Genomic DNA, 288358 nt, shown 5'->3' on the forward strand with positions numbered 1-288358 from the left:
TCCAAGTACCAGCATGTGGGGGGGCTTGCTGGGACCTCTAGTTCCACTGTAAAAGACAATATTTTTCTATTTTTATACAACACATTTTACACAATCAACCCACCACCCACCACCCAGATGTGCTGGGGATAGCCTCGGGCTATCAGCCTAGGCCTGGGTTGCCCTGGAGAGGGGGATCCCTTTATTGGGAGAATCCCCACCTCCCCAGGGATTCCCAGCCCCTGGGCTGACTAGCAGTCAGGGGTAATACTTTGGCCGGGGGACCCTGTTAAAGGGTTCCCATGGCTGTGGCATTACTCCCCCACTAGGAAGGGTTCCGGTGCTGGTTATATATAATACAGGGGAGTCCTACGCTTTTTGTCCCCTGTATTTCCAAAACCAAAACTGAGCCCAGTGCTGGTTGCGCTAAATACAGGGGACACCTTTGTCCCCTGTATTTTGACAACCAGGACTGGCTTTGAAAAGCCCGGTGTTGTGCTTTAGGGGGGGCGGTGACATGCCATTTAAAAAAAAAATTCACTTGTTTTCATTTTTTTCAACACAGATGCATGGACGGATCTCACTGATCTGTCCATGCATCTGTGTCTTATTGATTTTTTTTCCTCAGGTGCATGCCGCATGGATCGCACTGATTCATGTGTCATTTCATTTTTTTACACAGATACTTGCATTACAGATCTCACTGATCTTGCATGATAATTCTTATGCCAAAATTTGCTGTTTAAGCACCGTCTTATGTCCTGGAGTGCCGGGGAGAGTTCAAGGGAAATAGTTCACGATATCGCATCGTGAGCACATTCTTCCGTGTTAAGGGGCCTTAAGAAGCAGTTCATGACTGGGACTATCAGCACCAGTGAGCTCCTTTGTTCCCCGCTGCTGCCCCTGTGAACTACCCTGCTGCTGCCACTGCTCCACACCCCTGCTGCTGCCCCTGTGCACTGCTCTGCTGCTGCCACTCCCCCGCACGCCTGCAGCCTGCCCCCACAATTGTCTCTCCCTCTGCACCCCTGAAACACCTCCTGTGTGCTGTCCTCTCGACCACCAGCTTAGTGTACCATTTTGTTGCCCTTCTCCCCTGCAGGTGGCCCGGTTTGCTACTCCTGTCCCTGATGGTTAATGAATTGTAAAAAAGCAATGAAATTTCATAGACTAAAAACCTTACGGTTTCACATGTCCCATTAAGGCTTCTTAGACATGATCTGAAATTTCACAAAGCCTACTGAATTTTTGCCACTCAAACTTAAAAAAGCAATGAAATTCAGATAATTAAGGCTGATGCCATAATGGACGTGTTCCTTGTGCAATACAGATATGGTATGCCATCACACCCTGTGGTTGACTGCAGATTCAGCACTCTCACAGAGTAAGATTGCTTTCACTCACAAAATGGTGGAGCTGCTAATTCACAGAATTATGTGCTCATTGGAATACACACATGCAGTCTGTGCTACTGAGCTCTGAGCAGTTATGTGGCACACACATACCACTCAGTGCCCACAATCTTACCATTGGGTCACCACAACAATCCCACTGGGTTCCAACATCCTTCTCACTCCATACATCCATCTCATTCTGAATACACAATCAGCTCCCTAATTGCTAAAACTATCATACTCTGTCTATGCATGTACACTATCTTCCCCTATATGCCTCCATGCTGCTGTATCTTCCCCAATCCCTACTGCTGTGTGGTCTCCCAACTGTGTTAGTCTATATTCCCTCATCTGCAGTTAACCACAGGGTGTGATGGTATACTGTACCATATCTGTATTGCGCAAGGAACTTAACAAACAGAAGTTCATTGCTTTTTTTAAGTTTGAGTGACAGAAATTCAGTAGGTGTAGTGAAATTTCAGATCATGTCTAATAAGCCTTAATGGGACATGTGAAACCGTAAGGTTTTTTGTCTATGGAATATATATAGTGATAAATGGTAAATAAAATAAGCATGACAAAAGCAAATATTTGAATAGACATTGACGCCCCATGTATGCAGGGTGCATGATGGAACATACAGTAGAAGACATATGGGCCTATTCATTATAATTGTTCATCTCGCTGCGAGTAGCAGTGGTGGAAACAAAATCATTGGAGCAAATCAACATAGCTCTGGGAGTGTGGGGACAGCTGATCTAAAAATTAAATGTCTCTCAAACCCCCTCACTGCTACTTCTGTAGTCAGACTCAGCAGTGCTAGTGTGTCTGCATGAACTGGGGTTCACCTATGCGCACAAAGCCCTGGCATCTGGATGAAGGAGCTGAATAGGGGTGGAGGGATCTTAAAGTATCCCCCTTCGCAATCCGGGACTCCTTCCCAGATGGCAAAGGATTCCACAGTCAAGCTAGGAAAATATTGCATTTTTGGAGCTTGATTAATTTAGTCCCCATACTAGTGTACTATTGTATGGGGACAGCAGGCCAGATTAGGGCTGAAACCTAAGCAGTAGATATACATGATATCTTCTGCATTACCTTTACAGTATGATGAATGGCCCCGATCCTTAATTTCTACAAAAGTAGGTGAAAATGTAAATTTTCAGCTGTTTTTGTAAAAATTAAGGGAGGATTAATAGATCCATAATAATAAAAGGATGTTTGTAAAGTTCTACTGTGGAAAACAGTAGCTGGCACGGACATCACCATCCAATGGAGAAATCCATAATAAAGCTATATTACTGGGGGGTCGCCAAGTAATGATGCAGCTAGACAGGCTGCAGGGACTATTCAGTGGCTGTACACAAACTGTGCAGTGCTGGGCCGGACACCTATGGGAATAAGTCATCAAGAGCATCATTATCATCTGGGGAACATTGTGCCAGGCTAGAGTGGGACCAACTTGCCCAAATTTTTTACATTTCTCAAGGGCATGCCTAATCTCACATATAAAACATTTGTACCTCACAATAGTTGTTACTAGGAGTACCAAATCTTAAGAATGTGGGGGACAATTTGCCATCCAGTGTAGAGCTATTACCACCTTAACCAAATATGCCAGGTTAAAATCAAATTAAAATAGACAATTCCTCCAAATCCAAATCATACATGAATCTTTTATGACTGAATGGTGGAGCATTTTCTCTGTTTCATGGATGAATTTCCAAGCAGAAGTTCACAGGCTAAGGGGGGAATTCAATTATATCTAATATGTTTTTTTACGGATGAAAAAGGGAGGTAGCCTCAGGCTTTATCGTCTGAGGCTATTTAATTAGTCTCCCTTTTTCACCCGATACCTTTGTTAATGCCCATTAAATTGACATGTTAACGGGCATTAACACAGGTTAATGGGTGTTAACACAGAATCCGTGAAAAGTTCACGGATTCATGCGTTAACGAGGTCGTGTCACCCATTAACCACCTAGTTTTCTGGGGTGAAAAATAATCTCCGATAAATGCTGCACTTCGGGGCTAATTGAATAACCTCGGGGTACCAATTAGCCTGATGTAAATTACTGCAGTTAATTGAATTCCACCCTAAGAGTTGTAGGACATTCCCAGACAATATATAGAAAGTACCTGAAGGTTAAACACTACTGGGGCAATCTGCAGATATACAATACATCTAGTCACATTTTTATGTAAGATATGAAAATGAATTTGTTGAAATTCTCATACAGAGGGCGGCATCTTTGATCCTTTCCAGCACTTGATCTCACTCCTCACCTGAAAACCAAGGTTGGCCTTTTCCATTAATGGAAATCTGCTCAGGAATACGAACTCGCAGATTAATAGACCATTCAGCGAGAGGTAAAATGAGCAACGTGTTCTATATTATAAGACGTTTAAAAGATCCACAAAATCCTGCAGATATCCAAAGTGCACATTTTATTATTGACAGAACTCAGAGGAATTATAGATTTTTCTTAGAGGAACTAACAGACATGAATATAGCTGGGAAAAAAATAAAAAGTAAAAAGGATCATCATAATCATTAAACCAGGAAACAGGGCAGTGAAGTGATTGGTAGCAAGATGGGAAAGAACCCAAGACCCTCAGTCCTGATCTATAGTTATGATACTGATAAGAGGGCGTAGCTGCTCTAAGAAGATCCCATTCTCTCCTTTTGGAAATCCCAGGACATGCAGCCCTGTAATAGATTGATCTATCTATCTATCTATCTATCTATCTATCTATCTATCTATCTATCTCATTTAATTTGAGCAGAAGCACTATCAGCTGAGTTTTCAGCATGAATATCATATTTCATTTTCCATTTGCCAGCTATAAGATAAAACATCAAAAGTGTACCCATATGAATAATTGCTATATATTAATATGTACCCAGTGTTTGCTGCCAGGCCCCCCAGAACCTGCACAGTAATTAAGGCCAGGGTTTAGCATTATTGGGTGAAATTGATGTCTTTTGGCTATTTTGTAATTTGTTTTCTCATTTCCACCTTAGACTACAGAATGCTTCTATTTTTGTTTTATTTTTTTCGCCTCTCCAGTTCTTTAATTACTTTTAGTTCAGGTTGAGTTGTTGTCTTATTCCATGTAATGAAACTTAGATGAAACACATCGACACTCCGTCTAAACTCAATCAGTCTAGAAGCTGGAGACGTTGAATATAAAGCAGACACTTGTGGCAACCTAGGTGTAGAAGGAGAAGTCATTTGAAAAATAGATTATTTTGCGTAATAAATTGGTTGTTTTGTTCTTGGTCTCAGAGTCTTGTAACATTTCGCTATTTTGGACAAATGAAAACAACTTGACGTTATGCAATGGGCATAAATAACTGGGAGGTGTGAGTGAAGCACATACTGTATAAGTGCTTAATTGTTTGGAAAATAACAGTCATAATGTAGCAGAATGATCTATCACCTAATTTTACTAATCAATGTATATACATACCTTCAAAAAGCTATATGGGTGGCACCAAAAGGTAACCTTTCTCTCAGCCTAAGGGGAAATAGGAGTTTAGGAACTTGACCCCAAAGCAGTGATTCCCAAACTGGATGGGCACCGCGGGGCAGTTGTATGGGTTGGAGATCCAGGGGCCAATTCAAATTACAGATGTGTTCTCGCTCATCTGTGCCGCTGATACAGCAAACGTGCACACGCATTATGGCATGCGATTCACCACACATGCCACCTTACGCTAGGAGCAGGAGCGAAATTCGCGGGCATGTGACAGCTGGCATGTCACAGCAGTGGCAAAGATGAGTGAGAACATATCTGTATTTATGGTCAATGTGATAGACAAAACCAGTGCTGGTGGCTACCGATCATAAAATATGTGGACAAACCAAACAGAAATGCAACCCTGTCCACCAGCACATAAATGAACCCAAGGATGAGACAGAATTTTATAATTTTTGTGAATTTCTTAATAAACTCTTGTCTCAGGGCTGCTATGAAAAACATGCTGATACTCTAGGGTGCCGTGATTCAAGAACGTTTGGGAACGACTGCACCAAAAGATAAAGTGATAAAGTATAGAATAGTAAAGAAAGTAAAGAAAGAAACCCTGGTGATGAGGAGATAATATAATAGTAAGCTATAGAATGTCTGTGAAACTCAGTGACTGGTCAATCCCTTTACTCACCGTAGCGGAGTGATAGTAAGCAATGTGGGACAATGTGTTCAGAAAAGTGTCACGTCACAACCATATAATTAATAAAGTTAAAACTCTTACTCACTCTTAACAATGTGAGCTAAAGCAGCAAATGGGAATGACCAAAGTATAGAGACAGTTAATTGAAACAGTTGTATTTGTAATGGCAATAAAATACATAAAAATATTGTCATAGATTAATTAATTATAATAAAGATATTATTGATAAAACTAACATAAAATGGTTTAAAAATAATTTTTTTAAATATATTAACACAGGTTAAATAGAAGGCATATAAAGAAGAAGCATAAAAATAAAATAACAATAGTCCAGCTTAAAACTGGACGCGTTTCATGACACCTGGCCTCTTCCTCGGCAGTAGAGAATGGATCAATGAATGAATGAGTTAAGGGATTGTCCATCACTGCCTGAGTGTCACAGACATTCTGCAATTGTATTTCTTCTCAGCATCTGGCAGGGGCACCGACAAGCAGGAGAAGCCGGTTACTAATTGCCCAGGCCCAGGCTTGTTGGAGGGGCCCGGGTCTGATGCCGTCTCCACCTCCCTCTTACCTGTCAGCAGCTCAGCACACACTGCTGTGTGCTGGGCTGCAGTGAGCAGTCTCCTTGCCTGTGTGTGTGGGGGGTGGTAATCATACTGATCATGCCCCCCTGGATTTGCCCAGCACGGAGCGCCGCTACACATCACTGCAAAAAGTTTTTTTTCCTAAGGGGACGTGACCACACCTCCCTTGATTAGGCCATGCCCCCTTCCCCCGGGCCGGCTCTCTACGGCCCTGCCATCAGGGATACTACAGTAAGTTTGATATACACATACCTCTCAACTGCATGATTCGGGTTGTTATAACAAGAAAGATAAAGTTATTATTGCATTGAGAATGCTCTCCAAATACTAGCAGCAAGACAATTGTATGAAATAAAAAAAATAAAAAAAGTTATCACAGTGAGGGTGCTCTCCAAAAAATAGTAGCAAGACTACTGTAACAAGAAAAGATAACATTATTGTGCTAACACTAAATGGTGATACTCTCCCCGAGGAGTAAGGTTCACAATTTCTCTCTACTTTCTAGTATTATGGATTGCACCTACTGTAATAAATAATAACTTGATATCTTATCTTTACAATATTTACCATGGGTAAAATATAATACATACAAAGATTTATAATTAAATCAATATTTTGAAATATACTAGAAAGTGGACTGTATAATATCAATACTTTTGCAGAGAGTGTGCATTTTTGGTTGATTCTGATTTTGGCAGTTCAATCCCAATTTTTAGCATTTTGTCCCACCTTTCTGATCTATACAGCATTATCCTGATTGGTCAGAAGAGTTGATTCACAAGGGCATATCTATAATGGGTGCAGACTGTGAGGTGCACACGGGTCCAGGGGGGCCCACACCACACACCCTGCACCCATATACTCTTTATACTTACCTGTCAGCTGTCTCCAGAGTGCTGCTCTGCAGTGCCGGGCCAGCGAAAATCACTGGGAAAATGGCGGCGGCATGCTCAGTACTGCTGTCCCATATGGCCCCACCAACATTCATCAAGGTAAACGTCCACTATCAATACAGACTGAAAGAAACACCTTCACAGCATTTGAACAATTAATAAAAGTCTATTATGCAGCTTACTATTACATTTGGACCAGCCCACAATAATTTAACAATTATTGTAGGCTAGGTCAATTTACAATTTCCCCAAAACATATATAATTATTGTTTATTTAGATAGGACATCAATTACATACAATACATAAAAGCTATAGCACTAACACAATAATTACAAGCTTTTTTTTTTAAAGAATGTATGCAAATAGTTTGGTGATGAGTTAGAACCACTTTTATTAACACATACTATTAACTTTTATTGATAAGGGGCTATGGACATGAATCAGATTTGTATGCTATTAGCATCGCTGCTGTGTCTTTGAAAACAGCAGCAATGCAAATATATGCTAATGCAGTAGGAGTCATCTGAGGACATTGGTATCCAGAGATGAAGTATCGGATCACCATCACAACTATCGGTCGCGACAGGGGCCATCTGAGTGAGCCAGTGGCTACTCAAAATGACCATCACAGCTCCATAGCCGAGGCCAGTAAACTTGCATTGGAAGACGCAGACACTGGCCTTGCCACTCTCAGGAAATGAGTGCAAAACGCCCCGTTTTTGGCAACTCTGGCCATCCAGCAAACCTCCGTGGCATGTCAATCATGCTGTGACTTAGGGGCACTGTGACCGAAATTACAGAAAGAGACCTGCACATGAGCTGATCTCAGGGCCGGTGCAAGGTTTCTTGGCACCCTAGGCATTTCTTCAGCCTTACGCCCCCCCACCCCCACCCTCGATAGCTACAGTGCCCCTTATACAGTACCCCAGTAGTGGCCCCCCTATGCAGTGCCCCCAGTAGTTCCAGCAGTAGTGGTCCCCCCTATGCAATGCCCCCAGTAGTGGTCTCACCTATGCAGTGCCCCCAGTAGTGGCCCCCCATGCAGTGCCCCCAATATAGTGCCCCTTATACAGTGCCCTCAGTAGTGCCCCTTATACAGTGCCCCCAGTAGTGGCCCCCCTATGCAGTGCCCCCAGTAGTAGTCCCCCACCTATGCAGTGCCCCTTATATAGTGCCCCTAGTGGTAACCCTCCCTATGCAGTGCCCCCAGAAGTGGTCCCCCTGATGCAGTGCTCCCAGTAGTAGTCTCCCCCCCAGCAGTGCCCCCAGTAGTAATCCCACAGTAGCAGCCCTCCCCCAGCAGTGCCCATAGTAGTAGTCCCCCCCAGCAGTGCCCCAGCAGTAATCCCTCCCTATGCAGTGCCCCCAGTAGTGGTCCCACCAGTGCAGTGCCCCCAGTAGTAGTCCCCCCAGCAGTGCCCCCAGTAGCAGTCCCCCCAGCAGTGCCCCTAGTAGTAGTCCCCCCCCTATGTAGTGCCCCAGCAGTAATCCCTCCTATGTAGTGCCCCCAGTAGCAGTCCCCCCCAGCAGTGCCCCCAGTAGTAGTCCCCCCAGCAGTGCCCCCAGTAGCAGTCCCCCCAGCAGTGCCCCCAGTAGTAGTCCCCCCAGAAGTACCACTAGTAGTAATCCCCCTCTAGGCAGTGCCCCCAGTAGTGGTCCCACCAGTGTGCAGTGCCCGCAGTAGTCCCTCCAGCAGTGCCCATAGTAGTAATTTCCCCCCCGACCAGACAGACACACACACACAGAAAAAAAACCAATCCACTTACCTTAATCCCCGCTCCGGCATCCGCTCCTCCGTCCGGTGTCCTCCCGGGCCGGCCCATTCTGCATGATGGGAGAGACGTCATGACATAATAATGACATAATAATGTGGTAGATGAAGAGATATGCTTCTGCTTCTATGATCTTCACTTTTGTCTCTTACCTTTACATACTCTTCCTTACTGACAGAGGCATGGCCCCTTATTTTCTATGTTTGTGTGCTTCTCTCTGTTTAGAGAAACCCAATACAAGCTAAATACTGCTTTGTTTGCATTACACTTGATATGATATTGTATATTACGCTGACTTGATATTGTACATTATATTCACAAGATAGTTTACACATACACATATTAAACATGGGTGTAAATCATAATTGCCTGCTTTTGAAAAAGCATTTCAGGGAGACTGTGAAAGCACCACCTATGAGTACGGCAGTAAAGTGGGCGTGTGCTGCTACATCTGAGAGGTGTAAATGAGCCCTAAAGCAGTTAGAGTCTATTCATGTAGATTTGCGATACTGATTTGCTACTTTTCACTATAGATTTCATCAGTTTGATGCGATCTATACAAGTCTTCCAGTGCTGAAGAAGTCTCCTGATGCCCCAGTCCTCTATCATTATGCATGTCAAGCTGGCTGCTGTTTAAACAAGTAGGGGATCTCTTGAACAGTTAAACAGGTACATTATGATAAATTCATACCAAATAATTTGTTTCCATATTTACACTACACAATTTAGGTTTACTGCTTTGCAGTACTGCACTAAATCATACTAATATGGTATTTCTTACCTTGCAAAAATATTATTTATCTTTATCTACTGTATATTTATCTATATCTAACTCTAAAATACACACACAAGAATACAACCTAAATAATAATGGTACACATTATTCGCTTTAACATTAATAACTAATAATCTTATACTGCAGTATAAACTTTCAGCAACAATTACATTTATCTTCTCTAGAGTCTCAATCTGGGTTATAATAACCTTGTTGGTGCATGAATATTTAATTTGGTTATTGTAGCAGTTCTTGAATAGGTACTTGGCTGACTTAAAATTGTAGCTTTACTTGAATTTAGCTGGCATTTGAGGAGTTGCTGTTTCTGGTTTGATTGTATTCTTTAAGTGTATTCCAGTTATGCATAGGACCTTCCCTTCCTGTAGGTGTAAATACTGCCCTTTTAAAGAAACCATCATGTGACGGAGAAACGCGTCAATGGAAAACTTGATACCTTGTATCCAGACTGCACCACTGCTTTCTTTGCAAAGGGAATCTTCATTGCCTTTATCCAGACTGCAATACTGCCTTCATTGTATACTACATCTCCGGCTATGGTAAAGAGCTCCAGGAGCGTGTAGTGAGACTACACAGAACACATATCTCCCTGGAGGATGCAAGTGCATAGGGGTGCTACTCTACGAGTGTGACCAGCACTGTTTCCGGACCAACATCTCTCCCACAGAGACCAGCAAAAGGAGAGCTGGGTAATTATACCGGGACTAAGCAATTGCATTATTATCTGACTGGCTATCGTAGTTTGTTACACTACTGCAGACTGTTCTGGCTTGAGATTTCCACTGGAGTGGATATCCGAATATATCTGCAAGTGATAAGGAGCTATTATGACTTTTTATTATCAGTAATTACTGACAGAGTTAGAGGCAATAAATCCTATTTTCTGGATAAAACATCATCCCAAGGAGGTATTCTAATTATCCAATTAAGTGAATTACTTTTTGAACTTTCACATATGATACATATACAATAAATTGTGTGGGATACAAAAGTATAGCTATATAGCTGTTAATTTAGATGTTACATTTTTTATGCATGATTTTAATAAATTGTATTATTATATGAATCTGATCCTGAAGTCTATATAAGCGCTCCCAGAGGTGAACAATGTTCTGATTCACCTCATATATATTTTTTCTGTAGGTGTAAATGCTCGGGCTCTATTACTGAGCAGGGCTCTGGTCTGATCTCTTTTCCTTACTGGGATAAAAGGCTGCTCTCTTTCTGATGACAATTACTGAGATGCCATTTCCTACTGAATATGTCAATGTTTGTAGTGTCTGACAGGGATAGATATAGGGCCTGATTCAGAGCCGGACGCAATTAGCGCTCGCTCGTCCTGAAAATAGGGGTGGTTATTCAAATGAACCATTCGCTCTTTGCGGTCTGTTCACGCCTCTAGGTCTGAACGAGCGAACAAAACTTGTGGTCGTTATTTTGGAAACTACGCCCCCTGGCCGCTCGCATCATTATACGTCATGTCCTCTATTTATTAGATTAATCGAGTACATCGACCAGGGTATGAGCTGCTCGCTATTCTTGTGGTTGGTTTTTGCTACCACAATTTTGCGAGCAGTTCCGGCTTAAAAAAAACCTAGTGACGTGGTCAATGACGCTGCAGTTTTAAATATGCACACCCATAAAACGCCCGTTTTGACCTTTAAGCACGCCTGCGATCGGATCTCCACTCCCCGTTTTCAAGCACCTTCCCCTGTTACCACCCACATACGCCTCATCCTGTCACTCAAATTAGCAGGCATTCACTATTTTGCGAGCACATGAATTTCGGCCGCACTGACTGGTTCGCGCATGCGTATGACGATCCGTACGCATGCGCAGTTGGGCAAACATCGCTCGGAGTGAACGAGCTGCCGCTTACGAGTGGCTCTGAATCAGGCCCCTAGTTCTGACTTGTATTTGGGCACTTCTATGCTACGTCACTCTCCTACACTACTCTGGTCAGGCTTCTGAGAGGGTACTAAAAGCTGGGTACACACTAGACGATATGTCGTCCTATCACCGGACTGGGTGATGTCATTCATATATTATCTAATGCACATTAGAACTGTGGGGCTCATGCTGAACAGGAGAAACAGAAGTAGGCTTTGTTGTCCCTAATCCTATGGTGATGTTAACTTAATTTATTCATATGTCATAAGGTAGTCTATTCCATTTAAGGTCACACCCATTATTGTGAGTCCATGCCCCTTATTTCAAGGCCACACCCCTTTTTGGGGCGCACCCTCCGCACGTGCAAAGTTACTGTCTCCTGCTTGTTGGGGGGGGGGGGGCGCAGTTAACTGCCCTGCTTGGGAGATGGATAAGAAAGAGAGATGCTGAACAGGAGGAGAGAGGACCTTGGAGAGACTAAAGACAATGGACTTGCCTGGAGTGCCCTGGGGATGCGTGTGCAGGGGTGTAATTCCCGGTGCTAGGGGGCATAGCTGGCACAGAGCACACTAGGTGGAATGGTCCTAGCCCAGAACTTCAAAATGGAAATATGATCAGAAATCTCAAACTCAGTTTAAATTTGTGTATATTTCAATGAATTTTTCTTTATTAGCAGAATCTATACTATGAACTTCCATTACTGGTAGTTCTGGTTTTCAGATTGCCCATTTTAATCAATCTTCCTTTTTTATTGTTGTCCTGACCAGACATAAGGCCTGACTCAGATATGGATGTCAATGGTTTTTGTACTGTGCATGTTTCTGAGTCGCTCTGCACATGTGCCGTAATTAATAGAGAGGACGCAGAGTGATTGACAGATTACCACCGTTTGTGGGAGGTTACTGGGGGTGGTTAGAGAAATGCGCCCTTTATGTGGGTGCGATGCAGCCAGTGACTATGGCCTTGTGAGCATTCTCACTGGCCCTGGTTTCTCAGTTCCAACGGCCATTCTGAGTAACAATAGTGTTATTCAGTACTTTGATGATCGACTGATCAGAGTCCTGTGCTGCATATGTGCACGCAAGCACTTAGATTTGCAAAGCTGCAAATCAATACAAATCCCAGCTGCAGTGACATTTGCATTTTTTGCACAGTCGCAATGTACAAAAACACCATCATGAAGGGATTTGCATCAGCGTCATAATTCAGGGCATGTTCTAGGCATGTTGTAAGCTAAATCATTTTTTTTAAACTTTAATCGCACAAATTAATTTGCTGCTTCTGAGACTGCAGCATAGTTACCTACTGTCCTGGGAGGCTCCCGAATTTTTGGGTAGCCCCTGCACCCCAGGAAGAGTGTCCGGATCTCCTAAAGAAGTGATCAGGATGGGGAGATAAGTGTCGGGAATCACAGCTCTGTATTTAGCGGGCGCTGCTAAATGACACAAACATAGGGTATAATGACATAGGAGCCCAGCCCTGCCCCCCAAAGTAGCCTGCTGTCTCTCATCTCTGGGCTTCTCCCAGAAAGAAGATATAAAAGTCAGCAAGTATGCACTGCAGCAATACACATCTCAGCATTTCTCACTTTCTAGTATCCTGTCTTCTATCATTTTTTCTTTATTGTAAAGTTTACTAGCAATTTAACAAACTACATACAGTACAGTAGTTATTGTAATTGACATAAATAGGCATCATACCAACAAAAACATTACTTTCTGTAGGTCAGTTGGATGGAACAATCATGGCCACTTAGATATCCGTAAACATATTCAAAAAGATGTTTTCTGCAGCTCTGCTTCCAGCCAGAAAAAAACAGCAATGCAGAGATAATTTGGACAGAGCGAGGAGCCAGTCTTTGGTCTATTCATCCATTCCTTACATGTATCATGACAGGAAAATTCCTTTCCACTTGCCATTCAGATCCTATTCACTGAGCTTCAAAGTGGAAAAAATGATCAGAAATCTGTGTATGTTTCAGGATAGCATCAAACTCTTTAACTGCTTTGAGTCTGAAGAGATGGTGACAAAATAACTGATAAAAAGATGATATTATTGAGGGTGTGGGTATAGGGCATTGCAGGTAATGCAGACATTTGCACATGTGTAATTACCCGTTTTGAGATGTGTCTATTGCACAAAGGATAGAGGTGGTGCAAATGCACAATGATAATGATACCATCTAAGAAACTAAGCATACCAAAGAGGATGCTAAGATGTGTTCTACGCAGGGCTGCCATCAGAAATCGTGGGGCCTGGTACTGACAAAATAGGCAGGGGCCCCCTGGGGGATAGCGCCGAGGAGGGCGGAGCTGTGTATAATGTGGGTGGAGTTACATTGGGGGATGGGACATCAATTGGTGAATAAACCAGTTCTCAAAGTTTGGGTTGGGAAGGAAGGATGGACATGGGGGCACAGGGCTGGGAAGCCTGGACTGGGAGGGCACAGAGAAGGCTGGACTGGGGGTGCACAGGGCAGGGAAGGCTGGACCTTAATTGGGGGGTCACAGGGCAGAGATAGCTGGCTGGACTAGGTGGGTAGGGCATGGAAGGCTAGGTGTACGAGGTGGCAGGCACAGGGCAGGGAAGGCTGGACTGGGAAGGGGGACAGGGCAGAGAAGACTGGCTGGATTAGGGGGGCACAGGGCAAGGAAGGATGACTGGTTTAGGGTGAGCACAGGGCAGGGAAGGCTGGCTTGATTAGGGGGAGCACAGAGAAGGAAAGACTGGCTTGATTAGGGGGGAGCACAAGGCAGGAAAGGCTGGCTGGACTGGGGGGACACAGGGCAGAGAAGGCTGGCTGGAGTAGGGGGTTAGGGTAGGGAAGGCTAGCTGTACTAGGTGGAGGGGCATAGGGCAGGGACTCCGAGTCCTACCTTTTTTCTTCAGCAGCCGGGGAGAAACAGCGCTGCTGGTGGTATTTTAAATATGGTGTTGGCCGCAAGCCAATCACAGCTCGCGTACCAGCAGCTAATCAGGAGCGGCCATCGCAGCCACTCGATTGTCTGCTGGTCCGCAAGCTGTAATGGCTCGCGGATGGTGCCATATTTGAAATACCGTCGGCGGCGTGTTTTCTCCCCGGCTGTCAAAGCCCGATTCATATCTTCTGCTCTGCTGTCACAGGGCCCCTGTTCTCTACCGGCCCGGGACTCCAGGCCTGGCTGACCCCCCTGATGGCGGCCCTGGTTCTACGTATAATATGGGTGAATACACCAACTTAGTTCCTTGCACTCATGGCTTCAGCCCCAAAAGCCCCAACTCATGTTGCTTCATTCATTTCATTCAAACTCATCATGACTGTTGAAGTATTAAAATAAATTATCAAACTTCAGACTAAACATTTGTATTTATGGTGAACAGGTTTGATCATGTTTGAGCTTCTTCAAGCCTAAGTGGCTAGTTTGCTAGGGGCCGGCGTTGGTATTCTGGCGCCAGTAATGTAAGCGTCGGCATCCAGACCGTGGAATGCCAAACGCATACCCTTGCGGAAGCCGAACGCAAACCTTTGCTAGAATATATTTAATAGTTTTCCATCTGAATGGCAAATACAAACCTTGAGCTTGAATACAATAATGTTTGCTGTTTGAAATAAATGTTGCAAATTCTGGAAAATGTACAGTAGCCATTAAAACTCCACCAGGTTTTATTTCCTACTTTTTTTAAGGAGAATTTAGTAAACAGGAGAGGAAATGAGGGCTGGGATTACAACAAATAAAGGATAAATGAGCCACAATAATCAAATTAAATAACCAATGAGATAAAACTGAAAGCGTAAACCAATATCAAAGCTGAAGCTTTAACATGCAAAACAAAATCACAATTGTTGCCCAAGGGAGAGAAAAGAAAAGGGCAAGGCAGGGCGAGAGGTGGGAGGGTATGGATGGGGGCTGGATTAAAATGTAAAGGAGAAAAGGAATGTGGAGGAAAGTTTTTAAAGGAAAATAGGAAAGTTACTGTAGAATTGAAAAGGGAGAAAACAGGTGGGGTGAGGAAGGACGTGAGGAAAAGTGGGTTGGCTGGAGATTGTTCCATGTTGTGGCTTCATAGTGTTAGATTGGAATGAATGAATGCCAATATGTAACAATAATTAAATGGTATTTTTAGATAGACTTAAAAGCCTGTGCTGAGCTTTAACTTACATTAGCAACTATTACATACAGTAGCTGTGTTACATATAATGTAACATTGATCATAAACAATGTAGCCAATCATATTGCAAGTTATTTAGCAGCATTTATTTAACTATGTAGCAGATCAAACTTAGAAAAGGATCGTGGTCACATACAATGTAACACAATAATATGCACATTATAGCAACTTGGTAGGTAAAATATAACAATGCAGTTTATCTTATGCAATGTTTCACAAAGTCATGTCCAATATGACAGTGCAGTTGTCTAATAAAAAATCAGGGAGAATGCATTAAAAGCAATCATAATGTTTACCTGGCACAGGAATACAGTGTCCATAGATAGTCACATAGCCTGACACTGTGGGCCAGATTCAGAGCCGGACTCTCTGACAGAGCGCTCGCTCTGAATCAGGGCCGACTCTCTGGTTTTTTAGAGCGGCCTCCTGGCTGCTCGCATAGCTGTGGGTGACCACTCACAGCCATAGCGAGCGGCCAGGAAGATGGTCGAGATGGTCAAGACCATCGCGACCATCGGGCTTGCGACGAGACCCTTGTGGTAGGGTCTCATTGCCGCAAGCCCTAGAGTGCTTTCGGCTCTAACAGAGCCGAAAGCACTCCCACTGATATCATTTGGGAATGCCTCCATCACCATGGGAACACCTCCATCTGGGCAGCCACGCCCCCGGCCCGCTCACCAAAGGGGGCTTGCTGTCACTCAACATCGACAGCACGCCCCCTTTGGTACGAGACCCAGAGTGACGGTTTGCCCATCGCTATCCGGATCTCGCGCATGTGTACGATGGAGCCGGCTCCGTCGTGCGCATGCACACTGGGCCACCATTGACCCGCTTGCGAGCACAGCGGGTCTGAATCAGGCCTGTGTACCATGAGAACATATTTTACAATATAGGATGAGATCCTTTTGTGCAGAAACAGAATATTTTGAATATCAGGTCTATTCATCTCAGAAGTTGTAGCAAGCAACTCCTCTTAGATGCTTGGGTGGGATTGTTAATTTTACATAAAATATATTTATAGTAAAAACAACAAGCATTACTCTGCAATAATGAAATAGAATGTTATTTATCAGTGAGGTGAATAAGATGGGTGTGACCGATTATGGTCTGTCTTTTGCACATGAGCATCATTCAAGTGATCAGCAGTACTTAGTGCTTCACTGATCAACTGTTTAGGTCTATGATGGACTGGTCAGATCCTTGTTGAGGCGAGTGATGGTGACTGTGATTGCTCTATTTCATTATGTGCCTAATGAAAATACTGTCTCATACGTTCTCATCTAAGACAGAAAATAATGCAGTGGATCCAATAACCTTCTCTATATACAACAGATTTCCCCCACTAGAGGTTCCTTAGAAATGAAGACGTCAGGATGCTCTCTTTTATATATGTAGTCCCAGTAGGGTGTGTGTTTTCGGCAAGACCACCATATTTGGGCCATTGTGCCTTCATAATCACAATTCCTCCAACAGTGGTCCAGCATCAAGAAAGGAGGATGGCCAAGTATCATTTATACAGCAAATTGTATGTGTTTCCCTTGATTCAGACACATATGTATGATTTTGCAGATCTCTCCCATATTTTGATTCAAACCTCTTGGTCCAAGGTATTAGCTACGCCTCCCCAGGCAGGCTAATGTGGGTCTTTTTCTGGTTGATTAGCAGCAATAATGAACCATATAATAAAAAAATAAACCCAGCTGACTAGAGTGGCAGTTGGTCTAAGGAACCTGTGAAGGAGATGGGACCAGCACTGACTGGGAAGAGCATTAATCGGCATCATTGGTAGCTGGAGAGACTCAGATGACCTGAGATAGTGGGTGTGGGTCCTGTGTCAGAATTAACATGGGAGGTGAAGCTGCCAGCTGGTACTGCCCATTTTCACCCACACCACACTGCCACAGTGGTGGATAGGAATGGGGTTGTGACAGCACTCACTCTGCCGGGGACTACCCTTAATATTTGCAGGCAACTCCCAAAAATGGGTGTTTTCACAAAACATCCCACAAATATTATTTGATAAATAGGCCCCTTAAATGCAGGAAATTCCACCACCTCTTCATTTTATGGGAATAGAGGTTTATCCAAGACCAATCCCTGGTGTATATTTGGGAATAAAGTCAAAGGTCTGGGTGGAGGCACTGTCCTATAAAAATCTTCCTGAGAGTGTGGATGAAGATAATCCCTAATAAATATATTATTAGGTCCTCCTAAACTAAGCCAGGGTTACCTATCACTACTACTACTACTACTACTACTGCTACCACTACCTCTACTACCACTATCACTGCCACCACTATCACTACTACTACTACAACTATCACCACTACTACCACTACCACTACTACTACAACTACCACTAATACTACCAATACCACTACTACCACTACTACTACCTCTACTTCCACTACCACCACTACCACTACTACTACTACAACTATCACCACTACTACCACTACCACTAATACTACAACTACCACTACTACTACTACTATACTACTACCGCTACCACTACCTCTACTACCACTACTACTACTAAAACTACTAATACCACTACCACTACTACTACCACCACTACCACTGCTGCTACTACTACTACCAGTGATGTGCAGTGAGGTCAATGGCTGGGGAGGCACACATGTATAAAAACACAGTTTTTATATCATAACTCTGGAGCATGACAGGGAGTATGATACGGGAGGGAGTATGACAGGAGAAGCTCTGCCTCTCCTGTCTACCCTGACCGCATGTCCCTCACTACTAATATTACTACTACTACTACTGTTACTACCACTACCACTATTACTACCACTGCTACCACTACTGATACTGCTACTACCGTGTTTCCCCGATAATAAGACACTGTCTTATTTTTTTTTTGGTTCCAAAAAACACCATAGGGCTTATTTTTGGGGTAGGTCTTATTTTAATTAACATTGACAGCCCCTTATGCAGGCCCCCCTTATGCAGTGCCCCTTATGCAGGCCCCCCCTGTAGCAGTGCCCCTTATGCAGCCTCCCTTGTGTAGCAGTGCCCCTTATGCATGCCCCCCCTGTAGCAGTGCCCCTTTGCAGCCTCCCTTGTGTAGCAGTGCCCCTTATGCAGGCCCCCCCTGTAGCAGTGCCCCTTATGCAGCCGCCCTTGTGTAGCAGTGCCCCTTATGCGGCCCCCCCCCTGTAGCAGTGTCCTTTATGCAGGCCCCCTTATTGCAGTGCAAGTACGGTACTTACCTGAGTCACCACTGTCCGGGATGTCCCTTTCACTTGCGCGCTGACTGGATCTAATATGATCCAGCAGGCGCGGCCGCACAGGATCCTCAGCACGCGGGTGACGTCATGACGTCACCCGCGCACTGCATGACTGGGAACGCTGGCCTCTGCAGCATTCCCAACTCAAAAAGAAAAAAAGGTAGGTCTTATTTTTGGGGTAGGGCTTATTTTAGACCGGGCTACAAAAGTAAGGGTAGGGATTATTTTCGGGGTAGGTCTTATTATCGGGGAAACACGGTACCACCACTACTACTACCACTACTGATACTGCTACTACCACCACTACTACAACTACTACTACTACCACCACTGCTACTACCGCTACCACTACTACTACTACCACTACTACTACCACCACTACTGATACTGCTACTACCACCACTACTACTATTACTACCACCACTACTGGTACTTTCAAATAGCACTTTTCTCCCATTAGGACTCAGAGTGCTTTACATTTTCACTGAAAATAACTAAATCAAAGTAAACTTAGCAGAAAAGAGAACTACATATTTGGAATGGGTATTTTAAAAAAAAACTAATACTACTACTACTACAACTACCACCACTACTACCACTACTCCCATTACTACCACTACCTCTACTACCACTATCAATACCACCACTACCACTACTACTACTACTACTACCACCACTACTACCACTACCACTAGTACTACCACTACTACTACTACTAGTACTACCACTACTACTACTACCACTACTACTACCACCGCTACCACTACTGATACTGCTACTACCACCACTACCACCACTACTACTACCACTACTGATACTGCTACTACCACCACTAGTGATTTAGTACTACTAATACTACTACTACCACCACTACTACTACCACTACCACCACTACCACTACTGATACTGCTACTACCACTACTACTACTACCACTACTACTACCACCACTACTGATACTGCTACTACCACCACTACTACTATTACTACCACCACTACTACTACCACTACTGATACTGCTACTACCACCACTAGTGATTTACTACTACTACTACCACTACTACTAACACTACCACTACTAGCACTACTGCTACTACTACTACTACTACTACCACCACTACTACAACTACTACCAATACTACTACCACTTTCACTACCTCTATTACCACTACAACTACTACTACTACTAATACTACTAATAATACTACTACAACTATCACCACTACTACCACTACCACTACAACTACCACTACTACTACCAATACCACTACTACTATACTACTACCGCTACCACTACCACTACCTCTACTACCACTACTACTACTAAAACTACTAATACCACTACCACTATCACTACTACTACCACTACCAGTGATGTGCAGTGAGGTCAATGGCTGGGGAGGCACACATGTATAAAAACACAGTTTTTATATCATAACTCTGGAGCATGACAGGGAGTATGATAGGGGAGGGAGTATGATGGGGGAGGCTCTGCCTCTCCTGTCTACCCTGACCGCAAGTCCCTCACTACTAATATTACTACTACTACTACTGCTACTACCACTACCACTACTACTACCACTGCTACCACTACTGATACTGCTACTACCACTACTACTACCACTACCACTACTGATAATGCTACTACCACCACTACTACTACTACCACCACTGCTACTACCACTACCACTACTACTACTACCTCTACTACTACCACTACTACCACCGATCCTGGGGGCGGAGACTCTGCAGTGTGTGCTGTCTGAGCTGTGAGGAGGTTGTGTGGAGGAGAGCTCTAGCTGCTGCAGGTGTGTCCCATGTCTGCAGGGAGACTCCCTGCTGGCTTCCCCAGGGGGATGGATCCTCCTGGGGGAGAGTGCTCCCGATGTTCAGCCCGTGGCTCGGGCTCTAAAGCAAAAGCCAAAGCAAAGACTCGTGGTGTCCAGATAACTAGTGCGGCAGGCCAGTCCGGATCATCAGGAAGCAGCATGAGTGACAGTGGAGGCAATATCATCAGCCCGGCTTCTGTGCAGTTGGAACCACAGCTTGTTCCCCCTATGTCTGAGGGTGCTCCCCTATGTGATGGAACAAAGGGTCGAGCAGTGCTGGAAGCTACCTACCCTGTCGGTGTGGGCCCAGTGAAGAAACTGGAGCCACAGTCGGATTCCCACAAACTCTCCCTGGGTGCTCCCCTGTGTGATGTAACACAGGGTGGAGTGACAGCAGCTACTGTCTACCCAGGGGGTAGTGAAGTATGTGGGGGGGTGAAGCCCCTTGATGCCTTGGAGAATGTTCCTGGATCCCCTGGTGATACTGGGGATGAAGAGGAAGATGAGGAGGAGGAGAAATCATTTGATAGCTTCTCTATTGAGGAATTACAAAGAGAGGCAAAGCGTATACAGACCAGAATTAATGATAAGAAGAAAAAAAGAAATACCTGCTATAAATGGGAGAAACCAGTGTTAAAAGAAGTAATTGAGACCCTTTCTGTGACTCTGGGAAGGGTTAAAAATAAATTGCAAGAAAAGCGCTTGGAAAAAAAGGAAAAGCAGATGCAAGCAGCAGTGAAAGGGTTACCAGTTCATGCAAAGGTCCAATCAAGGCCGACACCCATGGAGACAGGTGTTATCAGTGTACCTGGTGATTGCAGCAGCTGCATCCCACAGCCTGTCTGTGTAACTGAAAGTTAAACAAACCTACCAGCTGATGTCCAGGCAGAGTGTATGCAGCTGGAGGCAGCAGCAGTAACGGAGTCTAATACAGCTGAAGATGCAGTAAATATGGAGGATAAAGTTATGTCAGAGGTGTCTGGTGCTGTGATTGCTGATTCCCAGGAGAAGTCTGTGGCAGGGGACACAGTGGAGATGTCTTGCGAGCCTGAGGTGGAGGATGTTGCGGAAAAGGGCGCTTTCGGTGAGCCGGCTGTCCTGCAGGTGAGTAACAGTGTGCCGGGTGCTGGGGGTAAGGCAGGTAAGAAGTGGCCGGTGATGGCTGAGCCTGACAGTGCCCGGCATGAACTGTTTCCACCTGTAGTGATGGCAGATGGTGGAGCCAGGAACACAGAGGGCGCGGTGTTCCAGGCTCAAATGGAGGTTGTTATGGCGGAATTAAGGCTTGAGGAAGCTTTACAGAAAAGTGGCACTGAGGGGGGATCTCCAGGTGAATCTGCAGTGGCAGGTGAATTACCTGTTGCTGGGGAGGCTCTGGGGATTGTACCCGGAGACGTGCAGGGCGAGAAGGTTATAGGTACAAGGAGGTTGCCGCATGGTACTGGTTTAGGAGGGCGCATAAAGGAAAGACAATTTGCACAAGGAATGCCTGCATTAGAAAAGACTTGGCTGCTGGAGGAGCAGATTAAAGTAATAGAAACTGTTTATGGAGATAAGATGCTTGTACCAGCCAGGGCTGCAGAGGCAGCTAAAATTATTTGTGATGATGTAAGAAGGAGAGAGGGTGGGGGGAGTGTGGTAACAAACGTATCAGACAAACAAACTGTTCCTGGAAGTATATCGTATGCTAAAATGGTGACAAGATCTAATGTCTCTAATATGAATGTGAATAATGCTGGTCCACAAATGCCGGGTGCAGCAGGCCAGGTTGGAAAAAGGAGAAATTTAATCCTGTTCCGGTGGGCAGGAGAGGGGGAAGTTCCTACAAAGGAGACTTTCTTAAAGATGATTTTTGGTCTGGGGTTTAAACCCTCAGATTTATATGCTTGCATACACCCGGTCAAATCTGCAGAATTTGATTTGAGTTTTTTATCCTACCAGGGACTACAAGTGTTCTGGACAAAATGGCAGGCATGTAAAATGTCAAAACCATATGATATGTACAGAGTAAATTTGGTTACAAAGCATGATAAAGTGAAGGTGCATATTCTAGTGAGGAATGAGTCCATTCCTGTCCAAGATATTGCGTACTGGTTGTCCAGATATTGTGATATACAGTCTGACCTAAGCAAATCTGGATATACGATGGGGGTATGGGGGGGAGCTTGGGAGGCCTTGGTAAAGCTGCGTCATTCTGACAGAGGATTCATCCATGTACCATCCGCTGCGTACATTGGCAGGGATCGAGTACAATGCTTCTACCAGGGTCAACCAAGAACCTGCTTTAAGTGCGGGGATTTCAGGCATCTGAGCAGCGGATGTAATGTGATAAAATGTTCATTGTGTAATAAGATTGGTCATGTATCCAGAGAATGTGGGGTGGTCAAATGTAATTTATGCGGTGAAGAAGGCCACCCGTATAGCAGGTGTCCTCGGGCCAGCCATAATAGTGGGCAGGAGGTTAGGCCAGAACCAAGAAGGGAGGAGGAGGCGGTGAGACAAAAAGAACCACTAGGTGTAGATGAACATGTAAAGCAGGTGCAAGGGAAACAGGTAGAGGAGGCACCTTTTCAGGAGGTAAGGAGAGGAAATAAGAAAAAGAGGAAAGGTGAAGATGTGCAAGTTGTGCTAAGCAACAAATTTGATGTATTTTCCTCTGATGAGGAGGAAGTAATGAGGAGTGGGGGTGAATTGATTTTGGTAACAGGGAAGGATAAGAAGCAAGCAAGGAAAGTGACAAAGAAAGTTAATAAAATTGAAGGGGGGGAGGAAAGGAATAAAAGGAGGAGAAAGAGATCAGATCAGGAGGAAGGTGATGGGGAGGGATTAGAGTGTGACCCTGCTGGAACTCAGCTGGAAGAGGAAAATATGTGCAGTTTAGGGAGTGTGGTGGAGGAAGTGACAGTGATAGAGGAGACCCAGGGTATGGAGGAGGATAGGGTGGCTCAAGGTGTGTCCCAAGGCTCCTGTGTAGGGCCGAGTCAGGTACAGGTACCTGGTACTGAGCATCAGGTTATCAAGTTTGTACCCAAACCTCCTGATCCTGGGCCTTCTCGTACGGGGGAGAAGGTCCCTGTAGATTGTCAGGGAGTAAGGGAGGAACGGGTAGTGACAGTTGTCGCTATGGAAGAGAAGGCTGGCCCGAGTAGGGTTAGCTTGTAGTTTTGTGGTGGATTTGGTGCTGGGAATTGTGCAAGGTAAAAGTAAGCAAGGTCTTGCATTTAATAATCTATACATCATGGATCCCCAACCCATACGATGTGCCACGATTAATGTGGCTTCCGTAGTTTCTGAACATGCTCGTATAATGGCCTTTGATTTTTTCAACACGGTTGAGGTTGATTTTTTGTTTTTGCAGGAGACTAGGATTAGTAAATTGGATCTCCTCCACAAAGCGAAGCGTGAGTGGAGGAGGGGTCCTTCTTACTGGTCTCTTGCGGCCGAGCCGTACGGTGGGGTGGCAGTGCTTTTTACTGACATGGTAACTGTGTACAAGGTTATAGAGTTGCAAGCAGGTAGATGTATGATTTTGGATATCAACATGAAGGGACAGGACCTTAGGTTAATTAATATTTATGGTCCTCAGTCACAGTGGGATAGGAAATGTCTCTTCATGGAGATAAAACCTTTTCTTATTACAGCCCAGCAAGTTATCTTTGGTGGTGATTTTAATACCATAATTAGGCCAAAAGATAGGGGAGGCTCAAAGAAAACTCTGGCTATGACTCCAATTTTTTAGTTAGCATGATTAGACAGGCGGGTCTGGTAGATGTGCATATTCGGCATTTCCCAGACCTCACAGGTTTCACCTTTTTTAGTGGTAGTCATAGATCTAGAATAGATAGGTTTTTTGTTAAGGAATCTTCAAAGACCTCATCTTTAGGGGTGAGGTTAGTGGAGTTTTTCGATCACGCTTTTCTCTCAGTGACTTTGAATGCCTCAGAAACCCCTCAGAAAGGGCGGGGCCTGTGGCGATTGAACTCAGAGCTTCTGGAAGAAGAGAGCGTTAGACAATCCTTTAGGGTCTTCTTTCAATCTCAGGAGACACTTTTGGAGGCGGGTTGGAGTAGATCTGAGTGGTGGGAGGTGATTAAAAAGAGAATCCGGAAGTTTTTCCGTGGGTCTATTGCTAAAAAAAACTTGTTAAGACGTAACATCTACCATAGCCTGAGAAAGAAATTGGATCTCTTGATCTCTGAGGAGGGAGATAGTGGGGAAATCTCCCGGGTGAAGGCTCGGATGAAGGAGTTTCAGTACAACCGACTGGCATCCTTGGTTCTGGAGAGGGATTATGGAACATACCACTCGCCAGATCCCTACCAGAGCTGTAGGAGGTCAGTTGATGCCAAAGAGATCAGGGGACTGAAGGATGGACAGGGTGTTCTTCATATTGATAAGAAGGGCATTCTGGAAGTGATTGAGTCCTATTATTCAGATATTTTATCTGAGCATTCACTCATCAGGGAGAGGATGGAGGAATTTCTGAGGAGGACACCAGGTTTGGGTTTTCAGGTTGTTTCTTCTGAATCTTTGGAGAGTGATATAACGGCAGAGGAAGTTAAGATAGCGATAGAGGGGTTAAACTCCAAAAAATCTCCAGGACCGGATGGTTTAACATCTGAATTCTATAAGACCTTTTCAGACCTCTTAATTCCTCACCTTGTGGAAGTATTTAATGAGAGCCTGGATGAGGGAGTCCTCCCTCCTTCCATGAGGTTATCTGCCCTTATACTACTTTTTTAAAGAAAAGGATCCGTCCCGTATTGAGAACTGGCGCCCCATAGCCCTTCTTAATACAGACAGGAAGATTTTGGCAAAGGTACTGTTCAATAGGCTATCGGAATTTTCTGAGCTGTTGCTTTCCCCCTCTCAGCACTGTACGGTGAAGGGCCGTAGCACCTTTAGTGCTGTCCTAGGTGTCCGGGAGGTCATTGAGAGGTGCAGGGCTGAGAAGTGTGGAAAGTATTTACTGGCATTGGATCAATCTAAGGCTTTTGATCGGGTAAACCATGAGTACCTTTGGGCTCTACTGAAAAGGTATGGTCTTCCAGAGCGGGTGGTGAATTGGCTGCAGGCTATTTATCGTCAGGCCGAGAGCTTCCCACTTGTAAATGGTTGGGTGGGTCCCACTTTTGGCGTAGGCTCTGGTGTTCGTCAGGGATGCCCCCTGAGCCCCCTCCTATATGTTTTTGTGATTGACCCCTTCGTCAGAAGGGTAGAGAGCGGAACTGTGGGTGGGGTGCAGCTGAGCCCAGAGTTTCCGCTAAAGGTGGTGGCCTACGCCGATGATGTCACGGTGGTTCTCTCCTCACGGATAGAGGCCCGTGATGTGGAACATCTTATCTTTGAATACTCTGAAGCCTCGTGCTCCAGGGTAAACCGTGAAAAGTGTGAAGTTTTCTGGATGGGGGAGGAGGGTGATGAATTTTGCCTTCCGGACAGCTTCCCTCGGGCCAGTCAGCAGATTAAAATTCTAGGCATAACATTTGACCATGGTGACTATGCCTCCCTAAATTGGGATAAGAAGCTGAAAGATGCTACCAAGAAGGTAGAGAGCTGGAAGAGATGGAAGTTATCTCTGAGGGAAAGGGTTGACTTGTGTAAGACTTACTTGATTCCGATTTTTTTATATGTCAGTTATGTGTGTTTTTTGCCTCAATCTATGTGGTCCAGATTGAATTCCTTGTTTTTCCTTCTTTTGTGGGGAAACGGGGTCAATATTGTCAGGAGAAACATCACCTACAGACCGAGGAAAGACGGGGGTTTAAATATGGTAAAACCCGTTGTTTTTTTTGTAACAGCCTTTTTAAAATTTAATCTTGGGAGTTTGATTTTAGATGCTCCCCCTCGGTGGGTAGAGGGATTTAGATTCTGGATGTTCCCCTTCCTCAGGTTGTGGCTAGAGGGTGGCCAGGTGAAAAGCTTTCGGATTCGGTGTGGTTACCTCCCGATCTACGTCATCCAGAGTTTGAAGGTGATGAGGCGTTTTGGCATGGTGGTGAGTGAAGTCAAAAACTTCTCTAGAAGGGAGTTGGAGAGAAGAATTTTGCAGACTCACTTCCATGACCAGCTGTCCCTGAGGGGCTGTCCGAGTGATGTCGCTTCGGCCGGGTTAGCTCTGTTAAATTCACAGAGGATACCGCAGAAGTTTAGAGACATTGCTTGGCTCTCTTTTCACGGAAGACTTTATGTTGGGGAGAATCTCAGGTGGAAGAGTGTCAATGATCATGGTTGCCCACGGGAGGAGTGTCCAGGGGTGGTGGAGACGATGGACCACTTTCTGCTTGAGTGTCCCTTTAATGTAAAGGTTTATGAGGAGGTGTCAAAAGCCATTGGCATTCCGTGCCTTTCGGGGCTTAGTTACCCTGAGTGGGTTTATGGGGTAGTCAGAAGATACAGTGGATTTAATTTAGCCACGATTTATTTAGTTAGTTTAGCAGTTAGATTTCACACGTGGAGCGCACGGTGTCAGGTGTCCATAAGGAAAAAGGTCCTCCCCTATAGAAATGTGGTGGGTTTGATTCTTCAAGAGGTGAGAAGGATGATGGATCTGGATAGGGAGGGGTTGGATGCTGTCGGCTGGTCTCGTCGGTGGGGCCAGTTGAAACCCCCTTGAGTGGGTGGCAAACAGTCTCTCTGAATTCCAGCTTTGGGTTTTCTTTTCTCTTTTTTTCACTCCCTTGTAGATGGTTTTTTGAAGTATTTTGTTTTATTTATGGAAAGGTTTGCATACATCTGCATGTAGGTGTTGGTGATGGGTAATATAGTTTAGGGTTTGATGTATGTTTTAGATAGTTTCCTTTTACTTGAGGTGGTTTCTAAATCCTTGCTTAGTTTTCCCTTGCAGGTGGTGGATTGTATATAGGTAGTAGGGTAGATAAGTGTTTGTATTAGTATAGGAAAAGTATAATATGAAGTAATATTATGTATTTTTTTTTGCTTTTTTTATTAAGTTTTTGATTTTATGTAATTATTTATTTATATTTTATGTATTTATTATTATTATACTTGTTGCAAGTTTTAATAAAACGAAGCATGACCACTAATACTACAACTACCACTACTACTACCAATATCACTACTACTATACTACTACCGCTACCACTACCACTACCACTACCTCTACTACCACTACTACTACTAAAACTACTAATACAACTACCACTATCACTACTACTACCACTACCAGTGATGTGCAGTGAGGTCAATGGCTGGGGAGGCACACATGTATAAAAACACAGTTTTTATATCATAACTCTGGAGCATGACAGGGAGTATGATAGGGGAGGGAGTATGATGGGGGAGGCTCTGCCTCTCCTGTCTACCCTGACCGCAAGTCCCTCACTACTAATATTACTACTACTACTACTGCTACTACCACTACCACTACTACTACCACTGCTACCACTACTGATACTGCTACTACCACTACTACTACCACTACCACTACTGATAATGCTACTACCACCACTACTACTACTACTACTACTACCACCACTGCTACTACCACTACCACTACTACTACTACTACCTCTACTACTACCACTACTACCACCGCTACCACTACTGATACTGCTGCTATCACTACTACTACTCCTACTGCTACTTTTAAATAGCACTTTTCTCCCATTAGGACTCAGAGTGCTTTACATTTTCATTGAAAATAACTAAATCAAAGTAAACTTAGCAGAAAAGAGAACTACATATTTGGAATGGGTATTTTTTTAGAAACTAATACTACTACTACAATTACAACAACTACCACCACTACTACCACTACTCCCACTACCACTACCTCTATTACCACTATCAATACCACCACTACCACTACTACCACCACTAGTACTACTACTACCACTACCACTACCACTACTGATACTGCTACCACCACTGCTACTATTACTACTGATACTGCTTCTACCACCACTAGTAATTTACTACTACTACTACCACTACTACTACCACTACCACTACTGCTACTACTACCACCACTACCACTACTACCACTACTACCACTACCAATACTACCACTATCACTACCTCTATTACAACTACAACTATTACTACAACTAACAATACTACCACCACTACCACTGCCAATACTACTACCACTACCGCTGCTACTGCTACTACCAGTGACATGCAGTGAGGTCAATGGCTGGGGAGGCACACATGTATAAAAACAGTTTTTATATCAAAACTCTGGAGCATGACAGGGAGTATGATGGGGAGGGAGTATGACCGGGGAGGCTCTGCCCTAACCGCAAGTCCCTCACCACTAATACTACTACTACTCCTACTACTACCACTACCACTACTACTACCACTACCACTACTACTACCACTACTACAACTACTACCACCACTACTACTACCACTACTACTACTACCATTACTACTACTATTACTACCACTACTACCACTGCTACCACTACTGCTACTATCACTGCTACTACTACCACTACTACTACCACCACTACTTTTAAATAGCGCTTTTCTCCTATTAGGACTCAGAGTGCTTTACATTTTCATTGAAAAAAAACTAAATCAAAATAAACTTGGCAGTAAAGAGAACTACATATTTGGAATGGGTATGTTTTTTTAGAAACTACTACTACTACTACTACTACTACTACTACTACTACTACTACCACTAACTCTACTACCACTACCACTACTACTACAACTACCACTACCACTACTACTACCACTACTACTACTACTACCAGTGATATGCAGTGAGGTCAATGGCTGGGGAGGCACACTTGTATAAAAACACAGTTTTTATATCATAACTCTGGAGCATGACAGGGAGTATGATGGGGAGGGAGTTAGACAGGGGAGGCTCTGCCCTAACCGCAAGTCCCTCACTCCTACTACCACTACTACCACTACTACAACTACTACTACCACCACTACTACTACCACTACTACTACTACCATTACTACTACCACTACAACTATTACTACCACTACTACTACTACTATCACTACTACTACTACTACCACTACTGTTAAATAGCACTTTTCTCCTATTAGGACTCAGAGTGCTTTACATTTTCATTGAAAAAAAACTAAATCAAAATAAACTTAGCAGAAAAGAGAACTACATATTTGGAATGGGTATGTTTTTTAGAAACTACTACTACTACTACTACTACTACTACTACTACTACTACTACTACTTCTACTACCACCAATACCACTACCACTAACTCTACTACCACTACTATTACTACTACTACAACTACCAATACCACTACCTCTACTACTACCACTACCACTGCTACTACTACTACCAGTGATGTGCAGTGAGGTCAATGGCTGGGGAGGCACACATGTATAAAAACACAGTTTTTATATCAAATCTCTGGAGCATGACAGGGAGTATGATAGGGGAGGGAGTATGACAGGGGAGGCTCTGCCTCTCCTGTCTACCCTGACCGCAAGTCCCTCACTACTAATACCACTACTAATACTGCTGCTACTGTGTTTCCCCGATAATAAGACCTACCCCGAAAATAAGCCCTACTCTTACTTTTGAAAAACGGTCCAAAATAAGCCCTACCCCAAAAATAAGCCCTAACAAAATCCCCATTTTGTCCGGTCCCTGCCTGCGCTACACTAAAATGCCCCCAGCTCCGCCCACCACATGAAATGGATGCCGCTGTTAAAGATTTAACAGTGGCATCCAATCACAGCTGCAGCGTCTCTCTCTCTCACAGTGAGTGCACGGCAGCTGGCCTGCATGGCAGCGTCATTTACCACACATCAGCGCCGCGGAGGAGAGGAGAGAAAAAGCGGAAAAAAATAAAGGTAAGTAAAGAATTGTTTTGAAGTATTGAAAAAGCTGTCAATATTAATTAAAATAAGCCCTACCCCAAAAATAAGCCCTATGAAGTTTTTTTGACCCGCATAAAAAATAAAACATTGTCTTATTATAGGGGAAACACGGTACTATTACTACCACTACCACTATTACTACTACCACTACCACTACTACTACCACTACTACTACCACTACCACTACTTCTACTACTACCACTGCTACTGCTACTATCACTACTACTACCACTACCACTACTACTACTACCACAACTAATACCACCGCCATCACTACTGATCCTGCTACTATCACTACTACTACTAATACTACTACTAATACTACTTCTACTACTACTACTACTCTACTACTACTACTTTTAAATAACACTTTTCTCCCATTAGGACTCAGACTGCTTTACATTTTCATTGAAAACAACTAAATCAAAATAAACTGAGCACAAAAGAGAACTACATATTTGGAATGGGTATGTTTTTAGAAACTAAAGGGACATTAATGAAATACTGAATGAATAGGTGAGTCTTCAGGCTCTTTCTAAAGGATTCTAGAGTGGAGGCCTTTCGAACTGTTTGAGGAAGTGAGTTCCATAGAGTCGTGGACACAAAACTAAAAGCTCAACCCCCAAATGTGTTGAATCGTCAGTATTAACCTTTAATATATTCCTGCCTATAAACCTCTAAGATTCACCTGCCTAGAACCTCTAAGACAAAACCTGCCTATAACCTCTAAACAGAACGCTAATTGCGTACGCAGTATAACCGCAAATAAAGACAGGAGTGGAATCTGTGTTTCCAACGCACAAGTATTATTCAGGTAAAAGTACAGTCAGTTACACACAATCTATACATACACAAGTTAAGCGTAAAAGGAAATAGTACAGACCCAAGTACAGTATACTTACGCTGCGCCTCTGGACCCAGAGATAGACCTCAGACTAGATATCCTCAGTACACCCAAAATTCAGCATGAACTGGCAAACCAGTATTTGGACACATGTATTTATTCCCCCCCAGACTGAAACAGGACAAAGGGAAAACTTCCTGCTGATCTCATTGGTTCCCAGAGGAGAAGCATATGTTACGGCACATTTAACAGGTTGTTTCAAATAGACTTTCCCTGCCTCCGACAACAGGGGTCTTTCTAGTAACGCCTCCTGTAACATTCCATCAGCTAAACATTTTGTTGCTTGTAAGTTCTGCGATCCGTAACTTGAGTTTGCATGATGCGATCTCTCAACCGATAACACCAGGATGCTGTAAAAAGTGTACGCATCAGAATGAAACCAAACACACCTTGCTTATCATGTATAATACCTTAGTTATCAAAAACCTCTATTTCTTAGCATTTAAACTAACTTAACCAACTTGAATCATACAATTTGATGCTAATGGAACCTTGTGTGCGAATATGTAGTGTGTGGGTATTCGGGGTTTGGTATAAGGACGCTAGTTATTAATGGGTGAGATTTAAGTGCATAATCTCTCATACACGAAGTGAACATCCAGAAGTGTGGATGGCTGAGGGTTGTAGTTCTACATGCCCTCTGTCAGCAGGCCCCCACCTGTTGTGTGTTCAAAGGAAAACAAAACCTCTTTTGTTCTCAAAGACTCTTGTGTGAAATGCAAATGTATTACCACCTCAAGCTGTGGAGTTTGGGGCCATCCTGTCTAGGATTCAGACAAATCCAATTGTGTAGATCAATGCCTGGATTATATTACAATTGCCACAAGTATACTTTATCTGCATCCAGGGATTCCCAATTTGTATGTAAAAATACCCATTGTCTATTCTTATTTACTTTTACTCAGAAAGCTTGTTTTTCCAGTTGCCCTTGGTAGATTAACAAAAACATTGCCATCTGTTCTTAGCTCCTGAGTTATAACTTGAATTGACGCTGGCCACAAAATGGTGTCTTGCGATCTCATTTCCAAAATGGAGTCTTGCGGCCATTCGCAAGATGGCGTCGCCGCGATTAAATTTTAAACTGAACTTGTCTCAGCCAATTATTCAGCTTCGACAGTCCACCCTTTGATAGCAAACAACATGCTATCACAATCTGCTATTAGAATTAAATTTAGGCTTACATTTACATATTATTTGGTATTATTATGGTATGGCACAAGGTGGTTCTTAATCCATCAATAATGTGTCTCTAGGCGGGGGCATAAAACTACTATTATACGCACACCGCGGATCTTGGGAGATCATGTGACAGATGTGGGAATGCACCAGTCTTATAACAGCAGTTTTGAAGGGGAATTTGAGACTTTACATTGTCTGGGTGTTCTATAAATAACATTTCAATAATATCTTCTATGCATGTCTAAATATTATACATTTAAATGATGGTACTTCCTAGTTCAGGGTTGTAGTGCAGCTCTGTATCTACCTCGGTATACATATTATCATTTCTGACCACCATCATAGTTTAATTCCTTCATTTCACTCTGTTTTCACATTTTCCACACTTCAACACAATAGGAACACACCGGACGCATATGCCAATTACTATGATGACAATCAGTATAAGGATCAAGAATTTGCCTATGCTAGCGACCACTTCCTGGACCCACTCTCCTAGACCCAAGAACCATTTCACTGGGTTCAGCCATGACACCCATCCTTCTATCTTTTCCCCTGCTTCAGCCACTGATGCATTCTTACGAAATTCCCACTTTAGCTGCAGAATCTCATCCATCTTCTGGTCTATCACCTCCTTAGGGTCGCTGGTATCATTGGTGACATAAGTGCAACACTTTACTCCAAATTGGGTGGCTAACGTTACGCAATACCCTCCAGTAACAGCAGTTAAATAATTCAACACTAGCCTGTGTTGCACTAGTTCTTTCTTGTACGCTTGCAATTCTCTCCCTGTGTACCTGAATGTGTCATCGTACATCTCGGTGATATTATCTATTAATTTAGCAAGTTCCTGCATATATCTAAAATTTAATGTACCCCTAGCAATTCTGGTGGGATCCAGGGCGACTAAAACTTGGAAGCCAGTTGTCTCACTGATTAACTGAGTGTCTTTATGCATATCACCAGGTATCATATTTCTCTTGTCTCTGTGTTCATATTGTGTGTGAAGATATGGTGACGGTGTGTTTTTATGTATTCCCAACATTTCAACATGTGTGAGGGTCATAACTTCTGGGTCTACTTTTCCCAGATAACACAAACCTTCGGAACTCGGGGAGAGTCATTTATACGCTTTTCTTCCACATATAAAATATACATTATCAGGGAGAAGATAAGGAATGGTATGCATCATTATCATTAAACACATTTCTCTTGCAAACAATCCTATCTCAGGCTCTTCCGTCTGGTATATGCAAGTTTCTGGTTGTATTATTTTAGCACAATAACCATCTGGTACTTTACCAATCATTTCTTTGGTGGAACTCAATGTATACCGGTACCTAAAATATTTCCCACTTGATTTAATTGAGCGTAGCAGATCATAGTTTATGGACTCATTATCATCTCTTTGTGAGAAGGTCATCGTCTGATTATTCCCCGTCACTTCCCAACCTCCGGGTTTATTGGGGTTGGTTATGTTTAAACACAAAAGTGATTTATCTACTTGAAATTGATAGAGTTTGAAATGAGGCGGTTTGGATGAGAGGAATTTTCCATCCAATGTTTTCCCCTTTTGTAATTCTAAAATTTCCATGATATTCAGCGGAAATGGCACCAACCCTACATTATGCTGTCCCTGTGGCACATGTGAACATACCCAGCAATCGGTTTGATTTAACACTTTGCCTACCATGCTGTGATAATCCTCTAAAGGATACCCTCCCCAGTACGGGTTATATTTAGGTTGGCACCGTTGAATACAGTTCTCATCAACTAGGGACCCACAAAACTCACAAATATAGGAATCTTCAGACGATAACCCTTCACACCTTCCCCGTGTATCCGGAATGACAGCTCTCTTAACAATAACAGTACTAAGATTGGTCAGACACTCCCCTGATTGGCATTGCACTCCTCCTTTCTCCACTCCATCAGCACTGCCATCAGCTCCTGTTTCCTCAATAGGTCCCCCATCACAGACACTAGATATTCCCGAACTGACCAGGATGGTGAACACTCTAAAAGAGAATATGAAAATGAACACAGCAGGCCCGTCCATTGTCACAACAAGACCTGCAAATTTCTCTCAGTTCAGGTATCTCACTACAACCTTTTCAATCCTCCCGGAACAAGCTTGTGAGTGACAGATCCACACTATCAGCTTTATCTCCGACTTGTTTCTCCACCGGTTGATTGACCTTTTTGCAGTGAGTGGAATGGACCCAGGTATCTCTCTCGGCCACCTTCAAAGATGTAGTACTTGTCAGCAGCACCTGGTATGGACCTTCCCACCGATCAGTCAAACAACCTGAACGTAAGAAATTTTGGATCATTACATATTCTCCTGGTTCAACATCATGGCAGTTCATTTCAGGCATATCATGGGACAACAATTTCAGTTTCTGCTGCTGTTGCTTTAACTGCTTACTCATTGATATAAGATACTTCACAGTTACCTCGTTGTTACCCTTTAGATCTTCCTGTGGACTTATAATCAAATGAGGTTGTCTACCAAACAATATTTCAAATGGGGACAGATTCAGAGGAAATCTAGGAGTGGTCCTTATACTATGTAGGACCAAAGGTAAAGCTTCTGGCCATCCCAGTCCAGTCTCCGCCATGATTTTACTTAGCTTATTTTTAATAGTCCCATTCATCCTCTCTACCTTGGCACTGGCTTGCGGTCGGTAGGGGGTGTGAAGTCGGCTATTAATGCCCATCAGCTTACACATATTTTGGAAAACATCACCTGTGAAATGGGTACCCCTATCACTTTCGATGATTCTAGGGATACCGTACCTGCATACAAATTCCTGAACTATTTTCTTGGCAGTAAACGTAGCAGTATTAGTGGCAGCTGGGTAGGCCTAAATCCAGTTAGAGAATACGTCTGTACACACTAATACATACTTAAGGTTCCTGCAGGGTGGTAATTGGATGAAATCAATTTGTATCACCTGGAAAGGTCCATCAGTCGGTGGAATGTGGGACGGTTCGGTAGGGATCGCTTTCCCTATGTTCTTTCTCAAGCAGGTCAGACAGGACATTGCTATCTTCTCTGCTTGTGAAGAAAACCCTGGTGCACACCAGTATGCCCTCACCAACTTGCACATGCCCTGTTTACCCAGATGAGTCAGACCGTGTGCTGCTTCAGCCAGGCTGAGGTAATTTGCCTTGGGGGCTACTGGCTTACCATGTCCGTCCCTCCAGAGCCCGGAGGACTCTTGCCCACACCCCTTGGACTTCCAAATGGATTTTTCCTGAATGGAACACAAATTTTGCATCTCAATTAATTTCAGCATATCAATGATTTGGAATGACATAATTTTTTCAATTGGAGAAGGCATTTCTAACCCCGCTGCCCATTTTTCAGCTTCGTCAGCTCTGTTGTTGCCCAGTGACACTGGGTCATCCTCACATGTGTGGGCTTTGCATTTAATTACTGCCTCTGCGTTGGGCAGTTGGATTGCTTCTAAGAGATATTTTTTTGTGTCGCGAGTGTGCAACTGGTGTGCCTGCTGCTGTCATAAAATTTCTCAGACGCCATAGGGCCCCAATGTCGTGCACCACCCCGAACACGTACCTCGAGTCAGTGTAAATGTTAGCAGATTTGCCTGCTGCCAGTTCACATGCTCTAGTCAGTGCTACTAACTCTGCCACCTGGGCTGAGTGAGGAGGACCGAGAGGTTTAGCTTCCATGATGTCTGTGTCATTTACAACAGCATAACCTGTACATAATTCACCTGTGTCTGTTTGTCTATGACAACTCCCATCCGTATAGAAAGTTACATCCACATTCTCTAAAGGTGTGTCATGTATGTCAGGTCTAGCAGTAAAGGTCTGATTCATATATGTCATACAATCGTGAGTATCATCATGTCTGCCGAACTCACCTCCCGCTAGCAACTCCTCTCCTTCCACCCTTTGTACATCATGTTGTACATATGGCAGGTATGTTGCTGGATTCAGCGTACTGCAACGTTTAACTGTAATATTTACAGGAGCGATTAAGGCTAGTTCCCATTTGGTGAACCTAGCCGAGGAGACGTGTCTGGTTTGAGCTGAGTTCAACAGGGCAGATACAGCATGGGGAGTGTAGACAATCATATCATGGCCCAATACTACGTCCTCACTTTTACTCACCAGTAAAGCGGTAGCTGCTACACTTCTCAAACAGGTGGGGAGTGATCTTGCTACCATGTCCAATTGGGCACTGTAGTATGCTACGGGCCTACTGGCATCACCATGTTTTTGTGTAAGGACACCTGCAGCACAACCATCGGCTTCCGTACAATATAAATCAAAAGGTTTTTCATAATCGGGTATTCCCAATGCAGGAGCTTTTGTCAGACTACCCTTAAGATTAAGAAAAGCCTGTTCTGATTCCTCAGTGTGTATGATGCGATCGGGCTTTGAGGAAGAGACTAGCTCCTGTAAAGGCAAGGCCAAAATAGAAAAACCTGGTATCCACATTCGGCAATATCCACACATTCCCAAGAAGGTATGAATTTGCTGTTGATTCTGCGGCAGTGTCATGTTTTGTATGGCCTGGATTCTATCATTTGTGAGATGTCGTAACCCCTGGGTTAGGCAGTGTCCCAAATATTTTACTCTGGGCTGGCACGGCTGTAACTTGTCCTTAGCCACTTTGTGTCCTGTTTGCGAGAGATGAAGTAACAAAAGTTTAGAATCATTCACACATGACATAACATAGTCAGAACATAGCAAGAAATCGTCCACATATTGAATTAGAACTGATCCATTGGCAGGTTGAAAAGCTTGTAAACAGTCATGCAATGCCTGGGAGAAAATACTGGGGCTGTCTATGAAACCTTGGGGCAATCGTGTCCATGTATATTGCACACCTCTGTATGTGAATGCGAATAGATACTGACAGTCAGGATGGAGAGGCACAGAGAAGAAAGCAGAACAGAGGTCAATGACAGTGAAATGGGTTGAATTTGGTGGGATCTGCATCAGGATGACAGCTGGATTTGGCACTACAGGGAATTGGCTCTCTACTACCTTATTAACACCTCTAAGGTCTTGCACCAGCCTATAACCCCTCCCACCACTCTTCTTTACTGGAAATATGGGACTGTTGGCTACACTAGCTGTACGAACTAAAATTCCTTGTTGCAATAATCGCTCGATTATTGGAAACACCCCTAGTTCCACTTCCTGTTTAAGTGGGTACTGGGGAATTTTTGGAGCTTACCTACCGCTTTTTAAGTTTATCATTACTGGGCTTACGTTTGCCATTAATCCAGTGTCCTGTCCATCTTTTGTCCAAAGGGAATCTGGAATTTGGGACAACATTTCATCTACTTGTGATGGATTTTCTTTTAAGACTGTAGAGTGGTACATTATCCTTTGAGGGGTGTCTAACATATCCCGCACCTCGTATACCATTCTCTCTGGGATATCTAAATATACACCATCAGGGGTGCAATATATGACACATCCCATTTTACATAACAAGTCTCTGCCCAGCAGGTTAGTAAGAGCTGCGGCAGCCAGAAGAAAAGAATGTCTGGTATGCAACGGCCCAATACTAACCTCTGCGGGCCTTGTTAAAGGATAACGTTCCACTTTACCTGTCACACCCATTGTTGGTATTGTCTTGTTGGTCACCTGTAAATTAACGGGAGATTTCATCACTGACTTGGTCGCCCCTGTGTCTACAAGAAAAGGATATTCAGTACCAGCTACATCAACCATCAAGACCGGTTCTTCCCTAGTACTTCCCGTTAACCTGACTATCTGCAGACTACAGGTATGACCTGACCCCTAGCGTTGGCTACCATTCTCCAATAAAACATTTACGGCTACTATTGAAGCTGGTGCTTGCTGAGCATTTGCTGGTCTCTGTGCATATCCCTTATGGGGATGTCCAGGTTTTCCTTGATGTGGGGTCCATACTCTTTTTACTGTGCAGTTTCTACTTAGGTGTCCTGTTTGTTTGCAATTAAAAAATGTCCTTGATTCAGGTGAAAGCATGTGTTGTTGTGAAGTTTGAGCAGAGGGTAAAGGTGGTGGATATGGGTAAGGATAGGGAGGGTAAGGGTATTGTGGGGGAAAAGACGTGGGTGGATATCCTGGGACCTGTGGTTGCATTGGGTTAGTGGGATAGAATTGTGTTTGTTGTTGAGTGGGGTTAGTGAGAGCAACTTGTTCTGACATGAGTGTGTGTGCAAGTGCAAGCGTGTCTGTTGGCTGTGATGTTAATGTCATTCTCTCCAGAGCTTGTATACTGACAGCCATTAATTTTTCGCTCTGGGTCTCCCTCTTTTTTGAGATGTTTTTTGTCATGTTCTATGGCAGACTCTATGAGGTTATTTATTGTAAGTCCCCGCCAGCCAGGCTGTGAGGTCTGAACCCGAGTTTTTAAATTCTCTTTTAACCCATCCATTAATATCGTGACTATCATTCCCCTGTGGTGAATGCTATCTTTAATCTCTTCTATCCCAGTGTACTGGGTGATAGCCTGCAGAGCCCGGTCGCAATATTCTTCTGCAGTTTCACTCTCTTTTTGTTTGATTGTGAAGATTTTGTTCCAGTTAACTACTGCAGGAAAATATACACCCAATTGAGTCACAATGCGGGAAATGTTACCTTGGTTTACTTGGTCTGTTAAGGGAACGTCGCCATCCAATACACAGTCCGTGATAAATTTTGTTACGTCGGTATTGCGTGGCAGGCAGGCCCTTAACACCACACGCCAATCTTTATTTGTGGGCTCATGAGAACTACCCAAATTTCTCAAAAATCTTTGACATTTGGCTAATTCTTTTTTTGGATCAGGGAAATCATTTATGATGGAATTTAGTTCTGCCCTTGTCCATGGACAAAGCATCACTACTTCCCTCGTGCGTACTATACCGTTTGCATCCGCATTTCCATTCGGAACAGTTATTGTCTGAATGGGATGCAGACCGGCAGCACTGCTACCTCTGACCTGGTTACCTGGCTGGGAGTTTAATCTGCTGCTGCTACGTATGGTATTAACAACTTCCTCAATGGGTGCAGAGTGTATTAACACTTCCCTTGCTGTTACCGATGGAGATGGCGGCACCACCTGTGATTGTGGTGATGCAGCATCTATCATTTGCACAGCATGGGAAATGGCAGACATTACAATAGGCTCATCTTCTACATCATAAACATTTTCTTTATGGTTACTTAAGAGGGGGTACAAATTACTTGTTACATTTTTATGGGTATTTTTGGTAACTGTACTTGCACCTCCATCCACATAAGGTGGGGGAGGTGAGCGTGAACTGCTGGCAATACTCTCCACGACGCTACTTTGCCGCGCGTGTGCGCCAATTTGCGGCTCGCCCGTATTGCAACTCAGCGTCGTGGATGTATTTTCTGGCAATGCGTTCGCAACGCTAGTTTACGTTGTTTGCACATTTTTAAGCCAAGCATCCCCTTCATGCTGCTATATTTTTAAACATTCAAAATACTTAATCTTTTTCTCTCTGGATTGCACCATACTGATGTGATCCTGGACATTATCTAACACATTTTTGTCAAAACTACCAATTCTGGGAAACGGTCTAACACTCTTTCTCGTCATATTAAACCATATATCACAATACCTTATTGCATAAGTACCGTACTTGGTATGCATGATACGATGGGCCGACCCGATCGGCGCTTCCATTAGCAGCACATCACTGCCTAACATTTCTACTGTTTGCGTGGCTCCCATTCTGAGACAACTCCTACACTTTTCAATAAAAATTTAAGCTGGTGAAAGACAATCAAGATACTTTCACTTACCTGTGAACGATTTAAGTCGGCGGCGTCCACACACCTGGATAAGATTTGATAAGGCAACTTCCAGACCTAGATAAGTTTTGAAACAGGCAACTTCCAGACCCGGATAAGCTTTAGTAAGGTAGCTTCCAGACCTATGAGAGTTTATATGTCGGCCACTCTCACGCACCTCTATACAACAAAGACAACATGTACACCTGCTACTGTGTTTAGAACGGTAAAGCTGCTTACCGAGCGACTAGGCTAACCCTTGCACCTAGCCCTTAAGGATCATACGGTACCCTTAACTTTAGGGAATAAATTACCCCTACCAACAATTCACTCACTGTTACACACTTTTTCTCTGCGCAGAAAATAAACGTTTAACCCAGATATTGGTAGATAGAAAAAAAATGTAAACCTCAATGGCTTTGTTCAAACACGTGGCAGCAGAACCGGAAGTGCGTATACGCTATTGTGCGATCGGCCGCATACACAAATATGCGACTACCACACAAGCGTATAATTACTTTTTCTAACTGCGTACGCAAAAATGCATTTTTAGCTGCGTACGCAATACTGCAGCACCCCTCTACACATAAGGTTCTATCAACAGAGAAAAAAAACCTTTTTTTTTTTTCTCTCTCTTGTCCCTGGATTCTGATCAGCGCTTCCTCTACACAATAACCGGCAGTACGCTCTCAGCAACACTGTGGTAATGAAAGACTAATGCGTCTCTCAAAAGGCGCCTCCACCCTTTTGCTGAGAGAGGACTGACCGAGTGTTATCGTGTATCAGATAGCGTGATAAACCTATGAGGCCCCAACTGTTGAATCGTCAGTATTAACCTTTAATATATTCCTGCCTATAAACCTCTAAGATTCACCTGCCTAGAACCTCTAAGACAAAACCTGCCTATAACCTCTAAACAGAACGCTAATTGCGTACGCAGTATAACCGCAAATAAAGACAGGAGTGGAATCTGTGTTTCCAACGCACAAGTATTATTCAGGTAAAAGTACAGTCAGTTACACGCAATCTATACATACACAAGTTAAGCGTAAAAGGAAATAATACAGACCCAAGTACAGTATACTTACGCTGCGCCTCTGGACCCAGAGATAGACCTCAGACTAGATATCCTCAGTACACCCAAAATTCAGCATGAACTGGCAAACCAGTATTTGGACACATGTATTTATTCCCCCCCAGACTGAAACAGGACAAAGGGAAAACTTCCTGCTGATCTCATTGGTTCCCAGAGGAGAAGCATATGTTACGGCACATTTAACAGGTTGTTTCAAATAGACTTTCCCTGCCTCCGACAACAGGGGTCTTTCTAGTAACGCCTCCTGTAACATTCCATCAGCTAAACATTTTGTTGCTTGTAAGTTCTGCGATCCGTAACTTGAGTTTGCATGATGCGATCTCTCCACCGATAACACCGGGATGCTGTAAAAAGCGTACGCATCAGAACGAAACCAAACACACCTTGCTTATCATATATAATACCTTAGTTATCAAAAACCTCTATTTCTTAGCATTTAAACTAACTTAACCAACTTGAATCATACAATTTGATGCTAATGGAACCTTGTGTGCGAATATGTAGTGTGTGGGTATTCGGGGTTTGGTATAAGGACGCTAGTTATTAATGGGTGAGATTTAAGTGCATAATCTCTCATACACGAAGTGAACATCCAGCAGTGTGGATGGCTGAGGGTTGTAGTTCTACATGCCCTCTGTCAGCAGGCCCCCACCTGTTGTGTGTTCAAAGGAAAACAAAACCTCTTTTGTTCTCAAAGACTCTTGTGTGAAATGCAATTGTATTACCACCTCAAGCTGTGGAGTTTGGGGCCATCCTGTCTAGGATTCAGACAAATCCAATTGTGTAGATCAATGCCTGGATTATATTACAATTGCCACAAGTATACTTTATCTGCATCCAGGGATTCCCAATTTGTATGTAAAAATACCCATTGTCTATTCTAATTTACTTTTACTCAGAAAGCTTGTTTTTCCAGTTGCCCTTGGTAGATTAACAAAAACATTGCCATCTGTTCTTAGCTCCTGAGTTATAACTTGAATTGACGCTGGCCACAAAATGGTGTCTTGCGATCTCATTTCCAAAATGGAGTCTTGCGGCCATTCGCAAGATGGCGTCGCCGCGATTAAATTTTAAACTGAACTTGTCTCAGCCAATTATTCAGCTTCGACAAATGAATTAAGCGAGATTCTAGGGACTGCTAATAGTCAATCATCTGCTGATTGAAGTAAGCGAGTGGCAGTATAAGGAATCAGATGATGCCTCAGGTAATTTAGACCCATGTTATGTAAGGCTTTGAAAGTCAGTAAACAAATCTTGAAATATATTCACCATCTTACAGGCAGCCAGCATAGGGAGTAGAGAATGGGTGTTATGTGGCTGGAATGGGGCTGGTTAGTTTAGAGCCTGGCAGCTGCATTTTGTAGTAGGTGCAAGTGTTGCAATTCTTTTGCTGGGAGACCCAGGTAGAGGGCATTGCATTTAGTCCAAGTGTGATGATACAAATGCATGTATGATTTTAGACACATTTTTTGAGAGACTTAAGTCCATGACTCTGGTTATGTGCCTCAGATGAAAGAATGAGGATTTGATTGTGGGTGATACCCAGGGCCATAACTGGGGGTGAGCGAGTGGTGTTGCCACACAGAGTGCAGGGCCCTGTGGGCAGCACTGTTGCCACCACATGGCCCTTGCTTCTGGATAGTAGGGTTTCTGGGACAGTACACTACAGCCAGGATTGCTGCTGCACTGCAGCTGATCGGAGCATCCTTAGGACACTGCAGTTAAGCGTTGCACTTATCTGTGCTGCTGGCCCCATCTCCCTGTGCGACTTAATGATGCCCTGTACACGACGTCAGGTGCTCAGGGGGTTGCACGGCACAGGGCACATTTCAGCCCTGTTACGGTGCTGGTGATACCTGATGTTTAAAACCACAATCCCATACAACATGAAGATTCTGCACATGTTCAATGTTTTGCAAGTCTGAATGCCCAAGTGTAAATCTAGTTAGTTGGCTAAGCTGTATTCTTGTCCTCTGATGCAATGCTGTTCATGTTCATAGGGATTAGGTGCTCTTCTCTGGCCTTGAGGCTGCTGATGGGTGAGTCGACAGTAATCTGGCAGTTTGATGCTCTCAGGTACATTTTTGTACTAAACTAAGTTTCCATTGGACGGCTGAACTTGAAAAAATGGAGGCTGGGACACTTTCCCCAGGTGGCCCCTCTTAACCTGGCTCTGGAGATGGGTACAGTGGAGGCAGACACCGGAGGTAGGACCCTTACACCTCTTGATATTATATTAATGGCAAACCCTACACCCACTATTGTTATGTTCCTGTATGCGTGTGCTGCCTGTTACATAGTATAGTAAGCACATGACCAGATCATTTTGGTGAAGAAGAACTATGGGTGGCAGGATTGGGAAAGGTAAAAACATGCTTTAAAATAAATGTAGAAAATAGACCTGGCTGCAGGACCTAAAATTGCATAATTTGTATAACAAAAAACATTTCACATTGCAAAACTTTTTTCCCGTGTACTTTTTATGTATCTGTCCAGGATTAGAAAATGAACAATTACAGAACTTTTTTACCCAAACGTACAATAATCTTGTACCAAAAAACCCCAACTTCTTCAATGTTCCATTTTGATCTGATTAAGATTGTAATAGAGAAAAACACATTTGTAGGAATGTTCTCCTTTCTTTCAGTGAAAGTCAGATGATTGCGAGATGTAAAAAACTGATTACATTTCCCTAAGAAGAAACAAATGAGAATCGTTCTCAGCTGATTCCTCTGCTTTCTTTCTTCAGTTTGACGTCTATTTATGTCCTGTACTCCATGTTTCTGATATAAATGTGATTGCCTAGGGCTGCCTGACCTCATGTGTATAACAACAAGTGGCAATTCTACTTCTGTTCTTTCAATTTTCACATTTAATTTGAAATTGTTTTCATGGCTCCTGCAGCAAACTGTTTCTTAGACTATATAATTAGTATATGTACAGGAAATACAGTAACATGTATTATATCTACCTGTTTAATTATGGAATAATATGTATTATACAGGTAACATACAACAGCTTGCAGTGATTCCAGGGGTTAAATTTGAAACTTTGTCAAGTATGATTCGCTTACCAGACTGTGCACTAATGGATGGAAAATGCTATCTGGTCAGTATATTCAGGGCTGCCATCAGGGGGAGACTGACAAGGGGCCCGACGTTGGCTCCTTCTGCAAGGGCAAATTCCCGCTGGGCCAGGCCCCATTTCTCATCCACATGCCACAGCCCCTGGTTCCTCCCTGTGCCAGGCCGATTCACAGGCCAGATGACAGCGACAATTACGGGTCCTGGTAGCCCTGTCCCTTGGTCCCTCTCCTAAGTTCCGGAAAGCCGCAGTTCAATAAAGTTTTTTTCTTTATTGTGGCGCAGTGCATGACTTTATTACGTCACACCATGCCACCTCCAGGAGTGGAGCCATGGAGTGAAGAACAGCCGGAAAACAGGATAAGGTAAGTTAATGACACGCGCCTGGAGTCGGAAAGGCAGAAAGGGCCTGGACAGACATGCTAGGGCACAGAGCCAGAAGGGGGCCTGAGAGACAGGCTGGGGTTATAGAGATAGAAGGGAGCGGAGAGACATGCCGGGGGTGTAGAGACAGAAGGAGCTGTGAAAACAGAAGGGGGCTGGAGAGACAGAAGGGAGAGACATGCTGGATCTTTAGAAACAGAAAGGGGCCTGAGAGACATGCTGGCACTGTAGAAACTGAAGAAACTGTAGAAACTGTCCCCTGGACAGACACTGGGGAGCTGCCTTGGAGACACAGTATGTGGCTGGAGAGACAAAAGGGGGATAGAGAGATGCTTGGGCTTGAAACACACAAGGTGACTGGAGAGACAGGCTGGGGCTGGAGAGCTTGGGGGGGAGGGGTTAGCCAATTATGTCAGTCCTGGGCCCCACAATTTCTGATGGCAGCCCTGAGTATATTTGTTTAGTTAAAAGTGTGGCTGTATTCACCAATTGCAAATGTACTGTATGCTCTGATCTGAGAAATTGCTGCAGGTGCTTATTAGAACTTGGCAGCTTTAACAATTGACTGCCAGTTCTGGTCAAGACAATGCTAGCAATACTTCTTATATATACAATTTATTGGTCTGTTTGTTATACATTCAGACACACCTGCACCGATTGTGATGAAACAAATGCGAGATGGTCCAGTTAGATCCTGGACAGGTTTTAGGGGAGTTAGGGCCTGACAGGACCTCCCATTGGTGTAGGCTAGGCAGAACTTTGACCCTGGGAGCCTATTCTGAGCCTTCAACTGGATGGATTTTGACGAAAACTTTACAGAGTGGTAACATTGGATTCCAGAAAACATACTAGGGGTTGAGGTCCCGGTCAGACCTCACGTTGGAGTATGCTGGGCAGAATTTTGACCCGGGGACCAGGGCTGCCATCAGAAATTGTGGGGCCCAGTACTGCCAAAAAAAGCAGGCCCACTCCTAAGGGGTATGGGGCAAAGGAGGGCAGAGATGTGGATAATGTGGGTGGAGTATCAATTGGTGCGTAAGCCAGTTTAAAAATTTTCAAAGTATGGACTGTAGGGGCGTTAGTTAATATAACATGTCAATCTATCATATTATATATGAAACTATACAGTATATGCTTTCTAGTTATTATACTACTGCACAGTTTAAAGTACATACAGTTAGCATTGCTGCCTCACCACACTGGGGCCATGTGTTCTGTCCTGACCAAGGCACTAAGTGTGTGGGGTATATATGTCCTCTGTATGGTTTCCGAAAAGATAGGGGGCCCAGAGAGAGAGGGGGCCCCGAATGCACCGAACGGCAGCCAAAAGAAAGAACATCTGCAACATTGGAAATATGGAGCCATCTGCAAGCCAATCACAGCTTGTGGAATGGCAGCCAATCAGGAGTGGCCGCTCCTGGTGCACTTTCTCCTTGGCTGTCACCTGGTTCATTCAGCACTGCTGCTACACATCCTGCACCCACCTCTCTCTCTGGGCTCAGGACTGGAGTCCCAGCAGTTCCCCCCTGATGGCGGGGTTGCTGGTCAGAACTTTGCCCGGGGATCCTGCTCGGACCCAGGGAGCCTGTTCTGTGCCTTCCACTAGATGGATTTGGACGAAAACTTCACAGAGTGGTAACACTGAATCCCAGAAGCAGATCCTTAGGCATTCTAAGCAAATGGCTAGGGCATATGGAATGCCTAGGGGCATTAAACGGCTCTGCAGCTCTCACCCCCACACTGCCACGATCGAAGCTCAGCTCCGATTAGGCAGTGCAGCAGTCAGCCAGTCAGGTGACTGTGGTGAGAGCCCGGTCAGAATGAGCGTCTGCACAATGTTACTATACGCCATTCTCAGATGGCGTATAGCCCCCGGTAGTGTACACAAGCTGCCATCTACATGGCAGCTTGTGTAGGAAAGTGACATACTTTCCCTGCTTTCACCATCCTCCTCGGCTCCCTCTGGCTCCGGCTGGTCTGTGTGTTATCCCCGCCACTACATGCTGCAAGTGGCAGGAACTGTCTCCCCTCTGTGCACCAGTGACACTTGTAAGTGCTTCTTGCTTCTTCAATTAACTGTTTATTTGCTCTAAACATTTGATTGAAGAAGCACTTATAAGTGCCACCGGGCAATAGAGGAGAGACTCTTCCCAGCAGCAGGAGCATGTAGCAGCAGTCAATGGTGGGAACTGCAGAATCAACTTTAGTAACCCTGCGTCTCTCCATTGACTTCAATGGTGGGAGCCGTTCATTGGCTGAGAGAGGCAGGGGCTGACCTCTCTCAGCCAATGAATGCTCAGACACGGCTCTACAAAGGGAGAAGCCGAGTCTGAGCTCTTCATTTGGTAGGTAACAACCATCATGGTTGTTATCTGTTGCGTGGGTTGCATTTCTCTTTTTTTTTATTTTACCAAGACCATGGATGTCTACAGGGAGAAGAGGACCAGTCCAGGTAATGTAGATAAGTATGTGTGAGTGTGACTATGTATGTAATCAAATTTTACTATCACAGTGTGTGTGTATTGTGTTTATTTAAACATTTATTTACAGGTAAACTACAGGTACCAGCGGGCCCTTAATGCCAAGCATGCTGGTACTTGTGGTTCTCCAAGTACCAGCATGTGGGGGAGGCTTGCTGGGACCTGCAGTTCTACTGTAAAGACAATGGTCCTGATTCAGAGGCACTCGCTATTTTCGAGCGCTCGCTCTGAATCGGAGCGGATTTAAAAAGAAAAAAAATCTGCCTCCAGGCTGCTCGTATAGCTGCGGGTGACCATCCACAGCTGTGCGGGCGGCCTGGCGAATGTCATGATTATCGCGACCATCGGGCTTGCGACGAGACCCTTGTGGTAGGGTCTCATCCACCGCAAGCCTCAGTGAACTTCCTGCTCTAATAGAGCAGGAAGTTCACTACTGACATCACGTGTGATGTCAGTAGGGCCACCCACAAATGGCAGGCGTTCCTTTGGGAACGCCTCCATTTGTGCAGCCACCCCCTGACCCGCCTACAAAATGGGGCGAGCTGTCGATCAACATCGACAGCTGCTTCGTCTTGTAGCGAGCCCCAGAGTGAGTGATTTCTCACTCGCTCCGGGGCTCGCGCATGTGCAGTGTGCGCACTGCCCGACCATCGACCCGCTTGCGAGCGCTGTGCGCTCGCGAACGGGTCTGAATCAGGTACAATGTTTACACTTATCTATTTTTTCACTACACTTACATGCCACCCACCACCCACGGGTGGCGGGGATAGCCCCAGGCTATCAGCCTAGGCCTTGGGTGCCCTGGAGAGGGAGACCCCTTTATTGGGGGGTCCTCAACTACCCTGGGCTGACTAGTGGTCAGGGGTAATGTTTCGGCTGGGGAACCCTTTGATAGGGTTTCCCTGGCTGTGACATTACCCTCCCCCCCGCTAGAAAGGGTCCGGTGCTTGTTGTGGGAATTACAGGGGACCCCTACTCATTTTTTCCCCTATAATTCCAGAACCAGAACCAGATCTGAGCCTGGTGCTGGTTGTGCTAAGTACAGTGGAACCCTACGCAATTTTTTCCCTGTACTTACACAACCAGGACTGGCTATGAAAAGTCCGGGGCTGGTTGTTTATTTAGGGGGGGGGACCCCATGTCATTTTTTTTTAACAGTAACTCTTTACAAGCTTGTTACAGTAAAATACATGCATGCCTCTCACTGATGTATGCATGTACCTGTTTCACAAGGAACTGCTCATGCTGAAAATGAAAGCATGAGGCAGTTCGATTCATTTGGCGCTTTGCAATTCATTTTGAAGTGGAATTTGCTGTTCAATTTGGACATGAACATGCAAAATCGAACAGCAAATCCCTTCTTAAACTGAAACAAGATTGAATTTGAGTTGAAAATCGAAAGCAAAATCCATTCTTAGTAAATTTGAGATTTGCTAAGGGATTTTGCTGTTCAAGTTCAATTCGATCTCAGGAGATTGCAGTCATTCATAAAAATGAATCTCTAATCGAACTTTAGTAAATTTACCCCCAGGTTTTAATTCCCAACCTGCCAGATTGGACAGATGTCTGACAGACAGTGGCATATCTATAATGGGTGCAGTGTGTGCTGGGCACAAGGGCCCCCGGGTCCAGGGGGGCCCTGCACCACACACCCTGCACCCATATTATTTTAAACTTGCCTGTCTGTGGTCCCGCGGCGGGTGTCAGCGACACTCAGAACGGCAGAAAATGGCTTCCGCAGCCATTTTTACAGTGTTCTGCACATGCGCAGTAGGCTCCGGGCACACTCTAGTGCCCAGAGTTTACTGTGAATGCACAGAACGCCGGCCACCGGGAAGAGAGGAGCGGGGCCTGCACAGGGAGTGCACACGGGACCCCTCCTCTCTTAAGACACCCCTGCTGACAGATAATTGTATAGTGTATGCCCAGCATTAGATGCAGTGTGAAAAAATAAAGCTGTCCAGTATTTGTGTTCTACATGCGAAAAGCAGTCAATAATTACCCCACATGCAAAAAAACCCAAAAAATTGCCTCTCGCATAAATGTTTTAAGCTCGGCATCCACTATACAATTTTCTGTCAGATATCTGTCCAGTCTGGCTGGTTGGAATGAAAACCTGGTAATGTATGGGAGCAAATGACAGTCGATCATATGGTTTTAAACACTGAAAAAAGGACAAAAAAATGTTCAAATTGGTTAAATTTGTGTGTTTTTTTAACCAATTTGTCTGAACAGCCATTTTTGTCTGTTTTCCAGTGTTTGTAAGCAAATAGATGATTGTCATTTGCTCCCATACATTACCAGGTTTTCATTCCAACCAGCCAGATTGGACAGATATCTGACAGAAAATTGTATAGTGGATGTCCAGCTTTACTGTTCATATCAGTGTTATTGCTCTGTGAATGAATAGGCACAATACAAAGGTAAAACAGAAACACAGCAACAATCTATAATAAGCTAGAGGTATGATGGAAATATTTGTACCATCTTTGACAATTATAAACCTACTAAGTTATATTTGTATGCCAGGTGCTCATTTGTGTCCATATAATCTTAAAATTTTCTTCTAGTTAAACTGGAGTGATTTATCTTGGTCAATTTAACCAAATTTGACTAACCATTGAATCACATGTGCATAATTCCCACCTGTACTGATATCGGTAACACATTCCTGATTCTGGGAGACTGTCCACTATCTCAGACTGCCGAGAATAATGGGATGTATTCTGATTGCTGCAGCTTTGCATTGTACAATATAGTGGTGAATGGGTGACAACAGTAAAGGAGAGGTTAGGGGAAAGATATTGATGGCATCCTAGTACTTCAGAAATGCTAGGGAGAACCTACGGGTGCTGTGGCCATGCCTTATTGTGATCTGACCTCGTTCCTGATGTGACACATTCACACCCACTTTTGGAAGGAACATGTTTGTGCTCCAGTTCATAAAAGTTTAATTTTGGGAAATATGCTGGTGGGTTTGATAGTAAATGTTGTATACAACAAAAATATCATCCTATTATAAAGAAGTCTGAGTGCAGATCACCACAGGACTCTGGAGGGCTGCAGTAGTGTGTCTTTACTAGCTGCAGTCGTGCTGAAAAATGGCTACTGAGGCACTTCCTGTTTGGTAATTATAGTAATAATAATTAATTTTTGTGGTGTGTGGTTTAAAAAAATAAATTGTTTTTTTTTGTTAGAAAAAACAGGCAGTGATGCTGTGATATTGACAGTAACAGTCAGTAGGTCAAAGACCACTGCCTTAATATTATCTGCACAGTGTGTCGCAGTCAGTGGGCAGTTTGTTACTTTATTGTTAAAAAAATATATTTTTTTTTTGTTAAAAAAATTTCAGGCTGTGATACTGTGAAATTAGCAGTAACGTTTAGTAGGTCAAAGGCCACCGCCTTAATATTATCTGTGTAGTGTGTTGCAGTCAGTTGGTATTTTTTTTTTTGTTAAAAAAAGATTTATTTTGCTAAAAATACTTCAGGCTGCGATATTGTGAAATTAACAGTAACGGTCAGTAGGTCAAGGGCCACCGCCTTAATATTATCTGTGTAGTGTGTTGCAGTCAGTTGGTATTTTTTTTTTTGTTAAAAAAAGATTTATTTTGCTAAAAATACTTCAGGCTGCGATATTGTGAAATTAACAGTAACGGTCAGTAGGTCAAGGGTCACCGCCTTACTGTTATCTGTGCAGTGTGTCGCAGTCAGTGGGCAGTTTGTTTGCTTTTTGTTAAAAAAAAGGGTTGTTCTGTTAAAATCTTTAGACCATGATACTGTGATATTAGTAGTAGAGGTCAGTAGGTCAAGGGCCACCACCTTAATATTATCTGTGTGTAGCAGTCAGGCATTTAAAAAGCCAAAACTTTAGGCATTGATATGGCACACGATGATCAATGAATAGAACAGCAGGAACAGCAACCAAGCACTAGCACTGCAGCTACTGCCACCACCAGTCATCATGACGATACTGCGTCAATATCATAGAGGTTTTCAGTCAGGGCATCTCAATTCCAAAAAAACATATTTTACTATATTGCTAAAGAAAAAAACACGTTTAATAAATGGAAAGTTTCTTGTGAAAAAAATAAAATTGCCAACATACCCTACACCACTTACAGTAGCAAGGTAAGGCTTAGGCCTTGTCCTTTATTTTTGAGTGGTGGTTCTGCAATTGCTGTCAATCAGGCATCTTCTTCTGCCTCAAAAGACAATGCTAGAGCACTTCACTCTGAGTTTAGAAGAGGTGTTAAAATAATTAAAACTGTAATATCAGTGGTGAAAAAAACACTAAAGCTGGCCACACACTAGACCAACTTGCATCCAACCAGCCAACTTGTTGATTGGTTGGAATGAAAATCTGGTAAGGAATGGGAGTAAATGATGATCAGCAATTTGCTCCTAAATGCCAGAAAACAGATGAAAATGGTCGTTCAGACAAGTTTGTTAACTGTTTGATCTACACAATTTGTTCAAACAACAGTTTTTGTCCATTTTCCGGCGTTTGGGAGCAAATTGCTGATTGTCATTTGCTTTCATTCCTTACCAGATTTTCATTCCAACCAATCAACTAGTTTGCTGGTTGGATAAAAGTTGGTCTAGTGTGTGGCCAGCTTAAGGCAGTAGAACAAACTGTGTGTTGTTCAGAGAAGTCACAAATCCCTGAGGAGAGTCTACGTGTATTGACGAGTGCTATGTGTGAGCCTTACCTTTCTGATACTATACTCATAGAGAAGCCTCATTCCACCATTTCTGCATCTTCTGCCAATGTGGGGATGAGCCGCACAAGTCAAGAAGATGCTGACCTAGAAATTGAAGCCACAGTAAGTAGAGATAGGGATTTTAGGGGTCTATTTACTAAGCAGTGTTAGGAGACAGAGTGAAAAGTGATAACAAAGTGATAAGGTGTCAGGTCCCAACTGTCATTTTTCAAACACAGCCAATGAGATGACAGTTGGGAGCTGATTGGCTGGCACCTTATCACTTTCTTATCACTATTCACTCTGTCTCCTAACACTGCTTAGTAAATAGACTCCTCAATCATCTAGGAACCTCCTCCTTATTACGTTATTTGCAGCACGTTCATTAAATGTTTTTGGCAAAATCAGAAACTTATGCTAAAAAAGTAACAACAAGCGATCCAGCGTCAGCTAGCTCCCTTCTTTCTGCTAGATCCAAGCACCTGCAATCTTCCCCACCAACACCTTCAAAATCAATATCCTCAATAATGATTAGAAGTATTCCTGTATCCAATTTGATAATGCTAACTGACTCCTCCCCATCCAGTATTCCTCAGAAGAATCCTTGAGCACTAGTACTGCTGCTGCTGCAAGGGGTGCATCTATATCCCAGAAGGTGAGCAAGAAGACTACTAGTAGAAGTTTAAAAAGACAATTGACTGTTAAACAATCCTTTGCTAGAGGAAGCAAGTATGACAGTTGTCACCCAGTTGCACAGCGGATCACTGATGCCACAAGGGCAATGGTAGTATTAGATCTGTGTCCAATATCCACCATTAATGCTGTGGGTTTTAGACAGTTAATTGAGAACCTGTGTCCCCTCATCCAAATTGTATCTAGATTCCATTAATTATAAAAGCAATTCACCGTCTCTATATGGATGTTAAAAAAACCTTAACTTTTGGCTTACAAAATGCCATTGTACCCACTGTCCACTTAACAAGCAGCGTCTAGCAAATGCCAGCTCATTTAGAGGCAAGCTACTCTCTGTATCGCAGGCTTCACTAAGGCATAATAGTGTCATCCTCTTGGAAAAACTCAGGGATGTCATTGCAAAATGGGTTACCTCATTTGGACTCTTTTCTGGGTTTGTGATTTATGACAATGCCACAAACATTGTGAGAGCATTACAGGTGGGTGATTTTAAACACATCCCATGTTTTGCTCACACAATCAATTTGATGTTGCAGAATTTTTTGAAAAATAACAGGGCTGTGGAGGAGATGCTGTCCTCGAAAATTTTGGGGACATTTTTGGCACTCAGCAGCTGCATGTAGAAGATTGCAGCACCTGCAAGAACAGTTCATTTGCCCTGCCACTAGCTGAAGCAAGAGGTAGTAGCAAGGTGGAATTCCACCCTTTATCTGCTTTAGCAGATGGAGGAACAAAAAGCCATCCAAAGCTACACAAAAAGCCATGACATAGGGAGAATGTAGCTCACTCTAGCACAGTGGAAAATACTTTCTGTGTTGTGCAAGGTGCTGAAATCATTTGAAGTTGTCACATGTGAAGTGGGTTCAGACACTGCCAATTTGAATCAGGTGATGCCCCTAATTAGATTTTGGAAAATCAGCTCAAGAACTCAAAGAAGGAGGTGAAATTGAGTGATTCCGCTAAGTATGTTGGACTTGTAGATCAAGTCCTTTATTCGCTTTGCCAGAATCCAAGGGTTCTCAGCATCTTAAAATTGGATTAACACATTTTGGTGACCGTGCTTTATCCTAGGTTTAAGTTGTACATCGTGTCTTTCTTTCCAACGGACACAGATCTTAAGAGATGCAAAGAGCTTTTGGTGAGCAAGTTGTCAGCTGAAGTGGCACGTGACATGAAAATGTCTTCTCCTACAGGTGCTCTGGTAACTGTGGCTGCCAGGAAAAATCTCAGCTTTCCTAAGAGACCCACTGGTGATGCAAATGAGTCAACACAACATTTTTACATCTGGTCGGGTCTAAAAGAATTGCTGAAAATTAGTGACACCTCTACCGCGACTTCATACAGTCACCATCCAAAGAATGGTGGGGGATTATTTAATTACATCAGTAGGTATGTCAGACAGTCTCTTTGACTACTGGCAGGAAAAAATGGTAATTTGGGGGCCCTTGCCCACCATCCACTGTGTACTCAGAAAGAGTTTTCAGAACAGCCGGGAACTTTGTTAGTAATTGGCGTAGGAGATTAGTTCCTCAAAATGTAGGAAAGATGATGTTCATCAAAATGAACTACAAATTCCATGAGCAAGACCTTTACCGGCAATTACGTCAAAGTACAGAGGGATCTGTAATGGTGGATTCCAGTGGGACGAATTAATATTGTGTGAAGATGATGTACGCACTGATAATGACGACAACATCTTGCCTCTGTAGAGCCTATCTGAAAAGATCATTGCCAGCAATGTCAGCTGCCCTTTGGTAGCTTCTTTTGTGGGGCCCAAACAAGCCAAGCACTTCAGCCAGAAGTGGCAGTCACTGTCGCTGAAGTGATTAGTTTGTTAAACTGTGCATGTCCTGGTTAATATACAACATAATCCCCAAGGACAATTCCACCTTGCACCTCTTTCTTTTGCATTATGCTCTGTTTGGGGAATTGGTGACTGTCTTTTTGCATAGATGGTAAAATTTTTATAGAGTATTACACTGCCATCCTGTCTGCCACTGCTTTGTGGTAATGTTTAATAGATTTCCTATATTCTTTTAAACTGCTGTGCTTTTGTGCCGCTGCTCTGTTGCTTAGTTTAACCAGCCAGCTTGCTGCAGTCTTGGGCCTATAATGGTGAAAAGTGAAAACAATATTGTGAACTGTGAGTTGATCAAATTTATTTTTCACTGGCTCGTCTAGCATGTGAACTTGGTACGATGGGCTACTGTAACATGAAATGTAAGGTCTCATCAACCTTAGACATGGACCTTCACCAGTGTGCAAAATGATTGTCTGCAACAAGTATTGTAGCGTTTATTGAAAGCAGAAAATTTGTGGCGTTCATTTGAATGGTGACTACCACAATTCACATGGTGTTTGTTGCTGCGCGTGTTGCTGGAGGTCGCATACATCAGACTGTCTTTTAAACTCCATTGCACTTTGATTGGACTACTCATGCAGCATGCACATGTGTATAGCAGTGTCCATTGTTAATTCCTCTTCACATAATAAATGTGCACAAGTTACATTATTAGAAGCCCCACGTACATTCCTGTCCCTGATGAGCTCACTTGCTAATGCACCATAATCACATTTATTTGCTAGTAGTTTTAATCTGTCACCATATGAGAGGGGCTCTGCACAGCTGTGCTAAAAGCAAGTCTGTCCATTGTAATTTTTCGTTGGTATCATATCTCATCAAACTTTTTTATTAGTGTGTCTGGATCTTCCTGATCCTCCTTCTCCGAATAGACAAATGTGTCTGCTTTATCAACAGCCTCAACCCCAGCTAGGTTGGGCAGGGAATATTTATAGTGGTGTGTGATCTGCGTTATTTATGAGGGATGGGAAAGAATAGGGAATGGGATGCGTCCGGGTAGGGAAAAAGGTCTTGTGGCTGCCACAGATCAATGTTATCCCTTTTATTGATCACTCAGAGATATTTGTAGAAATGTGTGGATTAATCTTATAGGGCGCACACAAGAAAAGTAAGGAACGGGGAATGGGTGACAGGAATATGTAGTGTGGTAATAGATTTGATTCTGCGCGGTGCTGTCTGCATAAAAAAATCAGTGATCGTGATAAACTTGGTTCTATAATACATTTATTAAGTACAGGCAAATGTTACATAAAAATGAATACAATTATGTAGATATGTATGATCTATGCACTCTCCTGTTTGTTTCTTTAACTTGATTGAGTGTGTCTAGTATGTGCATAGATCTTAAATAAAAACGTATGGGTTGAAACAAATATCAGTATACAATTTAGGCTCTAACAATTAAATAAAAGAAGTATTTATACTGAAATAGTATGTGGATCTAGAGATATGTGTAATATGTGGTATAGAAATAAATATGAATAAATGTAAGAGATGTTGTTCAGAGTATATTGCACACACTGAGGGCTGATTCAGACCCACTCACGAGCGCAGGATGCGCGCAAGCGGGTCGATGGTGCCAAATTGCGCATGCGCACGACGGAGGGAGCTCCGTCGTGCGCATGCGCGAGACCCGAATAATGACGGCTAAGCCGTCGTTATGGGTCTCGCACCAATAACGATGGTGTCACTGACACTAGTGATGTCAGTGGGAGTGATTTTGGCTCTGATAGAGCCAAAATCACTCCAGGGCTTGCAGTCACCGAGACCCTACCGCAGGGTCTCGTCGCAAGCCCGATGGTCGCGATGGTCTTGACCATCGCGACCATCATCATGGACGCTCGCTATAGCTGTGGGTGGTAACCCACAGCTATGCGAGCGTCCATGAGGCCGCTCCAAGTTGAGGGAGGAGGGCCCTGATTCAGAGCGAGCGCTCTGGTCAGAGCGTTCGGCTCTGAATCAGGCCCTGAGTCCTGAATTTTATGGCAACAATGTCTCGGATGCTAAGGTCTCTGGCAACAATGTCTTACTTCCACCTGTATTTCATATCTGTGGAAATGACTTCAAAAAAGGTCTTCTTAAAAAGGTCTTCTTAAAACAATATGAAATATGCATGCATAAAAAACGAGAATATAAAACCGAGAGTATAAAAAAGGGGGGATTCTGTGAGGGTTTACTTAGAGTCCACAGTAGAATGAATGCAGGTGACTGCACGGCCGCCGATGTTGTTGTTCCTCTTCCGTGTGCAGTGGCTTGCGTTTGTCGGGGCTTTGTTCCCGTATGTCAGCGGGTGGAGACTCAGGGCTGCACGGGCGCTTCAATGGGCGCTCCCTTGTCATGGTTGTGACTCCATCTAAAGATGATTGTGTCTCCACGGAGTCTGGACTGTCTGCATACACCGTCTGGTCCTGTAGAGCAGAGCTCTTGCTCCCAGGGCCAGGTTTGCACGATGTCCCAGTGTATCTTCTGACTTCCGGGTTCTGTGGTGAATGTGGATTCTTGTGGGTGGCCAACGCGTTTCTCCTGGTATGGGCTTCGTCAGGGACAGTGATGATTGTATCCATTGTGTGGGTGTTCTCTTTAAATAGCACTCCGAGTTTGAGTTGATTGACTATCAGCAAAATGAGGGTTAATAGCATTTAGGTAAATTGAGTTTTTCCTGTGTCAAGATTCTGTATTGTGATCTGTTTCTTATAGTATATAATCTAGAGAAGTTTGAAAGAAAAAAGAAAAAATTAAGTTTTGCTTAGCTGCTGTGATGAAAGAGGGGGGGGGAGCGGTACTGGACCCATGCCCCCGCTGGGCCCCTCCAGCAAGCCGGGCCTGGGTAATTTGTAGCCGCTCCCCCCCTCTCGGCGCCCCTGTATCTATGCATCAGAGACCTTGTGCTATCTCAGACAGACTTGGACACCATTTCAAGTGGTCTGTGTGCAAATCACCACAGGACTCTGTAGCTGGAGTCATGCAGAATAATCGCTGTCGAGACACTTCCTGTATAAGCCACATTAAAGTTACACAGCACACATTTTCACCTATCACATTGGATTTGATTGATTACAGTGGAAAAACAAGCTGAACAATAATTTCCGTCACCACCATTGTGAAGTAGTTTCTCCTGGAAGTGCAGGCACTCATGTATAGCATCACAATGGAGTTTGGTCATCACTGTGTAACCAGATCAGGTTTTCCAGGTGGTGAGGCTTTCAGATCTGCTTGCTATTTGTTTCTGCCAAATGACTAAATTGCAACTTGTGTATTCCATAACATCAACCAATATTGCCATTTATCTGTGTACGTGTTGTGTATATTTATAATTGTAAAGTTATAAAATGGCTTCTTCCTGATACCTGCGGATACACACAGCACAGCCTGCGTCACTCTACACCTGAACACACTGCAGTTAATTCTAAGCACATCCACTCACCATCATAAAACGTGCTGGAAGGATGAGGCACAATTTAAAAATTATATTGTGATTATTATGTAGCCCTGCAGATAAATAAAATATCTCAAATCTGCTGCAACAAAGCAAATTGTAATTAAACGTTGACCCCTTTAAATACGAGTTGAATAATGTGACAATAAAGAGGCAGTAATTGCTTTCAGCGTGGACCAGTTCTGATCAGTTTTTCTTGCTGTGACGCTCACATCTGTGGGTATTAGGAGACAGGGTTCTGTTAATAGACTTTAGGGGCACTATGGTAATTGAATATTGATATCTGAGACCTCATTATCTACAATGCCGGCCTTAAATGCCATGATGGTTTATCTTAGAAATAAGTAATGAAGTTTTAAACTCAGACCTTGGCATCTGGGACAGCTCGCTACTGTCGAAAACCTGTTTTTCACAAACTTACTGGTAAGTCATCCACTCGGAGCTAACCTCAGAACAACTGACACTGTTGATTAGAGAAACTGGTGTAAATATACTGTATGCAGGGACAATTTCCTGATGCAGATGTCATTGTCCTAAGCTTTAAATACAGCATCACATAGCCAGATCTACCAGTCAGCTGAGCACAGCTCCTGCTGGTGACTTGGGACTATCATTTGGAGATAGAAATAGCAACCTCATACACCAAATGCAATGGATTTTCTTACACTGCACAATCATTATTGCTAATTAATACCCATTTTACAAAGGTTCCAAACCGGGTCAGACCCAGGACATTGCCCCTTCAGATTGCGGTGCCTACCAGTGGTGGCTCCTGGGGTGGGGCTGCAGCACAGTACAAAATTCAAATAGGGGAGCCACTTCAACTGCCAGTGAGTCCCAACCATCTATGTTTGGCAGTGCTTGAAATGGCAGTTGATGTGGCTCCCCTATTTGAATCTTGGACTGCACTGCTGCCCCACCTCTGGAGCCACCACTGGTGCCTACCCAGGTTATTTCCTGGTCGGCGCTGCTTATGCTGCACACGAGTGCAGTGGAACTGGCCTGCCAGTGCTCAGAGACGACATCATCTCCAAGCACCAAGAAATCCCATACTGTAAACGGGATCCAGGTCAGACAACCCAGGTTACCTGTTTACACTACAGGGTTACAGGGGTCGTTCCCGTGTTAAGCCCTGCAAGGTATCCGGGTTGGATTGTTGGGTCACTCAACCCGGGAATCCAACCCTCGCCCCTTTCACACCTACAGTAGCAGAAACTCAGGCTAACCCTGCAATAACTCAGGATTTTACTGCTAATCTGAAAGAGTCATTACCAGACTTTCAGACAATGCACATTTTTAAAGATTTATTCCTGAATGTTTTTATTTGCGACAATATCCAATATTTGTAATAATGACAAATGTACTATTAAAATTCAATTACTAGTGTATTATAAAAATGTATCATGATAGACTTGCAACATTTTAGCAGCAGGAAATATCACTATATCACTGCTCAAATTTCTTTTTCTATATTAGGAAGAACAGCCTGTGTGTAATCAAGTGGCAATTGCCGGGGGTCCTTGATAGTATAGCATCAATACGTTGTGCACATTCAGGTATACAGAACCATATACTTAGTAGCTTTTGCGGTGCATCCACAAGTGTACTGTAGATTTTAAACCATTATCTTCAGTATAAGTCCTGCTGTCTTGCAGCCTGATAGCAGGTGCCGCATTAGCAGTCACCGGGTATTTAGTCACCGGCAACGGCTGCACAGTATAGGTGCTGTGGTGGCACGCAACCTAAAGCTGCCTATAGCCAGAAGAAATGATGCTCACCCTTCGACCTCGGCTGTGTAGTGATGGTAAGCAGTGCATTGCTCTCTTGTTATACCCACCTCCACAGGGAGCTTCCGTCTGGCTTATGATGGAGACCAATTGCAAAGTCTGCTGCAAACTTTAGGAGGTATGAGGCAAATGCTAGGATGCAAGAGTCCCAAAACAATGCTTTAAGGGTTTTAGATACTAATTAGAGATGTGCACTGACCCCCGTGTTTTGGATCTGTATCTCCTTCGAGGTTTTGGATCTGGTCTTGCAAAACCGCACTTGTGTGTTTTGTTTTTGGATCTGTATTTTAATCACAAAAAGCTAAAAACAGCTAAACCACATAATTTGGACCTGTTTTTGTTCCTACAGTATTATTAACCTTTTCAGGCATTTCCAGTCATTATTAACCACCTCACAGCTCACAATATTGTTTTCACTATTTTTTTTCACTAATATACAGTAGGCCAAAGGCTGCAGCGAGCTAGCTGGCTGGCTAAAGTAAGCAACAGAGCAGCTGCACAAATGCATGGCAGTTTAAAAAAATATAGGACATCTATGAAACATTACCACACAGCAGTGGCAGACAGGATGGCAGTTTAATAAACTATAAAAATGTCAGTTTGCAATGCCCCAAACAGCGCATGATGATACCCTTATGTGGGATATTAAAAAGGACATGCACAGTTTAACAAACCAAGCACTTTAGCGACAAGGACTGACACTCTTGTGGCTGAAGTCCTTGGTGTGTTTGGGCCCCCATAAAACCACTTTTTGGAAGGACTACCTCCAATCATTAAGGAGGAGGTTGATGATGAGAGTGTTGGAGATTGCATGTGTTGGTCCAATCTGCTGGTAGCTGATACTGGACTGCTTGTTATTAATTTACAAATTATTATAATTTTGTTAAATAACATCCCTATCTCTTCTAACTAAATGGTACAGATGCCTTCACAACTGTTATCAGGATTTGGGTTAAAATAATTCCACACCCAAGACTTGGCTTTTTCTGGTACTATGCCCAAGCATGACAATATCTTTCTATCATGAGCAAGAACTGCTGCCACTGGTGGCTGATTTACACAAACAACATCCACATCATCAACATACTCATTAGTGTCAGATTGAACACAAATATCCCCTCATCTTCCTTTTGCACTTCCTCCAAACTATCATCCTCAATTTCTATTATTTCACCATGTAATACTAGCACAGCCATCATGGCATCAGTGATCCACTGTGCAACTGGGTGACAGCTGTCATACTTGCTTTCTCTATCAAAGGATTGTTTAACAGTCAATTTTTTTTTAAATTACTACTACTAGTAGTCTTCTTGGTCTCTTTCTGGAATGAAAATCCACCCCCAGCAGCAGGCCTAGCGCTCAAGGATTTTTCTGAGGAATATTGGATAAGGGAGGAGTCACCTAACCTTATCCTGGATTCAGAACTACCTCCGATCATTAGTTAGCAAACTGATGCTGGACTGTCTGTTGTTATTTATTTAGCACCAGTTTCTGATTTTCCCAAAAATGTTCCATGAACTTGCTGCAAATGACATAACAGAGAGGAGACTCCTAGATGATTAAGGTCCCTACTTCTACTTACTCTGGCTTTACAAAGGGTACATATGGCTTGACAATTGTCCGGATTTGGGTAGAAATAATTCCACACATAAGAAGTGGATTTTTTGTCTTATGCCCAGGCATGACAACAGGCTTTTCCTTATCATGGGCAACAACTTTTTCCACAGGTGCATGATTTACACAAACAACATCCTCATCATCAACATCCTTATTAGCGTCATCTAGACAAATATCCTTATCCTGGTGCACTTCCACAGCAGCATCTTTCATTTCTATGTCAGCATGTTGACTTGTACTGCTCATCCCCACATTTGCAGAGAGTGCACAAATGGTGGGAGGAGGCTCCTCTTCAAGTACAGTATTGGAAAGATCAGGATCACACATGGCATCCGCCATCACACTTAGACTCATATGGCTTTACAATTGTCTGGATTTGGGTAGAAATAAATCCACACATAAGAAGTGGATTTTTTTGTCTTATGCCCAGGCATGACAATGGGCTTTTCCTTATCATGGGCAACAACTGTTTCCACTGGTACCTAATTTACACAAACAACATCCTCATCATCAACATCCTCACTATCAACATCCTCATCATCAACATCCTTATTAGCATCAGCTACACATATATGTCAGCATGTTGACTTGTGCTGCTCATCCTCACATTTGCAGAGGGTACACAAATGGTGGGAGGAGGCTCCTCTTCGAGTACAGTATTGGAAAGGTCAGGTTCATACATGGCACCCGCCAACACACTTAGACTTTCCTCAGGGATTTGTAAAGTTTATGAGCACACAGTTGGTTCCTGTGCCTTAACGATTTAAATTTTTTAAAAACTCTTACATGAAGAATGGCTTACATCATCATAAGAGGCAGAACCACCAGCCATAAATAAAGGCCAAGGCCTTAGCATTTCCTTGCCACTTTGTGTGGTGAAAGGCATATTGCCAATTTTGTGTCTTTCTGCAGCTAACTTTCCCTTTGATTTTCTTTTCTTTACCACTAGTTCTTTGATTTTAGATGCCCTAACTTAAGCCCTCCTTGCCCTTTGGCATTAACTTTAGTAGATGATGTTAACATGTGGTTCCTGCTCTCCTCTTAACTGATTGTTCTCCATTTTGACAAACACAAACGATGTGGGGTACAGCACACATGCCAACTTGTACCAACATTTTACATTTTTAACTTTATTTACAAACTTTCTTTACAAGCGACACTGCGCAGTCACACCGCTTATGTGAATGCACTGGGTTAGAACCTACAGCATCACAATAATTTTATGAATATTACACTAAATTACCAACAGCATCGCAATACTTGTATGAATATTACAGTGTGGTATTACTGACCAACAGCGTCACAATACTTTATGAATTTTACACTGCGGTATGATGAACATACAGCATCACTCACAATACTTTAGGAATTTTACACTGCGGTATGATGAACCTACAGCGTCACTCACAATACTTGTATGAATTTTACACTGCGGTATGATTAACCTGTGGGTAGGGACTTATACAATTCAAAACCCACGAGAATCAGACAGCGTGAGGATGATGTTTTGCCTCGTTTTGGATTCTGAGTCAGACGGGAAAACCTGAGCCTAATTCAGATCCTACTCAGATCCCCTATGTTCGGGTGGGTCTGGTTCTCGAAGAACCGGTCCCGCTCATCTCTAATACTAATATGCTTTCATTAGGGGCCCAATTGATTGCAGTCCTACCTGAAACACATATGACATCTTCAAGCAGCACTCCACAAACAGGTTCTACACCATCATGTCAGCCCAGGCATGGTCTCTGCTCTCATGTTGGTTTTGCATGGAGAAGCCCTGAAGGAACCCCTCATAAACAACATCCTAATTACAATTTTAATTTTGCCAGATACATTGCTACAAAACAACATTGCTGCTTCATGCACTGTTTTTGCTATATTTTTTTACCTTATTGTAATCCTTCACCACTTTGATTAAGAAATGTCAGTCAAATGATTTTGTCTGTCATTAAATATACTTTGACACTCGGGTAAATTTACTAAGATGGGAGTTCTATTTAAGAAGTGATGTTGCCCATAGCAACCAATCAGATTCTACTTCTCATTTATCTCTAGCCATTTCTAGAAGATAATACCTAGAATCTGATTGGTTGCTATGGGCAATATCACTTCTTAAATAGAACTCCCATCTTAGTAAATTTACCCCACAATATTACATAAAAATACAGAAATATAGTTCATTGGTGCATAAAATTAATAACAAAAACAGCATGCAATTCAATAGAATGATAAGGAAACAAGAATAGATTGAAAGCGATAAGAAGTACACAGCTTTTAAATTTGAAAGCATTTATATATGTCCTTCATATCTTCAATTCATCTGAGGGGAACCTTACATCATACATGCTGTACAGAAAATCGATGGTCAGTCACCAACGCAGAGTATTAAGCACAGATACATATTGTTGTACTACAGTATCCTAGTTGAATTCCAATGAAAACAGGGGAAATGCCCTTCTGATATACTTTTTCTTACAAAGGTACTCCCCAAGGTACCTGGTTCTAACATGTATTATAACTGGCCCATAATCCTTAGTGTATGCCAACTATGTATTATGGACACACAGAAATACAGAAATAAATACATAACACTATCCATGCATTCTGTTGCAAGTATATGTACAGAGGGGTTGTCTACGGGATGCCGGCACTGGTATTCTCAGTGTCGGCGTTGCCTTTGTCGGGATATTAACCATATCCCGTACAGAGATGTGATAACTCCTACATTGGGCATCATACAAAATATCTTCTAGTCCTGCAGAAATCACCATTTACCATTTTAACCCTATGGCGACACCTTATTTTGTTTTAAAAATAGTATGTTGTTCAATATTGTGTCCTACATGGGAATGTTTCATAAACTTTGAAAATACCAGCTGTTTTTTCCTTACACGCACGTTTAGAAATTAATTAACTGCCTATGTTATTGTTACAATCATGTGTTAACATACTGTACACAGTATAACACATAAGACAAATAGTGGAAGGGGAGGTTGTTCCCAAAGTTATTTAGAACAATACAACATTATAGTCCAGTCTAACTACAAGGTAAAATGCAATTGCAACAGAACAACACCTGTTGCATAAAAAGGGGGTAATGGATTTAAACTCATATAATATAAAATTATGCAGGATTAGTTAGTACAATAGGTATATTTTAAGTCTGTGACTTATTATTCAATAAGAGTTTCTTAATAACCTGTACACAGTGAGTGTTGCAAGCTTCTTTACTGTAAAATTGCAGGAAACCAAAGACACAGGATCGAGATTCATAAGCCAACTAATACACACAAAAAATAAGATCCGTTGTAACCTTCTACCAAAATACATACACAGCAATGGGAACTATATATACCACACTGCTTCCAACTTACATAAATGCAGACATAGAAAGAGGTTAGCACTATGTAATGTATATGTTACCCCAGAAGGCTACAAATCAAAATCCCAAGAGTTATAGGCTGCTCCACCAAAATCACACTAGAAGGTTCAGTATCAGTTGGTGTCACTAAGCGAACCTCATGCTCAGATGACTCTGTAACAGGCTTGGGAACAGTCAGTCTCTGTAACAGACCCAGAGGGGTATACATAAAGTCCCATGTCACTTGCATGTCCAGATGTTGATGTACACTCAGTTTGCCTCCTGGCCTTAATTATTTGATCAACGTGGCGTCACCACAATTCTCCCATTTTAATCACGTACATCAGAAGGCTGGATTTGGAAGAAACTATTCCTAGTTGCCATTTGTCTCCTCTGTAATCAAGGACAAGCACCTCTTGGCCACGAAGGCCGAGTAGTTTTCTGTTAAACAGTTTGAAACTGTTTGTCATGTACTTTTCAACTCACATGCGGTTTTATGAAGTCCCATTGAGACCGCAAGTTCTGTTGCAAGTTCTGATGCATAAAGAGCACAGCAGGTGGCTGACTGGTAGTGGAGTGCTCTGTTCTATGATATATAAACAGGAAGTTGTCAATCCTGTGTTGCAAAGGCAGATGTTCATGGTACATGGACTTGAAAGATTATTTGAATGTTTGTACAAATCTCTTAGCCAAACTGTTAGTGGCTGGATGGTGTGGAACTGATGTAAAATGTTTAATGCCATTGTCTTCAATTAACTTTTTGAATTCCGTGGGCACAAATTGTGGCCCATTGTCACTGCACACTAGCTTCAGTAGACCATTTCTGGCAAAGATGGTTCACTGAACAGCAATTGTTTTCTCAGATGTAGTGGATTTCATCTTTATTACCTCTGGCCATTTTGAATGAGTGTCCACTGCAATAAGAAACATACAATCCATGAATGGACCAGCAAAGTCAATATGTACCCGCTGCCATGGAGATAATGGCCATTCCCAGGGGTGTAACGGGGCTAAGGGCTGTGAATTTTGAACTCTTTGGCATCCTTCACATCCTTTTGACAATGTTTTGATTTCACTATCGATTCCTGGCCATCACATGCAGCTTCTAGCAAGATTCTTCATTTTTACCGTTCCCAGGTGACCCTCATGTAGATTTTCAAAAACTCTGTTTCGCAGTTTATTACCACTCTGGACCCACACAACAGAGTTCCTTGGTAAAGAAAAAGTTGATCTCTCCTGGCCGAAAATCCGTAATATTGAACATTGTCATGTTTAGGCCAACCTTTGAGAGTTAAGTCCATTACTTTAGAAAACACTGGGTCTTTCCTTGTTTCCTGATTGATCATGTCATTGGTAATAGGTAGCTGTTCTATTAACATATTGTGATACACTTCCAGTGGGTCTCTACCATTATCCTCCTCACTTTGGGGCAAGGGGGAATGCGATAACCATCAGCATTGCCATGCAGTTTTGTTCCTTTAAATTGAATGTCATATGTGTGTGCACCCAAGAATAATGACCAACGTTGAAGACGAGCAGGAGTCATGGCTGGGACTCCCTTTTGGAAAAAATTATACCAATACCAAATATTGATGAAATTTCTTTACTCCCCATACTAGACTTAAGGCCTCTCAATCAAGTTGAGCATAATTCTTCTCTGCTACTGTCAAGGACCATGAAGCAAATGCAATTGGTTTATCGCGTCCATTTCTCAGTTGATGTGACAACACTGCTCCAATGCCATATGGTGAGGCATCACACCCCAGTCTGATGGGCAGTTTCAGATCAAAATGAGTAACGACTTTATCAGGTGTAATTAATCTTTTTGTTTCTGAGAATGCTTTCTCACAGTCTTTTGTTCGCTTCCAACGTGCATTTTTCTGTAGTAGGGCAGTGGGTATAGTACTGTGGATATGTCTGGTAAGAACTTGTGATAATAATTCACTAGGTCCAAGTAAGATTTCAGTTGTGACACAGACTAGGGTGCTTACATTACTGCCTCAATTTTATCAGTCGACCTGTGCAGGTCCTCTGTATCAATTGCATGTCCACAATAGGAAATGCATTCTTGGAAAAATGCACATTTGTCTTTATATACTCTGAGTCCGTATTCCTATAGTCGGGTTAATACTCTTTCCAAATTATTTAAATGGTCTACATCATACAATTGTGACATCCAGGTAACATGGTGTACCTGGTATTCATTGTAGGACTTGATCCATTGCTCTCTGCCATAGTGATAGTCCAAACACAAGACAGTTATGTTGTAATAAGCCTTTGTGTGTTTTAATGGTTAGATATTTCTTGGACGCGTCCTCTATTTCCATCTGTAAGTACGCTTGAGCTAGGTCAGTTTTGGAGAAGCAGTCACCCCCTGAGAGATCTGCAAAGATGTCCTCTATTTTAGGCAAAGGAAACTGTACAGTACGAAGTACTGAATTTATTGTCATTTTGAAATCTCTGCAAATGTGAATTCTTTCCCGCTTTGTCTTTCTTTACTACCGGAACTATAGGTATAGCCCATTCACTGTTTACACGGGAGCCTGTGAAGATTTACATGCCAGCCACAGCAGAGGGATCTATTAAGATCTCTCCATGCTGTGTCTGCACTGCAGAGCCCAGGAGCGCACTGCAGACATATGGCCAGGACTCACCGCCAGAAGACAGGTGAGCCAGGGGGAGAGGATGTGGCGGCATCAATTGAGGGTAGGATGCCCCCGAGGAGGGATTAGTTATCCGCAGAGTGGGAGGGGGGATCTAATACCCACAGGGGGAGGGGGGTCGGATCGGACACCCACGGAGGGGAAGGGGGGTCGGATTGGGCGCTCACAGGGCGACTGGATCGGACACCTGTGGTGGCCAGGGGGGGGTTTGTGGCCAGATGGGACACCGGAGGACACGGGGGGAGGAGGTGAGACACAGCGGGGGAATAGAGAGTGGGAGAGTGAGGGAGAGACATGCAGCAGTTAGGAAATCCTTATGTACACCTCAGCTACATGGGGAAAAGTATCTCTAAATCACCCCCTCTCCGGTGAGAGCTCAGGCACACAGCAAATCCCATATTGTTTACTGCGCATGTGTGATGAATGGTATCCAATCAGATGCTGCCTATGCAGTGATTGGCTGATTACTTTCCTTAGCTGCATGTGATTTTTATGTGGAATGCACACACAGTCTTCTGGGAGTGCAAGTAGTCAGCTGTCTCCTGTCCGTCATACTGCTGTACTTTTAAACCTCAGCTGCTCCCCTCACGAGTCCCATTATTGCTGCTGCCAATGCTTCATCACATTATACCAGCTACTACTTGGTGACATGCTGCAATATTGTTAACACTTCAACAACCTGAACACCCACTGGATCCTCACCATTGTATAGATAGGGATAAAAGGAAATCCGGAGGTAAACCAGACACATGCTCAGTCTTTTTCAGCAGCGTGTTCAGTGTTTGTGTAGCCCAGATAATAAAATTATTGCAATGACATGAATGGTGTTTCCTATTTAGCTTCCCGCTATTGCGGCTCACTAACAAGTTGAGTCTGTGACTACTAACCCCTTCCCTGAAGTTACAAACACGCCTTTGTGATAAAAAAAAGACTATTCTCCGATATTTAAGGGGATGTAGTCTGGAAGCCGACGGTCTAAATGCCGACCTCCAGCTTCCAGACTGCTTTATCCTTACTAGGGATGAATGACAGGTGTCTAAATCTAGATGCCTATCATTTGCCCGACGTCGGGAGACCGGCGCCTGGCATCCCGATCGAGCGCCGGGTTTCTATTGTTGTCTATGAAAAATAATGAATAGTTGGTCTGATGGTCTATTGTGATCTATTGCCACCTATCTTCCGACACCTTGGCCCAAAAATATGCATATGCTTAAACAGAAAACCAGGTGTAAGGAAAAGTATGAACAATACTTCACAAAAGAACATTTATTATAAACAGCATTTATCTCTAGCCCATTTCCACTTTCTTATGTCTTCTGTCTCCCTGTCTCACCAGTACCTTCTATTGCCTCTACACTTTTAAATGTAAGCTCTCACAAGCTGGGCTCTCCCTCCTCTTGTGTCAAATATGCACTTGTGATTAAGAACACCAGTACTGATCAGGTCATGTTGGGTTATCTTGTTGCTGCACTACTGTTGCATCTCCTCAGATATAGTTCTGCATTATTGCTCCTATGTAGGAGGTGCATTATTATATCTACGTATATTTGGATGATCGTTTGCGTTACTACTTAAGCTTACCTGGAAATAACTTGATTGTGTTAGATGAAAAACCATGTAATAAATGATCCTCCAATCCTGTGGATTCCTAAACGTGAACTAAATATTTGCCAGAATCCACGTGATTTTGAGTAACATCTTCACCAACTAATATTTTATGATTCAAGTTATATTGGCAAGCTCATTCAGCTGTGCTCGTGATCAAAAAGTAGCAATTGATTGGCAGTTGAAACAGAAGAAGTTAACTTATTATTGCCAGTAGGTGATAGACTCACCTTTTCAGAATCAGAAGCTGAAGCAATTTTATACAAGACAGTATGCATGATGAGACAGAATCAATGCCATTGGAAAATATCAATAGAGACCTGTCTTGCTTGAAGAAAAAAGAAATAGACTTTTATTACCATGGTGTGTCACTGACTATTATAATTGCAAGAAAATAGCACAAGGATTTTGTATACGCAATTGTCCCTCTATAGGACATCCTATTATATCAGCACGAAGTTCCTTGTTCCAATCTGCAGCCACGTATCTGGATTCTCTTCTACAGCTGCTGATTCAAGATCAGCTCATCATCTTTTGGATACCACCTTTTTGCTGAAAAAATGGAAAGGATACCTAGTATTCCAGAAACTAGCTGGCTTTTCACTGTTGATGTTGTCAACTTATATACTGTCATTCCTCCTGAACAGGGACTATCTGCGGTAAAAAGATTTTTACTGAAAAGTGAACTATTTAATTCTCAACATAGTGATATTATGGCACAGCAATTGGAATTGATACTTACCAATAATTTCTTTCTGTATGATAATAAGTATTATTTACAGATAAAAGGTTATGCAATGGGGTCCAGTGTGGCCCCATCTTATGCAAACATTTATATGTTTTCGGTTGAGGATTCAGGGCATGATTCAGACCTGCTCGGGAGCGCTGAGTGCTCGCAAGCATGTCGATGTTGGCCCAGTGCACATGCGCACGAGGGAGCCGGCTCCGTCGTGCGCATGCGCGAGACCCGGATAGCAATGGCCAAGCCGTTGCTATGGGTCTCGCTACAAAGGGGGTGTGCTGTCGATGGTGAGTGACAGCACGCCCCCTTTGGTGGGCATGCCGGGGGCGTGGCTGGCCAGATGGAGGCATTCCCATGGGAACGCCTACCGTCTGGGGCTGGCCCCACTGACATCACAAGTGATATCAGTGGGAGTGCTCTCGGCTCTGATAGAGCAGAAAGCACTCCAGGGCTTGCAGCAGACGAGACCCTACCACAAGGGTCTTGTCACAAGCCTGATGGTCATGATGGTCTCGGCCATCGCGACCATCATTTTGGCCGCTCGCTATAGCTGTGGATGGACACCCACAGCTATGCGAGCGGCCAGGAGGCCACTAAAAAAAAACAGAGGGACGGCCCTGATTTAGAGCGAGCGCTCTGTCAGAGCATCTGGCTCTGAATCAGGGCCTCAGTGGTTTTTTTCAGATATAGAGATTGCCCCAAAAATTCTGTTATTTACTAGATACAGTACTTAGATAGCCTGCTTATTACATGGACAGGATCTAAGGAGTATTTTATTGATCTGATTGACCTCTATAACAGTACAAATAGACCTATTAAGTTCACATATAACCTTAGTCAAGAGCAAATACATTCTTAGATGTGAATTTTATAAAATCAGGCAACACACTTCTTATTAGTGTGTATATCAAAAACATTGCAACACTTTGTTACAAACTAATAGCTGTCATCCTACAAATATTATTCATGGTCTCCCATATTCCCAAATGTTTAGCATCAGACATATGTATATAATAAGCGAGAAAGTATGTCTGTAGCAAGAAAAACGGGAATTCTTATACAGCGTTACACCTGAAAGTGAGCAGCTAACAGTCAGATCTCAGTCCCCCCAATGACTAATAAACTTTGAACTAAAAAAATGATTGAAAAACTGACACAAGCGCTACCTCTTTAACCAAAAAAGTTCATGATAGATGATGATAAAGATGGTAGAATTACTTATGTAACTATGTCTGGTACATTGAAAACAATCATAGGGTGTACACTATTTATTGACATGGAACATATAAGTATAAAACACAATACATATGACACATAAAAACTTCAGCTTGGTAACTCTGATGTAAATAACTATGTCACCAAGAAATCACAGATGCATGACATATATAATACATATAAGTCCAATCCCGGTGTTTATAATATAAGGTGGCTGCTTTACCAGAATTATGCAGGTCATGGGCATAGGTGTAAAAAATTGCGGAGAGGTAGTCCGGGTCCCTCAAATCCACAGGTCCATTGATTCTCCACAATCCTGGTGCTGCAGTGGTTCTAACTCCCTCCTGCCAACGTGTTTCGGTACTCCGTGTACCTTTATCAGGGCCTGGAGGTGTAGATGATTGGGCTCTCTTAAATACCCCTTTTGATGATGACTTCCGGTTCCGGTTATCGCGGACCGGAAGTGGTCGTCCGTTTCTAATTGCAGTCCCTCTAAAACATTCTGTATATCCTCCCAGCTTGAAAGCAGCATGTAGACATGTTCTTGTTTATTCCGAAGATTCCCTTTATTTATTTTCTATGAACGCTTGTTTATAGCGTCAAACCGGAAGTTCGAGTCATCAAACCGGAAGTGACGTCATCGAGGGTTACGGAAAAACATGTCCCAGGAAATATGGAGCGTGAAATTAGTTCCACATCATAATAGGCTGGGACAGCAGCTCTAAAAGAGGAAAAAAATACACCAATGAGCAGCATTTGTAAAACTATAATAAATACAATAAATACAATAAAATGTTTAAAAGGCCTATATATATGTATAATGTGAATAATTAGTCTGAAATACAATTTAGAGGAACCATTTGAGTTCGAAATCCTGGTTCAGACCCGTTGGACTCAGGGTTTTCAGCCTATAAATTAATTTCATTTCGGCCATTGCTAAATTCTTTTCTATATTTCTATCCTTCCAATTGTTTTTCACATGTTTCAAACCTAAAAAATATTTTATATGTTCCACCGAACTGTTGTGTGTTGAACGAAAATGTTCTGAAAGATGGTGGCTTTGAAGACCCTTTTTTATATTTCTTAAATGTTTTGCTATTCGGGTCTTAAGAGGTCTCGATGTTCTGCCAACGTAGGCCAAACCGCATTTACATTCTATTAAATAAAGAACATTGGCTGTGTGGCAAGTGATGAAGTCCTCTATTTTAATTGTCACGTTATTGACTTTAATTTCTGTATATTTTGAAGCTTCGGCTTTGATTTGTTTACATCCTGGGCACAATCCACACCTGTGGAAACCCTTTGTTCGTACTGAGTTTTTAAAGTTTGATGGAAGTGCACTTTTGACCAGATGATCTTTTATGTTTTTTGCTTTGCGGTATATGAACCTTGGTTTCTTAGGTATTATTTATTTTAACACTGGGTCACTACATAATAAGTGCCAGTGTTTAGACACTATCCGTTCAACCGTTTTATGTTCCGCATTGTAATTCATAATAAAAGCCGACTCATGGTCTTTGACCTGTTTGTCTGAATGGTCTCTGTTGGGTTTCAAAAGGGAATCTCGATCTTTAGCCAGAGTCTCTTCCATAATGGATGATAGAACAGTTTGATCGTAACCTTTGGCTTTAAATAGATTTTTCATAGTAATCATCTGTTCTTTACATACCGAATTTTCACTACAGTTTCTCCTCACTCTCAATAGTAAAACAGATTGAATGAGAATGATATGAATATTGCTTTTACATTTGAGAGCAGTAAAGAACGGATCAATTTCCTGGACCTCACAATTTATATTACTGAAAAAGGAATCAATACAATGACCTATAATAAACCGACGAATGTGAACACTTATATTCCTAGAGATAGCCAACATCATCAAAATTGGCTAAGAGGTGTACCAAAGGGTCAACTATTGAGAGTGAGGAGAAACTGTAGTGAAAATTCGGTATGTAAAGAACAGATGATTACTATGAAAAATCTATTTAAAGCCAAAGGTTACGATCAAACTGTTCTATCATCCATTATGGAAGAGACTCTGGCTAAAGATCGAGATTCCCTTTTGAAACCCAACAGAGACCATTCAGACAAACAGGTCAAAGACAATGAGTGGGCTTTTATTATGAATTACAATGCGGAACATAAAACGGTTGAACGGATAGTGTCTAAACACTGGCACTTATTATGTAGTGACCCAGTGTTAAAAGAAATAATACCTAAGAAACCAAGGTTCATATACCGCAAAGCAAAAAACATAAAAGATCATCTGGTCAAAAGTGCACTTCCATCAAACTTTAAAAACTCAGTAGGAACAAAGGGTTTCCACAGGTGTGGATTGTGCCCAGGATGTAAACAAATCAAAGCCGAAGCTTCAAAATATACAGAAATTAAAGTCAATAACGTGACAATTAAAATAGAGGACTTCATCACTTGCCACACAGCCAATGTTCTTTATTTAATAGAATGTAAATGTGGTTTGGCCTACGTTGGCAGAACATCGAGACCTCTTAAGACCCGAATAGCAGAACATTTAAGAAATATAAAAAAGGGTCTTCAAAGCCACCATCTTTCAGAACATTTTCGTTCAACACACAACTGTTCGGTGGAACATATAAAATATTTTTTAGGTTTGAAACATGTGAAAAACAATTGGAAGGATAGAAATATAGAAAAGAATTTAGCAATGGCCGAAATGAAATTAATTTATAGGCCGAAAACCCTGAGTCCAACGGGTCTGAACCAGGATTTCGAACTCAAATGGTTCCTCTAAATTGTATTTCAGACTAATTATTCACATTATACATATATATAGGCCTTTTAAACATTTTATTGTATTTATTGTATTTATTATAGTTTTACAAATGCTGCTCATTGGTGCATTTTTTTCCTCTTTTAGAGCTGCTGTCCCAGCCTATTATGATGTGGAACTAATTTCACGCTCCATATTTCCTGGGACATGTTTTTCCGTAACCCTCGATGACGTCACTTCCGGTTTGACGACTCGAACTTCCGGTTTGACGCTATAAACAAGCGTTCATAGAAAATAAATAAAGGGAATCTTCGGAATAAACAAGAACATGTCTACATGCTGCTTTCAAGCTGGGAGGATATACAGAATGTTTTAGAGGGACTGCAATTAGAAACGGACGACCACTTCCGGTCCGCGATAACCGGAACCGGAAGTCATCATCAAAAGGGGTATTTAAGAGAGCCCAATCATCTACACCTCCAGGCCTTGATAAAGGTACACGGAGTACCGAAACACGTTGGCAGGAGGGAGTTAGAACCACTGCAGCACCAGGATTGTGGAGAATCAATGGACCTGTGGATTTGAGGGACCCGGACTACCTCTCCGCAATTTTTTACACCTATGCCCATGACCTGCATAATTCTGGTAAAGCAGCCACCTTATATTATAAACACCGGGATTGGACTTATATGTATTATATATGTCATGCATCTGTGATTTCTTGGTGACATAGTTATTTACATCAGAGTTACCAAGCTGAAGTTTTTATGTGTCATATGTATTGTGTTTTATACTTATATGTTCCATGTCAATAAATAGTGTACACCCTATGATTGTTTTCAATGTACCAGACATAGTTACATAAGTAATTCTACCATCTTTATCATCATCTATCATGAACTTTTTTGGTTAAAGAGGTAGCGCTTGTGTCAGTTTTTCAATCAATTTTTTAGGGAAAGTATGTCTGTCTGTCTGTTTGTCCATCTGTTTGTTCCTTATGTTCTTTAGGACCTAGCTCCTCCAAATTTGGCATGGTGGTGTATTTTAGGTTTTTGCCTAGGTTTGAATGTAGGGCCCGCTTCAGACCTGCTCGCTAGCCTGTCGTTTGCAAGCAGCCAGGCGATTTTTGCAATCTGCACATGCGTACACATCGCAGTGCACGTGCGTGAACTAGTCCATGCGATCGGGAAGCGTTCACTCACTGCGCATAGACAGCTCACTAACTAGAGTGACAGGACAAGCCGTTTGTGGGTGGTGATAGGGGATGGACCATGAAAACAGGGGAGTGGTGGTGCGAACACAGGCATGCCTGAGCATCTCGATGCCATTACAGAGGCGTCCATAATTAAGACACAGCGTCATAGTACACATCACATGGTTGAAAATCACACTGAATCACTCGCAGTGCTTGCAGTAGGGTATGGTCAGTCACAAGTGCTGCTATCGCTTCTGATGGTACTCAATGTTACCGATGGTTGCATACACTTCCTGGACATGACGTGTGAATGTGGGCGTCTTATGACTGGCTGGTGGGCGTCTGCATACACAGAGCGTTAACATGCTAAGACATAGTGGATGTGCTATTGCCTTGCCATGTGATCGCAGATTTGCATACTTTTGCTACGTGCGAATGCATCTAGTGAGCGGGTCTGAATTGAGCCCTTAGTCAGGGCCACACACTGTCACAAAATCCCTAAAAATGGGGACACTCTTATATTACATAAGTTTTGGGGCTGGCTCCAGTGGAAATTGACAGTCTGCCAAAAACCTGTGAGAAAGCTACAAAAGTATCCTTCTAAACACAGTCTGTGCAAACTTGATGACTCATGCGAGTTCATATTAAATCCTGACAGGTTTAGGATACTGACACCTGTCAGTAGGTATCCTAACCCTTCTCCTACTCCTACCCATAACCTTAACCCTCCGCGGTGCTTAAACCTAATCTCCCCCCAGTGTGTAAACCTAACCCTCCTGCCCTAGTGCCTAACCCTAACCTCCACATAGTGGCTATCCCTAACCCCTAACCTTCCCCCTAACCCACTACTTACTTTCGGGATTTTGACAGGTGTCGGGATTCCATCACTTGTATTCTAAGTGCCAGCATCCCCTTTGCTGGGATATTGACTGGATTCCTGTATTTGCATGCAAGGCAGGGCATCTTAAAAGAGGAGGGGGCCCATGTGCATTCCCATGCGGGGCCCCCTCCTCTCTCACTGGTGGCCAGCAGCCAACTGATGTGGCTAGCCAGCCACTGGAGCATTAGTAGACTCTGGGCACTAGAGCGTATTTGCAGAATGCTGGAAAATGGCCACTGCATCCATTTTCCAGCGTTCTGTGCATGCGCAGTAGACTCTGGGCACTAGAGTGTGCTCGGAGTCTACTGCGCATGTGGAGAACACCGGAAAAATGGCCGCGGTGGCCATTTTCCGGTGTTCTAAGCAGTGCTGACACCCGACACGGGACCACAGACAGGTGAGTTTAAAATAATATGGGTGCAGGGTGCCCCGCACACACTGCACCCATTATAGATATGCCACTTATGCAAGGGCATAACCACAGTTGTGGAGCACATAGCAAGATCTTAAAAGGGCCCTCCCACAGGTAAAAAAAATACATACATTTGCCCCCACACAGAGCCCATTCATGTTATGCCACACAGACTCCATTCAGGGTATGCCACACAGTAGTACCCCTTATACATATTATGCCATGTTGTAGTAGTGCCCCTTAGTCATTATGCCACACAGTAATGCCCATTACACATAATACCACACAGTAATGTCCTTTTGCAGATTATGCCCCCCTGCAATTCACCTCCCCGTGTCCCTCCAGCAGCCATTCGTCTCCCCCTGTGTGCCATCAGCACGTGTGGATTTGGGACTGGGCTGCCAGCTAATTACAGCTGGTGCACCAGCATGCAATGGTAGACAAGGACAGATCGCCGGCAGAATTTCAATTTTGCGCTGTTTCCGAGCCAATCGGAGCTTGCGGACCGGCAGCAAATCAGGATCCATCACTATGCCGCGATGCCGGACTGGTGTGCAGTCCCAGTCGCAGAGAAGCTGCTTCTATGGGAAGTTCTGTTTGTGATAAAAGGTATGTGTATTTTTATTGTTCACTTGATCCTGATGAAAGTTAGTAAAACTGAAACATTGATCATCTACCTTGTGTATCTGTGGAACATTATTACAAGATACGAGTGCTGCACCTTCCATTGCTATATTACTTATTTTGTCAGGGCACTGAGCGCAATACTATATTGTTATATTGCACCAAACCACATGTTTTGGTTTGGTTTTAGATCTAGATTAACTTTTGTGTTTTGGTTTTGGATCTTGTTTTGCAAAACCAGCCTAATGTGTTTTGGTTTTGGATCTGTAGTTTTTTCCAAAAATGTTAAAACAGCTGAGATCACATTATTTGGGCTTGTTTTTGTTCCTACAGTATTATTAATCACAATAACAATAATTTCAAGTCATTTTCAGTCAATTTTGACTACCTCATAGCTCACTATATTGTTTTCATCTAGTTTAGGCCAAAAGGTTCCACAAAGCTGGCTGGCTGACTTAGCTAAGTGACAGCAGTGGGCGGCACAAACACGTGGCAGAACAACTTCAAACATCGAGTGGCACTGCAGTAGCAGATTAATATAAATTTTACAATGCTGTAGAATGTTTTCATTAATCAATAACTAGATCAGAGGCCCAAGAGCAGTACATGGAAATGGAGGTGGAGTATGTAAAGACATTGATTAACTGATTAATAATTATTTTATTAGTACTATATAAAAAACAAATCCGAAAAGTGAAAAATGGATGAAAGTAGTGCATTAATTGATTGATTGATTGATTGACTAATTAATTATAATTGATTTATTAAGAAAATGTAATTTAAGGCCATAAAATAATACAATGTTAATAACCAAGGATTTCTCAGAAGGGTTGAAAGAAAATCCAAGAAAATTAATTGTTGCACTGCAGAGCAGCAAACTCGAAATCAGCCTATCTTATATTAACAAATATTAGGAGGCTGACCTGCAGGCCAAACTACCCCCTTCTAATTGGGTAACACAACCCCATGTAGTACATTTATGAGGTGCACCTGAGAGTCTGAGTATGAGGTATAATAATACCATGTTTTTTCTCCTAAATTTAGTCCACAAGAAGCCAAATAACAAAAAAAAATGTTTGTCTATCCTAAAAGACCACCCCCCAAAAATACAGTCCATAATGAAAAGAAAAGTGGTGCAAAATGGAATTGTCCTTGGTCCCTCCCACCCGCCCTTATGTTGTATATTAAAAAGGACATGCACAGTTTATCAAACCAAAGGACTGTCAGTGGGTGTCTGAAGTCCTTGGTTTGCTTGGGCCCCCACAAAACAATTTTTTGGAAGGACTACCTCCGATCATTAATTAGGAGGTTGATGTTGAGGGCATTGGTGGTGGAGATTACATGTGCTGGTCCAAACTGCTGGTAGCTGATGCTGGACTGCTTGTTATTATTATTTTACATTTATTATTATTTTTGTTAAATAAATCACATGAACTTGCTGCAAATGACACAACAGGGAGGAGGTGCCTACATGGTTAATGTCCCTACCTTTACTAACTTTGGCCTAACAAATTGTACAGATGCCTTCACAAATGTTCTCAGGATATTGGTTAAAATAATTCAACACTCAAGATGTGGATTTTTCTAGTCTCATGTCCAAGCATGACAATGGCTTTCTTTTTATCATGAGCAAGAACTGTTGCCACTGATGGCTGACTTCCTTATCACCAACATCCTCATTAGCGTCAGATAGCACACAAATCTCCCACCTTCATCCTCTTGTTGCACTTCCTCCACACTATCATCCACAATTTCTATTATGTCACCATCTTTACTTGTGCTGCTCATCCCCACATTTGCAGCGGGTGCAGAAATGGCAAAAGGAGGCTCCTCTACGAGTACAGTATCAGAAAGGTCACGCTAACAAATAGCACTCATGGACACACTTAGGCCCTGATTCAGAGCCGGACGCTCTGACCAGAGCGCTCGCTCTGAATCAGGGCCCACCTCCATAAATATGGAGCGTCCTCCTGGATGCTCGTATAGCTGTGGGTCACCACCCACAGCATATACGAGCGTGCAGGATGATGGTCGCAATGGTCTTGACCATCGCGACCATCGCCACTGCGAGCAGAAGCCTGCGGTTGAGTTTCTCAACCGCAAGGCCAGGAGTGATTTTGGCTCTATCAGAGCCAAAATCACTCCCACTGACATCACTAGTGATGTCAGTGGGGCCGGCTTCTGACGGTAGGCGTTCCCTTGGGAACGCCTCCGTCTGGCAGGCACGCCCCCGGCACGCCCACCAAAGGGGGCGTGCTGTCAATCAACATCGACTGCACGCCCCCTTTGATCAGACACTACGAGCGAAGGAAAGTCCTTCGCTCGTCGCGTCTCGCGCATGCGCACGACGGAGCTCCCTCCGTCGTGCGCATGCACAGTGCAGACCATCGACCCACTTGCGAGCGGGCAGCCGCTTACGAGTGAGTCTGAATCAGGGCCTTAGGCTCTCAGGGATTTGTGATGGTTCAGAAGTTTGTTCTTCTGCCTTAGAGATTTTTTTAGCACTGATTTTCTAGTTTTCATTTTTTTGACACCTCTTCTAGTACCTGAGCGAGATGGTCTTGCATCGTTATGTGAGGCAGAAGAAAATGCCTGACTGACAGCAGTTGCAGGGCCACCACTCAAAAACAAATGCCTAGTCCTGAGCCTTCCTTTGGCAATCTTATGTTTTTTTGCCATCAACTTTCCCTTTATTAGAGGTTTTAGTTTTCCTTTAGCATTTTTTAATATTGTTTTGATTTCTGATGCCCTGACTTAAACCCTCTTTTATTATTATTATTATTCTTCTTTATTTATATGTCGCCATAAAGGTTCTGCAGCGCCTTACACAGTACATAAAAGAGCATACAATAAAAACAGTTATTAATCATAAAAAACAAAGCAGGACAAGGACATGGTTTATAAACATAGCTGCATAACAAAAGCAGCAGGGCATCAGCAACCAAGTGTTAGGTGCCAATTGGGGACTTAGGAGTACATGATAGTATAAGTAGGGGAATGAGGGGTGTGGCTTGGCGGGCAAGCAGAATAGACAAGCCAAAACGAGGCTCCTCAAACTACCGCAAAAAACGGCTGGTAACCGCGGATTTATACTGGCCCTGAGGGTTGCATCCTGATAAAGGATAACCGGTGGTGCAGTGGATCCCTTGTCTGACCTCTCGGGAGTAAGTCGGAGCGGCGGGACCATCGCGGCCTACCCGACTACCAGCATCCCTGGCCTCGAGTGGTATACTCGGCCTGCAGCGGCACTGATCGTTGCCAAACCACTCAGCGTTTTACTCACGCTGCCTGGACATATCATACCTTCCGGGTACCTTAGGATCAGCAGTCTCCAGCGCTGGGGGTCGCCCTGAACACTCCCGGCTGTGTCGTGCTCGTGGGCTTCTGTGCTATTTTCTGAGTTTCGGGATCGCGAAAGCAGCCGGGGCCTTCCAATACCTCTGGAGCCGCGGCCACAATTTTTGTAGACACGGAGCCGCATAACCCCGTGGTTTGACTGGCTGTGCGTGGTCCTGCGGTCACACACGTAACCAGCGAACAGATTTCTAGCGGCACCAGAGGAACTGCTGCTATTGCCCCTATTACAACCGGGGAAGCTGCTTGGTGGCCTTTAATTATATATAACACCTGAAGTGTACTTGCCCACACCCCATGCTACAGGCACTGTCATCACCCAGCCTCCGCAAGCCAAAGTTGTTATCCCTTGATGAGTGTGGTTTTGCTGGTCAGGCCCCACTATCTGAGGGATCATACTATACTTGGCTGTAATTATATATTTCTTCATATTTTTTTTTCTCTTCTTTTTCCTTTTTCTTTTTCGTATATAAAACCGTTATTCACCACTAGATGGTGGTATAACTCACCTCATTCAAAAAGTTACTGTAAACTGCTATGTGAACCTTCGTGATGGGCATTGTCACAGCCATCCTACTACGATATTGACTACCAAACAAGTGTCATTTTTGTTCTTTTTTCTCTCTTTAACTTGCTGACTGCATTATGGATAAATTTGTTGCTCCAAATACCCCTAAAACACAAAGAGCTAGGGGCAGTGGCAGAAAGGGTGACCAAACCATGGATATTGTAGAAGACGCATCTCTTTCTTCAATTAACACCACTGACCATAATGCCAGTTCTACATCCGTGACATCATCACTATCCTATGCCGAGATTGTCAGAGCTATAAAGGAAACAGTGGAACCTTTACTACAAAAACAGGCGGATAAGTTTATGGGAGCTGTAGCTGATCTAAAATCACAAATATCCTCAATAACACACCAAGTGTCTGTGAATGAAAATAGAATCGGGACTAACTTCCATAAGATTTCTGAACTGAAGCAACAGGTTTCATCTTTAACGTCTAATCAAGCACATTTACTAACTAAGGTGGATGACCTAGAAAATAGGTCACGACGTAGTAATCTCAGACTCGTAGGCCTGAAGGAGTCTGTAAAGGGTCCTGACCTTACCGAATTTTTGATGTCAGACCTTCCCGGCTTGTTGGGCCTGTCCTCAGAATTGTGCTCGTTGAAGATTGAAAGGGCTCACCGTCTGGGTCCACTCAGAGATTCTAATAACTCCAGACCCAGAGCCGTAATTTTTAAATGTTTAAACTTCAGACATAAGGAACTTATTTGGATGTCGGCAAAACAGAAGGGTCCCTTGCAACAAGAAGGTCAACGCCTCCTAATTTTCCTGGACTACTCAGCCGAAGTCTCAAGGGCTCGTAGAAGTATGTCACCTATATGCTCTCAACTGATTAAAGCGGGAATTAAATTCACTCTTATGTACTCAGCCAGGCTTCGTATTTTTACGCCCAATGGCATAAAGGATTTTATGGAGGTGTCAGATGCTCAAGCCTACCTAAGGGAAATGGAACAAGAAACCGACTCGCCTACCATGGATCAAGCTGACTGATGGGACTTTAGCCCTTTAGGATCAATATTGACCCTAAGCTCAATATCACTTAAGTATCCATTTAATGTTGATATTTGTAACGTTATATTTTTCTTGCTTACAGATACAAAGAGGTTTATACTTATCTCTGTTACACGTGGCTTACTTGTTTTATTGAAGGAGCCCGTTATTAGATAATTCATAGTCTTTCTTTTTGGTCATCATAGTTGGGAGTTCTCTAGTTAGTTCATATACACTGATTCTGATCTAGTCAATTATAAATTCTTGACGGTTTATATGTTTGGCTGTGACTACGCTGTTATGGTATATTTACCCTATCTTTATCATGTTCTCATTTTACTTTCCTGTTATTTTTGTTTTCGTCTTTTTCTTTTACATGATATTTTCAAATGTATTTTCCAGCAGTGGTGCTCTATTAGAACATGTAGGACATGAGGATAATGTCTTCCAGGTATTCTGAGTTGTTTTGCTACCCATGTCATTCCTGTTGTCTATGCTGCCTCTTTAATGATCCTCAGAAGTTAGATCTCTATGGTAGGGGATCCTATAGAAAATGGAATATGTACCAATCTCATTTATTGGTGCATAGATTACTCCATGTTTATTTTTTGTTATGACTTCCACTCTTAGATTCTGCACTTGGAATGTCAGGGGGATCCACTCCCCGGTGAAGCGCAAGCGAATATTAACATATTTAAATAAATTGAAAGCGGATATTACAGATCTCCAAGAAACCCATCTCTCCCCCTCTGAACATGATAAATTAAACATGTTGCATCAAAGAGTATTAGCTTCTTCATCGTACTCTACCAAAGCACGTGGAGTAGCTATATTAATTAGAAAGGGGATCCCTCATATTGTCCATTCAACTGTTATAGATCCAAACAGCCGATATATCGTAGCAGATGTCACCTTAGAAGGCACAAGATATACCCTGTGTAATGTTTATGGCCCTAATAGCTATGATAAAAAATGTATTTTGAATTTAATAAATATATTGTACCCTTTAGCTGATACACAAATTATATTAGGCAGGGACTTTAATTTATAAAGAAAAAAGGTGTCTGCGCTGATGTCAGTATATAAACACAATATTGGTTAGTAATAACACTAAGATTTATTGTACATATAAAATGAACTGCAGTTCAACAAGTTACAAATAAAACCTAATCACATGATGTAAGCCTGTGTTATATATACCAAAATTCAATAAAAAATAAAAAATAATAAAAAAATATATATATAGAACCACAAGTATGGACACAAAATAATGATCACCAACAGTATCTATATGCCACCAGATGGATAATGTTCCAGTATAACAAAGTCTATATAATGTTCACCAATGCAGTCATGTAATGAGTGATCACAAATAGTGACTCATGTAGTAGATATTCTCGCAGCAAATATATCATGTATGGAAACGCTGATGTAAAAGCCAGCTGCTCCTATGTAGGTCAAAATATGATCACCAATCCTGATGCTCACATGGTTAAAACAGCTGTGCAAGGCTTACCACACTGTGAGTGATCCGAGCAAGCCGAAGGCTGAGATAAGGGTAGTCGCGCCGCTCCAGCGGCTCCCGACTGGTGACTGGAGGTGGCTCAGCGCTACGTGTGAGCTCCAGGAAACGGCTGGTAATAATCGTGCACCTCCACGCATGAGACAAATAGGCAGTGTGTGACATGCAATCACATACACTGATGGAGAAAAGCCATATGATCCTGCTGGTAACTTGTTAGTAGATGAAAACCGCAATGGAAATATAAAGGCAGTTCACAGAATCTATAGATCCTTAATCCTTGATGCGTTTCTCCCCTATTGCAGGTTTTTTTTTCAAAAGGCAAGTAGAAAGACCTCCCTCATGGAGAGGTCTTATATACATATATCTAATTAATCAATTAATCTCAATTCAATCCATCATTGTGGTTCTCAGCCAAAACACCTGAAATTGATACAATAGAAACCTGACATGCAGATACAAAAGGTGACAAATATCTTATTCAACGGATAAATTCCATAAATAGATAGTTATTATATTCAATGTATTATATAAATTATATAAATTATATTAAATTATATAAATTATATCACCATATTATAAAGATAATACAAATGTGCAGGTATGAAAACCTGCACATGCAAAAAGGAAGTACTCTAGTTACGTTTTGTTATATTTGTTTTTGATCTTAGTTTTGGGGATCCATACATTTATGTGTGGATAAGTGGGTTTAGATTATTTTTGAATATCAGTTCTATATTTATATGGGGGCATTGTCATTACAATGTGGACTAGATACTATTAGATACTTATTTATATATATATAAGAAATATCTGTGAATTTCTCAGATGAAGGCACTCACTTAAAAATTATTGATTTTATTGAGACATTTTTCTTCAAAAAACTTTTGGACGTTAAAGTCAGACACCATATTTGGTTGTGTCGACGTTTCGGTCCAATTTATGACCTTTTTCAAGACTAGTGTCTTTGAAATCACAAGTTTATAGATGTCGAAATCATATGTATGTTCAACAAACTGTATCAGAATCGCTGCCTGGCACAATGAGGATATGGACGTGTTAACATCACCTTATCCTTCATAGTGGCGGCATCAACAGCAACCTGCACAGCGCACACATGGAGCTCATCTATAAACTTGTGATTTGAAAGACACTAGTCTTGAAAAAGGTCATAAAGTGGACCGAAACGTCGACACAACCAAATATGGTGTCTGACTTTAACGTCCAAAAGTTTTTTGAAGAAAAATGTCTCAATAAAATCAATAATTTTTAAGTGAGTGCCTTCATCTGAGAAATTCACAGATATTTCTTATATTTTGGAACCCAAGGGTTTGGAGAGCACCCTGAACATATAACTTTTTAAGGTGTGAGTGCAGTATATTGGACTATATATTTATATATATATATATAGATATATATATATAATTTTTGTATTTATAGGTTGTATTAGTTGGGGATAATTTCGATTTATATGTGAGTCTCCTTTTTGTATTCTCTTTATAATATGGTGATATAATTTATATAATTTAATATAATTTATATAATACATTGAATATAATAACTATCTATTTATGGAATTTATCCGTTGAATAAGATATTTGTCTCCTTTTGTATCTGCACGTCAGGTTTCTATTGTATCAATTTCAGGTGTTTTGGCTGAGAACCACACTGATGGATTGAATTGAGATTAATTGATTAATTAGATATATGTATATAAGACCTCTCCATGAGGGAGGTCTTTCTACTTGCCTTTTGAAAAAACGCCTGCAATAGGGGAGAAACGCATCAAGGATTAAGGATCTATAGATTCTGTGAACTGCCTTTATATTTCCATTGCGGTTTTCATCTACTAACAAGTTACCAGCAGGATCATACGGCTTTTCTCCATCAGTGTATGTGATTGCATGTCACACACTGCCTATTTGTCTCATGCGTGGAGGTGCACGATTATTACCATCCGTTTCCTAGAGCTCACACGTAGCGCTGAGCCACCTGTATTCGGATTTCTAACTGCTACTCCAGTCACCAGTCGGGAGCCGCTGGAGCGGCGCGACTACCCTTATCTCAGCCTTCAGCTTGCTCGGATCACTCACAGTGTGGTAAGCCTTGCACAGCTGTTTTACCCATGTGAGCAACAGGATTGGTGATCATATTTTGACCTACATAGGAGCAGCTGGCTTTTACATCAGCGTTTCCATACATGATATATCTGCTGCGAGAATATCTACTACATGAGTCACTATTTGTGATCACTCATTACATGACTGCATTGGTGGACATTATATAGACTTTGTTATACTGGAACATCATCTGTCTGGTGGCATATAGATACTGTTGGTGATCATTATTTTGTGTCCATACTTGTGGTTCTATATATATTTTTTTTTATTATTTTTTATGTTTTCTTGAATTTTGGTATATATAACACAGGCTTACATCATGTGATTAGGTTTAGGGGACTTTAATTTAGTTGTTTCTCCAATTCTGGATAGAAAATCTACTTCACGCACTCGCCCTAACCAGCCCAAAGTTGGGCTTCAATATATGGCATCTCAATTAAATTTGGCAGATATTTGGAGAGTGAGAAACCCAGATGAGTTGGAATACTCCTGCTACTCAGCAACCCATAACACGTTCTCCAGGCTCGATTATTCTTTCTTTCTAATCCTTTATCCCCAATGGTTTTAGGTACAGCCATCGAACCTATTTCCATTTCAGACCACGCACCGGTTTGGATAGATTTTCAGGGGAAGTTCCTTCTGGGACCGTGCTCGCAATGGCGCTTCCCGGCTAAACTGGTTTCTTCACTCAAATTTAAAGCTAGGTTGGAGGCCGCTTGGTCTGAGTATGATGTTAATAACCAATGTCACAAAAATAATTCTAGTCTATTTTGGCAAACTGCTAAAGCAGTTATACGTGGTGATATTGTATCCTTCACGAAAAAATATAACATTGAACAAGGGGCCATGTACAAATCTGCTCAATCCTCTTTAACTGAAGTGTTTCAAACATTTAAAGCATCCCCCTCCTTAGTTAATAGGACAGCTTATTATGACTGCAGGCAACACTTTAACCAAGTTCTTACCCAGATTGACGAGCGTTATCGTCAGTCTGGTAGATCTCTTTTTTTTCAATATGGTAACAATCCTAGCCGTTTGCTATCAAACATGTTGAGAGGAGAGAGGGGTCATACTAATATAGCAGCACTTAAAGATGAACACTCAACCACACATTTTAAGGGGGACAAAATAGCAGATATCTTTTATCGATACTATCAGAGGCTGTATTCTCAGGAACCTATATCTGAATTGCAGAAACAATCTTTCTGGAGGGAGGTTTCTTTGCCGCAATTATCACTAGCACAAATGGAAAGCTTAACTAATGAATTCACTACTGGTGAGGTTGACCGACCTATAAAAGCGCTTAAACCCTTGAAGGGACCGGGCCCGGACGGTTTTAGTGGGGAGTTTTACAAAATACTTAGCCCGCACATTGTACAACCACTAACTGATTTTTATAATTCCCTACTAGCCGGGGAACCCCTTCCGCTACATTTTAACTCAGCTATAGTGAAAGTTTTGCAAAAACCCGGTAGAGACCTTCTTCTCCCCTCATCCTATAGGCCCATATCTCTACTTAATGTAGATTACAAAATCTTTACTAAATTGTTGGCAGAGAGACTTAAAATTATACTCCCCTCTATTATACACCCGGATCAGACCAGATTCATATGGGGCCGTAGTTCAACCACTAATATCAGGAAAGTTCTTGCTGTTTTACAGTTTCTACGTGACTCTCCGACGGATGATCCCGGGTTTCTTCTCTCATTAGACGCTGAAAAAGCTTTTGACTTGGTGACGTGGGATCATCTGTTCAAGACTCTTAGGCGGTTTGGTATGCCTCCCTCTTTTATTAACTTAATTTCTTCTTTATACTCTTCCCCTACAACGCAAGTGTTAACTAATAAATACTTATCACCCTCCTTTCTTATACAAAGGGGCACGAGACAGGGGTGTCCTCTCTCTCCTCTCTTATTCGCAGCTGCCCTCGAGACACTAGCCATAGCTTTGCGACAGTGCCAAAACTTCACAGGTATAAATGTTAGACATCAGGAATGCAAGCTATCCTTATTTGCTGATGATATGCTGCTTTTTATTTCAAGACCACTACTATCTATTCCAGCAATATTAAAAATTGTTGATATGTTTGGTTCCTTTTCGGGCTACCGCATTAACATAGACAAGTCAGAATTACTCCCAATTAACGCACCCTCTTTTTTAAATTCTCATCCTCACGTTACGTCTATATTTACAGTTATACCACATAAACTTAAATATTTAGGTATTTTCATTCCAACAGAACTCTCATCATTACATAGTTATAATTTTTCACCTGTTATACATAAAATCCGATCTCAATTACTACACTGGAAAGACCTTAAACTATCCTTATTAGGACGAGTAGTAGTAGTTAAAAGCATAGTGTTTCCTAAGTTAGAGTATTTGCTACAAATATTACCTATTATGATCACGAAGGCTGATGCTTTACTATGCTCGCAAATGTTTTCTAAATTTGTTTGGCATTACCGTAAACCCAGGATGAGTCGTTCTCGTACTTATCTGCCTAAAACTAGAGTTGGACTGGGTGTGCCACATATTGAGGGGTTTGCCAGATCTGCCCTCTTTCGTTATATAACAGATTGGCTGCTACACACTAGATACTTCACTGATCCTGTCCAAGAAGAAGCCCTTTTCCATCCGTATACACCAGCAGCTCTACTTCTATACTTCTAACTCAACTATACAAATTCCCTCAGGGATTAGATCTAATATATTATTCTGGGACACCTATAGAGCATGGATTACTATAAATAAGAGTCTAAAGAGAAACCCTTTTTCATCTCCCTATATATCCTCCTGGGGTAACCCGTCTTTCACCCCCTACCTCACTAACTCGAACTTTCGAACTTGGTATCAGAAAGGCATAATATCTATTAAAGATGTATTCGACCCAGGCGGCCATCTCCTTTCTTTTTCAGATTTAAAGGAAAAGTACAATATCCCCTACTCACATTTTTTCATGTTTTTGCAAATCCGCCACTACATTCAATCTTTAGACCCTCCTCCGGCTGCCTCCAGCCCTCCAGATATATTGCTATCAATACTATCTTCCTGTAAATTAATTAAATATCGTATTAGACATCTTTATTCTCATCTAGTTGAAGCATCTTCTCATACGTGGTCATCCGTCATCCAGGCATGGCAATCATAACTAATTGATTTATCGGATTTTGCACCAATTATTGACTGTTTGGACAAGATTCTACCAGCCCTTAAATCTGCTCGTTTACAGGAAGTACACATCCGTACTTTAAATCGTACCTACATAGCACCCGTCCAAAGGAGGCACTTTGTTCCCTCCGATACGGGCAACTGCATTAAGTGTGGTCAGTTTGAAGCCTCATTATCCCACAATTTGTGGCAATGCGGTAAAATTGCTAAATTTTGGAACAAATTATTGGATTACATAAATTCCATGTTACAATTACGATTACCCAAAACAGTTGCGCCATTTCTATTTGCGGAGTTTTCCTCTTGGGAGATAATTCATTCTTTACAACCTTGGAAATCCCTGTTGACTGTTATGGTCACTGTAGCTAAACACTTAATCCTCAAACATTGGATTTCCAGTTCAGCACCTACATTATCTGAATGGAAAACTGCTATGCTAAAAGTGTTATATCATGAGAGGCGGATGGCCACATGTGACATAGAAAGGGGTATTTTAGCCTTTTCCAAAAAATGGGAACCATACATAGCACAGTTACCTGACCACTTACAAGATAACATCTGGAAGGTATTCGAACATACGGAGTGGTTCTTACAGAGACAAATCATGTAATTACACTTTTACCATTCATTCTTTTCTCTCTTCTATATAGACAGGGACTTTGTCTAAGTACTTACACCTATATTTATACTTTCTAATAGTATAAGTTTTGACCCGATTATGACATGGGAATTCTTTGCGAAATTCTGCTGGTAACACATAATTCTTACAAAAATACATGCCTGGTTCTATAGACTGGGATGCCATTATGTAGTGTATATATTGTTTTATTTCATTTTATCTTATTTTACTTAATTTCATTTTATTTTATTTTTTTATTTCATTTTACTTTATTATTTTATTCTATGGTTATCTCCATGTCTTCTTATCGCTATTTCTAATCTACTGTGAAAAAAAAGGGACAGTAATTACTAAATTTGATTCTTAATTAATATTGACTGTATGTGTGTGTGCAAAATTTCGAAAGATTGAAATGTATACTCATATACTATGTAATTTTCTTTTTTGCTGTTCAATAAACAGTTTTCCAAAAAAAAAAAAAAAAATAAGTAGGGGAAGGAGAAGCATGTGTGGGATGAGGACCCTGCTCGTGAGAGCTTACAATCTAAAAGGGAAGGGCAGACAGACAGGGGTGACATAGATGGGGTAGATAGTAAGGAAGGAGCATGGAGCAGTGGATTAGTATATATACTGCAGAATGTGTGTGTATAAGATGCAGTGGCGTAACTAGGGCAGGGCGAGCGGGGTGCGTGCCCTGGGCGCCATTGGACCGGCGGTGCGGGGGGGCACCGCCGTCCACGGTACCGGCCCACCTGCCCTAGTTAGCCAGTGTAGTGCCAACCGCAATGAGTGCGGTCAGCGCTACACATTTACACAGGACTGGCGCTAGGCTTCCAGCGCCGGTGCTGTGCTGCACGCCTGAGCCCGTTCCCTCCCCCTGAGCGCTTGCCCAATAGCACCAGGAGGCGGGCTCAGGCTTTGCATAACACACGCATCGCCACCAGCGCTGGCGGCGATGCGTGTGTTAAACAGCAGCCAATGAGAGTCAGATAGACTCTCATTGACTGCTGCAGCACCCACTGCAAGAGCCGGACTTCCGTCCGGCTCCTGCAGTGGGTTATGGGACTGACGTCATGATGTCATGATGTCTGTCCCATAATGCTGAGTGCACCAGCCCGGGCGGGAGCGGCGTCGCGAGCAGGACCAGGAGCAGGAGCAGGGATTCAGGTAAGAATATATATTTTTTTTAACCTATCTGCACAACGGGGGAGGGGGGTGGCTACTACTGGGGGGACCTCTACTGGGGGAGGGGTGGCTACTACTGGAGGGACCTCTACTGGGGGAGGGGTGGCTACTACTGGGGGGACCTCTACTGGGGGAGGGGTGGCTACTACTGGGGGCGCCATTGGGAGGACCTACTCTACTGGGGACTACTACTTGGGGGGGGAACTACCACTGGGGGCATTATAAAAGGGGTCTACTACTAGAGGCACTGCACTCAGAGGACCACTACTGGGGGCAATAATAGGAAGGGCCACTACAGGGGGCACTGGATAGGGGGGATCACTACAGGGTGCCTGCATAAGGGGACCACTACTGGGAAAACTGCATGGGGGGGACTACTGCTGGGGGCACTATATAAAGGGCACTGCATAGGGGGGGGACTACTACTGGGGGCACCATATAAAGGGCACTGCATAAGGGGATACCGCTACTGGGCGCACTGCATTGTGGGGACTGCTACTGGGGGCACTGCATAAGGGGGAACACTACGTGGGGCACTGCATTTGGGGGGGCCACTACTGGGGGTACTGAGTAAGGGGAACTAATTGGGGTCTGTATAAGGGGGAACACTACTGGGGATACTGTATAAGGGGCACTACTATGGGCCTGCATAAGAGGGACCACAACTGCATACTGGGGTACTGTATAAGGGGTACTACTGGGGTTAAGGTGCATATGGATAGGAATGTTCAGCGTGAAAATAAAGGGGTGTGTCATGTTGACACGCCCCATTTTTAAGTGACCACGCCCATTTTTTTACGCGCGCCATCGGCGCGCGCACATCTCGGGTTGTTGGAGGCTCCCTATTCAAATTTGCCCTGGGCTCCAAATACCCTAGTTACGCCATTGATAAGATGACCCTATATTATGTCAAAATTAAGTTCTTCGTTCATCTTTCGCTATAACAAAAAAAAAAAATTTATTTTTGTGTATTTACATAAGAAATGTACAAAATAAAGTTGATGCACTTTTGTTACATTATAGCATCTAAATACATCCAGCTAAAAATGCAGAAATTATACTTTTGTCCCAGCTACTGCATGTTATGCCATGCTCCTGTGAGTGGGTGCTTCTCACATGCTAGCCCTACCCACAAAGAAGTGCAGCCATGCCCAACATACTGTAGCCATGCCCCCTCCATGGGGGGCCCCCAGATGTTGCTTTACCCAGGCCCTGGATTTGTCTCCTGGAGATGACAGGCAGAGACAGGAGGGAGCAGGGCTTAGTGGTGGGGTAGCAAGGCCATGGAGCGAGGGAGGTGGTTAAGAGTGGAGGAACAGGAAAGGTGGGGGAGAGAAGCAGAGGGTTGGAATGGAGACTGAGGAGAGAAGAAAGGGGGAACAGCAAGTGGAGTAGACTAGAGGTGGAGGATAGGGGTGGAAAAAGTAGGTAAAGTAGAGGATTATGTGGGCACAGAATAAGGGGGTGGTTGAAGTAAAGGTGTTCATGCTGTGATCGAGGTAATAAGTGAGATGAAAACTGTAGTGGAGACTGTGTGATATAGACACAGTGTGGATAAATGTAGTTAAATGTTCAAAAATACAGGTAAAAGAGCAGTGCTGCTAACGTATGAGCACAGCTACAAAGTGAAATATAAAGATAAGTATGGGAGTAGTGGGTGCAGGATATAGTTACTAAAATAAAGAATGTACAAAGTAGATAGATGTGACGCAATGGAAAAAGGCAATACAAACAGGATTTTGAGTTGTTTGAAGGCAAAAATGACATTATATAGAGCCTATCCAGTCTGAGGTGTTTTGAACAACAATAGCAATCAGTAAGAGCAGCACGCAGATTGGGAAGTACTTGCAATGTCCAAATCAAGAGTGCAGTAAGGAGTTTCCTGAATATACATACAGCAGGTGTTAGTGATGGCGAATTAGCTAATTCACATAAGTATGTTGTATGATGTCCTTCAGAGGGATTTCTGGCTTTCTGGATGTTCTCTTTCACTTTACCTCCAGCTTATCTCCAGCGTAACTCTGTATTAGTTGTCAAATTGTAATTACACTTATAATCTAAGCACTTTGAATCTAACACTGACTATAGCAGCCTACGGCAATGATCACTAATAAGTATAGCTACAAACATGTGTCTGTATGCTCACTGATTGTGTGCCCCCAGAGCCGTAACTAGACTTTTTGGTGCCCTGTACCAGAAAGAGCATTGGCACCCCCCACCTCCATTTTTCAAATAAGGACATAAGATGTGCACCTGAATTAGGGCCATGGCCTCATGGGAAAAGGGCCAGGAAAGAGATAGGGGAGGCCAGAAGATGCTGGAGATAAAAGAAGAGGAAGCTACAAGTTAGAATTATAAGAGACAGGAAAATTGACAGGCCCAAACATCGCGCCCTGCGGTGCCCTGTGCCATGGCACTGGTGGCACCACCCTAGTTATGGCCCTGTGTGCCCCACCCCCTGCACTCAACACACACTAGATTGGGATGCAATAAAATCTAATGGTGCATATACACTAGACGATAAAAGTGAACGATATGAACGATAATGATATCATTCAATGATATATATTGTTCATATTGTCCAGTGTGTATGCACCAAATGTCCAATGATGCGCGCTCCTATGGGTCATTAATGATGTTTGCTGTCATGCAAACATGCAGGCCAATCTGATGATATCGTCAGAAAGTGCCTGTTCAGGGATGTGGCAGGATGATGTCACTGAACGGTATCGTTAACAATATCGTTCAGTGTGTATACCCAATATCTTTCACCAATATCTTGCAGCACATTGTCTAGTGTGTATGCCCCTTAAGATAAACAAATGGGGAGAGGGGAGTAGAACATCACAGATTCACAATAAATTCATAACTTAATTTATAGTAAAGGCTGCTAATATATAGTAGTGGCAAATTAGTTAAAACCATTTTTCAAAGCTGTGCTATTGGAATCAAGGTAGCAGCATCTAATGGTAACAGTAGCGGCAAATTAGCTAAAACAATTTTTCAAAGCAGTGCTATTGGAATCAAGGTAGCAGCATCTGATGGGGACAGTAGTGGCAAATTAGCTAAAACAATTTTTCAAAGCTGTGCTATTGGAATCAAGGTAGCAGCATGTGATGGGAACAGTAATGGCGAATTACCTGTAGTTGAAAGAAACAGAGAAGTCACATCAGTCTTTGCATGGTGTGCATATGGCTAATAATATCTCTGGCGTAACTGTCTTAGTTATCAAATTGTAATTACACTTATAATCTAAGCACTTTGAATCTAACACTGACTACAGAAGCCTACAGCTATGCAGCCTTCCTGATCACTGTTCCCTGATCACTCTATTCACTTGAGCACCGGCTTTAGTAGATGACATTGAAGGACTAGTATTGTCCTCATGACTTGTGACAGCAGCTGCAGTGCTAGTACTTGGATGTTGCTCCTGCTGTTCTATCAATTGAGCTTCCTGATCCATATTGACACACTGCACCAGATTTTATTAACATGACCCTGAAGCTCCTGTGCATTAGTACTGTATCACGGACCTGTCTGGCGTTCACTAGTTTGAAAGACACAAATAATTTTAAACACGGAAAATATGATTTGATTTTTTATATAACTTCGCACAATCTGCGAGAAACTGCGTAGATAACACGGTGACCCTGAAGCTACTGTGCATTAGTCCAGTATCACATGCCAGCCTGGTATTCACTCACCTTAAAGACACAAATTATTTTAAACAAGAAAATGACTTATTTTTTTATAACTTTGCACAAACTATCTGTGACACACTGCGCAGATAACACGGTGACCCTGAAGTTACTGTGCATTAGTCTTGCATCATGGGCCTGCCTGGCGTTCACTACTCTACACAAAAAAACACACCAATTTAAAATAAAAATAAAAAAGTTTATTCTTCTAATTTTTTTAAACTAGTGACCACCACAAACAATATAAATTATTTTTTTTCTATTATTTATTTTTTTCAGATGACTAACAGTGACGGACACAAACAGTAATAATAAATGTTTTTTTTCTATTTTTTTTAAACAGGTCACTAGACAGTTTGACACAAAGTGCCCACTGCCCTGCTTGAGACTGGAACACAGCTCCCTCCCTGAGCCCACTCCATGCAGACACAGTACCCCTGCCTTATATAGAGACAAGGGACACTCTGTGATTGAGCACTGCTGCTAAGTACTGCTATCAAGCTAACTAAACTAGCCTTATTTCTTTCTAGCACTAGAGCCCTACCTACACTACCTCCCCATCAGATCTCCAGCATGAAATTGCGGCCGAACACATGGGAGGGACTTTTATATACAATCCAAAACACTGCAAGATCCGACAATGGGAAGATGACGTTTGGCCTCGTTTTGAGACCCGAGGCCAGCAGAGATAACCAAGTCGGGACTCAGATCCTGTTACATATGCAAAGTTTGGTTGTGTTCAATTTTCATAAATCTTACACACACACACGTGCACACACACATGCTTGTCACCATGTACATTTGTTGCTATGTTTACCTAGATTGTTTGTTACCTCTGTACAGCATTGCAGAACTTTGTGGATCTTTCAAATAAATGCTAATATAATTATTAATGATAACAATATTGCAGGTTTGCATTTTGCACTTTTATAATACCATAAACTGTATGTTTTAATCTTTTTTTTTACAGCGTATGTATTACAGATGTTATTTTCCTGTCCATAACTCATGCGTTTAAATATTCAGACGATTATCTAAACACTTGACAATATCCGTGCAATTAACATGTTCTGCGTATGATCCCTTGTTTACCAATTAGCCAGCCCTTTGGCATATAATGTGTGAAGGGCATCCATTTTCTATCAGTTTGCCGTGGGATCCTGTTATATTTTGCCACATGTTTGGTATTCAGGACTCATTGATCAACTGAAGAGATTGATGAGCTCATCCCAGCCAGACTGTTGTTGCCCGCCTGGCCGGCTGCTTGCAAATGATAATAAATTGGAAATACTCAATGCCAAGTCTATTGATTGTTTTAGGGAAAGAGGGCGGACGTCAGGCTTGGCTGTTGCTGTATTTACATCCATCTAATTAAAAAACAGGAATATCTAAGAAGTTTTTAGTTTTCTTTTTTTTTTTTTTTATTAAAGTTGTGTACCTGAAACTCTTGGATTGACTTTTGCTTATGCTCCTGCAGGTAAATTCGAGATAGGTAGAAATTGGATGGAATATGTCTAAGTTCAGTGACTGTCTTGGAAACACAAAGGACATGAATTTATTTTTTTTGTATTGAACACAACACAAACATTTACTATCCCCAAAGTTTCACAAGCAGTTGTGATTTATCATTTCACATACAGAAATGCCATAAACCCACATTGTTATCTGTAAAGGAATTCAGCTTATCTTAAGCCTTCTAGATACACCTTGATTTACAAATTAGTAAATAAATTACACAATAACTCTTTGGGATACTTTGAGGTATCACCTTGGAATGACTCTGGCTTCATGTATAGCCTACCTTAAGCAGAATATAGTGTTATTTTACCATACAGGAGACCCAATAGGATACTTACTGCATGTGATGAGACTAGAGAAGTGGTGGCCTATAAAGTTCAAAGAATGAGCAAAGCAAACAAAGTAAATTATTAGTAAATGCTAATAATCAAAATTATATTAATAGCATAGCGTGCTATGGATCTCATATAATCAATGAGCTGAACAACATTTTCTACATTAAGTCATGTACTATTGTGATACCCCACTATCCTGAGGTATCACAGATTGGATCTGCAGCCACAGCTGCAAGAAGAGCTGGGGTTACCCAAGACGTGGTGGCAGTTTAACCAGAGTTGGCACAATAAGACCCAGCATGAGGAGAAGTGACTGGTCTGTCCCTGTGAATTCCAGAGAATGCTCAGATGGCAGGAAGTGCATGGAGGCTCGTGGACTCCACTAATAGGACTCCCAAGGTATCTGATTAGAAAGCAGACCTACACTGCCTGCTCACTCCAGCAGGGTGTGTCATCAAGATAGGAAGATTGGCCTTCTGAAAGAGGAGGTGAAGAACTGAGCCAGCCGCTCTGAATAGTTGCCAAGAGTGTCAGCTTGAGGTGTCAGAGTCCACCCATTCAGTTTTATTTATGGTAGAGACAACAAAGAATTCCACCAGAGGAACTCTCCAGGAGCAGTGTTCTACTGGGGCATGAAGGGCCTACTAGGGAAATGCAATGGCAGGGGCCCACTGAAGAGGAGTGACCAGCCATTGGGTAGGTATGGTCATCAACTGGAGAGGCATGGCCAGTAGGGAATGAATGCTAGGGGCACACAAAATAACATTTATCACACCAACTGTTAAAGGGAAGTGGTTACCTTGTATAGGAGGTGGTGAGATCAGCAGTACAAAACTAGTTCTAGCAACTGTCACCAGCTACTGTACATTACAGCAAGTCTGGACACATTTCTCAGAGAGCTAGGAGGCATAGCCAAATTTCAAGAGCCAGCAAATTTGTTAGTAAATATTTATGTTGTGCACAGTACGGCATCAATGTCCCCCTGAATATATCAGCATCACTCCCATGAAATTAATATCACTTTTGTCATAGTATACTAAGCACAAGTGACTACACATACAAGTCTATGCTCTAATCGTACACTACAACCAATGCATCCACACATAAACCAATGCCCTCACATATAGGGGGTCATTCAGACCCGGTCGTTAGCGCCGTTGTACTCGGACCGGGTCGATGGCCCCCCACAGAGCATGCGCACGATGGCGCAGGTGCCGTTGTGCGCATGCGTGAGACCCGCTACGACCGACAGTGCCGGTCGTAGCGGGTCTCGATCCAAAGGGGGCGAGCTGTCGAAGTTGATTGACAGCTCGCCCCGTTTGGAAGGCGGGCCAGGGGGTGGCAGCCTACCATTTGGGGGCGGCCCCACTGACATCACTAGTGATGTCAGTGGAGAGCTTCCGGCTCAGACAGAGCCAGAAGCTCTCCGGGGCTTACGACAAGGGAGACCCTACCCTAGGGTCTCGTCGTAAGCCCCGATGGTCGCAATGGTCTCTGACCATCGCGACCATCACCGGAGCGGTTGTTAGAGCTGTGGGTGTTAACCCACAGCCTAACGACCGCAACAGAGGCGGCCGGTCAGTATGCAAGTGGCCGCCCAGTTTCTGAGCGACCGCTTGCATCCTCCGACTGCCTCTGAATGAGGTCCATAGTTCTTGTCATTGCTCTCCAATAGAAGCCAGTAAAGTGACAATAAAATTTGTCAACATTATATACTGGCGATGTAATTAAAATGTATAATGTGTAAGCTTGCCTGCAGTACAAATGAGTTGAACTCACTGCAGTGCCCTCAGTTAAAATTATGTGACACAATGACCCATGTTCACATTATGATACATTGTAGCACTGAGCTGGTTTAAAGCTTTGGGGGGGCCTGAGGCATTTAAAAGATTACAGCCGTGGCCAAAAGTTTTGAGAATGACACAAGTATTGGTTTTCATAAAGTTTGCTGCTTCAGCATTTTTAAACCTTTTTTGTCAAATATTACTATGGTATACTGAAGTAAATTTAGAAGCATTTCATAAGTGTCAAAGTCTTTTATTAACTATTACATTAAGTTTATGCAAAGAGTCAATATTTGCATTGCAGACCCTTCTTTTTCAAGACCTCTGCAATTCGCCCTGGCATGCTGTCAATCAACTTCTGGGCCACATACTGCCTGATGCTCATCCATTCTTACCTAATCAATGCTTGGAGTTTGTCAGAATTTGTGGGATTTTGTTTGTCCACCTGCGTCTTGAGGATTGACCAAAATTTTGATGTTTTGTTCCCCGAGCCACTTAGTTATTACTTTTGCCTTATGGCAAGGTGCTCCATCAGAGCCTGTTTTAACCACTTGCTGATAACAGCTCTATATACACCTGCCGCATAATAATAAGAGGTGTTGACCACCTCACAAAAAGACAATATAAAAAATACAGATTCTGCGCTGGAGTTCAGGGTTCAATTAAAACATTTATTAATCACATGAACAAGAAACAATTAATGAATACAAAATACATTAGAGTACAGTGCAAATAAAACAGAAGTAGGTTATTTAAAAAATCAATATAAAAACAAAAACAATACGATAAACAATCCTTGCGCCGACACTTTTCCAATGAACTGTTCAAATAATTTCCAATGAAGGACAAAAACTTGGAAGTAACCAAATCTTCTTATCAATACGTGTGTTGAAATCCCATTAGTACATGAAAATGAAACACATAATATTGGGTATTAGCAATAATTCAAATAAATTGCTTATAGATGACACCTCTGAACAGAAACCATATAGGAAACCCCTCAAACCAATATCCTCAGGTGTCAGATGGAAAAATTTACACCTCATGCAATGTGAGAATATATAGATGTGAATGCTCACATTAGTGTTACCTAAAAGAAATATGAGTGAATCCCTTCTAGGTTTCTTTGACCCATATGCATAGATGGGATCAGGAAAAGTGCTTACATAAAAGCTTACTTGAGGCAAATGTATAATAGACCTATAAAGGTTTCTTTCTCCTTTTTCAACCATGAAGGATGCCCACATGAAAAAAGAAGAAACTACATATGGTGCAGTAGGTCCATGTAAAAGTAGTTTAATAACAAATAACACAATAAAAAAGTGGGGGTCAGCCCTCGTACCAGATGGATGATAGACAGCGTTCACATAGTATGCCCAATAACGCAGGACAGATGGAACCCGGGTATTCCACTGCTGTAGGTGCATAAGATTGACCAGCCTTAGGTACTCAGGTGAACCTCCACTGCCACTCCTCCTAACATGTTTCCACACCTTCGGGTGTCTTTTTCAAAGTGCAGTGGTGAACTAAAAGCAGACTTTAAGTACCCGTGTACCGGAAGTACGGTACCGGATGCCAGTGCACGCGATATACACGGGGAGCCTAAATAGATAAAATAGCTAGCCTGATATTCAGGCATGGTTTACCTTCTATCTGCGACTGTGGTCAATTAAGATGCATCGTTCCGTGGGCTATCAAAGCGGCTGAAAACAACATACTTGTAGACGCAATGTAAGCAGCCTGTTGTGTTCAATAAAGTTTATTGAAATCACGTGATCTAAACCACGTGATAGCTAATCATATGATTGGAGAAGGCAAATCCGGTTGCTATGGACACCTAACAACAAACAGTAGCAATACCCAGGCTCCTTTACATATATATAGAAAAAATATATGTCCATGTTCTTTAACACATATATAAAAAAACATATATAAAACATATACATAACATGATAAAACTAACATGAAATAACTGAATACTTATAAAAACCATTTGATTTCGAAATCAGAGTTTAAGCCAGCTGGTTTCAACGTGTTTAAATCATAAATGATTCTCATCTCTTTTTGTGCCAATTGTAAATCTTTATTGTTGGACCTCCAATTATCTTTCACTATGGAGATACCACAGAAACGTGAGATCCCTGAAAGTGAACTATTATGTTTATTTTTGAAATGAAGGAGAAGGTACTATTGTTTTGGAGGACGAAACCCTTGAGGGGATTATGAAAAAATTACAGTACACCCTCTTAAAAGAAAATAGAACTTGGTGGGAAATCGTTTCTTTAGAACAATATATAGCAGCGCAATTAATACCAAAGGGTTTGAAAATCGAAAAGAGTGCCTCCTTTGAGTCCTCTTCTGATACATTCAAAAATAAATGGGATCAGATTATTTCCAATTGTTCATTCTCTCTCATTGAACTAATTATCCAAGAGAGGAGAAATGTGTTAAAAACACTGGAAGAAGAAATTGCCAATTTGGAAATATTAACTTGTCATTTTGTGGATATGGAAGATTATAAGAGATTAGAAGAACGTATTATCTCTAGAATCAAAAAAAGTGAGAGAAATTATCTTGAAAAAGAAAAAGAAGTTGTAGCGTGATAGAGATTTGGCACTAAATAAATCTTGTGACGTTCAAACTAACAAAAATAATATTATTTCCAAAGTTTTTCAAGGTGGTTCCACTGGAAATTCTTTAGTAAATGGATATAAAATGGCAAATTATCATCCTAAATCACCTAAAGTTAACAAATATAAGCAATTTAATCCTGTGACACCAAATTTTTTTAAAGAAAGAAAGGGGCCAAGGATAGAGAAGAGGAATACTTTTCTATAACCGAAAAAATTCAGATCAAATAGACGGAACAGGAACCATCAAAGTGATGAATGGAGTATTCCTACATTTAATAAGTTTGACCCTATAAACTTAGATTCTTCTAAACAAATATACGACAATTGGAGAAAATTTCCAAATGGTAATAAACGGATCACTCGCTATGATTCAAGAAATCATAATTTTTTAGAGAGAGGTTTCCACAAAAAATGGCCCGTATAGATGAGTCTATTAGATCTAAAACCAAAAGGGGCAAAAGAGGAGGGAAACTCAGACCCAAAAAACGTTTTAATTATGTCAAAAGGAATAAGGAGAAAAATGAATCTGAATATTCCAATAATGATATAGATAACAGTGGTACTATTAAGATTTTTAATCTCAGCACTTATGTGTTAAATGACATTGAAAATGCAGTGCTATGGAAAGGTTTAAAATTTGCTCCATCGAATAATATTAATTTTTTTGATCTTTATATAGATATACAGAAATTCATTCGGAAGTTATCATTAAAAAAGTTCTTTGCAAATGAGGAGACCAATGAAACATTTTCGGGTTCTAGTTTTAAGAAAAGATCAGTTTTCAATCCTTCATTTGCTAAAGGTTGTTTTGTTGAATCTTTCTATAAAAGTGTCATTGAAGATATGGAGAAGATTAAAAACAATCCCCGCCAAAAATTTGGGAATAATATTACCCGAGATGAAAAATTGGCTTAAAATCTATGCAAGACAACCAAAATATTATAATAAAACAGGCAGATAAAGGGGGGGGTAGTCATTCTTAATAAATTGGACTATATAGAAGAGGGGTATAGACAACTCCGAGATGGGGTGACATATAAAGCGCTGAAGAGTGATCCCTCACAGAACATCTTATCTGCCCTTAAAACTTTGGTTTATCAATATTTAAACCTGGGAAGCATTTCTAAAGACATATCTGAATTTCTCATTAATGATCAATATTCTGTCCCGGTATTATATTTACTCCCCAAAGTTCACAAAAACAGTACCCATCCCCCCGGACGCCCTATAGTGTCAGGCACCAATGCTATTACTGCCAACCTATCCGCCTATATTGACCACCATTTACAACCGTTGGTCCGTAAAGAAAAATCCCATTTAAAAGATACAACAGACATTCTTAATAAATTAACGGAGGTATGTTGGGAAGATAATATGTTTTTTATTACGGCGGATGTATCTTCATTATATACCATCATTTCCCATACTGATGGTATAGAAGCAATTGAGAACACTCTTAAATCCACCAATTTAGATGAATTATTGTGTAGATTTATAGTAGAAGGTATCACGTTCATATTGCGCAACAATTACTTTAATTTTGATGGGAATTTCTTTTTACAAAACGTCGGAACAGCTAGGGGCACCAGGTTCGCGCCCAGCTATGCTAATTTGTTCATGGCAAGGTGGGAGGAGTCCCATGTTTGGGAAGGACATAGCTGGAGCGTGAACCTGGTACATTGGTGGAGATGTATTGACGACATTTTGTTCGTCTGGAAGGGAGATAGATCCGATCTCGACAGTTGTTGCAAATACCTTAATTCCAATAGTCTTAATATTAAGCTCTCTTATGACACCAGCAATATTAGGGTCAACTTTTTAGATCTAACCATTGAGATCATAGATGGGCAAATTAGCACGTATAATTTCAATAAACCTACTGATTCTAACAACTATATAGACAGGAGCAGTAACCATCTACCAAAATGGTTGGATGGAATACCAAAAGGACAACTAATGCGTTTACGTCGCAATTGTTCAAATTCCAAAGTATTTTACAAACAAGCTTCAGATATGACCAATAAATTTAAACAAAAGGGTTATAAAAAGGAATTGCTTGATAAGACGATCAAATAAGTTGCAGATATGGTTAGGGAGACGTTACTCAAAGTTAAGAACAAAAATCCTCAGGCAAACAATATTTTCACCATGTCATTTTGCACTACTTTCAATAAACAGCATAAAAGTATAGAAGGTATCATTAAAAATAATTGGAATATCCTCCTTAAAGATGAAAGTTTGAAGAAAATCTTACCTGTTAGACCAGAATTCATCTATAGGCGCGCACCTACCTTTAAAGATACTTTGGTAACCAGTGCATTACCCATGGATGGAAAAAGATTCCATCCAAGAAACAAGGGTTTCTACAGATGTGGCGAGTGTAAATTATGTAAAGCTTGTTCCAGCAGTGTCTCAAAAATAACAGAATTTCAAACGCAAGGTAGGAATCATAGGATTACGGATTTTATCACATGCCATACACGTTATGCTATATATGCTATAGAATGCAGTTGTAAAATGGTGTATGTGGGAAAAACTAAGAGAGCATTAAAAATCAGATGGGCAGAGCACGCTCGTAATATTGTGAAGGGATTGGAAAGTCATCCATTTTCTTTACATTTCAAAAATAAACATAATAGTTCACTTTCAGGGATCTCACGTTTCTGTGGTATCTCCATAGTGAAAGATAATTGGAGGTCCAACAATAAAGATTTACAATTGGCACAAAAAGAGATGAGAATCATTTATGATTTAAACACGTTGAAACCAGCTAGCTTAAACTCTGATTTCGAAATCAAATGGTTTTTATAAGTATTCAGTTATTTCATGTTAGTTTTATCATGTTATGTATATGTTTTATATATGTTTTTTTATATATGTGTTAAAGAACATGGACATATATTTTTTCTATATATATGTAAAGGAGCCTGGGTATTGCTACTGTTTGTTGTTAGGTGTCCATAGCAACCGGATTTGCCTTCTCCAATCATATGATTAGCTGTCACGTGGTTTAGATCACGTGATTTCAATAAACTTTATTGAACACAACAGGCTACTTACATTGCGTCTACAAGTATGTTGTTTTCAGCCGCTTTGATAGCCCACGGAATGATGCATCTTAATTGACCACAGTCGCAGATAGAAGGTAAACCATGCCTGAATATCAGGCTAGCTATTTTATCTATTTAGGCTCCCCGTGTATATCGCATGCACTGACTTCCGGTACCGTACTTCCGGTACACGGGTACTTAAAGTCTGCTTTTAGTTCACCACTGCACTTTGAAAAAGACACCCGAAGGTGTGGAAACATGTTAGGAGGAGTGGCAGTGGAGGTTCACCTGAGTACCTAAGGCTGGTCAATCTTATGCACCTACAGCAGTGGAATACCCGGGTTCCATCTATCCTGCGTTATTGGGCATACTATGTGAACGCTGTCTATCATCCATCTGGTACGAGGGCTGACCCCCACTTTTTTATTGTGTTATTTGTTATTAAACTACTTTTACATGGACCTACTGCACAATATGTAGTTTCTTCTTTTTTCATCTTTACATCCTTCATGGTTGAAAAAGGAGAAAGAAACCTTTATAGGTCTATTATACATTTGCCTCAAGTAAGCTTTTATGTAAGCACTTTTCCTGATCCCATCTATGCATATGGGTCAAAGAAACCTAGAAGGGATTCACTCATATTTCTTTTAGGTAACACTAATGTGAGCATTCACATCTATATATTCTCACATTGCATGAGGTGTAAATTTTTCCATCTGACACCTGAGGATATTGGTTTGAGGGGTTTCCTATATGGTTTCCATTCAGAGGTGTCATCTATAAGCAATTTATTTGAATTATTGCTAATACCCAATATTATGTGTTTCATTTTCATGTACTAATGGGATTTCAACACACGTATTGATAAGAAGATTTGGTTACTTCCAAGTTTTTGTCCTTCATTGGAAATTATTTGAACAGTCCATTGGAAAAGTGTAGGCGCAAGGATTGTTTATCGTATTGTTTTTGTTTTTCTATGTATTCTGCAAGTTAGTGTGACTTGTTTGTACGATATTTCTTTGCTGCCAGCACGGTTGCACTTTGGTGTGGCTTTTTCTTTTCAATTGTATTTAAAAAATCAAACTCATAAGGATTCACTTATATGTATCTCAATCAAGAAACAACATTTGTATCACAATAGACAGAAAGAAATACATAGCAACATATAATTGTAGCAGCTCTGCAAAGCACTCTCCGTGATATTCTGTCACAAGAAGATATTGTCAATAATATTTCAGATGTTTATAGTGCTGAAAAAATTGTGCACACATACATTGAACGTATTTGTATTTAGGCTATATAAGCCAGTTAGTTACCTCCGGTATAGGCTGTGTTGATGGTAGAGAGCACGAGCGCCGAGAATCCCGGGTTCTCACTTAAGGGTCTCTATCAGCGGATAGGAGCGACCTCCCCACAGGTCTCATCCACCTGTCTCTGTGCTCGGTAATGAAAGTCTATCAGCAGGGGGTGAGGGCTGCAGTGTACGGCCGCTGCAGAGTCCCGACCTTTCTCCAGATGTGCTGAATGACTTTAGATGCCTATACTGCTGGGTCTGGATTATCCAAAGCCACATAGACAGGAGGGAAGATGACAGAGTGCTTTAAGCTTGGAGTAATGATGCGTTTCAGTGACTCATGTGACCTTTTTCAAATTAAGGCGCTCCATCATGCTGGAAAAGTCATTGTTCGTCACCAAACTGTTCTTGGATGGTTGGGAGAAGTTTCTCTTGGAGGATGTTTTGGTATCTTTCTTTATTCATGGCTGTGTTCTTAGGCAAAATTTGTGAGTGAACCCACTACCTTGGCTGAGAAGCAACCCCATACATGAATGGTCTCAGGATGCTTTACTGTTGGCATGACACAGGACTGATGGTAGCACTCACCTTTCCTTTTCTGGACAAGCGTATTTCCAGATGCCCCAAACAATCTGAAAGGGGATTTATCAGAGAAAATAACTTTACCCAGTTCTCAGCAGTCCAATCCCTGTACCTTTTGCAGAACATCAATCTGTCCTTGATGTTTTTCCTGGAGAGAAGTGGCTTCCCTTCTTGACACCAGGCCATCCTCCAAAAGTCTTCATCCTGTGTCATGGATAGTGACAGGAGCTGCAAATTCTAAGAGGTCATGCAAGCTGTTTATAACAGACAAAACACCTCTGCCAGTGACAGGGCTTTCTTCACTGTTCACTTGGAAGGTAAAGGAGTCAGATTATTAGTCCCATAATAGCCCAAAGCTTTATTGAGATGGTAGAGAATCAGCTCCTAAATTCAAGTATGATCTTGGGAAGGAACAGCTTCCAAATCTCCTTTGCTGTTGGAAGCTATCTGTAAAGCCTGAGATTAATACAGGCAAGCATTTCCTGAGCTCTTTTGAGGAGGCTGATTGCACTCTCACCTGATTGCAAAGATTTTTTATCGGGTACAGTATCCCGGTGGTGACCTTCCCGACGGTCTCAATACCAGCAGTGGAATCCCGATGGTCAAAATCCAGATGGATTTTGGTGAGTATTCTAGTCATAACCCTTACCCTAACCCGCCCCTCCTGCAGTCTAACCGTAAATGTCCCCTTTGGCATTTTACACCTAACTGTCCCCTTCGGCAGTCTAACCCTAACCGTCCCCTACTGCAGGATAAGCCTAACCCTCCCCCTAGTGCCTTACTCTAACCCTAAACCTAACACTAACCTATACCCTAATACTCACCGACAGGATTTGTCTGTAATTATTATCTGTGTATGACCGTCTGGATTCTGCTGCTGATATTATGACCGTCGAGATGGTCACCGGCAGGATACTGACTACTTCCCAAAATTTTAAATTGTCTTCTACGTAGAAATATTTTTCTATGAGTTGTCTAATATCTAAACCATACAAGGGTTGTTACCAAAGATGAGTACTGTCATGCGGTACTCAGTAATGTATGTAGAATGGTAATTTTCTCTGAACCAAAAGAATCTCAAGAAATTCAAGTCTTTTTTCTCTCACGAGGAAGCAATGGAACATTTGCTGAATGTCAGAAGTGTAATCAATAGAGTCATTTTGGTAACAGATCAATACTATGAGAAGTTTGTTGTTAAGGTCTGGCTCTGTCAGGAGAACGGAGATATCTTTGAACTTGGCACTACAATCAAACACAACTCTAATCTGACCATTACTTTGGGTGTATGCTTCAAACACTGGCAGCATTACTGCGAGGCCTTGGGATTTTGCTGATACACACCAAGAATAGTATGGCTGAATTACCCCAAGATGTGGTAGTTTGGTAGCATGCAATACAGTACACGAATTATGTTGTCTCTGTTAGTACAGCTCATATTGTGCAATTTAGTATATGGAGGTGTTGGCACTGTGGGAACAGTGCGTAGCATTCAGTGATATACTCAAATGCATTGACACTGAGGGAACAGCGTGTAGCTTACAATGAGAGACACAGATGTGTTGGCAATGTGGGAACAGTGCATAGGGCCTAATTCAGACCCGCTCGCGAGCACTGAGCGCTCGCAAGTGCTCATTCCTTGCATGAATCATTACTGCTGGGGGTTAGTGGTAACACCTGAGAGAGGTATTATGTCATCTCTAGCCTGAGGCTGATCCCAGCTGGGTTCTGTTGAGGATTCTGATTGGGAAGGCCAGCAATCAGTGATCGGCTGAGTGTTTTGAAGTAGGCCAGTCATGTCCATGACTGCTAGTACTGACAATTACTCTGTATCTTTGAGGATGAGAGCTATCTCAGCATGATCATTCTCAAATATTTTGCCCATTAAAGAGAATAAGTGATAGTTTATCTCTGGATTTCTGTGAAGAGATAAGGTGAAGTGAAGAGAATCATTTAAGTATTTGTCCTATGTTGTTTGGTAAGTGTCATCTGTGGGTTCTAAAGGGTAGCGTTTCAACCCAGCTGTTTGCATCATCTTTGACAAATCCATTCTACATTATTTCTAAGAATAGTTTGTCCGCGATGGACATTGCCACCTGATTATCTTTTGTTTTTTGGAAAACTGTGCACCCCATCTTGGTAGTTGTCACAAACATGGTTGTCACTAGAAGAGCCTATGACAGGATGGTATGACAGTTCTTTTATGATAAAGTGATTGTGACATGGCTGGAAAAGAGAATGGCATCCATTTTCTAAAGTACAGGTAAGCATGCTGGTAACAGAAATTGGTTTGTATACATCACCTAGACATATATCTCATCTCCTATTATGATCCACACAAGGTGCATTGTGCAGACAATCTGAATTTGAGGACTCATAAGATATTTCTCACTATGGGGCATATTCAATTAGCCATGGCGCGGGGAATAGCTATTCAATCAAATAGCTTTTTCCATGCGTCGTTAAATCAGGGCTCATGTGCATAAAAACACTGTTTCCGCGTAAACTGCAGAATCAGTGTGTTTTTCATTCGCGCGCGAGGCCGAATAGGCCTTTTTTATGAGGATTTTACCTCGCACCTCCATGAGGTGCATGGTAAAATCTGACTGCGGGGACTCGCGGGAGGAATCCCCCTAATTGAATCGGATCAGTGCGACAATTAGCTGCGGGGTGAACTCCCACGACTAATTGAATATGCCCCTATGAGTAGAATTCTCTGAGCTTAAGGGTACAGTTCTGATATCAAATGTGCTATACATTTCAAATGTGCATAGCTGGTGTAGGAATTTCAAACCTATTATCTATCATCTGGTTGCAGCTGGTGATAGTTTATAAAGGAAGACATGTCTTTCCTTCAATGGACTCAATAGCTAGTAGTTCTCCCCCCTGTTGTCTCAAAACTCACAAGTCTTTCAGGAGTAAGGAGTCTTTGGGCTCGATTCTATTCACCGCGATGTAAATAGCTCCGGGAGTGAGCTCCCAGAGCTATTCAATACACCGCGCTGACAAGTCCGACTAATGATTTCTTCTCTCATCCCTCCGGGGATGAGAGAAGAAATCCGACAAAAGTCCCGGCGTGAGGCTGTTTTCTACCCTTAGCGCCGGGAAAACAGCCTCGCGCCGGGAAGTTAGGTCGGGGAATGCCCGTTATCGCGCCTAAACACCCTGTTTAAGGCGCGATAACGAGCCTTCCCCGACCTAACAGCGCGATGAATTGAATAGCTCCGGGAGCTATCTCCCGGGCGCTATTTACATCGCGCTGAATTGAATCGTGCCCATTGATTCTAAAGATCTCAAATTTGGTCGATCTGGCTAGAGACTTGTAACTTTCATCAACTAGAATTGCATAAAGCTTGACATCTTTATCAAGCTGACTTTTTGAGTGGACTCTGACTAAAAAGATTTTGGAGCAAGATCTGTTGCTTATGTCTTCTCTGCAGACTTTGTGAAGTGATCTGTGGTGTGAACGCAGTAGTGTTCCTTTCTTCTCCACTGTGATCCCTGGCCATGCTCAGCACCGCCGTCACTGTATAGTAAGTCCATGGGAGAGGTTCAGGGTGTACAGCTTTGTTGTGATCTGTGCTTTCACACTCTGTGCAGTTAGCATTAACCTTACAGTCCTTGGCGAAGTGGGATGCTGAAGAGCAGCACTTGCAGCAGATGACATATTCTGTTAGGAAGGCTTTGAGGACTCCAGGGATTTCTCCCTGAAGACTATAAGCATTTCAGGAGAGAATGTGGTTTCCGATGCAGAGAACACTGTTTGCTAGAATCTTTGTCTCTGGTCTCTTGACGGATAAGGCTGGCAGACCTGTGTGAAAAAACTGGAGGACATACAGTCATTTTGTGACATCTTGTGGGGTTTCAGTAGCATAGCAGTTGCACCAGACAGGGAAAGGCAATACTAGGATCATTCCTGGTCTTGGCTTTCTGGTGTCCACAAAAACAGTGAATGGTGTACTGCGGTTTGTGTGACCTAAAGTTCTTGCTGTTTGTAAGGTAGCTTTTGTACTATAGGGTTAATACCTCTGGCCTTGTCAAGGAATGCAAATCCCGTTAAGTCTCCTTCAGACTTGGTTAGTTGAAGTTTATCTATATTCACAGTGAGCTATATTCTCCTGTACACAGAGACTTCTGATTGATTTTCTTGGATCTTGTCAGTTTTGTCTTTATAGTAGGAAGCAAGATCTTGAGTAACAATTGTGTTTTTAAGTTGTGTGTGTGAGTGAAAATAATTGTTCAGGATTCTCAAGCAGCTCCTCAGGCCACCAGAAGTTTTGTATATGTTTTATACATCTCCCACCAGGAACACTGGTGGAATCGTTTGTGTTGCAGCCAGTTTGATACATCCACGTATCCTGTTGTGAATAGTATGTTTTGTGAATAAATTCTCCTTTCAGATCACAGGTAGATTCATCAAAATCACGTAGATAAGTTTGTGGTAAAACTAAAAATATAGAAGTTGCAAATGTCCCGTCTCTCACAACACAGTATCAATGTCCATATATATTTATTTTAAACTTATACTAGAGTGCTGATGAGTCTCTCTCCTTTATCTAATTTGCATGCTGTAGCCATTGGCAGTAGGCAGTAACTGACAGCAGGAAAGAGAGATGCCATAAAAAAACATAAATGACTATGAAAACTAAAAAGTACGAGTAATATGTGGAGCAATGAGCAAGCACAATATATAGGCGATGCATTAAATCATATTACATTGGTCACCTCTCAATGCAGTTCAGGTAGGGACAAAAAGAAGAGGCCTACTGTGTGCGAAACACATCGTCTTCCTCAATCAATACAGTTCTGAATCTGTCAGATGTAGAGGGCCCTGTGTTGAACTTAATTAGAGCAAATGGCTCAGTTCTTAGATAAGATGCCAGTTTTCTCCATATTGATTTGTCTTTAGAAGTACAAGTTACAGCTCCGATGTCAGAACTGCACAGCTGTTAGCTCGGTAATAAAATACTGAAGCTCGGAGATGTTCAGCAAAGAACTGGCTGTACTGGATTTCATGTATCCTTAAAAGCTTCATCTGGGCTGCAGTCACAAGTAACCCCTTCACACCCATGCTGTGCTGTGTCCTTTTCACTAGTACACATATGTTACTTAGAGGAAATCAGTCATAAAATGAACATCTCACACATTTTTTAGATTTCAGGCGTCAACATTCTCTATCTATCTATCTTTCTATCTATCTATTTATACTTGATCCAATGATACTATTACTATTATAAATGCGGACAGCTGCTGTGATCACTAATGTATTACATATTTGCAATCGATCGGTGGCACAAGAGCAGATTCCCATATTATGAAAGGTGAAGACAATGTATTTGTGTAATTGACCTTAATTAGTACTTTAATGCTTGCAAGCAGGACCCCTTACCTCTTTGTCTGTCTGTTATTATTACTCAGTATTGTTTAATTGCTGTTATGTTCCCAACTGTAAAGTGCAATAGAATATTTTGGCCCTATATAAATAAATGTTAATAAGTAAATATTTGCACCTGTATTTGACTTTTGCATGGTATATATGACTTTAGTATTAATTAATAACACTATGCAGACACAGACTGTTTTATGTACATGATCGCGTGGGATGGGGGGGCGGTCATGCGGGGGGGGGGGGATTTGCTGTAAGCGCTGCGGTACCTGCACAGACACGTTCTCCCTGTATTTTTTTTAAGATATACAGGGAAAAGTATGCTTATGGGATTCACAGGGCAGAGCTTTATTGCAAACTCTGTAGCTGCAAGGGAGTTTTGATGAATTCCTGTGATATTACCTAAATTCTCAATGCAAATTTAGTCGGATATATCACACTACAACCGCATTTTAAATGCAGATTGTAGTAAATAGGCCCATAATGTAGGCAATAAAAGTTTAACATATCCTTTTGTGCAGGTAATGAATAGAAAGCAGTGATGATCGATCCTTCAAGACTTTAGTGGTAGTTATCCACAGCTCCCATAGGAATTTTCCTTACACTCAATACTATTTTGGTAATGCACATCAACATTTCATTTTGTTTTGGATTAATATGGCTTCCACTTTTCTCAGATGTATATACCAAGAGAAAGAAAGCACATACAATAGTACAACACTGTGCAACCTTATAAAGGTCTCTTCACAATAAAAACACACTTACATAGATTACAAAAAGACTGTTTTAAAGATAGATATTTTGGATGAAGGCATGTACTTATATAGGTTACAAATGACTTATTGATCGATCTGATTGTATGAGATCTGATTGTATGAGATCTGATTTTATGCTATTGTGATTCATAATATTGCACCATTCCTTGGGCTTGTTCTGTTCTGTATAGGATAACTTTGGTGACCCTGCAGAAACCATCACACCGTGTGGTTATGGAATATCATTAATATAAAGTCAGGCTTGCCTACCCTCCCAATTTGGGCGGGAGCCTCCCGATAAAGGGGTGCAGCTCCCACCCCCCTGGAAAGGCAGACAAGCCTCCCGTCTGCCGCTGATCCCCCCCGGCCCCCCCGCCAATACCTGTCAAACCCCCACAGCAGGAGGGCCACCCCCTGCTTCACAATGCCATTTTTTTCGGCATTGTGTAGTGGGGGCGGGGCCAAAATGACGCGATGGCGTGGACCTGCCCCTGTCACGCTCGCAAAACATCATCTGCTCATCCGGCCATGCCCCCTTTTGTCAGCCACGCCCCCTGTCCTGCTGATCTGGCTGCTCTCTCCCGGAAGGAGCAGCCAGATAGTCGGCAAGTATGTATAAAGTTCTTATTTAAAATATACTTTAAGTATATCTATAATATTATATAACTGTATATTGATGTTTAGTCTTATTTTAATCAGCATTTAATTTGTAGTGTATTATAGGTAAATACTGCATCTCTGTTGTAAACATAAATGCAATATTATTGGTATAATGTTTTAGATCCTGGTTATTTGCAGTTAAGCAATGTATTGTGCTTAACCTGAAACTGAAACTTCCCCCTCATCCCTGATACTGTGAGACAAACGAATTCCAGAATTGGGATAGTTTTGGTGGGTCCCTCTGGCTAATGAAGATCCGGTTGGCACACACATAGAAGAGGGCACTGACCTATCCGATGTCGAGTATATACAAATCCCTGCCTGTATCCAATGATCTTATTCCCTAAGGACTATTTGAATGTGAACTTATAAATTGTACTGCAGTGACCGTTGGAAGTCGGTGCTTTCAGAATCGAAGCATTATGTCGGTGCCAACTGCGCTTGCGCATTGTATGGACGGTACTCTTTGAATTTCTTTATGCAAATAAAATCTTTTGGACTTTGGAACTCCAAGAAGCTGAGTGTACTTCAAAATGATTTATCTTTAATAACTGAGTACAATGCGTGGCTCCTGGTAGTCACTAACATGCCTTCCAAATATCTGTAGATAATGATGATGGACAGCATAAGAGTAGTAAGGTCAGTAGAGTTAGGGGAAGAAATCTGTCTCTCCTACACCTGCTCTGCTCACTGGGGGGGAAATCAATTGGTTTTTTTTTGGGCGTGCAATTTCACTGCCCTGTTTTTCGCCGTCATCGGTGCTAGCCAGCCTCCTGGTTAGGTTCTAATTCAAATGATTGTGTTGTGAGTGTCTTAAATTGGTGGGCGGCGAAGATCCTTTCTTCCCGCCTTGTTACTGTATATGCATGCCCACTAGCTTCCCGACAGGCAAGGTAACTTTAACTTGTGTAGTGCAGAGAGCACTACAATCCAAAACACCGGCACCCCCAGTGCTGTCCCACTCCCCCATATGTATTTTTTCTTAGGAGTGTCCCCAGAAGTGATCCCCCATTCCCCTTACAAATATACAAACAAATGCAATACTTACCTTGATCCCAACTCCTGCACCCGCCACCGGCGCCCGCACCTCTGTCCTCCACCGTCTCTTCACCCACAAGCACCCACGGGCAGAGCCGGGCTGGAGCACACTCCCCAGCCAGCCTTCCGGCTCCCGGGTGAAGAGACGTGGGAGGACAGAGTTGCGAATGGCGGCGGTGGTGGCGGTAAGTATTGTATTTCACCCACGGCGGAATCCGTGAGCCGGAAGCGTGAGCTCCAGCCATGAGTTGTTGGCTGCTAATACAAACTTGTTTTAGCAGCCAAACACCCACGGGCAGAGACGGACAGGAGCTCACTCCAGAGCCAGCCTTCCAGCTCCTGCCGTGGGTGAAGAGACGTTGGAGGACAGAGGTGCGGTCGGCGTGTACAGGAGCGGGCATTAAGGTAAGTATTGTATTTGTTTGTGTATTTATAACAGCCATGGGGGACAACTTTTGGGGGCACTGTAAGGGACAATACATATGGGGGGCACTTAAACTACTGGGGGTACTGCACAGGGAGGACCTACACTGGGGGCATTATAGGGGGGATCACTACTGGGACCACTAATGGGGGCACTCTATAAGGGGGGACCACTACTGTGGGCATAAGGGACACTGCATAGATGGACCACTACCTGGGGAAATGTATAGGAGGCACTGCATAAGGGGAACACTACTGGGGGCACTGTATAAGAGCCACTACTGGGGGCACTGCATAGCGAGGACCTCTAATGGGGACACTCCATAAAAGGCATTGCATACGGGGCACCATTTCTGGGGACACTGCATAGGGAGGACCTCTAATGGGGACACTCCATAAGGGGCATTGCATAGGGGGAAGGTCTACTGGAGGCATAAGGGGCATTGCATAGGGGGAACCACTACTTGGGGCATAAGGGGCACTGCATATGGGGGACCACTACCTGGGTAAATGTATTGGTGGCACCCAGCATAGGGAGAACACTACTGGGGGCACTCTATAAGAGCCACTATGGAGAGCACTGCATATGGAGGACCTCTAATGGGGGCAATCTATAAGGCACATTGCATAGGGGGAACCACTGCTTGGGGCATAAGGGGCACTGCATAGGGGGGACCACTACCTGGGGAAATGTATAGGGGGCACTGCATAGGAGGAGCACTACTGGGGGTACTGTATAAGAGCCATTACTGGGGCACTAATGGGGGCACTGCATAGGGAGGACCTCTAATGGGAACACTCCATAAAGGACATTGCATAGGGGACACCACTACTGGGGGCACTGCATAGGGAGGATCTCTAATGGGGGCAATCTATAAGGGGCATTTCATAGGGGGAACCACTACTGGGGGCATACGGGGCACTGCATAGGGGGAACCACTACCTGGGGAAATGTATAGGGGAGCACTGCATAGGGAGAACACTACTGGGAGCACTGTGTAAGAGCCACTACCGGGGGCACTGCATAGGGAGGACCTCTAATGGGGGGCACGCTATAAGGGGCATTGCATAGGTGGGACCACTACTGGGGGCATAATGGGTACTGAATAGGGGAAACCACTACTGGGGCACTGCATAGGGTGGGACCACTACCTGGGTTCACTCTATAAGGGCCACTACTGGGGGCACTGCATAGGGAGGACCTCTAATGGGGGGCACTTTATAAGGGGCATTGCATAGGGGGGACCACTACTGAGGCATAATGGGCACTGAATAGGGGAAACTTATTAGTGGGGCACTGCATAGGGGGGACCACTACCTGGGTTCACTCTATAAGGGCCACTTCTGGGGGCACTGCATAGGGGGAACAATACTGGGGGCACTCTATAAGATCCACTACTGGGGGCACTCTACATGAGGCACTGCATAAGGGACACTACTGAGGGCAATGTATACTGTATATTTATGAGTGACTGAAAGCATTACTACTTAATATTTATTTTAGTACTTCCTCCGGTTTAATACCTATGTGGTTTACATCCGCTACTGCAGGAGTTGGGTACCAGACAGAGCAATTCAATTGTTGCTTTGTACGGGTGCATACAGACGCAAGAGCACACATTTTAGTAGAAATGCGTGATAAGTTGTTTGGACGCTTAGGACTTTAGACGCTTTACGCGTGACATGCAGGCCTGTCATCCTCCATGCCATCATAGGTCAGCCATGTTCCCTCCTGCCTGGATGCTGTGCCCCCTCCCTCCCAAACCTTTCATCCCATGCAAAAGAAGGGGATGCAAAAGGAAAAAAAAGTATTTTATTGAAATTTTTGATGAATAATTGATAATAACCCTAAACACATTACATACCAGTTAAATATAAATAAAATTAAAATATTTAAAGACTTTTTATTAAAAACTCACAAACCCTAGGGCTGGTGAGAAATTACAGGTGATAAAGTGAAAAATAGGTCGACCAATATTTTTTATCACGCCTAATTTCCAACAATTGAATAGCCCTGGCCATGTTACAGATAGGCTGGAATTTAGGCATGATAAACCACAATTATGACGACCAAAAAATGGTCAATTGAATAGCATCTAAATTTTATCACACCTAAACACGTTTATCACGTGTAAAAACACTGTGATAAAACAATTGAATTCCCCCCTCTGTTTCATTCACTGCACTACACTGTTGACTGGTACACTGAGTGGGAGGATCAAGTATGTCTCAGCTTTAACTGAAGAGAGCTCGTAGTATACAATAGACATATATCTAATTGGAGTTACTTCGCACCTACTTCCAGTTTAGGCAGTAGGTGTGAAACGGGATTTCGATGCCTGTCATTTGTGCCTTGCTGGGATTAAGCAGTTGGGAAGCTGGCGGTCGGCTTTGCGACCGCCGGCTTCCTGACTGCTTCCCGTATAAACAGAGTATGATAGTTTTAGTAATTGGGAAGCTGAATGTGTATAATGAATGAGATGGATGTATGGAGTGAGATGCATAGACTGCATGTGTGTAATCCTATGAGCACACAATTCTGTGAATTAGAAGCTCCACCATTTTGTGAGTGACAGCAATCTCAGTCTGTGAGAGTTCTGAATCTGCAGTTAGCCACATGGTGTCATGGCATACCATATCTGTATCACGCAATGAACACGTCCATTAAGGCGTCAGCTTTAATGATCATAATTTCATTGCTTTTTGGAGTTTGAGTGGCAGAAATTCCATAGGTTTTATGAATTTTCAAATCATGTCTAAGCAGCCTTAATGGGACATGTGAAACCGTAAGGTTTTTTGTCTATGGAATATATGTATATATTGTTTAATGCTCTAGATATTTTCGTGTGTTTTTGAGATTATAAAACACATATTTTATATGATATGTTGTTTTTACATTATTTTAAAGCACCATTTATAGATATATATGGCAATATATGAGTATTGTTCACATCTTAGACTGTTACATGTTTTTTTGTAGATTACCATACTGTATAAGCCATTTGTATGTACTTTTATTGTTTGTTACTGCTGCCATGGTAACTAGCTAGGTTTGGACAGCGTAATTTCCGGGGCATCCAGCATGCTGTGAGCATGGAGACACAGGCCGGAAGAACTGTCGGCATCGTTGCGACAGATGCAGCACACTGTGAGTGGGCTGCTATGGCAACTAGCCAAGCCCAGATGGCGTCATTTCCGGGGCATTCAGGAAGCTGTGAGCATGGAGCTACACGTCGGAAGGACCGATGGCATTGCCGTTACAATGTTACGAATTCCGATGCCTACCCCATGTGACACCACAAGAACCCAGCTATCGAGATCTTCTGCCAATAACAACTGCCCGTTGTTCCCTTAGAACTAGGATACGTTCACCGGTGCTTAGGAGGCCGCCTGGACTTATGATCGAGGTAGTAGCGGCTCACATAGAGATACAGGGGAATTCAATAGGTAAAGAATGTACAGTTAGGACTGACACAGTTGATGATTACAAGGATATCGATGGTACAGATGTTGTGAGTGTACAGTTTGGTTTTTTGGGCAATAGCTTGGGAGCCGATGGTGTGGCAGCAGTGCCGATGGTGCAGCAATGGTGCGGCAATGATGCCGATGGTGCAGCAATGATGCCGATGGTGTGTCAATGGTGCCGATAGTGCGGCAATAGCCATAGATAAACAGTCTAGGGCTAGTAAATGGCTCTGAGAGCTGATGGTGCGGCAACTGTGCCGATGTTGCAGCGATGGTGCCGATGTTGGGGCAATTGCCGTAGATAAACAGTCTATGGTTTGATAATGGCCTTGAGAGCTGATGGTGCGGCAAGTGTGCTGATGTTGCAGCGATGGTGCCGATGTTTGGGCAGTTGCCATAGATAAGCAGTCTATGGTTTAATAATGGCTTTGAGAGCCGATGGTGCGGCAAGTGTGCCGATGTTGCAGTGATGGTGCCGATGTTGGGGCAATTGCCGTAGGATGAACTTTGGCAGCACGGGAGCTGCTGAATGCAGCTAGGAAGCCGTTTGGAGATTGGTGGTAGCACGGAAGCTACTTGGAGCAGCTAGGAAGCCGTATGGTGAACGTTGGCAGCACGGGAGCTGCTGGATATGGCTAGGAAGCCATTTGGAGATTGGTGGTAGCACTGCAGGGGCAGGCTGTTGGCATGCGGGGTAGTGGCAGCAGTGGTGGTGCAGAGCAGTGGCAGTGGTGCAGTGCTAAGGGGCATCAGTGGGCGACAGAAGGCTCACCAGTACTGCGCATGCACCTGATAAAATAAAAACAAAAAGTCGCAGATGCAGGAATGCAGCAGTGAGATCCATTTATGCATCTATGTTAAGAATTTAATGTGTAAAATAAAAAAAGGTGCCCTGCCTTCCCATAACACATCCAGCACTGGGCCAGTCCTTGTTGTGCTTAAATAAAGGGGACAAATGATGTAGGGGTCCCCTGTATTTAAGTACATCTAGCACTGGGCTAGTCAGAACCAGCCCCGGTTACCAAAATATGGGAAACAAATGACATAGGGGTCCTCCGTACTTTGCGCAACCAGCACTGGGCTCTAAACTGGTCCTGGATCTGGAAATACTGAGGGAAAAATTAGTAGGGTCCCCCTGTATTCTTCAGAACCATCACTGGACTTTTTCTAGTGGGGGGTTAATGCCACAGCCAGGGGAGCCCTTTCACTGGGCCCCCCAGCCAAAGCATTAACACTGACCACTAGTCAGCCCAGGCCAGAGATCCCTAGGGAGCTTGGGACCCCCCAATAAAGGTTCCCCCTCTCCAGGGCACCGCAGGCCTACATTGGTAGCCCTGGGCTATCCCCAGCATGCCTGAGCTGTTGGTGTGGGTTGATTGTGTGAAGTGACCCCCTCCCCCTAAAGCACAACCAGCCCCGGGCTTTTAACAGCCAGTCCTGGTTGTGCATAAATACAGGGGACAAACAAAGTGGGGGTCCCCCATACTTAAGCACAACCAGCACCATTCTAGTGAGAACCAGGCTGGTTGCCAAAACACTGGGCTCTGATCCAGTCCTAGATCTGGAAATACAGATGTAAAAAATGAGTAGGGTCCCCCTGTATTCTTCAGAACCAGCACCAGACTTTTTCTGGGGGGCTAATGCCACAGCCAGGGTAGCCCTTTCACTGGGCCCCCCAGCCACAGCATTAACCCTGACTGCTAGTCATCCCAGGCCAAGGATCCATGGGGAGCTAGGGACCCCCCCAATAAAGGGGTCCCCCTCTCCAGGGCACCCCAGGCCCAGGCTGAAGTACCAGCAAGCGGGGAATTTTGGGCCCACTTGTACTTGTAGTACACCTGTAAAAGAAATATTAAAATGAACAGACACCATTTATTTAAATAAAATTTATTTTATCTGCACCTTCACCTGGGGGGTGGCAGCCTTTAAGCTCTTTTTCATGGCCACCGCCACCCCAGGTCTTCGACATCTTTGCCTGGCGGTCACCAATGTGCCAGGGCTTTGGCATCTTCGCCTGGCAGGCACCAACCCGCTAGGGCTTCTATATTTTTGCTTGATGAGCACCAACCCGCCAGGGCTTTGGCATCTTCACCTAGTGGGTGGCAGCCTGTCAGCTCTTTTTCATGGCTGCTGCCCACTACTGCTTCGGGTGTCTGGGCCTGGTGGGCACCAACCTGCCAGAGCTTCGCCATTTTTGCTTGTGGGCACCAACCCGCCAGGGCTTCGGTGTCTTCACCTAGTGGGTGGCAGCCTGTGACAGCTCTTTTTCATGGCTGCTGCCCACTAGGGCTTTGGCCGTTTTCGCCTGGCAGGTGTGAACCTGCCAGGGCTTTGGCATTTTTGCCTGATGGGCACCAACCCACCAGGGCTTCTGCATCTTCATCTAGTGGGCAGCAGCCTGTGTCAGCTCTTTCTTGTGGCTGCCGCCCACTAGGACTTCCGGCATCTTCGCCTGGCGGGCGCCAACCAGCCAGGGCTTCGGTGTTGTCTGGAGGTCACCAACCTACCAGGGCTTCAGCATCTTCACCTAGTGGGTGACAGCCTGTGTTAGCTCTTTTTCATGGCCGCCACCCACTAGGACTTCCGGGGTCTTCGCCTGTCGGGCACCAACCGACCAGGGCTTCGGCATCTTTGCCTGGTGGGCACCAACCTGCCAGGGCTTTGGTGTCTTCAACTAATGGGTGGCAGCCTGTGTCAGCTTTTTTTGTGGCTGCCGCCCACTAATACTTATGGTGTCTTCACCTGGTGGGCGTCAACCCGCCAGGGCTTCGGCGTCTTCACCTAGTGGGCGACAGCCTGTGTTAGCTCTTTTTCCTGGCCGCCACCCACTCGGACTTCCGGGGTCTTTGCCTGTCGGGTGCCAACCAGCCAGGGCTCCGGTGTCTTCACCTAGTTGGTGGCAGCCTGTGTCAGCTCATTTTCGTGGCTGCCGCCCACTAGGACTTCTGACATCTTCTTTCTTCAGGAGCTCTTGATTGCTTTCTCCCAGCCGTCAGACTGGCAACCCATCTCCTCAGGAGAGAGCATGATGCCTTTGGAGAGGCAGAGGGTGACAGGAGTGAGAAGGTGATGGTGAGATAGTGATGAAGTGGAGAGAGAGTGTGAGGCAGTGGGTGATGGGGAGAGATAGTGGAAGACAGAGAGGCAGTGGGTGACAGGGATGAAAAGAGAGGTTGACAGTTAGAGGCAGAGGGTGATGCCAGGGAATGGATGACAAGGGGAGGCAGTGGGTGATGCTAGGGAATAGGTGACAGGTGGGAGGAAGTGGGTGATACTAGGGTGAAGTAGTGGGTGACGTAGAGGATGATGGGGAGAGGCAGTGGATGACAGGGAGAGGGTGACAGGAGTGAGAGGGTGATGGTGAGATAGTGATGCAGTGGAGAGAGAGGGCAAGGCAGTGGGTGACAAGGAGAGATAGTGGGTGACAGGAATGAAAAGAGAGGTTGACAGTGAGAGGCAGAGGGTGATGCCAGGGAATAGGTGACAAGGGAAGGCAGTGTTTGACACCAGGAAATTAGGTAGTGGGTGACGCTAGGGAATAGGCGACAGGGGGAGGAAGTGGATGACACCAGGGTGAATTAATGGGTGAATCAGAGGATGACTGTGAGAGGCAGTGGGTGACAGGAGTGAGACGGTGATGTGGAGATAGTGATGCAGGGGAGCGGAAGAGGGTGAGGCAGTAGGTGATGGGGAGAGATAGTGGGAGATGGAGAGGCAGTGGATGACAGGAAAGCGCAATGGGGAAAGGCAGTGGATGACAGGGAGAAGGTGATGGAGAGAAGCAGAGGTTAATGGGGAGTGGGTAATGCCTTGGAGAGGCAGTGGGTGACAGAAGAGAGATGGTGATGGAGAGGTAGTTATGCAGGGTAGAGGCAGTGGGTGACAGAAGAGAAATGGTGATGGAGAGGTAGTAATGCAGGGTAGAGGCAGTGGGTGACAGAAGAGAGATGGTGATGGAGAGGTAGTAATGTGGGTAGAGGCAGTGGGTGACAGAAGAGAGAGGATGATGGAGATAGTAACGCAGGGTAGAGGCAGTGGGTGACAGGGCAAGATAGTGGGAGAAGGAGAGAGAGTGTGTTATTGGGGAGGCAGCATATGACAGCATTGTGGCAAACATAAATGTACTTACAGTTGTCTCGAGGGGATGGGCCTTCAGCAGAGCAGCCAGGCTGGCTAGTCCAGGACTCCAAGAGCGACGCCGAGCCGGGTTAAGGGGGCATGGCCTAATCGTGGGAGGCGTGGCCACACACCCTTACAAAAAACACACCTTTTTTTTGCAACGCCGCGAAGAGCTGGGGAGGGTGGCATACAAAGTGCTGGGGAGGGGGCGCTGTTATACCCCTCAGCCCAGCGCATAGCCAGTGGGGGGAGCGATCAGTGTGATCGCTCCCCCCACAGGCATAGGAGACTGCTGTGGCTGCTTCTTAGCAGCCACCAGCAGTCTCCCAGTGCAGCCTAGCACACAGTAGCATGTGCTGGGCTGCTGTGATGGTGCCCCTGGGCTAGACTGCTAGAAGGCAGTGGCACACAGGAGCTGCAGACAGGAGCACCCAGCCACACAGGAAGCAGAGAGGAGGAGGGTAGACTTCTCCATGCACTTGCTCCACCTCCTCCAGCCAGACCACATCTTTTATCATGGAGCTGCAGTGCAGCAGCATACTGGCACACAAAGATGTGTCAGTTTCACATTATATAGCCACTGGGCCCCGGTGCAATGCACCTCCGCTACATCCAGGAGGGCTGACTGGCTGACCTAATAGCCAGCAGCCACTGTATAATAAATGCCGCTGTCTGGCTCCGCACCGGCATGGGAGTGATTAGTACCGCCCTCTACCCAACAGTGCTTTCTCAATAGTGGCTACAGTGCTGTTGACGGGGTGTAGGCTAAAAGTCAGCCATCTTGCTACACCCAAGTGAAGCCACAGTGACTACACCTGCTGGAGGCTCCTACTGTGGCTGCGCAACAAGTTGAAAAGTCCTATCTCTACAATGGTGCTTTCTTGAGATAATAGTTTAAAAATTGTAACTTTCTAATTTACCTGAACCCCAAAAACACATACCCTGGCCAAATAGCTACCTAATAAAATAAACCCCAAGTCTAAATTCGTCACCTAACTTGAGTTTTGCCTTCCCAAAAAAACCCCATAGACTACATCAGAAAAGTTGTCCTAATTGAGAATGTCAGAAAAATGTGACAGTTGGAGCTTTATATTACTCCCATGTCCTCATTTTTTATGTTTATGCCCTGAAATATGGCATGCAGCACCGTGTGACAGTTCTACCCGCCCCTACCAAATTTCAACTCTGTATCTCCTATAGCTTTTGAGGTGTAGCCCCTTAATCACCCTCCTCCCCCTTCGGAATTCTCTATGGAGAAATACGTTTTCACTAAAGTTACACAAACCAATGTAAATAGCTGAAGAATAAAAAAACAAATATGAAAATATATAAAGAAAAGGTCATGTCAAAAACAATCAGAAAGAGAGAGAGAAAGTCAAAGAAAACAATATACTATGTGCACTAAAAAAGCATAATGTTAGAAAAAATATATAACCCATTATTTAAATGATGAGATAATACTACAAGTATCCTGATTTCAATATAAAAAATAGAAAAAAATGGAAAAACTAGAAAATCCACATGTGAGAACAACATATGGCAAAAAGGAAGACTAGATGCAATGATTAGATGAAAGACTTCCAAGCGATATGTTCATTTAGGCCACCAGGCTGGACTGTATTCATGCGTAGAATCCATTTCGCCTCCACTACCGAGGGTGGCTACACGATCACCTCCCCTCGGTAGTTCCGGGACATGGTCAATAATTTTGTAGCGTAATGTTGATAATTGATGTCCTGCACTTTTAAAGTGTTTAGCCACTGGCTGGTCCAAATCTCTGTCGTTCAGGGCCATGTGGATGGCGGGCCATACGCTTTTTAAAAGTCCTGGAGGTCATACCAATGTAACACAATGCACAAGGGCATGTGATCAGATAGATTACAAATTTGGAACTACACATCAAAACGTGTCTGATTTTATAAGTTTTGCCCGTGTGTGGGTGCTGGAAGGTGTTACCTGTTTGTAAGTAACTGAATGTAATGCAGGATGGGCATTAGTAACACCCAGGTTTTTTGCATGACGTGGCACCCATTCTCAGATGGTAATCAGTAATATCTGTATGGAGTAGAAAATCCCTAAGGTTTTTTCCACGTCTGAAGCACATCATGGGTTGCATGTTGCGAAGGCCTGGAAGATCCTGGTCACTCAAGACAATTGGCCATAGTGCTCTGGATGCTTTGGGAAGTACCCCACTGGAGGTGGAAAAGGTGGTCACCCAAGGAAAGCGATCCTGTTTGGTTTTCTTGGGTTTTGTTGATAATAAATCTTCCTTATTAAGTGTTTCACTAAGGCCAGCTGTTTTAAAGGGTAACCCCAAATCCGAAATTTTTGTACCACTTCATCCAAGCGTGTTGGTAACTCATCCCAATTGCTAGTGATACGTGCAGTTCTTATCATCTGTGAATATGGCAAGCCCTTTTTAAGGGATGGTGGATGATGGCTTCCCACAGTAAGAAGCGTGTTTCTGTCAGTGTCTTTTTGAAAGACCGAAGTGAGAATTTCACCTTCGGAGATTGTGATTTTTACATCCAGGAAATCAATTTTGGTTTTACTCAACTTATAGGTGAATTTGATAGGAGAGGCAGAATTATTAATAACCATCATTAAGGTATCAAATGACTCACTACCTCCAGCCCACAGCATGAATACGTCATCTATATAGCGTGTATAGAGCTTTATATATTGGTTGGTCGTAATAGACTGGAAAAATAGCTCCTGCTCTTTTTGGAACATGTAGAAGTTTGCATAAGATGGGGGCACATTCGACCCCATCGCACATCCAGATTGTTGAAGGTAATACTCCCCATTAAATAAGAAGTAGTTAAGGGACAGTGTAAGAGCTAACAGCTGTAAAAATAGCTCCTTGTCTAGTCCCAATGGTGAGTCCAGATTATCCAAAAAGGTTTGCATGGCTGTTAATCCTGCTTCATGGGGGATAGATGTATATAAACTCTGCACATCTAGTACACACATCATGACATTCTGATCAATCCTTTGAATATTCCTTAATAGACTTAAGAACGTTTTTGGCCTGGATTATTCAATGGTGTTTGATTTTGAAAAATTTATTTGAGGAGCAAATTGTGTCCCATTCGATGCAGATCAACCTGCCATTCAAATTCATCATGTGAGTTAGTTGGGATAAATAATAATCCTTTATTTAACACACGTTGTTCCACTTTGGATAAGGATCTAGATGAAAGGTAAAAACGAATTTTTCCTCTTCAAGATGCTTTTTGAAGATTCTTTCATTTTGGCCACTTCTTCTGGTACTATTAAGTTTTTTTTATTCTTTTGCTTGTGTGTGTATCCCTAAAGGGGCCTTCTGTGATTGAGAAGATTCATTAGAGTCACCTATTGCAAAGTCACTATTGCTACGTGAGGATTGCTGATCACCTGCGGTGTGATCGTATTTAGTGTGCCACGATTGGCGACTCTGGAAGCGCCTTGGTCTTTGAGGGGCACTGGTGCCCGTTAGCCAGTGGTACACCCGCTTGTCCTCATAATCCTGCTGTACAGTTTGTAGCTTATTCTTTTTGAATTTTAATAACACCTTTTTGTACGTGTCACACTGAGCATTCAATTTATTCCACCAAGTACTATGTGCTTGGTTTGCTAAAGTGGAAGCAAAGGATGCTTTAATAACTTCAATTTTGTTCCTTACATTCACCAACTCCTTCCCCGCCTCCTCATTCACTAGTAGCATCAAGTCCAGGCTACATTTATTCAACACCACCACCCATCTACTACAAAATTCACGATTCATTCTAAAGCCCCTAGGTATCAACTTTTGATGGAATTAGTCCGAAAGGGTGGTGCTGCGCAGCAAGTAATCCATTTCACGCTTTCTGAGCTTTAAAAGCTTGTAATAAATATCCTCTATCTGTATTTCAGTCTCATCCTCTGTGAGATCAGCAGCAAAAAAGATGCTATCAGCTTCCACATCCGTGATGCACAACGTTTCTCCCACTGGCAAATTTAGATTTACAAAATCCATAGCTGTAGAACTTGATTGCTGGGTTGGATCCATGACCAAAAACATACCAAACGTAGCTGTATATAATCCACAGTCACCCCTGCAGGATATAGGTGAGTATACCAATGTAAGTGTCTATAACAAATCTGAACGGTGCCTTAACCCAATAGAAACCAACTGGTTTCAAGAAATATAGTAAGTTTGGTTTGGCACTCAATTCTCCTCTTATTGATAGGGCACATACAATTGTATAAAAGTGAAGAGATGTGCTGTCCTTGGACGAGGCAGAACACAGAGCTATATACTTACCTATATACCCCACCGATTAAGAAAAAAGTGTGACACTGCTCCACACCCGCGATCACGTGAACGGAGGGCGTGGGTCGCCCGGAGATGATATCACCCGTCTCACATAGTGATTTATAATATACTTATAATTGACAGTAGGGGATACATTATCCAATAAATCATTCCTGGTGATATGGTGATCTCTGATGTATAGCATTACTCTGAAAGCCACTAATATTAAATAATAGCTAAAATAATACTTTTTTCCAATGGTCATTGAATTAATTGTTTTAAGTTTTATGCTGCCACATAGGAATCCACACTGTGGATGTGGTGCTTTTTAATCACCGGCTAAATGGTTAAAATGCCAGCAATCACCGTGGTGACTTTATCGGCTGTTGGTGAACCCCAGGGGGTACAGGAGCTAACAGTGTAGCAGGTCCCCTTATGCTTCACACAAAATTCAAGTTAATTACATGCAATTTGTTTGTATTAAAGTCGTTAGCCTGTGCAACATGTCCTTAATTGCACTCTCATCACTAATAAAAGAAAGTTTTCTCAAACTCATCAAGCGTACTGACTCGTTAATTAAATGGTTCATTTAATTTGTCATCTAGGGAGAACAGTTAACAGAGCACGAACCGACTGCAGAGAACACAAAACAAACAAGGAATAGGATCATGGAATAGATGTCTCACCAGAAAGTCTTAGTTAATTAAAAACAATTTTTTGTCACCGTTTTGGTCATTCTACAATTTATTGCCCTAGAAAATGTATTTGTGCATGAGTATAATTAATTAAAATTATCTATACAGGCGTACAATTGCCCACCATTAAATAAAAAACATAAATAAAAAAATACTGTAACTCTGATGAAGAAACCTTTGTGATTTTCAGCTTAGTCATTGACTTTTGGATGATTCTATATCTGCCCCCTTCATGGTGACAAATTCTATGCAGTCTCACTTACCCTTTGCAGCAAAATGATTAACCTCCAACATTTAAAAACGTTTGATTGACTAAACCATGTACACAAGGTAGGCTGATAACATAAAAAGTTTAAATGTATTAAAAAATAAATTAATTTTTTTTTACCACTTAACTGGCTAATATTTTTTCCAAAAACCACTCACATTTTTTTTCTGATTGAATTAGGTCAATGTGGAGGCTGAGGGCTGCTTGATTTACATTTCCTGATCAGCCATGGGTGTTTCTGACTGGTTTGCACCAAGGATAGGGTTGATACAACTGTGCACTGATAATGGTGGTGGCTACGAAACCAAGCATATGGGGTAGTCCAACTGCAGAGGTATGTATAACTCTGCATACGGGTGAAGATACGCATGTAGTCCAATGCATATGGGAGTAATTACAGCCCACTTACTGTAGGTTCAACTCTGCATTGCCCCAACGGTGAGAAGTACTTTGTTGACATTTTATGGGGAAACAGTCGGGAAACCGATGGACGGAATCCCGCCCGCCGGCTTCCCGACTGTATAATCCCGGCAAGGGTTAAATGACAGGCATCGAAATCCCGATGCCTGTAATTTTCCCTACACCGGGAGACTGACACCTGGCTTGCCGATCGAAGGACAGCTGCACGGGGGGGAGGGTTAGGTTTAGGGTTAGGCACTCCCCCCCGGGAGGTTAGATTTATGCTAGGGGAAGGGGAGGTTAGGGTTAGGAACCCCCAGAGAGAGGTTAGGATTAGGTACCCCCCTGGGGGACTTAGGTTTAGGTGGTGGGGAAGGGGCGGATAGTTTTAGGCATTTAGAGGAGGGATTAGGGTTATGCACTTAGGGGGAGGTTAGGGTTAGGCACCCCTAAGGGAGGGTTAGGGTTAGGGGGTAGAATAGGTTAGTGAATACTTACCTTGGGACGATCGGGATTTTCATCCTTGTCGGGCTGCCGCTGTCGGGATTTTAACCATGCGACCGGCGGTAATTCATACTGTATCCATTTTATGCAGTGCAGGAAAATGAGTGAAGTGAGGTGAATTTGATGATTAATTATTAAATGTGTTGTAGTATTGTTTAGGCCTTAGGTGCCTATTTATCAAATAATATTAAGGATACCCGAATGTAACATTTAGGGGCTGCAGCAAATATCTCTAGTATCTGCCAGGTTCCCTCCATTTCTGACAGCAGAAGCAGCTCCCATAGTTTATATGGGGGATGTTAGGCTGTTGGATTTACTAAGCTCTAGAGTGCAAAGCCTATAGCCTGTAGATTGCCAAAATTCCCAAAAGAGGGATCCTGTAAGAAATTATAATTATCAGGACTATAACCCGATAATTGATAAATATGCACCTTAGTCTCCAAACTACAGGAAACCCATTTTGCTGGAAATCCCTTCACTCCAAGTATGCCTGATAATAGATTTGACACCTGTATAGCTAGTGGGGATAAGCATATACTATACAATATTACTATATTATTACATAATTCTTGCAATATATTACACAACCCTTTATCCCACATATTCCTGATAATAACCTACTGCTCGTTACATATTTAAAAAACTGTCAGAGCCCTAATGTATCTAGTTGTAGCAATTCCTATGAATAATAGCCATAGCTACCACAGGGAGTACAATTTATAATTTGTCACCAGAATGTGTAATTTATACAGATGTTATTTAAACAAACGTCAAAATACATCATAATATATGTACTGTATTATGCCATTAATTCTTTCATTGACATCTCTGGGGCATAAGTCACAAACTATGTTCGGACCCCACAGTGTGCAGCATATCTGTCAACTGGACATCAGTTAGATTTTTAAAACTCTTCTCCTGAATATTTGCCTGACTCCACATTTGCCCGCAACACTTGTTGCGACACAGCCTGGATTGTCCCACCTTCATCGGTCATCTCTACTACTAACATCATGGCCCAACATTGCAACACAATTAGTCATGCTCTTGATACTGCCAAGCCAGTGATGTGTGGTCAGGTGAGGCAAGTGAGGCAGAGCCTTTCCTGTCATACTTAGGTATACTCCAGAGTTTTGACATGAAAATTATAAGAAAAATTTTAAGAAAATATTATAAATATCTTCTTTGTATTATTCTAATAATTTTCATAGTCAAAACCCCAGAGTAAAAAGTTTATGGCAGATGAGGCACTGCCTCCCCTGTCTACTTTTTCTGCATCTCCCTGATCAAAACACACCAAATTTCCAGCACTATATACTGCTGCACCTTTGTATAATGTTATATACACAGAAAAATTATTTTGCAGATACACTGTGTGATCATTACTGTTCACATTTAAATGTATTTTGTAATTAAATATAATTTCAGAGGTAGTTAGCATTTCAGTGGCCAATGATACAGGCCTACCCACCAGCGTCAAGGTCACCTCATTGAGCAGGTCCCTAACATTCTGGGGTTCACATCTGGGATGCAGGGCACCCCAAAAGACAGCCCAGCCAAAAACCTTACCAGGGCATCACACGGAAAAAAGAGTGACAGTGAAGTGTTATAGAGTACAAACTTCTTTTTCTGTGTATATAACTTTAAAATCTCAGCATAATAGCACCTTTCATTACTATTAGGGTGTGCAGTCTAGAGCTCCTGATATACTAACTACCTCAGTCTAGAGCCCCTGATATACTAACTACCTCAGTCTAGAGCCCCTGATATGCTAACTACCTCTGAAATTATATTTAATTACAAAATACATTTAAATGTGAACAGTAATGATCGCACAGTGCATGTGCGAACTTCTTTTTCTATGTATAGAACTTTAAAATTATACTCTATATTATGTGTATCTATACACATATCTGAAGCCTGAGATTGCTTCAGTCTAGGTTTGCACCCCTCTCCCAGCTCCCCATATAAGTTTTCAAGCAGGGACCTAGCATTTGACTGCACCAAGTAACAGGCATAATACAAATTAAGTCCTATTTATATATATATATATATATATATATATAGTGTCAATTTATTTGGGGTGAGCATTTGGGCGTGGGGCCCCCTGAGCTGCTCTGGCAGGGCCTATTCAGGGCATCACCACATAGTCACTTTGTATATCACTTTTCATGTTTGTTTATTATTAATGTACTTTTCAAATATATTCTTTACCTTTATTACTATTTTAACACTTATTAGCTACTTTTACACACCTGATACTTTATAACACTTCACTGTCACTCTTTTTTTCGTGTGATGCCCTGGGGAGGTCTTTGTCTGGGCTATCTTTTGGGGTGCCCGGAGTCCCTGATGTGAACCCCAGAGTGTTAGGGACCTGCTAAATGAGGGGACCTTGATGATGGTGGGCAGGCCCGTATCATTGGCCACTGATATGCTAACTACCTCTGATATTATTTAATTTCAAAATACATTTAAATGTGAACAGTAATGATCGCAAAGTGCATCTGCAACTTCTTTTTCTGTGTATACTTTACAATCTCAGCATGATAGAACCTTTCATTACTATTAGGATGTGCAGTCTAGAACCCCTCCCTATACCTTCCTATAATGCCCACATGAACCCTCAGGTTCATATATGTATCTGTATATCTGGCTCTGATACTAGCCAGTGCCTCCCCCATTTACCTAATCGCACATCACTGCAAGCCACAACCATATTATGACATAGCACACCGAATTTGGATTCCTGGAAATCTCTACTGATGTGGGAATCATGTAGACCAGGAGTTATCAACTCCAATACTAAAGTAATGTACCACCAACAGGCCATGTTTGCAGTATTTCAGTCTTTGAAAACAGTTGGGATAAATACTGACTAAAGTAAACTCATCTGTGCATGATTAAAGAAACCCTGAATACCTGTTGGTGGTACTTGAGGACTGATGTTGAGAACTCCTGATGTAGACAACAGGAACATTCTATGACAAATTTGGGCCAAAATCATGTATGAATTGCAAATGATCTCGAGAATCCTGAAAACCAGAATGATTGCATAAATGTTCACTCATCTCTAGTTAAGAGTTGTCAGCCTTTTATAAGTCACCCTGTGAAATGTGCGTGCCATGATATACAGGTGATCTATGAAAGTACTCGGCAAAGAGGGCCATCTATCTTGTCTGCAACATGCAGAAGGGCTATTAAATCCTGCGAGTTAGAAACATTTTCGGCTCAGTGAACTCTAGTTCTGGCCTCTGGTTCCCTTGACAAATGACCTTCGCTTTATATTCATCACAAACACTGGTCTGTAGATCCATTAGGTCTCACTGTGCAGGAAATAGATGAATCCAGGGAGCCTGTGTGTGTACGGTGCCACTAATTAGAGTACTAGTCTCAGGAAACATTTGACTTGTTAACTCTGCTGGAAAAGGCCTTAAATTGTTGTAAACAAACATAGCTTCATATTTCTATTTATGGCTTCAGATCCAATACAAACATTAAGGAGTTATTCCTTGGAGGGAGTAAAGTATAAGAGAGCCAAACGCTCTCCGTAGCTAATGGTGGGGCTACTTCTGTACTTGCTTAGTAACATTGTTTTGTTCAATACATGACACATTTATAGCAGCTGCCAGTAACAGCAGTTTAATACAAGTTGCAATGTAATAGAAATAAATAAACCAGTGTTCCCAAATTCCCATGATGTTTAATACATTTTGTGCAGACTGTTTATGCATATAGTGGAAATTAATTTATTTAAAAGCAAGTAAAGTTTTTTATGCAGATTTATTTCAGGAATGGGGTCTTAATCTCAATCTCATTTTGTCCAAAAATCATTCGGAAACTGCTGCTTTTGTATGATTATTTCAAACTTTATTTAATTTTGTTGTGTGTTTTACTCTTATGTACGGCATTGAGGAGCCTTTGTGGTGCAATATTAAAGAAAGATAATAAAAATTTCTTAAAGGTGTGATAAGGTCCCCTTTGGAGAGGAGAGTTCATGTGTAGAGGGGTCTTCTCAGATTCATTACCCTGTAATCCCATGTGCACCTCCTCTCCAACTAGGCGCGTGAATGTGCTGAGACTTCAGTCAAGGAGCAGAATGCATCAAAGCAGTTTTTGTGGTCAAACCTCTGAAAATGAAGTTTTCTGAGGTTTGGCCGCTTACTGCTTATGCTCCAAGCTCTGGAATCCAATACATTTTGGGGCTTGGATGCGGTGAGCAACCCCATCTTTGTATGGTGTTACCTAATAGAAGCCTATGGGCTTCTATTCACACTTCCACCTGAGAAGGATCCAATTACAGTAGATCCCTCCCAGCATCCCCCATGGCGCATGCATCACACAACGCATGCGCAGAAGGACTCCCAGGTCCTAACCCCGGAAGTCCTTTAATTGCAAAGGGCAACTCTTAACAGGAGAGCTATCTTTTGTCAAAATGCAAATCATCATTCATCCCGCCCGGGGAGAAAACCTTGGTATGTGTGCAAACATCTCAGTGACAGCCGTTTATTAGAGGTGTTGTCTCAGCATGTCTGCATTGATAAGTCTAAATAAAAAGGCATTTCTAATTTCTTGAAATAATATGGTCCATCATCAGTGGCACTACAACGTTTTTAGGTTAGGGTACTAAGATATAATTTCATTTTGGCGCACCTAAATTGCTGAATGTCGCAGCTGGAGTAACCTGCATATGAAATATTTTGGTATATACACCATACAGGCGGCAGCATGGGGGAGAGCTGAGCTGCCGGCCTCCTGGAGGTAAATTTACTAAAGTTTGATTAGAGATTAATTTTTATGAATCTCTGAAATCTCCTGAGATCGAATTGAACTTGAACAGCAAAGAATGGATTTTGCTTTTGATTTTCAACTTGAATTCAATCTTGTTTCAGTTTAAGAAGGGATTTGCTGTTCGATTTTGCATGTTCATGTCCAAATCAAACAGCAAATCCCACTCCAAAATGAACTTCAAAGCCCCAAATTAATGGAACTGCTTCATGCTTTCATTTTTAGCATGAACACTTCGATTTGACACAGATCTCGGCACACAGTAGGCCTACCCAGCGCTCTAGCAGCTAATGGGAGCAGCCCACAGCCTCTCCCCTGCCTCTCTCTCTCATTGTGGCTGCTTGATGACACCATCTGATGGGGTGACACCAAAATAGCAGAGCAGCTCTGCTATTTTGGTGTCACCCGGTGCGGACTGCACCCCCCTAGTGACACCAATTCGTAGAAGTGCTCCTCACAGGGTGTAACATAAAGTAGGACATATGAAAATGGTGCTTTTAATCACATCTGTGTGTAGCTGCTGGCTCAGGCTGACTGGCAGCTTTTTAGTCTGGGGTGCAGACACAAGCAACTGACCTGGCTTTTCTACCATCTCATTGCAATGGGGAAAGAGATGTGGTGATAATAACCTCTGTATGTGTGGTTTGTCTAATTTGGGTGTGCTTTAAATAGCTGTTTGGATTCAGTTTCTACTTTAAAAATCTCATTGGGATTTTAGAGCCTTGTTTTTTATTAGTGTTATTGATGTCTCCGATTTGTTTTTTAATAGTTATATTAGTACTTTTTGATTTTTTAATTACTTAATTACTAATCAAACAATCTGGCATCCACTAAATACTTCACCTCCATTTACCTGTGCTGGCCTTGGACCTCTGATCTAATTCTTGATTAATGAAACATTTTACAGCATCAAATAGTTTATATTAAACTGCCCTCATTTTGTGCCGCTGCCCTGTCACTTACTTTACCCAGCCAGCTCGCTGCAGCCTTTGGCCAATATGGGTGAAAACAATATTGTGAGCTGTGAGGTGGTAACAATTGACTGGAAATGAATGTTTTTGAAATTTATTATACTGTATGAACTGAAATAGGCCCACATTTCAAATACATAATTTTAGCTGTTTTTTTAATCAGTTTTACAGAAATCCCAAACCGAAACAGACCAAAAACACTTGAGAGTAGTTTTGCCAAAACCAAAACCCAAACCCAAACCTTTGAGCGTGGTTTTGCTAAAACCAAAATCAAAACACAGGGGTCTGCACACATCTCTACTTACAGCCAGAGACTTTAACAGGTAGACGGCGCTAATGTCATGCAGCAGATAAGAAGTGAAACGATATACTGTATATCTTCAATTGGAATATTTAATAATGAATATTGGTATACACATATGAATAAATTATTCCAAAAGCGATTCCTAAAAAGGTGTATTCCTAAAAGACATATATAAACAAAATAAACAATAGTACATATAAAAATAAAAACAACCGGTGGAAAGTGATCTCCAATCCCCTATAATGCAGGGTGCAAAAAAGCCCCTATCCGGATCCAATGATGAAGGGCTGTGCACAATAGTTACTTGTTTGCTGTTTCCCAAAGATACTGTGTTGCAAGCAAACCACAACTGGTTATGATGGCAACACTTTTGTTAACCCCAGTGCAAATGAGCTGGACTTCAAATGGAGGAAACTCTGATAGTCAAACATTACTGGAGCAATGGTATGTATAAAAGCTCAACAGTACTCACGATCCTCTGTTAATCCAAGTCGCTGCACCAATGACAAATGCAGCCTCCGTAGCTGCCAGCAATATTTCCAGAGTGGAGCGGAGCTGATGTCCCAACAAGGTCTCCTTCTCTCTGAACCACTCCAGCGGTTAGCTGTATGCGGCGTCAGTGACTGTAGTGACTTAGCTCCAGAGTTGAATGAAGGACTGTCCTCTACTCGGCTCTGATTGTCCCATGGCTTGATGGGATTGCCTCCCTCACATGCGTACCAGCAGCCGCTGTATGTGAAATCAACAGTTGGACAGCTTAGGGAGAGAAAGAAGGCAAACAAATATCTTGCACTGTGGCAGCCGCTGGTGGATGGGGTCACTTCACCGGCAAGCACAACCGTGCCCTCAAAGCGTTTCTCCGCACTAGGTGGCTTTATCAAGAGGCGGATGTGTTTAGAGGCTCTGTCTTATCCCAACTTTATAGTGCTGTCAATCAAATATCTTTCAGGTGAATCTAATCAAACAATTAATTAGAACAAACACCTCTACTCCCTTCAAATCTAATGATAGCACCAGTAGGGAGAAAAACAGATAGTTAGGTGAGATTCAATTCATTGTTCATATTCACCCAAACTTACAAACAATAAAAAATACAATCTATTACAGCACATAAATTCATAATAATAATTACAATATACAAATATATATTTTACTAAACAATATATTAATAAAAATATATAAAAAATTAGTTAATCACAAATTAATACGCAAGAATTTGAAGTGTTATATACATAAGCAATTCCAAAATAATGAGTAGGGAATAAACCCAAAAAAGAGAAGAGAAAGCTAAGGTGTACCATATGTACTAATAGTGGATTTAATGAGAACAGGACAGAAAAAGGAACAAGAAGGACCTCCCGAGGATTTCTAAATAAATTCGAGGTCAAAAGTTTCATTCAATCCTTGTGGCTTTAATGATTGAAGTTTCAATATCCAAGCTGCCTCTTGGCGACATAAAATTCTAAATCTGTCGCCACCCCGATTCGTAATAGGTATATGTTCTAACCGTACCACTCTCAAACCTGAAGGATCGCCATCATGGCTTTCCAGAAAGTGCCTAGGAACACTATGATTTGTACACTTATTAAGGATATTCCTCCTATGTTCCATGAATGTACACTTTAAATTTCTCATAGTACGCCCTACATAATATATGTTACAAGGACAATATAGCGAATAGACGACAAAGTCCGTATTACAGTTAATAAATGCATCTATTTTAAATTCTTTCTTCGATAGACTGGAGCATACAGTCTTAGTTTTATTTGCTACATGTAAACATGTGGTGCATTTGTTATGATTGCATCTGTAAAAACCACAGATATTTAAACCTGTAATAGTACTCTGTCTAACTGCAGATTTATGACTCTGGGAATTATTGAAGAAGCTAGGAGCCAACATACATCTCAAGTTGTTCGCCTTCTTGAACACAACCATCGGTTTCTCTTCCAGGCATTGAGCTAAAACCGGGTCTGTGAATAATAACTTATAATTCTTCTTCATAATGCTAGTGATTTTATTAGCTGAAATATTATATTTAGAAATGAATGTGGGACCAGACCCAGAGTCCCCCCACTGTTTAGATTTAGAGCTAGGTCTATTATCAGTAACAGTAACTGACATTGTCTCATTACTAATCTCAGAGTTATTTATAGTACTCGACTCAATATTAATACTCTGCCCCATGTGGGTATCCCTGGATTGCTGTGTGAGATCTAAACCATCTCCACCTTTCTTAGATGTCTTCCTCTCAGAATGTTACATCTATCTAATGTCTTAGAATATTCCAGGGCTTCATCAAGCACCTCAGAGGGATTACCCTTAGTTTTAAATTCTTGGATCAATTCCGTGGCCTGAGCTACAAAATCCTCATCTGAGGTACAGTTCCTACGAATGCGCTTTTAGGAACATTTTCAAGCCATTTTTTCTTATGGTTGCTAGAAAAGGGGATATAATTACATACATCAACAGGCTTTTTATAGGAAGAAACACTTAAGGTCTCCTGTATCACCTCCACCGTGATGTCTAAAAAATTAATACGAAATAAATCATGAGTGCACGGGAAAACTAAACCAAAAGAATTAGTATTAAGATAATCAACAAAATAATTAACTGAATCCGCATCCCCATCCCAAATGAAGAACAGGTCGTCGATATAGCGACAGTAGTGAATAAGATTCGCACCATATGGGCCATCCCATATGTGATGTTGCTGAAGACGGCCCATATACAAGTTCGCAAAACTCGGTGCGAATCGACTACCTATCGCTGTACCAAGGACCTGTCTATAGTGCACGTGATCAAACAGAAAATAATTGTGTGATAAAATAAAATGACGCTGTCTCTCAGAGATCCCCCTATCCTGAGAAAGAGACATCTCTACAGTCTCAATTCCTGTACTATGTGCAATGTTACAATAAAGAGATTGAATATCACACATTACTAATCGGTACGTGGACTTCCATTTTAGACCTTCAATCTGCGTTACGGTGGAGGTGATACAGGAGACATTAAGTGTTTCTTCCTATCAAAAGCCTGTTGATGTATGTAATTATATCCCCTTTTCTAGCAACCATAACAAAAAATGGCTTGAAAATGTTCCTAAAAGCCAGTTACAATGCATTCATAGGAACTGTACCTCGGATGAGGATTTTGTAGCTCAGGCCACGGAATTTATTCAAGAATTTAAAACTAAGGGTAATCCCTCTGAGGTGCTTGATGAAGCCCTGGAATATTCTAAGACATTAGATAGATGTAACATTCTGAGAGGAAGACATCTAAGAAAGGTGGAAATGGTTTAGATCTCACACAGCCATCCAGGGATACCCACATGGGGCAGAGTATTAATATTGAGTCGAGTACTATAAATAACTCTGAGATTAGTAATGAGACAATGTCAGATACTGTTACTTATATTAGACCTAGCTCTAAATCTAAACAGTGGGGGGACTCTGGGTCTGGTCCCACATTCATTTCTAAATATAATATTTCAGCTAATAAAATCACTAGCATTATGAAGAAGAACTATAAGTTATTATTCACAGACCCGGGTTTTAGCTCAATGCCTGGAAGAGAAACCGATGGTTGTGTTCAAGAAGGTGAACAACTTGAGATGTACAGTATGTTGGCTCCTAGCTTCTTCAATAATTCCCAGAGTCATAAATCTGCAGTTAGACAGAGTACTATTACAGGTTTAAATATCTGTGGATTTTACAGATGCAATCATAACAAATGCACCACATGTTTACATGTAGCAAATAAAACCAAGACTGTATGTTCCAGTCTATCGAAGAAAGAATTTAAAATAGATGCATTTATTAACTGTAATACGGACTTTGTCGTCTATTCGCTATATTGTCCTTGTAACATATATTATGTAGGGCGTACTATGAGAAATTTAAAGTGTAGATTCATGGAACATAGGAGGAATATCCTTAATAAGTGTACAAATCATAGTGTTCCTAGGCACTTTCTGGAAAGCCATGATGGCGATCCTTCAGGTTTGAGAGTGGTAGGGTTAGAACATATACCTATTACGAATCGGGGTGGCGACAGATTTAGAACTTTATGTCGCCAAGAGGCAGCTTGGATATTGAAACTTCAATCATTAAAGCCACAAGGATTGAATGAAACTATTGACCTCAAATTTATTTAGAAATCCTCGGGAGGTCCTTCTTGTTCCTTTTTCTGTCCTGTTCTCATTAAATCCACTATTAGTACATATGGTACACCCTAACTTTCTCTTCTCTTTTTTGGGTTTATTCCCTACTCCTCATTTTGGAATTGCTTAAGTATATAACACGTCAAGTTCTTGCGTATTAATTTGTGATTAACTAATTTTTTATATATTTTTATTAATATATTGTTTAGTAAAATATATATTTGTGTATTGTAATTATTATTATGAATTTATGTGCTGTAATAGATTGTATTTTTTATTGTTAGTAAGTTTGGGTGAATATGAACAATGAATTGAATCTCACCTAACTATCTGTTTTTCTCCCTACTGGTGCCATCATTAGATTTGAAGGGAGTAGAGGTGTTTGTTCTAACTAATTGTTTGATTAGATTCACCTGAAAGATATTTGATTGACAGCACTATAAAGTTGGGCTAAGACAGAGCCTCTAAACTAGGGATGTGCAGGCTCGGATAGGTTCGAGTTTGCATGCTGAGTTAGGATTTTTCCCTAAAAAAAAACGGAACTCAGAAAGAGGCAAAACGTCATCTTGCATGGACGAACATCATCATTCCTGGACAAAAGTCCAGGAATGATGATGTTCGTCCATGCAAGATGACGTTTTGCCTCTTTCTGAGTTCCGTTTTTTTGGAGGGAAAAATCCGAACTCAATGTGCAAACTCGAACCTATCCGAGCCTGCACATCCCTACTCTAAACACATCCGCCTCTTGATAAAGCCACCTAGTGTGGAGAAACGCGTTGAGGGCACGGTTGTGCTTGTCGGTGAAGTGACCCCATCCCCCAGCGGCCTCTGCAGTGCAAGATATTTGTTTGCCTTCTTTCTCTCCCTAAGCTGTCCGACAGTTGATTTCACATACAGCGGCTGCCGGGACGCACGTGAGGGAGGCAATCCCATCAAGCCACAGGACAATCATAACCAGTTGTGGTTTGCTTGCAACACAGTATCTTTGGGAAACAGCAAACAAGTAACTATTGTGCACAGCCCTTCATCATTGGATCCGGATAGGGGCTTTTTTGCACCCTGCATTATAGGGGATTGGAGCTCACTTTCCACCGGTTGTTTTTATTTTTATATGTATTATTGTTTATTTTGTTTATATATGTCTTTTAGGAATAGACCTTTTTAGGAATCCCTTTTGGGATAATTTATTCATATGTGTATACCAATATTCATTATTAAATATTCCAATTGAAGATATATATCGAGTCACTTCTTATCTGCTGCATGACATTAGCGCTGTCTATCTATTGTTTGTGTATTGTTTAGATTGTTGGGGGTGTGGCAGACCCCTGATAGTTGTGCAGCTTTTTGAGTACAGCAGATACAGTACACAGTGCACCCACACTGGCACCTTAGCTATTATTTTTTATTAGAGACTTTAACAGGGCTGCAGATCATGGAAAGGGTTGTTAATGATCTATACTTATGGCCACTGTCTGCAGCTCTGTGCAAGTGGGTAAGCCACAGGAAACCTAAAACAGCAGATCAAGTGGTGGAAATGGTGAAGAGCTGAGGAACTGTTATAATCAGATGTTGTAGATGTAGTGGCTTGGGCCATGTTGAAGCTAAATGTCAACTTACCTCTGAAGCTATCTAATAGTGATATTGCTGTGAATTGAAGATTATAATTTTTTGCTCAGGTACTTTATATTGGGGAGAGATTGTTCTCATTAAAAGCTGTGGGTAACCCAATTTATGACAGAAGTAAACAACCAGACATGTTTGATAACGTTACTGATACAGTGGGAGTGAGATTGTTCCCTGAATCTGAAGTGTTCCCATTTCCAAGTATGATTGGGGAGTTAGAAAGTGACGAGAGCTGCAGTGGGGCACAGAATGATGTAACTCCTACTGATGTAGAAAATGTTGTTGAACCAGTTGACTGTATGCCTGATCCTGAAGTCAGAAAATATATTTTTTAAACAGTTAAAAGACCCTACTCTGGTAAAGGCTAGAGAGATTCTAAAACTGGTTGATGGAAACCTAGTAGAGCCTGATAGTACTTTGTCATTCCCTCATATTGCAGTACGATGAGATTTGTTGTATCAAATGTTCAAAAAGTGAGAAGATATTGTGGAACAATTGATACTTCCTAAGACATAAAGATTAAATGATGTCACACCAGGCTCATGGTCACATAACTGCGGGACATCTAGGAGTAGAGAAAACCTCTTAGAGAATTTAGCAGCATTTGTTCTGGCCAGGGGTCCTCAAACATGTAACCAGTAACTACTGTGCATCCTGCCCTGAGTGTCAGTACAGGTTGAGTCTCCCATATCCAAATATTCCGAAATACTGAATATTCCGATATACAGAATTTTTTTGGCATGACTGAGATAATGAAACCTTTGATTTTTGATGGTTCAATGTACACAAACTTTGTCTAAGGCACAAATTATTAAAAATATTATATAAAATGACCTTCAGGCTGTGTGTATAAGGTGTATATAAAATTTAAATGAATTTCATTTCTGTACACAAACTTTGTTTGAGCCACAAAATTATTGAATATATTGTATAAAATTGCCTGCAGGCTGTGTGTATATGGTGTATATAACACATAAATGCGTTCTGTGTGTATATTTGGGTCCTATTCCTAAGATATTTGATAATGGTATGCAATTATTCCAAAATACGGAATATTCCGTTAACCAAAATACCCCTGGTCCCGAGCATTTTGGATATGGGAGACTCAACCTGTACCATGCTCCCTGGCCACATTATAGAAGTCCACTTGTCTCATAACCAATTAATGAGAACCCGCTTGAGAGAATACCTATGGATTTGGTTGAACCTTTAACCACTTAACTGACAAATTCTTTTTCCAAAAACCGCTCCAAAATTGTCGGTTTCTCTTATGATTGAATTGGGTCACGAACATAATTTTAAACTTATCCATCACTATTTTATTTGAAAAAAATATTTTATTAAAACACAGTATACCATAAAAATAGCAATTTTTATATTATACTGTAATGATGGCCATTGACGGCTGTACCATCGATGGTTCAAGCATTGTTAGAAGCCATCAATTGTTTTGCGATTGGTCAAGGAGATCTGTGTACACCACAACTGCCAATGTTTCCTAAACATCGATTGAGGGTTGCCATCGGTGGTGCAACATTGATGGCCACCAGCAATGGCAAACCACTTGTTTTCAGTCAGACCATCAATGGTTTGCAAACCATCGATGGTCAGTTGCCATCCCTAATATATATATTTCTGAAATCCGAACCCCCCCCGATCCGAGGCCGATCCGAGTCAGGCTCGACTTTTCCCGCCTGACTCGGATCTGAAATCGAGGCAAAACGTCATCATCCCGCCTTCCGGGTCTCACGGGTTTTGGATCCTATATAAGGTACCCGCGTTGGTGCCATTTTCTCACTCGGCTGTGGACAGTGAAGAGGGAGGGTGGGAGTTAGGGCTGGCTGGGCTGTGTAGTGTAGTGTAGTGCAGAGTAGTGTTGTGCAGTGCTGCTGTTGTCCATAGGGGCTGTGTCCACTACTTCAAAGTCCATAGGGGCTGGCTGTGTTGTGCTGTGCTGCTGTTGTTAATAGGGGCTGTGTGCACTACTTCAAAGTCCATAGGGGCTGGCTGGACTGTGTTGTGCAGTCAGTTCTCCATAGGGGCTGTGTCCACTCCAAAGTCCGGTGCAGTGTCCCAGTCCTAAAGGGGTGCTGTGGTGTTGTCCAGGGGGTGCTCTGTCCATCAGGGGTGCTCCCCCCAAGAGCTAAAAAAATAATATTTTTTCTGTGTTTGTGAATTGTGTGCGCAGTAGCCGCACGTGCATCAACAAAGTAGTGCCAAGCGTGCGCCTGTGTCATAAGTAAAGGGCCGGCTGGCTTGACCATTAAAGGGTGTTGTAACCCCCAAAGTACACTCCAAACCAAATTAAAAAATATTTTCTGGGTTTGTGAATTGTGTGCACTGTGGCTGCATGTGCATCAACAAAGGAGCAGCGCCAAGCTTGCGCCTGTATCCCATAAGTAAAGAGCCGGCTGGCTCATTTCTTAAAGGGCGGTGTAACCCACAAAGTGCACTACTCTCCAGCAAAAATAAAAAAAATAATTTTCTGTGTTTGTGTGCGCCTTAGCTGCACGTATATATCAATATAACATAAATGGAGGACCAAACTTTCTCCGATAAAAATAAAATTGGGAAAGATCAAGAACCACTTCCTCCTAGTGCTGTTGCTGCTGCTGGGAGTTGTTCATCATCCCAGAGAGGAAGTAGGAACACCACTACTTTTACTAAACAATTGACCCTCCAACAGTCCCTAGCGATGAGGATGAAGTACGACAGCAGTCATCCTGAAGCAAAACATATAACTGAGGCCTTGACTGCTATGTTGGTGTTAGACGTGCATCCGGTATCCGCCATTAGTGCAGTGGGATTTAGACAATTGATGGAGGTAGTGTGTCCCCGGTTCCAAATCCCATCTAGATTCCACCTGCATCCTCAAAGCAGCAGCGACAAGCGTGCGTCTGTCTGTTAAAGGGTGGTGTAACCCTCAAAGTGCGCTCCACAAACAATAAAAATATTCTTTTTTTCTGTCTTTGTGAATTGTGTGGGCTGTAGCCGCACTTGCATCCTCAAAGCAGCAGCGAGAAGTGTGCGTCTGTCTGTTAAAGGGTGGTGTAACCCTCAAAGTGCTTCAAAAAAATAAAAAACTATTTTTTTTATGTGTTTGTGACTTGTGTGCGATGTAGCCGCACGTGCATCAACACAGTAGCAGCGCCAAGCGTGCGCCTGTGTCATAAGTCAAGGGCCGGTTTGGACATCTGGTCCGGACTGAAGGATGTGCCAACAATTTCTGACAAGTCTACTGTCACTGCATATGATACTGTCCTCAAAGCAGCAGCGACAAGCATGCGTCTGTCTGTTAAAGGGTGGTGTAACCCTCAAAGTGCGCTCCACAAACAATAAAAATATTCTTCTTTTTTTTTCTGTCTTTGTGAAATGTGTGGGCTGTAGCCGCACCTGCATCCTTAAAGCAGCAGCGACAAGCGTGCGTCTGTCTGTTAAAGGATTACATCGGTGACAGCATCCAAGTAGGCATGTCAGACAGTCCGTACCTGTACTGGCAGGAAAAAGAAGCAATTTGGAGGTCCCTGTACAAACTGCCTCTATTTTAACTGAGTTGCCCCCCCCTCCAGTGTGTACTCCGAAAGAGTGTTTAGTGCAGCCGGGAACCTTGTCAGCGAAAGGCGTAGGAGGTTGCTTCCACAAAATGTGGAGAAAATGATGTTCATAAAATGAATTATCAACTCTTCCAGGGAGACCAGCCTCCAGAACGTACAGAGGGACCTGTGGTTGTGGATTCCAGCGGGGACGAATTAATACTCTGTGAGGATGAGGATGTACACAACACTGAAGAGGGTGAGGAATCGGTGGATGAGGAGGATGAGGACGACATCTTGCCTCCGTAGAGCCAGTTTGTGCAGGGACAGATTAATTGCCAGCTTGTTTTGTGGGGGCCCAAACGAACCAATCATTTCAGCCACAGTCGTGTAGCAGACCCTGGCGCTGAAATGTTTGGTTTGTTAAAGTGTGCATGTCCTGTTTATACAACATAAGGGTCTGTGGGAGGGCCCAAGGACAATTCCATCTTGCACCTCTTTTTTTTCTTTGAATTATGTACTGTTTGGGGCCTAGTTTTTCAAACTGCCATCCTGTCTGCCACTGCAGTGTCACTCCTAGATGGACCACGTGTTTGTGCCGCCCACTCGTATCTCTTAGCATAGTCATCCAGCTACCTCGGTGCAACCTTTGGGATATAAAAACACTATTGTGAGGTGTGAGGTGTTCAGAATAGACTGGAAATGAGTGGAAATTAAGGTTATTGAGGTTAATAATAGCATAGGAGCAGAAAAACCCACAAATTCTGTGATTTTAGCTGTTTTTATGCTTTTAAAAAAAAAAAAATACAGATCCAAAACACAAAACCCAGAACCCAAAACACGGAAGGGTGGTTTTGGCAAAACCAATCCAGATCCAAAACACGAAGAAAGATCCAGATCCAAAACACAAAACACGAAAAGTGGCCGGTGCACACCCCTAATATATATATATATATATATATATATATATATATATCTCGATCGAACATTATATATATATATATATATATATATATAAAATAAGAGAAATGGAGCGCACACAGTCAATGCGTCAATCAGCAGGTGCAAGGTCAGATGAAATCCAAAATATACAGGCATTCCCAGGTGTAGACAAAAATGGAACCAGAACCAGCACACCGCAATATGCAAAATGTGGTTTTAATGAGCCATCATTAAAATCCAATTTACAACCTTGGCAGGTATAGTAACCAACTGGATGAAGTATATATATATATAGATAATACTTAGCAATTCAGATGCACAAATGGAAAAAACCGGGGAGTCATGCTCTTGACCCGGGTCTGTGTGTGTGTGTGTGTGTGTGTGTGTGTATATATATATATATATATATATATATATAAACACATATATACACACACACACACACACACACACACACAATTTATATATATATATATATATATATATATATATATATGTACATACACATATATACACACGACAGGCTCAATCCACGGCACTCAACCATCTGGGGTGCCCTTGGTATGTGACCACACCATCTACATAAAAATATCATTCAAACTCGGCACTCACATGCTTTTCAAACTGCAACTCCTTTGAACATAGGGAATGTTGGTTCCAAAATATTGCAATAATTTGTTAAGCTGGCCACCGCTTCACGGTCATTCCCATCTAGCCAGTCCTTACACTGATTCTCAGATAAATAAACTGGATCTGCCATCTTGGGCTCAAGCCTGCATACATTTTAAACATGAAACTGGGTCCTGCCTTAAAGAGACAGGACCGCACCCAGGGCTATCAGTTAATAAGCACCTGGAAAAAGAAAAAAGTTTGTCTTACATTTGAAAAACAGGGTGCCCTAGCAAGTGTGACCACAAAATTTAAATAAACGACAGGCTCAATCCACGGCACTCAACCATCTGGGGTGCCCTTGGTATGTGACCACACCATCTACATAAAAAATATCGTACAAACTCGGCACTCACATGCTTTTCAAACTGCAACTCCTTTGAACATAGGGAATGTTGGTTCCAAAATATTGCAATAATTTGTTAAGCTGGCCACCGCTTCACGGTCATTCCCATCTATATACACACACATATATATATATACATACACACATATATATATATACACACACATATATATGCAATATATATATATATATATTATAATTGTTCAACTATTTATTGACCGATCACTGTGGCCAGCAGTGATCGGGCAAATGGGGACGGGGAGGCAGAGCTGAGGCCGGAAAGGAGTGGGCGGGAGCGCCGGGGGAACATGGCAGCAGCCGCGGCTACCAGAGCCGCTGCTGCTGCTCCTACAGTGATTTTACTGATCACTGTTCCGGAGCCGCAGCGGGAGGGTGTCCCTCTAGCGGCCCGGAAACATAGCAGCGGCGGCGGCTACTAGAGCCGCCGCTGCTGCTGCTCCTACACAGTGATCACCTAGTGATCGCTGTAGTGCTGGAGCCGCAGCGGGAGCGTCTCCTGCTGGTGGCCCGGACACAGAGCAGCGGCGGCAGTGGTGGCTACCAGAGCCGCTGTTGCTGCTGCTCCTACACAGTGATCACCTAGTGATCACTGTAGTGCCGGAGCCACAGCGGTAGTGTCTCCCGCAGGCGGCCCGGATTCAGAGCAGTGGCGGCGGCTACCAGAGCCGCTGCTGCTGCTGCTCCTACACAGTGATCACCTAGTGATCACTGTAGTGCTGGAGCCTCAGCGGGAGCATCTCCCGCTGGCGGCCCGGATACATAGCATCGGCGTTGGCTACCAGAGCCGCCGCTACTGCTGTTTGCTGAAGGGGGTGGAGATGGCTGCCCGATCACTGCTGGCCACAGTGATCGGGTCACAGCAGCAGCACTGCTGCTTCTATGGGAGGGGGGCTGCCGACGGTGCCCGATCACTGTGGCCAGCAGTGATCGGGACACGCTAGGGAGGCAGCCACGCTTGCAGAGGGACCAGAAGGTCCCTCTGATGTAGGCGGCTGCGGGAAGATTAGCTTACCACAGCCGCCTAGTGGGCATTTCTGACTGGTCGTATCAGATACAACCATGTCAGGGAAAGCCCAGCCTGGTGCGGTCGTATCTGATACGACCATGCCAGGCAAGTGGTTAATAAAGTCTGCCTGTGGTAATCAGTATATTTTGAGTGGTATTGTAATGCGCTAACAGATTCCCGGATGCAATACAATTGCTCAATACGTCAACAAAAACAACTGCTAAAGAACTAGTACATGTCTATAGCAGAGTGGGAATATTTAAGGAAATCCTAACTGATCAGCATACCCCATTTATGTCAAGAATCATAAAAGAGTTGTGTTGTCTGTTTAAGGTTACTCAGCTAAGGACCTCCACGTATCGCCCTCAGACTGATGGCTTAATGAAGAGGTTTAACAAAACTTTAACGAATATGCTAAAGAAGAGGTGGATAAAGATGGGAAAATGAAGATTATTTGTTTATTGCTGCCCATTAGAGAGGTTCCACAATCTTCCACAGGGTTCTCGCATTTTGATTTGCCATTTGGGAGACACCCAAGGGGATTGCAGGATATTGCAAAAGAGTAGTAGATGGGGAAACATAGTCCTTATAAGACTCTGTTTTTGAGCATGTTTCTCAGATGCAGGAATGCAGTTAGGAATGGGATGCTGGCACTCAGGACCCCATCGATCAGAATACCGATGCCAGAGTGACAATCCCGACAGAAGGAGGTAAGTATACTCTTCTACCCCTAACCCTCCCTTCCCACAGCCTAAACCTAACCCTCCCCCACTATTGCATGAACTTAACTTTCCTCCCCCACAGCCTAAACCTTACCCCTGCCCCTAGTGCCTAGTCCTATCTCCTAACCCTACCCCTAACTCCAATGCTTACTGTTGGGATGCTGGCGAAGAGATTGTGACTGGTGTTGGGATTCTGGAAGGATAGAGTACCTCTATCAGCCACCACGGCCCCTCTGGTAACAGCAGTACCTCTGGTTCCTGAAGTATAAGAATAGCCAAAACCCTCTCAGATAATTTGTCCCATATCTTTTGCTTAGGTATTCTACCCCAGAGTTTGGGAGGAGGGAATATGTGATAAAAACACTGTAAAAGTTGTCAAGGGGAGATATATATGCCTCAGGTTTTTAATTTCTGTCTGGTAGACAGAAACTGATTGCCAGACCACATGTAAGAAGCTGATAAAGGGTGTGTCAGCCTCTGAAGTCAGTTTCTCACAGGCTGGGGAATTGATGCTCCCTGAGGGACACTGTGATTACTGAATGTTATGCTGCCCGCTGGTCATTTTTAACATCTATCATCGCCCAAATATGATGGTCAACCTGATGACTGCTGTCAGGTTGCCATGTTCAGGGATGATTGATCTGCATACACTGAACGTCTGAACATTCAGTGTATGCACTTCACCCCTAGAGGGACGACGGCACAATTATGATGTCGTAATTGTGCCGTCGTCCCCGCATCTAGTAGTGGATGGGCAGCTTAAATGCTCTGCTAAAGATTTACATTTTGTGAGAGGGATGTTAGATTCCGCCACTCTGAGAGAGGGAATCATAGTGTTTAGTTAGAGCCGGACAGGCCAGTATTTAATTTAATGTTTTTGTTTTGTGCTGCTAATATAACTAGCTGTGAATACTTGTACCAAGGCCCTGGACTGGTGTACTACTGCTTGGCTGCTCTGTGACAAGTGCAACAGTTTACCCTAGGAGACGCCACTCTTACCCTGATCTTGCTACAAAGTACATGCATTGTTATTATGGCTTTTATACTCCCACGATATACTGTAGTAACTATTATACTATTTTGTGAGAATGTTATTTAATATAGTGTTAAGTAGTCATGACCTCAAGAAAAAGTAGCAAAGAAACAGTACACTGAGATAGTGTGAACCGAAAAGCGACACTCACTATCTGTAACATATAACTAAATTCAAATTAAAAAAATATTTTGGCAATATCAGTTTCCAGTAACAGGTCAGAGTGTCAAGTGTGTATTACAAAAGCATTGCTGGTTGTAAGGTAGATAATTGTACTATGGCTCGGGACATTCAGCAAGTAATAACCATTGTCCTCACATGTCAGTGCTAAATTTTGAATGAGCAGCCCAGTGAAAAGAACCAAATTCAAGTACAAGTTGACCTTGAAGGATCAATAAAACAACTAAACTTAAGTAATTCTCTTTGCTGTAAAATTTAGCTTCACGTTACTCTCATATATTTAAGAGAAGAATACTTTTAAACACTTTGATGCTCCCAAACCACATAAAATAAGATGCAAGCTGGAAGGAGCTGCTGTTTCAATCACTGGCAAGTAAGTGACGTGTATATGAGAACTCTCATGTACAGTGAAAGAAAACATACAGTAGACAGATGTAAGTGTACGTAAGGCTGATTTTAAACCTGAGGACATTTTAAACCTTGAGGTTGAGTGTGGAGTTGCCGGGGCCCTTTAAGAAAATGTGAGTGACAGTTTTGTAGGTGTTTTTATCTGCAATAGATAGCTGCTGCCCACACAGTTTTGTTAGTGAGGAAGGTGAGATACCCCAGGTGCTGGGTATAAGCAAAAGTGTGGCCAGCCTTCACACAATGTGGTGCAAGAAGCCTGGACAGCTATTGGATGATGCCTCAGGATTCGGCAACTACGAAGCCGAATCCTGTGGCAGGTACCTCTGGAAGCTCTTTGCTAGCTGTTGACACCTGGGCACCTGGGTGGCTGTTATGTCTGAGGCCTCCTTTGCCTCAGCATTAGTCGTGCTTGCTTGCTGAGTGTACAGATTTTTCTGTGGAGGAGATTCCAGACATAGCCAGTCTCCATATCCCCAGTGGTCACCCCACAGCACTTATATTTTTTGTCATAGAACCAGAAGGTCTCTGTCTATTAGTGCTAGCAGTTCTGATTTGGTTGTGTCCTTTAGAATGTAAGCTTTTTCGAACAGGGCCCTCTACCCTCTTGTGCTACTCCTTACTCTACCTTCATCTACTTCTTACTCCCCACAAGGACACCTAACACTTGGTTACTTTGCTATATTGCTTATCTGGGTGTTATGGTCGCTAATGTGGCAATGTATATTATCCATGTCCTTGTCCCGTATTGTATTGTACTGTAAGTCACTGGTCAACCTATTTGTTTATGTACTTTTTAAGGCGCTACGGAACACTTGTGGCGCCATATAAATAAATGATAATAATAATAATAAATAGGCCCAGGGTAAATGTAGACTGATTTAGCATTGTTTTATATCTTTTTGGGTATTGACACTTCCTCCTGAGGACTTTAGCATTGTATACTAGTCAATCATGTAGTCTTGCAACATTATTGGCCAAGATTCTGTAGATTTTGATATTCTGAGCAGCTTTCCACTTTGTTTCCTTGCATCTAGATTCGTTCTGGTTTATGGGATTTTGTTCTATGGTGAATTAAAGATGTGCGTAGACCCCTGTGTTTTGGTTTTGCCAAAACCAACCTCAAAGGTTTTGGTTTTGGCAAAACCACCCTCAAGTGCTTTGGTTCTTGGTTTTGGTTTTCTTTAAAAATTGCTAAAAACAGCTAAAATCATGTTACTTTAACCTGTTTTTCTTCCTAACCTATAATATTATTAACATCAATAACATTAATTTCCAGTCATTTCCAGTCCAATTTGACCAGTTCACAGCACCTAAAATCATGAGGGAAGGACTTACATGCAATTCAAAACATGAGTTCCGAATTCCGCAAAGACCTGAGTAGGGACTTGGTTTTACTCAGAACCCCAAAGTGTTTCCGACCTGGGACTTAGTCTTTCTCGGAACCCCAAAGTTCGGGTGTGTTCAGTTTTCTCAAAAACCGATCTGCTGTACGTTGTATATAAGAAGATAATTAAATGTAAATACACATAGCTAAGTAATTTGTCACTGGTCCCAAGTACATTTCTTGTTAGAATGTCTATAGGGAGTACTCCATTAGTTAGAAACATGACTACAGTAGTATATTTATTGGAGACGGAAACAATAAATAATAAAATTAAAACATAGACTAGTCTGTACTGTGTCATTTTACTACATTGATATTTGACAAATGTGCGGTGCAGTTTAGGAAAGGCAACATCTGTTGGACAGAAAGTAGTATTGCATTCCTCTGTGTCTCAGTACTGTATATGCTATGCTGCCTTCATGCATGGTATACTAGAACGCGGCAAAGCCGTGCAAAGTGTTTACGCATCCAAAAGATAGGTGTGTGAGGATACATCTGTATGACCCGAAGATGTATCTACATGTCTAGAATAATTGTTGTGAATGATGATACATTATATCTGATTGCTAAAGTCATGGAAGCTAGTAATTGTGGATGTGACGGGAATGATTCAGAGCTGAATGCCAGTGCAGCATTAAGTGAAATCTGAGCATTGAGAGATAGAGAGACAGAGAGGGAGGGAGAGAGAGAGAGAGAGAGAGAGAGAGAGAGAGAGAGAGAATTCAATTGTTTTTTGGGTGCCATAACTAGTTATGGCAAATACATTTTTTCTCCGCTCGAGAGCAAGAGCCGCTGCCGCCAACATTTCTGAGGCGGTAGCGAATAGAAATTAGTAAAAGTCCATGGTGTGGGTGCCAAAACAGTAGTTTGGGTGACCTATCCAGGACTGTAGACACTTTGCATGGTTAAACCTGATATATATATATATATGTATATATATATATATACTGTTGTAACATATATATATATACTGTTGTAACATATATATATATATTATTATTATTATTATTATCATTTATTTATATAGCGCCACAAGTGTTCCGCAGCGCCTTACAAAGTACAAAAACAAATTGTATACAAGTGACTTACAGAACAATACAATACAGGACATGGATAATATATATTGCTACATTAGCGACCATAACACCCAGATAAGCAACAGAGCATAAGCAATCAAGTGTTAGGTGCCCTAGTGGTGAGTAAGAAGTAAATGACACTATAGTAAGGAGAAGCACAAGAGGGTAGATGGCCCTGCTCGTGAGAGCTTACATTCTAAAAAGGTGGGGGAAGACAAACTGGGTTGACACAGATGGGGACGAAGGAGCATGTAGCAAGGAGTTAGAATGATAGCTGGAAGGCTTTGATGAAGTAGTGGGTCTTGAGAGCCCGTTTGAAGGATTGCAAACAGGTGGAGAGTCTGATGGGGAGTGGGAGAGAGTTCCAGAGGTGGGGAGCAGTGCGGGCAAAATCTTGGAGGCGGGAGTGGGAGGAAGTAATCAGCTGGCATGAAAGGCGGCATGCATTAGTTGAACGAAGAGGGCGGAGAGGAGCGTGAAGGGAGATGAGATCAGAGATGTATATGGGAGAAGATTGGGTGAGGGCTTTGTGAGTGAGCGTGAGAACCTTAAATTGGGTTCTAAAAGGGAAGGGGAGCCAGTGAAGAGCTTGTAGGAGAGGGGAGGCAGATGTAGAGCGCTTTGAGAGGAAGATAAGCCGTGCAGCAGCATTAAGGATAGACTGGAGAGGAGAGGGATGGGATTTGGAGAGGCCAGATAGGAAGAGGTTACAATAGTCCAATCTGGAGATCACCAGTGAGTGTATGAGGGTTTTAGTAGCATCCTGGGTGAGATAGGGTCTGATCTTAGAAATATTTTTGAGATGGAAACGACAGGACTGTGAAAGGTTCTGGATATGTGGTTTGAAGGAGAGGGATGAGTCCAGGATAACTCCAAGACAGCGCACCTTGGGACTAGATGAGATAGTTATTCCATCAATTGATAAAGAAATAGTGGGAAGTGAGGTGATGTGGGAGGTGGGAAGATGATCAGCTCTGTCTTAGACATATTAAGTTTAAGAAACCGCTGGGACATCCAGGAAGAGACAGCAGAGAGACAGTTGGAGATACGAGTCAGAAGAGAGGGGGAGAGATCAGGGGAGGAAAGGTAGATTTGAGTATCATCAGCATAGAGATGATAATGGAGGTCAAAAGAGCTGATGAGTTCACCTAGAGAGGAAGTATAGAGGGAGAATAGGAGAGGACCAAGAACAGAACCTTGGGGAACACCTACTGTAAGAGGCTGTGGGGGGGAAGAGGAGTCGTGAGAGGAAACTGAGAAAGATCGGTCAGAGAGGTAGGATGACAGCCAGGAGAGGGCAGTTTCACGTAGACCAAGGGAGTGAAGGATATTCAGCAGGAGAGGGTGGTCCACAGTGTCAAAAGCAGCAGAGAGATCAAGGAGAATGAGAAGACAGTAGTGGCCTTGGGATTTGGCAGCAAGGAGGTCATTGCTGACTTTTGTGAGGGCAGTTTCAGTGGAGTGGAGAGAATGGAAGCCAGACTGAAAAGGGTCAAGGAGGGAGTGGGAGGAAAGAAAAGTGGTAAGGCAGTTGTAGACAATCCGCTCAAGGAGTTTGGAGGCAAAAGGGAGGAGAGAGATGGGTCGGTAGTTAGAAAGAAGGTTAGGATCAAGGGTAGGTTTTTGAAGAATGGGGGAGACAAGGGCATGTTTGAATGCAGAAGGAACAGTGCCGGAGAGGTTAATGAGGTGGGTAAGATGGGAGCAGGCAGAGAGAGAGGAAGCGGAGGAGGCTGGAGGGGATAGGATCAAGGGGGGAGGGGGAAGGGGGGGAGGACCGGACGAGGGCCATGACTTCCTCTCCAGATAGTTGGTGAAGTTGATGGGGAGGGGTGATTTGGGAAAGGAGGAGGTGGAGAGCTGGGGGACTGGTTGGATATGATGTCCTGACGTATGGAATCAATTTTAGATGTAAAGTAGGTAGCAAAGTCAAGGGCAGTGAGCAAGGAGGGGAGACGAGGAGGGGGTGGGCGAAGGAGGGAGTTGAAAGTAGTGAAGAGACGCTGGGGATTAGAGGACTGAGAGGAGATGAGGTTCTTAAAGTATGACTGTTTAGAGAGGGAGAGCGCAGCACTATAGGATGAGAGCATAAATTTGAAATGGAGAAAATCTGCCTTAGAGCGTGATCTTCTCCACTGTCGCTCAGCAGTTCGAGAACACTTTTGCAGGTATCTGGTGCATTTGGAATGCCAGGGTTGAGGAGTAGATCTGCGAGTGTGAATAGTGATCGCTGGGGCAACAGAGTCCAGAGCAGAAGTAAGGGAGGCATTGTATAGGGAAGTGGCTTGTTAAGGCCAGGAGAGAGAGAGGATAGGGGAGAGAAGTGAGTCAAGCAGGGAAGAAAAGGAACCTGTGTCGATAGCGTCAATGTTACGCTTAGTAATGGAGGCTTTTGGAGGTAGAGGAAGGGAAGGAGAGAGGGACAGGTTAAAAGAGAGAAGGTGATGGTCAGAAAGAGGGAATGGGGAATTGAGGTGGTCAGAAATATCACAACGGTGTGTGAAGACCAGATCAAGCACATGGCCACTCACATGGGAGGGTGAGGAGGTCCATTGGGAGAGACCAAGTGACGATGTGAGGGAGAGGAGTTTGGAGGCAGAGAATTCTGTGGGGATATCAATTGGAATATTGAAGTCACCTAGGATAATGGAGGGAAGGTCTGAGGAGAGAAAGTGAGGGAGCCAGGAAGCAAAGTTGTCAAGGAACTTGGAGGGAGGGCCAGGGGGATGGTAAATGACAGCTACTTGGAGGTGTACTGGGTGGAAGAGGCATATAGCATGGACTTCAAATGAAGAGAATGTGAGGGATGGTTCAGAGGGAATGGGTTGGTATGAATAACCAGGGGATAGAAGGACCCCAACACCACCACCATGGCGACCCCCAGGTCGTGGGGTGTGGGAAAAGGTGAGGCCCCCAGAGGAGAGAGCTGCAGGAGAAGCGGTGTCAGAGGGTGAAATCCAGGTTTCAGTAATAGCTAGGAGATTCAGGGAGTTGGAGATGAAAAGGTCATGGGTCGGGACCAGTTTATTACAGACTGACCTGGCATTCCAGAGGGCACAGGATAGAGGGACAGAGTTTGTTGGAGAGATTTGAATGAGATTATCAGGGTTGCTGTAGCGTGGGGGCGAGATTAATTTGGGGGACCGAGCTGAATAGAGTGTAGCGATGGTGCGGACTCCAGTGCTAGAAGGGGAGCCAGTAGAAGGTGGGCAGGAAGGGAAATTAATGATGTGTGGATGGATGTGGGGTGAAGTGACCTGGAGAGGGGAGTGTGAGAAGGGATTAGCAGTGAGGTTGTAGGACCCCTGTGGAGTATAAGAGAATGAAAGTGGAGTAATGGGAGAAGATGGGGAGGAAAGTAAACAGAGGAGAGGAGATAAGGGGATGAGGAAGTGGATTAGACAAGGGGGAAAGGATAAAGGTGGAAGCAAGGGGCAGAACAAAAGATTAGGTAGACACTGAGTGAAGGTGGGATTTGAAGAAAACATGGTAATAGTAAGGATGATGTAAATAGGGGAAGAAAAGTTAAAAGTAGGAATGAAGACAGAATGTAGGAGAGAGCAGATTTCCAGAAACGTAAGTAATAGTACAGTGTGGGAAAAGAGTCTGTACTGCAGAAGTTTATTATTGAGTATAAAAAAGTGGAGATTTGGTGGGAGCAGAAATTAAATAGTAAAATATACAGTGGTAGGAGCTAGATGATATAAGACTTAGAAAAAGAGCTAAGGTAAAAGTACATTATTATAGAGGTAAACTGACATAACACAGATAAGTATGCATTAGGATTATATGTAAAGCACAGAGCCAGCAGCAATAGTAGCAAGGGAGGCACCAGGTTTATGCAGCCACCAGACAGGGAGCTCAATAATGAAAGTCCTGGTTATGTATCCACAGGAGCTAGTAGTATGGAGAATGTGACCTCACAATTGTTCATTCCACTTTGTCCAATTAATGTGAGGTTGTTGTTTGTTTGTAGTTTGGTGGGTTTCCTTCTGTGTCACTGCTGTTTAACGCTGATATAACGCCAATTAATTGATTTAAAAAGAAGTTGACACTTTTAAAATAGGATACTTCTAAAGATAGGGCACCCAGCCAAGGCTAGTCCAGCCTTCTAATGAACCTTACATAGGAGACCTAGCATGTGAAACCACTAATTTCTAACTACCCCCAAAACACTCCCACTATTTTTGCAAGCAATAAATTACCTTAAACAAACAAACAGCAGATACCATTAAGCTGGCATCTGGGTCTATATACCTTGAATCGAACTAAGAAAACACAAACATAAAACTATATTCTAAACCATCAACTACAGATACTATGCAGTGATACACTACTTAATTTAACATTACATCTAAGTTAATTGTTCAAAGCAGTAGTCCTTTATATATATATATATATATATATATATATATATAAACAACTAAATAATCAACACAGCCCGTAGTTATCCACTAGCCGTGTCACCTACAAATCACTAGCTGCAGATAGTAGCTAAGGGCATAGTGACCCGACATAGGGACCGTTGTTCACATTATGCCCACAGAAATAATTAACTCACCATGGAGTGCCCCCCTGGATACTCGCACAGCAGGCAGTGTTGCTGGCACTGGTGTCCGGCACCACACCGCACTATACCACACTGCACTACAGTGAAAAAACTCTAAACTACAGCTCCCAGCGGCCCTTGCTTATTTTGCATGTTTTCCCTGTAGTGAGGTGTACTGTGTGGTGCTTTGTGAGAAAGTGTCTTTCAATAAACTCCTGACTTTTATCTGAAACAAAACTGTCGACCTTCCTTTGTCAACATTTATTTGCCTACCATTTGAAAACACAGAGAAGAACCAGGAGAATGGTGTGGTCCCAGGTAAGATAAACTACACTACTCCACAACTGATTCTGTTCAAATATGTTGGTGTAACATTTACATCATGTAAGTATCACAATTATCGAATTAAACTGTAAGCCTCTATAAAGGTCTGTGTCACTATTCTTAATTGAAGTAATATGATCAGACATGAAAAGAACATCTTCTATACAGTCTATTGTTAAATCAGGATAATTTTGAAGTCTGAAATAAGTGACTTCAACTGCAGGAAGCTTTGTATATATATATATAGCTGTGGCGTTTACTCTCAGAAATAATCACCAGAAATTAAATTTCTTGAACTATGTGTAATGAAGCAGCTGCATTTGATGCCCTTTAATTGACCTGTGTGTGTACAGAGGGCCTGATGGATACACTGCGGTTTACAACTAACCCTTTGAAGCCAGCCACACCAGGAAGAGGGGTTGATAACTAATCTATGTCAATTCCTGCCATTTGAGGAATGTTTATATAAACTGTGTCTTATCTCCTAAACAGACCAGTTGAGTAAATGTGAAATATTGTCTTGTGTTATTTGAAGAGCACAATGTATATAAGCTACAGAATTAATTAACAGCTGGCACTGGGATAGTTAATCAGAAAGGTGGGGGCTAGGAGGGCTCTTGCAGGAGCAAAAGAGTGCAGCTTTCCCTAAACAGCTTGTTCACTCATTGGGGAGCAGAAGGAAGTGCTATGAGTGCATCAGGATATTCTTGTGGGTGAAATCCCCCACCCCATCAGCAGTGCTAAGAACTTTGTTGTAAGTTGTCTTAGGGACTCTGAATTATTTCTGTGCTTTTATCATGAGGCCTTATAATTGGTATATTTTACATTTGGGGTGAGCGTTTGTGCGTAGGGCCCCCGGGACTGGTCTGACTGGGCCTCTTCAGGGCATCACCACTTAATACACATAGTTGCTTTTCACATCACCTTTTATGTTTGTTTATTATTCATGTATTTTTTCACATATATTTTAACCTCTCATTCCACACTTAATGATTACTCACACACAGCTATACTTTACACTGCACTGTCACTCTTTTTTCATTTCGTGTGATGCCCTGGGGGGTCCTGGGCTGGACGTTTTTTGGGGTGCACTGTGCCCCGGACGTGAGCCCCTTAGTGTTAGGGACTGCTGGTAACAGAGAAGCCGTGACGTGGCCCAGCAGCCTCCCATGTATTTGCAAATGCATGCAACTAATATCTCTGAATTTCTATGACCATATAGTCTTCATATATTGTTGCAGGTATTATTCAGTGTGCTGAGGTACAATAGGGGGTTAAATCCCCCTCCTTTTTCTGTTTTATTTTTAGAAATTATTTTCATAAATAATCTGTGTGTCATTTTATTAATAATGTTTGTAACCAAGCCTTGAAAATATATTTTGGATTAAACACATTAAATCTAGCATATTCTCTGTGATTCTTATTGAACTTGCAAGCCTGTGAGAGCCATGCTACATACCTGTGTGTAATTAAAGGTGATTTATTAATTATCTGGTCGGAGATCGCAAAACTCCAGAGAAAAGTCTGAGTGGTGGCTGAAAAATTGTATATATTTTGGTAAGTGACTGAGGTGCGTCGGTGTCACGATCAGCTGATCCAGATTGTTGTATCGGTGAGTCAGCCCAGGTTCATGACAATAGCCATTATAAGAAAAACACATGGGGCCTTATGTAATAGCCTGCAAGATGCAGGCCGTATATATATTTAAAGTGGCAATAATTTCAAAGGCAATATCAACCTTACATTTTTACTGCTTTAAAAATATGGGCAAGCTTGACAGAATCATGCTTGCATTTGCGTCTAACAGGCTGATACTGTACATAAGGCCTATGGCCATTTCCTGAGTTCAATATTAAGGGGTATATTTACAAAAATTTAATTTTGAGTTACATTTTAAAATTTAATTTGATCGATTTGGACTAGTGTTTTCTTGTTCAGTTTTGAATGTAGAATTCACAATAAAACTTAAAATTGAACTTAAAATCTAACACAAAATCGAACCTAACATCCCCAAAATAATAAACCTTCTTCATGCTGGTGATCTTCCGGCATCACCTGTAATTTTATTATACACAGGAGTGTTTCTTATACCTCATCTGTTTTAGGTACAAGGTTTGAAATAAATGAGCTTATTAACTGTCAGTCCTTGTATGTCAATTACTTAATTACCTGTGAATGTAATTTATGTATTTATTTATTAGCAGTTTCTTATATAGTGCAGCATATTCCGTTGCGCTTTACAATTGTAATGTAATATGCAGTACGTTAGGAGAACGACCAGAAGTCTTACGTGTCTATTCATGTAGCAGTGAAAGCCCTTTATCAGTGGTAAAAAGGCTTTTCACTGCTTTCTCCTATTCATAGAAGGGGTTACAGAGGCGAAATCTTATTAGTGTGGGGAGGGCGATTCATAGAAGTACGGAAAGCTCAGCTTTCTGTTTCGCTTCTGAAAATGAATTTGCCATCTCAGGACATAGGCAAACGCAGGGGGGGTTTCCGTCTGCCTGGAAACCCCCCTCCCCAGCCAACACCATGACCACAATAGAAATAGTAATGTAATAGAATTTTATTAGTGCTGCATGTTCTTCTCAGTATCACAAATGAAATAATTAGCACCACCTGTGGATCTTTTAACAAGTATCAGCCAGTTATAAATAACCTGTGCACCAACTAGGAGATCTGGAAAACATGCACTGTTAGTGATGTGCTGCTATAGAGCCCAGTATTTACATATATGTCCAGGGCAGTGCTAGGTTATTCTGCTGCTCCCCCAGACTCCCGGACTTGCTCCCATGCCCTGGAATGGTGCCCACATCTAAAATAAAAACACTCAGCTCAGACAGGATGGCCTACTGCTGCATATAATGGCTTACTGTGATTGCTGGTCCTGTATATGCTGGAAGTATAATACACAATACACTTTGTATGACGCATATGTAAAGCTGGTTAAGTGCTAATTCTAACCTCTTCATGGACTGGCCACACTCGCTCTAAAATCCAGCATTTGGAAACCCCCCTCTAGAAATCCTGCGTTTGCCACTGCAGGATGGCATTAAAGAGCCTCCTGAGTGGAGAAAAGCAGGGAAGACAGCTTTCTCCCTGCTCTCCCCACCCCCTGCTGCGGCAGCAGCCAATCAAAGGAGCCTCCTGCTGCCACAGTGCCCCCTCCCTCTGCCCTACCCACACCGCTGCTGTACTATAGTAAGGTAACCCGACATATGTATAAGCCAGGTCACCACCTATTAACTGGTAGGGTACCACCACTGCCGCCGCTATGTCAGGTATGACCCGACATATGCATATGCCGGTAACCACCTCTTAACTAGAGATGAGTTGCCCATTCTGAATTCATTCTGAATTGCTCATCTCTACAGTGCCCGCTGCCCCCCACTCCCACTGCCCATTCCCCCTTCGCAATGCCTGCTGCCCGCCAGCTCCTCCCCACCTCGTCTCCCACGCTGCAGTAGCAGTAGCCATTGCATGCGCAGAAAGGGACAGCCGTACCACAATCAGAGGACCAGAGGAGAAGACTCCATCGCTGGACCCCTGGATACTGGATCTCATTGCTGGATAGATAAGTATACGTGAATTGCTCCTTATCTAAGCTATAGATCACATTGAACTAATGCGATCTATAGTGATAAGTAACAATTCACCAGTGGAGATCTACATGAATAGACCCCTTAATACAAGATTTCTGGAACACAGAAGAAACGTACAGAAAAAACTTTGCAGTAGACATTTCTCTACCAGTCATGATGGGATGTTTCTGCTTTAAAAGTTCAGGGGACTGAACAGATTGAGCCCACAATAAAAGAGGGTGACAATTATGCAGAAGAGCAGCATATTGGATTTTTTCCCTAGGAACACTGACGCCGAATGGCTTAAATTACAATATTGAATTAAAAAGCTTTTAGGAGAAAATCCAATATTGATTATCCTGATATCTCTGATGGCCTTGAATGGAGTTAAAATGAGTTAAATAAATATTTGGATTAATTTTGATGACATTCAAACAATTTGGTACCCTGTTAGAAATATGCCCCCTTTAAAGAAATTGTCCCGACGTTAAAAGGAGCTAATAATTATAAGGTGTGTATGCTTAAGATTGATTGAACAATGTAAAAAGAAAAATGGGACTAGAACCTAGGTCTCCGCCCCTCTCACCATCAGGGCATTAGCCCCCTAGACCATTGTATGACCTAGAGTAGTCTGTACAAGTGAATAATACAGTTATTCCAAACCGTATAGAACAGTTGTGTATCTGGTTTAACCAGCTCCAGAGGTAACTACAAAATATAGACTGTTTTGATATTAATAAGGTGTTTCCCTTTCCCCCTCCCCCTTATCCCCCCGCTCTTTATGTACACTTTTCCTATTTCATAAATGTTAATATTTAGATAGAGACAATTCTTGTGCATAACATGTCATTATTTTGGCATTGCTCTTCTTTAAGCATACTGTAGAACATAATAGCAAGTACTACTCGGATTATTGGTCTAGTATTATCCAGTACCTCTTTCACCACTTTTATGCAGTGTTTACTCTTGCATATATCAGTGGCATCATAAGGGGAGTGCAGGGGGTGCGAGACGCACCAAATGCCGGCTCCTCTGCAGTGACAGGAGCTGGGTGCTGCAATGTGACTTTCTCCTGCAGCACCCGGCTTCTGTCATAGAAAAGGAGCTAACAGTGCTGACAGCCCAGTCTCCGGGGGCAGCCCAGCATCTCCAGCGATGCTGGGCTGACCCTGGAGTGAAGTCATAGGGATCCCACTTGAGGCCACGTCCCTTTATTTTAGGTCATGCCCCCTTTGAATAGTCAGAATGTGCACCGGGTGTCACCAGACCTGGTTGAAACTCACATAGTACTGACTCCAAGTAAGAGCCCTGCTTAGATTATTGACCCAGCTTTTTTATCATATGTGTAAGTTTTAATTTTATTATTTTCTATGTATGTTTTCAAGTCATTTGGTAAATTGCAACAGACTGCAGCCCAGGTACTTATTTGAATATCGTATTACCTCTCTATATTCACTAGTTGAGCCGAGTGACTAGCAGATAGGGGTGTGCACCGGCCACTTTTCGTGTTTTGTGTTTTGGATCTGGATTGGTTGTGCCAAAACCACCCTTCCGTGTTTTGGGTTCTGGGTTTTGTGTTTTGGATCTGTATTTTTTTTTAAAAAAAAACATAAAAACAACTAAAATCACAAAATGTCTTGGTTTTTCTGCTCCTATGCTATTATTAACCTCAATAACCTTAATTTCCACTAATTTCCAGTCTATTCTGAACACCTCACAATAGTGTTTTTATGTCCAAAAGGTTGCACCGAGGTAGCTGGATGACTATGCTAAGCGACACGAGTGGGCGGCACAAACACGTGACCCATCTAGGAGTGATACTGCAGTGGCAGACAGGATGGCAGTTTGAAAAACTAGGCCCCAAACTGTACATAATGCAAAGAAAACAGAGGTGCAAGATGGAATTGTCCTTGGGCCCTCCCACCCACCCTTATGTTGTATAAACAGGACATGCACACTTTAACAAAGCAATCATTTCAGCGCCAGGGTCTGCCACACAACTGTGGCTGAAATGATTGGTTTGTTTGGGCCCCCACAAAACAAGCTGGCAATTAATCTGTCCCTGCACAAACTGGCTCTACGTAGGCAAGATGTCGTCCTCATCCTCCTCATCCACCGATTCCTAACCCTCTTCAGTGTTGTGTACATCCTCATCCTCACAGAGTATTAACTCGTCCCTGCTGGAATCCACCACCACAGGTCTCTCTGTACGTTCTGGAGGCTGGTCTCCCTGGAAGAGTTGATAATTCATTTTTATGAACATCATCTTCTCCACATTTTGTGGAAGTAACCTCCTACACCTTTCGCTGACAAGGTTCCCGGCTGCACTAACACTCTTTCGGAGTACACACTGGAGGGGGGGCAACTCAGGTAAAATAGAGCCAGTTTGTACAGGGGCCTCCAAATTGGCCTCTTTTTCCTGCCAGTACAGGTATGGACTGTCTGACATGCCTACTTGGATGCTGTCACCGATGTAATCCTCCACCATTCTGTCAATGGTGACAGTATCATATGTAGTGACAGTAGACATGTCAGAAATTGTTGCCAGGTCCTTCAGTCCGGACCAGATGTCCAAACTTGGTCCTGCCTGCCCTGCATCACCGCCAGCGGGTTGCTTAGGATACCTAAGTTTTTTCCAGGCAGCCCCAGTTGCGGGAGAAAATGAAGAAGGAGCCGTTGACGTGTCACGTTCCGCTTCAGCTGACAGTGTGTTCACCAGCAGGTCTTTGCACCTCTGCAGGCTTGTGTCGGCCGGAAAGAGAGACACCACATAGGCTTTAAACCTAGGATCGAGCACGGTGGCCAAAATGTAGTGGTCTGATTTCAACAGATTGACCACCCTGGAATCCTGGCAAAGCGAATGAAGGGTTTCATCCACAAGTCCCACATGCCGAGCGGAATCGCTCCGTCTTAGCTCCTCCTTCACTTTCTCCAGCTGCTTCTGCAAAAGCCTGATGAGGGGAATGACCTGACTCAAGCTGGCAGTGTTTGAACTGACTTCACGTGTGGCAAGTTCGAAGGGCTGAAGAACCTTGCACAACACGGAAATCATTCTCCACTGCGTTGAGTCAGGTGCATACCCCCTCCTTTGCCTATGTCATAGGTGGATGTATAGGCTTGTATGGCCTTTTTGCTGCTCCTCCATCCTCTGAAGCATATAGAGGGTTGAGTTCCACCGCGTCACAACCTCTTGCTTCAGGTGATGGCGGGGCAGGTTCAAGAGTGTTTGCTGGCGCTCCAGTCTTCGGCACGCAGTCGCTGAATGGCGAAAGTGGCCAGAAATTTTTCGGGCCACCCAAAGCGTCTCCTGCACGCCCCTGTCGCTTTCAGAAAATTCTGCACCACCAAGTTTATTGTGTGAGCAAAAAATGGGACAGTGCTGGAATTTGCCCAGATGTAATGCCCGCACAATATTGGTGGCGTTGTCAGATATCACAAATCCCCAGGAGAGTCTAAGTGGGGTTAGCCACTGGGCGATGATTTCCCTCAGTTTCTCTAAGAGGTTGTTGGCGGTGTGCCTCTTACTGAAACCGAGAGATACACAGCGTAGCCTGCCTTGTAACGAGCTGGCAGTTTCTGAGATGCTGCTACTGGTGACGCTGCTGCTGTTGCTGCGTAAGGTGATACATCTACCCAGTGGGCTGTCACAGTCATATAGTCCTTAGTCTGCCCTGTTCCACTTGTCCACATGTCCGTGGTTAAGTGGACATTGTGTACAACCGGCATTTTTCAGGACACTGAGGACACTTTTTCTGATGTTTCTGTACAGTCTCGGGTATCGCCTGCCTAGTGAAGTGGAACCTAGACGGGATTTGGAACCGGGGACACACTACCTCCATCAATTGTCTAAATCCCACTGCACTAATGGCGGATACCGGACGCCCACGTCTAACACCAACATAGCAGTCAAGGCCTCAGTTATACGTTTTGCTTCAGGATGACTGCTGTCGTACTTCATCCTCCTCGCTAAGGACTGTTGGAGGGTCAATTGTTTAGTAAAAGTAGTGGTGTTCCTACTTCCTCTCTGGGATGATGAACGACTCCCAGCAGCAGCAGCAACAGCAGCAGCGGGCAGCAGTAGGCGTAGCAATGCAGGATCCTCCGGAGGAATCCCGGATAGGAGAGTCAGTCATGCCAGTGATATGGCCTGCAGGACTACTTCCGATCCTGGACTAAGGAGGAAATTGACGAGGAGGGAGTTGACGGTGTGGTTTGCAGGCGCTTGGATACAACAGGACAACGGGATTTAGGTGTCCCTGGACTGCTTACGGTCTGAGCCAAAGTTTCTGAACTTGACAGTAACTTTTTATGAAACGCGCTGCAGGTGCCGTATAAGGGAGGGATGTTCCTAGGTGGTTGACGTCCCTACCCCTACTTATTTCACCTTAACATATGGTACATATGGCAAGACAGTTGTTGTCCGGATTTGGATAGAAATATTGCCAGACCAAAGAGGTGGAATGTTTGGTCTTCTGCCCAGGCATGACCGTGATTGGGCTTTTTCATCCCACGGACAACAACTGTCTCCCCCGGAGCCTGATTTAAACAAACCACATCACCATCAGAATCCTCCTCGCCAACTTCCTCCTCAGCGCCAGCTACACCAGTATCCTCATCCTGTTGTACTTCAACAGTGACATCTTCAATTTGCATATCAGCAAGTGGACTGTGGGTGCTCCTTTCAGCACTTGCAGGGGGCGTGCAAATGGTGGAAAGAGCCACCTCTTCCCGTCCAGTGCTGGGAAGGTCAGGCATCGCAACCACCACCACACTTGGACTCTCCTTGGGGGATTTGTGATATCTTCTTAGAAAGCACAGTTCTTCGCTGTGCTTTTGCCAGCTTAACTCTTTTGATTTTTTTAGTGGGAGGAGTGCTTCCATCGTCATGTTGAAGCTGAACCACTAGTCATGAACATACTAGGGATCGACCTTAGCCGTTCCTTGCCACTCCGTGTCGTAAATGGCATATTGGCAAGTTACGTTTCTCTTCAGCTGATTTAAATGTCTTTTTTCAAGGTCATTTTCCTGAACTTTGCCATTTGGGATTGTATGTGCCCTCTACTATGACATTGGGCATCGGCCTTGGCAGACGACGTTGATGGCATGTTATCGTCTATGTCATGACTAGTGGCAGCAGCTTCAGCACTAGGAGGAAGTGGTTCTTGATCTTTCTCTATTTTATTTTTATCGGAGAAAGTTTGGTCCTCCATTTATGTTTAATCGATTTGATATATACGTGCGGCTAAACACAGAAAATAATTTTTTTTTTGGTTTGGACTGGAGTGTACTTTGTGGGTTACAGCACCCTTTAACGGTCAAGCCAGCCGGCCCTTTACTTATGACACAGGCGCACTCTTGGCACTACTTTGTTGATGCACGTGCGGCTACTGCGCACAACAATTCACAAACACAGAAAATAATTTTTTTTTGGTTTGGACTGGAGTGTACTTTGGGGGGTTACAGCACCCTTTAACGGTCAAGCCAGCCGGCCCTTTACTTATGACACAGGCGCAACGCTTGGCACTACTTTGTTGATGCACGTGCGGCTACTGCGCACCACAATTCACAAACACAGAAAATAATTTTTTTTTAGGTTTGGACTGGAGTGTACTTTCGGGGGTTACAGCACCCTTAACGGTCAAGCCAGCCGGCCCTTTAGCTTATGACACAGGCGCACGCTTGGCACTACTTTGTTGATGCACGTGCGGCTACTGCGCACACAATTCACAAACACAGAAAAATAATTTTTTTTTTGGTTTGGACTGGAGTGTACTTTCGGGGGTTACAGCACCCTTAACGGTCAAGCCAGCCGGCCCCTTTACTTATGACACAGGCGCACGCTTGGCACTACTTTGTTGATGCACGTGCGGCTACTGCGCACACAATTCACAAACACAGAAAATAATTTTTTTTTGGTTTGGACTGGAGTGTACTTTCAGGGGTTACAGCACCCTTTAACGGTCAAGCCAGCCGGCCCTTTACTTATGACACAGGCGCACGCTTGGCACTACTTTGTTGATGCACGTGCGGCTACTGCGCACACAATTCACAAACACAGAAAATAATTTTTTTTTGGTTTGGACTGGAGTGTACTTTCGGGGGTTACAGCACCCTTTAACGGTCAAGCCAGCCGGCCCTTTACTTATGACACAGGCGCACTCTTGCACTACTTTGTTGATGCACGTGCGGCTACTGCGCACACAATTCACAAACACAGAAAATAATTTTTTTTTAGGTTTGGACTGGAGTGTACTTTCGGGGGTTACAGCACCCTTAACGGTCAAGCCAGCCGGCCCTTTACTTATGACACAGGCGCACGCTTGGCACTACTTTGTTGATGCACGTGCGGCTACTGCGCACACAATTCACAAACACAGAAAATAATTTTTTTTTTGGTTTGGACTGGAGTGTACTTTCGGAGGTTACAGCACCCTTTAACGGTCAAGCCAGCCGGCCCTTTACTTATGACACAGGCGCACGCTTGGCACTACTTTGTTGATGCACGTGCGGCTACTGCGCACGACAATTCACAAACACAGAAAATAATTTTTTTTTAGGTTTGGACTGGGAGTGTACTTTCGGGGGTTACAGCATCCTTAACGGTCAAGCCAGCCGGCCCTTTACTTATGACACAGGCGCACGCTTGGCACTACTTTGGTTGATGCACGTGCGGCTACTGCGCACGACAATTCACAAACACAGAAAATAATTTTTTTTTGGTTTGGACTGGAGTGTACTTTCGGGGGTTACAGCACCCTTAACGGTCAAGCCAGCCGGCCCTTTACTTATGACACAGGCGCACGCTTGGCACTACTTTGTTGATGCACGTGCGGCTACTGCGCACACAATTCACAAACACAGAAAATAATTTTTTTTTTTGGTTGGACTGGAGTGTACTTTCGGGGGTTACAGCACCCATAACGGTCAAGCCAGCCGGCCCTTTACTTATGACACAGGCGCACGTTTGGCACTACTTTGTTGATGCACGTGCGGCTACTGCGCACACAATTCACAAACACAGAAAATAATTTTTTTTTTGGTTTGGACTGGAGTGTACTTTCGGGGGTTACAGCACCCTTAACGGTCAAGCCAGCCGGCCCTTTACTTATGGACACAGGCGCACGTTTGGCACTACTTTGTTGATGCACGTGCGGCTACTGCGCACACAATTCCACCAAACACAGAAATAATTTTTTTTTTGGTTTGGACTGGAGTGTACTTTCGGGGTTACAGCACCCTTAACGGTCAAGCCAGCCGGCCCTTTACTTATGACACAGGCGCACGCTTGGCACTACTTTGTTGATGCACGTGCGGCTACTGCGCACACAATTCACAAACACAGAAAATAATTTTTTTTTTGGTTTGGACTGGAGTGTACTTTCGGGGGTTACAGCACCCTTTAACGGTCAAGCCAGCCGGCCCTTTACTTATGACACAGGCGCACGCTTGGCACTACTTTGTTGATGCACGTGCGGCTACTGCGCACACAATTCCACAAACACAGAAATAATTTTTTTTTTGGTTTGGACTGGAGTGTACTTTTCGGGGGTTACAGCACCCTTAACGGTCCAAGCCAGCCGGCCCTTTACTTATGACACAGGCGCACGCTTGGCACTACTTTGTTGATGCACGTGCGGCTACTGCGCACACAATTCACAAACACAGAAAATAATTTTTTTTTTGGTTTGGACTGGAGTGTACTTTCGGGGGTTACAGCACCTTAACGGTCAAGCCAGCCGGCCCTTTACTTATGACACAGGCGCACGTTTGGCACTACTTTGTTGATGCACGTGCGGCTACTGCGCACACAATTCACAAACACAGAAAATAATTTTTTTTTTGGTTTGGACTGGAGTGTACTTTCGGGGGTTACAGCACCCTTTGACGGTCAAGCCAGCCGCCCTTTACTTATGACACAGGCGCACGTTTGGCACTACTTTGTTGATGCACGTGCGGCTACTGCGCACCCAATTCACAAACACAGAAAATAATTTTTTTTTTGGTTTGGACTGGAGTGTACTTTCGGGGGTTACAGCACCCTTAACGGTCAAGCCAGCCGGCCCTTTACTTATGACACAGGCGCACGCTTGGCACTACTTTGTTGATGCACGTGCGGCTACTGCGCACACAATTCACAAACACAGAAAATAATTTTTTTTTGGTTTGGACTGGAGTGTACTTTCGGGGGTTAACGCACCCTTTAACGGTCAAGCCAGCCGCCCTTTACTTATGACACAGGCGCACGCTTGGCCACTACTTTGTTGATGCACGTGCGGCTACTGCGCACACAATTCACAAACACAGAAAATATTTTTTTTTTTGGTTTGGACTGGAGTGTACTTTCGGGGGTTACAGCACCCTTAACGGTCAAGCCAGCCGGCCCTTTACTTATGACACAGGCGCACCGCTTGGCACTACTTTGTTGATGCACGTGCGGCTACTGCGCACACAATTCACAAACACAGAAAATCATTTTTTTTTGCTTTGGACTGGAGTGTACTTTCGGGGGTTACAGCACCCTTTAACGGTCAAGCCAGCCGGCCCTTTACTTATGACACAGGCGCACACTTGGCACTACTTTGTTGATGCACGTGCGGCTACTGCGCACACAATTCACAAACACAGAAAAATATATTATTTTTTTAGCACTTGGGGGGAGCACCCCTGATGGACAGAGCACCCCCTGGACAACACTACAGCACTCCTTTAGGACTGGACACTGCACAGGACTTTGGAGTGGACACAGCCCCTATGGAGACTGACTGCACAAACACAGTCCAGCCAGCCCCTATGGACTTTGAAGTAGTGGACACAGCCCCTATTAACAACAGCAGCACAGCACAACACAGCCAGCCCCTATGGACTTTGAAGTAGTGGACAACAGCAGCACTACACTACACTACACTACACAGCCCTAACTCCCACCCTCCCTCTTCACTGTCCACAGCCGAGTGAGAAAATGGCGCCGACGCGGGTACCTTATATAGGATCCAAAACCCCGAGACTCGGAAGGCGGGATGATGACGTTTTGCCTCGATGTCAGATCCGAGTCAGGCGGGAAAAGTCGAGCCTGACTCGGATCGGACTCGGATCGGGGGGGCTCGGGGGGGTTCGGATTTCAGAAATCCGAACCCGCTCACCCCTAATATATATATATATAATTATATATATGTGTAAAGTTATTTTCTTGTATGTAAAAACTTGAAATATACAAGAATAAGGTAGGCCCTGTATAAAAATAGTATAAGTCCAACTCGTGATCCAGTCAGGATGCCAGCAGACGGGATGCTGGACGTCAGTATACTGTTGCAGGAATCCCGGTGCCCGTCAGAATGCTGATGACGGGCATCACAAAGGGATCAAGATACCGATGCCGGCATCCCGAATGTAAATATGCGGGATATCATTAGGCCGGGGATGGGGGGCTAGGCACCATCCAGGGAGTGTTTAGGGTTAGGCTGCGAGGAGGGGGGCTTAGGTTTAGGTCACCACCCGGGGGAGGGTTAGGGGGTAGGGGGGGAGGGTTAGGCAACTTACCGACACTTGTCGGGATAACGCAACATCAGGATGCCGTTGTTGGTCTTCTGGCCGCTGGTAAATCATACTGATTCCATCCAACTCACGTACTCTTAATATTGTTTAATTACTAACAATATTTCAATATAAATGTATACCTGTATAAATTATTCCACTAACATAATAAAATATAGGGACAATAAAAGCAGTGGTTCAAGAAATACGTATAACTTCAGTTTCCTTAAAATGATTCACAGAATGCAGTCCAGGTTTAATTATTGTATTGCGTCCAGATAATAACCAGAATGTATATAGTATACCTGTTACGAAAAAGGCAATTGATTAAATGTATTAGTCACACTGTTGAGGCTTGTCCAAGCCTGATTTTAGTAAACTACATAAATTGTAATAATGCCACAATAGTTAGAAGGGCAGTGGCTGTGACACCGTAACGTAGCATTTCGCATGCAGATGCAGTCACACACAGAATGTGAAAAAGTCACACAAAAAGACCTTCGGTGCTACCTCGTCACCTCGGTGCTACCTCGTCACCTCGTCACTATTAGGGCTGTTTAACACGCAAGGAGGTTAGCTGTATGTGGACCCATCTGTATACTATTTTATGTAGAGTGTTGGAATACAGACGGTACCTATTTTTGGAGCAAGCATTCTGCTTAAATGGTGATTGGTAATACTTATTGGTGAGCAGCCATCCTATATACAGGTTGAGTCTCCCATATCCAAATATTCCGAAATACGGAATATTTTTAGCATGACTGAAATAGTTAAACCTTTGCTTTCTGATGGTTCAATGTACACAAACTTTGTTTAAGGCACAAAATTATTAAAATATAGTATAAAATAACCTTCAGGCTCTGTGTATAAGGTGTATATGAGACATAAATGAATTTCATGTATGTACAGAAATTTTTTGATGCACAAAATTATAAAAAATATTGTATAAAATGACCTGCAGGCTGTGTGTATAAGGTGTATATAGAACATAAATGCATTCTGTGTTTAGATTTGGGTCCCATTCCCAAGATTTCTCATTATGGTATGCAAATATTCCAAACCACGGAATATTCCGATATCCAAAATACCCCTGGTCCCAAGCATTTTGGATGTGGGAGACTCAACCTGTAGTTGTTTGAGTGGGTGCACTATATCTATTTCTATTTTTATGTAAAAACTCTGTCTGTAGTCCCTTGCACTCTGTAATATTGCTACAATATGTTCCTCTACTGAGCATGGCACTGTGGATCCTTTGTGGTGCCAAGTAAATAAATGATGATGATAATAATAATAATAATAATAATAATAATAATAATAATAATAATAATAATAATAATAATAATATTGTCATACGAGTTTCAACAAAACAAGTAAGAAACTGAAACTCTGCAACTCATTGAATTTGAGTTGATAAATTGATGTTTCTTTCGCACAATGGGAGAGACATACTGTGATGTTGAAGAGAGGAGTACACAAAACTACAAAGATAAGTAACAAGAGACCCCACACCTGAGATTATAGGACCTATTTATGAATTTTATGGTGTTATAATAGGTAGGAGTGATGAAGACAAAGTTCCATTTTCCCTGGATCATGCTTCTTTGACAAAGATATTAGACAGTAACACCTTAAATAGCTCCTTGTGCGCTCCTGTGGAACCTTTGACCAGTGTGACATAAAAATCCCCATTAACTAATTGTGTGAGGCTTTCAGTAATATGATCCAATCTATATTTGATCACCATCCCCCTCTCTTATCTGCAGGTTCAACTCTAATCACTGGATCTCTCATTAGTACTTTTAGTGCTCCTTTCCAGTCTGGTAATGGTGTCTGTACCTGTTCAAAGAATCTCGTAATCTTCCAGTCTTGATTAATAGAATGCTTCTATAAGTGTTTTTGTATTGCATTTAATGTAATTTGTATTTATATCGAATTACCCTATTTTTTTACAAGATGGTGCTTTACAATATATCAAATACTGGTTATACACTATTCTCTGCTGTCAGCCCTTCTGCATTTTGCTCAAGTAATGATTCCAAAAAACACTGATTTGGTCCTCACTAATGAGAATAATTGGTGCACTATTAGTAAGGCAATTTTCTTAATAGAAATTTATTGATATCAGTGGAATGTATTAAAAGGTTTGAGTGCGGGAACAACTTTTAGGGGTAAATTTACAAAAATTTGTGTCTGGTTGAGACTGCAATCTCGGGTTGAGTTTAACCATTTTCACCAACTCGTACATTTACTAAAGGCAAACTCGGGAGAGATTTCTCATTTCAGACAGAAAATCTCGGGTGAGAATACAATCACGAATCAATACACCATCGGCCAAACTCGCAAGTACTTTTCATATCTAGAAATACATCTCAGGAGATTACCAAGAATCAACAGCCATGAGGGTCTCAGCCAATCAGTGGCCACTAACTGTAGAGCAGTGTAGAGATGCCTGAGTTAACACATGCATCTCTACATGTCCGAAATGGTCCGCATACCTCATTTTTTTGTTTTGACAAGACCCGTGGACCCTCCTGGACAAGGGGACAGATCCAATGCCAGGAGGTAGGTGAGTATTAGTTGTTTTTTTTAAACAGATAAACAGTGGGATTCCTATTGGACAAGGGGATGGAACATATGGCAGATGGTAAGTATGTGTAAGTATGTAATAAACTTTTACTTTCTACGGTGTGTGTTCTGTCTTTTTGTAACTATTTTTTTTACAGTGGGGGTATGGGTGCCGGCCACCTGCTGTCACTTGTTGTTCCACAAGTGCCAAAGGGCAGTCACACTGGCACCTGTAGTTCCACTGTAAAAATACAATAGTAGCAATCTATATTTCCCATTATTACCCCTGCACCCACCGGCCAGGGGTGCAGGGAAGTGCCCCAGGCTTCAGCAGTCACCCATACACATCAGTAGATTACCAATATATTTTATCGGATATATCGGCCATCTGCTGTGCTGCACAGCAAATTGGATATGTCTGTGATGTCATTCACAGACATATCCACTGTACACACCCAGCGATGAACTATAGATATATCGTCCATTTCATTGCGTGGGTGCTATATCTATTAGTGTGTACCCAGCTTTAGGGGGAGATGTATGAAACCTTGGAGAGATATCAGCAGATGTACTAAGCTCCGGAAAGTGATAAATGGAAGAGTAATAAACTACCAACCAATCAGCACCTAACTGTAATTTTTCGAACACAGCTTGTAACATGACAATTAGGAGATGAGTGGCTGGTAGTTCATCAATCTCCAATTTATCACTTTCCAAAGCTTAGTACATCTCCCTCCATAAAGTGGAGATAGATAAGGTACCAACCAATCAGTTGCTAACTGCCATTTTATAAGCAAAGGGGTCTATGTACTACCCCTTGGAGAGAGATAAAGTGGATGGAGATAAAATACCAACCAATAAGCTCCTAACTTTCATTATTTAAACACAGTCAGGAAAGTGACAGTTGGGAGCTGATTGGGTCGATTGTCAGACAGTGCGCATGTGCGGCGTGCACGAGCCCAGGAGCAAGCGAGAAATTCTCTCGCTCCGGGTCTTGCTACAAACGGGGCGGCTGTCAATGTTGATCGACAGCTCACCCCGTTTTGTAGGTGGGGAGGGGGGGGGTGGCTGGCCAAACAGAGGCATTCCTGAAGGAATGCCTGCCATATGGGGGAAGCACCACTGACATCACCAGTGATCACCAGTGATGTCAGTGGTGAGCTTCCGGCTCTATTAGAGCCGGAAGCTCACTGGGGCTTGTGGCAGATGAGACCCTACCACAAGGGTCTCGTCGCAAGCCCGATGGTCGCGACCATCACCTGGCCGCTTGCTAAAGCTGTGGGTGGTCACCCACAGCATAGCGAGCGGCCAGAAGGACGGCTTTTAAAACAAAAGCGGCCGCCCTGATTCAGAGCAAGCACTCGCTTTTTGTGAGCGGCTCTGATTCAGGCCCTTTATCTCCATCCACTTTATCTCTCTCCAAGGTTTAGTACATAGACCCCACAGTCTGTAAAATTACAGTTATAAGCTGATTGGTTGGTCTGTCTCCACTTTATCTCTCTCCAATACATATACATCTCCCCCATAATCTTTTTGATGACTCAATTTGTAATGGACCACATTTTATTCTGTCTGGATTCATAGGCAATCCTATGAAATATACTTCCTCCATGTAATGGCATTTCTTATACATACAGTAGGGGTCTTCTCCCTTCTTTTTTGAATATTTCCTTACTCTACATCCTACATTATTATTGCTAATATAGCCAGAAAAGGGGATTAAATTAGATGATTTACTTCTGTATTGGTGTTATTTTCCTAGTGACCAAAATTCTTCCTTCTATCAACAGAAAGGTTCCCTGTTCCAAATGGCCCAACACGTTGGTTACTAATGGTTGATTCTGTTAAAGATATGACCATATCCCATTCATAATTGGTCTTGTTCTTTCAAATCCTCAAGTTTCTTTGTGACAAGCAAGTCCTTGTTTCAAAATTGGGATCCTCCTCAAAAACTTTAAGATCCTGGATCTTTGTAATTTTTTTCTCCTAATTTAACTACTTTACTCTCCCTGTATCCAATCAATAGTACCATTAATGCAAATGAGCATGGGTACAAAGTTTGTTTTCACATTTTTAAAACATCATTGTCTTTCTTTAATAAACAATTCTTAAATATCCAGAGTCTCAGTGGCATCAGGTTACTGTCCGAATACTTTCAAACTCTACAATTAAGCAATTGTTTAGACATAGTGGTGCCATTATTTTAAATGGAATCTTCTATGGGCTGTGTATCTCATGTAGAACCAATTGTCTTATTTTTTCCTTTCTAAAAACTACTTAGATATGGTTCCATTTCTAAAAAGCATTTTTACATAATCAAGTACAAATAGCAAAGAAAAATGACATGTTTTTGTTTTATTTGTCACAAAGTAACTTAACCAAAGTGCAGACAATAGCTACCACCGATTGGTAGTACAGGAGAAAGTAGCGGGAGCTTCACATCTCACAGGTAAACCGCTGCTACAAATGGACCTAATTACTGAGATGCTGCTCTGAAAAATGTTATTACTCCTTGAACAGAAATACAATACAACAAGCAGGAGAACAGGACATAAATTATTAGTTCTTACAAAATAAAAATAATGGTACTAATAGAAAGGAAAAAAATAATAACATTATCTATTATGTAATAACATTCTAAAAGTAAAACCCATGCAGAAAAAAATAGTTTATTTACCAAACATCACAAAAACATATAATCACAACAAAATGACAGTGAAGAAAGCACACACACAATGCAATACATATGATAATATACATTGATAGGAGTATTTTCAGTTTCACAATTGCTGTTATCCACTGAATAATTCATAAATGCTCCTACTGGTGGTTAGGAACACATCCTGGGAATCTTACCCACTTGCCTGGCGTGGTAGCTAGTTAAGTCATTAAGGAACCTTTGGGCTCCCTCCTGAAAGAGAAAGCTATAACACACAAAGTTTACCAAAAATAGCCTTTCAGAGCCGTATTGATAAACTGTGTCTTAAACATTTATGTTGCCTGATAGTAGGCTATCGATAGCAGAGTAGCAATGCAGGGAGCAGACACCTAGGTCTAAGGTAGATAGATGGCACCTCAGAGAACCATCTGGTAAGCCTGTGTTCAGTCAGTAGAATCAAGCTCATCTTCTAATGCATTTCTTTGCCTCTATTGCCCACATGAAGGAGTATTTTTATATTGGTGCAGCCAATCACAGCTGATTTAGCCTAATTAATATGTTTAAACTGGAGAGGAACAGATATGCACAAAGTACTGGTATCACCCTGACATGTTTCTTTGTCACAAAGACACCTGTTTGTGTGTATGTATATATATACAGGGCCAGTGCAATGCATTGCAGGAGAGGGGTGGGCTGGAGAGGTGCTGTTCCAGCCTCCACCTCGATTGCTATTTAAATAAGCATGCGGGTGCAGTGCCAGATTAAAATTTGCACCAATCGCAGCTGTGGCTAAGTGGACCAGCAGCTAATAGGCAGCAAGGGCTCTTTGAAATTGGCACTGGGCATTAGCCAATCACTGCTAGTGGACCAGCAGCCAATTAGAAGTAGCTACTGCAAGCCAATAACGGCTCGCAGTGTCATAGCTCTACCTGATTGTGGTATCTGATGTCAGCCGCCCCTGAGCAAGGAGCTAAACAAAGCTCCCCACTGCAGCCTCTCCCAACTTACCAGTAGGTGGCACTGGTCATTGGTAATTTACCACTCCCCCTCCCTAAACCACCAGGTGTCGGGCATTAAGTCTGTGGGTGCACTCAGGCCACAGGCCTATGTGGCATGTTAGGCTGGAAAATTGCCCATGCCACAAATGAAAGTGATGCTGGGCATTAAGCCCAGGTCTCTTATGCACCTTAAGGTAGACTGATAATAGCCTGAGCCCCTGGTGAGTGGATGGGTATTAGACCCAGGGGGCTTCTACTGTGTGGCATAATGTGTATAAGGGGTATTACTGTGTGGCATAAGGTGAATAAGGGGTACTACTGTGTGGCATAATGTGTATAAGGGGCAATACTGTGTGGCATAATGTATATCAGGAGTACTACTGAGTTTAATAATGTGTATAAAGGGCACTACTATATTTAGTAATGTGTATTAAGGGATCTACTGTGTGGCATAATGTGTATGGGGGCACTACAATGTGGCATAATGTGTATAAGGGGCACTACTGTGTGGCATAATGTGTATAAGGGGTATTATTGTGTGGCATAAGATCAATAAGGGGTAAATAGGAGACATGTCAAGGGGACATATTTGTAGGTGGGCACAAATATATAGCTTGCAGGGGCGCCAAACACAATAGCACCGGCCCTGTATGTACAGTTTTATATATATATATATATATATATATATATATATATGGGATGAGCAGGTTCGGATTTCTGAAATCCGAACCCCCCCGAGCCCCCCCGATCCGAGTCGTATACGAGTCAGGCTCGACTTTTCCCGCCTAACTCGGATCTGAAATCGAGCAAAACGTCATCATCCCGCCTTCCAGATCTCGCGGGTTTTGGATTCTATAAAAGGTCCCTGCGTCGGCGCCATTTCTCACTCCGGCTGTGGACAGTGAAGAGGGTGGGAGCTAGGGCTGGCTGGGCTGTGTTGTGCTGCTGTTGTCCATAGGGGCTGGCTGGGCTGTGTTGTGCTGCTGTCATAGGGGCTGGCTGGTGCTGTGTTGTGCAGTCAGTTGCAGTCATAGGGGCTGTGTCCACTCCAAAGTCTATAGGGGCTGGCTGGACTGTGTTGTGCAGTGTCCCATAAAGGCTGTAGTCCTAGAGGGGTACTGTAGTGTTGTGCAGGGGGTGATCTGTGCATCAGGGGTGCTCCCCCAAAGTGTACTCCAAAAAAAAATAATAAATTTTTTTTCTGTTTTTGTGAATTGTGTGCGCAGTAGCTGCACGTGCATCAACAAAGTAACGCCAACCGTGCGCCTGTGTCATAAGTAAAGGGCCGGCTGGCTTGACCGTTAAATGGTGCTGTTACCCCCAAAGTGCACTCCACAAAAAATAAAAAAATATATTTTTTTGTGTTTGTGAATTGTGTGCACAGTAGCCGCACGTGCATCAACAAAGTAGCATCAAGCGTGCGTCTGTGTCATAAGTAAAGGGCCAGCTGGCTTGACCTTTAAAGGGTGCTGTAACCCCCAAAGTGCACTCCAAACAAAATAAAAAATTATTTCTGTGTTTGTGAATTGTGTGCACAGTAGCTGCATGTGCATCAACAAAGTAGCGTCAAGCGTGCACCTGTGTCATAAGTAAAGGGCCGGCTGCCTTGACCGTTAAAGGGTGCTGTAACCCCCAAAGTGCACTCCAAACAAAATAAAAAATTATTTTCTGTGTTTGTGAATTGTGTGCACTGTGGCTGCATGTGCATCAACAAAGGAGCAGCGCCAAGCATGCGCCTGTGTCCCATAAGTCTTTTAAAGGGTGGTGTAACCCCCAAAGTGCACTCCACAAAAAATAAATAATTCTTTTATTTCTGTGTTTGCGTGTGAAATGTATGCGCAGTAGCCGCACGTGCATCAACACAGCAGCAGCGCCAAGCGTGCGCCTGTGTCATAAGTCAAGGGCCGGTTTGGACATCTGGTCCGGACTGAAGGACGTGCCAAAACTGTCAATTTCTGACATGTCTACTGTCACTGCACATGATACTGTCACCACTGACAGAATGGTGGAGGAATTATTTTCTGTGTTTGTGAATTGTGTGCACTGTGGCTGCACATGCATCAACAAAGGAGCAGCGCCAAGCGTGCGCCTGTGTCATAAGTAAAGTGCCGGATGGCTTGTCCGTTAAAGGGTGCTGTAATCCCCAAAGTGCGCTCCACAAAAAATAAATTATTATTTTTTTTTTCTGTCTTTGTGAATTGTGTGGGCTGTAGCCGCACCTGCATCCTCAAAGCAGCAGCGACAAGCGTGCATCTGTCTGTTAAAGGGTGGTGTAACCTTAAAGTGCGCTCCAACCAAAATAAAATAATCTTTTTTTCTGTGTTTGTGTGTGAAATATATGCGCAGTAGCCGCACCTGCATCCTCAAAGCAGCAGCGACAAGTGTGCGTCTGTCTGTTAAAGGGTGGTGTAACCCTCAAAGTGCGCTCAACAAAAAATAAAAAATTCCTCTTTTTTTTCTGTCTTTGTGAATTGTGTGGGCTGTAGCCGCACCTGCATCCTCAAAGCAGCAGCGACAAGCGTGCGTCTGTCTGTTAAAGGATTACATCGGTGACAGCATCCAAGTAGGCATGTCAGACAGTCCGTACCTGTACTGGCAGGAAAAAGAGGCAATTTGGAGGCCCCTGTACAAATTGGCTCTATTTTACCTGAGTTGCCCCCCCTCCAGTGTGTACTCTGAAAGAGTGTTTACTGCAGCCGGGAACCTTGTCAGCGAAAGGCGTAGGAGGTTTCTTCCACAAAATGTGGAGAAGATGATGTTCATAAAAATTAATTATCAACTCTTCCAGGGAGACCAGCCTCCAGAACGTACAGAGGGACCTGTGGTGGTGGATTCCAGCGAGGACTAATTAATACTCTGTGAGGATGAGGATGTACACAACACTGAAGAGGGTGAGGAATCGGTGGATGAGGAGGATGAGGACGACATCTTGCCTCCGTAAAGCCAGTTTGTGCAGGGACAGATTAATTGCCAGCTTGTTTTGTGGGGGCCCAAACGAACCAATCATTTCAGCCACAGTCGTGTGGCAGACCATGGCGCTGAAATGATTGGTTTGTTAAAGTGTGCATGTCCTGTTAATACAACATAAGGGTGGATGGGAGGGCCCAAGGACAATTCCATCTTGCGCCTCTTTTTTTTCTTTGCATTATGTACTGTTTGGGGCCTAGTTTTTCAAACTGCCATCCTGTCTGCCACTGCAGTGTCAGTCCTAGATGGACCACGTGTTTGTGCTGCCCACTCGTGTCGCTTAGCATAGTCATCCAGCTACCTCGGTGCAAGATTTTGGACATAAAAACACTATTGTGAGGTGTGAGGTGTTCAGAATAGACTGGAAATTAGTGGAAATTAAGGTTATTGATGTTAATAATAGCATAGGAGTAGAAAAACCCACAAATTCTGTGATTTTAGCTGTTTTTATGCTTTTTTTAAAAAAAAAATACAGATCCAAAACACAAAACTCAGAACCCAAAACACGGAAGGGTGGTTTTTGCAAAACCAATCCAGATCAAAAATACGAAGAAATATCCTGATCCAAAACACAAAAAGTGGCCCGTGCACACCACTTATATATATATATATATATATAGATATATATAATATATATATATACATACATACACATACTGTATATATATATATATATATACATATATATATATATATATATATATATATATATATATTAGGGATGTGCAGGCTCGGTTCTACTCGGTTCCGTTTTTTTTTTTTACCGAATCTTATTGGCTATCCAAAACTCGTGACAGCTGAAACCCAATAAGATTTGGGAAAAAAACCCGAACGGAACCGAGTAGAACCGAGCCTGCACATCCCTAATATATATACATATACACTATGTAGACAAAAGTGATTGGACACCCCCGCGCAAGCGAAATGCATACAGTATCATGCATATCATTGCACAGGAACTCTAAATAGCCACTAATGTGTATAAGGGGTACTACTGTGTGGCGTAATGGGTATAAGGGGCAATACTGTGTGGCATAATGTATATCAGGGGAAGTACTGTGTTTAATAATGTGTATAAAGGGCACTACTATATTTAGTAGTGTGTATTAAGGGATCTACTGTGTGGCATAATGTGTATGGGGGCACTACAATGTGCCATAATGTGTATTAGGGGCACTACTGTGTGGCATAATGTATATAAGGGGTATTATTGTGTGGCATAGGATGAATAAGGGGTAAATAGAAGACATGTCAAGGGAACATATTTGTAGGTGGGCACAAATATATAGCTTGCAGGGGGCTCTAAACACCCTAGCACCGGCCCTGTATGTATGTGTAAATATATATATATATATACACATACATACACATACTGTATATATATATATACATATACACTATGTAGACAAAAGTGATTGGACACCCCCGCGCAAGCAAAATGCATACAGTACCATGCATACTATTGCACAGGAACTCTAAATAGCCACTAATGTGGGGGTTTCAACAAGAACACTTCGTAGGGAGGCTCATGCAGTTCTACAGAAACAACAAATGTTTTTATTATTGCCACCTGTCATGTTTCCAGGTTGATGCTGGACTGGTATACAGAAAATTCGGTAACCCGGATGGACTGGCCAGCTCAGAGTCCAGATCTTAACCCCACTGATTACTTCTGGGATGAATTGGAGTGAAGGGTGTGTTCTAGGTTGACTCGACCTACTTCAGTGTCACAGTTGGTCACTGTACATAAGGGGAAATGGCAAAAAATACCTCCTGCGGTTGTCCAGGAACTTGTGGACAGTTTGCCAAGAAGGATGTCTGCAGTAATCACTGCACGTGGTGGACCTACAAAGTACTGATGTCAATAAAATGTTGTTCTATTTGCTGTCAGTTTCCAATCACTTCTGTCTACATAGTATATATATGTATATATATATATATATATATATATATATATGAGAGAGAGAGAGAGACCTGCACTCATAGCCAAAAGTAATTGATACAACTTTCCTTCTGATTATGCCCCAAATGGACTTCAGCTTTCAAACTTAATAAGAGACGTAGAAAGAGAGTAAATTAGCTTTAACTAAATGATTTAAAAATAAGGCAATGAAACCCTTCAGCAATGGGAAAATACCAGTAATGTGATCATATCTCAGCAGCTTGATGATTCACACTGGTTGCTTCTCTCACCTAGATGAAGAAATAAGGAGCGATGTTAATACCGTTAAAAAAAAACAGACTAACAAGGGCACCTTAATTTAATTAGAAGCTTTCCTCAGCTTCCTTCCATGCGATGGCTGTCTGCTCCAGCTTTGTCTGCCTCAGTGCAACAATCATCTTGTCAGCTGCAAAAATACATACAACAGATTACAAGGAAGCACACACACAAAAGACTACAGTTATTTTGCTTCAATGCACACCAATGTCAAGTTGCGTGATGCCCAGTGCTCACTTTGGCCGAGTCGTCAGTCAGGACTGTCACTGAGTGACTTACCTTTTGTTCCCACCTTGCATTGGCATGCAGGACACATTCCCAGAGTCCTTTAGAGGATCCAGTTGCAGAAACCTAATGTAATGCAAAGAAACACCTTCCTACACACTTTCTTATAAATATCATATGTCACTGTAACTGTGCCTGACACCCGCTCCCAGGCTTTTCCTCACTTCATGCACAGATGCAGAGTATGTCAGGGTTGAGGCTCAGACATGACCTAAATAGAGTTCATTAGCTGCTTTTCAAGGGGAGACAATAAACAGAAACTGCTTCAATAAAAGAAAATGCAAGTATTGTGCACAATATATGATTCCTTCATTGTAAAGACCTTCTGGGTAAGAATGGGGACATCTGATACTACACTTTAAGTATCTACTCTAATGATATGGTCCTACACTCTCTGATTGCTCAATGTATACTTCTGTAGATGCACAATTCTATAGGATAGTAATATAAGATAATATCAGAGGGGCTGTGGATTCCAGCTCTAAAAGGACCAATATCCAATGTGATGCCTCATTATGAGTCTCAGAGCATATTCTGATTACAGTGCACGCAGGGGCATCTTAAGATGGGAGTGGGCCCATGTGCACTCCCTGTGTGGGTGCCCCATCCTCTCTCCCCGGTGGCCGGCAGCTGACTGATGCGGCTAGCTAGCCACCGGAGCATTAGTAGACTCTGGGACTAGAGTGTGCCCAGAGTCTACTGCACATGCGCAGAACGCCGGAAAATGGCCATGGCAGCCATTTTTCCGGCGTTCAGTGCATGCGCAGTAGAGTCCAGGCACACTCTAGTGCCCGGAGTCTACTGCGCATGCGCAGAACACCGGTAAAATGGCAGCAGCGGCCATTTTCCAGTGTTCTGAGCAGTGCAGACAACCGACGTGGGACCACGGACAGGTAAGTCTAAAATAATATGATTGCAGTGTGTGCGGTGCGGGGCCCCCCTGGACCCGGGGGGCCCGTGTGCCCCACACACACTGCACCCATTATAGATACGCCACTAAGAGCATGGATTTCCAAGGTGATATCATGATTGGATCATTTAGGAGCCTAGTTTAAACATCATGTGGATTTTTAATTATAGCATATTTTATTGTACACACTTTAGGCCTGATGCAGAGGTGAACATAAAACGACCATATATGCTTCCACGTTGCGTGCACAACTATGTTCGCCTGTATGCAGATTTGCATGCAATTTGCCCACACCCTGTTTCTGCGCCTGGTTTGCTATGCTTCATCATCAGTGCACACTAACACCAGCCTAGAGTTGCCGCAAATGGTACGCCTGGACACTTAGGGCCGTATTCAATTAGCCGCGATAAGCCGTTTTCGGCAAAAAATTTCCGCTTATGACGTCATTTCACCAGGCGAAAACTTATCCCCATATTCAATTCCAAAGACTTTTCGCCGGTTCGAAAAGTCTGCGCCTTGTAACCAGCGGAAAAGATTCGCCTCTGAATGTACAGTAGGTGAAAAAAAGTGCAGAATTGGTGGTTTGGGGTGCATAGTTGCGGGAACACCCCTGCAGCCTTGAGACAGTCCCCCAAAGGTAAACTGCATCAAAAAGAGTTTCAAAAATACTTTAGATCACCCCAAAAAAGTACTTTCATTTTGGGGGTGAAAAAGTCCCAAGTTGGGGGTCAAATTTAAAAACTAGTGAAATAGACTCCAGGGGGTCCCCCAAGTATGCCCCAGGTGTTTTTTGGATTGCAGGTGCTTGCTGAAGGTGCATTTTTTATGTTTTTGAAAACCTCACTTTAGTGATTTTTAACCATGCTTGCACCCATTTTCATGTACCCCAAATTTGCTACGACTACTTATTTTTGCAAAAAAAAACCCTGGCTAAATGCAATTCTTCACCACTTGTGCAAAGACGCTAAATAGCAGCTATTGAGAGCACTTAAGCACACCAAATACTTTCAGCAGGGCTATTCAGGGGGATCCATAGTTATCCCCCATGTCAGTGCATCTTTTGGGGGGTGTCTGGCAAATTTCCCCAAATCTGACAGCACTTTGCGCCTGTTTGAGTTTTGCCGGGGCACGTTTTCGTGTCCTCTGGAATTGAATAGGGCGAAAAGTGGCCGGGCGCACGAAAAGTGTTTTCTCCAAAAACACGCGATGTAGGCAGAAAGTCCAGCAGGCGAAAAGGACGTGACTTTTAGCGGCTAATTGAATACAGTATGTCCCTTAAAGTTCAATTCTGCATAGCTGAAGTATCTGTAGATGCCCTCAGCGAAGTTTCCTACATGAGAATGCCCAGTTACAGCTCTGTTACACCACTTCAGTCACAAGTGGAGATGAAATAAAAATGTGTATGACTGTATCACCCATACTTGCATACGCTCGGCTTTAATTGCGTAATTCCTTTACTTTGAGCTTACAAAAGCCCCATCCAATTCAATTGTTTGTTCCAACGAAAGCAAACCTGAAATGTTCTAAGTGGGTTGTCAGGACTTTATTTGGATTTCATAGTGAGTAGTTGCATTAATTGAAAATAAATATTTTTAAGCAGAATTTGTTACCATACCAACTACTTCTGATTGCGTCCTTACATCATTCAATACCGTAGTATCAACATGTGATCAATTGCCTAAGTGACTTAAAGAAATGTATGATTTGATTCTTCATTGTCCTCTTGTCACACTCGGTCATGCAACTAGAGGTTTTATACTGGAGGCTAGTAGGTTTTATAATGGAGGCTAGTGGGTAGGATTCCTAAGGCTGGAAGCCAATGTGCAGATACCTTAAGAGAAGCTCAGAGGACATACAGATAAGAACAGTTCCAAATCTGTGTCAGATATATCTAGGTAGTGGTACATGCAAGAGTTAAACGATATCATGGTCTGCAGACAAGGTCAGTACACAGTGTGTCATATTTATCCAGACACAGGTTCAGGTAAGAGATAATGGAGTGACGTGGTCATCAGCAGAGACGGTACATGATGGTCATTGAAATCCATGCAGAGGTACAGGGAAGGGTTAGTCCAGTATCAGACAGCAGGGTAGACTTGCAATAATCAAGCACAGAAGGCTGGGCTGTTCCTCCTTACATTGGGAGGAATTGATGGCATCACATGTAGAGTTGATAAAGGGCAGTAGAGGGCGCACCTGTGCACTACAAGTCAATCATCTAACTAATCATCCTAACTAATGTCCTGGCAAAATTGATGGTGAGACCAACACCCCCCAAGCATCTGGTTCAGTAGTGACACCACTCAACATAATTACTGGGAAGGACTCTGGTAGAGATCCAAAATGGTTTGTGCAAAGTTGCCTTGAGATTATGGACCTTATTCAGAGTCAGTCGCGAGCACTGAGCGCTCGCAACCAACTCGATGTTGGTCCACAGGGCATGCGCACGACGGAGACTGCTCCGTCGTGCGCATGCGCGAGCCCCCGCTAACGACGGATCACCCGTCGTTAGCGGGCTCGAAGCAGACGGAGCGAGCTGTCGATGTTGATTGACAGCTCGCTCCGTTTGCTGGGCGGGCAGGGGACGTGCCCGGCCAAACAGAGGCGTTCATTTCAGAACGCTTGCCATTTTGTGGGCATCCCCACTGACATCATCAGTGATGTCAGTGGGGAGCTTCCTGCTCAAACAGAGCAGGAAGCTCCCTGGGGCTTAAGGTTGATGAGACCCTACCCTAGGGTCTCGTCGTAAGTCCCGATGGTCGCGATGGTCTTGACCATCGCGACCATTTCCCTTAGCGGTCGCTAAAGCTGTGGGTGTTAACCCACAGCCTAACGACCGACATGGAGGCGGCCGTTCAGGATGCAAGTGGCCGCCCTGTTTCTGAGTGACCGTTTGCATCCTACAACCGCCTCTGAATGAGGCCCTATATTCTTGCAGTGTGTTCAACTTAAATAGCCAAGACAATGGGCTCGATTCTATATCTGCATGAAGTGAATAGCTCCGGGAATCAGCTCCCGGAGCTATTCAATACACCACGCAGCTAACCCCGACTAAGGATTTTTCTTGCACCCCTCCGGGGATGCGAGCAGAAATCCGACAAAAGTCCCGCTGCAAGGCTGTTTTCTGTCCATTGTGCCTGGAAAACAGCATCGCACCGGGAAGTTAGGTCGGGGAATGCCCGTTCACACGCCTTAAACAGGGTATTTAGTCGCGAGAACGGGCATTCTCTGGCTAAACGCCGCTGGCAATTGAATAGCTCTGGGAGCTATCTCCTGGCGCTATTTACATCGCGGGCAATTGAATCGAGCCCCATGTATCCAATACCTTATTTTCCAATGTGAGAGCCACGTAAAGGCTTTTATGTGTATATTACAATGACGTGCGGTGAGGTACATGGCAGGGGAGGCACTGGTTAGTATCAGAGCCAGATTTACAGATACATATATGAGCCTGAGGGTACATGTGGGCATTATACAGAGGTGCAGCAGTATATAGTGCTGGAAATTTGGTGAGTTTTCATCAGGGATGTGTGGAAAAGGTGGACGGGGAGGCAGTGCCTCACCTGCCATATATTTATTAATCCCAAATTCTGACTATAAAAATGATTATAATAATACAAAGAAGATATTTATAATATTTTCTTTAAATTTTTCTTATAATTTTTATAGTCAAAACTCTGGAGTATACCCAAGTATGACAGGAGAATCTCGGCCTCACCTGCTTCACATTAAATATAATGCAATCGAGTTATGGGACACCAGGGGGTAAATTTACTAAAGTTCGATTTGGGATTTAGGCTAACCTTTAGTAATCTTGCGGTTCTCACCTTTGACTTCAATGGTGGGAGCCATTCATTGGCTGCAAATGGCAGAGGCTCACCTCTCTCAGCCAATGAACGCTCCTTACTGGACGGTACTGAGATCATGGGTCAGGACCGAGGATGCCTACATGGAGAAGAGGACCGGTCCAGGTATTTTAGGTGAGTATGTGTGAGTTTATATGTGTGTAATAAACGTATACTGTCACGGTGTGTGTGTGTGTCTTGTCTTTATTTGAACAGTTATTTGCAGGTGAACTAGAGGTACCAGCGGGTCCTTAATGCCCCGCATGCTGGTACTTGTGGTTCTACAAGTACCAGCATGAGGGGGAGGCTTGCTGGGACCTGCAGTTCTACTGTTTAAAACAATGTTTTCACTTATATTTTAACACATATTTTACACAATCAACCCGGCACCCACCACCCAGGGGTGCTGGTGATAGCCCTGGGCTATCAGCCTAGGCCTGGGTGAACTGGTGAGGGGTACCTGGCATGGGCTGACTAGCGGTCCCTGTCTGTGGCATTATCCCCCACCCACTAGAAATAGCCAGGTGCTGGTTATGGAAATTACAGGGGAACCCTACGCATATTTTCCCCTGTATTTCCAGAACCAGGACCGGCTCAGAGCCTGGTGCTGATTGCGCTAAGTCCAGGGGAACCCTATGCATATTTTCCCCTGTATTTACACAACCAGGACTGGCTATGAAAAGTCCAGGGCTGGTTGTGCTTTTAGGGGGGAACCCCATATCTTTTTTTTTTAAATGAACGCTTAACAAGCATTTTACACTAAGATACATGTATGCATCTCACTGCTGTATGTATGCATCTGTGTCAAATAGAACTGTTCATGCTAAAATCGAATGCATGAAGCACTTCTATTCATTTGGGGATTTGACGTTCGATTTTAAGTTCGTTTTACTTTCAATTTGCAAATCGAATGTTAGTAATTGAAGGGATCCTATATTCTTATGTGATGCTCTGAAAGTTTGTACAGTGCTGCACCACTAGCAAAATGTTCAGAATGCTTCGGTGGCCAATTTCCCCATAGCTAAGATAGGACACACCGTGACAGAGAGGCAAGCCTGATATTCCCCTTTTGCAGACACAGTGACCGGTCAGAAAAAACGGTGCAACGCAATTTATTATTGCCAATAAGTAAACAACAATTGACATAAAAATATGTTTACCATTAATAGGATAACATTTTGCACATTTCAATATCAAGATATCTACTTAATACCTCCCTGTCCTCTTCCGGTGACCCCAACTGGCAAGTCAAGGTCGACTACGAGAAACACAATTTATGCAGAACTTTACTTTCACTAAAAAATGAGAAAGAACATGGAACCTGCAGGTCAAGCTTGTATCAGTAGTGCACCAGCAGGTTATAGCAATGAAATACAGTATATGCTAATATTCCAACTTTTGCTGAAAAAACGTGAGTAAAACATGCAGGCCAAGCTTGTATCAGTAGTGCACCAGGCAGCACATGGGGATATAGAGCTCCAGCCACGGGAGACCGGCATTTACACAGAGACTCACTCATCCATCTACGGCTCCCTGGTGTGTGTCTATTTCCCGCTTCCCCTCAGTGACTACATAAAGAAAACAAGGTACTGTAACCAAGATTACTGTGGACATACGTGGGATTTCTAAGTTTACTGCACCAAGGGGATTGATAAAGCATTCTCTATACTTCTGACTCCTGAATTTACCCAATATATCAGGATATAAAACTAATGCTGGGCATACACGGCAAGATAAAATGCCTGTCAGACCGACAGACATTTTATCTGGCCGGCTGCCAGCCGCAGATGTCGCTGGCATACACTGTGAAAGAAATCTCACAGTGTATAGCCCGACATCTGCGCTCCGTCCCCGGGGGAGGAGACATTTCCCTGTTCCTTCCGTAGGAAGGAACACAGGAAATGTCTGTCTGTCAGCCGCGCTGGGCATACACTGCCCGATGCGGCCGACAGTTACCGGGTAAATATCGCATCGGACGGGCATGCTGGACAATCCAGCATGCCCGACCGAGCAATATTTAACCCTCGGTCGCCTCCCCCCACGCTACAATTATCGCGGCGATCCGCCGATATCGGGCGGATCGTCCCGATAATTGCAGCGTGTATGGCCAGCATAAGTCAGTTGAAAGAACACACTATACTGGCTTACTTGAGTATCAATTGTATCAACAGATTGGAAACAACACAATATATAGTGAAACTGTATCCAGATCATAGCCAGCTCATTCCAGTGTGTTGCATATACACCCTCCAGCAATAATTATACACAATCATTGTGTTTTCTCCAGAAATTTTACTATTTTATATATTTTCTGTTTTCTTTTTTTCTATTTTATTGCGAATATTTACACATTCAACTTTTTACACTGTTGAGGATATATGTATGTATTTTTATATTAAAATGTTTAACTGATCAAATGGTACAAGCGCTGTGTATTCCTCTGTGATACAAACTTGTTTCAGTAGTGCACCAGCAGGTTATAGCAATAAGATAAAGTCTGTGCTAATATTCAACTTTTGCTGAGGAAACGTGAGTAAAACATGCAGGCCAACCTTGTATCAGTAGTGCACCAGCAGGTTATAGCAATAAGATACAGTCTGTGCTAATATTCCAACTTATGCTGAGGAAACGTGAGTAAAACATGCAGGCCAACCTTGTATCAGTAGTGCACCAGCAGGTTATAGCAATGAGATACAGTCTGTGCTATTATTTGGACCTTTTCTGGGAAAAATGAACCCAGTCTATCTATGCCACAACTTATTACCACCAGAATTGCCAGCCGGGGTTACACAGGGTTAAATAAACATTAAATATACATTGCACCACAGAAATGAACAAGGTAAATGGTTCACAGTAAATATACACATTGTTTTTAGAAACGTCAGCAACGAATTAGGCACCGGAAAGGATGAATATACATTACATTAGAATTAACTGACTTTGAAGTTGATACCGGCAACAAGCAGTGCATTAAAGACATTTGCATTTACACCACTACCAGCAAATACATTTGCACACAGCGATACACAGGAAAACCCTTTAGCAAAATGACAATTTCAATATATACATACCAGCAAATAAATTTACATTAGCTTAAACCACACCAGCAGGTTAAAGGTTACTCATTGCTAAAACATATGAAGCACTTTAAAATGTAACATCAGCAAAACATTCCAGTAGTGCATAAGGAAAAAAACAGCATTTAAATGCAAGGACACAATGTATTAAAGAATACCAGCATGCAAATAGTTACCAGTAATTCAAACAGTTGCACCAGACATGAGCTGGTGCAATTAAACCACATGACCACCCAGCATGAGCTGGTGGGACACAGCGTAACCCCTAGCAACAAACATGCGGACTAACCGCTGGCACACGGAAAAAGGGGTGAGCTATTTCTACTTCCCCCCTATTTCCACACATTACTCCCCACCTAAACAATCCCCTATTTGGACAGTAAGCAGGATTATATGGCTAGTGGGAAGGATACCCCTTTTTACCCTGGGATACTGGGCCCTGACTGAGGACAGGAGGGGAGCTAAAAGGAAAGTGCAGGAGAAGGCCCAGGTGACAGGGTATCAATAGTTCTCTCACCCCACGGTGTGGCTGTTCAGCCTCCTCACGACATCCAGCGGAGCTCTGGGATGCAAGCACCACACCAGAGCTCCAAGAAGCAGTTCTCAGATGTCAGTACACATGGATGCTTGCAGGGGAAATTCCCCTTCTCAGGGCTCTGTCTGGTAGAGAAGTTACTGCAGCCCAGGGGTCCTTGAGCCTTTTCCTTTGGAGTTGTCTCTTCCCTTGCACGCCGTCCTCGGGTCCTCCCAGCGTAGCCTTGCTTCAGGTGGGCGTTCCTCCGATCAGCGCTGGTGGTCCAGTCACAGTGCGGGCTCCTTCCCCTTGATCCCGCAGGCAGCTCCTTCACTCCGATCTTCCGGATCTTCGGGCACTTCTCCGGGCAGCCCACAGCATAAGGGGTCCTACGGCTATCCAAGCAAGTCCCTGCAGAAACAGTCTTCTCCTGGTGCAGGTACAGGTGGAGATTACTCTAGGGGTCCTGCAGGGGCAGGCTCAGCAAAGTTCTTTAGCCTCCATGGTAAGGCACTTGCAGGGGCTTGGTATAACACTCCAGTGAGTACAGTATTTATAATCCACGGTAAGGCACTTGCAGGGGCTTGGTATAACACTCCAGTGAGTACAGTATTTATAATCCACGGTAAGGCACTTGCAGCGGCTTGGTATAACACTCCAGTGAGTACAGTATTTATAATCCACGGTAAGGCACTTGCAGGGGCTTGGTATAACAATCCAGTGAGTACAGTATTTATAATCCACGGTAAGGCACTTGCAGGGGCTTGGTATAACACTCCAGTGGGGTACTCCTCTCTGCTACGGAGTACAGTAATTGTAATCCAGGGCAACCAAGGGGTGAACACACTCTCCCCATATTCCACAGATCCAAGGGCACCCAACAGAAAATCTTCACATCTCACTCCCTCTACTCAGGGCTTGCTCTTTTAAAACCATCACATCTCTCTCCTCCCTGTTGGTCCGGCTTCTATGAGTGGACAGGGGACCCCCAGCAACAGGCCGCCTACAAGATCTCTGCCTGGACACACAGGCTACCAATTTGGAGCACTTTCTACCTCCCTGTTTGCACATGCTCAGTATGGTCCAGGGGAAGCAGGGTCAGTGAAAGTTCACTATATCTTTGTATGGGATTCATAGTGCTGTATTAACTTACTACAACTAAAAAAAACCTGACAGGGGTCTGCAGGGTATTTAGGTCCCCTAACTAGCTAAAGGGGTAACCCCATAACTATGGGGTACCACACTTCTATGGAAAAACATTGATGTTTTGCAGAAATTCGATTGTAAATGTAATTCATTTTTCTGTTCGATTTGACATTTGATTTGGGCTTTAGTAAATCTACTCTAAGAAACTCAAACCAAAATTGAACCAAAATTGAATGTAAAATCGAACAGAAACCAAAATCGAACCTTTGCAAATATACTCCCAGGTGTGAAACCACGAGGTGCGATTAAAGTATGAAGGCACTTGTGGTCCAGCACTCATTTCTGTGTACCCTGAGCTGTCATTGTTTTGATACCTTTCAGTTTATACGTAGTTATTTATTGTTTCTATTTGTGCATATTTATGTTAATTGTTCTACAAGTTATACAAGTTGTTCTTAAATGTTACCAGGTGGCTTGTTTTATTCAGATATGGGTTAAAGCAAAGTCATTGTGTGCTGGTGCCCTGGATTGGACTCCTGGGCATCTGCTCCACAGGGAGCCAACTGTCACCAACTGCCATGGGTGGGAGGACACTCAGGGGTCTATTTACTAAGCAGTGTTAGGAGACAGAGTGAAAAGTGATAAGAAAGTGATAAGGTGCCAGCCAATCAGCTCCCAACTGTCATTTTTCAAACACAGCCTGTGAGATGACAGTTGGGAGCTGCTTGGCTGGCACCTTATCACTTTCTTATCACTTTTCACCCTGTCTCCTAACACTGCTTAGTAAATAGACCCCTCAGCACCAACCACCATTAGGGAAGGACATCATTTTTCCCACCTATAACAATCTGGCTACTGCCCTTAATCTGCCCACCACTAGCTCGAGCACGGTCAGAATATTTAAGGGTGTATAATCTATGTTTCTGACTGCATTGGTGTGTTCATGGATTGGTGAATAGGAACTGCACTTCCATCACTTGTGTATGCTGTACCTGCAAAGAAGCGCATCTGTCTGGTGATTATATATCCACATGTCTGTGTTGCCATTTATAGAATAAACCGCCTTTTGACTACAATCTGAACTCACTAGGACGTGCGATCCTCACACCAGGTTTTGTCTAATAGTTGCCGGCAACGGGTAAAGGGGGGGCACGGGGGGATTGTAGGGTGAGGGGGAAGGACCCACCTGGTATGAGTTTATTAAGCTTGACAAGAGGGAATTAAGTCTAGTTGCCAATACTTATCCATGTAATGAAAATGTCCTTTTGTTAACACAAGTTGCAGGATCTTTACCAGGTTTGATAAATTGTAACTGTTGTTGTAAAAGTATAAAAATATCAGGACTTTTAGGATTTAATTGTGATTTCATTTTTTCCTTCAGTGTTCTCTTAGTGAGATGGTCAGTACTGGAAATTTCTCTGTTACAGCTTACAGCTTACAATTTGACAAAGAGTCATTGAAAAAACGAGTAACTGGAGCCTCATTAGGTGAAGATGTATGTACAGTACAGTATATTGCAATGGGCCTTGTAGTGCAGTTTAAAACTGTCAATAATGTTTTTGGGATCATATAGTAACATAACATTTTTATTTTGTCTTTTACAGTAGAGGCTGCTTCCGAATTATAGACAAAAAAGCAGGTAGAAATAGGGGAGGTGACAGCTCTTATAATAGACAAGTGATGTTCTTTTCTAAGACAAATACTTATTTGAAATGTCCTATACACTGTTTTTTCTGCTCCTGTTGCAACTTTTTGCTTTCTTCAACAGACCCAGATGGTTCATCCAGATATGTGAATAGAGAATATTATGCAATATGTAGTACCCTTAAGGTTAAAGACATATCATCATACAGCAATTCATTTGGGTCTACCCTAATAAGGCTATATACCAGTAGATTATTTACATTCTAGGTATAATGGATTCTGATGTGTAATCCATCTAGATAAACACACCTTACACACAAATCATATGAGACAAAACTCGTAAAGGTATCTTAAGGGTTCCTTCCTATTGGTAGCCCACTTTCTTCCCCAATAGTTTTCCAATTCTTCCAGAATTGCCTACATCTTCATTTTGAGAACGGACCTAGGGGCTGAATGCTGAACACATATTCCCGATTATTGTGAATCTGCACATGTGCATAACGGGTCCTGCGTGATCGCACGCAGCCCCAGCTATGCCTCTGCCTGATTGACAGGAAGAGGCATTTTATGGAAGGTGTGGGGGCAGAGACGGCTGGTGTTCCAGGAAATGGGGGTGTATCACCCCCGTTTTCAGGGAGTGGCAAGACCTGGGAGTCCATCCATGGACGCAGTTTCCTGGCCTCGCAAGCCGGCCAGCCTGAGTAAGCTGCCACCATCACGAGATGTAGTTAAATTACACAATCCCGATGCCAGAACGCCGGAATACAGAACGCTGCGGGCCCAATCGAGGTAAATATGGGCGCCCGTTCTTTTAGCAGCGGGGGGGGAGGGTTAGGTTTAGGGCACCCTGGGGGGACTTAGGGTTAGGCACCCCCCTAGGGAGGGTTAGTCTAAGGGAAAGGGGGGTTAGGCACCCCCGGGAGAGGTTAGGGTTAGGCACCCCCCCTGGAAGGGTTAGGTTTATGGAGCGGGGTGGTTATCCCAGCCTGTGACCTAGGTTGCAGTGATGGGAATGCAAATGCAGCAGGGGGTGTCATACACCTCTTGCTACATTTGCATATTTGCAAGGACAGAATTGCACAGCTTCTTGCATGCTGCTTTGCAGTTCCGTTCACTACTGAATCACCCCTCTTGTGATGTTTAGCACTAAGCATGTTGTGCTGAGAGCCGAGCACACACAATTTAGCAACGAACTATGATTCTGAGTCTTACGCATCTTAATTGCATATCCACTTGCAGCTGAATGGGCGCAACTGGGCAGTAATGTGTCATTCGCATCTAGCCTAAGTATTTTGAAGGTGTGTCATGGGCTTGTAGGGCGGAATAACTGGCAATGCAGAGTTGAACATATGCAGATATCTGCCTGATTTTGGATGAATCTCTTGTGCCAGGTTTAAGGCTGGTACAAACGTGCACTGACAATGTAGATGGCTACTTACACAAGCAGATACATACGTATACAATTCTGCATATGGGCAAATACCCACATTGATGGTTGTGCACATTGGGGCCTAATTCGGAGATAGACGCAAATGCCATCGGAGCTGCGATCTCTCTCACAGATCATAATTGCAAAACTATGCAAATGAATCACCCACCTTCCCACTGAGCGCATCTAACATCCGCCGTTCACGTACAAAACCGGAAACATCAAACACAGATCAGGCGGCCATCAGATTTCTGAGGAAGATATAGCCAGTCTGCAGACCCGCAGAGGACTCTCCTGTTGCGAGCAAGGATGCAGTAACTAATTTATGAACACCCAAAAAACAGTGTTTAAACGGTCAGACACACCTGCGTTTCTCTGACCAACCCCCGTTACCTCCACCAAACGCTAAATACCTGTCACTTACTTTGCGAGTGAATCCTCAAAGGGGCGTTTTAAGAGACGAGGGGGTCCATGTGCAGCCTCCGTTTGAGCCCCCTCCTTTTCTGTCCGGTGTCTGCGCAAGCACTGAGCACTGTCTACTGTCCATGTGCGGGTCTCCGAGCCTATTTTCACAGGGACATCTTTTTTGCACATGCGCAGATCGCTGGGAAAATGGCCGCCACCATTTTCCCAGTCAGTTTTTGCTGCTTGGCATAAATATCGGCATTGCGTACATCTCTATATCAGGCCCATTTTATGACCAACAATGTGTCATTCTGAATAAGCCACATAGTGCTCAGCATTATTACTTTTCTTGAATAATTGTTCTATAAGCATGTTATTTACAACTCAAAGTCACAAAGGGCAGAATTTACGAAGCAGCGGCTTCTGTAAGCCGCTGCATTCCTGGCGGGTTGCAGGTGAATATTTGAAATGGCACTCGGAGTCGGTGTAACCTGCTGCTTCGTAAACTCTGCCCTGAGTGTGCACTCAGTTTAGTAACCTGCATTTTATGCATGTGTTTAGAATGAAAATTGCAGTGATGAGAGCTCCAGTAATATTTGTTAGTGGCGTGCTATGGTACTTTATTAAAATTGTTATTTCTGTTAGCTTTTATTTATAAAGCGCCAATATAGTACTCAGCACTGTATATTGAGAGATCATAAAACAAGCAAAAAGCATAAACTGACGTAAAACACAAGCTAAACATGTCTATCTACAATTTCACAGAATCTCCATATATAATAGACGAACCAAACTATCCCTGGGTTCCACAGAGAGTACTATTTTTTATCCTATTTTGGGGGTTCAAGGTAACCCACTGAGAAGGATGCTTGGAGTTTACTACTAATATGAAAAAAAGTTAGAATTTCCCTAAAGGCACATTTTTCATATTTTATAGGTGAGTGCAAATCACAGTTGTTTCTCATTTCAACACTAAAATACAGTAAGTATGTAATATTTATTTTTCTTTTGTTTTGGGTCCATTCGCACCACTATGTAAAGAGAAGTCCCCAAAGGGAAGGAAACTGAGACTTTTATAATTTGCTGGCAGCATTTTCTGTACTGTTTGTTGGATCAATATTGAATGTTTATAACTATGTTTAATTTAACTGAAAATATGTTTCCTGTTACTGTTTATCAGCTGCTTCTTGATTAGTAAATGTTGCATCCCCTGTACTTATGAATTGTCACATGTACAGTACCAGTGGCAGGTGTACATAGCTTGCACTGACCATAGTGATTAAGGACATACGTCCCGACTCCCCTGGGATTCAAGACAAATATGCCCACTGTCAATAAGGCTGCACATTCCCCTTATATTGGGACTGGACAGTTGGGAGCAATGCAGTTGTTTTATGGAGTTTTTAAATGCACCACTTAACAGTGGCTGGTGGTGCAGGGATTCAAAGTAATGACGATGGTGGTGCACTAAAACAGAAAAGCCTCCAGAACTAATCAAAGCAAAACTTAGTAGATGTGAATTGTAATTGTCCACAATGAAGTGAGACTTAAGCTAGGCACACACTACATAATTTTTGGGGCGATTTGCCAATTGCGTATCAGTCTGATTTATTGTATAATGTACAGACATGAACATTGAACGGTTGGAATCCCGACACCAGGAGGCCGGCAGAGGAGGAAATCCCGATCGTCGAAGGTAAGTTATCACTAACCTATTTCTAACCTATCACTAACCTGACCTTCCTTTAGGGTGCCTAACCTTTACCTTCCCCCCCAGTGCCTAACCTTTAATTAATCCCCCCTCTAAGTGCCTAAGCCTAACCCCCCCTTCTCCGCCGCCTAAACCTAACCCCCCCTTCCCCGCCGCTTAAACCTAAGTCTCCTGTGGAGGGGTGCCTAATCCTAAGTCCCCCCCGGGGGTGCATAACCCTAACCCTCCCTCCCCCTAGCCTAACCCTAACCTCCCGGGGGGGTGCCTAACCCTAAGCCCCCCCAGGAGCCTTAAACCTAACCCTCCCCCTGCGCGGCTGTCCGAAGCGGCGCCCGGCATCACTTCAATCGGGATGCCAGGCGATGTCTAGATTTAGACGCCTGTCATTTAACCCTTGCCAGGATAAAGCAGTCGGGAAGCCAGATGTTGGGATTACGTCCGCCGGCTTCCCGACTGCATACCGTCCAAAGGTATGTTACACAAAACAGTATCGAGGACAACTAGTTCCTCTAGGCCCTGTGTGATTGCTCATTTACAATATGTATATATTAAATTGGACCTAGATTGATTTCCAGAAAAACCCAGAATTACTGTACAATCAATAAAGCTAAGAGGAGAAAACTCATTAATAACCTACTTTCTAGAAGGTAACAATGACATATCCAGAACAAAGTGGTTTATGAGTAATAGAAAGTTTTCCTGTATTCACTGTAAAATCTGTTAATATTTCTATATAGGTACTAAATAATTTTCTGCAAATAGTAAAAGCTATTTTTTTTTACAATCTATAACACTAAGTTTGGAGATTAGATTTAAACCCTCAGCTGCGGAGGACAAGTGGGGCTCATCCCCCACATATACTAGACTAGACTAGACTGAGCTAGACTGAGAAAGGTGAGCCCCACTCGTCCCTCACAGCGGCGGGTAGAGCTCCCCTCAAAATAAATTACCTTGTCCCCACCGGTTCAGGCATTTGGTGGAGACTCCCTGCAACCACAGGAGCTATCTTTGGAAGAGTCGCAGCTGCGCGCATGCACTGTTTAAAAGAAGAAAAAAAAAAAGAAAAATCATGGGGAAAAGAAATGTAAGTCCCTCTATCTCCCCCACCGTAAACATAGAAAGATGGAGGTACCATAGTTTAAAAGAGGGGAGTTCCCGCTTTCAAACATGTACTAACATAAAGGCTAATAACTAGTGACAACACTGATCAGGGGCGCCAAGAGGTGGGGGGGAGCTGGTACTAATTACCGCCGCCTGCCCCCCCTCTTGCATCACAGCTGCTGTGAGGGAGGGGGGGCGGCGCCGGACCCGGGCCCCTGCTGGGCCCCTCTGGAAGCCCGAGTAATCTGTATCCGCTTTCCCCCCCCTCTCGGTGCCCCTGCCCCCCTGCACTACAAAAAAAATTCATGAAGTCCAGACATGGGGTAAGATCTCCAACCTGGCTACAAATATTTAAGGGGCACCCATAGGGTGTTCTCCCTATTTATAAATATTGGCTCCCTCAGTACTTATTGCCTGCTCATCACTTGTGATCACCGGGCAATATCACCCCACGCTATGGAAAATGTACGTTATCTGTATATGGGACAGTCCCCACTTTCAAATGATGTGTCCCACTAGTAGCTATTGTCTCTTAATCACCTCTGATCACCAAACAATATTACCTTTTGCTACAGAAAACAGATATGTTCTGTATGTGGGTGGGAGGGCACTACATGCTCTGTAAATATGGGGTCACCTCTTTTAATGATGTGACCCCTTAGCAGCTGTTGTCTGGTGATCACCTGTGTGAATTTTTATTTAAAGTGCAGATTTTTTTGTCACAACCTACACAGATAATCCTGTTTCTTACTATTTAGGAAAGGGGGATTATTGGCAAAACCAGAACCACAAAGTCTTTCTTTGTGCTCAGTGGCGGATCTAGGGGCGAGCAAGCAGGGCTATCACCAGGGGCACTGCAGTCTGAGGGCGCGGCCGCAGTCACCCCACGGCACTGTCTAATCGGATGCCACCCGCTCGCTCTTGCCAGCCACTATATTACAAGCAGCTTTTAAGAACAGGGCTGCTGTTCCCTCCCACTGGGAATCCCGGTCTCCCAGAATGTCGCAGCTGTTGAGCATGGCATTCTCGGAGCTTCCGTGGCAGAGCGAGGACGGAAGAGCAGCAGCAAGGAGGAGGGATCCGTCTGCCTTAATAAGCTAAGAATCAGGCAAATGGCGCCCCCCACCCTGGGCAAACTGCATCCCACCCTGGCAAACAATGTTTCCCCTGTGCGGCATGTGGCCCGTTTTGCAGCTCTGCAATTACTATTTTCTTATGCTTTTTTTTATGGCGGTCCTATCAGGCCACTCCCCCTGAGCTCAGGGCACCAAAGGAAACTCTTGCCCTGAGCTCTGCAAATTCTAAAACAGCCCTGTTTTTGCTGTATATAAGACAACAAAAGGTTTGCAAAGCTTTTGGTTTCCTTTCTTGAAATTTCTATAGAAAACACATTTTGGCCATTAGGGTTAAATTGTTTTTTCATGTGTAAGAATGAGTTAAAAAAATATTATGGTATTATATGAACACACTACATTTTTCTGAAAGAAATTTAAAAACCCACAAAAACAAGTGGGCACTGTATAAAGAGACCATTAATATTGGTTTTGGAATATGATGAGCACAAATGTGAAAAAATGATCACATAATAATGAGATACCATAAGCAGAGAAGGTAATGAAATATGCAAAATCATATGTACTACAAGAGGAGGTGATTGGTTGCCTAAACTCGCTCAAAGAGAAACTTTTGCATTTTTTTTTCTCTTGACACTTTTTCATCTAAGGGATTAAAAGCAAGCCTGACATATAGTGCATTCTTCCTGAAATGTTTCAGATATAACATATTTCCTTTCTTCACCGCTTGAACGAAGAAAGATTTTGTATGAGCCTTTCTTGACAATGCGCACTGAAAATCTGTTATGGAGGTCAAAACACCAACTCTTTCAGCAGACATAGGGCCTGATTCAGACCCACTCGCGAGCGGCTGTCCGCTCGCAAGTGGGTCGATGTTATGGACTGAGCATGCGCACGACGGAGGGAGCTCCGTCGTGCGCATGCGCCAGACGCGACGAGCGAAGGAAAGTCCTTCGCTCGTTGTGTCCGATCAAAGGGGGCGTGCTGTCAATGTTGATTGACAGCACGCCCCCTTTGGTGGGCGTGCCGGGGGCGTGCCGGGGGCGTGCCTCCCTGACGGGGGCGTTCCCACGGGAACGCCTCCCGTCAGAAGCCGGCCCACTGACATCACTAGTGATGTCAGTGGGAGTGATTTTGGCTCTGATAGAGCCAAAATCACTCCGGAGCTTGCGGTTGAAAACCTCAACCGCAGGCTCCGGCTCGCAATTTCGATGGTCGCGATGGTCTCGACCATCGCGGCCATCACAAAGCACGCTCGTATAGCCTGTGGGTGGTGACCCACAGCTATACGAGCGTCCAGGAGGACGCTCCTTGAAAATGGAGCCCGGCCCTCATTCAGAACGTGCGCTCTGCTCAGAGCGTACGGCTCTGAATGAGGGCCATAGTTCTGTACACTGCAAGGAAGTGCTCCTAGATTTCAGCTTGGGCGCATATATTTATGTAGCAAGATGGCTGCGTTTGCCGAAGAACCACAGTTTAGACCAGGGGTGGGCAATAAGTGACACTCCAGCTGTTTTTGAACTACATGTCCCAGTATGCCTTGCAACAGTTTTAGCATGGCTAAATAGCAAAACTGTGGCAGGGCATGCTGGGATATGTAATTCTACAACAGCTGGTGGTGGGGGTGCATATTTCCCACGGGATGTAGTTATAATACCGACGACCAGGATACCGTCTGTTTAAATCCCGGAGTCAGAATCCTGACCTAGGACTAAACATAGGCGGCTAAATCCCGACGCCAGCCTACATACTGAAGCCAGAGTCCCGACAGATGGCACCCCAATCGAAGGTAAGCCAAGGCGTCTTAGCTGTTAGCAGCGGGGGGGGAGGGTTGGGTTTAGGCACCACAGGGGGGTTACGGTTAGGCTTTAGGGGGGAGGTTAGGGTTAGGCACCACTGGGGAAGGTTAGAGCTATGCACTAAGGGGGGACGGTTAGGTTTAGGCACCAAGGGAAGAGGGTTAGGTTTAGGTGCCAAGAAGGGAGGGTTAGGGGGAGAAGAGGGGAGAGTTAGGGTTAGACCTCTAACAGGATACTGAGCATCAGGATGCCGCTGTCGTCATTTTGACAGAAGGCATCCCAATTGCCGGTATTTCATACCCAACCCATTGCCCACCCCTAGTTTAGACAAACAGAGGGGAGGAGTTTCTCATAGTGAGCACAGCTACTGAAACAGTGTTAAGGGTTAACTTGCACACCAGTCTATGTCACCGGATGCTAGAAGCAGAGGAATTGGGAGATAGGGGATTATGGGGTCTATTTACTAAGCAGTGTTAGGAGACAGAGTGAAAAGTGATAAGGTGCCAGCCAATCAGCTCCCAACTGTCATCTCACAGGCTGTTTGAAAAAAAACAGAAAAATGACTGTTGGGAGCTGATGGGCTGGCACCTTATCACTTTCTAATCACTTTTCACTCTGTCTCCTAACACTGCTTAGTAAATAGACCCCTATAAGATTTAAATGGTATTATTTTGTGCAGACAGTTGGAGGACATTACTATTGGAGAACAAAAACAGGAAATGTTTTCACGAATGTTAGCTAATCAGGTGGTCTATTCACTAAGTCTTGGAGAGAGATAAGGTGGAGAAAAAAAAGTACCAACCAATCAGCTTCTAACTGGCAACCTGTAATATGAGAGTTAGGAGCTGATTGGTTAGTACTTATCTTTCTCCACTTTTTCTCTCTCCAAGGCTTAGTGAATAGGCCCCCAGGAGTGGAATAGTGAGGTGGAAAATAGACAATGTGAATAAAGTTGTAAGATTCAGGGTTAGAAGGATTTATGAGTAATGCAAAATAGATAAAGTAAAAGTCATCTTGTTAAATTACATTATCTAAGGTAGTGAGATGGTGAATGTAATAGATACTGTATGAACAGGTTGGGTATGAAATACCAATGGCCGGGAAGCCGTCTGACTAAAACCTGCTGCCGCAAGTTTGAACGCTCAAAATCCCGACTGGGACTGGTAAGTACCCTAGCCCGCTTCTCTCCCCCCTCTACCCTAACCCTAACTTCCCCTCCCAGCACCCTAAACCTAACCCTCCAGGGGTGGTGCTTAACCCTAACCTCCCCCAGGAGTCCCTAAACCTAACCCTCCCCCCCTGCAGCTTACCGCTAACACTGCTCAGCTTACCTTCATTCGGGAAGCCGTCCGTCTAGATTTCGGCGTTGGTACTTAGATGGGCGTCAGGATTTCAATGTCTCTCTTTAGAACCGCGTCTGTATTTCAATGCCGGGATTTAGACTGTATCCCGTATGAACATTGGTGCTTGTTTTCCTCACATCTTGTTAAACTGTGATATTCATTTCATATCACTGTCAGAAAATCACAATTGCATCCTTCCCCATCACATGCATCCCTACTAGACTTGAAAGAAAAGTTTCCTCTTGAATTCCAAATGACTACATCATGTTTATCTTTCTATTACTTTTTGTGCAGCCTTCTCAAGTCTGGAGGTGGTACTGGTATTAGTAGTAAAGGAGGTTATACTGGTATTAGTAGTAAAGGAGGTGGTACTGGTCTTATTAGTAAAGGAGGTTATACTGGTATTAGTAGTAAAGGAGGTGGTACTGGTCTTAGTAGTAAAGGAGGTGATACTGGTCTTAGTAGTAGAGAAGGTGATATTGGTATTAGTAGTAAAAGAGGTGGTACTGGTATTAGCAGTAGAGGAGGTGGTACTGGTCTTAGCAGTAAAGGAGGTGGTACTGGTCTTAGCAGTAAAGGAGGTGGTACTGGTCTTAGCAGTAAAAGGAGGTGGTACTGGTCTTAGCAGTAAAGGAGGTGGTACTGGTCTTAGTAGTAAAGGAGGTGGTACTGGTCTTAGCAGTAAAGGAGGTGGTACTGGTCTTAGCAGTAAAGGAGGTGGTACTGGTCTTAGCAGTAAAGGAGGTGGTACTGGTCTTAGCAGTAAAGGAGGTGGTACTGGTGTTAGCAGTAAAGGAGGTGATACTGGTCTTAGCAGTAAAGGAGGTGGTACTGGTCTTAGCAGTAAAGGAGGTGGTACTGGTCTTAGCAGTAAAGGAGGTGGTACTGGTCTTAGCAGTAAAGGAGGTGGTACTGGTCTTAGCAGTAAAGGAGGTGGTACTGGTCTTAGCAGTAAAAGGAGGTGGTACTGGTCTTAGCAGTAAAGGAGGTGGTACTGGTCTTAGTAGTAAAGGAGGTGGTACTGGTCTTAGTAGTAAAGGAGGTGGTACTGGTCTTAGCAGTAAAGGAGGTGGTACTGGTCATAGTAGTAAATGGGCAACTCCTAGAGTGTAGATATTATTTACCCACCCGCACATACATTAGTTTTTACTTATTCTTCTGATTCAATGTGGTTCTGTAATGCATATTTTATTAGCATTACAGGTAGGCAATCCTTTATGTGCAAGAAGTCCATAAGCCAGAACGTTTTGAAGACAGTGACTTTTTCAGTAAAAGTATTATACACACAAGCATCATCAGTGCCAGATTCTCCCAAGGACCACAACACATGAGGGGGCTCACACACATAGCTATATCACCACTGTGGGAAGGAAGGGGGGGGGGCTGTGGCATATGTGAACTGGGGGTTCTGTATGGCATAATGTAACCTGGGGCACTACAGTGTGTTTAACACATTTGTGGTGCTGGGAGTATTTACACCTTACCTCTTTTTAAATACATCACCAGCACATCTTACTGACAATGCTATTGGTAGGGGCCCCACAAGTTAGTTGCCATGGGGCCCCCACAAACCTTAATCCAGCCAGGGACATCTTCAAAGAATTTTATAGTCACTCTGAGGAGCACTACTAAGTGATTAAATATAAAAGAACTGTCCTGGAGTGTGGGGGAAGGCAGTACATTTTATAATGTATCTTAATATGTTTTAGATCGGGAACTCCAAGTCACTGAAATAAAACTTTACATATAAAACCTGAAGCCTAATGCCGGGCATACATTGCCAGATAAAATGCCTTGCAGATATTGCGGGTAGTGGCGTATCTAGGGGGGGTTGAGCAGAGCTCGTGCCCTGGGCACCATCGGACCAGCGGCCACGGTCCAGGACACACTACACAGTGACAAACACCGCCACCGGCTAGTACACTCGTTCTACCTGGTGACAATGTGTTTGTTTTGACAGGCAATGAGAGTCAGACAGACTCTCATTGTCTGCTGCGCCCACTGCCGGAGCCAGGCTCTAGCTCACTCATGAGCTCCATCTTACGGCTCCCACAGTGGGTGATGGGAGAGACATCATGACGTCTCTCCCATAGTGCAGAGCAGGTCGGCCTGGGAGAATGGAGGAGCAGATGGTGGCGGGTGCAGGAGCAGGAGTGGGGATTCAGGTAAGTAAGTGTTTTTGTGTGTGTATCTTTGTCTGGTACTGCGGGGGGGGGGGCAGGCATATGGAATGGAAAGAAATGTTCCCAGAGTGACGAGAAATGGTGGTGTGTCATGTTGCCATGCCCCCATTTTCCAGAGGCCACGTAACCACGCCCACTTTTTCTCTGCGCGCCTTCAGCATGTGTACCTACTTTGTGTGGGGGGGCTCCATTTCTTCATTTGCCATGGGCTCCAAATGCCCTAGTTACACCACTGATTGCGGGCATACACTGAGATATCTCACAGTGTATTGGCCCCCGATATCTGCGCTACTCCCCCCGGGGAAAGAGACATTTCTCCATTCCTTCCATGGGAAGGTCCAGGAAAATGTCTGACTGACGGCCGCGGCTGGGCATAGACTGCCCGATGCTGCCGACATTTTAATTTGCAGATATCGTATCGGATGGGGCATGCTGGACGATCCGGCATGCCCGAATGATCGCTATTTAACCCTCGTTCAGCCACACAAACACTACAATTATAGGGGCGATCCGCGGATATCGGGCGGATCGGCCCGATAATTGTGGAGCGTATGCTCAGCATAAGCTACTATCTAAACAACATATTCTCACAGTGTAGTAGTGTAGACGAAATAGTAAATGAGTGAAGTTTCAGCTATTGAAATGGAATGGTTGAGCTTCACAGTGCATTTTAAAATACTTTAAGTTTATTTTGCATTAGCTGTTTCCCTTAATTAGGATGCTCTGTTTTCATTGTAAATGAACTAAATTTTAGCAGAAAATAACTCTTACTGTCATGTGATAAATGATTCTCCAAGCTGCGGGGTGATGGGAATTCACTAATCTAGTGTGAGTGAATCCATAATTTGAGGGCTGCATTAATCTATTTTCCCCTGGGCTGTGAAGATAAGGATTAGTGCTACCCCACGCCTAAACTATCCACAAGGCATCAGATTCTCTTGCAAGATTTAACACTCCTCTGTGTTCTGTTTTCTAGATACATCGGAGCCACCAATGTACTATGTATCATGTACTGATTTGTAATTGTATACAGTTACCTATCTCTATAAAAGAGAGATAAAACACACAAGATACACGAAGCACATACTGCATGTACAGTACTAGATATGCGGTATCAGATCTGATCATGTGAAATAAATCTGCAGTTTTCTCAGACAGAAATTCCAATTATGGGCACGGTGTTGTTAAAATATATTTTACCTTGTGAGTTGTCTATAATAAAATACTGAAATATAGCGAGTAGCCCATCATTTTATAAAGATGGCGGGCTACTTCTTTATATATTACATGGATTAGTAAACTTATTGACCATTGCGACTGTAATATTCAATGTGCAATTGGAGGTCATTAAACCTACTTACGGTTGACATGTGTTGTGTGTGATCTATAAATATACTTAATCAAGAATAAATACACGGAAACAAGAATTGGCAGTTAAAAAGGTCAGTTACTTAATGATATTGGAACAAAGATCTGTATGGTGGTCCAAAAGAGATGGCCAGGAATCAGCGCATTGCAGTTCCAGCAATACCAAAAACACAGCAACAACTGGGTGCCTTAAACCAAAACTAGGCACCCAACTCAAATGTCTACAATGACTATCCCACCTGGAAAGGTTGAGTTGCTGCCTCCAGTAGGGTAGACCAGATTTGCCAAACAATCTCTTTAAAGGTCAGTGCACCCAACAAACCAACTGCATCCTGGCTAATGATCTGCCATTCTTTCCAAACAATAATAGCTAGCAACTATAAACCGCAAAGAGATTGGAGGGATGGTGGGGAATTTTGTTCAGGTAAAGAGGCCTGAGCCTTAAAGTCACAGGCTTAAATAAAATCAAGAGACTACACACCTTCATTGACTATCAGCTACAAACACAACAGGTGACCATCACTGTAGATAGCCTCAGCCTCGTGGTTTAAGCCACTTCAGACTTATATCTAACTACTTACACAAAAAGTTTAGACCTTGTGCCAGATAGTGGAATAAATTATACTAAAATAATCTAATCAACCTGATGGTGAAATAAATGTGTTAACAATAACTAGCTGCACAGCTAAAAAAGGTTTTGCTGAACCTTTCACAATGCCAAATAGAAAAAACTAAAAGGTAGCGCTAGACAAAGTATATATACTTAATATTAATAAAGACCAAATATCTTGATTCAAAAATACACAATAACAACAATACATATGGACAGTTTAAAAATACATGTATAAACTGAGTATAATATATAACCTAAAAACAATTAGCCCACTGTGCAATGGTTTAATAGATCTGCATAAATATCAGACCCTATATCCAAATGATTTGTAGATGCAAAAAAAATGTCAAATGATTGTCCCCAAAAAAAACCCACAATGTCAATGATGGCAACAGTATTGCACTTATAATGTATCAATCCGTCTTGTATATCAGCAGATAGTTAGACTGAAATAAAAATATAGTTGCAGGATCAAGGCCAACAGTGTCCGTGCTTAATAGCTCCCAGTTCCCAACAGGTATAGAAATGTTGATTAATACAGAAAACTTACACCCGGAGACTCTCTGTCAGGAGGCTCAAGAAGTCCATGGATAGACTCTGGCTACACCGAGAGTATAGAAGCCATTGGTGTATCCGTGGAGACAAATGGAAGTAGCACACTGTGATAGTTAGCGTACCGCTAAGCGAGACTCCACTCCAGCAGTAGCGGCATGCAAGCATATGGCTCTCTGTGCAGTAGATTGCCAGTCACTGAGTATCACAGTCTCCAATATAATAAGCGCGCTTGAAAGGAAAGTTCACCAGGCAAATGGCAATAAATTAAAGGCAATGTCAGCCACTAAAACAGATTAAAGCTTCTGTTTCCTTAATGCATTTCTCCCCACACAAGGGCTTTTTCAAAAGGCAGAAGAGATCCTGTGTTCTCCTTGGATCCAGATTATATAGCAAAACTAAATAGTCTGATCAGGTGTAGCCACCTTAATCCTTGCAGTCACATTTGGACACACAGTAAAAATCTAGCAATAGTACAATTCTATTGACATAACCCAAGACATTTGGTCTATATAATGATAAACATATTTACAAATAAACAATCAACATAAGTTAATATAAAAAATATATATGAATATTTAAAAATAAAAACTATATTATTTAAAATGTATAAACACCACCAGGTTGCTAATATGGCTGTGATGAAACCAACATGCTCTTAAAAGGTCCACAAAATTCACAAATTAGTATCCCATGCTTTACACTGTTTATAATCAAAACTATATGTACCAAGAACATCATTTAGTACAATTATGCACATTCAAACAGATTATATCACTATTTCTCGTTTAGTGCATAAGTGCACAATCAAACAGGTTTAGCCACTATCTTTCAGCATTAATCTATACCCAATATATTGACCCATAAGCTTAGAACCAGTGAACACAATACAAATATATTCTCTAGTTATTAAACTAAATAAAATCCAAACCTATATTTTCATTTAACCCTGACGGTTTGAGAGATTAAAGTTTTAAAATCCAGTCTGCTTCTTGTCGACACGGTTTTCTAAATCTATCCCCTCCCCTATTGTAATAGAAATCTGTTCAAGGCCTATAAGTTTCAATCCCACAGGGTTCCCTCCATGATCTTCTAAAAAGTGACGTGGAACACTGTAATTCATATTTTATTGAGAATATTTCTCCTGTGTTCCATGAATCTGCATAGTAGTACGGCCTACATAATTTAAGTGGCAGGGACAACACAGGAGAGAAATGACCAACTTGGAATCACAATCAAGGTCTTATTCTTAAATTCTTGTTTCGATATAGTAGAGAATACTGACTTTGACCTGTTTAGCACGTGTATACAAGTAGTACAGTACATCTTTTGTTATTACATCTATAAAAACCCTGAATTTGCCCCCTATCAAGACTTACTGTAGTTGCGAGGAGGTCTGGTTCTTTACAGAAGAATTAGCAAACAGACTAGGTGCTAGTATATTTCTTAAATTCCTGGCCTTTCTAAAAATAACCGAGAGATTCTTATCTAAGGTTGTACATAAGATGGGGTCGGTAAGCAGTAATTTATAATTTCTTCTCAAAATGCTCACAATTTTATTAGCAGACACATTATATTTTCGAAATAAAGGACCAAGGGAATGGATGGTCTAAATCCGTCTTTCCATATTTATGTTTCCTCTTTCTATCCACTCTGTTTCCCCCCAGAGAGGTGGTTTTAGAAGCTCTCTCTAAGATCAAAGATCATAGCAAGGTGGTAGAGTATTGAAATGCTTCATCTAAAATCAGTTGCGGATAATTGTATCCCTAAATTCACCTAATAGGGTGAGTGCTTGGGATTTAAAGTCAATATCAAAGGAGCAATTTCTACGAATATGATATAGTTGGCTCCTGGGGACATTATTCAGCCAGTTTTTCTTATGGTTGCTGGAGTACTGTATATAGCTACATCCACCTGTTTCTTACATGAAGATGTACATAAGATAACCTGTATCACCTCCACAGAAATATCAAGAAAATGAATGTGAGTGGGATGGTGAGTGCAAGTAAAGGATAAACCAAATGTGTGTAATTTAAGAAACTCAATAAACTGTGATAGACAAATCATCCCCATCCCAAATAAAAAACAGGTCGTCTATATTACAATAATAGAGGACCAGACTCGCACCGAATGGGCCGTCCCAAATAAGTTGTTGCTCCATGCGGCCCAAATACAAGTTCGCAAAACTTGATGCAAATCGAGTACCCATCGCAGTACCGACAACCTGTAAATAGTGTACACAATCAAATAAAAAATAATTGTAAGTATAAAAGTGATGGATGACAAAATAAATAACCTTTTTTTTCAGTCATGTCATCATCCTTACACAAACATAGATTAATAGTATCAACTCCTTTTATATGTGGAATATTGGTGGAATCACGAATACACGATCTGAGGGTGGTGACATGTGTCTGTAATTGAAAATCAACATGAGCCGACAGATTTGAAGTAAGACCGCCTATACCCAAAATAATAGGACGCCCTGGTGGATCGTGAAGTGATTTGTGAATTTTAGGAAGGTGATAATAAACAGGAGTGATAGGGTGGAGGGGGTACAGGAAACCAAACTCTTCTTTAGTCAAGACTCCTTCCGCAACTGCATGATCCAATAATATTTTCAGTTCCTATTGGAATCTAGCGGTGGGATCACTGCTTAGCTTCATAGAGAACTTTGTATCAGAGAGTTGTCTAAGGCTGGGTACACACCTAAACGACCGGCAATCGTGCCGATGTTCAGGGCGATTTGCCTTCACCCTGGACATTGCATAATTGCCGGTACACAATTGAAAGATTTAATGAAAGATGGAACAATAACTGTTCTGTCCTTCATTAACATGTACAGGCTCACATGTGATATCGTGTGATTGACTGTGCAGTACAGCCAATCGCACAACATCGCATGCGACCGCGGGTACGCACAAATTGTTAATACACACTGTACGATATGCCCAATTTCTCGTTCCGATTTGGCTAAATCGGTCAAATCGGGCCGATATCGCGCAGGTGTGTATGTACCCTAAGAGCTTCTGCAACACATGCTGAATTACCTTGCACCACCACTCCTCCCCCCTTATCAGCTGCTTTAATAGTGATAAGGGGGTCATTGGAGAGTTGTTTATGTGCTTTCATTTCCCCAGGACTCAGTTTAGAAAAACACATAGAGACTTTACTATCATATAGTCTCCGAAGATATCTATTGCATTGCTTTTATGTTGAATAGGATAAAATTTGGATTTGTTCTTAAATCTCGTGGAAATTCTTCAGTTACTATCATTAATATCAAATAATAAATTCTCATTATCTGTAGTCATTATTCCATTCTCAGTCACAAGGCTATTCAGAATATCTAAACTCTGTTGGTCATCTTTATCTAGCAGAATGGGATCCCTCTCTATGGGTGGGATGTAATAGAGATCGAGTCTGCCAGAGGTGCGGGATGCAGACTGATCTCGATCATTTTTTTAAAGTTGCAGACATTTACAAGGCAAAGTCAGTTCGGCAACCTCCGGCAGACTCGATCTCTATTACATCCCGCCCTTAATGTGCTTAATGCTGGGTACACACTGGCCGATATATTGGCCGATCAATTGATCGGCCAATATATCGTGCCCTCGTCGGCCAGTGTGTGCAGACGATATGTCTGTGAACAACGTCGTTCACAGACATATCACATTGGCTGTGCTGCACATATCTGTCCATCGGCAAGTGTGTACAGGCGATCAGCCGATCGCCCGTACACAGGGGTGCACATAGAGAGGGGGGAGCTGCGAGTGGGTACTACTTACGTGGGTCTGGCACAGCTCCCCATCCAGAGCAGCCCAGCACACGCTGCTGTGTACTGGGCTGCACTGGGAGACTGTGCGAGGCTGCTAAAGCAGCAGCCCGAGCAGTCTACTATGCCAAAGTGGGAAGCGATCAATCTGATCACACCCCCCATTGGCTGGGCGCCGGGCTGAGGGGCACACAACGCCCCCCCTCCCCAGCACCGCAAATGTTTTTTTTTTATAATTTCTCCAAAGGGGGCATGGCCACGCCTTCCGCGATTAGGCCACGCCCCCTGCACATACCCCGGCCACCAGGACCCGCTGCAGCATGCACATGATGGTTGTTCAGTGTGTATGAATGACCATCATCTGCAGATATATCTGCCAGGTGTGTACCCACCTTTAGATATTCTCCTATTTGCAAAATACCTCTGTCTACACAATCCCCTCACATATCGGTTAAATTCGACAAATAATTCAAAAAGATCAGGTTGTGAAGTTGGAGAGAAGTTGAGACCTTTTCATAACAACTTTTTTTCCTCCTCAGATAACACTTTAGAGGAAAGATTAAATACACCCCTAGGGTTTAATACAATCTTTGGTTTTTTTTAGATGTACTACTTGTATATATCAAAGTCAGTCTTCTCTACTATATCGAAACAAGAATTTAAGAATAAGACCTTGATTAATTGTGATTCCAAGTTGGTCATTTCTCTACTGTGTTGTCCCTGCCATTTAAATTATGTAGGCCGTACTACACGGAGCCTGAAAAGCAGATTCATGGAACACAGGAGAAATATTCTCAATAAAGATATGAATCATAGTGTTCCACGTCACTTTTTAGAATATCATGGAGGGAACCCTGTGGGATTGAAAGTTATAGGCCTTGAACAGATTTCTATTACTAATAGGGGAGGGGACAGATTTAGAAAACCGTGTCGACAAGAAGCAGACTGGATTTTAAAACTTCAATCTCTCAAACCATCAGGGTTAAATGAAAATATAGATTTGGAATTTATTTAGTTTAATAACTAGAGAATATAATTGTATTGTGTTCACCGGTTCTAAGCTTATGGGTCAATATATCAGGTATAGATTAATGCTGGAAGGTAGTGACTAAACCTGTTTGATTGTGTACTTATGCACTAAACGTCAAATAGTGATATAATCTGTTTGAATGTGCATAATTGTACTAAATGATGTTCTTGGTACATATAGTTTTGATTATAACCAGTATAAAGTATGGGATACTAATTTGTGAACTTTGTGGACCTTTAAAGAGCATGTTGGTTTCATCGTATCCATATTAGCAACCTGGTTGTGTTTATAAATTTTAAATAATATAGTTTTTCTTTTTAAATATTCATATATATTTTTTATATTAACTTATATTGATTGTTTATTTGTTAATGTGTTTATCATTATATAGACCAAATGTCTTGGGTTATATCGATAGAATTGTACTATTGCTAGATTTTTACTGTGTGTCCAAATGTGACTGCAATGATTAAGGTGGCTACACCTGATCAGACTATTTAGTTTTGCTGGATCTAAGGAGAACACAGGATCTCTTCTGCCTTTTGAAAAAGCCCCTGTGTGGGGAAAAATGCATTAAGGAAACAGAAGCTTTAATCTGTTTTAGTGGCTGACATTGCCTTTAATTTATTGCCATTTGCCTGGTGGACTTTCCTTTCAAGCGCGCTTATTACATTGGAGACTGTGATACTCAGTGACTGGCAATCCACTGTACAGAGGCCCTGATTCAGAGTCGGACGCTCTGGCAGAGCGCTCGCTCTGAATCAGGGCCGTCCCTGCTCCTTTTTGGAGTGGCCTCCTGGCCGCTCGCATAGCTGTGGGTGACCACCCACAGCTATAGCGAGCGGCCAAAATGATGGTCGCGGTGGTCAAGACCATCGCGACCATCGGGCTTGCGACGAGACCCTTGCGGTAGGGTCTCGCTGCTGCAAGCCCTGGAGTGCTTTTGGCTCTATCAGAGCCAAAAGCACTCCCACTGACATCACTAGCCCCAGACGGTAGGCGTTCCCATGGGAACGCCTCCGTCTGGGCAGCCACTTTGGTGGGCGTGCTGTCAATCACCATCGACAGCACGCCCCCTTTGGTGCGAGACCCATAATGACGGCTTGACCGTCGTTATTCGGGTCTCGCACATGCGCACGACGGAGCAACCTCCGTCATGTGCATGCGCACTTGGGCAACATCGACCCGCTTGCGAGCGCTCAGCGCTCGCGTGCGGGTCTGAATCAGGCCCAGAGAGCCATATGCTTGCATGCCGCTACTGCTGGAGTGGAGTCTCGCTTAGCGGTACGCTCACTATCACAGTGTGCTACTTCCATTTGTCTCCACGAATACACCAATGGCATCTATACTCTCGGTATAGCCGGAGACTATCCATGGACTTCTTGAGCCTCCTGACAAAGAGTCTCCGGGTGTAAGTTTTCTGTATTAATCAACATTTTCTATACCTGTTGGGAGCTGGGAGCTATTAAGCACGGACACTGTTGACCTTGATCTTGCAACTATATTTTTATTTCAGTGTAACTATCTGCTGATATACAAGACGGATTGATACATTATAAGTGCAATACTGTTGCCATCATTGACATTGTGTTTTTTTTTTTTTGGAACAATCATTTGACATTTTTTTTGCATCTATAAATCATTTGGATATAGGGTCTGATATTTATGCAGATCTATTAAACCATTGCACAGTGGGCTAATTGTTTTTAGGTTATATATTATACTCAGTTTATACATGTATTTTTAAACTGTGCATGTGTATTGTTGTTATTGTGTATTTTTGAATCAAGATATTTGGTCTTTATTAATATTAAAATTATATTAGCTCTTTGTCTAGCGCTACTTTTTAGTTTTTTTATATATCTAACTGCTGTTATTCTTACAAAGGACCTGATTTAAAGATGGACGTTAATGCAACAGCATCTGCAGCTGCGAAAATATGCTAATGTTAGCAAAGATCATCCGAGCATTAAGGTGCCCACCGCTGCCTTCTTACCTGCGCGCGACGATGCATACCTGCATACTTATCAGTAACATTGACGCACATCGGTGGCCATCTTGCCCTTGCAGCAGGTCTGACGTGCCGCAGCCTTGGGTGCTCTTCTGACACGCAGAGCTGAGTATGCACACGCAGTGGCTAATTTATGCACCCCCATGTAACGGCGTTCAAACGGACATGCACGTCTGCTTTTTTTGACCACTCCCAGTTACCACCCCCTAACCCTGACAACCTGTCACTCATGCCGCGTTGGATTTCTATGTGCATCCGTAATCGCAGTCCGATCACGTCGCATGTGCAGTGCGGCTTCTACGAATGCGCAATGGCAAACAATCGCTTGATCTGCGTGTGTATTCACCATTACATCCGTCTCTGAATCAGACCCAAAGTGCATCCAGGGTGCAACAGTGTATTTCCATGTTTTGCTAAGAGTGAAGCAACAATGTTTGGGAAGGCCACTCCCAAGGCAAATATATCTTCTCAGCACTTGGGAGGCGCCTCCCCAAAATAATATCACCCCATATTGTGTACAGAGGGAGAACATCTATAGCAGGAGTACTTTGAAAGCAGCAGAAAAGTCCAGCATCCTATAACTTTATTTTCAACTCTTCAACTAAAAATAAACTATTCTTTTTTTTCTGTCCCCAAATATTACTCAGTTTAGCCCTAATTATAGCATAAATAATTAATGGGAGTTAAGGGACAATGGAACATTTTGTATCACATGTCCCTAAAATGCCTCATTTAGAGTACTAGCTATAGTAGTGTTTTGCAGCCCAGATGCAGGGATAAACTTACAGCAGCCTAACACGTCCAGTATTTAAAGTTGCCAATATGCTCACATGCTGAGTAAAGATACTGTAGCTGCCATCACAACTTGTCACAGTTCTGCAAAAAAAAGAAAATTGTCATTACATAGTTTTCTTATTTTTTTTTTTACTTTTTAGATTTTCTCAAGACGCAGAATACAGAATATTCTGTAATAATTTAGGAGAAATATAAGGTTGTCAAAAGAGGTTTGGGTGAGTCTTTAAGTGAATACTATAACATAATACAATGGCTGATGTCTGTTTATTTACTGGAATGGGATTGAAATGCCGGTGGCTGTTTAGCCGCCGGTTCAAATCCCAACAGCGGATGCCAGACAGGATCAAGAGCCCAACAGGGGCAGGTAAGTACCCTAACCTTCCCTGTCACCCCTAACCCTCCCTCAGTGGTGCCTAACCCTAACCTTCCTCCTTAGTGCCTAACCCTAACCTACCCCGGGGGTGCCTAACCATAACCCCCCCTGAACGTTCCCTAAACCTAACCCTCTTGGGGGGCCTAACACTAACCCTCCCCCTTACGGGTGCCTAACCCTAATATACCCACCCCAAAACATAACCCTGCTAGACTCCTTTATCCTAACCCCCCCCCCCGTGGCTAACGATAAGGGCGCCCTGGAATTACCTTCGTTCAGGTTGGCGTCCTCGGCATTCCAGCGTCGGGATTATGATAGGCGTCGTGTTTCGATGCCTATCATAAATCCCTTGCCGGCATTCCGCTGTTGGGATTGTGACCGGCGGCCACTGGTCACATGACTACATCCCATATTTACAATTAGGTAGGTACATTAATGGAACTGTATGTTCTAGCAGGCCCTGGCTGATATTGGGCTTGTTAGTAGCTTATGAAAGAGACAAGTGATGTGTTTTTGTGCTTTCATTAACATGCGAAAGATGCTTGTTATATGAAGCCACAAGAGATTAGACAGTTTTGGTGTTAGAATTGCTGATTATAGGATGCCACCTTCTGCATAATGCCAGCCCGAGAATCTACATTATTAACAGCATTTATTCATTCAGTCTGAAATATAATGTAAAAACATTTTAGATTTTCTTAGCAATGCAGTCCTCCCACACTCCATGTGCTTTTCCGAATTTTGTGAGAATCTTTTGTTCTTTAATATTAGTAGTTTCACAAAATATGTGGTAACACACAATAATTTACATTCATTTTAATATTATTTTCACTCTCACTAATAAAGTCCACTTGACTATGAAAAAAAAAATCTCTAAAAATGCAAAAAGTGCCAATAACACAGTGAACAAAAAAAAAAAAACACACAAAATACTGTAATTTCATTATATTTTGTATATAAAATTTTCACAGAACAGTAAATGTTGTTTCCACGTAAACTGCCTTTTGTTGCTCTATGCCAGGACAAATAAGTTCAAACTTGCATCTATTTAGACAAATATATAGTTACATCATGATTACCTTTCAACATACATGGTATAGTCCATAATATTTCAGCGTAATTCCATAGATCCCTAAAGTGGAGCTCTGACTTACTTTGGGGGCTTTTGTCACACAACAGGATAAACCCCAAACTGCATACCTGCCTACCCTCCCGGAAGTCGCAGGAGGCTCTCGATTTTTCGGGTAACCCTCGACACCCCCGGAAGGGCAGACAGTTCTCCTGCATTCTGCCAACTTCACTAGGGAGTGGGGAGAATATTATCGGGGATTGGCGGGTCGGCAGATTGGGGCGGGGCCTAATGACGCGATTCTGTAAGAAATGCTTCATTTAGCCCCACCCCTGTTTTAAATATCCAGAGTTCACAGCGAATTCCCGCAATGGGGTGGTGCTTAATGGTGCAAACCCCCTCCAACTCCGCCCACCTGCTTCTCCTCCCCAGGCTTCTCACAGGGAGGAGAATATAAGTCAGCAATATTGTCTCCTCTATGGAACCTTCTTATCAGTAATATAAGCACAATCATCACAAGATTCAGATATATTTGATTCATTTCAGGTCGATTAATTATAAATGATAAATACAATTCTCTGTATTTGCTTTTTGAGGACCATTTTCCAAGAAATGGGATATACAATTAGTAAAGTTATGCAGGTCTATCTAACTTGTTAATAACACTTTATAAAATGGATAAAAACACTTGCATTAGACAGTTAAAATGAACACTTAAATACTGTACTTCTCCGTAGCTCAATCTATTGCTCAGCACAGACACATTCTGCATCTAGGACAGCCATATGTAACACAGAGCTGTAAAAGATACACTTGAACCCACATGCTGCTTTTATTTTTCTCTGAGAAGTAATGACACATAAATACAGACAGAGAGGCTCTTCCTAGGGAATGGCTTCTATAAAATCATGTATTTTATTGCATCCCAACATCAATAAGGTTTTCATGTTTATGTTTGTGCTATGAGCTTTTATGTTATAAAATAAATAACTGACTGTATCCTACATGTGCTAAGTATGCTTTGAAGCAATCTGTAATGTACAATATTACAATACAGTAGGCTTGCTACAGTACGTGGCAGGGGAGTCTCATGATGGAGGGCACTTGAGTGCAGTCTCCGATTTGGCCTGTCCTATTGAGCAGAGCACTGTGCCAGAGCTTACTGTGCATGTGTATGGCTTCTAAAAAATGGCGCCGCCACCATTTTCCTGGAGATTTTTTCAGCGGCGGCTGCTGCAAAGTAGGTATATTCAAACGGTGCAGGATGTGAGGTCCCAGGAGCCCTGTGACCCATGAGCCCTCTGCACTGCACACCCTGTGCCCATTATAGAAACTCCAATGCTATGTGTATCTCTTCACGTAGAGTCTGATTCAGCAGTGAATGCAATGGCGATTACGGACGCAGATCGAGCGATTGCCATCGCACAAGCATATATGCCACACTGCGTGTGCGAAGCGTTTGCATTGCGATTACGGACGCACAGAGGAATCCATCGAAAATTGAGTGACAGGCTGTCATCATTTGGGGTTGGTGACGTGGGGGTTGGTCATAAAAGCGCAGGAATGTCTGTATGTTTGAATGCTGTTTCATGGGCGTGCATAAAATAGCCACTGAGATTGCATACGCAGCATGAGAGCTCTCTGTGTGCAAGGGGTCTTGCAGTGTTTGCGGCTGGTCAGACTTGTTGCAAATGCTGCCCGATGTGTGTCGATGGTACCGATGTTTATGCAGAAGAGCGACATTGAACGAATGAGAAGGCAGCAGTGTGCGTCTTTATGTCGGCTGTGCTTTGACAGGCATTAGCATATTTTAGCAACTGCGATCCATAGGCGATTGCACTTGCGATTATATTTTACATCCTCTGCTAAATCGGACCCTCAATACGGCCCTGTGTTTAATATATATGTTTTCTGTTGGAAGATCTCTTTTTGTTGCTTGTCACGCTTGTATCTTCACAATTATTTTAAATAAAGTGAAATTGAATACAGAAAACATATAGAGGATGCAGGCTCCCCAAATGTAAGCTGGATAAGACGACATGAAAAATGGCAGTTACTGATATATGTACAGCCAGATACATGTCAAGATTCGCCCACTTGTTCTTCACTAGTATAAGAGCCAGACTTATGTCAGGAGTAACAGGTGTGTGCACTTACACCCCAAGTTAACGTAGAGAAAGTGTATGGATAGCGTAGAGGGAATTGGTATTTAATGCCGCCGGGTGAATAGCCGCCAGATCAAATACTGACATCGGAACACAGACGGACCTAATTCCTGACTGGGGCTGGTAAGTACCCTAACCCTCCCCTCTCTCCCCCCTAACCCTCCCTTAGTGTTGCCTAACCCTAACTTCCCCCTGTTAGTGCCTAAACATAAACCCTCCTCCCCGCACCCTAAATCTAACCCTCCCGGGGGGGTGCCTATCCCCCCCTAGTGGTGCCTAGCCCTAAACCCCCCTTTCCCTACACTAACCCTCCTGGGGGGGTGCCTAGCACTAAGTCCCCCTGGGGGTCCCTAAAACTAACCCCCTCCCCCTCGTCCCTCCCCTGCAGCTAGACGCTAATACACACGGATTACCTTTGTTCGGTATGCCGGGTGTCGGGATTTTGTAGTGGGGCTAATGATAGATGTCAGGATTTTGATGCCTATCTTTAGTCCCCTGTCGGGTTGTAAGTGTCGGGATATTGGCGGGTGGGATAGTGCCTGCCGGTATATCCTGACTGCATCCCAGTATAGAGGTAGGATAGAAATGTGGCTTGACAGTGTTAGTAATAACTATGCCGTTGGTGGGAGTGGAGAGGCCAGGCTCTTTGATTGCTGACAGAGATTTCCTGGCCTATATTACTCATCTGTGCCTGCCGGCTTGTGTATATTATGGAAGACATTGTGAGTCAGGATATACCAGGGGTATTTTTCACTATTCAATTTCATGGAAAGATTACAGTCTTGAGGCATATTCCAGGGAACCTGCCAATACTAGCTATGCCCCCAGCATTGTCACCACATTCAATTTAGCACCCATGGGTATTGTCAGGATCCTCAAGGATTTAGTCAAACACCTAAACATGCTCAAAAACAGCCTTTGTTCCAAAAAGTAACACCTCAGGCACGTTCTGTGTGAGAACTTTAATCACACTCATCCACATCTGCCAGTTTTCCCTGCTATTGATGACTGTGGCTTGTATACTTACCACACTGACCTCTGGACTCCTGGCCCCTGCTTGTTATGTAAAATACTAGTCACTGGTCCACTGTTCCTGCTGCTGCATCCAACCTTCAAAGTGCATTTTAGATATAACATTGCTGGGTTCTAAGATAGTTACAGTGTGACTATATCATTGTATATCAGCCTACTAGATTAAATGTATATCTAGTGAAACCGGAACGATTCCTTAATAATAAAAAAAATAATAAAAAATTGGTAGCAATGATGCATTGTTTAGTCATGCAAATAAAGATAAATTAAACTTATATGGTTGAACTGTAGAATTTAGCAAATAGTTTGGCCAAGCTACTGTATGGCTGCTAAAATGAGATACAGTGTAAAGGGGCACATCCACTAGCAGACTGTGAAAAGACTGCACGATTATGACATTGTAATCATGCAGTCATTTCACAGGCTGGGCTGTGCCTACACTGAACGATCAGTCGGTCAGTGTAGGCACCCTCCCTCATCCCTGAACATGGGCAATCTGTCGTTATCGGCAGATTGACCAGCATGTTCAGGCGCTGATAGATGTCAAAAACGACCAGTGGGAGTGCGCTTCGCTGGACGTTATCGATATTTTCATGGCCGATTTGTGAACGATAACGAGATCACTCATTTTAATCCGGTAATGGATACCCGCCTTTAGAGATTGTTCAAAAAATAAGTTTATTTTAGAAATGACATTGGATCATAATTTTTGGTTCCCAATAATTGCAATGATGAGTATTTTTAAAATGTGTCTATTTAAATTTAATGCCAGATATTCCAAATTATGAAAATAAAATAAAAATTATTAAGAAAACCTGAAGTCCAAGCATTGTGAAATACAGGTTGAGTCTCCCATATCCAAATATTTCCAGATACGGAATATTCCAAAAATACAGAATTTTTTGAGCATGACTGAGACAGTGACACTTTTGCTTCTGATGGTTCAATGTACACAAACTTTGTTTCATGCACAAAATTATTAAAAATATTGTATGACATTACCTTCAGGCTATTTGTATAAGGTGTATATGAAAGATAAATGCTTTCTGGGCCTAATTCAGACCCGCTCACAAGCGCTATGCGCTCGCAAGCAGGTCGATGGCCGGGCAGTGCTCACGCGCCGCGTGCACACTGCGCGAGCCCCGGAGTGAGTGAGAAATTCACTCGCTCCGGGGCTCGCTACAAACGGGGCGGTTGTCAATGTTGATCGACAGCTCGCCCCTTTTTGTAGGCGGGGAGGGGGGGTGGCTGGTCAAACGGAGACGTTCCTGAAGGATCACCTGCCGTTTGAGGGTGGCCCTACTGACATCACGAGTGATATCAGTAGTGAGCTTCCTGGTCTATTAGAGCCGGAAGCTTATTGGGTCTTGTGGCAGACGAGACCCTACCACAAGGGTCTCGTCGCAAGCCCGATGGTCGCGATGATCGTGACCATCACCTGGCCGCTCGCAAAAGCTGCGGGTGGTCACCCACAGCTTAGTGAGCGGCCAGGAGGCCGTTGTTTTTTTTTTAAAAGTGTCCGCCCTGATTCAGAGTGAGCACTCGCTTTTTGCGAGCGGCTCTGAATCAGGGCCTCTGTGTTTAGACTTGGGTCCCATATTTAAGATATTTCATTTTGGTATGCAAATATTCCAAATTCCGGAAAAATCTGATATCCAAAATACTTCCGGTCCTAAGCATTTTGAATATGGGAGACTCAGCCTGTATTAGCTTTCCGTACCTATACTTCAATCACTGCCATTTTATACTTGCAGCATTGTATTTCTATAGACAACAACAACAAAGTAGTGAGTGATTTAAAATTCAGCTATTGAAGCAAAAAACACCTGAACAGCGTTCCTTACGCTACTACAGTATATCCTGTTTTAGCTGTTCTGCCTTAATTAGGATACCTTTGTTTTCAGTAGTAAAGAGGCCCAACTCTTAAAGAATGTAAATGAACCAACTCGTAGCAGGAAAAACTCCTTCTGTCGTGATAAATGACTCTCCAAGCTGCCAGATTCTGAGAATTCACTAATCTAGTGCAAGTAAGTCCATAATGTGAGGACAGTATTAATCTATTTCCTCCTGGGCTATGAAGATAAGGATAAGTGCTACCCCACACCCATAATATCTACAAGGCATCTAATTCTTCCCCAGGTATTAACATTATGCTCAGTTTTCTTGAGATCTGATCAAATTTCTTATCCATAATATACAGTCACAATTTTGTAATCCTATGACAGAGACAGATAAAACGTATGTACAGTATATAGCTCACACTGAATATACTAAACATGCTACATCATGAGACAACAGAGCTGATCATACCCCCCAAAAAAATCTGCAGTTTTCTTTGAAGGCCTCATTCCAATGAGATATTCAGCGTTGTTAAAACAATTTAGGGCTATTAAGTATTCTGGAATGAAACAGTGCAAATATATACTGTATAGACTGAGGAGGCAAATCATTTACTGAAGGTACCAACTAAAAAACCTTATAACTGCAGGGGCGTTTTAAGAGAGGAGGGGGCCCGTGTGCAGCCTCCGTTTGGGCCCCCTCCACTCTGTCAGCAGCTCAGCGGCACTAAAGGTGCCCACACACATACCGATGTGCTCACGATACGATTTTATGGCCAATTTCCTCATGAACTTTCACGGGAGCTCCCTTGCCATCGTGATCACGATTTTGGAAAAAAGACACCCAATCTGTCTTAAGATCTCACGATCTATCGGATCGTACGCATCGTGAGATTGGCCATTACAAATCGTGAGTTGAAAAAAAAAAATAAAACAGGCTCTTGACTATTGGAGGGAAATGTAAATAGCCATAACGATGGGAGGGGCTAGCTTGGGAGTATAAAAAAAGCATGCACCCTAAACTCTGTGTACATTCTGCTGTGCTACTAGATGAGGCTAGGTGTATTCCTGCTAAATCCTGTACATTGCTACTGTGCTCTTTGTATTTGGCTTGCCTTATACAAAGTTTATTCTACCTGCAAGTGTGTGCTACCTACCTGCATTCTATCCTATTCCTGATTTCTGTACTGATGCATCCCTATCAGTATAGAGTGTTGGTCGCTGAAGCTGGGGTCCAGGAGATTAGGAAGAGGGCCCAGCGAAGAAGGACGAGAGCATGCTGGACCAAGGAGTGGCTGCTACAAAGGGATACCCGCTCTCACATGTCCCTGCTGATAGAAATCAAGGAGAACAACCCGGAGGACTATCGGAACTACCTGCGCATGGATGACGCCAGCTTCCAAGAATTGCTGCATCTGGTGACCCCCCCACATCAAGAGACAGGACACAAGGTGGCGGAGGGCAATCCCTGCTGAAGACAGACTGGTGGGTACCCTAAGGTACCTGGCTACAGTAAGGTCACTGGAAGACCTGAAGTTTGGGACACTCATCTCACCTCAGTCCTTGGGCGTCATCATTCCGGAGACCTGCAAAGCCATCGTAAAAGTGCTACAGTACCAGTATTGCAAGGTAAGTTAAAAAAAACACCACACATTGGTTTCTTGTGTAAAGAAAATTATTATTTTTTTTTTTCCAAAACAAAGAAAAAAATAGCCTTTATTAAGTACAATGTGCACTGACCTGCAGGCAACTGAAAGTGTGCACTAAACTGTGTGCAAAAAACTTTTTTTATTACAACTTTACAAAAGAACATTATCACCAAATTTTATGAATCCCAATAGGTAGCTGGCTGTATGTGATAGGGTGGGTCAGACGCCAGTTTGAACAGGCCAATACACACATGGCACAAGTACACATTGTGGCCCTGGCTTCCAGCAATGTGTACTTGTGCCATGTGCGTAGTGACCTTGTTCAAATGGCGTCATCACCACCCTATCCCATGCAGCAAGCACTGATTGGAATTCATAAAATTTGGTGACATTAAAAGCAAGACAAAAAAACAACCAAATTAAATATCACCAAATTTTATGAATCCCAATAGGTAGCCAGCTGTATGTGATAGGGTGGGTCAGACGCCAGTTTGAACAGGCCAATACACACATGGCACAAGTACACATTGTGGCCCCGGCTTCCAGCAATGTGTACTTGTGCCATGTGCGTAGTGACCTTGTTCAAATGGCGTCATCACCACCCTATCCCATGCAGCAAGCACCTATTGGAATTCATAAAATTTGGTGATATTACAATTGAGAAAAAATTTACATCTGAGTATATTGGGGCGACTCATCGGCTGCATCCAACAGAGCATTATACAAGGTGGTGCTGGTGCTTGGGGTGCTTGGTGGGGGAGTAATATCTAACTGGGCAGGGGGGGGCGGACATACCTATTTGGGGCAGGGGAAAATAGCATTGGATCTGCAATGTATGTCAAATTTGAGATATTTTTGCTCATACAGCGACTCAAGAGGTTGTAGTTTAACCTTAAAAAATTTCTTTGGATATCTGCATCCAGATTTCTCAATGTGCTGTTCACATGAGCTGTGAAATCATCAATTCCATCTAGGGGTTTCTGCAGCAGCCGTTCTGCGTTTTGTAAAAAATGGTCCTCTCGTTCTGTAAAATTCTCCTTTCTGCCTTTTTTTTTTCTTTTTTTGGGGTTGTTGAGAAGATGAGGGTCCAGGTGGAACTTGAGTTTCCACTTGTGTGCTATTCTCCGGATCACTGTCGCCACCGAGCAGACTGAGGTCCGGTGTTGATGTTAAATCAGGGTCTTGGGTGGGAGTCTATATAGGAAAAAAAGATATAAAAAATATTATAGTCATGTTTTAACATCTTTTTTACTATTTTTACAGTTTCCTAACACCGTGGAGGAGTGGACCAGCATCGCAGAAGATTTTGAACAACGTTGGAATTTCCCTAACTGCGGAGGAGCCATCGATGGGAAACACATCCGCATCAACCCACCTGCCAACACCGGATCATATTACTACAACTACAAAGGATTCTTCAGCATCATACTCATGACAGTGGTGAATGCCAACTACGAATTTCTGTTTGTGGATGTCGGCAAGAATGGGCGTGCTTCGGATGGTGAGTCCTTCAAAAAGACGGCTTTCTACCAGAGACTCGCCAACAAAACCCTCAACCTGCCCTCACTGGACCAGACAAAGCACGGCCTAAAATACGTTTTCGTTGCAGACGAGGCTTTTGCATTACATGAACATGTGATGAAACCATTTGCACACAGGGGCCTGACCAGAGAGAAAAGGATCTACAACTACCGTCTATCCCGGGCACGGCGCATTGTGGAAAATGCGTTTGGAATAATGAGCAACCGCTTCCGCATTTTCCACACCACCATCAATCTACATGTGGAGAAGATAGACTGGGTCGTGATGGCGTGCTGTGTGCTGCACAACTTTCTGCGAAGAAAATCTACTCAATGAGGACCAGTCACAGCTAGACCAGAAGATGTAGGACCCCTGGAAAACATTGAACATTTGACATCTGTGTCTGCACCACCAACTACAACAACATCCACCGCACGTGCTAAAGAAGTGAGGGAGGAGAACATGACCTATTTCAATGGACCAGGTGCTGTACCATGGCAGGAGGACTATCTGTGAACTACTGACTAAATTGGACATTTGGGATTTAACAACAAAAGCATTAAGGATTTTGGTTTAAACTGTGTCACTACTTACCAAGACTTCTGCAACCTCCTCATCTCCCTCACGCTCATCCACCTTCTTTTTTTCTTTGATGTATACTGTCCTGAGATTTTGTATCTTTTGCTGTACAGTTTCAGGTCTGCATCAGATATGTATTTTTTTGTATACACCAACAGTTCCTCAAGTGTGGCCAACTTCTGCGACTTATTGTGGTACTTCCGAGAACTGATCTTCCACAGACAGATTTCAATGAATCCTATAACGAATTCACGTTCTGAATCCATGGACATTATCTATGAATAAGAAAAAAAAGGACATTTAAATATTTGTGTATATAGGCCCTCATTCAGAGCCATACGCTCTGAGCAGAGCGCACGCTCTGAATGAGGGCCGGGCTCCATTTTCATGGAGCGTCCTCCTGGACGCTCGTATAGCTGTGGGTCACCACCCACAGGCTATACGAGCGTGCATTGTGATGGTCGCGATGGTCGAGACCATCGCGACCATCGAATTTGCGAGCCGGAGCCTGCGGTTGAGGTTTTCAACAGCAAGCTCCGAAGTGATTTTGGCTCTATCAGAGCCAAAATCACTCCCACTGACATCACTAGTGATGTCAGTGGGCCGGCTTTTGACGGGAGGCGTTCCCGTGGGATCGCCCCCGTCAGGGAGGCACGCCTACCAAAGGGGGCGTGCTGTCAATCAACATTGACAGCACGCCCCCTTTGATCGGACACAACGAGCGAAGGACTTTCCTTCGCTCGTCGCGTCTGGCGCATGCGCACGACGGAGCTCCCTCCGTCGTGCGCATGCTTAGTCCATAACATCCACCCACTTGCGAGCGGACAGCCGCTCGCGAGTGGGTCTGAATCAGGCCCATAGTGTTGTTAAATGTAATGTTGTTTTAGTTCACATTTTTAATGTTTTAATATTTTCTTTTTTACAGGTTTTTAAAGGTTTGTTATGGTATTCTAATCATGTTTTCTTTTACAGGAATGTTATGTGTTTATTGCTTGGTAATACAATGTTTTTCTTTGTTTGACAGTATGGGTTTTCCACCTTTGGGCCTGTCGTTGAGGTAGAACTACAGATCCCAGGATGCCCTAAAACAGTTTCAAAGGTGGGTGGCAGGTCATCCTGGGATCTGTAGTTCCACAACAGCTGGAGACCGAAAGGTAGAAGACCCCCAGCTTTAAATAATGTGTGTTTTTAAATGTAATGTATGGTGATTTTTTTATAAAATACGTGTTTATTTATTTATTTATTTATTTATTTATTTGAGGTATTACACACATTGGTGGGCAGTGGGAGCTTAATGCATGACCCAGCCAAAGTCCGCCTCAATACGGCGGGCGGTGACTGGGTCATGCATTTAATACCTGAGGGCACACATTGGTGGGCAGTGGGGGAGCTTAATGCATGACCCAGCCACCGCCCGCCTCAATATGCCGGGCGGTGGCTGGGTCATGCATTTATTACCTGGGGGCATACATTGGTGGCCAGTGGGGGAGCTTAATGCATGACCCAGCCACCGCCCGCATCAATACGGCGGCCGGTGGCTGGGTCATGCATTTATTACCTGGGGGCACACATTGGTGGGCAGTGGGGAGCACATATTGGTGGTCAGTGTGGTTGTATTAAACTGTACCAATACTCACCAAAACTTGTCCAAAACAAGACTTCAGTGTGCAGGCTCCCAAAGTGTGATTGTCTTGCTCCATACACGATGCTGCACAAGATGGCGATGGGCCGTGTCCAGGCTTCTGTAAGTCAAATTCTGCATTGTGTGATGAATTGTACGATTCATCGTGAGGAAAAAAACCCTCACGATCGGCGTCCATCGTGTTCATGGTTGGCTAATCTGCCCTACAGCACGGCAGATCAGAAGATGCGATATACGACTAGCGGGGACGTGCATCGGCATCGTGCTCGTGAGTATAAACTCACGATTTGTACTTTTTTTACCCGATTCGTCGTCACGATTCGTCGAAATCGGCCAAATCGTGTAAAATGTCGCTATGTGTGTGGGCACCTTAAGAGCTGTAGATTCTGGCTTCATGCCAGAATCTACTGCGCATGCGCTGGACCCTGAGAAAATGGCGCCCGCCCCTACTTTCCCGAGGACATCTTTTCTGCTCAGACGCAGATCACTGGGAAAATGGCCGCCGCTGCCATTTTCCCAGTGAGTGTTTGCTGCTCTGCAGCGCCGCTCCAGCGCTGTGGAGCAGCACTTCGGGAATCGGCGGAGAGGTAAGTATAATTGTTACCTATAGGTGCAGGGTGTGCGGTGTGGGCCCCCTTGGACCCATTATAAAGACGCCTATGCAACTGTGACATTTGAAGGTGATTGAGGAAGTCCACCTGGAGTGCACCACAGAACACATTGGATTTGCACCATGCAACTTGGGGCCTGATGCAGCAAGGATCGTTATTGCAAAGCCACACACAGGCATCTTTAAATGCCTCTGCCTGTCAGTCAAGCAGAGGCACTCAAGGGTTTGCACGCAACTATGCAGGACCCATTCTGCACACTAGCAGAATGGGTCCTGCGCATGCGATAATCAGGAATCTGCGATCAGCAGTGAACTTGCATTCACTGCTGAATCAGGCCATTGATGTGCACTGGGGGGGATCACTCTGCTCTCAGAATCAATCTCCATGAACTAAAAGTGCCTTGATTTACAGAGAAGATAAACCTCTTTAGTAGGTACTAGTGATAGCAATCGATGGCCGATACCTTTTATACCATTGGTAGAAAACCAACTATGGTTAAGTCATTCATGAGTTGGTGCTGTAGATGTGCAGACCTGCAACATAGGGTTTCGGCTGCCGATGTTCCTGTACATCAGGCCAAAGCCACCAATGGTGCGCCATCACTGGCCTGCCATCAATGACAAAACACTTGGCATTAACCACATACCATGGATCATTTCAAAGCCATCAATGGTCAATGGCCTTCCTAGGAGATATAAACATAACACAAAGATCTGGCCAGCTACTCCTTTAGTATTAGTCTTTTCAAATAAATAAAACTATTTAGCTTTTCAACCAAAATACAGTTCAATGTAGGAAAGATTAATAAAGTAGGATATTAGGTCAGTTTTTATTATGTGTCTCTATTGTGTATGTGAAGATTTTTATTCCATTGCTTGGAATAAAAGCAGTTATCCTAGAAATTACCTTCTCCCCCAAAAGCTAGTAGAGATTGGGTCTCATTCCTATCATTTTAATTGGATCCATTAGTCCAAGAAATGCATTGCAGACACACTGATAATGTGTACTCACAAAATTTCCACCTGAACAGTTGCCATACAATAATTAGTTGCCCATGATATTATCTACAATTAAATGAACATGGACACTATAATTTAAGGGGGATACATAAATAACATCTCTAGGACAGGATTAGCCACTATATTTCCAGAGCCATCATTGGCCACCGTACTGGCTCTGAAAATTGCTAAAATACGGATGCCATGATCTAAAAGTCTAGAATGGTTTGAGAGTAGGCGCCATCTCATGGTGGCTTAATAAGCATTATAGTAAGTACCAATATAGATTGACATCAGTGCCATTTTATAGCGGTACATAAACCGTGATAATATAAATGCTGACACTATCTTATGGGGGCTTGGATGGTGTCATAATGGACAAAGTATATAAAAAGCTTACAAATATACATAAAAGGGGTAGGGGGCTTGGACTGCGCACCATAATTTTAAACATAATAGGTGCTGCCATGCTGAGACTTGTAGTACAATGAAAGGGACATAGACACACTCTAGGTACTAAGAACAAGGTTAGTCAAAATAATTGTGATAAAAAATACAATTAACATGGAGTATAAGTGAGGTTCATATTTGACCATCCACCACGTAAAGGTGAACCCATTAATATGGGTCCCTAACATCCCTAACACAAAAAATCTAATTTATCTAGGACTTACCTGTAAGAGTGCCCATTCTAATATGTAAACAGGAACGTGGGCTGATGATTAAAAACATCTAAGGGCAGCTGGGTGGGGTGAAAATACCAAACAGAATGAGTCTCAGCTTTCAAGTGTGCAATATATACATTATAATTTTATATATATATATATATATATATATATATATATAGATGTCCCTTTCATCAAATATCCACAAAAACCTGCAAATGTGTCATTATTAAGGATCAACTTATAAAAAGTATAATAATAATAATATAATAAAATATACAGTAAGATATGCTAAACTGAGGACAAAATATAATACACCCAGAAAGCAATGCCAAGCATGAGTATTCAATTGTAACTAGATTTTATACCCAGGTTATATTAAAAAATGAATATATTCTATTTATTGAAAGTACTAAAGAATTCTCTCATTCATACTGAGGTCACAAGATGAAAAGACAGAATTAAGTTATGTCTACAATTCACGTCTATAATGAAATAGTGACATAATGTCCTCATAGTCACCACATTTTATTAAACTGAATTCATCTTGGCAGGAGGCTAAATTCCTGGAAGTTGTACTTGGAGTTATGAACACTATGTGAAAATAAATGTGTATATATACATACATGGCTGCTCCTAACACAATATATATTTAGTTTTCAGGTCAAATGATGAATGACCTATCCATGTTTCTTATTGTCCCTATTTAAACAATAGCACCCTTAGTAAATTATCAAATTATCAATTTAAATAAAAACAATTTAAGTCAATTCATATAACTGAACAAAGGCCCTCATTCAGAGCCGTACGCTCTGAGCAGAGCGCACGCTCTGAATGAGGGCCGGGCTCCATGAAAATGGAGCGTCCTCCTGGACGCTCGTATAGCTGTGGGTCACCACCCACAGGCTATACGAGCGTGCATTTTGATGGCCGCGATGGTCGTGACCATCGCGACCATCGAAATTGCGAGCCGGAGCCTGCGGTTGAGGTTTTCAACCGCAAGCTCCGGAGTGATTTTGGCTCTATCAGAGCCAAAATCACTCCCACTGACATCACTAGTGATGTCAGTGGGCCGGCTTTTGACGGGAGGCGTTCCCGTGGGAACGCCCCCGTCAGGGAGGCACGCCCCCGGAACGCCTACCAAAGGGGGCGTGCTGTCAATCAACATTGACAGCACGCCCCCTTTGATCGGACACAACGAGCGAAGGACTTTCCTTCGCTCATCGCGTCTGGCGCATGCGTACGACGGAGCTCCCTCCGTAGTGCGCATGCTCAGTCCATAACATCGACCCACTTGCGAGCGGACAGCCGCTCGCGAGTGGGTCTGAATCAGGCCCAAAATTGGCAATTTACCAAAAACAACAATTAGTATTTACTCAGCTGGAGATATCCAATGGAGGGCAGCTTCCCTGCAACAGTGTACAGCTCACAGGCCCGGTAGTGAATGACCTGCTGAGCTAGGGATCTCCCTTTTATGCCCAAAGGTTCATTACATCACGTCCTATTTGGCCCTTAACACTAAAGTAGTTATTTTCTTAATATAATACAGGTCTGCATTTTACATTTAGCTTTATTTCAACCCCTGTAAGACGCTCCACTAGCCAATGTGTTTTTTATTTGCAACCACTGCCTCCTTTATATATATATATTAAGGGCGTGTCCATAGAGAATTCAGGAGGGAGGGGGGATGGTGTTTAAGAGGCTACACCTCAAAAGCTATTGGAGGTACCGTGCTGAAATTTGGCATGGGCAGGTAAAACTGTCTCTCGGTGTTGCATGCCACATTTCAGGGCAAAAACATGAGGATTTGGGAGTAATCTAAAGTTCCAACTGTCAGTTTTTTCTGACACTCTCAGTTAGGACCACTTTTCTGCTGTTCTCTATGGGAGATTTTTGGGGGGATTTTTGGGAAGGCATAACTCGGGGTACAGGGTGAATTTAAACTTGGGGTTTGTTTTATTAGGTAGCTATTGTTCCAGGGTAGGACCATTGGGGGTTCAGGTAAATTAGAAAGTTAGTTTATAAACTATTACCTCATGAATGCACCATTATAGAGATAGGAAGCTTCAACTTGTTGCACAGCCTCAGTTGGTGACTTCAGCAGAGGTGCCAAGGATAGCCTTGGGCTATCAGTCCAGGCCTGGGGTGCCATGGAGAGTGAGGACCTCTTTATGGGGGGGGGTCCCCAACTCCCCAGAGATCCTCGTCCTGGGCTGGTTGTGCCTTATACGGGGGACCTCTACTTCATTTGTCCCTAGAATTAAGCGCAACCAGTACTGGGTCTCCAGAGCCCGGGGCTGGTTGTTCCTTTGGGGGGTTACGCGTTTATTTTTATATACTGTATATACTTTTATTAATTTTATTTTAAAACGTTTTTTAACACGGATGCATGGACGGTTCTCACTGATCCGTCCATGCATCTGTGTGTTATTGTTGTTTTTTTTTCAGATGCAAGCCATATGGATAACACTGATCCATGCATGCATCTCTGCCCCTGTGCACTGCCCACTGCTGCCACAGCCCCGCACGCCTACAGCCTGCTCCCTCAGCTGTCTCTCCCTCTGCACCCCCAAAACACCTCCTATGTGCTTTCTCCTCCACCATAAGTGTAGCGCTTTTGTTACCCTTCTAGGTGGGAGGGTTAGGGTTAGGCACCCCCAGGGAGAGATTAGGGTTAGGCACCCCCCCAGGAGAGTTAGGTTTAGGGTTTGGAAAGGAGGGGTTTGTTTTACGCACCCCCGGGGGAGGTTAGGGATATGCACTAGGGAGGGAGGTTAGGGTTAGGCACCACTAAGGGAGGGTAAGGGTTGTACAGGGGAGGGTTAGGGTATTTACCTGCCCCAGTTGGGATCTTCATTTGTCGGGCATCCACTGTTGGGATTTGAACCAGCGGCTAAACAGCTGCTGGTATTTCAATCCCTTTCCCATGACACCCTGTGGTTAACTGCAGATTCAGCACTCTCACAGAGCGAGATTGCTGTCACTCACAATATAGTGGAGCTGCTAATTCACATCATTGTGTGCTCATTGGAATACACACATGCAGTCTATGCAACTTAGGTCTGAGCAGAAGATAGAGCTGCACAGTTGGTATAAGAGTGTGGTGGATGGGGAAGAGACAGAGCAATGTAGATGGGGAGACAGAAAGGCGTGGAGAGGGGGGAGAGATTAAGCAGCACAGATGGGGGTGCCAAAGTGATGCAGATGGGTGGAAAACAATGGTGTCACTGGGGGGGGGCAAAGTGATGCAGATGGGTGGAAAACAGTGGTGCGGATGCGGGGGAGGCAGAGTGGCATGGTTTGGGAGACAGAGTGACATAGATAATACAGGCTGGGCAGCACAGAATATCCAGTTAGCAAACTATAGGAGATCATACTAAACAGTCTGGGGTTCAATGGTAATCTATTATGCATAGAAGAAAAAAAAGAATCAAACTGGTAAAGTACTATGCACACAAGGAGTAATGGTCAAAATGGATGATAAAGCTAAACAATGAAAAATAAGAAATGAATTCAGCACCTGAAGTAAAGTCTCTAGAATAGTGAAGCGTAAGGTGTAGATGGACCAATGCGTAGCGGCCTTTGTGGCCTTCCTCAGGGACATGATGATCATGTCACTGAGGAAGGCCGCATAGGCCGCTACACATTGGGCCATCTACACCGTACTCTTCACTATTCTAGAGACATTATTTCAGGCGCTGAATTGATTCACTACTAAACACACGAGGCAGCAACTCATTACTACGTACTCTCGCGTTACTACGCTACCCGAAAGTGACTGGCGTCACTCACAGCAAACCATCTACCACACCGAGTGTGTAACCAGGCACACACCCAGCTCCCCATGACCGGCAGGTTCACCCTACACTTCTCACTAGCGGACTGATTGAAGTGACCAGCAGCGGCGGTAGATGGCCGGGGACCACGTGATCTATTGAGAGCGCAGAACCCGGTAGTCTCACGGCTACTGGGGAATAACAACAGGGATACCTAGGAGTGTGTAACAAGGCACACACTACCCGGCAGAGAGAGGAGAAACTAACATCAACAATTCATTGAGCAACGCACAGAGATCGTGATACACGCGCATGAGGACACACCAGGGTAAGTAAACGGACCAGATGGCACGGGACGCCGCCCCTCCAGAGCATTACACCCTCCATTAATTTCTTCTGGACTATTATTGTGACATATTTTTCAATTTATATCATTTTTTAATTTTTTCATTTAAAGCCAATACCACACAGATTGAGTATTATCATTTACCCATAGAAGCACTGTAACTCCATTGTTTTTTTTAGTTAATAAATACACATTGCCCATAGTTACTACTTGTGTTAGATCATTACATGTTACATCTATATAGTGACGGGAGCATTAACATAGCATTCAACAAGGGGTTAACACTTGCGCCATGTGCAGACTCATTATAACTAATTTAGGGATAACTATCTATTTTCTGAAAAGCTGTCATCGCAAAAATAACAGCTTTTCGGAATAGATAGTTATGGAGAGGAGGAATGATGAATTCCTCCGGTAATTAGGTAGAACTCCATGCGAGTTCTAAACCTAATTACCTCCATTGATTTTTTAGTGTTGATGAATAGGCCCCTTATTCTCATATCTATAGACATTAATATGTTTTCAAAATTGGAACAGTATCTGCAGCCATTAGTACGTATTCAAAAATAAAAACTATATAAAGCAGGATCAGCCATACGTTTACTGTTGTACATTTTTACTATGAATGGTATTGTATGTCCGGCCACACATTCAGTGAAACGAGAATTTTTGAGTGGTAACTGCTCTTCTGTTTTGACAATTATGATATATAAACACTCACACGCACCGTGCACCATCACTCCAGCTTCTGGCAACATTTTCAGCTGCTGTTTGCCTCTGCCCAGGTACAAGGCCACCTTAACGAATGGGTTCACTGGGATGCTACCTAGGCACCACAATTCTAGGGGCCTTTGAGCAGGGACAGGCTGGGGTCATCTACATTGAGTATGCGGCCACTTGTTCCGTGCATAGGACAGCTGGCTGAGAGGAGGCCAGAATAAGATGGTCCTCAGCTTCTCTGACTGAGAATTACACACTATCAGAGCGTCCAGGCAGCATTCTCTCCCTGCCTCCCAGCCTGCAGCCCACAGAGTCAAATTAAGGGGGGTTGGGCATGTCCCCCTGGGCCCCTGTCTCTCAGGGGGCCTCATCTTTAATCACAGCACCAGTGCGCTGGAAGAAGAGGGCGATGGAGTCCATAATCCTCATGTTTTTTTTATGTTTAAACATTGATTTTGTTGAAAGTGCCAATAAATCTAAAGGTTTCAGTTTCTTGACAATTTACTTTTTTATTCCCATGAATGGGTGGGTTTGGACCCCAGTGGTTTGTTTTGCCTAGGGCCTATAATGCTTACAAGACAGCACTGCCCATGTACCACAGTAGAGGTGGAATGCAATTGTGGACATTATCCTATTCTCCTATGATTTGTTATTAATCGAAAATTGAGCCATTCACAGACTAATTGCATACTTACATTTATATAATTTAGCCCTTTACACAAGCACAAGTTACAGTACTATCAGCATCAAGTAGGTGACTTCTTGAGGTGGAATATTATGGGTGCATGGTGTGCGGTGTGGGACCCCCTTATCATACACAGTAAATAGAGAAAACCTTTACAACATCTATAGAAAATATATGTTAGGGCCGGATTAAGGGGGAGGGGCGCCCGGGGCGGTCGTCCCTGGGCCCCCACACACGGAGGGGCCCCCACTAGCAGTGGTACAGCTGGGGGCTTGCACCGCGGTCCGCTGTCTGCACCCGCCGCTAGTGTAGTGTAGACTGCAGTGAGCGCGGACACACTACACAGTGACACAGCTGATGGCGGCTATGTGTTTGTTATAGCAGCCGATGAGAGTCAGACAGACTCTCATTGGCTTCTTCGTCAATTGAGGGAGCCAACTGGAGCTCACTCATGAGCTCCGCCTTCTGGCTCCCCACGCAGCAGGTGATGGGAGAGACATCATGACGCTGACATCTCTCCCATAGTGCAAGAGAAGAGCCGGGGCTCAGAGCGGACAGCGGCGGTCGTGACAGGAGCGGGGATTCAGGTAAGTTGTGGGGTTTTTTTGTGTGGGTGTGTAAGGGGCACTGGCACGGCATAGGGGGGCTGCTACAGGGGTCACTAGAGGGGGGCCACTTCATGGAGCACTGTATAGGAGAGGCGGTACTAGGGGCAATGCATAGAAGGGACTACTACTGGGGGCAATGCATAGGGGGGACAACTTCTGGGGGCACTGCATAGGTGGGACTACTACTGGGGGCAATGCATAGGAGGGACTACTACTGGGGGCACTGCATAGGGGGGACTACTACTGGGGCAATGCATAGTAAGGACTACTACTGGGGGCACAATATAGGGGGTACTGCATAGAGGGGGACCACTACTGGGGGTACTATATAAGGGGCACTACTGGGGGCACTGTATAGGAGGGACCACTACTGAGGGCACTGTATAGGGGGCCCACTACTGGGGGCATTATATAAGGGGCACTGCAAGGGGGGACCACTACTGCGGGCACTGCATAAGGGGCACTGCTACTGGGGACATTGCATAAAGGGCACTACTACAGTGGGCATTGCAAGAGGGGCATTACTACTGGGGGCATTAAGGTGAATAGAAAGAAAAAAAAAATTTCCTAGGATGACAAGAAATGGTGGTATATAGGGGTCCCTACAAGTTTGTTGTACAGGGGCCCCCACAGACCTTAAACCGTCCCTTTATAATGTACTACGGATGGTATTTTCTCTATATCTCAACTTCATCAATCAAGTTCATTAAGGACTTTAGATATACTTTCTCACAGCGTGATTCATCTATTTATCTGTTTTTTAACTTTGGAAAAGATGCAGTAATAAGAAGATAGTAATTTAAATGCCAAACTAACTATTGATCAAGCGTTCGGCAGATCCGCAGGAACCCAACGTACAACTCTTTTGTAAATCCTGAAACCTTAAGCATAGATAATTTAATTAGAATATGAGCGGGCTTATTTCATTATTCATTTCTTTTTAACACAATTCCTATTCTTATCTTTGTGTCTCATTTAAAAAATAGAATATATACACTTCCAGAGCTCATGAACTAAACATATTTATGTATATATTGGAAAATAAAAAGCTTGGTGTTGCCTGAGGTGTTAAAACTATGTTGCAGAACTCAAACCCTCTTGGGTAAACTAAATTTAATGTGATATTAATAGCTGTCAATCTTTGGTTCTGTCATTTATATTGCTCCTATTATTTGGAAGCAGAACACCAGGACAAGCATGTGACAAAGTTTCTATGAATATCAATTTACATACTAATAGGAAAACAGTATGTGTGTATACTTACCATGTTAAAGTCAGATATCTGAATTCTTGAAAACATTTTTATTAAATGTAAGCTGACGGTTCCCAGTGACAATTATATAGAAAAGCATACGACAAACAAAATTAGAGATGTGCAGTTGGGTTCTCCAGAAATCCGAATCCACCCAAATTTTGTGAATCCGGACAGATACGAGTCTCGGTTCTGATCTCCTGAGGAAATCCGAACAGCTCCGAGTCACAGTTCTGATCTTTCCACGGTTCGGAATTCGGATTTTAAATCTGAATTTCGGGTTTTGGATTGCAAAAATTACATGATTTTAGCTGTTTTTAAAATCTTTTTATCAATTTAAAAAAAAAAAAAACAGATCCCAAATCGAAACCAATCGTTAGGAGCAGTAAATATATAGTGCCTGCCACACTAATTAAGAGATAATGCTGAGAGCCATGCGGCCTGATTCAAAGTTGCACACTATGCTGATGTGAGCGCAGTTTGCCGATGATTCCGAGTCACACTGTGCATGCATTCCAATTGTTACCGCATGGAGAGGCAGAACAATTGTTACCGCATGGAGATGCAGAAAGTGTGTACAAATTGACTACAGTATACTGAGAGGTATCCAGGTACTGTGGTCAACATAATCACCTAGGAGCGTTTAATATTTCAATTGTCAACAATGATCCTGCTAGCTGTGATCTTATCAGTCTAACATCATTATAGGAGAATTAGTGTATCATAAATGTAGTCACTGGGCATCATCAGAGCCTCTTGTAACAATCAGATCCGGGTCCAATTCTACAGTCTATGTGCACCAACAAACTCTTGGCTGAGGTATTCCGAATGACTTCTCTAATATTGCCATATAAACATTGTTATATAAAAGTACGGTCATTATTTATTAAAGTGTGAGTTTGTGAGTTGAATGATGGGATGACTGTGGGTAAGAGATAAAGTTTTTTAGTTATGTAGGATAAAGGACAATGGGATACTTACATTTGGGAATTGAAAAACCAGTATTCTTGTAGCTAAACTAAGTGTTTATGTAAGCAACTAGTCTACATTGATTCTGGAGTATTGTATCATTTAATTAGTGGAGTTAGATAATGTTCTAATACTTAAAAAAGGGTGTCAAAATAGTATATCTATGCAATGTACCTTGCAGATTGTGTTAAATAAAGTCAAAAGCCTAGGGACTAAAGAAGGGGATATGTTATTCAGTTAAGGAAGGGGATAATATTTGATGAGACTTCCTCTGATTTATTGTATAAAATGCAAAAAAGACCTATACAGTTATTAAATTATAGTACGGTACTAGTGTTTGCTTATTGACAGGGAGAAATATTATTCACCATTTACGGTTTAGATGTTTGCCAGACTGACTCCTGTGTACTCCCTTCCTTAAGCAAAACAATGGAGACTCAAGTGGAAGCATTGCCAATGGAAGAAACTAAAAGATAAATAAGGAGTTTCAGTATTTTGCCACTCTGTCACCCACCTTTCACTAATCCAGGTGATCAGGTGTTACAATAGTGTTGGATATACAGTTTGCTTTTCCCAAACTGCTATATACTATTATTGATAAAAAGTAAATTTTACCTAAAAACACAAATAAACTTCAAACCTTTACATTTGTAAAACTGTTTACAAATTCATGCAAAGAGATAAATAATATTTTAATGGGCCTATGTATCAAAGCTTGATGAGAGATACAATTGTGAGATCTAAATCACCAACCAATCAGCTTCTAACTTACATTTTATAGGCTGTATTTGAAAAATGACAGGAGCTGATTGGTTAATACTTTTTCTTTCAAAATGTTATCTTTCATCAAGCTTTGATACATAGGCCCCAAATTGTGATAGATCAGGAAATGCCCTTAGTTCCCATTGGTTAATCACAATCTGGTTAATAATAAATTACCTTAGTTCCGTAGTGCTTTAACACTCTTTAGGATGTGGTAGTTTCCAGTTTTCTAAAGAATACATACAGTATATACATTTTACAATAAATCATACAGAAAAGATTCAAACCTGCCATTTGAGAAAAGTTCTCAATGCTACAGCTTAGTGGTCTCAGGACCGGTTATGATACTTTTGTCAAAGTGCTGTAGCAACACACCTTAAAATATAGTGTTGGATCTTGGCACTGGTGCTGTCTTTCAGAGAGCAAAGTATCTTTTTTTCTCTAGGTCCCTTTAACAAAACGCTATGTACAACATTAAACAAATCCTTATATTAAGAATACCAAATGGTGGATAAAAATTAAGTGCTAGCTGTTTGTCACTCATCTTCTAGTGCTGATAATACAGTAGGTCAGTTTTAATGGAGCTGCCTATATAAATTTCCAATGCATTTCATTTAAACTTGTACAGACTTCTTCAGGCATAGTGAAAACTTGATTTTGTGTGGGATTTCTCCTCCTTATTTTCTTATATATTTTATTAATTCTGTGGGATTGGAATTGATCAGGCAGCAAAGGATATATTGAGATGTTCATCCATATTACAAATAGCGTAAGCGCAAACTAATGGACATTGGGCCTGATTCAGCAAGGATCACAATTGCAATATATAGATATATGATTTTTGCACGCAGACAGCTTTGCAATGCGATCCTTGCAATAATGCAAATGCAGCAGGAGGTGTATGACACCCCTACTGCATTTGCGATCCCAGCACTGCAACGGAGGTCGCAGGCTGGGATCACCGTCGCGACCATCTGTGGTCGATGGTCACGATGGTAGATGGCACTGGGGGCCGGCCAGCTGAGTAAGCCACAGCTTACTCAGGCACCTGGCTTGCGAGCCCAGTTAGACTGCATATGTCCACACAGTCTCTGGGCTGGTCACTCCCAAAAAGCCGGGCAGATGCTCCCTGTTCCGGGAATGCCTTGCCAATCCCGCACCGCCCCTTAAATGCCTCTGCCTGTCAATCAGGCAGAGACATTCAAAGGCTTACATGCTATAAAGCAAGACCCATTCTGCACACTCGCAGAATGGGTCCTGCGCACGCGCAGATTCCCGATAATCGGGAATCTGCATTCAGCAGTGCATTTGCGTGCGTTGATTAATTAGCCCCATTGTTGAAAAAAGATAAATCAGTCTCAGTAGTATGTTAATTTTAATGGAATTAATGAGGCCATTCCAGAAAATGAGCATATTAGATCTTAATAATATGTGGTCTTTTTAATCACACATAACATAAAGATGTTTTCCTAGTAAAAATGTAACAAAGTAACTCATGTAATGTGACAGGGTTTTTCTGTGCATCTGATTACCAACCATTTATGTAATTCCTCTATTTTTAACTGTTATAGCAGTTTTACACATTCCTTATTCAGTGGGAAAAGATTGATTGAAAATCTAACACTAAAAAGAAGCTTTATGGATCATCGCACTAAACAACTGCAGACGAGAGGAACTTAATGAAAACATAACTTTATGTACGTTCACTTATTATTCTCTATACATTATGTTTTACATGTAGAATTTATGCTATTAGTGTTGTGGGACTTGATCAAACCAACAGGCTTATCATTTGCTTTCTACTAGTTTTTCTTTCCCACTAATGAAGTGATTCTCAACTCCAGTCCTCAAGACACCCTAACAGTGCATGTTTTCTGAGTCTCCTCACAGAATGACAAGTGAAATTAATTAGTACCACCTATAGATCTTTTAAAATGTGTCAGTCAAAAAAAATTGTACTCCAGGTAGGCGATCAGGTCAATCTGCACTGTCAGGGTTCTCTGAGGACTGGAATTGAGTAACCCTGTACTAATGTGACACCAACTAATTTCTCATACCTTCACGTTCTTTCTTTCACTATTGTTTGCCCTTATTTGCTTATTTTTTTAAGGAATCAACTAGTTTTGTTCCATTTATAAACTTATTATTGGTCATTCAGCCATATGATTTGGATACAGGGGTAACTAGAATACTGTGTCCGCTATTTTGCATATTGTTTATAAATACAGTATGATATGTTCTCTGTATTATGTAGATCTCTATAAAATGTTTCTGCGTTGTAAAGAGGTCAATAGAATGCTCTATGTATTGTACGTATATATATAATTAGAATGCTCACTTTATTGTATAGAGGTCACTAGAATGCGCTTTATATTTTGTATTGAACAGATATCCATAGAATGGTCACTGTAATATATATTTGCTACTAGATTGTTCTCTGTATAGTATAGATAGAGTTCTCAATAATATCTGCATTGTAAAAAGGAAAATATACTGTAATGTACTCTGTAACCACCCCTCTCTGTATGTAATATACTGTTACCCACCTCTATCTGTATGTAATATACTGTAACCACCCCTATCTGTATGTAATATACTGTAACTACCCCTATCTGTATGTAATATACTGTACCCACCTCTATCTGTATGTAATATACTGTAACCACCCCTCTCTGTATGTAATATACTGTACCCACCCCTATCTGTATGTAATATACTGTAACCACCCCTCTCTGTATGTAATATACTGTACCCACCTCTATCTGTATGTAATATACTGTAACCACCCCTGTCTTTATGTAATATACTGTAACCACCCCTATCTGTATGTAATATACTGTACTCACCTCTATCTGTGTGTTTAGTTTCAAGCAATCATCATTATAAGTGCACCTATCCATCAGCTCTATTCTTGGTGCAAGAAAGCCATCTAATAGTACATTTATCTTTGCATACACACAAGTTCTGTAGGCAGAATAATAATTTGATTATATAAAGCATAATATAAAAATATTTACAGTATTTTGGAGCCATGAAACACCACTTTATGGGTGGGATGCATCAACGCTAAAAATGCGGTCAAACGTACGAAAAATGAAATTTTTGGAGGATTGACCGCATTTTCTATATGCACCAAGTCACTTTCCGGAGTTTGGTCCAGATAGGCAATGCCATCTATAGATACATATGGGCTTCTTTTTGAGAGACCGCTGGACAACAGTCATAAACCCCGAAAGTCCCCACACCGCAAATGACAGTTCTTGTCAAGAGAGCTGTACTCTGCTTTAATTATCATGCATGTAAATCATCATTAATACAGCGTTACTAAACATTGCATCCAAAATGCATGTTAAATATGTTAAAAAATATAACATTATTAGGGTGCCACCATTACTAGGCATACTGTTAGGCATTGTGTTGTGTGTTCAGACACTGTTATGAAAAATTAAAATGATAAAACTTGTGTGCTAAAAACTATAATGTCAGTAGGGTGCCACCCTTATACTAAGAGTGCTGTGAGCTGATATGGATCAATCAATAGAAGAGCAGGAGCATTAACCTAGTACTAGTGCTGCGGCTGCTGCCAGCAGTTAAAATTTATTTCCCCTGGACCACCTTTAGTAGATGTGGAAATAATTTCATAAGAAAGGGCGCATGAAATCTAAACAATATTTCACATTGCTAAAGAAACTTTACTGCCGAAAATGTAAAATTGCCAACATTGACAGCACTACCATGACTTAATCTCATACACTAAGGGCAAAATTTGCTAAGTGGTGAGTTCTAAACCCCAGTGGTTTGGCAACAGTTTTGCTACCCACAGATTTACTAAGGCCAAAACCACTGCAAAACCACCGTCAAAAAAATTTTGGAATGGAATAGTGTAGGGCTGTCATTTAGAAACCGCCGCCAAACCCTCAGGGTTTAGAATCCGCCATAAAACCGCCACCAAACCACTGGGGTTTAGAACCCGCCGCTTAGTAAATTTTGCCCTAAGCATCAATAGAAAGGTGGAGGATTGTTTTAATGACAATGTACAAATTAGCATGTCACACAGTCCTTTTGAATATTGGCAGGAAAAAGCAATTTGGAGACCCTTGTACAAACTAGCTTTGGTGTACTTGAGCTGCCCACTCTCCAGCATATCCTTGGAAAGAGTGTTTAGCACAGCATGGAACCTTGTTAGAAATCGGCGTAGGAGGCTACTTCCTCAAACTGTGGAAAAACTGATGTTCATAAAAATTAAATACAAATTCTATGAGGAAGACCTTTGCTTCCAAATGCAACAAAGTACAGAGGCAGAGCAGAGCGCACGCTCTGAATGAGGGCCGCCCTCCATAATTATGGAGCGTCCTCCTGGACGCTCGTATAGCTGTGGGTCACCACCCACAGCCTATACGAGCGTGCAGTTTGATGGCCGCAATGGTCGTGACCATCGCGGCCATCGCCACTGCGAGCCGGAGCCTGCGGTTGAGGTTTTCAACCGCAAGGCCCGGAGTGATTTTGGCTCTATCAGAGCCAAAATCACTCCCACTGACATCACTAGTGATGTCAGTGGGCCGGCTTCTGATGGTAGGCGTTCCCTTGGGAACGCCCCCGTCAGGGAGGCACGCCCCCGGCACGCCCACCAAAGGGGGCGTGCTGTCAATCAACATCGACAGCACGCCCCCTTTGATCAGACACAACGAGCGAAGGAAAGTCCTTCGCTCGTCGCGTCTGGCGCATGCGCACGACGGAGCTCCCTCCATCGTGCGCATGCTCAGTGCAGACCCTCGACCCACTTGCGAGCGGACAGCCGCTCGCGAGTGGGTCTGAATCAGGCCCAGAGACTTTTATAACAGTGGAATCCATTGGGGATGAGCTAAGATTGAGTAATGATGTTGTTAACACTTATGAGGGTGAGGAGGATGAAGATGATAATGACATCTTCTCAGTGTAGAGATGATTAATCAAAAATGTTGTTAGATATCACAGATATCTCCGATTATCGGGAATCTACGCGTGCGCAGGACGCGTTCTGTGCATGTGCAGAATAGGTCCTGCGTGATCACACACAGGACCCTGTATGTCTCTGCCTTGACAGGCAGAGGCATTTAAAAGGCTGTGGGTGGGCGGGGATGGCCTGCTTTCCCAGAAACGGGAGTGGTAAGGCCAGGATCTGCATCCATGGATGCAGATCATGGCCTCGCATGCCAGCCAGCCTGCGTAAGCTGAGGCTTACTCAGCTGGCCGGCGCCGTCCAACATCGCAACTAATGGTCGCGATACTGATCCCAAACTGTGACCTCGGTTGTAGCGCTGCGATCACAGATGCAGCAGGAGGTGTCAGACACCTCCTTCTGCGTTAGCATTTTAGCAGGTATGGAATTGCAAAACTGCATATGTGTGGCTTTGCAATTCCGTCCTCTGCTGAATCAGGCCGCATGCACAGTAGGGATGGCGTACAACTTTAATAAATAATAAATTAGTAGTAGTAGGGGATTCAGACATATGGGGCCAAATGTAATAGGTAGTCTGTTTTAGTAACAGTACAAACTCGCACTTTCTCGCACTTTTAGAAAGTGCGAGTTTGTACTGAAACTCGCAAATTCAATAGCCTGCGAACTTTTCAGCTCGAGGCTACTGCAGGCGGTGGGTGCCGGGTTGATAGTGTAAAGTGTAAAATTAAGTTTTCAATATTGTCTTTATTTGTAGAACCACAAGTACCAGCAAGCCTCCCCTGCATGCTGGTATTTGGAGAACCACAAATACCAGCATGCGGGGCATTACGGGCCCGCTGGCACTTGTAGTTCCACAACTAAAGAAATACGTAAATAAACAAACATACACCGTGAAAGTATCATTTTAATAAAACATACATGCACACTCACACTCACACATACTCACCTAGTATCCGAAGTAATCCATAGGGGTGTACCTGAAAAAAAAATCCATACTCACCTCTCCTATGCGCAGATCACGTCCACTTGTCCGAGTAGGCAATCCAGGGGTTAAAATAAAAAAACTAAAAAAAACCGAACCATACGGACGGAGCAAAGGTATGTGTGTACACATACCTTTGCTCGGCGTAAATGACCGGGGCACACGTGTGCCCCGTCAGTGAAGGGGACGCCAGCCAATCAGGGAGCATCTCCGTTGGAGCAGCTCCCTGATTAGCTGAATGCGGCCAGCCTGTGTGTTCCATAGACGTCTATGGTGAGAAATCCCCATAGACGTCTATTGTGGGACCCGCTACATCGTAGCCGCAAGATTAGTTGAGGTTAATCTTGTGGTTACATCACTGATACAATGTCGCGAGGTACACCCCTATGGATTACTTCGGATACTAGGTGAGTATGTGTGAGTGTGAGTGTGAGTATGCATGTATGTTTTATTAAAATTATACTTTCACGGTGTATGTTTGTTTATTTACGTATTTCTTTAGTTGTGGAACTAAAAGTGCCAGCGGGCCCGTAATGCCCCGCATGCTGGTATTTGTGGTTCTCCAAATACCAGCATGCAGGGGAGGCTTGCTGATACTTGTGGTTCTACAAATAAAGACAATATTGAAAACTTAATTTTACACTTTACACTATCAACCCGGCACCCACCGCCCTAGGGTGCCGGGGATAGCCCCGGGCTATCAGTCTAGGCCTGGGGTGCCCTAGAGAGGGGTACCCCTTTATTGGGGGGGTACCCAACTCCCCAGGGATCCCCGGCCTGGACTGACTAGCGGTCAGGGGTAATGCTTTGGCCGGGGAAACCGGTGAAAGGTTTTCCCTGGCTGTGGCATTATCCCCCCGCTAGAAAGAGTTCGGTGCTGGTTCTGGAATTTTCAGGGGACCCCTACTCGTTTTGTCCCCTGATTTTCCAGAACCAGGACCAGCTCAACAAAGCCCTGTGTTGGTTCTTAATATACAGGGGCCCCCTACGCATTTAGGCCCCTGTATTTTTAGAACCAGAACAGGATTTATAAAGCCCGGGGCTGGTTATGCTTTTGGGGAGGGGGTGCACGTTTTTATTTTTTATTTAAAAACATTTAACATAAGTACACACAGAAACATGTACATATCTCATGGATATGTGCATGTTTCTGTGTTAATCTGACCTGCTCAGGATGTACTCGCTAGCCTGAAGCAGGTCTATTATTTGGGGACTTTTGGTAAACTTTTTTTTGTGAGTCTGAAACAGACACTCTATTACATTGGGCGAGTTGATTGTTTTCAATGTGAAAACATTTGGATGCGAGTTTGAGAATGGAGAGTTTTAGTAACTCTGAAAAATGCGAGTTTTAGTGAACAGACACCCTATTACATTGGAGAGTTGTGAAAAATTGCAAGTTTAGCACCAAACTCGCAATTTACCAAAATAGACTACCTATTACATTTGGCCCCTGGTCCTTAAAACCCTAGCCAAAATGCAAATATCCAAAACTCCAGACAATCAGAAATGAAAGACTATTTATGGCTATAAAAAACCTCTGATCTCTCAGGTTATAACTCCTGATGTGTAACCTGTATGCCAGACTTTGCTGAATTTCTGATAAAGTTAATTAATTGGTAGCCAACAACACAATGTAAAGGTAAGTGCATGCCTCATGGGCCAGAGTATCATTGAGATTAGCACTAGTTCTTTGGTACTGGGCAAGAACCATATGTGTAAATCGCTAGAATTCCTATCTACAGTAGGTGCAATAAGAAAGCTTATTGGGGAAGTTAGTATAACCTAAGCCCCGTAAACACTGGACGATATCCATGAACGATATGAACAATAACATTATCATTGAACGATATATCCAGTGTGTATGCACTAGGCGATTAACGATGCACGCTCCTATGGGTCGTTAACGATATCCCCAGTCTTCTGAACATGCAGCTCAATCTGTGGATATTCTTAACGATGCCATGCTGCCGAATGCCATTGTTCGTCATTGCCGGCATCGGCAAGTGTGTATACATTGACCGACGCCAGCACCCTCGGCTGGTCCGTCGCTAACGAGGTCGCTCCGTACACACATCGACCAGGGTGTATGGGGATTAAGATTATTTTTGCTGTAGATTTATAATGGCTCTTGGACATCAAGCTGGAAGCATCTGTCTTGAAGAGTTAATGTTTTTGTGTACAGTATATGACGCCACTGTATATATATATATATATATATATGTAATTTAATCTATATATATTTTGCTAATGGATGCAATGTTGTTTAGTTGAGTCTTAGCAAACAGAATAGTGACTTTGTTGAACAAGAGTGATGATAGTCTGAAGAGGAAAACACAGCGGGCAAATGAGTGGGAGAGAAAATATTCTGGATGTGTTAGAAGTGCTCCTAGTGACTCTTGCTGATCACACCTTAATTACACATTAAATTCGGACAGAGATTGGTTGTATAGACAAGGCCTTTATTGATTTAGAGATTCAGAATTCTAGTCATGCTGCACCCTGGGGATATGATTAGCTAAAGACGTGCACACAAACATTTGAAATGCCACTGAGCACTGTAGTTTTGTGTGTTGTCCACTGACCCAGACATCAGCACAAAGACATATCTCAGGCAGCCAGTTGGAGCCAACTGACTTCAATTATACCCATTATAGCATGTTAGGAAACGAAGGCATCGTAAATACAGTGTGTTAAGCAAGCGTTGAGGCCCTGGAGCTTCGGTAATGATGCTCACATGGATCTGTGTGAGAGATTTAGTGGTAATCCCTTCTGTACATCATTCCCTAAGACATTAATGTACAGAGCACCATATGAGGTTCATGTTTCCTTCTTGCTTGGTGCATCATACTGAATTGAATGTACTGTAAATGCGGCATGTCGTGCATTAGTTCTCACTGTGCATTGTATTAGGCGCGTTCTTCGATGTGTCATGTTAGAATAACACAGGTTGCTTATGCTGGACATACACTTGCACGATTTCGGGCCGATTGCCCGATTTTCGATGCGTCGTACAATGAATCGTGTAGAAATCGTGTATTTTTTAAGTAGGATACGATTCGATGCGCGCTCCCGCAGCTCTTAAATCGTATCATATGATCAGATGTGCAGCCCATATGATCCGTCGTATTCGAATGCTGACCGAGCCGTTTATTTGTGCATGCGATGCATCGTGCGTCCGACAGGCCTCATTTGCTAAGAAAGAAAAAAGACTGATGCACGCACGGGGAGATCCGTAATGCATGCATCTGTCTGTAATAAAATAAGCACAGATGCAGGGATGGTTCAGTGAGAACCATCCGTGCATCTGTGGAAAAAAAAAAGGTGTTTGAAAAAAAAATGGTATGCCCCAGCCCCCCCCCCCTCCCCCACCTCCAAAGAGCAACCTGCCCCGGGCTTTAGTGACCCAGTGCTGGTTGGGCAACATACAGGCACCGTATTGTGTGATTGTATGTACACCGTGTGTCAATCGTGTGGCCGGGACTGCCAGGGAGTTCAAGGAAAATTGTAAGTAGAATCTTATCTTATGGCAGTCGTACTAGTGTTTGGCCAGCATTATACAGCACATGAAAAGGTTGTTAGTAAATACTCCTGTTAACTCTGAAAAGTAAAACGTATTAATGCAGCATGTTTTCCCCTAAATCTTCTATGTCGCTAGCCCTTATATATTAACTTGTCATTATAAATCTATTAGCTAGGAGTTCAGTTTTCCAGAAATCAAAATCCACCCGAATGTCGGGAATCTGTAACAGATCCAAGTCACGATTCTGTGCCTGATTCAGAGCCGCTCGTAAGCGGCTGCTCATTCGTTCCGAGCGATGTTCGCACATTTGTGCATGCGTATGGGTTTTAGTACGCATGCGCGAACTAGTCAGTGCGGTCGAAAATCGTGTGCTCGCAAAACAGCGAATGCCTGCTAATTTGAGTGACAGAGTGAGGCGTTTGTGGGTGGTAACAGGGGAAGGTGCTTGAAAACGGGGAGTGGAGATCCGAACGCAGGCGTGCCAAACGGTCAAAACGGGCATTTAATGGGAGTGCATAATTAACAAAGCAGTGTCATCGACAACGTCAGTTGGGTGTCTTTTAGCCAGAACTGCTCGCATGATTGTGGTAGGAAAAACCAACCACAAGAATAGCGAGCAGTTCATACGCCATCCGATGTACTCGATTAATCTAATAAATAGCGGACATGACGTATGATGCGAGCGGCCAGGGGGCGTTTTTTTCAAAATTACGTTCGCATGTTTTGTTCGCTCGTTCAGACATAGAGGCATGAACAGACCGCAAAGAGCGAACGGTTAATTTAAATAGCCAGCCCCTTTTTCTGAACGAGCGAGCGCAAATAGCGGCCGGCTCTGAATCAGGCCCTCTGATCTTCTCACGGTTCAGAATTCGGACTTTAAATCAGAATTTTGGGGTTTGGATTGCAAAAATTACATAATTTCAGATTAGACATGTCAGACACAGAGCTGCAGCCACATCGGACATTTCAGGCACGGAGCTGCAGTCACAGAGTACATGTCAGATGCAGAGCTGCAGGGAGAGAGGACATGTCAGGCACAGCTGCAGCTACAGAGGACATGTCAGGCACGGCGCTGCAGCCACAGTGGACATATCAGATGCGGAGCTGCAGCCACAAAACACATGTCAGACGCAGAGCTGCAGCCATAGAGGATATGTCAGATGCAGATCTGCAGCCACAGAGGACATGTCAGGCACATAGCTGCAGCCACATAGGACATGCCAGGCACAGAGCTGCAGCTACAGAGGACATGTCAGACCCAGAGCTGCAGCCACAGAAGACATGTCAGGCATGGAGCTGCAGCCACATAGGACATGTCAGACACGGAGCTGCAGCCACATAGGACATATCAGATGCAGAGCTGCAGCCACAGCGGATATGTCAGACGCAGAGCTACAGCCACATAGGACATGTCAGGCACAGAGCTGCAGCCACAGAGGACATGTCAGGCTTGGAGCTGCAGCAACAGAGGACATGTCAGCATGGGCGCCGAGAGGGGGAGGGCGGGTACAGATTACCCGGGCCCGGGCTCTCTGAGGGGCATGGCGGGGGCCCGGGTCCGGCGCCCCCCCCCCACAGCAGCCCAGCACACAGCGTGTGCTGAGCTGCAATTGGAGACTGCTCATGGCTGCTGAGGAGCAGCCACAGCAGTCTCCTATGCCTGTGCGGGGGAGCGATCACACTGATCGCCCCCCCCGGGTTTGCGCCGGGCTGAGGGGGCTCAGAGCGCCCCCCCTCCCCAGCTGCAAATCTTTTTTTTTCTATAGGCAAGGGGGCGTGGCCACGCCTCCCGCTATTAGTCCACGCCCCCTATTACCAGGGCCCGCCACGGCTCTTGGCGGGCCTGCATGTCAGGCACATAGCTGCAGCCACATAGGACATGTCAGGCACGGAGCTGCGCCTACAGAGGACATGTCAGGCATGGAGCTGCAGCCACAGAGTACATGTCAGATGCAGAGCTGCAGCCACAGAGGACATATCAGACACAGAGATGCAGCCACAAAACACATGTCAGATGCAGAGCTGCAGTCACAGAGGACATGTCAGGCACGGAGCTGCAGCCACAGAGGACATGTTAGACACAGAACTGCAGCCACAGAGGAAATGTCAGGCACAGAGCTGCAGTCACAGAGGATATGTCAGACACATAGCTGCAGCTTCAAAAGATATATCAGGCACAGAGCTGCAGCCACAGAGCACATATCAGGCACGGAGCTGCAGCCACAGAGGACATGTCAGGCACAGAGCTGCAGTCACAGAGGACATGTCAGACACAGAGCTGCAGCCACAGAGGACATGTTAGACACAGAGCTGCAGCCACAGAGGAAATGTCAGGCACAGAGCTGCAGTCACAGAGGATATGTCAGACACATAGCTGCAGCTTCAAAAGATATGTCAGGCACAGAGCTGCAGCCACAGAGCACATATCAGGCACGGAGCTGCAGCCACAGAGCACATATCAGGCACAGAGCTGCAGCCACAGAGGACATGTCAGACACAGAGCTGCAGTCACAGAGGACATGTCAGACACAGAGCTGCAGTCACAGAGGACATATCAGGCACATTTGTGATCTGTAATACATAAGTGTAAATACACCTGCTGGAAACCTGGTGCATATGCCAATGCTACTTTCTGGCTTTATACATGGGCTCTGCATATAGGTGGAATTATAATTTTTATGCACTTGGCATAAATTATGTGCTTTTGCTGATGTTGTGGAGCTGTCCACAGCTTCATATGTGCTTTGCTCTGCATACGTCCAATAAATATGTTAAATCTGCTTACGCTTTTTTTGGATTTATAACACGTTCATTTTGTTGTCCATTCTGCACCAGGCCCAATATGTGCAGCAATTTTCTGTAAGTGTCTAGAATAAAAATGATCTGGAAAGATGCACTGAACCGGGCTGTAAGTGATAGCTGGTCCAATAAGAGGATGCATGCCAGTCACCAAGCTGTAGAACATACAGTAGATATATGTCAGCAGTCATTATTGACCTGGCTATTAGAACTTATATATATTGTACATTGAGTTGTAAGGTGATTAACCAGCAATGGAGAGTAATGAAGGGAAGCTTTTTTAGAACTGATGACTTGATAATGCAGAATAACTATAGACTGCATACATGAGAATAGAAACATGTAGATTCACATTACACTAACACTGATAGAAGCTGGCTTCCCGCTGCCTGTTACACCCAAATATTGAAATAGAGAGCAATGTTACCATTCAGTTTATAATTTACTTAATTTACCTTCAAGTCTATCTGCTGGAAGATGGGGAAATAAAAATATTCAGCAATGTATTCATGAGCTTGTAGTACAGTATGTGACACTTTTCTGACATGGCCTCTTCTCAGCGTCCATCTGTTACCAATAATCTGTAAATGTTAAGTGCCACTAATTCAGCTGGAATGAAGGCTCACAGATGGCAAATCCTTCATCTCTTCACTCCATACAGAACCCAACACGAACATTTCTCTGCTTCTATTTTCTGACAACTGTGGGCAATACCTTGATGTTTCTCCATTTTACAAATTCCTTCCCTTGTGTACATCCGAATGTGCACGCTGTAATACCGATCGGTGCCACCATCAGTTGCAACATCAAACTTGCTCCAGTTCTATGCCAGGTGCGGTTTCTCCATATGACCATGGCCTCCTATGCTTGCAGCTGCGAACGCAGCCATTTGCATTGCCATGCTCGCAACACTCCCCTAATACGCCCACAGCGCAGAACATATTTGCGTGCATTACTAGCCACCACCCAGTCACCAGCAACGTCTGAAATTGGTCAGACTTTCAGCTGTTAATTTAATCAGTATCATATACAGCATGTGCTACTCATGTTTGAGGCATAATGAGTACAATTCTGTACTTATAGTATCCAACTACAGATAAACAAATCTTCTACATTGAGGGGTCTATTTACTAAGCAGTGTCAGGAGACAGAGCAAAGAGTGATAAGGTGCCAGCCAATCAGCTCCCAACTGTCATTTTTCAAACACAGCCTGTGAGATGGCAGTTGGGAGCGGTCAGGATACTGCCACTCAGCATACCGGCGCCAGAATCCAGACAGCAGTCAGATTCTGGACCACCAGCAGCATCCCAGGTTTAGGGGGAGGGTTAGGTTTAGAAGTAGGGTTAAGCACTAGGGGGAGGATTAGGGTTAGGCTGCGGGGGGGGGGGGAGTGGGGTTAGGGATAGGCTGGGGTAATGGTGGGTTACGGGTAGGCTACTTACCTTCAGATATCGGGATTCTTACTGTTGGGATGCCACTGACAGTATTCTCACTGCTGGCATCCCACCCGCCGGGAACCCGTACCAACCCTTCCCTCTGGTTAGCTGTTGGTAAAATGCGGTTCTTTGCATTTCAGAGCAGGTCAGCTGACCAACACGTGCTACTCTGGAGACTGAAACAGCAACATACACTACCATTCAAAAGTTTGGGGTCACCCAGAAAATGTTGTGTTTTACATGAAAACTGACTCTTATTTATCAAATGAGTTGCAAAATGGATAGAACATATAGTCAAGACATTGGCAAGGTTAGAAATAATGATTTTTATTTGAAATAATAATTTTGTCCTTCAAACTTTGCTTTGGTCAAAGAACGTTCCTTTTGCAGCAATTACAGAATTGCAGACCTTCGGCATTCTAGCTGTTAATTTGTTGAGGTAATATGAAGAAATTTCACCCCACGCTTCCTGAAGCACCTCCCACAAGTTGGATTGGCTTAATGGGCAATTCTTGTGTACCATACGGTCAAGCTGCTCCCACAACAGCTCAATGGGGTTGAGATCTGGTGACTGTGCTGGCCACTCCATTACAGACAGAATATCAGCTCAGGTGTGCACCGGGGCCTCCCACTTCTCTTTCTACTCTGGTTAGAGCCTGTTTGTGCTGTTCTCTGAAGGGAGTAGTACACACCGTTGGAGGAAATGTTCAGTTTCTTGGCAATTTCTCGCATGGAATAGCCTTCATTTCTAAGAACAAGAATAGACTGTCAAGTTTCACATGAAAGTTCTCTTTTTCTGGCCATTTGGAGAGTATAATCGAATCCACAAATGTGATGCTCCAGATACTAGTTTTATAGCTTCTCAAACGAGCAAACCCGTTTTCAGTTGTGCTAACATAATTGCACAAGGGTTTTAATGGGTTTTCTAATCATCCATTAGTCTTCTAACGCGCTTAGCAAACACAATGTACCATTAGAACACTGGAGTGATGGTTGCTGGAAATGGGCTTCTATACACCTATGTAGATATTCCTTTAAAAACCCGACGTTTGCAGCTAGTATAGTCATTTACCACATTATTTGTGTATTTCTGATTAATTTAATGTTATCATCATTGAAAAAAATAGTGCTTTTTTTTCAAAAATAAGGAAATTTCTAAGTGACCCCAAACTTTTGAACAGTAGTTTATGGCTAAGGGAGCAAAGCAATGCTCTGTGGCTGCTTCATGGGTGTGTGAGGCATTCAGAACTGGTATCCACTCATATCCTTATTATTACCATTATTATTATTACTACCAGTTATTTATGCCACTGTGCTTTACAGAGAATATATGGCCATTCACTTCAGTCCCTGCCCCAGTAGAGCTTAAAATCTATATTCTCTATCACATGCACACAAACGCACTAGGATTAATTTTGTTGGTTAACCTACCAGTATATTTTTGGAGTGTGGGAGGAAACTGGAGCACACAAAGTAGGAATCCAACCCACAACCTCAGTGTTGTGAGGCAGTAATGCTAACCATTACACCGCGATATTACACTGTGATATCCTTGACGAGTTTCTCCTTGGCCAATATGGAGCCATCAAATCACCAGAGAGTGAAGTCCAGTAATGATGATGTGTGTCCATGCAAGATGACGTTTAGCCTCTTTCTGAGTTCTGTTTTTTTGGAGGGAAAAATCCGAACTCGGCGTGCAAACTCGAACCTATCCGAGCCTGCACATCCCTAATTATATATATATATATATATATATATATATATATCATTCACGCAATAAATTGACCCCTAATCTAGTTCTAGGTAACCTGTGGCTGATTTAGCTTGAATATGCAAATTGTTCTATGTATTCCCAGAAAAAAGACAGCATATGCATTTATTGTTATGTACAAATCTGTGTGAAGCTTACTCAGCACCCAATTGTACCTAAAGAGGTGGGACAGAGTTGAGCACATGACCAAACTAACATACGCTGAGTACAGTAAAGTTGTATTAGTACAACCAGGAACAGATGCACAGAGACCCATATATACCTGTAAAAGCCATATCAAGTGTGGATGCCAAAAGGCAGGTGCAAATACACACTAGTGATGTGGGTCACTAACACTATGTTACCTCTCCTGATTGGCTGATTGCAGATTCATCTATGCCGCTGATAAATTCACATATGTTAAACGCTCTAATGACCGACACATCCCAGCAGTTAACAAAATCCCCACCTATCTACATTCACAGTGCAGGAAACATGAAAAAAAAGGGAAAAGGGTCCGTTTTATTTTAAATTACAAAATTTGAGGGGTGTGGTGGTAAAGAAAGAACAACCAGAACTCAGTAGCACCATACGTGTCCACAACCCAACAGGTCTAGATAGAGGCCAACTGCCAATTTATCACCAACAACTCAAGGTATCCAAGCTCCGCCTTCTGATGATACAAAAAGTTCTGCCTGGACCTGCAGTTACTCTGAGCCAATAGGGTGTAATCATTCTAAGGCAGGTATTGGCAGGGAGAGCACATCAAGAACTTAGACCAGACAGACATTGCTACTGTTCTTTCCTGCACAGACAACATAAAGCCGACAACTAAATTAGGAGGAGGTGAGGGGGATTTCTGAAGGAAAAAGAGGCTAGGGGGCCTATTCATCATCGGAGGCTGTATGGCCCCCAATGACTAATGCTTTGAAAAGCAGCTGTCCCCTCAGTTAGTATCTCAGCTACAGAAGAACTGTAGCTGCATTACTTACCTCCTCCCTGTCATCCCGGCTACGCATGCATGATCCGAAGTCACGAATGCGCAAAGCCGCCAGGGAGGTAGTGAGGAGGTGGCAGAGGGATTGGCTCGGATCCCTCTTCGCGTCCCCAGAACTCCTTCCTATAGGAAGGAGCGGGGATCCGAGAACAAGCTCCGTCTGATGATGGCGCTTGTTCTCAGAAGCAAACTCCAAAAACTTTCAGTGTTCAGAGTTTGCTGAATATCAGGGGGTCCGTTTGGGACCCTTTATGATAAATAGCTCGGTAGCCTAAATGTGTGGAAACGAACATTTCCATGGAATCGGTATGTAATGCTGGCGGACTAAATACAGACGCTGGAAGCTCAAACCATCAAGATCCTGACTAGGGCTGGTAAGTGCCCTAACCCTCCCCTCTCCCTTAACCCTCCTTTAGTGGTGCCTAACCCTAACCTCCCCCCAATTGTGCCTAACCCTAGCCTCCCCCCTGGTGATGCCTAAACCTAACCCCCCTCCCAGCATCCTAATCATAACCCTCCCGGGGTGGTGCCTAACCCTAACCTCCTCCCAGTGGTGCCTAACCCTAGCCTCCCCCTGGTGATGCCTAAACCTAACCCCCCCTCCCCGCATCCTAATCCTAACCCTCCCGGGGTAGTACCTAACTCTAACCTCCGCCCAGTGGTGCCTAACCCCCCCTCCCCGCACCCTAAACCTAACCCACCCGGGGTGGTGTCTGACCCTAAGTCTCCCCAGGGATTCCCCAACTTAACCATCCCCCCCACGGCTAAGCACTAACACTGCCCAGCTTACCTTAGTTCAGGAAGCCGTCTGTCTTGGTTCCCAGCATCGGGATTTTGATGCCTGTCTTTAGTCCCGCGTCGGGATTTAGACACCGGGATTTAGTCAGACGGCTTCCCAGCCATCGCATTTTTACCGCATCCCTGTTTCTGCATGGTTACCGGGCCATTTATTGGTTGATGAAGGCCCCTAGGTTCTTACAAAACCAAACACATAACAATGAAACACCACTGATAAATCCACTTCTTATTTAACACACACAAGGCAATCTGCCCATAACTGCAAACAGCTGGAAAGTGTATACTGAGCAACCTAGGTGTTTAAACCTCTTCAGTCATATAAAATGCCTTGCATAATTCTGTTCACAAGCCATAGGAATGTATCTACTGCAATAGAGAAATTTGTGAAGCTTTATCGAAACCTAATTGTGCATTCACATTTCATAAGCAATGCAAACAGTAAAAACATAATTGGAACTGTATATGATAAATGCTGGCATAAACAGGCATATATGCTACTGGTGCAACTTGTGATCCTTACGCCTCAGTATACTGCATGGTCGCCAATACATTTTTTAAGTAATCTAATAAGTGTGCTGCTCATCATCAGGCTGTTTCTATATTCAACAAAAATCAGAGTTGTCCAAACAATTGTTATTCCTTCACATTCACCCGTAATCTTAAATGAGTAGCACCATATAATAACATTTATATACATCCAGTTACATGTGTCATCAACATTTTATCAAATTTAAAACATACTTGCTGACTTTTGATGTATCATCTCTAGGAGAGGCCCACAGAGGAGACGCAGCTGGCTGCTTCAGGCTCCTCAGTCATATGTATCATCTCTAGGAGAGGCCCGCAGAGGAGACGCAGCTGGCTGCTTCAGGCTCCTATTTCATATGTATCCTCTCTAGGAGAGGCCTGAAGAGGAGATGCAGCTGCCCGCTTCAGGCTCCTCTGTCATTAGGCCCCACCCCCTGTCAAGGTAAACTACCACGAATAGCTGGTCTGTAAAGAGGGGGCGTGGCTAAATGATGCATTTTGTGCCATTTAGCCCCGCCCTCTCTATACGAAGCTGTGATTCCGGGCAATTATCTCCCCATCCTGCCCACTTCACTAGGAAGTGGGTGGGGTGCGGGAGATCCAGACAGGGTTCTGGGGTTGCGGGGGGCCCACAAAACTCGGGAGCCTCCCACAACTTCCGGGAGAGCAGGTAAGTATGCTTTAAAACAATTATAGAGAGACAAATCTGCATATCAGGCACTAGGCAACTCTGGGTTACTTTTGGAAGGAATAGAAGAAAGAAATTCATAGTATAACACAGGACCTGATTCAGACCTGCCAGGTAGCAAGCGTTCGCTCGTTGCTGGCGATGTTAGCAAATGTGCGCATGCATATAGTTCGCAGTGCGCGTGCGCGAACTAGTACGAGCGATTGGGATGCGCTCGCTCGCCCTGCAAAGACAGCCCAGTGGAATTAGTCAAAGGAGAGGCCGTTTGTGGGTGGTAACATGGGCAGGTCAGTAGTAATGGGGGAGAGGAGTTGCAGACGCAAGCGTGCCAGAGTGTTTCAACGCCGTTTCAGAGGCGTGCATAATTAACCGGCAGCATCATAGTACACGTCACCTGGCTGGATTAAACATTGAAGAGCTCGCAGTGCTTGCGGTAGGGTACAGTCAACTGTAAGCGCTGCGGTCTGATCTGATGGAACCCGATGGACCGATGGTTGTATAAACTTCCTGGAGATAACGTCCGCTAGTGGGCCGGCAAAAGACAGGCTGGTGGGTGTCTGGAAACACAAAGTGATCGCTCGCCAAGACATAGTGGGTGTGCTTATGCCTTGCCGTGCGAGCAACTGCCTTGACGTCACTTAGCTGAATTTCCATACGCTGGGAGCAAACGGCCGCATCTAGCGAGCGGGTCTGAATCAGTCTTTTTTTCTGGTACCAATTCCCTATTATCAGTTGGCAAAACAATATTTAAGTTAAGTATAAAACTAAAATTTATATTAATAGACATGCTCCGTTTGGCATGCTTCCTCCACTACCGGTAACCAAATGAACCTTCTCTAGGGATACATAGAAAAGTCTCTTTTTTAAAATGTCTTTTCCCTTCTCTCTCATTTTACAGCTAAGCATTCTGTGGCTCCTTCGCACGTTGAGTCATAGAGAATCTGCCACCTGTCAGTGATGATGTCTCTCAAGTGTCAGGTAATGTCAGGAGAAAGTGGATCATGTATGCTGAAACACAGCATGTCACTTATCACACATGTCCTGTGGCATTAGATTTTCACCATGCATCAGATCTCTCGACAGCTTCAGTTGTCATCAAGCCTCAGCTCATCAGTGCTCACACAGATAGAACGCTGAGGAACATTAGTTTTGTTCTAAATCGATTGTTTCACAGTATGTACCTCTGCAAATTCACCATATTTCTTTTTCACCTGTAATATCATTTCCTTAGCAAATTCACTGATCCCCAGGTAGCAATTAGGATTTGTTTCCCAGAAAAGCCACTAGTGCTTACTATGGTCCAGGCATCTCTCTGTGTACGTGATAAGGGATGAGAATGACATTACTGTGTCTAACCTATGGGCTACAGGGATGTTAGTGTCTGATGAAATTGAGCGCTGCTGCTGCCGCCATCCGTTCAGGCTGAAATAAATGTAAAAGTGTTCTGGGATTTATATATACTTGTAGCACATAAACTGAAAAAATCTGACCATGAATAAATATAGTTTTGGGGGGGGGGTTGTAAAAAAAAAAAAAAAAAAAGAGGCTAAACCAGACAATAAATCCTGATCATGAACAAAATAAATAAATAAATTACTGCCCCCCTCCTAGTGTTGTTTATTATAGTCTCACCAATGAGGTAGCCTCATTTCTAATTGTAGGGTCTATTTACTAAGCCTTGGATGGAGATAAGGTACCAGCCAATCAGCTCCTAACTGCCATTTTTCAAACACAACCTGTGACATGGCAGTTAGGAGCTGATTGGCTGGTACTTTATCTCATTTCACTTTATATCCTTCCTTACACAGCTTAGTAAATAGATCCCTATTATTATCTATAACCAGATACAGATTTAGCGTTGCTGTGCTGCTGCGACCACTTTTTGCTGTAGTTGCATCTGCAACTTTATGCTAATGCTAGTATTAGTCCCTTCCCTGCTGTACATTTGAATGTGCAAGGACTGAAACACCCGCTTTGAGCATTTTTTTAAACTGAAATCCATAGGTCGCACCATCCAAATTTGTACCAGCCCCATGTAGGTGCATATTCTCAGTTAGAGTTTGGCCTCCAATGTTAGCAATTACGACCCGTATTCAATTAGTTACACGCCCGCCGGACTTTTTCGCCCGCCGGACTTTTCGCCTACATTGCATATTTTAGCCTCGGAAACTTATCGCGCGTGTCCCCGCGATTTGCTTAATTCAATTTCAAAAGACACGAAAACACAACCTGGCGAATGTAAACCAGGCGAAAAGTGCTGTCGGAATTGGGGAAATCAGCCTGACACCCCCGAAAAGATGCACTAACATTGGGGATCAATGTATATGCCCCCAAATAGCCCTAAAGCTATTTGGGGTACTTAAGGGGTGTCAATTTCTTCTAATTAGCACTTTCTAATTCTTCTAATTAGTCTTTGCACAAGTGGTGAAGAATAACATTAAGCTATTTTTTTTTGAGAAAATAAGTAGTCCTGTCAAATTTGGGGTACTAGAAAATGGGTGCAAGCATGGTTTAATGTCACAAAAGTAAAGTTTTAAAAAACGCCCCTGAAGCAAGCACCTGCAATCCAAAAAACACCTCACCCATACTTGCAGACCCCCCAAAAGTTTATTTCGCTAATTTTAAAGTTTGTACCCCCACTTTGCACTTTTTTGCCCCCTTTTTCTATGTCATTTTTTGGGGTGGTCCTCTTTTTTTTAGGAGTTTTTGTATGCAGTTATCCTTTGGGGGGCTGTCCCAAGGCGGCTGAGTGGTTTCCCCACCTTTGCACCCCAAAATAGCGATTTTGCACTTTTTTTCTCCACCTTTTTTGCATATTACATTGCATTGCGTTTTCGTGTACACGAAAAGAGTTTGCAATTGAATACAGAGATAAGTTTTCGCCTGGCAAAATGTCGCAATCGGCGATACTTTTTCGCTGATTCCGACTTTTTGTGACTAATTGAATATGAGCCTATGTGTCTAAATTTGCAACCAGTTCAGTGATATGTCGAAACTCTGTCATAAAGCACCCACAAGAAATTCTATCTTTGAGCACCTGAATAGCCCCCTCCTGAATGCCAAGCACATTTCCAATATATTTCTGACATTGTGTGTCTCTATCGCAACAGCGTACACACCGGGGAACAAATGCGCCATATGGGTTTGTGCACACACCCAGTAGCAAAAAAACACTCTACGAACATCTGTATTTTGTGTGAATCAGACCCACAATCTCCTTTATCCACATGTGTTTTTATTTGTCAACAACATAGGGCCTGTTTCAGCAAGGATCGTTATTGCGAATGCAATAGCGAGTACGCATGCAGTCTCAGTGCGATCATATGCTAATCCACTGTGATCGCTATGCCGTCGCAGCATAACATAAGGACGCCCACCTTACCTTACACACATCTGTAATACTTAGCAAGACTGCAAAACCATCGGTAACATCGAGTACAATGTAAGGTCAGACCTTACTCAGAAACTTCCTGTACGCACCAAGAGCTCAGGCTGTGTATGGCATCGCAGTGGATAATATATACATGCCCCTGAAACTGCATTCAAACGCACTGACACGCCTGCATTTCGACGACCACCCCCCCGTCACCACCCCCAAACAGTACTTCCTGTCATTCACTCTGCGATGGGTCTACGTGGTCTCTGCGATTGCCATCCCGATCGCAGTGGCTGGTTCGCGCACGTGCACTCTGATGCATCTGCATGCGCAGTACACAAAAATCGGCCGATTGCATGCGTATTAGAAGTTACGATCCTTGCTGAATCAGGCCCTGAGTTTCTTGTTGGAATACTTGGAATTTAAGGTAACCATTCCAAAGTACCTCTTGTTCTGGACTTTATGAGAATGTGTTTTTTTTTGTGTGTTTTATATTTGTTTTAAGATGTATTTATTTTACAATTCTGTTAATTTTTTTAAAATATTTTTTGGACATACACTTTCTTGTTTGGCCATCAGGTTTTACAACTCTAAAGTACATCAATAGTTCTTCCTCTTTTGTTATTTTGATTTCATTTTAGTATTTTAGCAGCTACTGTTGTATGCATTAATATCTCTTTGAAAAAGTATATTTGTTAGCAAAGCGTTTAATACCGATATCTATTAGACTCTACATTGCCATAAGTTATATCTAGTTGTACCAACGAAACATTAAAATATGTATGGGTGTTGGTATAAAATGCCAGAGCCTTTAGGACATTAGGAGACATCACCTACACTAGTGGTTCCCAAACTTTCACTAATCACAGCGCACTAGAGTACCCCGCATTTGTGTCATGGCACCCCTAAGCCCGAAGTTCCTTATTGAGAAATTCAGCAAAAATGAACCTAACCCTAGCGCCCGGCAGCCTAATCCTAACCCTCCCCAGTGCCTAACTCTAACCACTTACCCTCCTTCTAACCCCAACACCCACCGTCGGGATGTTGGCACTGAGATTCTGACTGGTATCGGGATTCCTCATCCCAATAACTGGGATTTAAACTACATGCCATTCAGTTATGTGGTGGTGGACATGCCATCATAAATAATAAAATTTGGTCCTGGACCACCAACCTGTGGCACTCCTGCAAGTGCCCTGCAGCACCACAGGGTGCCACGGCACCCAGCTTGGGAGCCACTGACCTAAACTATGCTACTGCACATCAGCGTAAAATGGTGTACAGTATAAATAGACTCAGACATTACACTTCTTTATCACGTCAGCTATATTAAGCACAACTGTTAATAGGAAAAGTTTCATGTATACCAAGACTATGGGCCTGATTCAGAGCCGTTCGCTATTTGTGGTCGCTCGTTTAAAAACAAGGGGTGGCTATTCAAATGATCCGTACGCACATTGCAGTCTGTTCACACCTCTAAGTCTGAACGAGCGAGCAAAACATACGCTCGTTTATTTGTTAAAAACGCCCCCTGGCCGCTCGCATCCTACGTCATGTCCGCTATTTATTAGATTAATCGAGTACATCGACCAGCGTATGAACTGCTCGCTATTCTTGTGGTTGGTGTTTGCTACCACAAATTTGCGAGCAGTTCTGGCTATAAAATAACCCAGTGACGTGGTCAATGACGCTGCTGTTTTAAATATGCACACCCATAAAACGCCCGTTTTGACCTTTAAGCACGCCTGCGTTCGGATCTCCACTCCCCATTTTCAAGCACCTTCCCCTGTTACCACCCACATACGCCTCATTCTGTCACTCAAAATAGCAGGCCCTCGCTATATTGCGTACCAACGATTTTCGGCCGCACTGACTGGTTCACGCATGCGTACTAAAAACCGTACGCATGCGCAGATGTGCAAACATCGCTCGGAACGAGCGTACTGCCGCTAACGAGCGGCTCTGAATGAGGGCCTATATTTTATAATATGCTTTAGAACCCTGAGATACTCTGTTTAACAAATAGTTCACTTAATATTGATTTCGGCAGTCTCAGAGAATAAGGCTGACATCTGCTCTCCTGAATACGCTAATATTAATCTTTAGGAGTTTGTGATTGTAATTTTAAATCCCCTCTTTTCGTATTAATATAAACCCGCACAATTCAAGAAAAGATTACAACTGTATTGCTTCTAATATGCATAACCAGTTTTTTTTACCAATTTAAATATTTTTAGAAATAAGGTTTTAAATTCTTACTGTGTTGCATCCTTCATTTTCTTACCAGCAAATATTTAACCAGTCCTAATATTATTGCTGAGCAAGGCAGAAATTAAGCTGTCTGTCTAAGATACTTTTCCAATGAAAAATCACTTTAGGGCAACATTTCAATGCCACCTTTAATATATACCCGATGATCTCATTTTCATCTCATTTTCACTTGCTAGAGAGTGAGACATGTCTGTCCAAAGAAGATTTAGAAGCATATTTATCAATATTTGCAATTCAACCCCAATAATATTGTGGCAATAAGAAATTAATTATCGGGCCAATGTTTCAGAGAACACAGGCAGAAACATGGACTCTCATCAGTGCCCACTCCTGCCGAGTGTAAGTAAAATGACCACTTATGCGTTCACTTTATTTCTTGGTATGGACCCGGTAGTCTTACTGCAAGTACAAGGCCTTCGCAATCTTGTATGTGCAAGCTGTAGTTAATGGAAAGGGATTCTGTGTGGAAATCTAAGCCATGGGCTACAAAGGTTAATGCCAGCTAAAGATGACTTTAGCTGTTGGAGCCAAGTTCTTAAATGTGTATTCTTAATTTTTACAGGAAACGTTACAAAACATCTGTTTTCTGAAGGTTACTGAAACACTGTTAATAAATAGGCCCCATGGAGACACAAACAGCTATGACTGGAAGTGTATTTCTTATAAATAAATGTAAGCAACTTGAAATGAGGAAGCCAAAGGGGTTTGCCTTAGAGGCAGTCGGAGGATGCAGGTTTTGGGGTGCCGGTTAAGTGAAGAGAATTTAAAGAATGTCTATTTCTAATCAAGAGATGGATGCTATGCCGATATTTATGCAGTTGAGTGATTATCGGTAAGCTGCGCGATTGTGCGCGTCCATAGGGTTACTCCGAAGGCCAATTGTAGAAAGATCTGATGCTGCGTCTTTGCATGCAGACGCTTGGCTTTGCAAAGGCGCCAGTGATCATCTCAATACAAATCTAGGTGTCTGCCATGTTTGCATATTTTCGCACAGCCGTTGCGTACGTATTCGAAGCCGCGGTGGCATTAGCGTACATATTTAAATCAGGCCCTGGGTGTCAACTGACTTGTCGTTAAATCTAATATTGATTCAGATTTTGAATATTTGCCTTTTGCATTCATGAAAATATTTTGGTACTAGGCATGGCAATTTGGTGCACAGTTGGTACATAGGTATCAGAACGACTAGCCACACTCCCGAGCAGCCATTTACCAAAAGTTTAAAAAGCCCCATTCCCTCCAAGCCACTTACAGGAAGTCACCCGTACACCAAGGCTGTGAACAACATCTAATACTGCAATACACTAACCACATAGTAAGGCGGAACAGTTGTTCCTACTGTAACTGTATATCATACATATCTTATGCTCAGAAGCTTCCAACTACATTGCTGCCTGAATAAAATCATTTTCAATCAGACTGAGGAGCCCTTAGAGGCATGTTTTCCTAAGGGCTTTATGCTGCCATTCGCCATATGTAGTGGCTATAATTAGGTCTTCCTTCAAATTACTCTTTAATCTCACATATTTCTCCATTATTGCAGTAAATTATTACCAACTGAATAAATGTAAAAATATATCATAGCATTCTCTAAATAGAAGTGATGGAATATGAGCAGGTGATCTTTTGTTAAATATCCACTTTATTTACTAAGTAACCAATTCATTCTCTTTCCCTGCTTTACCTTGCAGAAGTTCCGTGGCTTGAGTGATGCTAATCAGCCCAGTTAGCATGTAAAACAGCCAGGCGATCGTGCTAATCATAACAACTGTTAGTGGAACCTATGTCATTGCTCTGCAAGACAGAATTGCTGGCATGGCTAGGGGGGCATGGGGGGGGTTCAGGGCAATACAGTGAGCATAAACCTACTAATGTCTGTGGTGTGTCGCGCATATATACTGACCTCTAAATAAACTTATTTAGTTAGGAAATAAAGATATGGAGGCAATAATTGGGAGTTAAAAAGATCATCTATCTGTTGATAATAAACCAAGAACTGTATGGTGGCATAGAAAGGATGGGCCCCAGTCAGCTAAGCCCAACAATGCAAACCCGGCGACAATAATTGCATTGCAGACAGTGTCTGCCCCATGGGTGCCCTTAAAACCAATACTAACTTTCCCTTGTAAATGTATATGTAATGTTATCTGTGTGTAGAAGATGACAAGGCCTTTAAAGATGAGAAGCAAAGGTTGAAAATTGTATATAGCATATAAGAAAGATGTGCAGGAAAATTACATGACATCTGGCCAGACCCTTGGTAACCAGTCCTTAAGAGCCCTGTGTTCTATCTAGAGTCAGAGATCAAAGAAGGGTTGCTTATACCTGAGATACTCAGTCTTCAGAGGTGTGTATCCCCCCACCTAATCAGTGTATAAGTTTATTGACATAAGCCTATGAACCCAAGCTTCACAAAAGAGCTGAAGGTATAATACAAGAACTCCTGCTCAAATGACCAAGAAACCCTGAAGCTCCAGCTGGATGGACAATACACTTTGAGCTGACAAGGGTTATAATCACCCCAGTGAGGGGGGTGAGGGGGAATGCCTGGAAAAGTAGGCATAAAAATGTGACACATGGGAGGTTCACTGTTCATTCTGAGAGGCTATCGAAAGGTACAGATGATCCGGAGTTCGTCGTTGGGACTGCCTCATCCCACAAACACTTAAATTACGTGGTTTGTTTATTCCATTTTATGTTATTTCTGAACTTGCGAGTAATTGTGTGATTCCTTTTTTTACCATTATTATATTCTTGTAACTTTTTGTAACTAAGCTTTGAAGATATTCTTGAATTAAATCATTAATTCTAGTTCTGGATCTGTGTTTCTATGCTACAAGGCGTCATATGGCTCATGTTACCTATTTCTCTAAGTGTTTATAATTGTGTGTGTAGGTGGGAGCAGAAGCCTACCTTATGCTTTAGCATTACAATTTCCTTCTGCTGGTGGCAGTTACCCAGTTTATTTTACCACATAAGTGCTGAGGTAACCTGTAAAAGTCACGGGCAGTGATTCTCAGATTGGCATATCTGGAGGGTCGGGCTGCAGGACCGTAACACTAGGGTTTTTGCAGTTCTACTTTCCACCATAACTAGTCCACCCAAAAAGGTGGATTTTCTGCTCCTGCGAGAATGGTCCAGACTTCCCAAACAATCTCCATGAACGTGAGTGCATCCAGCAAGCCAAATGCTCCCAGGCTCATGATTAGCCATACTTTTCCGCCATATCAAGGCTCTAGTTACAAAACCAATGTACCGCCACCATATACCAACTTAAACTACCTGACCTATACTCTGTAACAATCTTTCCACAAAAATACAAAAGGCCATTTCTGTTAAATGCGTCCCATCTGGTCGATAGAGACATTGATAATTATAATACCGGATATGTTTTCCAGAATACCCCCATGCACCAACATAAATTTAAACACTGCATCATCAGACTTCATTCTAGCTTCATCCAAAGCACAAAATGCAAACAATATACCAAAAATGTGTGGACACTATACAAGACAAGAGGATTGTACAGAAGGGCCAAACATCCAAAATGAGACAGAGGTCTGAGATCATAGCAAGGTTCCAATCCATATATGTCCAAATACCTAGATCATTACCTGTGAAGAGAATAACCAACAACGTGGGCACTACAGTTAAGCCCTGTTGCTTCCAGCAACCTAGCTTTGAGGGACACCAAACAAAAGAGGAGATGTACTAACGGCGAAAATGCGGTACAACCCCCAAAAATGGCCGAGAGGCTTCCGAAAAGCTGGTGGCACTCCAGGATGCCCGACAAAGTATCCCGGCCAGTCTCCACCCACTCCCATAAACCTGGACCCCCCCACACCCCTACAGGGGTGGGGCGACTCTGCCCATAATGCCAGTAATGACCCCAGCCACACCCCAATAAACTGCATCTTGCACACCCCTTACCCCTGCTGTGCCGACCTGTTTGCCAGAGTGTCAGCAACTATGGCTAATATTGGATATTGCAATGAGATATTAATCAATATTATTGCATCACAAACACATTTAAAATACATAATTTGATATATATGCCCCACAGTGTGGAAAAAATAGGGATTACCAGGTTAACCAAGGAAGACATAATGCCTGAAACTGGCAAAAATAGGCATTAACATGTTAACCAAGGAAGCAGGGGCGTAACTCCCAGAGACAATGGAGACACCTGCCTCCAGGCGCCAAGCCCTGAAGGGGCTCCTTCATCTTTTGAATGTAAAGTAGCACTTGTGTGGTTCACAGAGGAAAACGAGTGTGACCACTGATCTTCCACTGCAGCTCTGCACCCGCTGCTGTTACAGCATTGATCAGTTCTGTCCTGGAAACCCTGCTAACACTTGCAATAGGGGATAGAAAGGCTTGCAAACCTTCAGCCTGAGCTGCAGCAAGGGATGGTGCACCCTCTACTGCCTGGAGACTTGAACATTCTTCCGGGGTGCCGGGAGCACCACCCAATTTTCAGGAGGCTCTTGACCATTCCCGGAAGAGTAGGCAAGCATGAATTGTATATGAGCATCTATGCCTGATTTGGCGCTGCCAAGGCTAACCTTTCAGAAGCCACAGCGAAACGCACAAAATACAAATTGTGAATACTACATATACAGGTTTGTAGTTGTACCTATGCACTTACGTTAGGAGAACTATCCCTCGGTCTTGATATGCAGGACCCTGGGGCTTGGTAGCACCGAATCAGGCAAAGACGCTCATATACAATTATACCTGATATGTAAATTATCATACACCTCTGAATTGCGTGGGTATCTCATATCTATCTATCTATCTATCTATCTATTTATCAATCTATCTCATATCTATCTATGTCATATCTATCTATCTATCTATCTATCTATCTTACATCTATCTATCTATCTATCTATCTATCTTACATCTATCTATCTATCTATCTATCTCATATCTGTCTATCTATCTATCTTACATCTATCTAATATATATCTATCTATCTTCTATCTATCTATCTATCTATCTATCTATCTACCTCATATCTGTCTATCTATCTTACATCTATCTATCTATCTATCTATCTATCTATCTATCTATTTATCTTACATCTATCTATCTATTCCTCAACTCCCCTTGGATGAGCTACCTCATGGAATGTGCAGCCAGCAGGGGATCTCAGCTAGCATCAGCAATGAAATAACTAACAGATAGAGGGTGAGATGTATCAAGCCTTGGAGAGAGCTAATGTGGAGAGCGATAAAGTGCCAAACAATCAACTCCTAACTGTCATTCTATAAGCACAGCCAGTAAAATAACAGTTAAAAGCTGAATGAATGGTACTTTATCTCTCTCCACTTTAGCTCTCGCCAAGGCTTGATACATCTTCTCCAAATTAACATTATTAGCTGCAGCTTCACAAGCAGTAGCAGCAGGGGAAACCAGTAGGGAAGATGGCCAATTAAGCTCCGCCCATATTGTGGGGGTGCACGGCTAAAATGGCGGCTGGGTCTAGCGGTAAAGTTTTGCCCAGCGGGTTCCTGCACAAGAGGGATAGCACTTGCCGCAGGCAAACTCCTGGAGAAATCCACAGGAAAAGAGAGCCCCCTTGAGGTATCAGGCACATCAGACAAGACATCAACTGGTGTGCCCTGCAAGGCCAAAGTGGGTGGGGGAGCTGACTCAAATAATGAGGTAAGAGAGCAGAGAAGGGAAAAACAGGGGGATGCGAGGAGAAACTGCATAAAGAAAGCCGAAATAGATCACAGAGAGTGAAGATGCAAGATAAAACAAACAAACATAGACCACACAGTACAATGCAATATAACAGTAACAAGGCACAAGGCCATTGACAAATCACAAGCCTGAAGCAAGAGCCATATATAACATTAACAAACCACACCCCCTAACACTAGCCATTTGGCAATAGTATAACCACCACTCAAGCCAACCAATAGCCTCGTGCTTTAATCCACTCCAGGCTTTAAGACAGCCTTCTGTTGTTCTACTTAAGGCGAGTATCCACTACCCAATTAAACAAAGCAATTGAACGACAATGACATCGTTATCGTTCAATCACTTGTTGATCAGGCACAAATCGGGCAGCTCAATGTCAAAAACGACCAGCGATGCGCGCTCCTGCTGGTCGTTTTTGACATCTATCATCGCCTGAACATGCTGTTCAATCTGCCGATAAAGACAGATTGGCCCTTTTCGGCGATGAGGGAGGGTGCCTACACTGAACGACCTATCGTTCAGTGTAGGCAGAGCTGGCCCTAGGCATAGGCATTCTAAGCAAATGCCTAGGGCACCTGGAATGCCTTGGGGGCATCCCACGGCTCTGCAGCTCCCCACCGCTGCTGTGATCGGAGCTCAGCTCCGATCAGGCAGCAGTGTACAGTGGTCAGGTGACAGCAGGGGCGGATTTGTGCCACCAGAAGATCGGGGGTATACTGTATATGTCGCGATCGGCACACAGCTGTGAATGGGGCTGCATGGGCTTATAATGGTGCTTTACGGTGGCTGGCCCCTTCCTTGGGACTGCCCACCATATCTCATGTGATGCGGATCAGTGCGGCAGCCCTGAGCTCAGGTTGAGCTGTCCTTCCCCTCCTGCACCATGACCCCCTGGTTCTCTCCCAGACCTAGCTTTGATTTCAACCCGACACCGGTTGCAGGGGCACGGAACTGGGGAGGAAAGGGACTGGTTAGCGGCTCTCATATATTTCGTAGATGCTCAATTTACTTTGTTTACAATCTGTTTTTGTTTATATAAAATTGTTAAAAAACCTGGAAGAGAGGGGGAGGGGCGGGGCATGTGTATTGTGTACTGCAGGAGCTGTGCAGACTTGACAGTGCACTGCCCCTGCCTCATTCATAGTGCCCACTCCCCTTTACAAGCCATGGCAGTACCTACTTCTCAGTCTACAGAGAAAATCAGCAACAGGTAACTGGAGGTTATGTGTGTGTGATATATGCTACTTGTGTGGTATGTATGTGTGTGTGATGTGTGCTACTTGTGTGGTATGTATGTGTGTGTGATGTGTGCTACTTGTGTGGTATGTATGTGTGTGTGATGTGTGCTACTTCTGTTGTATGTGTTTGTGTGTGATGTGTGCTACTTGTGTGGTATGTATGTGTGTGTGATGTGTGCTATGTATGTGTGTATGATGAGTGCTACTTGTGTGGTATGTATGTGTGTGTGATGTGTGCTACTTGTGTTGTATGTGTGTGTGATGTGTGCTACTTGTGTGGTATGTGTTTGTGATGTGTGCTACTTGTGTGGTATGTATGTGTGTGTGATGTGTGGTATGTATGTGTGTGTGATGTGTACAACTTGTGTGGTATGTATGTGTGTGTGATGTGTGCTACTTCTGTGGTATGTATGTGTGTGTGATTTGTGCTACTTGTGTGGTATGTATGTGTGTGTGATGTGTGCTACTTCTGTGGTATGTATGTGTGTGTGATGTGTGGTATGTATGTGTGTGTGATGTGTGCTACTTGTGTGGTATGTATGTGTGTGTGATGTGTGCTACTTCTGTGGTATGTATGTGTGTGTGATGTGTGGTATGTATGTGTGTGTGATGTGTGCTACTTGTGTGGTATGTATGTGTGTGTGATTTGTGCTGCTTGTGTGGTATGTATGTGTGTGTGATGTGTGCTACTTGTGTGGTATGTATGTGTGTGTGATGTGTGGTATGTATGTGTGTGTGATGTGTGCTACTTGTGTGGTATGTATGTGTGTGTGATTTGTGCTACTTGTGTGGTATGTGTATGTGTGTGTGATGTGTGCTACTTGTGTGGCATGTATGTGTGTGTGATGTGTGCTACTTTTGTGGTATGTATGTGTTTGTGATGTGTGCTACTTCTGTGGTATGTATGTGTGTGTGATGTGTGGTATGTATGTGTGTGTGATGTGTTCTACTTGTGTGGTATGTATGTGTGTGTGATTTGTGCTACTTGTGTGGTATGTATGTGTGTGTGATGTGTGCTACTTGTGTTGTATGTGTGTGTGATGTGTGCTACTTGTGTGGTTTGTATGTGTTTGTGATGTGTGCTACTTGTGTGGTATGTTTGTGTGTGTGTGTGATGTGTGCTACTTGTGTGGTATGTATGCGTGTGTGTGTGATGTGTGCTACTTGTGTGGTTTGTATGTGTTTGTGATGTGTGCTACTTGTGTGGTTTGTATGTGTGTGTGATGTGTGCTACTTGTGTGGTATGTATGCGTGTGTGTGTGATGTGTGCTACTTCTGTGGTATGTATGTGTGTGTGATTTGTGCTACTTGTGTGGTATGTATGTGTGTGTGATGTGTGCTACTTCTGTGGTATGTATGTGTGTGTGATGTGTGGTATGTATGTGTGTGTGATGTGTGCTACTTCTGTGGTATGTATGTGTGTGTGATTTGTGCTACTTGTGTGGTATGTATGTGTGTGTGATGTGTGCTACTTGTGTGGTATGTATGTGTGTGTGATGTGTGGTATGTATGTGTGTGTGATGTGTGCTACTTGTGTGGTATGTATGTGTGTGTGATTTGTGCTACTTGTGTGGTATGTGTATGTGTGTGTGATGTGTGCTACTTGTGTGGCATGTATGTGTGTGTGATTTGTGCTACTTGTGTGGTATGTATGTGTGATGTGTGGTATGTATGTGTGTGTGTGATGTGTGCTACTTGTGTGGTATGTATGTGTGTGTGATTTGTGCTACTTGTGTGGTATGTATGTGTGTGTGATGTGTGCTACTTGTGTGGTATGTATGTGTGTGTGATTTGTGCTACTTGTGTGGTATGTATGTGTGTGTGATGTGTGGTAGGTATGTGTGTGTGATGTGTGCTACTTGTGTGGTATTTATGTGTGTGATTTGTGCTACTTGTGTGGTATGTATGTGTGTGTGATGTGTGCTACTTGTGTGGTATGTATGTGTGTGTGATTTGTACTATATATGTGTGTGTGTGTGTGTGATGTGTGCTACTTGAGTGGCATATATGTGTGTGTGTGTGTGTGTGTGTGTGTGTGTGTGTGTGTGTGTGTGTGTGTGTGTGATGTGTGCTATGTGTGTGTGATGTGTGCTACTTGTGTGATATGTATGTGTGTGTGATGTGTGCTGCTTGTGTGGTATGTATGTGTGTGTGTGATGTGTGCTATATATGTCTGTGTGTGATGTGTGTTACTTGAGTAGCATATATGTGTGTGTGTGTGTGATGTGTGCTACTTGTGTGGTATATATGTGTGTGTGATGTGTACTACTTGTGTGGTATGTATGTGTGTGTGATGTGTGTGTTAATAGGTAAACGTCTGGTACATTTTGTGCTCTAATATTTAATTGCATGCAAACAAATGGGGTTAGTTTCGTTATTTACATCCACAAAACCACTTTGGTAACTTTATGAGAATATCATCTGATTTAGAGCAACTTTGTCGTGACTCATTTGTTTTATACCCTTAATTTATACTGTAAATTCAACAAATTATAATGAAAATAACTTATCTATAACTGTTAAATCTGCAGCTATTTTTAAATTGTTTTAATAGTTCTACAATGTAAAATATATAAAGAATTTGTTTTTTAAAAAAAACAGTTTGTTACTAAATAAGGTTGATCTTTGTATAGTTATCACATCCAGGACAGCTACATCAGCAGCAATTGATGACCTCCACCATCCTGTATCTCTCTAAGGGCGGGATGTACTAAGCATCGCTTCTGCAATACGGTACATCCCCCCTGACTTCGGGTACATTCCGCGGTTCATATCGCGGTATGTACCAAGAATTTTGCAAAGGACAGCTCTCCCGATAAGAGCCGTCCTTTGCGATGCTGCCGATGCTATGTTTAACACCCAGAAGTCCTTCTGCGCAGAAGGCCGCAGGGGCTCATAAGAGGGATCCGATCGGGTCCCTCCCAGCCAGGAGCATCCCGATAAGAAGCCCATAGGCTTCTATTGGGTAACGCCACCTGAAGGTGGAGTTACCTAGCGTGGTGAAGCACCAGAATGCATCGCATTCCAGGTGCCTAGTACATTCGGTGAATGCGGTAAAACCCCCCAAGAACTGCATTTTTACCTTTAGTACATCCCACCCTCACTCCCTGGATAACTGTTATCTGTCCCCAGCTCAATGTAATACTTATACCTCTTCCACTTATCTTCTACTGTATCAGGGAGGCTGGAGGGGCCCAAATACATTGCAATACTAGGCCCCAAGATTTCGCCAGACCTGACTGTGCCACATAGTTAAGTGACAGTCATATTTAACAGATAGATAGATAGATAGATAGATAGATAGATAGATAGATAGATAGATAGATAGATTGAGAGAGAGAGAGAGAGAGAGAGAACGGAGTTAGTATAGTATGATAAAAGCACAATGGGTTACCGTATATACTCGAGTATAAGCCGAGTTTTTCAGCGCAAAAAATGTGCTGATAAAGTACCCCCTCGGCATATACTCGAGTCAAGTGTAGCGCTGACCGGACGGAGTTCGGTCAGCGCTACACACTGCCAAACACACAGCCGCCGGAGCCGGCAGCTGCATGTTTGGTGTAATCAGCAGCCGCTGAGAGTCTGTCAGACTCTCAGCGGCTGCTGCTGCTCCCACTGCGGGAGCCATCTTCCGGCTCCCGCAGTGGGTGATGGGAGACACGTCGTCATGATGACGTCTCTCCTATGCAAAGCGGCCGGAGGAGCGGATATCGGCGGGACCAGGAGCGGGAGTTTCAGGTAAGTAATTTTTTTTTTTTATTCTTATCACGTCTCTCTCTACTGGGGGGGGACTACAGGGGGCACTACCAGGGGGCGATTACTACAGGGGGCATTATCAGGGGGCGATTACTACAGGGGGCACTAAAAGGGGGGATTACCACTGGGGGAACTACCAGGGGGGGATTACTACAGGGGGCACTACCAGGGGGGGATTACTACAGGGGGGGATTACTACAGGGGGCACTAAAAGGGGGATTACCACTGGGGGAACTACCAGGGGGGGATTACTACAGGGGGCACTACCAGGGGGGGATTACTACAGGGGGGGATTACCACTGGGGGAACTACCAGGGGAGGATTACTACAGGGGCACTACCAGTGGGGGATTACTACAGGGGGCACTAAAAGGGGGGATTACTACTGGGGGCACAACCAGGGGGAATTACTACTGGGGGCACTGCCAGCTGCTGCCATTTTCCACACTAGGCTTATACTCGAGTCAATAAGTTTTCCCAGTTTTTTGTGGTAAAAGTAGGTACCTCGGCTTATATTCGGGTCGGCTTATACTCGAGTATATACGGTACTTGTTACTTAGGATAAATCATGTATTTCACAAAAATTAAGAACTGGCATATCAGGGGTAAGCAAGCCTGTTTGTAGAAAGTGCGTCCAGAGGATAAAAGCTGGTTCATGGTTTGAAAACTGTGACAGCAATTTCTACTAACAGGCTTGATTGCCCCCAACATGACACTTTTTAGTTTTCTGATGTACATGTAATATATCCTTAGTTACCTATTGTGCTTTTAACATACTACATTATCTGCGTCCCCTATTTCTTTTTGTCTTTGATATTATATGTTATATTATTTGAGGAAGGGTAAAGAGAAGAGCTGTGGTTGACATCGTTACTGGACATTATACTGGACTCAAAGATTACCGGTTGGCCATCTTTAGAGGGTCTGAGCGATACGGTTTCCAATGTCGGCAAAGGGGAACTGGTAGCAGCTTTTCCCGGCTTCAGCGAAGCCTTCCATGCACTGCCGGGTCCCCGCTGAGTGAAAGTGACATGCGCGTGACACAGAAGCCCATCGCTGGCAGCAATAGGCTGCCAGCAACAGAAGAGAAGACACAGCTGAGGAGGGAAATCCTTGCCGGACCAATGATATATATTAGTTAGTATCACTGTGACACTGAACAAAATATGCCACTGGTAATAGGTTATGAAAATAAATGAAAAGAAAATTCTTAAAATTTTTTGGTGTGCCTTCTTTTCCATAGAGTATTTTTTTCAGATTTTTTTTTTTTGTAAATACTGGGTCACTGTGGTGGTCCATGGTTGTGTACCCCAATGCTGACTATATAAGGCTATGTGAGTGCAACCGTGTAGAATAACACTGCATTGACTGAGCAGTTTTGTTACCTGTTTATATAATATCACTGGCGTCGACGTATAAATACTTAAGTTGAGAATACACTAAACGACATGTGTACCCAGCGATGCGACATATGACCCCCCTGCCGATGGTCCGTACACACTGGGCTATCTGCCGATATGCTGGCCCCCGCCGCATAGAGCTGCATGGGATCGTCAGCCGCATCGCCTTATTGGATTGCAAGTACAAAAGATCAGGCAAAGCGGCTGATGACCCCACGGGAGCGTGCAATGCATGATATAGAGCATACACACTGGACAATTTTAACGATTTGTCGTTCAGATGCATCGGAATCGGCCAAATTGTTAACAAAATCGTCTAGCGTGTAGGGGCCTTAAGATTGGAGGTGGGATTATGCACTAGGGGGCACCATCTAAAATCTTGCCTAGGGCACCAATTTGGCTAGGGCCGGCTCTGAGTGTAAGTACAGCACACACTGTGAAACGACTGCACGATTACAATGTCGTAATCGTGCAGTCGTTTCACAGTCTGCTAGTGGATACGCACCTTTACCGTGTATGTAACAAATGAGCATATTTTACATACTTAAGAGGTCCTCTTTAAGCAAGGAGTATCTTAGAGTGTTAGCACTGCAGTAGTTGTAAGCACCCTTGAGGCTTGAGCCTATATACTTTATATTTGTATATTTTATACAGATGTGGTAAACTTTAAATTGACATTTAACATGGCATTCATTTCAGTGGCACATCATTGGCATCTGAAAAAACACAAAGCAACAGAAATGTACATACAAAATGCAAACACCCTGTTATAAAAAATACTGTGATTGCAAAATGTAATGAGAAAGGATTTTGGGTCTGATTCAAAGCCGCTCGTAAGCGGCCGCTCGTTCACTTAGAGCGATGTTTGCCCAACTGCGCATGTGTAGGGATCGTAATACGCATGCGCGAACCAGTCAGTGCGCCGAAAATCGTTTGTTCGCTAAATAGCGAATGCCTGCTATTTTCAGTGACAGGAGGAGACGTATGTGGGTGGTAACAGGGGAAGGTTCTTGAAAACGGGGAGTGGAGATCCGAACGCAGGCGTGCTTAAAGGTCAAAACGGGTGTTTTAAGGTTGTGCATAATTAATACAGCAGCGTCATTGACCACGTCACTGGGTTATTTTATAGCCAGAACTGCTCGCAAGATTGTGGTAGCAAAAACCAACCACAAGAATAGCGAGCAGCTCATACGCTGGTCGATGTACTCGATTAATCTAATAAATAGCGGACATGACGTAGGATGCGAGCGGCCAGGGGGCGTATTTTTAAAAAAAACTACCGCAAGTTTTGGTCGCTCGTTCAGACATAGAGGCGTGAACAGACCGCAAAGAGCGAACGGTTCATTTGAATAGCCAGCCCTATTTTCTGGACGAACAACCGCAAATAGCGTCCGGCTCTGAATCAGGCCCTTAATCCCAATACCTTCGAAAATACTAAACTAAACTAATCTAAGGGCATCACGCTTAAATAGGGATGAGCTTGTTTGTTAACATGCTGTACTACTAAAAAAAGGACTCCAGTCTTACCCTGTGTTAATCGTTACAACCAGGCTAGCACTAACATCAACAAAATTTCAGGGAAAATCTCAAAACTGGTGTTGTCGCATCTGATGCAATCACACCAGGGAAGTGGTTAAAAATGATCAAATATCTATTAAAACAGATGACTAAAATAGGTAGTTGTTGCTGAAACACTGTTTGATTGCATCATGTAGGTCACTCTTGCAGAGAAGAATAACATAGTACTTTGTTTTTGTAATTTATCCAGAGTCCCAGCTTTTTTGGAATAGATTGTTTCTCTGCCTCTTGCTGTTTTTGTAATAAAGCATAAAAGCATAACAGTTCTGTAGTGCCTATACATATTACTTGCCCAATTTACTATGTGTTTGCAGACAAACAGAAAACCATAAATAAAGACATAATTTACAGCACAGCACTCATATGGTGCTGGGGATGCTTACAAGGCTCAATAGTGTCTATGTACTAAGGCCCTCATTCAGAGCCGCTCGCTATTTGCGGTCGTTCGTTCTAAAACAAGGGGTGGCTATTCAAATGAACCGTTCGCTCATTGCGGTCTGTTCACGCCTCTAAGTCTGAACGAGCAAGCAAAACTTGCGGTTGTTATTTTGAAAAATACGCCCCCTTGCCGCTCGCACCATACGTCATGTCCGCTATTTATTAGATTAATCGAGTACATCGAACAGCGTATGAACTGCTCGCTATTCTTGTGGTTGGTTTTTTCAACCGCTATTTAGCGAGCAGTTCAGAGTAAAAAAAAACAAGTGACGTGGTCAATGACGCTGCTTTATTAATTATGCACTCCCTTAAAACGCCCGTTTTGACCTTTAAGCACGATTGCGTTCTAATTCCACTCCCCGGTTTTAAAGCACCTTCCCCTGTTACCACCCACATACGCCTCCTTCTGTCACTCAAAATAGCAGGCATTCGCTATATAGCGAGCACACGATTTTCAGTCGCACTGACTGGTTCGCGCATGCGTATTACAATCCGTATGCATGCGCAGTTGTGCGAACATCGCTCAGTGCGAACGAGCGGCCGCTTACGAGCGGCTCTGAATGAGGGCCTAAGTCTTGGAGAGAGATAAAGTGGATGATGATAAAGTACCAACCAATCAGCTCATGTCATTTTTCAAACACAGCCGGTAAGGTGATAGTTAGGAGCTGATTGGTTGGTACTTTCACTTCATCCACTAGATCTTGAGGCTTAGTACATAGACCCTAATATACTTAATAAGTTCAGAGAACAATTCAGAAATAGAGCTGCAATTTTGGCAATAGGGCTGATTATTTATTGTGGTGATTAAAAAAATAATTTAAGAATATTAATATTACTGAGGCAGCCATGCGTTACTGTGTTATCATGGTGATACTGACCTTAAGAGGTAAGAATTAACTTTTTGTCAGTCTGTAGTGCACATATACCGTATGAGCTGCCTGGGCCAAAACTGGGATTTCAGTTCCAACAATGTGGAAAAATTGTAAACAAAAGTAAAAAAAAAATAAAACCTTTTTAAAATAAAAAAAGAATAAAGACTAAGATGCTTCAAAGAATAAAGCATTTTTTTTATTGTTTGAATATGTTATAACTTATATTATATTTGAATAACTTATAACACACCTGAACTTTAGGGTTCCATGTCGTACCAAGTCCTGGCTCGGGTCTTCTCTCCAAGTTCAGAACTTGGATCTAAACATCGGATCTCACGTAATTTAGATTGCATTTAAGACACTCCCTCGTGATTTCAGGGGCTGTGAGGTGGTCAAGATTGTTATAAGTACACAACTGGTATTGCATCAATACAAGCACTTGGCAAATAGGTTTCCCCATGCAAAAGTAAAATGTTACCATTCCCAGGACGGGATGCCCTATGCTGAAAAATGTGGTCAAACCTCCGAAAATGTTGTTTTTGGGGGATTGACTACATTTTCCATATCGGAGCTTGGACCCGATAGGCACCGCCATATATAGATGGCGTTGCCTAATAGCTGCCTATGGGCTTCTTTTCTGGAAACTTCCCTCCCAGGGTCCCCTGTGGCTCACGCATTGGCTGGCCGACAGCCGAACATGTGCAGAGGGGATCCCGGGTTATAAACCCAGGGGTCTCGGTACTGCAAAGGACAGCTCTTATTGGGAAAGCTGTCCTTTGCGAAAATCATCATGCATACAGCATTACTAAATGCCAGTATACATGCGATGGTTGGCGGGGACATTGCCAGTGTATACTCACGTTTTTCACCCTTCTAGAAATCTGCCCCAACGTCTGTAGCAGCAACACCATCAAACAAGAGATTTCTTGTTACTTTAAGATAGCCACTTTCATATCAATAAGTTTTAAATGGTAGATCAATGACACATTCGAATTCAAAATATTTGTTTTATATTAGCGAGCAATAATTTATACCCCAAAAAATAAGAGTAGTTATTCACATAAACAATGGGGTTTACCCACTAACCTGCACAGACTTAGGGCTATGTAGGAAATGGATATGGAACATGTGAGGTTAACTGGGGAAACTGAGTCATTAATACAGTTTTGTAAGTGTGCTCATTAGTCTCAGAAGATAATTGGATTATGGCACTGAGATCTGTAGCCTACTCCCTGCACACACATGCTAGATTCAAGAGGATTTTAGAAGAATAATTATTTAACATTGTGGTCTGAGTTGTTGAGATGTAAAGAACTGAGTAGGGATTTCTGTTCTGTTTCATGCTCAAGCAATGACTGGCAGGACATAGAGCAACCAGAGAAGATAAAATGTGAAGATGAAAAAGTGCGATCACACGCATTAATTCATGTCACCTAATTTTACATTTAAGCATTGTAGTGTGACTTTTCCTGCCCTTGTATAATGTACAGCAACACATCAGAGAGCTGAGAAAAGCAGCCTATGTATGACTGTACACAGCATTGCGTGCTTATCAGGGGTTGAAGTGGGTAGGAAAGGGGTGGAACTGAGGACCCAATTCAGACCGGCTCGCTAGGAAGCGTTCGCACGCATCCAGCCGATTTTTGCATTGTGCGCGTGTGTACGCATCACAATGCACGTGCGCAAACCAGTGCGAGCGATCAGGAAGTGTACGCTCGCCGCGCATAGACTGCCCAGTTAAGTGAGTGACAGGAGAAGCCTTTTGTGGGTGGTGACAGGGGCTGGCCACTAGAAACGGGGAGTGGAGGTGCGAACGCAGACATGCCTGAGCGTCTTAACGCCGTTTCAGAGGCGTGCATAATTAACAGGCAGCGTCATAGTACACGTCACTTGGTTGTATTTCACACTGAAGTGATCGCAGTGCTTGCAGTAGGGTATAGTCAACCACAAGTGCTGCGTTCGCTTCCGATGGTACTCGATATACCGATGGTTGCATACACATCCTGGAGATGACGTGCACAAGTGGGCATCTTAAGAAGGGCTGGTGGGCGTCTGCATACACAGAGCGATCACACACCAAGACATAGTGGGCGTGCTAATGCCTTGCCGTGCGATCGCCTGCCATGCTTGGAGTGTGCCGGATTTGCATACGCTGGGTGCGTGCGAACGCATCTAGTGAGAGGGTCTGAATCGAGCCTTGAGTTCCGTCACTTCTAGTGGTAGATGGAACTAGTTCCACCTCCACCAAGTCCCTTCACAGAAGTCGTACAGACAGAGAGCCACACACTGTCTGCCTAGGGATAGTCAATTCCTTCAGCGAAACCAGCATATAGGTAAGGAAAGAATCGAGCGAGGCACGGCAGAAATATAACACCGATGATCTAGAATTTTTTTTTTTCTTTTTAAGTGATCTAACATTGCAGTCTCACCTGATGGCAGAAATGCTAAAAAAAAGCATCTAAAATGTGTTTCACACTAGCGTGGCGGGGGTGGGGGGGGGGTGAGGAGCAGTCGGCGGGAAAGATGAGTTCCACCACCCCCCCAGGACCACTTTAAGCCCTGGTAGTTATGAATCTTTAAGATTTTGGGGTATTTTATTTATTTGACTAAAACATTCTTTGAATAACATTACATGCTTAGATTTTAATGTCGTACAGTGTATAATAATGCACAGTTATTTTCCATTTTCACATGGACTGGAGCCATTTGTGTGCATTGTGGTAATTTGACTTGGATACAAAACTTAGTAAATAACAAAACAGGAAGTTTGAGTCACTGGAAAATTTACAGCAGTGCAAATACTGTTCTGTGTCCTAGTTTTAAACTTATTTGTAAAGTTGTTTAAGACTTTAAGATAGGGGTGGGCAATAAGTGGCCCCCCAGCTGTTGTAGAACTACACATCTCAGCATGCCCTACTACAGTTTTGCTCTTTGGCCATGCTAAATCTGTTGCAAGGCATGCTTGGATGTGTAGTACAACAGCTGGGGGGGCCTCTTATTACACCCCACCGCTTTAAGACTGCAGTGGTGCATAGTCTTATTAGGAAGTGTTGGGTGGATTGGATGTTCCATGCTAGAAGTGGACTACAGGTAGCAATATAAGGCAAGGGGGTAGATTTACTGGACAGCAGCCTTTCAAAACTGACAATTAACTGTTATTGCCCACAGAATTTAAAACAGCAATACTCTAAAGTACCAAACCAGATGTGTTTTGTACTTGATAGTATTGCTTAATAGTATTGCTGCTCTAAATGTTGTGGACAAAAAAATCTGATAATTTGTAGCTTTGAAAAGTCGCCATCTATAAAATAAACCCCAAGATGTTTGCATGAGCCCCCAGATGTGAGTATTGCTCATGTAGAGAATATTACCAGTTTAGTAGGCGGCTGAAAAGTTTTTTTACCAAAGCAAAATTACCTGATTTTTATTTTTACTCTTCCTGAGAAATGGAATAACTTTTCCAGAGAATCCTTATGTAACATCTAGACACAACAATGTTCATGTTCATTTACTGTATATACCGAATACACAGAGCCGGATTAAGGCTTGTGGGGGCCCTGGGGCAACTAAATTGTAGGGGCCCCCACCAAGCCACACGGAGCCTACTCCATCCACCCCACCAACCACACGGAGCCTAATCGTACTCCTCCCCACGTGTGTGTTAAACACACACACACACACATATATATATATATATATATAATATATATGTAGCAAACATATATATTATATATATAACATACTAACACACACATATGTAGCATACACACACATAAACAAATACAAACACACATATACATACACAGTATACACACACTAACACATATATACACATTAGCACATGCATACACATATATACACACATACTGTATATACAATAGCACATACACATATATACTGTATACACACAAACACAGTACACAGACACTTACTTGTATCCAGCAGCTGCAGGTTGCCAATGGGGGTAGGCACCTCACGTCTTTAGGCTCCGCCCCTCAAGGCGTAATGCCGCGATTTGCGGGTGATGTGGGGGGCAGGGCTTGTCGTATTGGCCCCGCCCCCATTGAGGCCGGTGAAGAAGGGAATTGGTCCATCAGGGGGGTTTCTAGGTACTCAGAAACCCCCCCTGTGTGCTCAAGTGTGGGGACCCCTCTGTGTGTGGGGGCCCCAGGACGACCACCCCAGTCGCCCCCCCCTCCCTTAATCCTGCCCCGCGAATACAGTATTTCATATGTGTCATATGAGGGCTGGACTAAATGCCAGAAGGGCCGATGGCCAGATGGGCCAGTCCAGTGTTAAACCCTGACCGAGCAGCTCCACCTCCCGGCGCTCTGCTCATCCGGGATTCTAAAAGATAGGGGCGTGCCGTGAGGCCAAGCCCCCATGACTCGCAGCACGCCCCAGTAAGCTGTAACCACACCCCTTTTGTGATGAGGCCACACCCCTTTTTGCGGGCACGTGTGTGCAGGGGGATTGCCAGGGCTGATTAGCAGCCCCAGTCCGTCCCGGTGTCATATACAGAACATAATAGTATATTTGGGTAAAAATACATACTGTAATGTTGTACTAATGTATATGTTTTACAGATCATGGCATATGGCTATACCTGGTGCAAGAATATGCCGTATGTGACGCTACAGTTCCTAAGTTCCATTAACCACTTGCCTTGCATGGTGGCATCATTTGCGACCATGCCAGGCTGCGCTTTAACTGTATAGTAGGCGGCTGCCAGAAGATAATCTTTCAGAAGCTGCCAATAGCAGAGGGACCTCAGGGTCTCTCTGCATCCCTACACCCTCCCCCATTGTCTGCAGTGCTGACGATCACTGCTGATTGGTCAGCATGGCAGGACCCCCCAACCAACGGCCGTAGAGAAGAGCAGCCGCCGGGGAAATGTAAATTAACACCCTCAGCCCCCCAGTTTGTGGCTACCAGCTGCCCAGAGGAGCAGCTGTTGGGGAAATCAATGTCGTAATGCTCACGATGTTCAATAGTAATCACTCTATCCTGACACATAAGAGAACATCACTTCCCAACTAGCCCCCATAGATCAGTCATGTCTTAACAACAAACAAACTGATATTAAAATATCTCCAAAAATAAATTTGAAATTTATAACAAGATTTTGACAAGTGCCCCCTTTATTTATGGTCTCACATTACTAATAATGTAGTTCAAGTATTCACAGATACCACTGTATGTGTAAGCACTGTAGTGATCCAGCAAAACTGTTGCCAAAGATACCACAATACCGCCTGCACTCTGAACCTGAGGAGGGTATAACACCAGTGGCACAGTCCTTATTACCTCAGGGAGTTTTAGCTGTTGGGGCAGCACGATTTGCATAGTAGTCAGCATTGCTGCCTCACTGCACTGAGGTCTTAGGCTCGATTTCCACCAAGGGTGGAGGTTGTCTGTCTGCTCTGTGTTTGCATGGGGTTACTAAAGGTGCTCTATTTTCCTCTCATAATCCAAAAACATATTGGTAGGTGTACATGTGATAGGCAATATAGATTGTAAGATCTGTCTAGGAGCAGCTGGGGCTGTTTGCAGCTGGGGTTAAAAGCACCAAGTGTTAAATGCACAAAGTGTACTAACATAAGTTAATCAAACAATTATCCTGCATGAATATGGACTAATCATCTGTTTATTTCATTTCATCCCTCAGGTACGTGACTGTCCCATCCTGCTTATTGCACCTATATTCTGCATAGAACTTCATGCTTGCAATTGTGTGTGGATTTAATGTACGTGACTGTCCCATCCTGCTTATTGCACCTATATTCTGCATAGAACTTCATGCTTGCAATTGTGTGTGGATTTAATGTACGTGACTGTCCCAACCTGCTTATTGCACCTATATTCTGCATAGAACTTCATGCTTGCAATTGTGTGTGGATTTAATGTACGTGACTGTCCCATCCTGCTTATTGCACCTATATTCTGCATAGAACTTCATGCTTGCAATTGTGTGTGGATTTAATGTACGTGACTGTCCCATCCTGCTTATTGCACCTATATTCTGCATAGAACTTCATGCTTGCAATTGTGTGTGGATTTAATGTATGTGACTGTCCTATCCTGCTTATTGCACCTATATTCTGCATAGAACTTCATGCTTGCAATTGTGTGTGGATTTAATGTACGTGACTGTCCCAACCTGCTTATTGCACCTATATTCTGCATAGAACTTCATGCTTGCAATTGTGTGTGGATTTAATGTACGTGACTGTCCCATCCTGCTTATTGCACCTATATTCTGCATAGAACTTCATGCTTGCAATTGTGTGTGGATTTAATGTACGTGACTGTCTCTCTTGCATAGATTTTTATTTTACTTTTTTTTTCCTGTATAGTCTGTATTGGTCAGTGAAACATAGTTTATGGTATATATCTGGCCTGGTTTATGCTCCAACTCAGAGCAAGTTATCTCCTTTGATCTTGCTGACCAATTGAGTCAGCTGTAGCCTGTCCTAATCAAGAGATACCACTCCTTATATTCAGTCTAGGGGCAGCTGGGGTTAAATGCACAAAGTGTACTAACATAACAGTTAATCAAACAGTTGAACAAACATTGACCAACATCTAAGGTAATTTCAGATTAAGAAACAGATTGCTTTAAAATTTGTCTAAAAATAACAAACCTAAAATTCACCATGTACTACACATTTCTTTTTATCAAGTCCCTCCTTTGTATTTTCTCTAAGGATATAACATCCCTAACTCTCCCTGCATCTCCCCTCTCTGGGCACACTGCCGCCCTATTGAGTCACTCACCTCCTCTAAAAACTAATGAGCTTTCTTTTCATCAAAAATTGACAATTACAGCCTCATTGTGTCACTATAAAAAACTTTTACACACCTACAACTATATCTACTTCTCCATCCTCCTGCTTTTATTATCTGGTGACATATCACCAAATCCAGGCCCCACACACATACAGCGGATTTACTATGGAATAAATATCCTGCAAACATCACATGTCTCCCATCACCCTCCAAATCAATAAATGTGCCTTATAGAATTCACAATTGATCACAACTTATTATTTTACATCTGAACATCTCTTTACAGTAACTACTTTCACCAATTTCTACATTTACCTGAGACTGCTGGTTCACATGTTAACCAAACTCTCTAAATAGCCCTTCATGAAGTCGCTTCAGCCACCCGTCAGACTTCACGTAAACTGATATAACAGCCATGGCTTTCCACAGACGCCTACAAATACTGCCTCTTAAAGTAGAATGTCAGTGGCGTAAATCTTAATTCAAATGACTTCCTCACATACTGTAAAATAGGAATCCACCCATCTGTCATCCTAACCCTCTGTCCCATGCTCACTGTCTACATCTACCCCATCTGTGTCACCCCTGTCTGTTTGCCCATCTCCTTTAGAATGTAAGCTCTCACGAGCAGGGCCCTCTATCCTCTTGTGCTTATCCTTTCTTTACTTATACTATCTGCTCTATACTCAAAAGCACCTAACCCGTGACTTTTGCCATCCTGCTTCTGTTGCAGTAATGTTTATATACCATGTACTTGTCTTGTAGTGTCTTAAACTGTATGACACTGTTTTCTTGTTCTGCTCAACTGTTTATGTACTATGTTTCTGTACTATGTAAGGCGCTGCGGAACCCTTGTGGCGCCATATAAATAAAGGATAATAATAATAATAATCCGCTGAGGCAGGGACTGATGTGAAAGACTAAAATATTCCCTGTAAAGGGCTGTGGAAAATGTGGATGCTATGTAAGTAGCTGTTAATAAATAATAAATAGTTCTTGTATGATGCACATGTGACTCACTTATCAATCAAGAAGTCATGCAAGGACACTTACAGATTTGTTCAGGATCTTAGAGTGATCAATACTGTTATCATACCCATTTTCCCATAGTACCCAATCCAGGGACCATTACCACAATTCTAGCTTTTAATGCTTTCTTTCTGATGTACTGTACATGCAAAGGTATCAATACAACTTAAGTAATCAGTCATATGGGCCAATGCATCACTCCTACACTACTTTAACAGATCTCAGAGGTAGACATAAATGAGTTTGTCCTTCCCAAAATACCATTCTAGATGTCGTTTTGTTCGAGACACTTGTATAGAAAGATTTTACAGTAATATATCCCGAAAACTCCCAGTTCTTTCCTCAGCATGGAAGACCATTGTTGCAAGGGGATCGGTATGCCGATCAGTTGCCGGTCTTCCCGATTGCCGGAAGACCTGCAACTGAAGATCCCAACAGGTGAGTATTTTCACTATAACTAACCTTTCCCCCACCCTAACCCTCCCTTATGGGTGCCTAAACCTAACCTTTCCCCTAAGTGCCTCACCCTAACCCCCCTGTAAGTGTCTAAACCTAATCCCCCCTTCCCCACAGCCTAAACCTAAGTCTCCCGGGGGGTGCCTAACCCTAACCCCCCGCTTCCCCTAGCCTAACCCTAACCCTCCCGGGTTGGTGCATAACCCTAAGTCTCCCCCTGGGAGCCCCTAACCTAACCCCCCCCCCCCACGGCTGTCCGCACCCGCCGCCCGGCTTACCACCATACAGTATGCCGGGCATCGGGCTCCCGGCGTAGGTAAAATGACAGGCACCAGGATTTCGATGCCTGTCATTAGACCCCTGCCGGGATTAGACAATCGGGAACCCAGAGGTCGGCATTTCGACCATCGGCTTCCTGACTGCATCCTTTTGCAAGTGTATGCAATACTAACTATGCCCCTACAATCAAACCCTTTTTAAAAGTTTATGTGGATGGATGTACCTGTATCCTTTTCTTGGGAACTAGAAAAAATAAATTCATACTGTTAAGGAAGTAAAGTACCAGTGCTCCAGCTTTAGTCACTTTCTGTCATGTCATTTAGCATTAGAAGTTCTGAAATGGAAACATGGGGACATAGAACCATCTACAGCTGTCTTTTATGGAAGTTGTAACAGGTGCCATGATGTTGGTAGAAGCCTATGCTAATTTTTCCTGCTACTGTATTTCATCTACTTCTCAGGATTAAAATGCACACCTTTAAGCCCTGAGGCTTACTGAGACTTTTATTTCCTACCTCCTGCAGGTTTCTATTTCCACATGCTCTGTATGTGATCCTATATTACTGTTGCCATCATTGCATGAGCAGGTACAATATACACTCAGTTCATCTCACACATTTGTCAAGGATAGAGCTTAAGGACATTTCTCAGCAAAATCTTGACTTAATTTTGTATGTTGATTTTTCTTCTCTCTGGGTTTGCTGTATATTCCCAGCACAAAGTAGTCTAGTGTCATTTCTAAAACATCTTTTTTTGAATCCTTTTGTTAATTTTACAAGGATTAATTAATATTCTAAATACCTTTATGGATAATATGTTTCATTAAACTCAATACTTAAGTCAGACTAATTGTTGAGTTTGTGTCATGCACCAATTTCATCTAAAGGCGTCACAACATTGATATCATTCACATCTCCAGACTATTGCCAACACTCTTCAAAGAGTGAATAGGGAGTTCTTTGATAGGCACCAGAAGGATTGGCTTCAGCTATTGAAGAATATAAAACCTCCCAAAAGAGCTGTCAAGGATACAAGAAAAATAAAGTGTCTCCAGTGCAGTCAAGGATCTCTGTTTGCCAAAGTATATTTGTAAATCCTTGTAAGATTATGATCAATTGAGTACCGTGGTTAATTGATGAGGAGGTTTTTCTACGGTGATGATTTAATTGGAACCCTAATCAAAAACAGTTTTTATCCTAAATCCTAAATCTAGTAAGCTATGTGTATAAAAGTGTCCAAATTGATATTCAGGTTTAAATTATCATTTATTTCTAAAATAATGTCAAAATGAATTCCCCTTATTTACCATACAGTGAATACATTTGGTCATTCATATAATAACACATCAAATAATTTAACAGTGTCAGATTTGAGTGTTACAAAATAAAAAATAAAACCAGACTGATGAGGTGGACCTGTTATGTGAAATGCGTAGAGCTACTGATGTGAGATTTATCTTGTACATTCAGTTTTCATTTTATCCATTATTTTTTATATTTTTGGTCTTCATGATTTTTATGTGTTCCAAATAATTCATTTAATATATTTTTATAAGATTTTTATTGGTATTTTTTAACACTCAAATCTGACACTGTTAAATTATTTGATGTGTTATAACTTATTATATGAACTACCAAAGGTATTCACTGTATGGAATATAAGGGGCCCTAATTAGAACACTATTTGATAAAAAAAAAATATAGTAGTTAGAATTTGAAAATCAGTTTGGACATTTTTATACACATAGTTTCCTAGGTAGTGCGTAAAATCTGTTCTCCAATTAGGGATCCAATGATAGTCATCACCTTAGGCTAAACATCCTTATCAATTACCTAAAGTACTCAATTTAACCATAATCTTACAAGGTTCTACAAATATACTTTGGCAAAACAGAGATCCCAGGTTGCATTGGAGACCTTGCTTGTACTACCCAAAAAAGAACAACTTTGCTGTTTTTACATACATGGAAATAATTACAAGTGGTGAGGATTAGAGACCCTTAACCAAATCAAAACATTTTAGCAAAACAGTATGGATCTGGTGCACAGTGAACACTACACCACTTAGCATAGTGTATATACTATATATAGGGCCATATCAATTGGGCGCAAGGTTTAGCGAGGTAAAAAACCTTGCACCCCTTGCGCCCAATTTTGGAATACCATGGGCATGCGCGCTCCCGATACCCGCGGTATCCAATTTAAAAAAAATGGTCGAGGGGTTTTCAGCTCTGAAAACCCTGCGCCGCGTAAAAAAATAAAATAATATTCTGCACTTACCTGCCCGGGGGTCTCTGGTGGTCTCCATGGCTCCCGGTGGCCTCCCCTCTATCTTCTCACTGGACAGGGCGCTGCTGGGAGTTCCGGGGGCTGCTGGGAGGCTCCAGGGGCTGGTTGGAGGGGCAAGGGCTGCTCGGAGACGTAGTTCTCCCAGTACCCCTCTGGGGTGCACACAGACACTGGGGGGTCACACACACACAACACTCACACACACACTCACTCATACACACTTACATACACCACACACACTGACATACTCACCCTGCTGCAGAAGAGCAGGCTCCCGATGCTGGATGCAGAAGACAGCGCTGCAGAAGGTGAGTAATTATGGACTAATTAAGCCAATTGGAAACTTCCAATTGCTTAATTAGTCCTCACATTGCTGCCGTGGTCCCGTAGCAAGTCCCACCGATCTTTCCTAAATGTAACGATTTTAGGAAAAATCACACTTGCTGTGGGCAGCACAGACGGTGTAATGGTTAGCATTACTGCCTCACAGGACTGAGGTCGTGGGTTCGATTCCCACCAGGGCCCTAACTGTGTGGAGTTTGTATATTCTCCCTGTGCTTGCGTGGGTTTCCTCCGGTTTCCTCCCACACTCCAAAAATATACTGGTAGGTTAATTGGCTCCAAAACATAAAATTAATCCTAGTGTGTATGTGTGAGAGTATGTGATAGGGAATATAGATTGTAAGCTCCACTGGGGCAGGGACTGATGTGATTGGTAAGATATTCTCTGTAAAGCGCTGCGGAATATGTGTGCGCTATATAAATAACTGGTAATAAATAAATGAATAACTTGCTCTGGAGGTGAGAGAATAAAAATCTCCCGGCGTGAAAAAAAAATAAAAATCTGCACCTAATTGAATAGCAAAAATCCCGCACCTGCAGGAAAAACCTCGCAGTGCGGGATATTAGCTTTTCTCGCTACCAATTGAATATGCCCCATAGAGTGAAATTGAAATACAATAGCTCCTCACACATACAAAAGTGGCACATACATTTACTGTAGGTCTATGCAGTTTTGTGGGATTCTGGCACTTACACTAACCTGGAAAGGAGGAATGGGGCTTGAAAGGTACATTCTAACCTAGACTGACTACAAGAAGCGCATGTTCCCAAAATTTTGACCCCACACAGACAGGATCACAGATGGATATGTGCCTGAGAAAATCATATCATGTCCAGGAAAGGCACAAACACCAGATGATTATGAAGATGGTCACCAGCACTAGAAAATTACTTGTTGGCTTTGAAAGCTGAGGCTGATTGGTGCTTTCTTTGTAGCTCACGCATATATTATTTTTTTGCGGACATATGTTTTGTTTTTCTGAAACGTGAGATGGGGAGTGGCTTTTCATGTATTAGAGAAGTATTACAGAAGCAAACAGAATGAAGCAGTTGATGAGTCAGGAAAAAATATTTTATTTATTATATATCAATTTAAAAAACATATAATGACAGCACCTATATTGCATTAATTGCACTGAATTACAGATTGTATAAAAAAAAAAACATTGTGCCTAAACATACACCAATAAAATAAATATCAGCATGCAATATTCAAATTGTAATCCAGCCCATTAATATACCGGTAGTACCTTAAAGCACAGATTATGGAAGGAAAAGGTGTAATATTATAGTCCATGCAGACGATATCCGTCCAACTATAATTCTCCTATTTGGGTACACAGTATCATTGGTAATGAAGTTTAGACAATGTAGCTAAGTAGCAGTCTAAATGTATCCAAATAATCCACAGGGTAAATGTTGATGTTAAATGCTTACAGAAGATACTTTTATCTGGGGGTATATTTGCTTTAGCGTGGGTTTTTAGAAGTGGAGAATTTGCCCATAGCAACCAATCAGATTCAACAACATTTATCTAGCACCTTCTAGAAGATAATAGTTAGAATCTGATTGGTTTCTATGGGCAACCTCTTCACTTCTACAAACCCACACTTTAGTAAATATACCCCATAATCTCTTATCACATATTGCCCATGTTAGTTAGATGTAAGGAAGGAGAGAAAAAAATCGAGTTGTAGTCCTGTATAGGGTATGAATCCACTGAAAAATTAGACCACCAGTATGCCGGTGTATTCCATATATGTATTCGGCTGTGGCTCCAGGGAAAGGGAGGTACCTCGTAAGAGCAGGGAAGCTTAACAAGGTCCCGATCGCTATATGTACAGCCTTCCCAGTAGCGATAGTGCTCTTGCCTCCTATACAGATCATGGACCAGCAACCATCCCCCTTCACAGTGAGGGCAAAAGTCCTGTTGAAAATAAGCACCAATAAGGACCGGAACACCGGCGGCTCGATACAAGGTAAGGTGCGGCAGAAAGAACTTTGACGCGTTTCTCCAGGAACAACTCTCAGTTTCTTCTGAGGTAAGGGGGAAGTATTGGAAGTGTTATTGACACTTAAGAGTGTGTATTGTAAAGGTTAAAGTTAGACACATGGGATTAGACTTTACAAAGGGTTTTATTTCATTTGTGTAGTAAGGGTATATTGATTGGTTACTTGTAAGGTTGTTACCTAGGGATTTGTTATTTGAATACATACTTCATGTCATCATCCATCACCTACAGAGAACAATTCTAT

This window comes from Taudactylus pleione, unplaced genomic scaffold, assembly GCF_031769625.1.
Source record: "Taudactylus pleione unplaced genomic scaffold, aTauple2 ptg000671l, whole genome shotgun sequence".
Lineage (NCBI taxonomy): Eukaryota > Metazoa > Chordata > Amphibia > Anura > Myobatrachidae > Taudactylus > Taudactylus pleione.